The 287,455-nt window shown below is 46.0% G+C and overlaps 2 protein-coding genes and 2 pseudogenes across 7 annotated transcripts; all 4 read left to right on the top strand.

Annotated features, from left to right (window-relative positions):
* The first annotated feature begins 38,761 nt into the window (after positions 1–38,761).
* On the top strand, positions 38,762–45,172 carry LOC149120472 (trafficking protein particle complex subunit 9-like). Its single transcript, XM_089320800.1, has 5 exons — positions 38,762–38,844; positions 41,341–41,467; positions 43,751–43,890; positions 44,817–44,900; positions 44,999–45,172. Exons 1-5 carry the CDS (start codon positions 38,782–38,784, stop codon positions 45,170–45,172), a joined length of 588 nt encoding a protein of 195 aa, XP_089176926.1. The 5' UTR covers positions 38,762–38,781.
* Positions 45,173–110,173: 65,001 nt separating this feature from the next.
* On the top strand, positions 110,174–243,350 carry LOC127489780 (uncharacterized). Of its 5 annotated transcripts, XR_016226135.1 has the most exons (13): positions 110,174–110,269; positions 117,593–117,775; positions 118,859–119,027; positions 120,571–121,932; positions 144,668–144,948; positions 178,867–178,993; positions 190,721–190,818; positions 216,062–216,598; positions 218,386–218,495; positions 221,366–221,594; positions 230,978–231,110; positions 235,257–235,468; positions 243,073–243,350. XR_016226135.1 is itself a non-coding variant. In XM_089321533.1 (12 exons), exons 8-12 carry the CDS (start codon positions 216,519–216,521, stop codon positions 243,100–243,102), a joined length of 582 nt encoding a protein of 193 aa, XP_089177659.1. In that variant the 5' UTR covers positions 110,174–110,269; positions 117,593–117,775; positions 118,859–119,027; positions 120,571–121,932; positions 144,668–144,948; positions 178,867–178,993; positions 190,721–190,818; positions 216,062–216,518; the 3' UTR covers positions 243,103–243,350. The 5 variants fall into 5 exon arrangements, 3 of the variants coding, with proteins under 3 accessions (XP_089177659.1, XP_089177660.1, XP_089177661.1); XM_089321533.1 differs by lacking the exon at positions 235,257–235,468; XM_089321534.1 differs by lacking the exons at positions 216,062–216,598; positions 235,257–235,468.
* A 1,803-nt stretch (positions 243,351–245,153) lies between these two features.
* LOC138847075 (potassium/sodium hyperpolarization-activated cyclic nucleotide-gated channel 2-like) lies at positions 245,154–252,350 on the top strand (annotated as a pseudogene).
* A 219-nt stretch (positions 252,351–252,569) lies between these two features.
* On the top strand, positions 252,570–257,393 carry LOC138846900 (serine/threonine-protein kinase LMTK3 pseudogene; annotated as a pseudogene). The gene is made up of 3 exons (XR_016225730.1): positions 252,570–252,581; positions 252,620–254,926; positions 256,268–257,393. The product of XR_016225730.1 is annotated as a serine/threonine-protein kinase LMTK3 pseudogene (transcript).
* The last annotated feature ends 30,062 nt before the right edge of the window (positions 257,394–287,455 follow it).

Here is a 287,455-nt window from a genome sequence, read left to right as displayed (position 1 = left end):
AAAAAAAGCCAGGGGACCTCAAACGCTATCTTTCGGTATTCTACTTTTCTTTGTGAAAGACACGATTTGGTCTATTTCCAACATGATCCATACTTTAAAGGCAGGGCTAGATTGTGGAGGGCGGTGAGTGGAAGCAGACCTGTGTTCCGTGGAGAACTCTGTAGATCCCAGGTGTTTCAAGTCCTTGTGTGCGTGGGTATGTAAGTGTCTGATAAGTAAATCCCAAAGATTTCCTCATGCGCAAGTCAGAGATGATGCCACGCGGAATGTTTGTAAGCAAGAAGAGAATGACTGGGTACCAAAATCCTTTCTAAGACCCAGTTAAACTCTTTCAAATTCTAGGTTAATAGGGTAGGTAATGCATATAATACCAATTCTAAAAAAACTCTAGTAGTTGGCGTTGATGTGGTATTTTATTTATACCTATGTCTTCCTTTTTTAATTGCTTTACTTTTCTTGAAGATCTTATTTATTTCTTTGACATTGAGAGTAACACACAGAGGAGATGAGAGGGAGGGAGGGAGGTAGAGAAAGAGAGAGCGAGAGTGAGTGAGAGAGAGAGAGAGAGAGAAAGTCTTTCATCGGCTGGTCCATTAGCTAATTAGCTGCAATGGGCATAGCTGAGAGTATCTGAAGCCAGGCGCCAGGAGCCTCGCCGGGATCTCCTCATGGGTGCAGAGGCACAAGGACTTGGGGCATCTTCTGCTGTCTTCCCAGACCCCAGCAGAGAGCTGCATCGGAAGTGGAGCAGCCGTACTCGAACCGGCGCCCTTATGGGGTGTCGGCACTGTGGCAGTGCTTTACCTGCTCCCTCACAGTGCCGACCCTCCCGGAAGCCGTTTGCATGGGATCCAGCTGCCTGCTAACAGGCCTGGGAAAGCAGAGGGAGACGGCCCAAGGACTTAGGCCCCTAAAACCAGAATGGAGCGCCGGCTAAATTCCCTGGCTTCTGCTTCAGCCCCTGGCTTCTGTCCCAGTCCTGGCCTTTGTAGCCACCTCAGGGGTGCACCCCCAGATGGACGATCACTCAGAGAGAGAGAGAGAGAGCGCGCGAGCTGGCGATGCCCCCTGCACTGCTTCTCTCCCCAAGCGGCTGCAATGAATGGCCAGCGCTGGGCCAGGCAGAAGCCAGGAGGCAGGAGGCAGGAAGCAGGAGGCAGGAGGCAGGAGGCAGGAGGTCCATTGAGGACTCCCACGAGGCATGGAGGTGGGGTCCAGAGAATCTGGGCCATCAGCATCTGTGTCCCTGGTAGCAGCCTGGAGAGGCTGGAGTGGAAGCGGCCCTGGGGCTTAGGACGCTGGATGCAGCAGTGTGCAGATGCATCCCCTGGGGTGCCATGGTGACAGCCCATGTGGAGTGCGCCTGCGCCTGGTGCTATGACCCGGAAGTGCACCCACACGCTTGGCGCCGACTGCCCCGCGGTGCTCCGCTGGGAGTCAGCGCCGCATCTGCTTCTGCCCGAAGCCTGCACAAGCCACACGGAGAGGAGCCGTCCTCGACGCGGCTGGCTGAGCTTGAGGGAGACCCAGCAACCCCAGGGTCAGACCAGCATCAGAGAGGCTGTATGTGGGAGTCTGCCGCACCGTTTCCCAGGTGCATTGCTTTTCTTTGGCCCCTTCCGGAAGCAACGGCCCTCACGGACCTCTGTGCACCCAGCAGACTGGGCCCCCTTGGAGGTGAGTGATGTGCAGCTGTTGCGGTTTCCTGCTGGGCGTCCTGGCTGCTGGCGTGCCTGTTGCTCTTGGGTCCCGAAGGCGCGGGTGGAGTCGTGGTCGTGCAGTGCGGACGGTCTGGAAGGGTCCCCAGGGTGCGAGCAGCTGTGCGAGAGCAGAGGTGGCTGGGTCTCCTCCCGGAACGGCCTTGTGTTCTTGTCTGTTTGCTTTTCGAGGGCCCAGCCTCCCTGCTCTAGACCTGTGAGTGTTGTCGGGAGGAATGAGAGCGAAAGTGCGTGTCTGTGTCCTGGTCTAGGAGAACAGTTTCGGGTTCCTGGCATTGGGTGTGATGTTAGCGCTCTGTTGGTATTTCATGAAAGAGCCTTGTCAGGCTGAGGTGTACCTTTTGTTCCTAATTTCATGATTCGTATTTTAGTTCGCAAAAGTCGTGGACCTTTTTGTGAAATAAGTTTTCTGTGTCTATTGGCATACTTTGTGGGCTTTCCCCATGTGTGCTCTGTTCTGGGATCGATTGATTTTGTATGGTAGTGGTCCTTGCATTCCCGGAGTAATTCTCAGTTATGCACAGTGTGCTAAGCTTTGGTTGTACTTCTGGGTGGCATCTGGTCATATTTTGTTGAGGCATGTGACACATTCACGACGGATATGTGTGTGCCATTTTCTTGATGATGTGTGCTTGTTTGGGATGTTGGGAAAATGCTGCTCTGATGGAATGAAATGGAAGGCTTTTCCTCTTCATCTCCTTGTTAGAAGGGTTTGTGAATCACGGATTTTAATTATCTTTTCCTTGGGAGTTCTCACCAATGGAGCCATCTATCTGGTCCTGGACTTTGTTCATGTCTGTTTGGTTTGTTTGTTTCAGTTTCCCTGCTACTACAGTGTCTTTGGAAATTATAAGTGTATTCAGGGTTTCTTGTTTTACTGTATTCAGTTTTAGTGTCTTGGGTCTTTCTGAGAATCAATCCACTCTATCTAGGTTGACGGAATCCTTGTGCCTTGGTTTTTCCCTAGTGGTTTTGGATTATTATTTTTGCAAGGTTGGTAGCGATGTCCTCTCTGTCATTTCTGTTGTCAAGTCACTTGAGTCTGTTCTCCTTTTTCCTCTGTTTCCTGTGGATAAACGTTTTGTCAAGTTGACTGAGTTTTCAAGCACTCTAGTTTGGTCCCAGTGAATGTCTTTTGTGATATTTTCTATGCTGTTGGGTTGATTTCCATTTGAATCTTTTTCCTCCTTCCAGTTTCCTAAGATGTACTTTGATGTTCTATTGTTTTAAGGTAGGTAAAATTGGGTTTATGGATCCAATGTCTGTATTCTGTAATATATACCTGTAGAGCAATACAATTTCTCACGTGAGATTAGTCCTGTCAACATGGAAAACTATATGGGTGTACCCACTGCTGGGAACATATTGAAGGAAAGAAGTTATTGTGTAGACAGAGAGGCTTTCACAGGCCTGTGCTTATTGCAGTAGGATGCACAATAGGCAGGCTATGCAGTCTGTGTATTCGTGGATGGTGTCCATTCCCATAATGGCTTTATTCAGTCTTCAGGTGATGGGCGTGTTGACTGATTGCATATCTTTGCTGTTGTGAATTGAGCTGTAGTAAATATGGGGGCATAGATAACTTTTTGTATGCTGATTTCATTTCCCTTGGGTTTATACCTTAGGTGGAATGGCTGGCTCATATGGTATGTCTGTATTCAAATTTCTGACTTATCTCCATACTGTCTTCCACAGTGGCGATACCAGTTTATAATCTGACCTGCAGTGGATTAGGGTGCCTCTTCCCCCACATCCTCAAGGCTGTTGTAGTATCGATTTGCATTTCCCTGATGGCTAGTGATCCTGAGCATTTCTGTATGCGTTTATTGGCCGTTGAGATTTCCTTCCTTGAAATATTTACCTGTTGAAGTCCCTTGCCCATTTCTTGATGTTTTGTTTTCCTGGTGTTGAGTTTCTTGAAAGTGTCTGGTAGTTTATTCTTTATCAGTTGTGCTTTGCAACTATTAGTTTGCTTCTTCACTTTGATGAGTGTATCTTTGGCAGTGCAGAAGCTCTCATTTTTTTTTTTTTTGGTGTCCTCTTCTATTTCATTCTTTAATCTTTTGTGATTCCCAGATATTGAACATCCTTGTTTAAGTTGATTCCAAGATCTTTTATTTTCTTTGTAGCTATGTGAACGGGATTGGTCTTTGAAGTCCTTTCTCAGCCATGACATTGTCTGTGTATACAAATAGGCTCCTGATGTTCTCTGCTGCCACTTTACCACACTCTACTCTGAGTTTCAATACTGTCTTAGTGGAGTCTTTTGTCCCCGCGTGTACACATTCCTTCCAGGGAGATGAGCTGTTACACTGCACTGCATTTCAGGACCAGGATTGTCTAGTGATTTAACCCTTTACTTATAATTTACCAGCAACAAGTCATCCTTTGTAGACTTGGGAAGATGTCAATACTCACTCTTGCTTAAATAGTCCCAGATTCAGAAAAGTCTACTGTTTGTTTAAGCTTTCCAACAAATGTCCTGTCATCCACGTGTGCGAGGGTGTGTACACAGGCAGACACATGCACATATGTAGCCACACCCGCACACAATCCTGGATGTCTTTTTTCTTCAACAAGAAGTGCTGACTCCATGCCAGCATGATTGAAGATTCATGCAGGTTTTGACTGGGCCAAGCTTCATGGGCTGTGTCTTTTCCCATGGATGCTGGAGCTCAGCCTGGGCGCAGGGAGAAGCCGGCAACCACAGGCAGAGCTGAGCGGTCCCTGCCTCATCATGCAGTGCTACTCGGTGTTAAGATGCTGACACCACTTTTTTCAGGGGGAGAATGAGTGACGTGTGCCCCACAGTTGACTTCTGTTTCTCCTTTTTCCTCTGGCCGCACGTCCCTCTGTGGGATTTTGAGAGGCTGCATTCTTCATTCTGTCTGATAGCACAGAAATACAGAGAAGAAACAAACAGGAAGGGCCGCCTGCGAGGCAGGGCCTGGTCTTGAGTCTGGTGTCTGAGCTGTGTAGCTTTCTGTGATACTGCAGCCACAGAGACGGCTCACTGGCCCTGCCCACTGCTGCATGCTGTGTCTTAGCCATAAAGGATTTGGTTGTTTGGCATTAGATGGTCCCTGAGTGTGGCACTGTCTGTGACTTGCACACATCACTTAAGGCACAGTTTCCTACAACATAAGCAGAGTGTTCGGTGTCTGAGTTTCCTCATGCTGGCCTCCAGGTGTGAGCCCTGGAGTGTCACTGACATTCTGGCCTTGTGCCAGCAGTTTTCACACCTCTTCTCATGCTCTGCTCCTGCCGCACGTGTATGGGGGATGGCCCGGCCCCTTACACTCCTCAGATTCCTCAGGGTTTGCTTTCCCTCTCCTGGATGTTGCTGTTGCTGGGTTATCTGCAAGTGACCAGCTGCCTCACTTGGCTTGAGCGATTTGACTGCTGGGGGCTTAATGTGCCTCCTGGATACTCACCGGGATCTAGTCTTCCCCTCATGCAGTAATTCCAGAATGAGTAATTCCCCAGAGTGTCTGAAGAGTGACTGCTGTGTCACCACCCCTGTGAGTGGGGACAAGAGCTGAGGTTTGCTGCCCTGGTCTGCTGGTACCTGGGAGACATCAGAGATATTCAGGTCAGATTGATCTGTCTTTCTTTCTATCTATCTATCTGTCTGTCTATCATCTTTCTATCTTGCAAAGAATTTCATTTATTTACTTTAAAGGCCGAGTTACAAAGAGAGGGGAAAGACAAAGAAAGAGATCATATGCTGGTTCACTCCCCAAATGGCTGTAATGGCCAAGGCTTGCCAGGTTGAAGCCAGGAACCTGGAACTCCATGCAGGTTTCCAATGTTGTGCAGGGGCCCAAGCATGTAGGCCATCCTCTGCTGCTTTCCCAGGTGCATTAGCAGGGAGCTGGATTGGCAGAGGAGCAGCCAGGACTTGAACTGGTAGCCATATGGGATGCCTGCACTACAGGCAACAACTTTACCCACTATGCCACAGGACCGGCCCCTTGAACTCTTTTTTTTAACTTTTATTTAATGAATATAAATTTCCAAAGTACGATTTATGGATTACAATGGCTTCCCCCACATACCGTCCCTCCCACCCACTACCCTCCCCTTTCCCACTCCCTCTCCCCTTCCATTCACATCAAGATTCATTTTCGATTATCTTAATATACAGAAGATCAGCTTAGTATACATTAAGTAAGGATTTCAACAGTTTGCTCCCACACAGAAACATAAAGTGAAAAATAATAGATGATTTTTTTTAAATGATGATGAAATCAGATCAGACCTATTGTCATGTTTAATCCCAGTGAGAGTCAAGTTGGGAGTTGATAATTTTTTTTTTTTTTTTTTTTTACAGAGGATCAGTTTAGTATACATTAAGTAAAGATTTCAACAGTTTGCACCCCCATAGAAACACAAAGTGAAATATATTGTTTGAGTACTCGTTATAGCATTAAATCTCAATACACAGCACATTAAGGACAGAGATCCTACATGAGGAGTAAGTGCACAGTGACTCCTGTTGTTGACTTTACCAATTGACACTCCTGTCTATGGCATCAGTAGTCTCCCTATGCTCCAGTCATGAGTTTCCAAGGCTATGGAAGCCCTCTGAGTTCTCCGACTCTTATCTTGTTTAGACAAGGTCATAGTCAAAGTGGAGGTTCTCTCCTCCCTTCAGAGAAAGGTACCTCCCTCTTTGAAGACCTGTTCTTTCCACTGGGATCTCACTCGCGGAGATCTTTTGCCAGAGTGTCTTGGCTTTCCATGCCTGAAATACTCTCATGGGCTTTTCAGCCAGATCCGAGTGCCTTTAGGGCTGATTCTGAGGCCAGAGTGCTATTTAGGACATCTGCCATTCTATGAGTATGCTGAGTATCTCACTTCCCATGTTGGATCACTCTCCCCTTTATTTATTCTATCGGTTAGTGTTAGCAGGTACTAGACTTGTTTATGCGCTCCCTTTGACACTTAGTCCTTTCATTATGATCAATTGTGAACTGAAATTGATCACTTGGACTGGTGAGATGGCATTGGTACATGCCACCTTGATGGGATTGAATTGGAATCCCCTGGTATGTTTCTAACTCTACCATTTGGGGCAAGTCAGCTTGAGCATGTCCCAAATTATACATCTCTTCCCTCTCTTATTCCCACTCTTATGTTTAACAGGGATCACATTTCAGTTAATTTTCAACACTTAAGAATAACTGTGTATTAATTACAGAATTAAACCAGTCATATTAAGTAGAACAGACAAAAAAAATACTAAGAGGGATAATGTATTAAGTTGTTCCTTAACAGTCAGGGCTATGCTGATCAAGTCACCGTTTCCCATAGTGTCCATTTCACTTCAGGAGGTTTCCTTTTTGGTGTTCAGTCAGTTGTCACCGATCAGGGAGAACATATGGTATTTGTCCCTTTGGGACTGGCTTATTTCACTCAGCATGATGTGTTCCAGATTCCTCCATTTTGTTGCAAATGACTGGATTTCGTTGTTTCTTACTGCGGTATAGTATTCTAAAGAGTACATATCCCATAATTTCTTTATCCAGTCTACCGTTGATGGGCATTTAGGTCGGTTCCAGGTCTTAGCTATTGTGAATTGAGCTGCAATAAACATTAGGCTGCAGACCGCTTTTTTGTTTGCCAATTTAAATTCCTTTGGGTAAATTCCAAGGAGTGGGATGGCTGGGTCGAATGGTAGGGTTATCTTCAGGTTTCTGAGGAATCTCCAGACTGACTTCCATAGTGGCTTGACCAGTTTGCATTCCCACCAACAGTGGGTTAGTGTCCCTTTTTCCCCACATCCTCGCCAGCATCTGTTGTTGGTAGATTTCTGAATGTGAGCCATTCTAACCGGGGTGAGGTGAAACCTCATTGTGGTTTTGATTTGCATTTCCCTGATTGCTAATGACCTTGAACATTTTTTCATGTGTCTGTTGGCCATTTGGATTTCCTCTTTTGAAAAATGTCTATTGAGGTCCTTGCCCCATCTCTTAAGTGGGTTGTTGGTTTTGTTTTTGTGGAGTTTCTTGATCTCTTTGTAGATTCTGGTTATTAACCCTTTATCTGTTGCATAGTTTGCAAATATTTTTTCCCATTCTGTCGGTTGTCTCTTCGCTCTCCTGACTGTTTCTTTTGCAGTACAGAAACTTCTCAATTTGATGCAATCCCAATAATTAATTTTGGCTTTGACTGCCTGTGCCTCCCGGGTCTTTTCCAGAAACTCTTTGCCTGTGCCAATATCTTTCCTCTTCTTTTCTTTTGTCTGACTGTATCGTTTCCTGTTCTCTGTCTTCTAAGTCCGATATTCTCTCTTCTGCTTCACCCATTCTGTTTGTAAGGCTCTCTATTGTGTTTTTCATTTGATCTATTGAATTCTTCACTTCAGTCACTATCCCAGTTTCCTGTTGTACTAGTTGTTTCGTTTCATTTTGATTCCTCCTTAATATTTCATTTTCACAAGAGAGATTTTCTATCTTGTCCATTAAGGATTTCTGTAGTTCAAGAATTTGTTTTTGAGAACTTCTTAATGTTCTTATCAATTTTTTGAGATCTGCTTCTTGCATTTCTTCTATGTCATCATCCTCATAATCTTGAATTGGGGTGTCTTTTTCATTTGAGGGCTTCATGGTGACTTCCTTGTTTTTATTACCTTGGTTTTTGTGTTTGTTATTTGGCATATTGGAGATATTTGGTTTCTTCACTGTGGTGCTTTTTCTTGTTATACTATGACTCTAGATTAAGTGGACTATCTGTTTTTGATGGAGCCTTAGGGCTTGAGATGGGTGTGGCCTGAGAGCTCTGTTTGGTGTGCCAAAGGTGACACTCCCAGGTTAGGCGTGGTAAACCTCTCTCTCTCTCTCTCTCTCTCTTTTTTTTGATTCAAAAGGGAAGTTATTCTGCACAGCTGAACGAAGTTGGAGGTAGTTAGCAGGCAAATGATATACCCACAGGAGCCAGAGATCAGAAGCTCTTTCCCAAGGACCACACAGGGAATCTGTTCAGCCCTCAGAATGGGCTCAAATTCTCCTTCAGTCTCCCACTGGGTTGCCAAAGTTACGGAATTGTAGCGTCTCTGGAGAGTGCTCACATGAATTCCGTGAGTTCTCTTCCCCACCGTCTCTTTTTTCACAGTCTCAGTTCAGTATTACCACAAATTTACTAGGTCCTAATCTCCTGTTCATTTGCTCTGCCCAGAGTCAGGGTTTTCTGCTAGGCTCAGGGCTGGTGCAGACCTGAGGTCGCTCTGCTTATGACGTATGTCCAAGATGGTGCCTGCTCTTTTTCTTGCTCGCCCTTGAGAGGTGAGCGGAGAGAGAGAAACCCGTGTCCGTACCATAACCTTTTTTTTTCCTTTCTCTCTTCCAGTTAGCCTGGTGAAGTTCCCCCCCCCCCTGGGGTCGTTCCCTCTAGTCTCCTCTCTCCACTTGCCTGCCTGAGTCTCGGGCTATTGAGGTTCGGCTCACCTCACGTTCCAGCGCTGGTGTGTTGAGTCTGCCGCTGGTGTCCCGAACTGTGGGCTCCCGCGCTCTCCACGCAGGTCTGCTCCCCTTCCAGTGCCGATGTGTGGACTCGGAGCCCTGGACGTCCCAAGTCTCCCCGCTGTTGTCTGTGTGGCACGCACTCCCCTTCGAGCACTGGCGCGCAGAGCCTGTGGCTTGCGCAGCTCGGTCCTGCAGCTCTGCTTCCGCGGCTCGGTCCCGCGGCTCGGCTTCCGCGTGGTGGGCGACCTTGTTCTCCCAGTAGGTCCTCCGATTCACGGCCACTCAATCCAGAAGAGTTTCCTCTGCAATATTTTCCTGGTTCTTTTTTCTGAGGCTACCGTAACTCCCCTTTTATTAAACTAAATTTTCCCGGACTATCGGTGCGCGCCCTCACTATTCCGCCATCTTGGCTCTGCCCCCCCCTTGAACTCTTTTAAAAAATATTTATTTAATTTTATTTATTTGAAAGGCAGAGTGAGAGAGACTGAGAGAGAGAGAGAGAGAGAGAGAGAGAAATATTTCATCTGCTGGTTCACTCTCCAGAGGGTCACGATGGCCAGAACTGAACCAAACTGAAGCCAGGAGCCGGCTGCTTCTTCTGGGTCTCCTACATGGGTGGCAGGGACCCAAGCACTTGGGCCATCCTTTGCTGCTTTGCCAGTCCATCAGCAGGGAGCTGAATCAGAAGTGGAACACCTGGGACTCGAACGGGTGCCTATATGAGAAACTGACGTCACTGGTGGAGGCTTAGCCTGCCATGCCACAGTGTCGGCCCCCACCTTTCTTGAACATTTTAAAATCGTTTTCCTCTAGTGAGTTTCTTAGCCTACATTCAGAGGCTCCCTGCCCACATTTCTCCCTCTGTTCTCCCCTGGTGCCCACTGTGCTTCAGGGACTGTGATCTGTGTCCTCATGGGGCTGAGAATGTGGTACCAAAGCTGGACAGGGGCAGGTGCAGCATGTCCTGTGCAAGCAGAGGGACAGGATGGGGCTGTCCAGGGAGGGGTTAGGTGCTCCACTCCCCTTCCCCACCATTGCTGCCTCTGCCTGTCCAGGTGTCTGTCCTTTGCCATCAACTGTTCGTCTTTTGCTGGGTGAGCCCACAGTGAGTGTCTCCCACTGCTGGTGATGCCTGTGCCCTGGAGACTGCAGGATGAGTTGGACCCACCTCTGTGCCACTAGGCTCCATGGCCTCTACACTCACACTTGCTGGGCTCCACTCATTCCTGGCTGTCCTCTGTGCATGCCCAGTTCTGTCCTCTCTGCAGCCCAGGCCACGTGTCCCCTCCCGAATGCTTAGCTTCCCCATCCAGTGGAATGAATTCCACCTCTGCAGCCTCACATGTTCTGCTTGTCCTCTGTTGCAGAGATGCTCACCTCACTTGGCAACAGTTGAACGTGTGTGCACCACATTTACATGCCAGTCGCCACACTAGGCATGTGCTTAGCACATAAACACTGCTGGGTCTTGCGGTGGGGTGTAGGAGTCAGACCCGCTCACCTAATGGAATGGAGCTCTTGTTATACATCCTGTGTTTCCTGCTATGCACCACTTGCCACAGTGAGTGGATTTCTGGGTGTGCCTCCCAGAAGGACCTGGAAACTCCTGAGTGACTAAGAGCCCTCCATCCTGCTGGCCCACTGTGTGCCAGATGGCAGTGGCTTTCTTCCCAGGGTCATGATGGAGAAGTTTGATCTCAAAAGAAAGTGGAAGGCCTTTAGGCGCACACTGTGGGGCTTGCTAATTTCCACTGGTTGGGAGTACAGATGGGACCTAAGTGAGCAGGGCAGAAGGGCAGGAGAATGCAGGATGCCTGGCCCTGCAGCTCGGAGACCACTGGCTGCCAGATTCCCAGGCGGTTATCCCGGGATCTCGGTGTACCACACTCGTGTAAAGAATAACAATTCAGGCCGGCACTGCAGCTCAATAGGCTAATCCTCCACCTGTGGCGCTGGCACACTGGGCTCTAGTCCTGGTTAGGGTGCCATATTCTATCCCGGTTGCTCCTCTTCCAGGCCAGCTCTCTGCTGTGGCCCAGGAGTGCAGTGGAGGATGGCCCAAGCCCTTGGGCCCTGCACCCGCATGGGAGATCAGGAGAAGCACCTGGCTCCTGGCTTCGGATCAGTGCAGTGCACCTGCTGCAGCGGCCATTGGAGGGTGAACCAACGGTAAAAGGAAGACCTTTCTCTCTGTCTCTCTCTCTCTCACTGTCCACTCTGCCTGTCAAAAAAAAATTACACTTGAAAGAATGGTATCGTTTCACGGGGTTGTGGTCAGGGTTGGACAGCAGAGTACCGGATGCCATGTGGACTTGGTGCCCTTCTTAAGATGGGATGGGGAGCAGAGCCCATGCAGAAGTCAGGGAGAAAATATATACACCGATCTTAGCAGGTACCTGCTCAGGGGAACATGCAGACACCAGCTGCCTGGCTCTTGGTGTTTTGGTGACAGCACTTCGCACTGAGCCCATGTTTGCCCCTTCTCCTGCACTTCCTTTGGGGTTGTGGTTGGCAGGTGCCTCCTGCAGGTCAGCAACAGTCAGGGTTTATGTTCCTCGCACCTCCCTTCTCCGCCATACACCACCGCCTCTCAGTCCCCCTGCCCCTAGGGCTCTGTGGCCTCAGTCCCAGAGTTCATCTCTCCAGTGAAGCACTTTTGAGGAAGGAAAAGCCCTCTGGACAGGCGAGGAGAGTGCTGTAGCTGCTTGTAACATGTAGCCCTCCGCCCCACTAGTTATGGATTTCTGATAGGCTAGATGGGCAGCTGCCAAGTCTGGGACCCAGCAGTTCAAGCCAGTGGGCAATGAGTCTTCCTTTAGTTCTGGGCCCCCAGATGTGAGCAGTGAATTCAGCAGGCAGTTACTGTCCCCGTTCTCTATGATGCAGTGGTGGTGATATTTACATATTATTCAGATTCACGGGAGCCTCATCTCCATCTGGTCTATGTTGGCGGCTTCCACTGTGCAGTCAGAGACCTCTCCCCTGACCACTCTCGAGGGCAGGGGTCACATCTTCCTGGTCTCTTTGTCCTCAGAACCTTGCCTCATGCCTGCCATGAGGCTCCTCAGCGGCTGTGCAATGAATGCTCCTTGCACGAGTGAAATGGGGAATGTGGAATGTGAGAAGCAAACCTCACTGGTGCCCAGGTTTTCTCATCCATCTTCCCAGCAGTTTCTGGGTGCCGCGTTGCTATGCTAAGTCTTCGCATTGCTTCATGTTACCATCATGCTGACTCTGTTACCACCTCCTCTGAGGACAGGTCATCTTGGCTGACAGAGAACTTGCAGCCCTACCTGTCCCGAGAGCTGCTGAAGGGCAAAGCTGGGCTTCACACTCAGGTGGGCAGATGCCAGAGCTCCCATACTTGAGTGTTCCATGTTGTTTTCTGCATGCCCTGCATGAAGTTCCCTTGTACAAAGCCTCCACTTTGGAGTTCACTCCGGCTCTGGTCAGGGCCTCAGATAGGTGGGAGGAGGCCATTGCCATGCAAGCGCTGACTCCTGGTTCCATGACTTACCAGCTGCTTGGCTTTGGGCAAATTGCTGTAAATCTCTGTGCTGTAATTGGTTCTTTTATGACTTGGGATGGAGCACCTCTGTTGGGAAGCTGCTAACTAGGCAGTTGCTCCAATTCCTGCCCTGCTTGCCTGGGGCTGTTCCTGCTGGATGGTCCCTCCGGATGGTCCCTGCCTTGCCAAGTGAGCACAGTAGTGGTATGGAGAGGCAGAGCTCACCTAATTAGTGTGGGTGGGCTAGTTTGTCCTTAGCCTGACCAAATTCTTTGTAGGCATCTGATTGCCTGCCAATGCACATGGCTGCCACAGAGTTAATCCACTGCCCCAGGGAAGTTTATTCAGCTGGCTGAGAGGAGCCTGGGACTTGGGGACACATAGTTCCTGTGATTTGCTGCCCCTGTAATCAGGAAACATTACTGCCACATCGTGGGGCACCATGAAGGCATGTGCATTGGCTCAGAACCCACCTCTCTGTCAGGTGGGCCACAGGCCTTGGTGTGGTTGGTCTTGCATGTGGATGTTCAGCCAGGACCCACAGGCTTCTCCCTGCATGAAACCAGGTTAAGGGGGCAGGGGCCTAGACTTAGAGAGCTATTAGCGCAGATTTATACAAGTGTGTGTGTGTGTGTGTGTGTGTGTGTGTGTGTGCAGGCTCAAGGGGACTTCCCAAAGCTCATGGAAGAACAGAACTAAAAGTAATTTATTTGGTGCCAAACGTTTTTGAAATCCATGCATGCTTTATTCATAATGTACATTTCTCATGAATGATTTGAAGGTCCCTCATATGCAAGCATTTTAATCTTTTTTGGCATCAAAATAAACTTACCCTTTAATTCTATTTTCTGTGAACTTCTTGAAGTATCCTTGTGTGTATTTCTTTATAAAAGCATGATAAAAGCTCATTGCAGAAAATTCAAAAAATACAAAACCATTTGAAATTATCCATGATCCCATGACTCCAAGCAAACTAATATTAGTGTATAGATATGTTTTCATTTTTTCTACTTGAGTACTTTTATGCATTTGAAATTACATTGTACGTTCAGTCTGGCATCCTGGTTTTTTTTTTTTTTCCGTGTAACTTGTTTCCATCTGTTCTAATTATAAACTGAATTATAAACCGAACACTGTGACCTGGCCCACGTTATTGTCACTTGTGTCTGCTTCCCCATGCCAGGTCCTGTTCATGGCTGGAGGGGCAGAAATCTGGTGGCAGCTAGTGCTAGAGTGCGCCTGCTGACTGCTGGGCCGGGGTCCCACACTCTGCAGGGCTAGCTCATCCTCACACGGCCTTGGGGAGGGACTACTCACTTAGGACAAGGAGAGAGGGGTTTTTGAGGCGTGGGAGGAATCATTAACACTGCCCAAGTGCTGTTCTAGTCCATGCTGTGTTCTAAGCACTTGGCTTCTATTACCTTGTTGACCTGGCATGACAGCAGATCTTACAGATGGCTAAACTGACAGACACGGATGTTTGGTGGCTCACTTAGGACATGCAGCCAGGGCTGGCAGGTGAGGAGAGATGCCCTGTCCTGAAGCTGGTGCTCCTAACCCTCATGGTGCCTGCCTCTCTCCAGGCAGGTGCTGGGTCTCAGTGTTTGGGGGCTGGTGCCATCCATTGATTGATTGATTGGTAGGAGAATGAGTCCCTTGGATATAGTGTCCTACTTGTCAGGGCATGGAAGGGTTGTGTGTATGTGTGTGGGGGACAAGGCCCACAGGAACGCAGCCCATGAGTGGGGCTGTGGAGGACAAGTGGGACCCCTCTGTGGAGACAGTGGGCCTGGCCCTCTCAACAGAGGCAGCAGGCTGTGCTGGTGGAGGAGAGTTGGCGACATGTGGGCCAGAGTGCCCTCCTGAGGCCCCTCAGTGTGTGTGCTCCTCCTGCTGCAGGAGCGCTTGCTCAGAGCCTGCCCATGCTTCCTGCCCATCCCCGGCTGTGTGAACCGGGCAGCTGACATAGTGGCTGCCATTTACACAGACTGTGCTCTAGAAACAGCTTGGAGAGGATGTTGGGAGGTGAGGTTTTGCAAGGCCTTGGTGTCTTGTCTGACATGGGCTGTGCTTAGGAAGGGGGTGGCTGCTGGTGTGGCTCATGCATAGGCCACGGGGGCAGTCAGCTTGCATTTCCTGTGTTCTTGGGGTCTTGGAACTGGCCCTAGTAAGCAGGGTCCACTTGGCTCTCTGTCACCTGGCATCTCTTATCCATTCCATTCCTGAATGGATTGACCGGGCTAAAAAGCAAAAAAGTGGAGTTCATTAAAATCCATGTAATATCTTTATAGACTTCCTGGATTGCTGGAGGGTCTCGGTTCCATCCGTGGTGCGGGAGGAATGGCATAACTTCTGCCTGGAGCTGCTACAGCACCCAGAGCAGGTGTCCCAGTGTAGTTTGGACCTCAGGGCTGCGGTGCAGACTGGAGAGTAGGAACACACACAGGCTTCAATGATCTTTGTGGGCTAGGGCAGTGCCTTGCCCACTAAGGATGGCTGCTGTGAATGTCTGAAGTCCCCACGTGCTGCGGCTACACAGGAGACAGACCACAAAACCAGTGTGTGAAGGCGGTTTTGAGCATGACATCTGTTAAGCTGTGCCACATACCAAGATTGTGCTGGACACAGCACAGGTCCAGAATCCTCCTCCTTCTAACCATCGCTGGCTTCTCTTCCTCCCCTCAAGTCTCTCTGGGAAGGTTTCCTAGTTCTGCATACCTGGACCCTAGGCTCTGCAGTGCACTGCCCAGGAGCCATGACTGACCCACCCTGCATGTGCTCGGTGTGTCTGTGTCATTCTGCTGGCTGGCCGAACACTGGACCTCACTGCTCAGGGCTGTGCGGCATCTGTGCTTGCCCCTGTGAGCAGGAGGGCAGTGGGGCTGGGAGCTTCTCAGTGGAGCAGAGTTGGAAGCTGACCTTGTGGCACAGCCATTGGAGGTTGTCAGTTTTCCCAGGTGTGCTGGCTGCAGAGAATACTGGGCCCTGGTTGGATGTCTCACATCTCACTCCCAGTTACTAATGAAGGAGGGATGGCCGCTTCCCAGGCCACACTGGGTGTCCCCTGTGTCTCTTCCTGTCCTTCCATAGGGTGCCTTGCTGTGAGTGATGATGACCCCACTCCATTCTCTGCAGAGGTCACCGTGTGCAACCTCTGCACCAGTCCCCGATGCAATGATGATGCCCCCTGCCCTGTTCTCTGCAGAGGTCACCATGAACAGCTTCTTTTTTTTTATTTTTTGACAAGCAGAGTGGACAGTGAGAGAGAGACACAGAGAGAAAGGTCTTCCGTTGCCATTGGTTCACCCTCCAATGGCCGCCGTGGCCAGCATACCGCGCTGATCCGATGGCAGGAGCCAGGTGCTTCTGGTCTCCCATGGGGTGCAGGGCCCAAGCACTTGGGCCATCCTCCACTGCATTCCCTGGCCACAGCAGACAGCTGGCCTGGAAGAGGGGCAACCGGGACAGAATCCGGCGCCCCGACCGGGACTAGAACCGGATGTGCTGGCACCGCAAGGCAGAGGATTAGCCTAGTGAGCCGTGGTGCTGGCCACCGTGCACAGCTTCTGCCCCAGCCCCCGATGCAGTGTCTGTCTCCCCCATGCTGTCTGCAGACAAACCGCAGCTCAGGATTTACCATTCTGCACGGTGCTCCAGGCCCAAGGCTGCTTCCTCGCTGGCCCTGCCTGAGGCTCTGCTCTTAGCTGTGTGTTTCTAATTCTGGATTCCTTTCTCTGAAGCAGTGTCCCTGCTTAACATGGGTCTGTTTCCCTCACAGCAGTACAATACAGAAAATGTTCATGGTGGAGAAACTTAGCTTCACTTGCCAGAGCCACAGGCCTTCATTTCGTCTGCAGATCCCGCGGCTCCCCAGGAGGGACGGTGGCCTGGCCTTGGGCCTGTGCCTGGGTGTGACGCATTCTCCCTCCTCTTTGTGCCTCATGGCCTCTTCTGATTCAGGGCTTTTCCTAGGACTTTGCTTTCTGACATCTTGAGTGGTTCTCACTTTTGTTTTTGAGCGTGTGCCAGAATTTCCTAGCTGGGTTGGTGTCAGTCTCATTGTGCCTCTGCTCTGCCATCACCATCAACATCGCTATTGTTGTTATCATTGCAGAGAAACTGTATGGCAACTTCCTGAGCTGGAAGCTGGAAGAAACCCTTGCCCAGTTCCCCCTGCAGCCTGGGCAAGCAGCCACCTTCACTGTCACCATCAAAGCGAGCCTGGACTTCTCCTGCCAGGAGGGTGTCCTGCAGGACCTGAGTGACGGTAAGTGGCTCCCTCATTTCTGAGAGCTCACCTGCTCCCAGGTGTGTGTTGTAGTCAGCTCTCTGTGGCACCCACCACCGGTCATGTGACTCGCTCAACCGAGACCTTGCCCCTGCACTTGGTTAGCAGCGTGACTTACTGCAGGCACATTATAGAGACAGTTTCTCAATTCCCACTCTTGACCATCTTGTCCTGATGTGCTAGGTGGTTGTCCTGAGGGAGTGGAATGCTGTGATTTTTCCCCCAAGTGTACCTGCTGTTTTGGTGGGACACACAGTGGTGATGATGGAGTTCTCCCATCTGGTGATGCCAGTAAGGAGACAGAGCTGGGGGCAATGGGAATTGTATCTGCTGCAGCACCAGGCCTGGCCGCGTGGGGACGTGAGTTCACGGGTTAGCTGTGTCAGGTTGTCACATGCTCTTATGGAGGCCTTGGGGGTGTGTTAGTCAGCTCAAGCTACTGTAACAAATGCCACACCTGGCCTGGCCTGACCACAGGCTTTGATTTTGATGGTTCTCAGCATTGCAAGTCTGACCCAGGTGCTAGCATGGTTGGGTCCTGGTGAGGGCGGCCATCTTCTTGCTGTGTTCTCATGGGGTGGAGACAGATCAGCTCTCTGGTATTTCTTCCCCTTTCTTTTATTTTTTTAAGATTTATTTATTTACTTGAAGGGCAGTTATGGGTGTGGGATGAGGGAGACACACAGGGACACATGTACATGCCCACACACACACAAACACACAGAGAGGGGAGAAGAAAGATTTTCCACCTGCTGGTTCACTCCCCAAGTAGCCACAATGGCTGGGACTATGCCTGGCAGAAGTCAGGAACCTGGAAAACCATCTAGGTTTCCAGTGTGTGTGTCAGGGGCCCAAGCTTGGGCCATCTCCTGCTCCTTTTCCAGGCATGTTAGCAGAGAACTGGATCAGAAGTGGAGTAGCCAAGACATGAACTGGTGTTCACATGGGGTGCTGGGGACACAGGCGGTGACTTAACCACCTGTGCTGTAACACCAGCCCCAGTAAGAACATTTCAATCCTGTGTTTTAAGGACTTTAGAGTCCTCGTATACAGTGCATGACTTTCATCTCCATGAACATGCTGTGAATGACAGACCTTCCTGTGGGTGTTTTGAGTCTGGGTATTCCTGGGTGTGTTGCAGCTGCTGTTCCTTGTCCATTCACCTGCCAAGAGGCATTTATGCATTTCCATTGTCTTGGCTGTGGTGAGCAGTGCTGCAGTGGACATGTAAGTGAAGACATGGCTCTGCCATATACATATATGTATTCTTGTATATATCACATACACACATATTCACATGCACAAATCACATACATATACACATGCATATCACACACATACATGTCACACACAGATATCACACACATGTACATACACACATTACATACATGTACATATACACCTTACGTGCACATGTACATAAATCCAGATGTGGGCTGGTGGGGTCGTGGGAGAGCTTGAGTTGTTTTTAGCCTTTAGGGACCCTCCGTGCTTGTTTTCAAAATGCTGTACTGACTGACGTTCCCCTGAGAAGTGTGCTAGATCCTTCTTTCTGCACCTGTGGCCTGGGTCTTTTGGTAATAGCGAGTCTGGTGGAGTGACATGCTGTCTTATATGGTTTTATTTTTATTTATCTATTTTAAAGCTATATATGTTTATTTGAAAGTTAGAGTTGGAAGAGAGAGGGAGGGACAGAGCGAGGGCTCTTTCATCTGGTGGTTTGCTCCCCAGATGGCCGCAATGGCCAGAGCTGTGCCAGGCCAAAGCCAGGAGCCAGGAGCTCCTGGATGCAGGGGCCCAAACACGTGGGCCGTCCTCCACTGCTTTTCCCAGCTCATTAGCAGAGAGCTGGATCGGAAGGGAAGCGAATGGGACAAAAACCAGTGCCCATGTGGGATGTAGCATCTCAGGTGGCAGCTTACCCACAGTGTCACAACACTGGCCTCTCTGTTGTGATTTTAATTTGCATTTCTCTGATAATTGGAGATGGTTACTTGTATGTCTTCTTTCGAGAAGTGTCCATTCAGGGGATGTTTTCTTGTTACTGATTCATTTGAGTTCTTTGTATTAAGATAGTAGCCCCTCACCTGATAAATGATTTCAAATATTCTCTCAGTGTGTGCATCAGTTCTCTACTCTGTTGCTTGCTTCCTTTGCTTGGAGAAGGATTTTCTTGTATGCAATCTCATATATCTATTTTTTGATTTTGCCGCCCATGCCTTTGGTGTCACATCCAAGAAATTACTGCTCAGATCAATGCCATGGACCTTTCCCTCTGCATTCCTCTAGTCATTTTAGAGTTTTGGGTCTTATGGTTAAGAATTTATTTACTTATTGGGATATGTGTTTATGTATGTGTGAATGTGTACATATATAGACATCAAATCTCTAGAAGAAATCACTATCACAGGCATTTTTCTTTTATTTTATTTTATTTTATTTTATTTTTTTTTAATTTTATTTTTGACAGGCAGAGTGGACAGTGAGAGAGAGAGACAGAGAGAGAAAGGTCTTCCTTTGCCGTTGGTTCACCCTCCAATGGCCGCAGCTGCAGCCGGCGCACCGCGCTGATCCGATGGCAGGAGCCAGGATCTAGGTGCTTTTCCTGGTCTCCCATGGGGTGCAGGGCCCAAGCACCTGGGCCATCCTCCACTGCACTCCCTGGCCATAGCAGAGAGCTGGCCTGGAAGAGGGGCAACCGGGACAGAATCCGGCGCCCCGACCGGGACTAGAACCCGGTGTGCCGGCGCCGCAAGGTGGAGGATTAGCCTATTGAGCCAAGGCGCCGGCCTATCACAGGCATTTAATTTATTTTCATCTTATTTGAAAGTCAAAGGAGGTTGAGAGAGAGATAAAAAGAGAGAAAGAGAGAAAGAGAGAGAGAGAGAAAGAGAGAGAGAGGGAGGAGAGGGATCTCCCATTTTCTAGTTCACTCCTACAATGCCCAAAACGGCCCCAGGGCTGAAACTAGGAATTAGGAACTAAATCCAGGTATCTGACATTGGTGGCAAGAACCCAGTTATTCGAGCCATCACCACTGCTTCCCAGGGTCTGCCCTGGCAGGAAGCTGGAGTCAGGAGCCTGAGCCCTGATGTGTGACATGGGTGTCCTAAGCACTAGGGCAGATGCCATCCTTTAGAAGGTGTGTGGCACAAGGACCCTGTCTCGTTCTGTCCTGTGTTCCCAGCGTTTTGGCCGTGACAGGCAAAGGGCTTTGTGTCTTGTGGTGTGGATCATGAACGGGTCCTCTTTCTCCTGCTTCTCCCCTGAGTGGGTGGGTTCTGAAGTTGTGTTCCTGTTCTTTCTTGTGAGCATGTCCCCCTCAGAATTGCCCCCAGCTTCTCTGGGGAGTTGTTGAAGATCTCAGAGTTCTCATCCGCGCGTCTGTGGCTCAGCTCCCTGCATGGCCATTCCATTTGCTTTCCTGTAACAGGGAGCTTGTTGGGGTCTCTCCTGCTACTCTGTGTTGGGCAGCTGGGGCTGCTGGAGCAAAGCACCACAGGACAAGTGGCTCAGGCAGCAGAAATTGCTTTCTCACGTCTGGAGACTGGGAAGGCCGAGACCACAGTGCTGGCAGAGTGTGTTTCCCGCTCGCTGTGTCCTCACTTGGAGGAGGCCGGGGGGAACTCTGGTGTTTCTACCTCTTCTTATCAGGGGGAGACCCCACCCTCCTGAGCTTAGCCACCCCGGCCACCACCCAAAGGCCTCGCCTCCTCATGCCCTCGCCTTGGGGTCCAGGGCCTCAGCACCTGGATTTTAGAGGGACAGACAGTTCAGTCCACGGCAGCCTGCATAGAATTTGCTGTCTCTCTGCAGTGTTTGATGAACCATCAGGAAGTTCCTTCGGCTTGTGCTGGTGCTTAAGAAAACAATTTCTTTATGTTGTTCACAAGCAGGCTTAGCACTGGGTGCGTTAGCAATGGAGAAAGTCAAGGGGATGTCTTACCAGGCTTCAAGCATCAGATGCGGTGGATTTTCTCGGTTTGTGCGGTGCTCTGTGCCTCTGCACTGCGTGTTCCTCTCAGTGGGCAGTGGGTAAACAGATCCCGAGTTCTCCCCGAGAAGGGAGTTGGGCATAATGAGTGGTGCCCAGGGCCAGGGTCCTGGGCAGGCTCAGCAGTCAGACTCCCAGTGGGGATTATTTGTGAGCAGCAGGGGGCAGTACCACGTGTAATGTCGTTGCCTAGGAACAGCATACAAGCTTCCAGTGGACATCTGAGCTCTGTGGGTTTTGGTGGCACCTTCAGTGTTCGATACTGACCTGCTTGGTGGTGTCTTTGCCTTGGTGTCTGTCATGGGAGAGGCTCAGGCATTCCCTCTGCCATCCTAAGTGGAGAACAAAGTGGCAGTTTGTGGCTCACATGTGGGAACACCTTCCTCTGGCTTTTGAAATAAAAGCAAATCAGAACTAGCATTTTGGATACCCTGTGGTTTGTAAATGCAATGAGGGAGCCACACACCTATGTGGGACAGGACATGTGTGTGTGTGTGTGTGTGTGTGTGTGTGTGTGAGGCCCCCCTTGCTGATCATGGTTAACAGAAGTGCAATGCTGATTGTTTGCACAGAAAAAGGCAGAACAGGCCAGGGTCATGGGAGAGCAAGATGGAAACCCAAGGACCATGGGGATTTTGGTGCAGGCTGTGAATTATCACTTGCAGTTCCACCTGTGCAGTCACGAGGCCACTGTGAAGCCCTCGTCTAGGGAAAGCTTCAGGCTCGGGGGCAGAGGCTCATCTGTGGTTCCTGCAAGCAGGAGCTGACCCTGCAGTGGCTCTCAGTCTGCCCCTCTCAGAAGCATTTAACTGGGGAGTTAACTCCATTTAACTGTGGGCCCCGTTTGCTCCTTGGCAAGGACTCACACGAACTCAGGCTTCTGGAATGAGGTGTTGCTGTTTGTTTTGCAGTAGGAGGTTGTGCTGGGCTCTTTCTTCCTGTGATTCCTGTTCACTGTCCCACCAACAAATACAGCAGAGAGCAGGCTGCTGGATGTCGTGGAGGCATGGGGGGAGTCCCTGGTGCTGGACGTTGTTAGGTGCCCACCAACTCTGTAAGGTAGATACTGGTTTTCAATCACTGCTTAATAGAAACAATTAGAAAGACTGCTCTTACTTAAAAATAGAAGAGAAAGAACAATCCAGTGCTATGCACTGTCCTTTTTTTAAAAAAAAGATTTATTTATTTGAAAGTCAGAGTTACAGAGAAAGGTAGAGACAGAGAGAGAGAGATCATCCATCCACTGGTTCACTCCCCAGATGGCCGCACGGCCAAAGATGCATGCTTTGCAACTGTTAGTTGACCTCTACATTTTGCTGAGTGTCTCTTTGGCAGTGCAGAAGATTCTCAATTTGTTGTTGTTGTTGTTGTTGCTGTTGTTGTTTGGTGTCCTCTGATAGAAAACTAGGAGCTTCATCCTGGTATCACAGGTGGGTACAGGGCCCCAAGGACTTCGGCCATCCTCCACTTCTGTTCTGGGAAAGATTGATTTTTTATGGTAGGCATCCTTGCATTTCCAGAGTAACTCTCAGTTGCGCGCAATGTGCTAAACTTTGGTTGTGCTTCTGGATGGCGTCTAGTCATATTTTGTTGAGGCATATGACACATTCACGATGGATATATATATATATATATATATGCCATTTTCTTTATGATGTGCTTGTTTGGGATGTTGGGATAATGCTGGTCTGATGGAATGAAATGGAAGGCTTTTCCTCTTCATCTTCTATTTGGAAGGGTTTGTGAATCACGGATTTTAATAATCTTCTAAATGGAAGTTCTCACCTGTGGAGCCATCTGGTCCTGGACTTTCCTTCATGTTCTTCATGTCTTTTTTGTTTGTTTCGGTTTCCCTGCTACTACAGTGTCTTTGGAAATTATAAGTGTATTCAGAGTTTCTTGTTTCACTGTATTCAGTTTTAGTGGTTTGCATCTTTCGGAGAATCAAGCCACTCTATCTAGGTTGACCAAATCCCCGTGCCTGGTTTTTCCCTAGTATATTTGGTTTATTATTTTGGCAAGGTTGGTAGTGATGTCCTCTCTGTCATTTCTGTTGTCAAGTCACTTGAGTCTGTTTGCCTTTTTTTCCTCTGTTTACTGAGGATAAACGTTTTGTCAGTTTCACTAAGTTTTCCAGAACTGTATTTTGGTCTCACTGAATGTCTGTTGTGATATTTTCTATGCCGTTGGGTTGATTTCTGTTTGCATCTTTTCCTCCTTCCTGTTTCTTAAATTTACTTTACTGTTCTAGTGTTTAAGGTAGTTAAAACTGGATTTATAGATCCGATGTCTGTATTCTGTAATATATACCTGCAGAGCAATACAATTTCTCATGTGAAATTGGTCCTGTCAACATGAAAAACTGTATGGGTGTACCCACTACTGGGAACATATTGAAGGAAACGAAATCATTGTGTAGACAGAGAGGCTTTCGCAGGCCTATGCGTATTGCAGTAGGATGCACAATAGCCAGGCTAAGCAGTCTGCAGACGCATGTATGGTGTCCGTAGCCCATAATGTCTTTATTCAGTCTTGAGGGGATCGGCATTTTGGCTGATGGCATATCTTTGCTCTTGTGAATTGAGCTGTAGTAAATATGGGGGCAGAGAGAACTCTTTTTTTGTATGCTGATTTCATTTCCCTTGGGTGCATTCCCAGAGCTGGAGTGGCTGGCTCATATGCTACGTCTGTATTCAGATTTCTGACTTATCTTCATACTGGCTTCCACAGTGGTGATACCAGTTCACATTCCCACCAGCAGTGGATTAGGGTGCCTTTTACCTCACATCCTCAAGGCCATTGTAATATCGGTTTGCATTTCCCTGATGGCTAGTGATCCTGAGCATGTTTGCATGTGTTTGTTGGCCATGAAGATTCCCTTTCTTGAAATAGTTTGCTTGTTGAAGTCCCTTGCCCATTTCTGGAGTGGGTGGATTGTTTTGCTGTTATTGAGCTTCTTGAAAGTTTCTGGTAGTTGATTCTTTATCAGCTACATGCTTTGCAGCTGTTAGTTTGACTCTTCATTTTGCTGAGTGTCTCTTTGGCAGTGCAGAAGCTTCTCAATATGTTGTTGCTGTTGTTTGGTGTCCTCTTCCATTTCCTTCTTTAATCTTTTGTGTTTCTCAGATATTGAGCACCCTTGGTTCAATTTATTCCAAGCTCTTTTATTTTCTTTGTAGCTATGTGAACGGGATTGGTCTTTGAAGTCCTTTCTCAGCCATGACATTGTCTGTGTATACAAATAGGCTGCTGATTTTCTCCCCTGCCACTTTACCACACTCTACTCTGAGTTTCAATAGTCTCTTTGTGGAGTCTTTAGGATCTCCTATATAGAGAATCATGTCATCTGCAAATAGGGATAGTTGGACTTCCTCCCTCCCAATTTGTATCTAACATTGAGGAATGAGAGAAAAAGTAGCAACATGATAATGTGCACGGAGCAAATGTCAGCAGTGACCTCCGATGCTACCTTTCTGTATTCTCTCTTGCTTTGTGGAAGACACGATTTGGCCTGTGTCCAACATGATCCATACTTTAAAGGCAGAGCTAGACTGTGGGGGGCGGTGAGTGGAAGCAGACCTGTGTTCCGTGGAGAACTCTGTAGATCCCAGGTGTTTCAAGTCCTTGTGTGCGTGGTTACGTAAGTGTTTGAATAACTCAATTCCAAAGATTTCCTCATGCGCAAGTCAGAGAGAATGCCACGCAGAATGTTTGTAAGGAAGAAGAGAATGACTGGGTACCAAAATCCCTTTTAAGACCAGTTAAACTCTTTTTCAAATTTGGGTTAATAGGGTAGGTAATGTAAATAATACCAATTTCTAAAAACAAAAAGAAACTCTAGGAGTTGGCCTTGATGTGGTTTTTTATTTATAGCTCTGGGTTCCTTTTTTAAATTTTTTTTTTACTTTTCTTGAAGATCATATTTATTTACTTGGCATAAGAGTTACACACAGAGGGGTCTTGAGGTAGGGAGGGAGAGAGGGAGGAAGGGAGGGACTGTGTGTGTGTGTTTAGAGAGAAGTCTTCCAGCTGCTGGTCCACTACACAATTGGCTGCAATGGGCAGAGCTGAGAGTATCTGAAGCCAGGAGCCAGGAGCCTCGCCGGGATCTCCTCATGGGTGCAGAGGCACAAGGACTTGGGTGTCTTCTGCTGCCTTCCCAGACCCCAGCAGAGAGCTGCATCAGAAGTGGAGCAGGCGTACTCGAACTGGCGCCCCTATGGGGTGGCGTCACTGTGGGCCTTGGCTTTACCCGCTACCTCACAGTGCCGACCCTCCCGCAAGCCATTCACCGTGGGATCCAGCTGTCTGCTACAGGCCTGGGAAAGCAGAAGGAGACGGCCCAAGGACTTAGGCCCCTGAACCCAGAATGGAGCAGCGGCTAAAGTCCCTGGCTTCTGCTTCAGCCACTGGCTTCTGTCCCAGTCCCGGCCTTTGTAGCCAGCTCGGGGGTGAACCTCCACATGGAGAGAGAGAGAGAGTGCGAGAGAGTGCTGGTGTGGCCCCCTGTACTGCCTCTCTCCCCAAGTGGCTCCAATGAATGGCCAGCGCTGGGCCAGGCAGAAGCCAGGAGGCAGGAGGAAGGAGTCAGGAGGCAGGAGCTGCAATTAGGACTCCCATGAGACATGGAGGTGGGGTCCAGAGAATGTGGGCTATCAGCTTCTGTGTCCCTGGGTCACCACCTGGAGAGGCGGGACTGGAAGCGGCCCTGAGGCTACAGACGCTGGATGCAGCAGTGTGCAGAAGCGTCCTGGGGTGCCATGGTGATGGCCTGTGGGGAGTGCATCTGCGCCTGGCGCTGTGACCCGGAAGTGCACCGGCACCCCTGGCGCCGTCTGCCCCGCGATGCTCCTCTGGGAGTCAGCGCCACGTCTACTCCTGCCTGAGAGCCCGTGAAAGCCATGAGGAGAGGAGCCTTCTTTGACGCTTCTGGCCGAGCCTGAGCCTGAGGGAGACCCAGCGGCCCCCGGGTCAGGCCGGCATCAGGAGAGGCTGCGTGTCGGAGGCTGCCGCGCCATTTCCCAGGTGCGTTTCTATTCTTCGTCCCTTTCGGAAAGCAACGGCCTTCGCGGACCTCTGTCCAGCCGGCAGACCGCCCCCCCCCCCCTTGGAGGTGAATGATAAATGGCTGTTGCAGTGTCCCGCTGGGGGTCTTGGCTGCAGGCGTGCCTGTTGCTCTTGGGTCCTGAAGGCGCGGGTGGAGTCGGGGTCGTGCAGTTCGGACGGTCTGGAAGGGTCCCCAGGGTGCGAGCAGCTGTGCGAGAGCAGAGGTGGCTGGGTCTCCTCCCGGAACGGCCTTGTGTTCTTGTCTGCTTTTCGAGGGCCCAGCCAGGAAAGGTAGGGTCCACCCTCTCAGGGACCTTTACAAGTGTCCCTATGCTTTCCACTATCCCAGGTCCACACCCCTGAACTATATGATGGAGGTGAAGCCTCAGGATTGTTGGCCAATGGGTGGAGTGGGGGAGTGGACGTTAGGAGTCAGCCCTCAGTCCAGGCCCCATGTCGTGCGTTGTAACCCACTCAGCCTGCCATGCTGCCCCAGGCACAGAGGCCAGTTTTTGTGTCCAGACTGCCATGCTGTGGGGCAAGACAGCACACTGGTGGGAGCTGCCCTTCCCTCCTCTGAGAGGGAGGCCTTGGACAGGAAGCTCCGCCACAGAGTGGGGGTGTGCTCTGTTTTATGAGCTGTGTAGCCTCTTCCTGAACTCGTGACATGTTCTGCCTAGGAGGGCTGGGTCTGGGGGCCTGTGTTTTTATCCAAGACTAATTTTCATGCACAGATACACATTCACTTACTTTAATGTGCTTGCCAGCTTTTGCTTTTGTGCTGTTCTCCTAAGTTTTCCCTGCTTGGAAAGATAAGGAATTAGGACAAACGTGATGTCCTTGCTCTGTAATTCTTCAGCCTCTAATGTTTTTCTTCTCCTTGTCCAAGTAAGATCTTTCTCCTCCAGAGATATACCCCGGGTCATGCTTCTGGAACAGGCCATGTGGGCTTCCTCCTCTGAATCCCTCTCTGTCACAGGCCTCTGATGCGTAAGCACTTCCTTGGGCTTCAGGAAGGAGGAACTGTAGCTAACAGTTATTGATGTAACTTCTTAAGGCCAAACATCAATAACTTCCCTTAATGTAAAATTGGAAAAACCATAGGATTCTGCCCAGTAGACTTGTATCCAAACTCTGTTTTCTGTAATTAATCATGTGGCTGTGAAAGAACTATTTAGCTTTTCCATGCCTTCATCTCCTCCTCCCAAAGTGAGGCCGCTGGTGCTGAGCTCCTGTGAGGACTGAGTGAGACGCTGGGGAAGTGCAGTGTAAGCAGCAGAGGTCTCTGCAGGTCTGTGTTCTCCTGGAAGCTCCAGGGAGCTCTTGCACTGATTAAAGTGACTTTACCGTTTCCTGCCAGTTAATGCTTTTGTCTATACATACAAGTATTAAGTTATGTCAGCTGAATTAAATCCATCGTTCCCTATGAAATGAAATGTGACTTTATTTACTCTTGAAAATTCATGTTACTTAGAGCTAGAGCTAGGGAATGAGGAGTGGTTGTGTTGGTCCACGTGTTTCTCATCTGATTGTCTATCCTCTCTCTCTGTCTCTGTCACTCTCACCCTCTCATCTGTCTATCCATCCATTTATCCATCTTCCTGTCTTTCTCTCCCCATCTGTCCTTATCTAATCTATCCATCCACCCACCTTTCTGTTTGCCCATCTGTCTATATATCTGTCGATTACCAATCTATCTGACCATCTTTCTATCTATCCATCTTTCTATCTACCCACTGTCTGTCCATCCACCCATCTATCCATCTGCCTACTTTGCTATATGTATACTTATGGTGTCCTGTAATGTATTATTATATGATAAACTCCATCCTATTGTTATGGTGATGCTTCCATCACTTCTGATTTGGCCAGTGGGGGCCCCCTTCAAGAAGTCTGCTGTGTCCTTTGTCACATGCGTAGGGTTCATCTTATCTAACACTTCCCCTGCTCCAGCCCTGCAGTCAGTTGCAGCCCAGCCTAGCAGGCTGTGTTCCAGGTGCCTCACATCTACAGCCCCTTCTCTGGTCGTGAGGACCCTGCCCTCCACTCTCGTGAACAGCTACTTCTCTGTTTTCTCGTCTGTCACCTGTTGTTGTCCTATGTGTCTCCCTGTGTAGCTCTGCCTGCCTCTGCTGGGGTGCTGCTGGACCCAGCCCGTGGGCCCTTCCTGCTCTGCCTGGACCTCGTCATCTGTGCTGGGCCGGTGCAGGCAACCACCTGGCTCTGTCCTGTCTGGTGGCATCAGGACTGACTTGTTAGGGGCAGGAAGGGAAGGGGGTGGGTGCTGCTGGATGCATTTGGATCAATGAAGACACTCGGCCTTAGACTCTTAGTCTAGCATGCTTGGCTCGCCTAGAAATGGTTCAAGTGGTTATTGTGCGGGTACTATTCTGCCTTATTTCCTAGAGCGTTTGCAGCAGCACACATAAATATACATTGAAAATAGTCCTGCCAGAGTGATGGGAAAGCAAGGGCGCCATGGGAAAATAAAGGACAAGTTTTGTTAGTACCTGGAAGTCTTAAGGTACCATGTGAGGGCTGGAAGGGGCAAAGCATGACCCAGCCATAGCGGCCATTTGGGGAGTGAACCAGTGGAAGGGAGACCTTTCTCTCTGTCTCTCTCTAACTCTGCCTGTCAAAAATAAATAAATAAAGATAAAAAAGACACAATATAATATGTAGTTTCACATTTATTAAAAAATAATTTTGTTGAAAAAAGTATACATACCAAGAAGTACACACATGTGTACAGGTAAATGAGTTTTTTGGCCTCTGATCTCATGCATAACCAACACTCAAGAACAAAGAATGTTGCCTCAAGAGCCCTTGGAATGCTTTTACATTTTTAAAAAAAATTTTAAATTTATTTTAATTTTATTTGAAAGGCAGGGAGACTGAGAATGAGAGAGTGAGAGTGAGAGCGAGAATCAGAATGAGAGAGAAAGGGAGGGAGAGATCTTCCATCTGCCGGTTCACTCTCCAAAATGGCTGCCACAGCCAGTAGTAGGGGTAAAAAAAACAGTGAAGAAAGGCATCCTCGGTTCTTTGTCTGCCACGAAAGAAGCATTTCCACCTGGACACAGCAGTGAGCAAAGCGAGCTTTATTTAAGTCAGAAACCTGCTGCCACTGCAGCCAGGAGGGTTATCCAAGAGAGACAGCCCCAGAAACTGTATCTGTCCAGTCTCTTAAGTACAACTTTGGGGGTGAAAAACAGAATAGTAGCTAACAGTCCGTTAGGAGGCTGGGGCAAAACGCATCAAAAGGCTGGGTTTGTAATCTTGTCTGTCCTGTCTTGCCTGCTCATGATAAAACAAAAAGGGCCTTCTTTCTGTTTTCACTGTAAACTGAAAACTCGGAGGGTGGAATCACTGCTTCCTTGCTATTCTCATGGGAAAGGAGTGGGATTGGCACTTTTGTCTTGCTCAAGGCAGCTTTTGGGGGGAAGGAAGCCTTCTGGGCCATCTTAAAGAGATTTCCCCTTCTATTGCCTTTTAACTCCCTGCCTCCTCCAGGGCTAGGCCAGGCCAAAGCCAGGAGCCAGGAATTCCCTCCAGGCTCCCACATGGGTGGCAGGGACCCAAGTACCTGAGCCATCATCTGCTGTCTCCCAGGATGTGCACTAGCAGGAAGCTGGACAGGAGGCAGAGTGTCTGGGACACTAATCAGGCATTCTGACCTGGGCTGCTAGTGTCCCAAGTAACATCTTAACTGCTGTGCCAAATGCCCATCCCTTTTCCATGTTTAAGAACATTTTAGGTGGATCTAGATTTTTCTCTGCTTACAGTGATGATTCCTTGGAAGCACAGCCAAGTTCATGTTTAGATGGTGACGGTGGTGTGGAGTAGGAAGCTGTTTGTGTCCCAAGAGACCTGAATTGTCTTATACATGAGTTAACTCTCAGGTGTAGAGCAACTGTGTCCTAGCCCAGGGGTCAGCAGCAGGGATCCAGAACCTCATGTCTTCACTGCAGTCCAGTGCTGTGATTTTTACACCAGGGACTCTGCTCTGTGTGTGCATAAGTAAATGTTGTTTTAGGAAGGGGCAGAGGAGGGGATTGTGTTGACCTACTACGTGTCAGGTGCTAATACAGGTGCCTGACATGTGTTTCCCAGCTTAGTGACTGCTGAGGTACATGGGATCTTACTATTTTTCAGGGACTTCTCACTTTTCCTATCTTTCCAGTGAAAGAGCTGAGGGCCATGCAGTGCCAGTGGCCTCTGGGATTGGACACTGGCAACTCCTTGCCCTGTGGTCATGGTCTTTCTCCTACCTGAGAATGTCTCCCAGGCAGATGGTGAGCACTGGCCACAGGCAGGTCCCCTAGGTGGCCGGGTGTGGGCCTGAGGCTCAGCCTAGCCTTCAGAGGGGCCTGTCTGAGTCCACGGATTGTGCAGCTGGTATTTCCAGAACGTTCACAGGGCTGGGATTTGCAGTAGTCAGGAATGAGCTGCTTAGCCTTGAGCTTAGCTTCTGAAAGATTTGGAAGCTTGGGATTCTATTCAAAGTCCGAGTCCTGGACTGGGTGCCTGGCGGGGACACAGAGAGGGCTCTGGTGCAGCTGTCCTCTGCAAGCTTCCAGCAGAATTGAAGCAGACAAAAGATGTATAGTTCTGACCCTCTCTGGTAAACGGGACACAGGGTGCCCACAGGAGAAGGGGGGCGGACGGGGCATGTTTGACATAACCCATGGTTTGCAGGATGCTGGTTTGTGAGCTGCAGCTCCTGCCTACGAATGCTTTGGACACTGGCTGAAAATCACAGCTGTGACCCAGACTCTGCAAAGATGGGGATGGGAAGTTGTCGGGTGTTTTTGCTGGGTGCGGTGGGGATGCTGTATGTGAGTGTATGTAGCGGGTAGGGAAGTAGACTGTAGAAGGCATCTGGAGACCCCATCCAGCCTGGCAAGGCTGTGGCTTCGTGGGTTTGGTACGGCAGTCCTCATTCTCCAGTAGACGTTGGGCTACACGGTAGCAGAAATTTCCCTTGCAGTCTCATTGCAGACTTAGTGCTTTGTTGCAATGAAATCTGATGCCAGCTGGGCCCTTTTCCAGGCCCCTGAGCTCCCTGGGGTTGCTCCATGATCCTGGTTGCTTCACCTTCCCTGCGTCTGGCTTTACAGTTGTGGGAGGAGAAAGTAGGAGGCCCAGGCTTCCTCTGGGAGGGAGCTGCATAGTACCCACCCCTCACCTGGTGGCCAGAGCTGCTCACATGGCCTTATCTCTGGGAGGTGGGGGTGGAGGGACATGCAGGTGCATTGCCGGCAGTGTTGCTATCATACCTGTTCTCCCCCATCCAAAGAGGTTTCCTTAGCAATATTCCTGAGCTGATCCACCACCTTGCCAAGACTATCTCCCAGGAGAGACACCCCCCCCCGCCATGGTTTCAGAGCCAGCATCTCTTGCTGTCATCCATGTCCAGCCATGGGATTTGGGGCTGTGCACTTAATCTCTTGTTTGATAGCTGGTTATGTGGAGATCATACTAACAGCACCCAAGCTGACGGTGGATGTGATGCGTCAGTGAGACCACACAGATGAAGTGTGGGGTTGGTTCTGAGGGTCTGTGAGCCAACCACTCCAGGGAGGCAGGGTAAGGGTCAGGTGGCACTGACAGGAAAGCAGGGGTGCTGTTGGCCTCTGGCTCCTGAGCCCAGGGCAGCCCAGCCTGCTGGTTGCAGTAGCAGTGGGGGCTCATCCTGGGCCTTGTCTGTGGGGCCATGGGAAAGCGGCTGTGCCCCCATCCTGGGGTGGGGGTGTTTTTGGGCCTTCCTGGGCTCACTGTGTGTGGCATTCGGCTGCCTTGCCCTGCTGCTGACTTTGAGTGCTTTCCCTTCCTTTGGTTCATCTCCTCTGACCGATCCACTGTTGCTCCCACATGTCCTGTTTCCCTGAGGCCAGGCCAGCGTGGCCGCTGATGTCTTTGTGCCATTTGTCACAGGCGTGTGAAGCTGTTGAACTTCCCCGCCAGCCTCCGCCCGCAGACAATGAAAGAGCTTGCTGGGTCAGAACGTGTCGGCCAAGAGCCCCTTCATCTACTCGCTGGTCATCGCACACAACCGCGGGGAAGAGTGCAATAAGAAGATAGGTAGGCCCCGTGGCCCCAGCTCTGTCCCTCCGCCCGGCCTCCCACTGCCCCTGGCGCCTCTGGATGTCAGCGCAAAGCTCCAGGCTGGCCGCCTGTGTGCCTTTCCTCCCACGGAAGCTTGTCTGGTTTGCTGCCTTTGGCAGGCAGCTGCCCGTGGAGCTGAGTTTTAAAGCTCTATTTCATTGACGGCGTTTTCAGGAAAGTCCCAGGAACTGGAAAGAGCTGTGTTTATGGAGACTTAACACAGATGATGTCAGAGTGGCAGTGGAGACAAGCGTGATCTCACATGGTCCGTGCTGACTTCCCACCCAGCAGAGAAAGCTCTACTCTGGGGTTGGGCCGTGTCCCTGGTGCCGTTTCCCCGTGAACGTGGGGAGAGGGGGAGCAGAACCCTGGTTCTCTTGAAGACCTCGCCTCTGCCCTTCTGGCTCCAAGCTCCCCGCCCCTTCCCAGGCTGCAACCGCTCATGTCTCTCCTGTCACTGACCCAGGGCACAGTGTGCCCCAGGCCCTCCCTGTCCTGTGTCCAGGTGTCCTTTGCAAGGCCTGGCCGTGGCTCGAGCTGTCTCCCTCACTGCCCTGGAGACAGACACCAGGGTCCCCTTGCATGTGGGGCGGGGATTGCCTGTCATGCTGGTTGGCCTGTGCGTCCCCATGACAGATCTACAGGGGCAGGGGCCTGCATTTCCTAGACAAGGAGCCCAAGCTTAGGGAAGGCCGGGCCCTGCCCAGAGGCCAACTGCCCTTGGTCCCCTCCTGGTGTGGAGGCCCAAGGCTGCTGGCAGCTCTCTCGCTCTCGGTTTTTGATCCTGAGCACTTTCTGTGCTGCCTCTTTATTTCTGTTTTTGATTGCTGTGCCTCCTTTTAGGGAAAAGGCACCTTCATTCCTTAGGGGCCCTGCCTCGCATACCACCCCTGCTGCCTGCCTGTCCTGACCCCCCACCTCTCTCACCTCTGCTTCTCAGATCCAGCCACATGACTCCTTTCTGGTCCTTGAACACATGACTTGTCCCAGTCCCACAGCTTTGGTCTCTGCATGGACCTCGTCCCACTGCTGTCGCTGCCTCACTCACAGTCACGCTGCTTGGGTCTCTGTTCAAATATCATCTTCTCAGAGGGGGAATCTGCTGCTCCCAGCACTCTGGAGGCCACCCTGCCCTCAGCATCCCTAGCTTGCCCCTCGGTAGTGCCTTTCCTTAACTCAATTAGACATTTGCCTCTTTATGGCTTCCCTCCCACAATGTAGCAAGAGGCCAGGAGCTCTGTGCTGCTCCCTGTCCTGTCCCCAATGCCCACAGCACAATGAAAGAGTGAATGGAGTGGACAGGGCTTGTCCAGGACCTCACTGCCAGGAGAAGTGGCCTCGTGGCTCAGTCTGTGCTGTCCGCAGTGCCGCGTTGTTCCCTGCAGAAGGGACACCGGAGCGCTGTGTGGAGCTCATCATCGTAGTGTTCTTCCTGTAACTCCAGCACCAGCTGGCCTCAGCTCCTAGTAGGGCCTCACCGTAAACATCACCAACAAGTTGCATGTTGTCAGAACTCCCTGAAAACAGTGCGTCTTTGGAAGTAAAGTTGTTTGCTCAGCTACAGGGCAAGAACAAGGTGGGAGTCCTAGACAGACCTGTGCTTTCTGTCCCTGGAGATCACTTCTTCATTCAGATGCTGCTTGAGAAGAGGCTGGCTCGTATTTTTGTGCCTTTAGTTGTTGCATTAATTTTGGAGGAGTTGGTTTTTATCTCCTTTTATAGATGGAAAAACATAGAGAGATGGTTTCCTATAGGTTACTTAGCTGCTTAGTGACAAACCCAAGAGCTGGGCTCACACATCCCCAGACCAAGTGTCCCACTCCCAGGGGTGCTCTCTGGTTTGCTCTAATGTGCACGTGCACCTGGTGTGGGCCCCAGTTAGCTGCAGATAACACCTGGCTCCTAAGGGCTCAGGTATAGCGTCATGGCTTCATGGTGGTGTGGCAGCCACCTGTACCCCTTTCTGTCCTTTGCTGTCAGTGTTCAGTAAATCATGTGAGCCCAGCTCCTGGCTAGTGTAAGTGTTCCAAGCATGTTGACACTGGGCTGCACTGAGCTAAGCCAGAGGGTTGCAGCCTGCCCCTACCCACCCAGTTCGTGCAGGCTGGACAAGTGCATAGGAAGTCAAACAGGGAGACAGGATGTCGGTGGCAGAGGTGCTCCTGGGTACCTCCCCTTTGAACCTGAGCAAAGACTGTGCACTGGGGAGGCAGGGCCGGGGAGGCTCTAGAGCAGACTTGTATAGAGGGCTTAGGGGCTGGAGGCCAGGCTCCTCTTCTTGAGGCCACCTGTGTGATTCACAGGGCCCAGCACAGCAGGGGATCGGGGAGCCCCTGGTTACAACATTATTAAGGATTCAAAGACAGCGACATCAGAGCCTTAAACTCAAGGCCTTGGAGCTTGGCTTGGAGTCTCTGCCCTTGTGGCTCGTGCCCAGCATCCAGCCTCATTACTGTTCTTTGTTCTTCAGCAATTGATGAGGCTTCCTTTTGTGAATGAGGTCCAAAGCCGACACCAGGTAGGAGTTCTCATCGTGGTGGGATGCTGATGCTGCAGGTGCCTGTTCACGGAGAGGGTGGAGACTGAGGGGTGCACATCACCTGCCCTGAGCCAGCCAGCCAGGTCATGGCCGGGCCCTGTCTCCTTCCCTCGGCTTGGAACTCGGCACTCAGGGACTGCAGTTTGTTTGTTTACTTTTCATTTTATTTGAAAGGGAGAGACAGAGAGAGAGTGAGGGAGGGAGGGAGACGTGGAGAGAGATCTTCCATCCACAAGTTCACTCTTCAAATGCTTACAACAGCCAGGGCTGGGCCAGTTCAAAGATGGGAGCCCAGAACTCAATGATCCAGGTGGCAAGGACCTGAGTACCTAAGCTGTCACCTCCTGCCTCCCAGGGTGCGTGTTAGCAGGAAGCTGGAACTGCACCTCCTGCCTCCCGGGGTGCACGTTAGCAGGAAGCTGGAATTGAGGTGGAGCAGGGACTGAAACCCAGGCATTCTGATACGTGATGCAGGCATCCCAAGTGGTGTCTGAACCGCCATGCCACACGCCCTCCACCCTTGTCCTCTGTGATACAGTTTTTATCATAGTAAGAAGTGCCTGCTCATCTATTCAGTGGATAATGTCAAGCTTTGTGTTCTTTCTGAAATATCTATAACAGAAGGTTCAGCTGAGATGCATATTATTTGTTGAATACTCATGGGTAGGAGAATGTACTTTGTGTTCCACAACTTCTGATATCTTTTGGACAATTTTCTGCCTATAGTGTGAAGACTCGTGTCCCTTTTGCCTGAGATTCTAGTCTCTGTAAGTCCATCTTTAACTGGGCACTGGAGGTGAGGCAGACCCTGAGGGCCAGTGCTGACACCACCTGCCCTCCGCCTGCACTGATTCCTGGCCTGAGTGCCTGTGTGCAGGCTTCGTCTGGGCCCTGCTCTGAGCAGAGATGATGGCAACCAAGGTCCCAGGCAAGGCCTGGAGGGGTGAAGAGATTCCTCCCTCTTGTGAAAGGACCTTGTGGTATCCCAGATTCAATCTGAGGTCACTGCTGCCAGGCAGGGTGGCCTGGACAGAACGTGGCAGCCTGGGTTGCAGCCTAGCCCTATAACCCCCACTCCCCACCATGTGACCTTGGACAGCTGACAGGGCCACCTGGGCTGCACGTGTGCCCTCCATGCTGTGAGCACACTGGGAGCTCATGGGAGCATTGTGCTGAGGGTCAGATTAGAGAGTTCCTGATGTCCCTGTAGATGATGTTTGCACTGGCACTCGTGTGCCTGGGGCTCGGTACTGGGATGCAGCAGGCAATCAGGAGCGCTTCCTCCCACAGGCAGAGGCAAACGTGGCCACAGAAGCACCTGTCTGCACAGATGATAATGGGCGCAGGGGATGGGCCGAACCTGAGACAGCCAGTTTTACCACCGCTGACTCCTGCTCTCTTGCTGTTTCAGGGAGGGACTGTTGAGGCAGGGGCACGGGCAGGGGATTGTCTGTTTCTGACAAAAATCACTTCTCACAGACTCAGTGATTGACTTTAGACTTACCTGTAGTGGACGAAGGCCGTCAAAGTACAAATTACTCTTTTCGGCACCCTGGAAAGCACAATGATCATTTTTTGACCACGAGAGAGAACAAATCTGTGATAGCAGGCATAAGGACCTGTTTAAGAGACAATGAGTTCCTCATCTTTGGTTGGGGGTGGGCTGGGGTGCCAGTCCCTTGCAGGCCAAGGGAGGCTGCTAAGGGTGGAGGGGGCAGGTGGGATGAGCACAGCTTCCCTGGCTCCTTTGTGGAGAAGCCCCTTATCAGAGCCTGACGTCAGACCCCTGCAGAGAGAGGGCAGCCTGAGTCCCAGGAGCTACCAAGGGGCAGCTTGGCGGAGGGAGAAAGAGCTTGGGTTCCAGAGCTGACAGCCTTGTGTTTTGAGTCTGAGCAATGATTTATCAGGGCCTAAGATGGGCAGGCTGTCCCACCTGTCAGGAAGAGTTTTCCTTCTTTATAAAATAAGACAAGTGCTGGTTCCGACCAGGTGGCAGTCGGTCCTGCACTGTGTTACTCTGTGCCATCATCTTGTGATTTGATCTAAGATGCCAGCTCCCGGTCACCATCACAGGTGTGGTGGAGCTGGTCCTGGATCCTGTGCAGGCTTCCCTGGCACAAGGTGTTTGCAGAAGCTGAAGGCTCCGTGAAGCCAAGGAATTCCGGTCAGCAAATGCTGGAAAAGCCTCTGCTTCCCCTTCTGCCACCACATCTCTGCTAGGCCCCACCCGGAGTTCCCAGGCCTGGGCCAGAGTCCCTGTGGCACAAGATGCTGGCGGTGGTATTCCCAGGCAGGTTTGCTCATCTGCTAAGACCCCAAGTGCCTGCCTTGTGACCCTGGGGTCACTGCTGTTCCCCCGAGGTGATTACAAACAGCAGTGGGGCAGCCGTGTGGAAGGGCTTTACGCCTCACGTGGGGTCTGATTCTCCTTCTCTGCCTTCCAGTTTCATAACTGGTGTTCCAGTGAGAGCCAGGCTCTGCCTGCTCGCATATCTTGGACACCCGTCATGGGTACTCTGCTGGTGTCTCGTTGCTTTGTAAGAAATCACCAACTTCCCAGTTTAGAGCAATACAGATTGATTTCCTCACTGTCTGTGAAATCAGGGCGTCCAGTGCCGTCCTATGCCCAGGCAGTGTCCACATCTCAGGCTTGTCCAGGGGAGGTCTGTGTCCATACCCCTCATGGTATCCTCAGCCATTTCCCTGAGGTGGCCTCCCTCAGGTCCCCTTACCCTGCTGGCCCCCAGCCCCTCCCTCAGGTCCCTGTACCCTGCTGGCCCCCAGCCCCTCCCTCAGGTCCCCGTACCCTGCTGGCCCCCAGCCCCTCCCTCAGGTCCCCAAACCCTGCTGGCCCCTAGCCCCTCCCTCAGGTCCCCGTACCCTGCTGGCCCCAGCCCCTCCCTCAGGTCCTTGTTCATCCCTGCTGGCCCCCAGCCCCTCCCTCAGGTCCCCATACCCTGCTGGCCCCCAGCCCCTCCCTCACGTCCCCAAACCCTGCTGGCCCCTAGCCCCTCCCTCAGGTCCCCGTACCCTGCTGGCCCCAGCCCCTCCCTCAGGTCCCCATACCCTGCTGACCCCAGCCCCTCCCTCAGGTCCCTGTTCCCCTGCTGGCCCCCAGGCCCTCTCTCAGGTCCCCGTACCCTGCTGGCCCCCAGCCCCTCTCTCAGGTTCCTGTTCCCCTCCTGGCCCACAGCCCCTCTCTCAGGTCCCTGTTCACCCCTCCTGGCCCCCAGCCCCTCCCTCAGGTCTCTGTTCACCCCTCCTGGCCCCCACTCCCTCCCTCAGGTCCCTGTTCACACCTGCTGGCCCCCAGTCCCTCCCTTAGGTCCCTGTTCACACCTGCTGGCCCCCAGCCCCTCCCTCAGGTCCCTGTGCTGCTGGCTTGAGTTCCTAGGGGCCACCCCTCCAGGAGGGGTCTCACCCCCTTTATGGGCTCACTTGATCATGTCTATCCCATCTAGAGCAATCTCCCTTTTGACGAACTTGGTCAGCTGGTTGGGGACCTCTGTTAAGTCTACAGGAACCATTCACCTGTGTTCTGTCATGTGGCTTGGTTATCATGTTCATACTCAGGTCATCTTGGGGTTGTTTTGGGGTTGCTTGGAGTCTTGGAGTTATTTCAGAGTTCTGTCTCCCCCAGCGGCTGCTGAGTTACAACTGACAAGGAGGTGGGCTGGGTGGAAAAGTCGTGGTCTTGGGGGGCACAGATGAGCCACACTCTGGGCCTCTTGTCAATGACCCCAGCCTTCTTCCTGCATTGACAGCCTGTGGGCCCTTGGGGTGCTGTGTGCTGTAAGGGGCCACACCAGGTCCAGCTGTAGCTTTGTGAGGTGGCCTTGGGGTGCCAGCAGGAGTGCAGCCTGCAGAGGGCGGGGGAGGCACCCTGTGTGTAGTGTCAGGACAGTGGCAATACCTTGCTTTGCGTGGTTTCAGAGAAAGCAGGGCACACCAAGCTCTGAACTTCCCACCTCACAATGGGCATGGCGGTCACCACCTTTGTGGGAAGAAAATAGTCAGCGGGCTGATCTGAAACCCCATGGGAAGTTCAAAACTACCTGCTAACCCCAGGGTTCTTTTGTGTGTATGTCTAGATTTCCAGTGGGTTCAAGGGGACATGTGTGAAGTCCAGCTGATGGTGTACAACCCCATGCTGTTTGAGCTTCGAGTGCAGAACATGGTATGTACCACCGCCAGGGGCCTCTCTGACCAAGAACCCCAGCATGTCACTAAAATGCGTCTTTGCTTACTGTTAGAGGCATTAATTGTGGCACACATGTCTGCTTTGCCCAAGATAGTAAGCGTTTGGTGAGTGAAGTCCGTGTTTTGTCATTACCGTGTCTCATGCTTGCTGCCGAGTAGACAGCACAGAGCAACCTTGGGCTTGTACACACACAGAGCTTTGCCCATTGGCTGTGAGACTGGAATTCAGCACTTTGGAGTTCACAGGGGCTTACTGGAGATTGTTGTGCTGCTGTGAGGTGACACAGGGATTGAGGCGCAGGGGGAGCTGTAGAGAGAGGTGCTGTGTTACTGCACCATGTAGGGTGTGGAAGATTCACGCCCTGGTCCATGCTTGTTTGGGGGACTTGTGCTGCCTTCAGACTACATGGGATCCGTTCCCAAGGTTCTCTGTACTGCGACCAGTTTTATAACTGGTGTTCCAGGTGAGAACCAGGCTCTTCCTGCTGGTGTCTCACTGAGGGCCATGCCCTGTGCCAGGTACAGGGTGCGTGGGACCCGGGGGATACGAAGGCCCATAGCTCTTATCCCTGGTGTGAACACAATGAGCTGTGTTGGGGATGCATGGCGCCTGCCTGGGAGAGACACCCCTGCTGGCTGGGCCAGACTGCTGGGTGGAGCCACAGTTTTCCGCAAGCCAGGACTGTTGGGCAGCCCTGCTGCGTGTGACTGCTCCCCAAGCCTGTGTTAAGCCAGCAGTCCTGAGACTGACTGAGCACCGGTGTCCCCCCAACTGTTGCACAAGGGTTCCCTGGCCTCAGGACATGGCCATGGTCAGCCTCTGCTGTGGCTGTCTGGCTCTTGGAATCCAAGGGGGAATTTACCACAAAGTAGTTAAAGTGTCAGATGATTGCTGCTGTTTCTTATACTTTTTTTTTTCATTTTAAAAGTAGCATTTTTACCTGGTTTAAAAGTAATAAATTACATATTTTAACAAATCAGGAAGGGTAGAGACTTAGACAAGAGAAAACCACCACTTGGATATAGCCAGCATACCATGGTGCTGTGTCAAAAGCTGACTATGGAACACTTCAGACGTGCACAAGCCACCGGCATTTCAGGCAGGCAGCGGTGGCCACACCGCCCTGGCTGTTCTATGAAGACAGAGAAGCCAGTGTGTCTGTTAGAGATGAAAGGCATGTGATCAGCTTCACTGAGTGTGCCCTGCCCACTGCACCCCCTCCACACTCACACACGCAGATCACTTCACGCCTTTGCCTCACATGTGGGCGGCAGGCGTGCTCACTGCCCCCAGAGTGTCTCTGCTGCTGGCGTCTCCTGTGCACAGAGTTAGACACAGTGTATGTGCATTCCACACACCCAGCTGTCTACACCACGCACACATCTGTGCATGCAGGTTTCATACATCCTGAACTCACACCGAGGCCCGGCATCTTGCCTTCCTGCGTTCCATGTTTGCAGCCTTCCTCTCAGCACACCCACTTACATGCCTTGTCCTGCCACAGATAAAAGAGGTTTTTTTTTTTTAAAGATTATTTATTTATTTATTTATTTGAAAGTTGAGTCACAGAGTCCATTTGCTGGTTCACTCCCCAAGTGTCCGCCCAAGCCAGGGCTGAGCCAGGCTTGAAGACAGGAGTTCTGTCTGGATCTCCCACATGGGTGGCAGAGGCCCAAACACTTGGGCCATCTTCTGCTGTATTCTCAGGCACATGGGCAGGCAGCTGGATCGGAAGTGGAGCAGCCAGGATGCAAACCAGCAGCTATATGGGATGCTGGTGTTGTAGGCAGAGGCTTTACCTGCTACGCCCCAATGCCGGCCCTGGATCTGAGAGTTTGAGGGTTGCCTTGACTGCAAACTGTGGAAAGCGTAACCCCACAAACAGGGCAGGACTCTCTGTGTCTTGAGTTCTTTAATTTATCTCAGCAGGGTTCTGTAACTATGATGAAATCTTGCACGTTATTCGGTAGATTTACTCCAAGATAGTTGGAATTTTTGGTGTCTTGTTAATTTTTTTAAACATTTTATTTTCCAATAGTTGACTGGTGATTGTTGACATCTTTTAGATTGTGGGAGACCAGGAGGAAGCTTCTGGATCCTGGCTTTGGCCTGGCCCAGCCCCAGCCATTGCAGCCATTAGTGGAGTAAAACAGTAGATCTCTCTTGTCTCTGTTTCCCTCTTGTTTTCAAATAAATATAAGTGTTTCAAAAAAAGAAAAATAAAAATTTTCCTTTGTGTTCATATTCCCATTTGGTACAAGAAGAAAGCAAAGCAAACATCAGAAACATGGTAGAGAGGACCAAAATCAAGGGCAGCGGCTGTTGATCTGACTGCCCCGTGCGTCACGTGTGCATGGTCTCTGCAGTTCTCTGTGGGTTCTAAGAAGCCGCAGCCTTCCACTGCCTTGTTCTGGGCTGCCAGGTGTGCGGTGCAGGCTGGTCCTGCTCATGTTGCTCTGTGTCTTGCTGCAGGGGCTGCTGACCAGTGGAGTGGAATTCGAGTCGCGCCCCGCAGTGCTCTCCCTTCCGGCCGAGTCTGGTCTGTACCTGGTGACGCTCGTAGGGGTCCCACAGACGACTGGAACGATCACCGTGAACGGTAAGGGCTTTTCTGATTGCTGCTGTTGAGGGGCTGCCACACTGCTGTTCCGTACACCAGGGTCCAGAGCCTCTCACCCATCTCGTTAGTCCTCGTCCATCAAGGGATGGGGAAAGACTGCCTTTCCTTGGGATGTGGTGCAAGTTGTTGGAGTGTGATTGGCACCTGCCAGGCTCCTGCTGCGCTGGGCGGGGCCCCTTCCTGTGCTCTGTCTGCCTCCTCCTCCAGACAGTCTTCCAACAGCTTGGTTCCTACCTCTGCATCCTGACCTTTCCTGATGCCACGATGTCCCATGTGCTCTCAGGAAGCCCCTGTCTTCTGCTGGATCTCTTGGGAGAGTTGGCTGTGCACACTGAGTCGCTTCTGCCACCAGTGCCATGTTCCTGCACCCCTCCGCGTCCTGAGTTTAACCCTTATCCCTTCACCAGGACACCTGTCTGTGGCATCACTAGTGGCGTTTTTCTGCCTAAACCTGGGACCAGTGGTTTGGTTTGCTTGGAGCTTTAGTGCTCATTTGCCACCCTGCATGTGTGGCGAGCTGTGTCCTCCAGCCTCGGTGACACCACACCCTCCAGATTTTCCACGGTCTCTTTGGCCCTTCTTCCTCAGTCTTGCTGGTCTCGTGCAGGTGTCCCCTTGCAGCCCAGCCCTCTGACAGGTGCTCCTCGCTCTGTTTCTTGTCCTCCTCTCTGTCCTCTGTACGTCACTGCTGGTGAGGGTGTCCCCAGCCCCACAGTGTTTTTCTGCCTCACAGCCCTGTAGACTGCTGACCACTCCTGGGGTCAGGTACCCTTCTCTGGCCTGTGCCCCAGCACTTCCCAGCTATCCCCCTGGTGTCCAGCGGGTGGGACATGCATGTTCGACACATCCAACCCAAATGTACTGCCTCCCCTCCCCAAAGCAGTCTCTCCTCTGAGACCCCTCTCTCTCCTCTGAAGGCATCATGGTCAACCAGTGGGAGTCACTTTCCCTCGTCATCAGGCCGAGTTCCCCAGCCCTGTGTGGTCCATCTCTGTGCTCCTCTGCCGAGCCTTCCTGCTGGGTTACACATTGTTCCTCTACCTTTGCTGTCTTGCAAGTGCCCTATCCTTTTCCACTTCCTCCACTACCTGTGTGGACTTAGTGGTCCCTGAGCTGTGCATCTCTGTGCAGAGCAGTTGGCATTGCTCTTTGGTGTGTCTTGTGCACAAAGCTAGACGGGCTGACCCTGTACTGCTGTGCACAGTAATTGTGGACCCCAAGTCTTTGTCATCAGACTATTATGTGACAGCCATTTTCAGCAACAGTAAGGAAAGGCCTGATTCTAATTAGGGATTATAAAATAGTGGTTGCTCAGCAGGCAAAACATATATCAGGTTCCTGTTGAAAGGGAAATGCGAGAGACCCTGGTTCCAGGTATGGATTTGTGGGGAGAATAGTGTTTTGCCCATTGCAGGGGGTGTTTTGACAAGCCCACCCTCTGAGGGAGGGTGATCTGGAGTGGTGTTGAGAGAGCAGCTCCCAGCCAGCAGGAACCTCAGGAGGACCGAGGAGGCTACTGGGGCCCCGGGAGCCCTTGAAAGCCATGCTGGCCTCTCCACTGAGCACACCCCAGGCTCACACAAGTGTAGGCAGGTTGTCACCTGAGCCTCGAGCCACTGGGTATGGTTTCATTTTGTTGCACAGTAAATGCTGTTGACAATAATTAGCTAAATTTCAAAAGCCGTTCTACAGCTTTGCTTAAATAGTTTCAAGTGCTTATCTCACCAGCGGGATATTTGCTCATCTTTAACGGCAGTGCTCACACACACACACACACAGCCAGTTCGCCCCATCACGAAGCTGCTGCAATAATAATAATTGGCTCTTGAACTTTCGCCTCTGAACAGAAGGTTTTGAAGCATTTTTCAAATACTCATTAAATTACATTATGTCCCGGGAAGGAATATTAACTGCTATCCTCACTGTGGAGATGGATAAATCTGAAAAGCAAGTCAGTCCCGGGCTGAGATGCTGACTACGGGTTGTGCAGAGATTGATGGCTTACAGGAGCTTTCCCATTTGGGCCCAGTCAGCCTGGTGGGATGGGAGTACAGGTGCTGTTGTAACCCCCACCACAAAGGAGGAGCCCGAGGGATGTTGAGGCTGTGGGCAGGGACTGGCAGGTAACGGAGCCAGCACCAGGACCCAGGTCTTCTGCAGGGTTGCCCTTGCTGGTTGGGGACTTCAGCAGTGGACAGGAAGGTGGACACGGTTATGGAACTTTGCTGGGAGTTGTGAGGTCTCTACTTTCCTGTGTCCCAGGTTACCACACCACCATCTTTGGTGTTGTCAGTGACTGCCTGCTGGACCACCTCCTGGGAATAAAGACCAGTGGCTCTACGGTGGAAGTCATCCCCACTTTTCCAAGACTGCAGATCAGCACCTCCCTGCCCAGGTACCAGGTGAGCACAGGTGTCCAGCCACGGGCAGGAAGCAGCCCTGGGGAGCCTTCCCTCGTGAGGCGCGCAGGCTCTGCATACATCCAGAATCCGCAGGCCCAGAATCTGCAGGAGGGGGCCTTGAGATTCCACAGTAGTTATCCGTTTTGCCCAGAGCAAATTAGAGCAGTCAAGATCTCCCATACTAAGGCTAGGACCAAATGTGAAATTATTCTTCCAAAAACAGTCAGGATCTTAGGGCATCTAAAAAAATCACTCTTCTCTTTGACAGAATTCTTTTATTTTAGTTTTTTGTTGTTGTTGTTGTTGTTTGACAGGCAGAGTGGACAGTGAGAGAGAGAAAGGTCTTCCTTTGCCGTTGGTTCACCCTCCAATGGCTGGTGCGGCCAGCGCGCTGCAGCCGGCGCACCACGCTGATCTGATGGCAGGAGCCAGGTACATATCCTGGTCTCCCATGGGGTGCAGGGCTCAAGTACTTGGGCCATCCTCCACTGCACTCCCTGGCCACAGCAGAGGGCTGGCCTGGAAGAGGGTCAACCGGGACAGAATCCAGCGCCCTGACCAGGACTAGAACCCGGTGTGCCAGTGCTGCAAGACAGAGGATTAGCCTAGTGAGCCACAGTGCTGGCCCTTATTTTAGTTTTTAAAGAAATATTTATTTATTTTGAAAGAGTCACAAAGAGAGGGAGAGACACACAGAGTGAGTGAGAGCTCTTCCATCCTTTGGTTCACTCTCCAGATGGCCGCAACGGGGAGCGTTGGGCCAGGCTGAAGCCAGGAACCATGAGCTTCATCCGGGTCTCCCATGTGGGCGTGGGATCCAAACACATGGGCTGCTTTTCTCAGGCCATTAGCCAGGAGCTTGATTGGAGAAGAGCAGACAGAACCCGAACTGGTACCCAGATGGGATTGTTTTATTTTTGTTTTAGATTTTCAGCATCACAGGGAAGCATAAAGGAGAAAGGGAAGTGGCTGTCGGGAGGCCTGGAGCCAGTCACCATAAATGCTTGGAGGTACTTCCTGCCACTTTAGAAAACACTTGTCTGAACACGGTGTCATAGATGAGTTTTTGTGAAATCACATTAATAAGCTTTTCCTCACACTTTCACAGAGTCTTAAAAACCTGGTTTTAGTTGCGTTTAAGAAGGACAGCCTGAGGATATCTCAGGATTGCATAACCGCCCTTTCCTTGCTGTTGGATTTGGGCCGTTCTCAGTTGTTGCCCTCAGGGGTGACACTTCTTGGACATCCTTTGGCTATTTTTAGGATGTCTGAGATTTTCTAAAAGGTTTTAACTGGTTTGTGTGTCTGATACATGCTTGTTGCTTGCTAGGCAGTGGGCCAGGTGCCAGAGCTGAAACTGTGGGCCCAGCATTCTGGGGCCTGGTGCTCAGGGAGGCTGTGTTCAGCGGGAGAGAGGGAGAAGGCAGAACCAGCATGGCCACTGCCCTCCGGTCCCCACTGGTGGCCGTGAGGGGCTGGGAGCAGGAGTTAGCCATGCACAGTGGGCAGCTGGGAGCATTTGTCAGAGGTGGAGAAAGCATCGGGTGATTGGGGAATGCAATGAAATGCAGGAAACATGAATTCTAAAGCAGATCCCAGACCTGACTGTGAGAGCTCAGAGCACCAGCCTTTGAAAAGAAAGCTGGTGAGAGTTTTCACGACCTTGTATTAGCCAAAGAGTTCTTTGACATGTCACCAAAAGCAAGATCCACAAAGAAAAAAACACTGATAAATTGGGCTTCATCAAAATTAAAAACTGCTGTGCTTCCAGAAATACCACTAAGAAAATGAACAGACAACTCACAGGCTGGAAGGAAATATTTGTACATCATGTTTCTGGTAAGGATCTGCTACTTAACACCCAAACTAAGAAGGCAAACAACTAAATTAGAAAGGTTGACAGAAGTATGGGCTAGCTCTCTCCCCATGAAAGACTTCCCAGGAGCTAATGAGCAACCTGGAAAGGTGTGTGGCATCATCAATCTTTCTGGAGCTGGTACCGTGTGGGGTTCCTGTTCACACCTGCCAGGGTGGCTGTCGTCAGAAGACAGGCGGTAGCCATGTGTGGTGCTGGAGAAGCCTGCACGCTTGCCATGTTTCTAGAAATGTTGAACATAAATTGACCATATGACTCAGAAATTCGGTGTCTACCCAAGGCCGAGGAAAGCACACAGTGACTCAGAAACTTGTATATGAATGTTCACAGCTGCATTTTTTGTAATAGTCCAGAAAGCAGGCAGAACTTGGATGCCCATTGCCTGGCAAGTGGCTGAACAAAATGTGGCACATTCGTACCTGGGCTGCCACTGAGCAAGACAGGCAAGCAGGGCCCTGACACAGGAACCAGATATGGCCCATTTACACCTGGAGTGCAGCTGAGCAGTGGAGACGCACTGACACATGCTCCCAACACATGCTCCAGCATGGGCACCGAAGGCCAGGATGGCTGCCTTTTATCTCTTACTGAAAAATGGTATAAGACATATTTTTCAAAAGGCCCCCTATTTCTCTGGGCTGGCCATTGTGGTGTAGTGGGTAAAGCTGCTGCCTGCAACACTGGCATCCCATATGGGTGTTGGTTTGTGTCCCGGCTGCTTTCCTTCTAATCTAGCTCCCTGCTATGGCCTGGGAAAGCAGCAGCAGATGACCCAAGTGCTTGGGCCCCTGCACCTGCGTGGGAGACCCTGAAGAAGCTCCTGGCTCCGGCTTTGGTCTGGCCCAGCCCTGGCCTTTGCAACCATTTGGGAAGTGAGCCAGTGGATGGAAGTGGGCTTTCTCTCTCTCTGTAATTCTGCCTTTTACATAAATAAATAAATAAATGTTTTTTTCAAGTGACTCTTGAGTAATTAGGTGTTGATTGTAACTAATCTGCTATAAAGGTCCCTGTGACTGGTGAAATGCACTCACCAGCATCTGTGAACACCACCTTGTGCTCCAGGACCCTGACCTAGGCCATGACCCTTTAGAAGAGCTCCCTGTCGGGGGGATGGGGGGTTTAGGGGGTTGGTGTGATCATTAGGATTTGCTGACTGCTCCTGTAATGTGAACCAGAGGAGGGGATGCTGACCCTATCTTGTGGGGTTCAGGAAGGCTCCATAGAAAGTGTGGGATTTACAAAGCATGGTCAAACACAGACCGTAAGGAAGGGAGTGAAATACGACTGAGAACAGCAGGATGGGACAGATGCAGAGCCCTGGAGAGGCAGCTCCCCAGAGACAGAAGTGAGCTCAGTGCATGGTGGACACAGGCCTCTCTGTGGGTCAGCCACACAAAAGAGAATAACCCTGTGGGCATTGGGGGGCCACAGAGCCTGGCAGGAGGAATGATGCTAGGCCCGTGGCCTGATGGCTTGTGTGTGGGCACAATGGGGCTGTGCCTTCCTTCCAGTCTCTTTTTTTTTAAGATTTATTTATTTTTATTTGAAAGGCAGAGTTACAGAGAAACACACACACACACACACAGAGACACACACACCTGGAGAAAGAGAGAGAGAGAGAGAGAGAGAGAGAGAGAGAGAGAGAGAGAGGTCTCATCTGTGGGTTCACTCCCCAAATGGCCACAAAGGCCAGGTTGAAGCCAGGAACCAGGAGCTTCATTTTGGTCTCCTATGTGGGTGGCAGGAGTTCAGATACTTGGACCATCTCCCACTGTTTTTCCAGGTGTATTAGCAGGGAGCTGGATTGGAAGTGGAGCAGCTGGGACTTGAACCGGCACCCATTAAGAGATACTAGTGCTGCATGCAGAGACTTCACCTGCTACACCACAACACCAGCCCCTGCATTCTGCACCTTGAGAGATGCTGCACCAGGCCAGGCACCAAGCAAGCAGCCGCTGAACACACAGTGGTCACTCTGTCCTGGGCTCGGGCAGACACTGACAAGATGCTCTTATATGCCACACAGGAGGTTCAGAGTTGAGGTGCTTATCAGTCTGTTCAGTGCATTCTTGGTGAGTACCTATTAGACACTAGGTGTATGGCAAGGAGCTGATAGCAAACAGACAGAAACATCGTTCCTGCCTTGGGAAGGCTCTGGGGCCAGCACAGGGCTGAGGAGGACAGTGCTGCTGGTGGGAGCTGGGTCCCAGTGCCATGTCCCGAGTGTGCCTTTGCAGCAGTGCCAGCTGCAGTCTCACTCTGACGCCGTTCCTCGTGGCTCCGGGGCTCCTGCACTGTGGGTGCCTCCTTCCGCCCCTGTCCCTTGCAGCACAGAGGGCCTGGACACCCTGCTGTGCAAGACGGCCAGTGATTAGTCCTGGCTGAGTTTTGTTACCTCCTGAAACCTTCCCCCAGGAGCAACTGATGTGCAAGCTGCACAGGGGTCATGCAGGGAGGTTGTGCATCGGCTTTCCTTCCCTGACCTAGGAGTGAGGAACACTGTTACAGATGGCACATAGGAAATCGCCTCAACCTGTTGTGCTGTTTTTTTTCTCAGGATTTGGTTTGGGAAAAAACATTGCCTCTGATCGGAGCCTGGAGCCGAGGCGCGTCATATGCCTGACTTACAGAACCTGACTTGTTCTTAGCATGGTTGGCTCCCGAATTTCTCATTCAAAGCCAAGATTCTCTAGCTCCTATTTCTGAAATGCCAAAATGTGGTCGTCCTTTTACCTGATGTGAATCAGTTTTTTTTTTTTTTAATTTAGTATTTGAACGGCAGGGAGAGAGAGAGAGAGAGAGAGAGCAAGCAAATTGATCTTCCATTTGCTGGTTCACTCCCCAAATCACTGGAGCTGGGACCAAGACAAAGCCAGGAACCAGGAGCTTCTTCTGGGTCTCCCACATGGGTGCAGGGGCCCAAGCACTTGGGTCGTTTTCCCCTGCTTTCCCAGGCACATTAGCAGAGAGCTGGATTGGAAGTGGAGCAGCTGGGATTTGAATTGGCACTCATGGGATGCTGGTGCTGCAGGCAGCGGCTTTACCCACTACACCACAGCACCGGCCCCTGATGTGAATCATTCCTGCACAGCGTTGGTTTCTTCCTTCAGTTTATTCTCCCTGCTTTTGGTTTAGATCGGCACACTCATTGCAGCCTTCCTCTGGTGACGAGATATCTACCAACGTGTCTATGCAGCTATTCAATGGAGAGACTCATCAACTCGTCATCACCTTAGAAAACATTGGCCTGGAACCCCTGGAGACACTGCAGGTCACCTCCAAACTGCTCCCCACCAAGGGTAGGTGTGGTCAGTGCGTCAGACCTGGGAAGTTTGCGTTGTTGCCTTGCACAAGTGATATTTTACATAGCTACTGTTCAGAAAACCTCAAAGCTTCCTTTAGTTTGGTGCAGTCCTGGTGGGGGTGGAGATCCAACACCACATGCTACAGGCATGAGGCTGACCCCTTCGTGCCCTTGGTTCCCATTACTGGATCTGAACAGGGGTCAGATCCTCAGCAGACTGGTTACTGAGTGGAAGACTGGGAGACAGGAACAGGCCGATCCTGTGGTTCCTGCAGCCCAGGGCCGCCTCCTGATTCAGCACTTGAGGGCTGGGCCAGGCTGAAGCCAGGAGCCAGGAACTCCATCCAGGATTCCCATGTGGATAGCTGGGGCCCAAGCACTTGGGCAAACCTCCGAAGGATGCCAGCATTGCAGGAGGCTGCTTAACCCTCGGCACCACAGTGCCAAGCCCAAGGTGTAGCTTTTCCACCTTTCTGGGCTGCTGTTTCCTTTGCTGTTGCTGTGCCTTTGAACTTTTCTGGAACTCAGTCCCATGTCAGCCATCCCTTTCTTTCCTGCCTTTTATCAGGACAGTATTCATTGCAGACTTGCAGGAATCCTATCTAAACAATTGTGTGCCTGTTGTGTAGCTTCCATACTTAGCATTTTGCTGCATTTGCCTTGTAACACATCTCTCTGACCTCCTACCTACACCCCCCACCCCACCCAGTATCTTGTCTAAAGTTCCGGATTTCAGAAGCACCTGTGAGTGCTTCTGAGCTCGATGTTTTTGATAAAATGCACATGCACTGAAATGTGCAGGTCTAACATGTTCCATCTGATGAGTTTCAATAGATGCTGGCCCATGTCATTGTGTAATCTAAGCCCTCATCAAGATATAATACAGAACATTTCCATCACCCCAGAAAGTTCCCCAGCTTTCTTCCCAGCAAGTCCCAGTGCAACCCCGGGAGCAAACACTCTTGTCTGTCTTCTGTGTGCTGGGCAGCCCCACTGGGTGTTTACTGCTGGTGATGCAGGGTGTGGGTGACTTGCATAGCAACTGGCAGGTGGCAATTGGCAGACGTGCAGCCCAGTCACCTTCTCTTCCCTACCTTGAGTTTAATTTTCCACTGGGTCTTGCCCACACCTGGTCGGTCTTAAAAATCTTTAAAGACATTTATTTTCAGGCTGGCACTGTGGTGTAGCTGGTTGAGCCACCGCCTGTGGCACTGATATCCCATGTGGGTGCCGGTTTGTGTCCCAGCTGCTCCACTTCTGATCTAGCTCCCTGCTAGTATGCCTGGGAAAGCAATGGAAGGTGGTCCAAGGGCTTGGGTCCCTGTAGGAGACTTAGAGGAAGCTCCTAGCTTTTGGCTTCTGGCTCCGGCCTGGTCCAGCTCTGACAGTTGGAGCCATGTGGGGAGTGAACCAGCAGATGGAAGAGTTCTCTCTGTGTGTCTTTCTTTCTGTAACTCTGCTTTTCAAATAAAATAAATCTTAATGCAGAGTGGACAGTGAGAGAGAGAGAGACAGAGAGAAAGGTCTTGCTTTGCCCTTGGTTCACCCTCCAATGGCTCTTGCGGATGGTGCGCTGGGGCCAGTGCACTGCGCCGATCCGAAGCCAGGAGCCGGGTGCTTCTCCTGGTCTCCCATGGGGTGCAGGGCCCAAAGACTTGGGCCATCCTCCACTGCACTCCCGGGCCACAGCAGAGAGCTGGACTGGAAGAGGAGCAACTGGGACAGAATCTGGTGCCCTGATCGGGACTTGAACCCGGTGTGCCGGCGCTGCAGGTGGAGGATTGGCCTAGTGAGCCGTGGCACCGGCCAGAAATTTACTTTCGTTTGCCTGAAAGGCAGAAAAACAGACAGAGCGAGAAAGATTATCCATAGATTGTTTAACTCCCAAAGGGCCAAAGGCCCTTGTCTCTAGTTAGGCCTAGGATGGCTGGGGTCTATGTTACTCTCCTCCTTTTTATGGACAGGGGAAGTAAAGGCAGAAGAGGTGACTAAGGTCACATAGCAGGTGCACGGGGAACCAGCAGAAGGACCAAAGTCTCCTGATTCTCAGCTTTGGTGTAGTCACCCTTAGGAGGCAGAAGCACCATAATCATGTAACACACTGCCCGCTGTAGCCATCTCAGAGCAACACAGTTACAAGTGAAAAATTAAAGCCATCATTCTTTCTTTGGTTTCCTCCCAAGCTGCCATACATTTACATGTGGAATTAAATTAATGGAAACAAACCATATGCTTCCAGAATATACAAAGGGAATAATTCCTGGTGCTTTTGCTGTACAAGGCAAGGCTCCCAGTGGTGACAGATGACCGCCAGCACTAGAAACTGGGAACGTGTGCAAGGCTCCTGTGTGAGGCCATGGTGACAGCAGCAGGTTGCCTGTGGATATTAAAGAGCATCTATTTCCATTCTCGCCTCAGCTTCACCTTGGGCCCACTGAGCCTACTGAATGCCTGCTCTGCGGATGGAATGCTTCTCTGGTGCCTGCAACGTTTTCTTTCTTTGTGCCGGTGGTAGAGTTATTTTCTGTCTTAAATTAGGAAGAGCTCCCACCCTGGAGCTCATTTCATGCACCAGGTGTAAGGCACTTGACATTCTTTTTCCATATGAAGTTGTCCCAGTGACCACAGGAGGGTTATCGGGGTGGGTGCTCTGGTAATCTGTTTATTTCACTGTGACATCCCCTGTGCCTGAAAACCCAGAGCGCTGCTTGTCACTTAGCAGGTGCTGCACAGGTGTCAACCCTGGTTCTCCCCTCCTGGGGCCATCCTGAGGATGCAGGACACAGGGGGACAGTACTAGGCACCGAAGTGCTGGACCCAGCTTGCTTTGGCAGTGGCGGTGCTTGGTGCACCCTCCTCTCTGCAGGACTGCGTTTGTGGTCTCAGTGCCTGATGCCGCTGAACCTGCCGGCACCCTGTGTCCTTTCCTGCTCCTGCCTGACTGCTGGGAGGCATCGAGGGTCCCAGCAGGGCCCCCACAGCCCCTTAACGCGTCTGCACTCACCCTGAATAACCCCCCGTTCTTCAGATACCAACCTCAGAGAAAGAAAAGTATCCTGTTCTGTTACCCCCCCTTCCATCTTCCTTGCTTTCCTGACCTATTTTACTACAAAAAAAATTGTTTAATTTTTTTTGAAAGTCAGAGACAGAGAGGTTAAGGCAGACAGAGAAGGAGAGACAGAGAGATCCCATCTGTTTCCTTTGCTTGGAGAAGGATTTTCTTGTATGCAATCTCATATGTCTGTTTTTTGCTTTTGCTACCCACGCCTTTGGGGTCACATCCAAGAAATTACTGCTCAGATCGATGCCAAGGACCTTTCCCTCTGCTTTCCTCTAGTGGTTTTAGAGTTTTGCGTCTTATGGTTAAGAATTTATTTACTTACTGGGATATGTGTTTATGTATGTGTGAATGTGTACATATATAGATATCAAGTCTCTAGCACAAACCACTATCACAGGCATTTAATTTTAATTTATTTTCATCTTATTTGAAAGGCAAAGGAGGCTGAGAGAGAGGAAAAAAAGAGAGAGAGAGGAGAGGGATCTCCCATTTTCTAGTTGACTCCCAGAAAACCTTCATAATATGGAAAAGTCTTATGCTACTTCAAAAATCAAAATACAGATTTATAAAATAAATTCAATTTTGTAAAATTTTTTATTAGTTTTTAACAGGCAGAATTAGACAGTGAGAGAGGGAGAGGCAGAGAGAAAGGTCTTGCTTCCATTGGTTCACCCCCTAAATGGCGGCTACAGCTGCTCTGGCAGGAGCCAGATGCTTCCTCCTGGTCTCCCATGCGGGTGCAGGGCCCAAGCACTTGGGCCATCCTCCATTGCCCTCCTGGGCCACAGCAGAGAGCTGGACTGGAAGAGGTGCAACCAGGACAGAATCCGGCACCCCAAACATGACTAGAACCTGGGGTGCTGGTGCTGCAGGCAGGCAGATTATCCAAGTGAACTGCGGTGCCGGCCAATAAATTCAATTTTTAAAATCAATCCAATTTTTAAAAAGAATATACAGTACTAAATAAACACATAGAATGTTAAGTGTGCCTGTCTATGCACAGTTAGGATGCAGGATGAGGAATTATTTTTTTACTATCCATTTATATTTTTCAAGATTTCTAAAAGGAACATACATAATTTGTAAGCTAAAATTTATCACTGAAATGCTTTCAACTGTGGCAGGCACTGTGGTGCAGCAGGTTAAGCTGCAGCTTAGGACACCCACATCCCACACTGGAGAGTCTGGTTCAAGTCTTGGTTGCTCCATGCTACAGATCTAGATTCCTGCTCACGAGTACCATGGGAGGCAGCAGGTGATGGCTCAAGTGTTTGTGTCCCTGCCACCGACATGGGACACCTGCAAGGAACTCTGGGCTCCTAACTTTGGCCTGGCCCAGCCCTGGCTTTTGCAGGCATTTGTGGAGTAAACCACTGGATGGAAGATTGCTCTCTCTTTTTTCTGTCACTCATCCTCTTACATAAACAAACAAAATTTTTTAAATGCTTTAACTTGAATTTTCAAAAAGCTTTAACAAAGAAAACTCGGGGTCTGCTACAACCCTCCATCCGGGTACAGAATCCAGCACCATAAAAAGTCAGAGGTGGACAGAAGCTGCAAGGTGCCTTGGTTTGAATGCTGGGCATTCCTAGACCTGAGATGACCGTGGCAGCAGTGACAGGCATCCAGGACAGTGCAAACTCGGGACACACACAGACACTGCCATCCCTTCTCCACAGACTAGGAAGCCAAGGCTTAGAGACTCACCCCACATCGGGGGTCTGCCACTCCTCCCCCACGTGCCCAGATTTCACTGCACTCCCCCCAGCACGCAGACACTGCCTAAGCAGCCATCATCCTGTGAGGAAGACCCTCCCTGACACCACTCAGCGAGATTCCATCTCTTGAAGAGAAACATCAGTCCTCTAACTCCTGGCTCTCACTCTGCCTGGGTTACTAAACCTTCAGAAAAGACAATGTGAAATCGTTCAGCTCCACACAGACTGCCCAACTTACAGGGAAAGAAAGACAGCAGGATCCCTGTCCCCAGGAGTGCACAACACAGGGAGAGATCAGCTAGCTAAGGGACACTAGGAGCCTAACTAAATGATCTCATTGAGATCTCAGCCAGGTAATCAAAGGAGAGGAGGAAGAATCCCCTGACTTCTTAACAGCAGGGGAGCTGGGGGAAAGGAGCAGCCCAGAGCTTCTGCTCAGGCAGGAACAGCACCAACTGCATGACCTGCTCCAAGAACCAAAAATGCCCAGTAAACCAAATACATATTATGTAGATGGGGAACTGTGAAACCAGGCTAAAAAGATGGCTTGAAGCAAACCGTGAGTTTCCTTGAGATAAAGCCAAGACTTCACAGGGTACACAAGGCCAGCCCACAGGTTCCCGAGCTAAGCAGAAGGCGCAAACTCTCCCTACCCTGTGACAAGTAGGCTGGAAAGAGCCAAGCCAGGGGACGGGGCATGACATTGAGAGGGTGCTGCAGCTTGCAGAGCAGGAGGGACCTGAGATCTGCACCAGGGCCATGACAGCGCGAAGGGGAAGAACTGGCCCAGGTGAGATCAGCTCATATGGACATAGGACATGCCATGCACCTGGGGCCCAGGTAAGATCAACTCACCTGTGGACAAAGGACACGCCAGGCAGGAGGGGCCAAGGTGAGATCAACTCACATGGACACAGGACACAGCAGGCACATAGAGTTTGCAGAGACTTCCAAGACTAAGAAGATGGTAGCACCCTTGACTCAAAACAGGAAATTCAGGAGGAAATGACAGAGAATTGAACAGAGGAGATAGTGAATTAGGCTTCCATTAAAAGCCAAGGGACTGGCCGGCACCATGGCTCACTAGGCTAATCCTCGGCCTACATCGCCGGCACTCTGGGTTCTATTCCCAGTCTGGGCGCCGGATTTTCACAAAAAGTGAAAAGTTACATCAATTTAATATAAGAGAAAAATGCAACAAAAAATATTTAATTTTGTCATTGTTTATTTGAAATACACTTAATTCATCATGTGTTAAATTGATGACAAATGAATTAGGAAGTTATTTTTGACAGGATAGAGGTTTACTAACTTAAAAACATATTACATTACTATACCTTCAGTAATGATCCCGTGCAGTGCATTTGCATGTATTTTAGAAGGTAACTAACTGCGACTTGCACCGCAGCTCACGTGGCTAATCCTAGCCTGTGGCACCAGCACCCTGGGTTCTAGACCCGGTTGCAGCTATTCCAGTCCAGCTCTCTGCTGTGGCCCAGAAATGCAGTCGAAGGTGGCCCAAGTCTTTGGGCACTACACCTGCATGGAAGACCAGGAGAAGCACCTGGCTCCTGGCTTCAGATCAGCAGAGTGAACCAACGGAAAAGGAAGACTTTTCTCTCTCTCTCTCTTTCGCTCACTGTCCACTCTGCCTGTCAAAAAAAAAAAAAAAAAAGCCAGGGGACATCAAACGCTATCTTTCAGTATTCAATTTTTTTTTGTGAAAGACACGATTTGGTCTATTTCCAACATGATACATACTTTAAAGGCAGGGCTATACTGTGGAGGGCAGTGACTGGGAAGCAGACCTGTGTTCTGTGGAGAACTCTGTAGATCCCAGGTGTTTCAAGTCCTTGTGTGCATGGGTACGTGCATGTCTGAATAAGTACATTCCAAAGATTTCCTCATGCGCAAGTCAGAGATAATGCCACGCGGAATGTTTGTAAGGAAGAAGAGAATGACTGGGTACCAAAATCCTTTCTAAGACCCAGTTAAACTCTTTCAAATTCTAGGTTAATAGGGTAGGTAATGCATATAATACCAATTCTAAAAACACTCTAGTAGTTGGCATTGATGTGGTATTTTATTTATAGCTATGTCTTCCTTTTTTAATTGCTTTACTTTTCTTGAAGATCTTATTTATTTCTTTGACATTGAGAGTAACACACAGAGGAGATGAGAGGGAGGGAGGGAGGCAGAGAAAGAGAGAGCGAGAGTGAGTGAGTGAGAGAGAGAGAGAGAGTGAGAGAGAAAGTCTTTCATCTGCTGGTCCATAAGCCAATTAGCTGCAATGGGCGTAGCTGAGAGTATCTGAAGCCAGGCGCCAGGAGCCTCGCCGGGATCTCCTCATGGGTGCAGAGGCACAAGGACTTGGGGCATCTTCTGCTGCCTTCCCAGACCACAGCAGAGAGCTGCATCAGAAGTGAGTGGAGCAGCCGTACTCGAACTGGTGCCCTTATGGGATGCCTGCACTGTGGCAGTGCTTTACCTGCTCCCTCACAGTGCCGACCCTCCCGGAAGCCATTTGCCGTGGGATCCAGCTGCCTGCTAACAGGCCTGGGAAAGCAGAGGGAGACGGCCCAAGGACTTAGGCCCCTGAACCCAGAATGGAGCGCCGGCTAAATTCCCTGGCTTCTGCTTCAGCCCCTGGCTTCTGTCCCAGTCCCGGCCTTTGTAGCCACCTCAGGGGTGAACCCCCAGATGGACGATCACTCAGAGAGAGAGAGAGAGAGAGAGCTGGCGATGCCCCTGCACTGCTTCTCTCCCCAAGTGGCTGCAATGAATGGCAAGCGCTGGGCCAGGCAGAAGCCAGGAGGCAGGAGGCAGGAGGCAGGAGGCAGGAGGTCCATTGAGGACTCCCACGAGACATGGAGGTGGGGTCCAGAGAACCTGGGCCATCAGCATCTGTATCCCTGGTAGCAGCCTGGAGAGGCGGGAGTGGAAGTGGCCCTGGGGCTTCGGATGCTGGATGCAGCAGTGTGCAGATGCGTCCTGGGGTGCCATGGTGACAGCCCATGTGGAGTGCGCCTGCGCCTGGTGCTATGACCCGGAAGTGCACCCACACGCTTGGTGCCGACTGCCCCGCGGTGCTCCGCTGGGAGTCAGCGCCGCATCTGCTCATGCCCGAAGCCTGCGCAAGCCACATGGAGAGGAGCCGTCCTCGATGCGGCTGGCTGAGCCTGAGGGAGACCCAGCGACCCCAGGGGCAGGCCAGCATCAGAGAGGCTGTAAGTGCGAGGCTGCTGCACTGTTTCCCAGGTGCATTGCTCTTCTTTGGCCCCTTCGGGAAGCAACGGCCCTCACGGACCTCTGTGCCCCCAGCAGACTGGGCCCCCTTGGAGGGGAGTGATGCGCAGCTGTTGCGGTTTCCTGCTGGGCGTCCTGGCTGCTGGCGTGCCTGTTGCTCGTGGGTCCCGAAGGCGCGGGTGGGGTCACAGTCGCGCTGTGCAGATGGTCTGGAAGGGTCCCCAGGGTGCGAGCAGCTGTGTGAGAGGAGAGGTGGCTCGGTCTCCTTCCAGAACGGCCTTGTGATCTGTCTGTCTGCTTTTGGAGGGCCCAGCCGCCCTGCTCTAGACCTGTGAGTGTTGTCGGGAGGAATGAGAGCGAAAGTGCGTGTCTGTGTCCTGGTCTAGGAGGACAGTTTCGGGTTCCTGGCATTGGCTGTGATGTTAGCGCTTTGTAGGTTTTTCATGAAAGAGCCTTGTCAGGCCGAGGTGTACCTTTTGTTCCTAATTTCATGATTCGTTTTTTAGTTCGCAAAAGTCGTGGACCTTTTTGTGAAATAGGTTTTCTGTGTCTATTGGCATACTTTGTGGGCTTTCCCCATGTGTATTCTGTTCTGGGATTGATTGATTTTGTATGATAGGCATCCTTGCATTCCCGGAGTAACTCTCAGTTATGCACAGTGTGCTAAGCTTTGGTTGTACTTCTGGATGGCGTCTGGTCATATTTTGTTGAGGCATGTGACACATTCACGACGGATATGTGTGTGCCATTTTCTTGATGATGTGTGCTTGTTTGGGATGTTGGGATAATGCTGCTCTGATGGAATGAAATGGAAGGCTTTTCCTCTTCATCTCCTATTTGGAAGGGTTTGTGAATCACGGATTTTAATTATCTTTTCCTTGGGAGTTCTCACCATTGGAGCCATCTATCTGGTCCTGGACTTTGTTCATGTCTGTTTGGTTTGTTTGTTTCAGTTTCCCTGCTACTACAGTGTCTTTGGAAATTATAAGTGTATTCAGGGTTTCTTGTTTTATTGTATTCAGTTTTAGTGTCTTGGGTCTTTCTGAGAATCAATCCACTCTATCTAGGTTGACGAAATCCTTGTGCCTTGGTTTTTCCCTAGTGGTTTTGGATTATTATTTTGGCAAGGTTGGTAGCAATGTCCTCTCTGTCATTTCTGTTGTCAAGTCACTTGAGTCTGTTCTCCTTTTTCCCCTGTTTCCTGTGGATAAACGTTTTGTCAGGTTGACTGAGTTTTCAAGCACTCTAGTTTGGTCTCACTGAATGTCTGTTGTGATATTTTCTATGCTGTTGGGTTGATTTCCATTTGAAACTTTTTCGTAAGATGTACTTTGATGTTCTAGTGTTTTAAGGTAGGTAAAATTGGGTTTATGGATCCGATGTCTGTATTCTGTAATATATACCTGTAGAGCAACACAATTTCTCACGTGAGATTAGTCCTGTCGACATGGAAAACTATATGGATGTGCCCACTACTGGGAACATATTGAAGGAAAGAAGTCATTGTGTAGACAGTGAGGCTTTCACAGGCCTATGCTTATTGCAGTAGGATGCACAATAGGCAGGCTATGCAGTCTGTGTATTCGTGGATGTTGTCCATTCCCATAATGGCTCTATTCAGTCTTCAGGTGATGGGCGTGTTGACTGATTGCATATCGTTGCTCTTGTGAATTGAGCTGTAGTAAATATGGGGGCATAGATAACTTTTTTGTATGCTGATTTCATTTCCCTTGGGTATATACCTTAGGTGGAATGGCTGGCTCATATGGTACGTCTGTATTCAAATTTCTGACTTATCTCCATACTGTCTTCCACAGTGGCAATACCAGTTTATAATCTGACCTGCAGTGGATTAGGGTGCCTCTTCCCCCACATCCTCAAGGCTGTTGTAGTATCGATTTGCATTTCCCTGATGGCTAGTGATCCTGAGCATTTCTGTATGCGTTTGTTGGCCGTTGAGATTTCCTTCCTTGAAATATTTACCTGTTGAAGTCCCTTGCCCATTTCTTGGTGTTTTGTGTTTTGTTTTCCTGGTGTTGAGTTTCTTGAAAGTGTCTGGTAGTTTATTCTTTATCAGTTGCGTGCTTTGCAACTATTAGTTTGCCTATTCACTTTGCTGAGTGTCTCTTTGGCAGTGCAGAAGCTTCTCATTTTTTTTTTTTTTTTTGCTGTCCTCTTCTATTTCATTCTTTAATCTTTTGTGATTCCCAGATATTGAACATCCTTGGTTAAGTTGATTCCGAGCTCTTTTATTTTCTTTGTAGCTATGTGAACAGGATTGGTCTTTGAAGTCCTTTCTCAGCCATGACATTGTGTATACAAATAGGCTGCTGATTTTCTCTCCTGCCACTTTACCACACTCTACTCTGAGTTTCAATACTGTCTTAGTGGAGTCTTTTGTCCCCGCGTGTACACATTCCTTCCAGGGAGATGAGCTGTTACACTCCACTGCATTTCAGGACCAGGATTGTCTAGTGATTTAACCCTTTACTTATAACCAGCAACAAGTCATCCTTTGTAGACTTGGGAAGATGTCAATACTCACTCTTGCTTAAATAGTCCCAGATTCAGAAAAGTCTACTGTTTGTTTAAGCTTTCCAACAAATGTCCTGTCATCCACGTGTGCGAGGGTGTGCACACAGGCAGACACATGCACATATGTAGCCACACCCGCACACAATCCTGGATGTCTTTTTTCTTCAACAAGAAGTGCTGACTCCATGCCAGCATGATTGAAGATTCATGCAGGTTTTGACTGGGCCAAGCTTCTTGGGCTGTGTCTTTTCCCACGGATGCTGGAGCTCAGCCCGGGTGCAGGGAGAAGCCGGCAACCACAGGCAGAGCTGAGCAGTCCCTGCCTCATCATCCAGTGCTACTCGGTGTTACGATGCTGACAGCACTTTTTTCAGGGGGAGAATGAGTGATGTGTGCCCCACAGTTGACTTCTGTTTCTCCTTTTTCCTCTGGCCACACGTCCCTCTGTGGGATTTTGAGAGGCTGCATTCTTCATTCTGTCTGATAGCACAGAAATACAGAGAAGAAACAAACAGGAAGGGCCGCCTGCGAGGCAGGGCCTGGTCTTGAATCTGGTGTCTGAGCTGTGTAGCTTTCTGTGATACTGCAGCCACAGAGACGGCTCACTGGCCCTGCCCACTGCTGCGTGCTGTGTCTTGGCCATAAAGGCTTTGGTTGTTTGGCATTAGATGGTCCCTGAGTGTGGCACTGTCTGTGACTTGCACACATCACTTAAGGCACAGAGTTTCCTACAACATAAGCAGAGTGTTTGGTGTCTGAGTGTCCTCATGCTGGCCCCCAGGTGTGAGCCCTGGAGCGTCACTGACATTCTGGCCTTGTGCCAGCAGTTTTCACACCTCTTCTCATGCTCTGCTCCTGCCGCACGTGTATGGGGGATGGCCCGGCCCCTTACACTCCTCAGATTCCTCAGGGTTTGCTTTCCCTCTCCTGGATGTTGCTGTTGCTGGGTTATCTGCAAGTGACCAGCTGCCTCACTTGGCTTGAGTGATTTGACTGCTGGGGGCTTAATGTGCCTCCTGGATACTCACTGGGATCTAGTCTTCCCCTCATGCAGTAATTCCAGAATGAGTAATTCCCCAGAGTGTCTGAAGAGTGACTGCTGTGTCACCACCCCTGTGAGTGAGGACAAGAGCTGAGGTTTGCTGCCCTGGTCTGCTGGTGCCTGGGAGACATCAGAGATATTCAGGTCAGACTGATCTGTCTATCTATCTATCTATCTATCTATCTATCTATCTATCTATCTATCTATCATCTATCTATCTTACAAAGAATTTCACTTGTTTACTTTAAAGGCCGAGTTACAAAGAGAGGGGAAAGAAAAAGAAAGAGATCATATGCTAGTTCACTCCCCAAATGGCTGTAATGACCAGGGCTTGGCCAGGTTGAAGCCAGGAACCTGGAATTCCATGCAGGTTTCCAATGTTGTGCAGGGGCCCAAGCATGTAGGCCATCCTCTGCTGCTTTCCCAGGTGCATTAGCAGGAAGCTGGATTGGCAGAGGAACAGCCAGGACTTGAACTGGTAGCCATATGTGATGCCTGCACTGCAGGCAACAACTTTACCCACTATGCCACAGGGCCGGCCCCTTGAACTCTTTTAAAAAATATTTATTTGGGCCGGCGCCGCGGCTCACTAGGCTAATCCTCCACCTAGCGGTGCCGGCACACCGGGTTCTAGTCCTGGTCGGGGCGCCGGATTCTGTCCCGGTTGGCCCTCTTCCAGGCCAGCCCTCTGCTGTGGCCAGGGAGTGCAGTGGAGAATGGCCCAAGTGCTTGGGCCCTGCACCCCATGGGAGACCAGGAAAAGCACCTGGCTCCTGGCTCCTGCCATCGGATCAGCGCGGTGCGCTGGCCGCAGCGCACCGGCTGCGGCGGCCATTGGAGGGTGAACCAATGGCAAAAGGAAGACCTTTCTCTCTGTCTCTCTCTCTCACTGTCCACTCTGCCTGTCAAAAAAAAATATTTATTTAATTTGATTTATTTGAAAGCCAGAGTGAGAGAGACTGAGAGACTGAGAGAGACTGAGAGAGAGAGAGAGAGAAATATTTCATCTACTGGTTCACTCTCCAGAGGGTCACGACGGCCAGAACTGAACCAAACTGAAGCCAGGAGCCAGCTGCTTCTTCTGGGTCTCCCACATGGGTGGCAGGGACCTAAGCATTTGGGCCATCCTTTGCTGCTTTGCCAGTCCATCAGCAGGGAGCTGAATCAGAAGCGGAACAGCTGGGATTCGAACAGGTGCCTATATGAGATACTGACGTCACTGGTGGAGGCTTAGCCTGCCATGCCACAGTGTCGGCCCCCACCTTTCTTGAACATTTTAAAATCGTTTTCCTCTAGTGAGTTTCTTAACCTACATTCAGAGGCTGCCTGCCCACATTTCTCCCTCTGTTCTCCCCTGGTGCCCACTGTGCTTCAGGGACTGTGATCTGTGTCCTCATGGGGCTGAGGATGTGGTACCAAAGCTGGACAGGGGCGGGTGCAGCATGTCCTGTGCAAGCAGAGGGACAGGGTGGGGCTGTCCAGGGAGGGGTTAGGTGCTCCACTCCCCTTCCCCGCCATTGCTGCCTCTGCCTGTCTGGGTGTCTGTCCTTTGCCATCAGCTGTTCACCTTTTGCTGGGTGAGCCCACAGTGAGTGCCTCCCACTGCTGGTGATGCCTGTGCCCTGGAGACTGCAGGATGAGTTGGACCCATCTCTGTGCCACTAGGCTCCATGGCCTCTGCACTCACGCTTGCTGGGCTCCACTCATTATTGGCTGTCCTCTGTGCATGCCCAGTTCTGTCCTCTCTGCAGCCCAGGCCACATGTCCCCTCCCGAATGCTTAGCTTCCCCATCCAGTGGAATGAATTCCACCTCTGCAGCCTCACATGTTCTGCTTGTCCTCTGTTGCAGAGATGCTCACCTCACTTGGCAACAGTTGAACGTGTGTGTACCACGTTTACATGCCAGTCGCCACACTAGGCATGTGCTTAGCACATAAACACTGCTGGGTCTTGCGGTGGGGTGTAGGAGTCAGATCTACTCACCTAATGGAACAGAGCTCTTGTTATACATCCTGTGTTTTCCTGCTCCACGCCACTTGCCACAGTGAGTGGATTTCTGAGAGTGCCTCCCAGCAGGACCTGAAACTCCTGAGTGACTAAGAGCCCTCCATCCTGCTGGCCCACTGTGTGCCAGATGGCAGTGGCTTTCCTCCCAGGGTCATGATGGAGAAGTTTGATCTCAAAAGAAATTGGAAGGCCTTTAGGCGCACACTGTGGGGCTTGCTAATTTCCGCTGGTTGGGAGTACAGATGGGACCTAAGTGAGCAGGGCAGAAGGGCAGGAGAATGCAGGATGCCTGGCCCTGCAGCTCGGAGACCACTGGCTGCCAGATTCCCAGGCGGTTATCCCGGGATCTCGGTGTACCACACTCATGTAAAGAATAACACTTCAGGCCAGCGCTGCAGCTCAATAGGCTAATCCTCCACCTGTGACACTGGCACACCGGGTTCTAGTCCTGGTCAGGGCGCCAGATTCTGTCCCGGTTGCTCCTCTTCCAGGTCAGCTCTCTGCTGTGGCCCAGGAGTGCAGTGGAGGATGGCCCAAGTCCTTGGGCCCTGCACCTGCATGGGAGATCAGGAGAAGCACCTGGCTCCTGGCTTCGGATCAGTGCAGTGCACCTGCCACAGTGGCCATTGGAGGGTGAACCAATGGTAAAAGGAAGACCTTTCTCTCTGTCTCTCTCTCACTGTCCACTCTGCCTGTCAAAAAAAATTACACTTGAAAGAATGGTATCGTTTCAAAGGGTTGTGGTCAGGGTTGGACAGCAAAGTGCCGGTTGCCATGTGGACTTGGTGCCCTTCCTAAGATGGGATGGGGAGCAGAGCCCATGCAGAAGTCAGGGAGAAAATATATACACCGATCTTAGCAGGTACCTGCTCAGGGGAACACGCACAGACACCAGCTGCCTGGCTCTTGGTGTTTTGGTGATAGCACTTCGCACTGAGCCCACGTTTGCCCCCTGCTCCTGCACTTCCTTTGGGGTTGTGGTTGGTAGGTGCCTCCTGCAGGTCAGCAACAGTCAGGGTTTATGTTCCTCGCACCTCCCTTCTCCGCCATACACCACCGCCTCTCAGTCCCCCTGCCCCTAGGGCTCTGTAGCCTCAGTCCCAGAGTTCATCTCTCCAGTGAAGCACTTTTGAGGAAGGAAAAGCCCTCTGGACAGGCGAGGAGAGTGCTGTAGCTGGTTGTAACATGTAGCCCTCCGCCCCACTAGTTATGGACTTCTGATAGGCTAGATGGGCAGCTGCCAAGTCTGGGACCCAGCAGTTCAAGCCAGTGGGCAATGAGTCTTCCTTTAGTTCTGGGCCCCCAGATGTGAGCAGTGAATTTAGCAGGCAGTTACTGTCCCCGTTCTCTATGATGCAGTGGTGGTGATATTTACACATTACTCAGATTCATGGGAGCCTCATCTCCATCTGGTGTATGTTGGCAGCTTCCGCTGTGCAGTCAGAGACCTCTCCGCTGACCACTCTCGAGGGCAGGGGTCACATCTTCCTGGTCTCTTTGTCCTCAGAACCTTGCCTCATGCCTGCCATGAGGCTCCTCAGCGGCTGTGCAATGAATGCTGCTTGTACGAGTGAAATGGGGAATGTGGAATGTGAGAAGCAAACCTCACTGGGGCCCAGGCTCTCTCATCCATCATCCCAGCAGTTTCTGGGTGCCGCGTTGCTATGCTAAGTCTTCGCATTGCTTCATGTTACCATCATGCTGACTCTGTTACCACCTCCTCTGAGGACAGGTCATCTTGGCTGACAGAGGACTTGCAGCCCTACCTGTCCCGAGAGCTGCTGAAGGGCAAAGCTGGGCTTCACACTCAGGTGGGCAGATGCCAGAGCTCCCATACTCGGGTGTTCCGTGTTGTTTTCTGCATGCCTTCCATGAATTTCCCTTGTACGAAACCTCCACTTTGGAGTTCACTCTGGCTCTGGTCAGGGCCTCAGATAGGTGGGAGGAGGCCATTGCCATGCAAGCGCTGACTCCTGGTTCCATGACTTACCAGCTGCTTGGCTTTGGGCAAATTGCTGTAAATCTCTGTGCTGTAATCGGTTCTTTTATGACTTGGGATGGAGCATCTCTGTTGGGAAGCTGCTAACTAGGCAGTTGCTCCAATTCCTGCCCTGCTTGCCTGGGGCTGTTCCTGCTGGATGGTCCCTCCGGATGGTCCCTGCCTTGCCAAGTGAGCACAGTAGTGGCATGGAGAGGCAGAGCTCACCTAATTAGTGTGGGTGGGCTAGTTTTTCCTGAGCCTGGCCAAATTCTTTGTAGGCATCTGATTGCCTGCCAATGCACATGGCTGCCACAGAGTTAATCCACTGCCCCAGGGAAGTTTATTCAGCTGGCTGAGAGGAGCCTGGGACTTGGGGACACACAGTCCCTGTGATTTGCTGCCCCTGTCATCAGAAACATTACTGCCCTGCCACAGCGTGGGGCACCATGAAGGCATGTGCATTGGCTCAGAACCCACCTCTCTGTCAGGTGGGCCACAGGCCTTGGTGTGGTTGGTCTTGCATGTGGATGTTCAGCCAGGACCCACAGGCTTCTCCCTGCATGAAACCAGGTTAGGGGGGCAGGGGCCTAGACTTAGAGAGCTATTAGCGCAGATTTATACAAATGTGTGTGTGTGTGTGTGTGTGTGTGTGTGCAGGCTCAAGGGGACTCCCCAAAGCTCATGGAAGAACAGAACTAAAAGTAATTTATTTGGTGCCAAACGTTTTTGAAATCCATGCATGCTTTATTCATAATGTACATTTCTCATGAATGATTTGAAGGTCCCTCATATGCAAGCATTTTAATCTTTTTTGGCATCAAAATAAACTTACCCTTTAATTCTATTTTCTGTGAACTTCTTGAAGTATCCTTGTGTGTATTTCTTTATAAAAGCATGATAAAAGCTCATTGCAGAAAATTTAAAAAATACAAAAGCATTTGAAATTACCCTTGATCCCATGACTCAAAGCAAACTAATATTAGTGTATAGATATGTTTTCATTTTTTCTACTTGAGTACTTTCATGCATTTGAAATTACATTGTACGTTCAGTCTGGCATCCTGGTTTTTTTTTTTTTTTCCATGTAACTCGTTTCCATCTGTTCTAATTATAAACCGAATTATAAACCGAACACTGTGACTTGGCCCACGCTATTGTCACTTTTGTCTGCTTCCCCATGCCAGGTCCTGTTCATGGCTGGAGGGGCAGAAATCTGGTGGCAGCTAGTGTTAGAGTGCGCCTGCTGACTGCTGGGCCGGGGTCCCACACTCTGCAGGGTTAGCTCATCCTCACACGGCCTTGGGGAGGGACTACTCACTTAGGACAAGGAGAGAGGGGTTTTTGAGGCATGGGAGGAATCATTAACACTGCCCAAGTGCTGTTCTAGTCCATGCTGTGTTCTTTTTTTTTTTTTTTTTTTTTTTTTTGACAGGCAGAGTGGACAGTGAGAGAGACAGAGAGAAAGGTCTTCCTTTGCCGTTGGTTCACCCTCCAATGGCCGCTGCGGCCGGCGTGCTGCGGCCGGCGCACTGCGCAGATCCGATGGCAGGAGCCAGGAGCCAGGTGCTTTTCCTGGTCTCCCATGGGGTACAGGCCCAAGCACCTGGGCCATCCTCCACTGCACTCCCTGGCCACAGCAGAGAGCTGGCCTGGAAGAGGGGCAACCGGGACAGAATCCGGCACCCCAACCGGGACTAGAACCCGGTGTGCCGGCGCCGCGAGGCGGAGGATTAGCCTAGTGAGCCGCGGCGCCGGCCCATGCTGTGTTCTAAGCACTTGGCTTCTATTACCTTGTTGACCTGGCACTACAGCCCATCTTACAGATGGCTAAACTGACAGACACGGATGTTTGGTGGCTCACTTAGGACATGCAGCCAGGGCTGGCAGGTGAGGAGAGATGCCCTGTCCTGAAGCTGGTGCTCCTAACCCTCATGGTGCCTGCCTCTCTCCAGGCAGGTGCTGGGTCTCAGTGTTGGGGACTGGTGCCATCCATTGATTGATTGATTGGTAGGAGAATGAGTCCCTTGGATATAGTATCCTACTTGTCAGGGCATGGAAGGGTTGTGTGTATGTGTGTGGGGGACAAGGCCCACAGGAACGCAGCCCATGAGTGGGGCTGTGGAGGACAAGTGGGACCCCTCTGTGGAGACAGTGGGCCTGGCCCTCTCCACAGAGGCAGCAGGCTGTGCTGGTGGAGGAGAGCTGGCAGCATGTGGGCCAGAGTGCCCTCCCGAGGCCCCTCAGTGTGTGCGCTCCTCCTGCTGCAGGAGCGCTCTCTCAGAGCCTGCCCATGCTTCCTGCCCATCCCTGGCTGTGTGAACCGGGCAGCTGACACAGTGGCTGCCATTTACAGACTGTGCTCTAGAAACAGCTTGGAGAGGATGTTGGGAGGTGAGGTTTTGCAAGGCCTTGGTGTCTTGTCTGATATGGGCTGTGCTTAGGAAGGGGGTGGCTGCTGGTGTGGCTCATGCACAGGCCATGGAGGCAGTCAGCTTGTATTTCCAGTGTTCTTGGGGCCTTGGAACTGGCCGTAGTAAGCAGGGTCCACTTGGCTCTCTGTCACCTGGCATCTCTTATCCATTCCATTCCTGAATGGATTGACCGGGCTAAAAAAACAAAAAAAAGTGGAGTTCATTAAAATCCATGTAATATCTTTATAGACTTCCTGGGTTGCTGGAGGGTCTCGGTCCCATCCGTGGTGCGGGAGGAATGGCATAACTTCCGTCTGGAGCTGCTACAGCACCCAGAGCAGGTGTCCCGGGGTAGTTTGGACCTCAGGGTTGCGGTGCAGAGTAGGAACACACACAGGCTTCAACGATCTTTGTGGGCTAGGGCAGTGCCTTGCCCACCAAGGATAGCTGCTGTGAATGTCTGAAGTCCCCACGTGCTGCGGCTACACAGGAGACAGACCACAAAGCCAGTGTGTGAAGGCGGTTTTGAGTGTGACATCTGTTAAGCTGTGCCACATGCCAAGATCGTGCTGGACACAGCACAGGACCAGAATCCTCCTCCTACTAACCATCGCTGGCTTCTCTTCCTCCCCTCAAGTCTCTCTGGGAAGGTTTTCTCGTGCTGCATACCTGGACCCTAGGCTCTGCAGTGCACTGCCCAGGAGCCATGACTGACCCACCCTGCATATGCTCAGTGTGTCTGTGTCATTCTGCTGGCTGACGGAACACTGGACCTCACTGCTCAGGGCTGTGCGGCATCTGTGCTTGCCCCTGTGAGCAGGAGGGCAGTGGGGCTGGGAGCTTCTCAGTGGAGCAGAGTTGGAAGCGGACCTTGTGGCACAGCCATTGGAGGTTGTCAGTTTTCCCAGGTGTGCTGGCTGCAGAGAATACTGGGCCCTGGTTGGATGCCTCACATCTCACTCCCAGTTACTAATGAAGGAGGGATGGCCGCTTCCCAGGCCACACTGGGTGTCCCCTGTGTCTCTTCCTGTCCTTCCATAGGGTGCCTTGCTGTGAGTGATGATGACTCCGCTCCATTCTCTGCAGAGGTCACCGTGTGCAACCTCTGCACCAGCCCCCGATGCAATGATGATGCCCCCCGCCCTGTTCTCTGCAGAGGTCACCGTGCACAGCTTCTGCACCAGCCCCCGATGCAGTGGCCGTCGCCCCCATGCTGTCTGCAGACAAACTGCAGCTCAGGATTTACCATTCTGCACGGTGCTCCAGGCCCAAGGCCGCTTCCTCGCTGGCCCTGCCTGAGGCTCTGCTCTTAGCTGTGTGTTTCTAATTCTGGATTCCTTTCTCTGAAGCAGTGTCCCTGCTTAACATGGGTCTGTTTCCCTCACAGCAGTACAATACAGAAAATGTTCATGGTGGAGACACTTAGCTTCACTTGCCAGAGCCACAGGCCTTCATTTCGTTTGCAGATCCCGTGGCTCCCCAGGAGGGATGGTGGCCTGGCCTTGGGTCTGTGCCTGGGTGTGATGCATTCTCCCTCCTCTTTGTGCCTTACAGCCTCTTCTGATTCAGGGCTTTTCCTAGGACTTTGCTCTCTGACATCTTGAATGGTTCTCACCTTTGTTTTTGGGCGTGTGCCAGAATTTCTCAGCTGGGTTGGTGTCAGTCTCATTGTGCCTCTGCTCTGCCATCACCATCAACATCACTATTGTTGTTATCATTGCAGAGAAACTGTATGGCAACTTCCTGAGCTGGAAGCTGGAAGAAACCCTCGCCCAGTTCCCCCTGCAGCCTGGGCGAGCAGCTACCTTCACTGTCACCATCAAAGTGAACCTGGACTTCTCCTGCCAGGAGGGTCCCTTGCAGGACCTGAGTGACGGTAAGTGGCTCCCTGATTTCTGAGAGCTCACCTGCTCCCAGGTGTGTGTTGTAGTCAGCTCTCTGTGGCACCCACCACCGGTCATGTGACTCGCTCAACCGAGACCTTGCCCCTGCACTTGGTTAGCAGCGTGGCTTACTGCAGGCACATTATAGAGACAGTTTCTCAATTCCCACTCTTGACCATCTTGTCCTGATGTGCTAGGTGGTTGTCCTGAGGGAGTGGAATGCTGTGATTTTTCCCCCAAGTGTACCTGCTGTGTTGGTGGAACACACAGTGGTGATGATGGAGTTCTCCCATCTGGTGATGCCAGTAAGGAGACGGAGCTGGGGGCAATGGGAATTGTATCTGCTGCAGCACCAGGCCTGGGCGCGTGGGGACGTGAGTTCACGGGTTAGCTGTGTCAGGTTGTCACATGCTCTTCTGGAGGCCTTGGGGGTGTGTTAGTCAGCTCAAGCTACTGTAACAAACCCCACACCTGGCCTGGCCTGACCACAGGCATTGATTTTCTGACGGTTCTCAGCATTGCAAGTCCGACCCAGGTGCTAGCATGGTTGGGTCCTGGTGAGGGCGGCCATCTTCTTGCTGTGTTTTCATGGGGTGGAGACAGATCAGCTCTCTGGTATTTCTTCCCCTTCCTTTTATTTTTTTAAGATTTATTTATTTACTTAAAGGGCAGTTATGGGTGTGGGATAAGGGAGACACACAGGGACACATGTGCATGCCCACACACACACAAACACACAGAGAGGGAGAGAAGAAAGATTTTCCACCTGCTGGTTCGCTCCCCAAGTAGCCACAATGGCTGGGACTATGCCTGGCAGAAGTCAGGAATCTGGAAAACCATCTAGGTTTCCAATGTGTGTCAGGGGCCCAAGCTTGGGCCATCTCCTGCTCCTTTTCCAGGCATGTTAGCAGAGAACTGGATCAGAAGTGGAGTAGCCAAGACATGAACTGGTGTTCACATGGGGTGCTGGGGACACAGGCGGTGACTTAACCACCTGTGCTGTAACACCAGCCCCAGTAAGAACATTTCAATCCTGTGTTTTAAGGACTTTAGAGTCCTCGTATACAGTGCGTGACTTTCATCTCCATGAACATGCTGTAAATGACAGACCCTCTTGTGGGTATTTTGGGTCTGGGTATTCCTGGGTGTGTTGCAGCTGCTGTTCCTTGTCCGTTCACCTGCCAAGAGGCATTTATGCATTTCCATTGTCTTGGCTGTGGTGAGCAGTGCTGCAGTGGACATGTAAGTGAAGACATGGCTCTGCCATATACATATATGTATTCTTGTATATATCACATACACACATATTCACATGCACAAATCACATACATATACACATGCATATCACACACATACATGTCACACACAGATATCACGCACATGTACATGCACACATTACATACATGTACATATACACCTTACATGCACGTGTACATAAATCCAGATGTGGGCTGGTGGGGTCGTGGGAGAGCTTGAGTTGTTTTTAGCCTTTATGGACCCTCTGTGCTTGTTTTCAAAATGCTGTACTGACTGACGTTCCCCTGAGAAGTGTGCTATATCCCTCTTTCTGCACCTGTGGCCTGGGTCTTTTGGTAATAGTGAGTCTGGTGGAGTGACATGCTGTCTTATATGGTTTTATTTTTATTTATCTATTTTAAAGATTTATATGTTTATTTGAAAGTTAGAGTTGGAAGAGAGAGGGAGGGACAGAGAGAGGGCTCTTTCATCTGGTGGTTTGCTCCCCAGATGGCCGCAATGGCCAAGCTGTGCCAGGCCAAAGCCAGGAGCCAGGAGCTCCTGGATGCAGGGGCACAAACACGTGGGCTGTCCTCCACTGCTTTTCCCAGCTCATTAGCAGAGAGCTGGATCGGAAGGGAAACGAGTGGGACAAAAACCAGTGCCCATGTGGGATGTAGCATCTCAGGTGGCAGCTTACCCACAGTGTCACAACACTGGCCTCTCTGTTGTGATTTTAATTTGCATTTCTCTGATAATTGGAGATGGTTACTTGTATGTCTTCTTTCAAGAAGTGTCCATTCAGGGCATGTTTTCTTGTTACAGATTCATTTGAGTTCTTTGTATTAAGATAGTAGCCCCTCACCTGATAAATGATTTCAAATATTCTCTCAGTGTGTGCGTCAGTTCTCTACTCTGTTGCTTGTTTCCTTTGCTTGGAGCAGGATTTTCTTGTATGCAATCTCATATGTCTATTTTTTGCTTTTGCCGCCCATGCCTTTGGGGTCACATCCAAGAAATTACTGCTCAGATGAATGCCATGGACCTTTCCCTCTGCATTCCTCTAGTCGTTTTAGAGTTTTGGGTCTTAAGGTTAAGAATTTATTTACTTATTGGGATATGTGTTTATGTATGTGTGAATGTGTACATATATAGATATCAAGTCTCTAGCACAAACCACTATCACAGGCATTTAATTTTAATTTATTTTCATCTTATTTGAAAGGCAACGGAGGTTGAGAGAGAGAGAAAAAGAGAGAGAGAGAAAGAGAGAGAGGAGAGGGATCTCCCATTTTCTAGTTCACTCCTACAATGTCCAAAATGGTCCCAGGGCTGAAACTAGGAATTAGGAACTAAATCCAGGTATCTGACATTGGTGGCAAGAACCCAGTTATTCGAGCCATTGCCACTGCTTCCCAGGGTCTGCCCTGGCAGGAAGCTGGAGTCAGGAGCCTGAGCCCTGATGTGTGACATGGGTGTCCTAAGCACTAGGCCAGATGCCATCCTTTAGAAGGTGCGTGGCACAAGGATCCTGTCTCGTTCTGTCCTGTGTTCCCAGCGTTTTGGCCGTGACAGGCAAAGGGCTTTGTGTCTTGTGGTGTGGATCATGAACGGGTCCTCTTTCTCCTGCTTCTCCCCTGAGTGTGTGGGTTCTGAAGTTGTGTTCCTGTTCTTTCTTGTGAGCATGTCCCCCTCAGAATTCCCCCCAGCTTCTCTGGGGAGTTGTTGAAGATCTCAGAGTTCTCATCCGCGCGTCTGTGGCTCAGCTCCCTGCACGGCCATTCCATTTGCTTTCCTGTAACAGGGAGCTTGTTGGGGTCTCTCCTGCTACTCTGTGTTGGGCAGCTGGGGCTGCTGGAGCAAAGCACCACAGGACAAGTGGCTCAGGCAGCAGAAATTGCTTTCTCACGTCTGGAGACTGGGAAGGCCGAGACCACAGTGCTGGCAGAGTGTGTTTCCCACTCGCTGTGTCCTCACTTGGAGGAGGCCGGGGGGAACTCTGGTGTTTCTACCTCTTCTTATCAGGGGGAGACCCCACCCTCCTGAACTTAGCCACCCTGGCCACCTCCCAAAGGCCTCGCCTCCTCATGCCCTCGCCTTGGGGTCCAGGGCCTCAGCACCTGGATTTTAGAGGGACAGACAGTTCAGTCCACGGCAGCCTGCATAGAATTTGCTGTCTCTCTGCAGTGTTTGATGAACCATCAGGAAGTTCCTTCGGCTTGTGCTGGTGCTTAAGAAAACAATTTCTTTATGTTGTTCACAAGCAGGCTTAGCACTGGGTGCGTTAGCAATGGAGAAAGTCAAGGGGATGTCTTACCAGGCTTCAAGCATCAGATGCGGTGGATTTTCTCGGTTTGTGCGGTGCTCTGTGCCTCTGCACTGCGTGTTCCTCTCAGTGGGCAGTGGGTAAACAGATCCCGAGTTCTCCCCGAGAAGGGAGTTGGGCATAATGAGTCGTGCCCAGGACTGGGGTCCTGGGCAGGCTCAGCAGTCAGACTCCCAGTGGGGATTATTTGTGAGCAGCAGGGGGCAGTACCACGTGTAATGTTGTTGCCTAGGAACAGCATACAAGCTTCCAGTGGACATCTGAGCTCTGTGGGTTTTGGTGGCACCTTCAGTGTTCGATACTGACCTGCTTGGTGGTGTCTTTGCCTTGGTGTCTGTCATGGGAGAGGCTCAGGCATTCCCTCTGCCATCCTAAGTGGAGAACGAAGTGGCAGTTTGTGGCTCACATGTGGGAACACCTTCCTCTGGCTTTTGAAATAAAAGCAAATCAGAACTAGCATTTTGGATACCCTGTGGTTTGTAAATGCAATGAGGGAGCCACACACCTATGTGGGACAGGACATGTGTGTGTGTGTGTGTGTGTGTGAGGCCCCCCTTGCTGATCATGGTTAACAGAAGTGCAATGCTGATTGTTTGCACAGAAAAAGGCAGAACAGGCCAGGGTCATGGGAGAGCAAGATGGAAACCCAAGGACCATGGGGATTTTGGTGCAGGCTGTGAATTATCACTTGCAGTTCCACCTGTGCAGTCACGAGGCCACCGTGAAGCCCTCGTCTACAGAAAGCTTCAGGCTCGGGGGCAGAGGGTCATCTGTGGCCTCCTGCAAGCGGGAGCTGACCCTGCGGTGGCTCTCAGTCTGCCCCGCTCAGAAGCATTTAACTGGGGAGTTAACTCCATTTAACTGTGGGCCCCATTTGCTCCTTGGCAAGGACTCACATGAACTCAGGCTTCTGGAATGAGGTGTTGCTGTTTGTTTTGCAGTAGGAGGTTGTGCTGGGCTCTTTCTTCCTGTGATTCCTGTTCACTGTCCCACCAACAGGTACAGCAGAGAGCAGGCTGCTGGATGCTGTGGAGGCATGGGGGGAGTCCCTGGTGCTGGACGTTGTTAAGTGCCCTCTCGCACCAACTCTGTGAGGTAGATACTGGTTTTCAATCACTGCTTGATAGAAACAATTAGAAAGACTGCTCTTGCTTAAAGATAGAAGAGAAAGAACAATCTAGTGCTATGCACTGTCCTTTTTTAAAAAAAGATTTATCTTATTTATTTGAAAGTCAGAGTTACAGAGAAAGGTAGAGACAGAGAGAGAGAGATCATCCATCCACTGGTTCACTCCCCAGATGGCCGCACGGCCAAAGATACATGCTTTGCAACTGTTAGTTGACCTCTACATTTTGCTGAGTGTCTCTTTGGCAGTGCAGAAGATTCTCAATTTGTTGTTGTTGTTGTTGCTGTTGTTGTTTGGTGTCCTCTGATAGGAAACTAGGAGCTTCATCCTGGTATCACAGGTGGGTACAGGGCCCCAAGGACTTCGGCCATCCTCCACTTCTGTTCTGGGAAAGATTGATTTTTTATGGTAGGCATCCTTGCATTTCCAGAGTAACTCTCAGTTGCGCACAATGTGCTAAGCTTTGGTTGTGCTTCTGGATGGCGTCTAGTCATATTTTGTTGAGGCATATGACACATTCACGATGGATATATATATAAATATATATATATATGCCATTTTCTTTATGATGTGCTTGTTTGGGATGTTGGGATAATGCTGGTCTGATGGAATGAAATGGAAGGCTTTTCCTCTTCATCTTCTATTTGGAAGGGTGTGCGAATCACGGATTTTAATTATCTTCTAAATGGGAGTTCTCACCAATGGAGCCATCTGGTCCTGGACTTTCCTTCATGTTCTTCATGTCTTTTTTGTTTGTTTTGGTTTCCCTGCTACTACAGTGTCTTTGGAAATTATAAGTGTATTCAGAGTTTCTTGTTTCACTGTATTCAGTTTTAGTGGTTTGCATCTTTTGGAGAATCAAGCCACTCTATCTAGGTTGACCAAATCCCCGTGCCTTGGTTTTTCCCCAGTATTTTTGGTTTATTATTTTGGCAAGGTTGGTAGTGATGTCCTCTCTGTCATTTCTGTTGTCAAGTCACTTGAGTCTGTTCTCCTTTTTTTCCTCTGTTTACTGAGGATAAACGTTTTGTCAGTTTCACTAAGTTTTCCAGAACTGTATTTTGGTCTCACTGAATGTCTGTTGTGATATTTTCTATGCCGTTGGGTTGATTTATGTTTGCATCTTTTCCTCCTTCCAATTTCTTAAATTTACTTTACTGTTCTAGTGTTTAAGGTAGTTAAAACTGGATTTATAGATCCGATGTCTGTATTCTGTAATATATACCTGTGGAGCAATACAATTTCTCATGTGAAATTGGTCCTGTCAACATGAAAAACTGTATGGCTGTACCCACTACTGGGAACATATTGAAGGAAATGAAATCATTGTGTAGACAGAGAGGCTTTCGCAGGCCTATGCTTATTGCAGGAGGATGCACAATAGCCAGGCTATGCAGTCTGCAGACGCATGTATGGTGTCCGTAGCCCATAATGTCTTTATTCAGTCTTGAGGGGATCGGCATTTTGGCTGATGGCATAACTTTGCTCTTGTGAATTGAGCTGTAGTAAATATGAGGGCAGAGAGAACTCTTTTTTTGTATGCTGATTTCATTTCCCTTGGGTGCATTCCCAGAGCTGGAGTGGCTGGCTCATATGCTACGTCTGTATTCAGATTTCTGACTTATCTCCATACTGTCTTCCACAGTGGTGATACCAGTTCACATTCCCACCAGCAGTGGATTAGGGTGCCTTTTCCCTCACATCCTCAAGGCCATTGTAATATTGATTTGCATTTCCCTGATGGCTAGTGATCCTGAGCATGTTTGCATGTGTTTGTTGGCCATGAAGATTTCCTTTCTTGAAATAGTTTGCTTGTTGAAGTCCCTTGCCCATTTCTGGAGTGGGTGGATTGTTTTGCTGTTGTTGAGCTTCTTGAAAGTTTCTGGTAGTTGATTCTTTATCAGCTGCATGCTTTGCAGCTGTTAGTTTGACTCTTCATTTTGCTGAGTGTCTCTTTGGCAGTGCAGAAGCTTCTCAATATGTTGTTGCTGTTGTTTGGTGTCCTCTTCCATTTCCTTCTTTAATCTTTTGTGTTTCTCAGATATTGAGCACCCTTGGTTCAATTTATTCCAAGCTCTTTTATTTTCTTTGTAGCTATGTGAACAGGATTGGTCTTTGAAGTCCTTTCTCAGCCATGACATTGTCTGTGTATACAAATAGGCTGCTGATTTTCTCCCCTGCCACTTTACCACACTCTACTCTGAGTTTCAATAGTCTCTTTGTGGAGTCTTTAGGATCTCCTATATAGAGAATCATGTCATCTGCAAATAGGGATAGTTGGACTTCCTCCCTCCCAATTTGTATCTAACATTGAGGAATGAGAGAAAAAGTAGCTACATGATAATGTGCATGTAGCAAATGTCAGCAGTGACCTCCAATGCTACCTTTCTGTATTCTCTCTTGCTTTGTGGGAGACACGATTTGGCCTGTGTCCAACATGATCCATACTTTAAAGGCAGGGCTAGACTGTGGGGGGTGGTGAGTGGAAGCAGACCTGTGTTCCGTGGAGAACTCTGTAGATCCCAGGTGTTTCAAGTGCTTGTGTGCGTGGGTACGTAAGTGTCTGAATAAGTACATTCCAAAGATTTCCTCATGCACAAGTCAGAGATAATGCCACGCAGAATGTTTGTAAGGAAGAAGAGAATGACTGGGTACCAAAATCCCTTCTAAGACCCAGTTAAACTCTTTTTCAAATTCTGGGTTAATAGGGTAGGTAATGTAAATAATACCGATTTCTAAAAACAAAAAGAAACTCTAGGCATTGGCCTTGATGTGGTTTTTTATTTATAGCTATGGGTTCCTTTTTAATTTTTTTTTTTTTACTTTTCTTGAAGATCATATTTATTTATTTGACGTAAGAGTTACACACAGAGGGGTCTGGAGGGAAGGAGGGAGAGAAGGAGGGAGGGAGGGAGTGTGTGTGTGTGTTTGGAGAGAAGTCTTCCAGCTGCTGGTCCACTACCCAATTGGCTGCAATGGGCAGAGCTGAGAATATCTGAAGCCAGGAGCCAGGAGCCTCGCCGGGATCTCCTCATGGGTGCAGAGGCACAAGGACTTGGGTGTCTTCTGCTGCCTTCCCAGACCCCAGCAGAGAGCTGCATCGGAAGTGGAGCGGCAGTACTCGAACCGGCGCCCATATGGGGTGGCGTCACTGTGGGCCTTGGCTTTACCCGCTACCTCACAGTGCCGACCCTCCCGCAAGCCGTTCACCGTGGGATCCAGCTGTCTGCTACAGGCCTGGGAAAGCAGAAGGAGACGGCCCAAGGACTTAGGCCCCTGAACCCAGAATGGAGCAGCGGCTAAAGTCCCTGGCTTCTGCTTCAGCCACTGGCTTCTGTCCCAGTCCCGGCCTTTGTAGCCAGCTCGGGGGTGAACCTCCACATGGAGAGAGAGAGAGTGTGTGAGAGAGTGCTGGTGAGGCCCCCTGTACTGCCTCTCTCCCCAAGTGGCTCCAGTGAATGGCCAGCGCTGGGCCAGGCAGAAGCCAGGAGGCAGGAGGCAGGAGGAAGGAGTCAGGAGGCAGGAGCTGCAATTAGGACTCCCATGAGACATGGAGGTGGGGTCCAGAGAACGTGGGCTCTCAGCGTCTGTGTCCCTGGGTCACCGCCTGGAGAGGCGGGACTGGAAGTAGCCCTGGGGCTTCAGACGCTGGATGCAGCAGTGTGCAGATGCGTCCTGGGGTGCCATGGTGACAGCCCATGTGGACTGCGCCTGCGCCTGGTGCTATGACCCGGAAGTGCACCCACACGCTTGGCGCCGACTGCCCCGCGGTGCTCCGCTGGGAGTCAGCGCCGCATCTGCTCCTGCCCGAGAGCCCATGCAAGAGGTGGGGAGAGGAGCCCTACTTGATGCTGCTGACAGAGCCTGAGGGAGACCCAGCGGCCCCAGGGTCAGGCCAGCATCAGGGAGGCTGTATGTGCGAGGCTGCCGCACTGTTTCCCAGGTGCATTGCTTTTCTTTGGCCCCTTCGGGAAGCAACGGCCCTCACAGACCTCTGTGCCCCCAGCAGACTGGGCCCCCTTGGAGGTGAGTGATGCGCAGCTGTTGCGGTTTCCTGCTGGGCGTCCTGGCTGCAGGCGTGCCTGTTGCTCTTGGGTCCCGAAGGCGCGGGTGGAGTCGCGGTCGTGCAGTGCGGACGGTCTGGAAGGGTCCCCAGGGTGCGAGCAGCTGTGCGAGAGCAGAGGTGGCTGGGTCTCCTCCCGGAACGGCCTTGTGATCTTGTCTGTCTGCTTTTCGAGGGCCCAGCCTCCCTGCTCTAGACCTGTGAGTGTTGTCGGGAGGAATGAGAGCGAAAGTGCATGTCTGTGTCCTGGTCTAGGAGGACAGTTTCGGGTTCCTGGCATTGGGTGTGATGTTAGCGCTCTGTGGGTTTTTCATGAAAAGCCTTGTCAGGCCGAGGTGTACCTTTTGTTCGTAATTTCATGATTCGTTTTTTAGTTCGCAAATGTCGTGGACGTTTTTGTAAAATAGGTTTTCTGTGTCTATTGGCATACTTTGTGGGCTTTCCCCATGTGTATTCTGTTCTGGGATCGATTGATTTTGTATGGTAGTGGTCCTTGCATTCCCGGAGTAACTCTCAGTTATGCACAGTGTGCTAAGCTTTGGTTGTGCTTCTGGGTGGCTTCTGGTCATATTTTGTTGAGGCATGTGACACATTCACAACGGATATGTGTGTGCCATTTTCTTGATGATGTGTGCTTGTTTGGGATGTTGGGAAAATGCTGCTCTGATGGAATGAAATGGAAGGCTTTTCCTCTTCATCTCCTATTTGGAAGGGTTTGTGAATCACGGATTTTAATTATCTTTTCCTTGGGAGTTCTCACCAATGGAGCCATCTATCTGGTCCTGGACTTTGTTCATGTCTGTTTGGTTTGTTTGTTTCAGCTTCCCTGCTACTACAGTGTCTTTGGAAATTAAGTGTATTCAGGGTTTTCCTCTTCATCTCCTATTTGGAAGGGTTTGTGAATCACGGATTTTAATTATCTTCTAAATGGGAGTTCTCACCTGTGGAGCCATCTGGTCCTGGACTTTCCTTCAGTTCTTCATGTTTTTTTGTTTGTTTGTTTCGGTTTCCTTGCTACTACAGTCTCTTTTCAAATTATAAGTGTATTCAGGGTTTCTTGTTTTACTGTATTCAGTTTTAGTGGTTTGCGTCTTTCTGAGAATCAAGCCACTCTATCTAGGTTGACCAAATCCCCGTGCCTGGTTTTTCCCTAGTATTTTTGGTTTATTATTTTGGCAAGGTTGGTAGTGATGTCCTCTCTGTCATTTCTGTTGTCATGTCATTTGAGTCTGTTCTCCTTTTTCCCCCTGTTTCCTCTTTTGTCAGTTTCACTGAGTTTTCAAGAACTGTATTTTGGTTTCAGTGAATGTCTTTTGTGATATTTTCTATGCTGTTGGGTTGATTTCCATTTGAATCATTTTCCTCCTTCCGGTTTCTTCAGATTTACTTTGCTGTTCTAGTGTTTGAAGGCAAAATTGGGTTTATGGATCCGATGTCTGTATTCTGTAATATATACCTGTGGAGCAATACAATTTCTCATGTGAAATTGGTCCTGTCAACATGGAAAACTGTATGGGTGTACCCACTACTGGGAACATATTGAAGGAAACGAAATCATTGTGTAGACAGAGAGGCTTTCGCAGGCCTATGCTTATTGCAGTAGGATGCACAATAGCCAGGCTGTGCAGTCTGCAGACACATGTATGGTGTCCATAGCCCAGAATGTCTTTATTCAGTCTTGAGGTGATCGGCATTTTGGCTGATGGCATATCTTTGCTCTTGTGAGTTGAGCTGTAGTAAATATGGGGGCAGAGAGAACTCTGTTTTTGTATGCTGATTTCATTTCCCTTGGGTACATTCCCAGAGCTGGAGTGGCTGGCTCATATGCTACGTCTGTATTCAGACTTGAGGGAGGAAGGGAGGGAGGGAGGGAGTGTGTTTGGAGAGAAGTCTTCCAGCTGCTGGTCCACTACCCAATTGGCTGCAATGGGCAGAGCTGAGAATATCTGAAGCCAGGCGCCAGGAGCCTCGCCGGGATCTCCTCATGGGTGCAGAGGCACAAGGACTTGGGTGTCTTCTGCTGCCTTCCCAGACCCCAGCAGAGAGCTGCATCGGAAGTGGAGCGGCCGTACTCGAACCGGCGCCCATATGGGGTGGCGTCACTGTGGGCCTTGGCTTTACTCGCTACCTCACAGTGCTGACTATTTTGTTTTGGTATTTTTTTGTTGCCTGGCAATTTCCAAATACTAAAAAAAAGATACAACATGTATATAAATATAATGTGTTTTCCTTTTATTTATTAGAGAGGTCCCTAATGAAAAATACTCTGTGAAATGTTAAAATGAATGGCACTGTCCACACCGCAGCTCACTAGTCTAATACTTCGCCTGAGGCACCGGAGCATTTGGTTCTATTCCCAGTCACTCCCCCAAGGTCTGGAACTTAGGGCTGGGCCAGGCTCAAGGCAAGAGCCTGGAATTCCATCTTGGTTTCCCTCTTGAGGGTGAGAACTCAAGTACTTGAATCTTCACGTGCTATTTCCCAGGTGCATTGTTGGGGAGGTGGATAGGAAGTGGAATCGCTGGGTCTCGAGCTGGTGCTCTGATTGGATATGGACTTTCCAAGTGGTGGCTTAACCTGCTGCATCACAACCTGTCCTTTCTGTTCTTTTAATACCTGTAGGAGACATAATTTTATAGAAGAATCAATCCATTCATCTTTGCTTTCTTCCTCCCCTTCTGAAAGTGGAAAAATGGCCAATGTTTTAGGCATATTTGTTTATGATAGTCAAAGTAAACCTTACCTTTTCCTTGCTCATTCATTCTTCTAACAACATTTGAATACAGAGGATTGCTGAACCCTGCAGTTACAGAGTTAGTATTCTTGTGGAGTTTGAGGCTTTTTGGGAAAGATTTGTGGAAAAACTATACATTAGAATGACAAATTAGGGCAGCATTGTGGCATAGCAGGTAAAGCTGCTGCCTGTGACACTGGTATCCCGTGTAGGGAGCCTGTTTGAGTCCTGGCTGCTGGCTGCTCTGCTTTTGATCCAGCTGCCTGTTATGGCCTAAAAAAGCAGTAGAAGGTGGCCCAAGTCCCTGGGCTCCTGTGCCTATGTGGGAGATCTAGTAGAGGCTCCGGGCTTCGGATCAGCCCAGCTCCAGCCATTGCAGCCATTTGGGGAATGAACCAGCAGATAGATGTCTCTCTTTGTCTCTCCTTCTCTTTGTAAACTCTGCCTTTTAAATGAATAAATAAATCTTTAAAAAAGAATGAAAATTGAATAGTGTAGTTTATTGGTAAAGGCCTTAAATAGAAAAGTAGGTTCTCATATTTCTTGTATAAGTGAAAAAATACTGTTCAGCAATATCTGTTAAAATGTGAAATGAACATATTGTTTGACCCAGCAGTTCCATGGCTCAGACTTTATCCTAGAGTTACTGTTGCATATGGGTATAAGAATATGCATTGCATCATCATTTGAACTAATAGAAGGTTGGACAAAGCCAAAATGCTTTCCAGTAGGAAATCACATCAGTAAAATGAAGTACCTACACACGCTGGGTGTTGCGTAGCCATTGAAGTACCTACACACACTGGGTGTTGTGTAGCCATTAAAGAGGAGTGGGGCTGCTCTGGTCTGTATGAGCCGATCAGAGTATTCTCCAAATGTAGTCAGTGCAAATATCTGTATGCAGAAAAGTGTTTGATTTGCTACGAGTTATGCAATGAAGAGAGAGGCCAGTTTAGTCGTACAGTAGGTAAAGGTACCGCCTGCAATGCCTGGCATCCCATATGGGTGCCCATTCACTTCTTGGCTGCTTCACTTGCATCTCTGCTAATGCTCCTGGGATGGCAGGGGAAGATGGCCCAAGTGCTGGGAGATGCTGGATGAAGCTCTGGGCTCCTGGATCTGGCCTGGCCCAGCCCTGGCTGTTGTGACCATCTGGGGAGTGAACCAGCTTATGGAAGACCTCTCTCTGTCCCTCTCTCTGTAACTCTGATTTTCAAATAAATAAGCAAATCTTAAAGAAAAAAGGGTATATGTCTGTATGCTAGGCTGTCTGTCAAGAAACTCCCAACTCTAGTAACTCTGATTGCTCTGGCGAGGGGCACTGAGTGGTGGAAGAATAGGTGCATAGACTTCATTTTGATTGTATATCTTTTGAATTTTGTATTACATGTTTATTTTATAAATAAAATAATTAGAATTAGGTAAGGGAGTAGGTGTGTGGTATGCTGGTTAAGATGCTGCTTGGGATGCTTGCATCCCATATTGGAGTGTCTGGGATTGATTCCTGGTTCAGCTCCTGATTCCAGCTTCCTCAAGTAGTTGGGTCCCTGCCACCCATGTGGGAGAGCTACATTGAGTTCTAGCTCTGCCTGTTGAAGGCATCTGGGTAGTGAACCAGCCATAGAGATTTGTGTGTTTGTCTTTTCAATAAGTAAAATAAGTTGTAAAAATAATTACATAGGAATAACTTCAGGGCTTATGATCCTTGAACTTCCTTATTTTCATAGGAATGTATGAATTTCTGTGTTGGACCAAAGGTGTGCCAATTCTGCTTATCAGAGACAAAATATAGTGCTAGTGGTGGCACATGGTCATTTTAATTTTGTCTGTCACATTGTTATTAGTGTAGAGAGGGTTTCTAGGGCTTGCAGTTATTTATAACTCATGTATTTATGTATCTATATAATATGTATTTGTATACTTATAAACTATGTAATTATATTTATTGTTAACTGAAAATGCTGATAAGGAGTGGATAAATGATGGGATTGAAAATGGAAAGTAATATTAGAAATGATGAATGTTGAGTTTGTATACAGGATGAATCATTCAGAACAAACACTTTTAAAGGGTCAAGTTCAGATCTTGAAGTGGGTTCAGAAGAAACAAAAGTCAGAGCCATTGCCATAAGCCTCTATGGATTTCTTAAGAAAGGTCCCCTATGGGGTTGCTTCGGTTTTTTCACATTGGAATTTCTTATTTTGATTGTGTTTAAAATTTTCATTTTTAGTTGAAAGGCAGAGAAACACAGGGAGAGAGTTAGAGATTTCCACCTGCCAGTTCAGTCCCCGGATACCCACAACAGCTAGGGCTGGACTGATGGAAACCAGGAGCCTGGAACTCAGTCCAGGTCTCCCATGTAGGTGGTAGGATCCCAGGTGATTGAGCCATCATCTGCTGCCTCTCAGGCATTAGCAGGAAGTTGAATCAGAAACAGAATAGTCTGGACTCAAACCAGGATATGGGATGGATATGGGATGTCAGTGTCCCAAGCAACTTAACTGCTGTGCCAGAGACCTGCCCTGAATTTTATAAGCAAATGGGCTGAGGAGCAACCTTTCATTTCAGGAGCTACCCTGATGGTAAACAGAGGCACTGCTGTACCCTGATGGGGTGAGCCCAGTGTTTCTGTGGGTTACAGTGGATGGATGGAGGGATTCTTGGGCAGCATAGATAGGGGGCATGAGGAAGACATGCTGCAGGAGCTGTGTTGAGGATGAGGGCGCGAACTGGGCTTAGATGACAATACTGTATACAGTTGCAAAGCTGGAGAGGAACTGTGAGTGGACCAGGGTGGCTGGGGTAGAAGGCGTGAGGGCAGGGGATTTTCCCAGAGTGCCCATGGTGCATAGTTCCCATAGGCAGCTAGGCCCTGGCAGTCATGTGCCATGGTTCACCACGCTGCCCTGTGATGGTGAGTGGTTACCCCACTGGTCCAAGGACATCCTCCTGCTGAGGGGTGAGGCAGTGCACTGGAAGCAGGAGAGAACAGGGACTTCTGCACTAGGGAGGCTGTTTTGTTTGTGCTTGTGTGCACCTGTGCACCCCACCGGAGTCACTTTTCTTCCTTTTCTCAGCTGTCTTCATCGTAGAAGATCCCCTCTCCCTATTTGCACTCACGGTGTGAGGCTGAATGGAAACTCTTATGACATATGTTCTCTCTTATTGTATTTGGATTTGTGTGAAACTCTTTCCTTCCTTCCTTCCTTCCTTCCTGCCTTCCTGCCTTCCTGCCTTCCTGCCTTCCTGCCTTCCTGCCTTCCTGCCTTCCTTCCTGCCTTCCTTCCTGCCTTCCTTCCTTTTTTTAAAATTATTTATTTATTTGAAAGTCAGTAACAGAGAAACAAGGGGGTAGAGAGAAAGACAGAGACAGAGACAGAGAGAGAGATATCTTCATCTGCTGGTTCATTCCCCCAGATGGGTACATTGGCTGGGGCTGGGCCAGCTCAAAGCCAGTAGCCAGGAGCTTCTTCCAGGTCTCCTATCGTGTGTGTGGGTGCCCAAGTACTTGGACCATCATCCACTGCTTTTCCCAGGTGCATTAGATGGGAATTAAATTGTATGTGGAGCAGCCAGGACTCCAGCTGGTGCCCATATAGGATGCTGGCGTCACAGGCAGTAGCTTTTACCAATACACCATAACACCGAACTCTGTGAAACACTTTCTACTGTGCGGGCACATACCCGGCCCTTCATAGCATGGAATGCTCTCAACAACGTTTTGTCTGTCAGAGGTTTTCAAAAAATGCTGTGTGCACTCAGTGCTTTATTTCCATATAGCGGTGGGGAAGGTGGTGTGCAGGCCAGCATCAGCCCTTGCACCTCCCGTGTAGTAGCGTGCTGGGACATTCATACCCCTTAAGGAGAAAGCTTCTCCTTTGCAGCTGAGATCTCCTAATGTTCAGAAACTATCCAGAGGCATGTTACTCTGGAAAGCTTGAACTAAATAAACCTGGTCAGATGCTACTTCTGAGTTAGGAGAGAGGGATGGAAATAAACTTTTTTGGCTAAAGTAATCTTGATCACAATTTACCAAAAATGGCTGACGAGAAATATTTTTAAGATACTTGTCGGCCGGTGCCATGGCTCACTAGGCTAATCCTCCACCTTGCGGAGCCAGCACACCGGGTTCTAGTCCCAGTCGGGGTGCCGCATTCTGTCCCGGTTGCCCCTCTTCCAGGCCAGCTCTCTGCTATGGCCCAGGAGTGCAGTGGAGGATGGCCCAAGTCTTTGGGCCCTGCACCTGCATGGGAGACCAGGAGAAGCCCCTGGCTGCTGGCTTCGGATCGGCGCGATGCGCTGGCCATAGCGCGCCGGCCGCAGCAGCCATTGGAAGGTGAAGCAACAGCAAAAAAGGAAGAACTTTCTGTCTCTCTCTCTCACTGTCCACTCTGCCTGTAAAAAAAAAAAAAAAAGATACTTGTCTAAGCTACCATACGCTAAAGGTCAAGAAAAAACTTTAGAACACATTTTGAGAAACAAGTGGCTCTGCTTTGTGAAAGCTTTTGCCAAGCTGCTTATTCCATAATTACCCTCTGAGACAAAAGCTCGTGGAAATTGTTGTGCTTGGGTTCAGTAGGGACTTAGTCTTGAAGTGGAATGTAGTACTGCTTCCCTTTCCTTTCTTCCTTCCTTTCTTTCTTTTAGATTTATTCATTTATTTGCAAAGCAGAGTTACAGAGAGGCAGAGGCAGAGAGAGTGGGAGAGGTCATCTGCTGGTTCACTCCCCAAATGGCTGCAACAGCCGGAGCTGCACCGATTCAGAGCCAGGAGCCAGGAGCCAGGAGCCAGGAGCCTCCTCTTGGTCTCCCATGCGGATGCAGGGGCCTGAGGACTTGAGCCATCTTCTGCTGTTTCCCAGCCCACAGCAGAGAGTTGGATGGGAAGTGGAACAGCCAGGACTGGAACCGGTGTCCATATGGGATGCTGGCACTGCAGGTGGTGGCGTCTCCCACTACACCACAGCGCAGGCCCCTGCCTCTGTCTTCTGACCAGAAACTGGAACCCAGGGAAGGCACTAGGGTTAGGTGGAAAGGGGGCACGTGACTCCGAAGCTATTGTACAGCTGCCTTTACTGCTTAAGTTATTTAAGGTCCGCTTCTCCTGCTGCAGAGCAGTTCGGACCCTCAGGAGATGTTGGTGAGCCTGTGCTGCATGCCGGGGTGGGTCCTTAGCCTGTGCAGTTGCCCTGGTGTTCTGTCATGTGGCTGCCATCCTTTTCTGCATCTCATTGACTTGTGGAGTTAAGAATGGCTCACGTTTGTTGGCAGCATTGCAGTTCATTTGTTCAATTAGCATTGCAGTTTTATGCCTTCTTCTAAAATCTCAGTACACTTTAATGGTCATCCTGAGGATCTCTTTGCAACAGTGCTGGTAGCCTTGAGAAACTAGAGAGGATGGTGTTGACTTTCCTTAAGGTTACTTAAAATTGGAGAAAAAAATTCTTGAATAAGAATGAAATTTAGAGCTGTTTTCTCCCTCATCATAAGCTGTGTTGTTTTTTTCTTTCCTAAATTTGACAAATATTTATTAAGCACCTAAGATGTCTTAGGAAAGGACATTGAATAGAGTTTATCTCGGAGGAACTCTTTGGAGAAGAAGGGCAGGTGGCTGAGGTGTTGTTGACTCCTTGAGGAAAGGAGAGACGTTTCAGAAGTAGCTGCAGTTTTAGTACAACCGGAAGTCATCCAGAGTGCAGGGAGTGGATTCCGAGTCTCAGCTGAATGACAGCTTGGGCTGAGGTGGTCCTGGTGTTTTCTCAACTTAGCCAAAGAGTGCTTAGAAGCCCATGGTGGCAGCCAGGTGCACACCACTCAGGGCCAAGAGCCATCAGCTGGATATCCAGGTTGGTTCGGGTGGGAGAATATGAAGGATGGGAGCTTGTGATGTGGGTTTGGGATCTTGACATCAAAAGAATTTGGGTGGAGATGCCCCAGGATCCAAGTTGTAGCCTGTGGTGGAATTAGAGCCCCCTGGAAGTAACCTTTCTCTTGGCTGCTAGGCCAAATCGCATTCCCTGGGGGAAGTTTTTGATTTTCACAGCATTGGAGGTGTTACTGGCCAGCTAGAGGCCAGGCCTGCAGCTTTAACGCCCTAACATGCACAGGAAGGTCTCCCATAGTGAAGTCCAAAATGTCAGTAGTGAGAGGCCCAACATGAACTTTAAAGCACAGTTGAGTAAAGGCAGTAATCAACTGTTGAGCATGGTTGTTTCTTTTCTCACTATTCTGCTTTGTGAAACTGTGCATCCATCCCTTCTCTCCTTCAGTGACCATTTACAGAGCACCATTTATGTGTCAGGCACCATGCTATGCAGCATTCGGAGTATAGATGTTAGATATTCCCTCTTCTTTTTTTAAAAGATTTATCTAGCAATGGCTGGGGCTGGGCCAGGCCAAAGTCTAGAGCCAGGAGCCATGAGCTTCATCCACATCTCCCACATGGGTGGCAGGGGCCGGACACTTGGGCATCTTCCACCACTTTTTCCAGGCCATTACAGGGAGCTGGATTGGAAGTGGAGCAGCCAGGACCTAAACTGGTACCCATATGAGATGCCAGTGCCCCAGGTGGTTGCTTTACCCGTTATGCCACAATGCTGGCTCCCATCACCTCTTTATTAATGCTTATTTTAAATTGCATGTAAATATAGAAATATATTCTTACCAATAAATAAGTAAAACCCCCAAAATAAATAAAAATAAAAATAAGACCCCAAAAATGCCAGCATACAAAACTGGTACCTACTTTGACTACCACCTTCAGTCTTTGTTCCTTCCTGTATTTGGTTGGTGTAGCCAGACATGTGATGGTTGCTTCCCTACATCTGATTCTTTCCTGCTTATATGCTATAGAGGCATATGAAATTAAAAAAAATTATTTTAAGAAAGATTTACTTATTTATTTGAGAAGCTGAGTTACAGACAGAGGGAGAGATACAGAGAGAGTTCTTCCATCCGCTGGTTCACTCCCCTGTTGGCTGCAATGGCTAGAGCTGGGACAATCTGAAGCCAGGATCCAGGAACTTCTTCTTCTGGGTCCCCCTCATGGGTGCAGGGGCCCAAGCACTTGGTCTGTCTTTCACTGCTTTCCCAAGCCATAGCAGAGTGCTTGTTAGGAAGAAGAGCAGCTGGGACATGAACTGGCATCCATATGGGATGCCAGCACCACAGATGGAGGTTTAGCCTACTACATCACAGTGCCATCCCCCAGGCATATGAAATTTTGAAAAATTGTCTTAAGCTGCAAATTTCTTAAGACAGGGACCAGGTGTCAGGTTTCTCTTTTTTGACTTAGGATCCTGGTACACAGTTGTCACTCAGTAAATGTTTGCTGAAATAAAGAATGAAATGAATCAGAAAAGAATCAATGGGTAGCACAAAGAATGCCAACTTTGAGTTATGGCCAGCAGACTTTGGAAGGCTAAGGTTTGTTCATGGGAACAGTGAGTTGATATTAGGAATGGAAGAAGTATTAAGCCATGAAGAGAGATTCAGAGCTGCTGGGGTATAGAAAGAGGTCCCAGTTGATGAGTTGGTAGGAGGAAGGATGGGTTCAGAAGGAACAGAGACCTTCATTGTGTAGTGTTCACGAGGTCAAGGGCATTCTTGAGGAAGGCTAAGGCAGGTTCGTGGTGGGAGGAGCTTATTAAGGTAAAAGCTTTTCAGAACTAGAAGAGTCTGAAGGTTCGTCTGGAGTTTTGGTGTGATGGATTGTTAGTGGTCCCTCTGTGTTTGGGGGAATTCTGTGTATGCATCTTAGTCCAAATATACATCCCCTTTTATATTAAAGAAGATTCAGTATTTTTTCACTAAATGAGTCTTTTTGGGGGACATTTTCTTCAATTTATGCATATCAGCCTCATTCTTTTAATGACTGCATGATATTCCATGTGAGGTTTTCTGTTGTTTGGAAAATGATTGTCTAAAGGTTTTCTGTTATTGGACATTTAGGTTGTTTCCAGTCTTGCTGTTATGAACAGCTCAGCTTGTTCCTGTGCATGTGAGGCAAGTATGGGAGGACACAGTCTGAGAGGTGGGATTGGTGGCTTCCTAAGGGGATGCATATGGCATATGGCCACTCAGCCCCAGAGATTCAGACTCAGGGAACAGTGAATTAGAATGACTTTTCTGTATGTTACTACTTTGACTTTTCAGCAGTCTAGATGAAAATAATGGTAGGTTGGCTTTTAATTTGTATTTCTTTAATTTAAAGGGATTTAAAAAAATCTCTAAAATTCATTTGAATTTCTTTCATCAAGAAATTACATTTGAAAGAAGTTTTCCTTATTCATATGTAAGCACTTATTATAAATTAAGGAAATTAGCTTTTGTTATTTGTTTTGCAGTTTCCCATTTAATTTGTCATTTGTTTTGAATTTGGTGTGTGTGTGTGTGTGTGTGTGAGAGAGAGAGAGAGAGAGAGAGAGAGAGAGAGAGAGAGAGAGAGAGATTTGGGCCAGACAAAAACATTTAATGCAATAAAATATGTAAGGTATTTATTTAAAAACCTTTTTTTTAAATTTTTTGACAGGCAGAGTGGACAGTGAGAGAGAGAGACAGAGAGAAAGGTCTTCCTTTGCCGTTGGTTCACCCTCCAATGGCCGCCACAGCCGGTGCGCTGCGGCCGGCGCACTGCGCTGATCTGAAGGCAGGAGCCAGGAGCCAGGTGCTTTTCCTGGTCTCCCATGTGGGTGCAGGGCCCAAGCACCTGGGCCATCCTCCACTGCATTCCCTGGCCACAGCAGAGAGCTGGCCTGGAAGAGGGGCAACCGGGACAGAATCCGGCACCCCAACCGGGACTAGAACCCGGTGTGCCGGCGCCGCTAGGCAGAGGATTAGCCTAGTGAGCCGCGGCGCCGGCGGTATTTAAAAACCTTTACCTCTTGTTTCTGAGAAAGCTCTTCCCCACTTGGGATTTAAAAATAACTTTCTGTGCGTTCCTTAGGTGCTTTAATGGGGATCCTTGGATTTTTATTTTGATTGTGTCATTTGTTAGTTTTGCAACTGTGGGCAAATTATGTATGCAACCTTTCAGAATGTCAGTTTTCCATATAGAAAAGGTTAGATAAGTGATATGTAACATTGTGAAGAACTTTGAGTTCTAGCATTTCTTGCTGGTGCCTTTTGTGTTGTGAGGAGTTGTGGAGCAGAGGCAGGTTGAGGGAAGGAGGAGAAGCAGGAAGAAGGCATGGAAGCAAGGTGGACAAAAAGCTCAAAGGGGGCTGGAGAGAGAAGCCAGCACTGTGAACCCATACTCGCACACACCGCACACACTCTCACTCACAGGCGTACTCATGGTGTACACAGGCATGCACACTCACAGGGACACACATGACCACACAGGTATGCACACAGTGTGTACTCACATAGCACATATGTGGACAAACATGACACAGGCACACACATGCACATGGCACATAGAGAGACATGCACTCACATACACTCACACTCACAGGCATATTCATGACACACACAGGCATGCACACTTGCAGGCTCACATAGGCATGCACACAGTGCATGCTCACACAGACACATATGTGGACACACAGGCACACATATGCACATGGCATTTACAGAGGAACACACTGCACACACACTGGCATACATACAGGCACTGACACTTGCATACACATGCATGGTACACAGAGGTACACATATGTGCACACATAGGCACACACTGGCACATAGGCTCACACACATACACACTCTCTCATGTGTAAGACCCTGGAGGACAGAAGGAAGACTAAGGGAAATGGTGGGCACAGGAAGCTAATTCTGAGGACCCGAGAAGGATGCCTTCATATCAAGGAGATAAAAGCATTTTGGGTACTTTGCTCATTTCCTTCCGTTTTCTCTTTTTTTTCCTTTTCTTCCTTCCATCTACTCCAGTTTCCTTCTTTCTTATGTTTAAAATAAAATTAACTATAGTAGAATAGGTTGTGAATTAGCACAAATGGCAAAATGCAAAAGTTAAGTTTCCAAAGTTTTACTTCTTTTACTGTTAAATTGATTTATTGTGTAGCAGTCCCTTCGAGCTCTAACATTCTTTGTGTAAGGTGTGTGTATTTTAGCATTATTATAACAACTATAAATTTTTGGGCGGGCATTTTGACAAAGCAGATAAAGCTGCTGCCTTCTATGCCAGCATCTCATGTTGGTGCCAGTTTGTGCCACAGCTGCTCCATTTCTGATCCAGCTACCTGCTGATGACCTGGGGAAAGCAGCAGAAGATGGCCAAGTGTTTGAGCCCCCGCACCTATGGAGGAAACTCAGAGGAGGCTCCTGGCTCCTGGGTTTGGCGTGGATCAGCCCTGGAGGCTGCAGCCATCTGAGGAATGAACCAATGAATGGAAGATCTCTCTCTCCTTGTCTCTCTCCCTCTCTCTGTCACTCTGGCTTTGAAATAAATGAAATAAACCTTAAGAAAAACAGGACTAATTTTTGCATTTCCTGCTTTTGGAATTTAAGTATATAAAATTAACTATGTATTTCTCTATATTTTATCTCTAACACAAAAGTTCTTTTTGTTTTTGACAGGCAGAGTTGGACAGTGAGAGAGAGAGAGAGAGACAGAGAGAAAGGTCTTCCTTCCATTGGTTCACCCCCCAAATGGCCCTTATGGCTGGCGCGCTGCGCCGATTCGAAGCCAGGAGCCAGGTGCTTCCTCCTGGTCTTCCATGTGAGTGCAGGGCCCAAGCACTTGGGCCATCCTCCACTGCCTTCCCAGGCTACAGCAGAGAGCTTGACTGGAAGAGGAGCAACTGGGCAGAACCGGCACCCCAACCAGGACTAGAACACGGAGTACTGGTGCCGCAGGCAGAGGATTAGCTTAGTGAGCCATGGCGCCAGCCAAGAGTTCTTGTAAGTTGTGCCTTCGCAAAACCTAGTTTCTGTCTTTGGCTACCTGTCTTTTTTGTGACCTTGAGTTGGGATATTTGACTTCTAGCAGAAATACCTCCCCAACAATGTGTAGTTAGCCAAATTCTCCTGAGGCAAGTCCTTCTAAAGTATAATTGTCAATTATGTACATAGCTTTTTTAAAAGATTTATTTATTTATTCAAAAGGCCGAGTTACAAAAAGGCAGAGAAAGAGAAAGAGAGGGCTTCCATCTGCTGGTTCACTACCTCAATGGCTGCAACAGCTGGAACTGGGCCCATCGGAAGTCAGGAACCAGTAGCTTCTTCTGGGTCTCCCACATGGGTGCAGGGGCCCAACCACTTGGGCCATCTTCTATTGCTCTTCCAGTCCATCACAGAGAGCTGGATCAGAAATAGAGCAGCCAGGACTCGAACTGGCACCCTTATGGGATGCAGATGGTGGCTTTACCTGCTAAGCCACAGTGCTGACCACTTCATAACTTATTTTTATAAAGCTATTTGTACTTTGCTCTTAGACCCTAATTATGATTTTTGGTTTTGTTTTGATTAAAACGAAAAAAACATTTAAAAATCAATCATGTGGGGGCTGGTGCTGTGGCATAGCTGGTAAAGCTGCCGTAGTGCTGGCATCCCATATGGGTGCCAGTTCGAGTCTCAGATGTTCCACTTCCAATCCAGCTCTCTGCTATGGCCTGGGAAAGCAGCAGCAGATTGTCCAAGTGCTTGGGCCCCTGCACCTGTGTGGAGACCAAATGAAGCTCCTGGCTCCTGGCTTCCGACTGGCCCAGCTCCAGCTGTTGTGACCATTTGGGGAGTGAACCAGGGATGGAAGTCCTCTCTCTCTCTCTCTCTCTCTCCCATTTTCTGTCTGTAACTCTATCTCAAAAAGAAAAAAAAAAATGGTGTTGTAGTTACTATCATGAGGGCATTGAAGTTGAATACACTTTGACCTTTTAGCCGATAATAATTCCCTGCCACAAACCCCTTCTCACTCAAAAATATTTATTTATTTTATTTGTTTGAAAGAGACATAGCCACAGACAGAGAAAAAGATACACAGACACCAACACTCCTATCCATTGATTTACTCCCCAAGTCCTACAATGATTGGGGAGGCTGAGTTGGGCCATAGTCAGAAACCAGGAAGTCAGTCCTGTGTCCCTGTGAGTGGAAGGGCCCAGCTACATGGGCCACCACCTGCTTCCTCTCACAGGACACGGTAGCAGGAAACTGGAATCAGTAGTGGAGCTGGGACTTGAACCCAGGCACTGAGATTTGGATGTAGTTGTTCCAACCAGAGGCTTGACCTCCGTGCCAAGTGCCTGCCCCTAATATTAGTTTTTCAACCTCAGGTTTACCCTGAGATGACCTGGGACAATCTCATCTGTTGGATTCCTCAAGTTGTTCTTGAAAACAAATGACTAGGGCCGGCTCTGTGGTGTAGCGGGTGAAGTTGCTACCTGCAGTGTCGGCATCCCATATAGGCTCCAGTTCTAGTCCCAGCTGCTCCACTTCTGATCCGGCTCTCTGCTATGGCCTGGGAAAGCTGTAGAAGATGGCCCAAGTGCTTGGGCCCCTGCACCTGCACTGGAAGAAGAAGCTCCTGGCTTCTGGCTTCGGGTTGGTGCAGCTTCAGCCATTGAGACCATCTGTGGAGTGAACCAGTGGATGGAAGACCTTTCTCTCTGCCTCTGCCTCTCTGTCACTCTGCCTTTCAAACAAATAAATAAATCTTAAAAAAAAAAACAGATGACGAGACTGATGAATGTCATTGCTGGTTACCCTGGCCTTGGCTGTCAGAGTGCTAATTGGAAAGGAAGTTATATGGTCATCAGAAGTACATACCAGGGCCAGCACTGTGGCATAGCGGGTAAAGCCACCGCCTGCAGTGCCAGCATCCCATGTGGGTGCTGGTCTGAGACCTGGCTGCTCTACTTCTGACCCAGCTCTCTGCTATGGCCTGGGAAAGCAGTAGAAGATGGCACAAGTCCTTGGGCATATGCACCCGTGTGGGGAACCTGGAAGAAGCTCCTGGCTTCTGGCTTCAGAACAGCCCAGCTCTGACTGTTGTGGCCAACCGGGGAGTGAACCAGAGGATGGAAGACCTCTCCCTCTCTGTCTGTCCTTCTCTTTCTGTGTAACTCTGACTTTTAAATAAGTAAATAGATCTTTTTTTTTCTTTTTTAAAGAAGTACATACCACAGGAGAAGGGGACAGAGGACTCATGGCTTTGGCTGCTTAGGGGGAGGTGCTGACTGTCTAGCTTTGATGAAAAACCCCTTCCCTCCCCCCATTTCTGGAGGGTGGCTCACTTTTACTGCTTTCTCATTTTATGTATATTTCTCCCAGTCTCTCCAGGTCATCCCTGCACTTTAAGTGGAATCTGATCGAGATGTGTTGTTGGAGGTTCTGCCCTGTGTGGGGTGGGCAGGAGGTGTAAGTTCCAGGGACATTCTGTCAGGGCATTTGACTTAGTTGGGCAGCTGGTAAAGCAATTGAACCCAACTAACTGAAAGTTGATGGTGTAAAATATGGTATAAGGTGGCTGGCGCCACGGCTCACTAGGCTAATCCTCCACCTTGCGGCGCTGGCACACGGGGTTCTAGTCCCAGTGGGGGCGCCAGATTCTGTACCAGTTGCCCCTCTTCCAGGCCAGCTGTCTGCTATGGCCCGGGAGTGCAGTGGAGGATGGCCCAAGTGCTTGGGCCCTGCACCCCATGGGAGACCAGGATAAGTACCTGGCTCCTGCCATCGGATCAGCGCGGTGCGCCGGCCGCAGCACGCCGGCCATGGCGGCCATTGGAGGGTGAACCAACGGCAAAGGAAGACCTTTCTCTCTGTCTCTCTTTCTCACTGTCCACTCTGCCTGTCAAAAAAAGAAAAAGAAAAACAAATGGATACATGAGTGAGTGTTGAGGGAGACGTTGGTTAACAGATGGACATTGCAGCCATCCGGCACAGTGGGATGCCTGCATCCCACACTGGAGTTTCTGGTTTGAGTTCAGGCTCCTCTTCTTCTGATCCAGCTTCCTGTGAATGCGCTCCAGGGGTCCCTGCCACTCATGCGGAGACCGGGTTTGAGCTTTGGGCTTCTAGCTTTGGCCGAGCACCGCCTTGGCTGAGTCACACCCGGAGCAGAAGAAGCTGACTGAAGCGGGCCTGGGGCATCAGAAGGACGCTGGATGTGGCAGGGTGCAGATGTGTCCCGTGGCACCATGGCGACGGCCAGTGGGGACTGCGCCTGCGTCCTGCACTTTGACCCGGAAGTGCACACAAACGCATGCGTACCCCGACTGCCCCGCCAGCACTCTTGTGGGAGTCAGCACCGCGTCCGCTGCTGCCCGAGAGCCTGCACAAGCTGTGAGGAGCCGTGCTCGACGCTGATGGCCAAGCATGAGGGAGACCCAGCTGCCCCAGGGTCAGGCCAGGATCAGGAGAGGCTTCGTGTCCGAGGCTACCACACCGTTTCCCAGGTGCGGTTCTCTTCTTCGGCCCCTTCCGAAAGCAACGGCCTTGGCAGACCTCTGTCCCGCTGGCAGACCACCCCCCCCACCGAGGTGAGTGACGTGCGGCTGTTGCGGTTTCCCGTTGGGGTTGTGCCTGTTGCTTTTGGGTGCCGAAGTCGCGGTCGTGCTGTGCGGACGGTCTGGAAGGGTCCCCAGGGTGCAAGTAGCTGTGCGAGAGCAGTGGTGGCTCCGTCTCCTCCCGGAACTGCCCCACGTTCCGGTCTGTTTGCTTTTTGAGGGCCCAGCCACCCTGCTCTAGACCTCTGAGACTGTTGTCGGGAGGAATGAGAGCGAGAATGTGTGTCTGTGTCCTGGTCTAGGAGGACAGTTTCCGGTTACTCGCATTTGGTGTGCTGTTAGTGCTCTGTGGCTTTTTAATGAAAGACCATTGTCAGGCCCAGGTGTACCATCTGTTCTTAATTCGATGATTTTATTTTTTTAATACTGCGAAAGTAAGGAAGGTTTTGTGAAATAGGTTTTCTGTGTCTATCGGGATACTTTGTGGCTTTTCCCATGTTTGTTCTGCTCTGGGATTAATTGCTTATGTATGGTAGCCGTCCTTGCATTCCCGGAGTAACTCTCAGTTGCGCACAGTGTGCTAAGCTTTGTTTGTGCTCCTGGATGGCATTTGGTAATATTTTATTGAGGCATGTGACACATTCATGATGGATATTTGTGTGCTATTTTCTTTATGATGTGTGCTTGTTTTGGATGTTGGGATAACGCTGGTCTGATGGAATAAAAAGGAAAGTTTTTCCTCTTCCTCTCCCTTTTGGAAGGGAAAGAACGGATTTTAATTATCTTTTAAATGGGAGTTCTCACCAGTAGAGCCGTCTGGTCCTGGACTTTTCTTCATGTGTATTTGTTTCCCACTACTGCAGTCTCTTTTCAAAGTATAAGTGTATTTAGGGTTTCTTGTTTTACTGTATTCAGTTTTAGTGGTTTGTGTCTTTCTGACAATCAGTCCACACTGTAGCAACATTGACCAAATCCTTGTGCCTTGGCTTTTCCATAGTGTTTTCTGATGATTATTTTGGTAAGGTAGGTAATTGTGTCCTCTCTGTCATTTCTGTTGTGAAGTCACTTGAGTCTGTTCCCTTTTTTCCCTTGTTTCCTGCGGATAAACGATTTGTCCATGTCACTGAGTGTTCAAGAATAGTATTTTGGTCTCACTGAATTTCTGTTGTGATATTTTCTATTCTGTTGGATTTATATCAGTTTGTATATTTTTCCTCCTTCCACTTTCTTAAGATTTACTTTGCTGTTCTAGTGTTTTAAGGTAAAATCCCCACTTTGGGAGACCCAGAAAAATTACTGGCTCCTGGCTTTGGATTGCCCCAGCTCCAGCCATTGTGTCAATTTTGGGAGGTGTACTAGTGGATAGAAGACCCCCCCCCCCGCTTCTGTATCTCTGCAACTCTGCCTTTCAAATAAATGCATAAATCTTTTAAAAGAAAAGATTGACAGTAGTTTTATCATTAGAAACAACATATGCTACAAGAGAACGGAGAAACTCTTTGAAGTACTGAAAGATAAAGAGTGTCAGCATAGAATTCTTTGCACAGTGAATGTATCTTTCCAGTGTGAGAGTGAAATAAAGACTCCAGACATAGAATCACAGAAATAATTCATCACCAGCACATCCACACTACCAGAAATATAGAAAAAGTCCTTTAGGGAGAAAGAAAATGTTACTAAGTGGGTATTTGAATCAACACAAAAGATGAAAACATGAGAATTGAAAGCTACATGGTTAAATGTATACAGATTTTTAAACTGTTTAGTCACTTTAAAAGATAAATGACTTTTTTACAGCAAAAATACTAAAAATGTAGCATACAGTTTATAGCTTTTTAAAGTTAAATGTGTGGCAACTGTAGTACAACTGTAGGGAGAGTGAAATGGAAATACACCATTTGACATGGTACAATATCACTTGAAGATAAATGTGATAAATTTAAAATATATATCATGAAACCTAAAGAAGTCACTAAAGGTAAATAAGTAGGGGTATAATTAACCCGTAAAAGAAATAAAATGGAATCATGGAAAGGAAACTGATCCAAAAGTAGATAGATAAAGAGGAAAAACAGAACATAGAACAGATAGAAAACACCTAACTAGGAGATTAATTTAAACTCAGCTATTTCATTAATTACATTAAATGTAAATGGTATAAGGAACTCAGTTACAAGGCAGAGAGATTATAACATTGAATCAAAAAGCAAGACCCAAGTATAGGCTCCCTAAATGAAATTCAGTTTGAATATAATAGCTTGAAAATTGAAATATGGAGAAAGAGATACACATTAGTCATCTACAAAACTGGACTAGCTACATTAGCAACACAGATCATGGAATATTTTTAGGATCATGGGATATTTTCAATGATAAAGAAAGTCAATCCATGATGATAAATGCTTTGATCCATCAGTAAGATATCAATCTAAGTATTTATAGACCTAGTAACACAGCTTCAAGATGCTGACACAAAAGTTGATAGAACTGCAAGGTTTATCTGAAAATCCATAACTAAAATGGGAGATTTCAATATTCTTATCTCAGTAAAGAGTAGAGCAAGCAGATAAAAGTTGGTATGGAAACAGTCTTAAAGATATCACAAACCAGTTGACTTAATACACATATGTAGAACACTGAAATCAATAACAGAACACACATGTTTTGAAAGCACTCAGAAAATATATATGGATGTAATTCTTTAGGTCATAAAGGAAGTTTTAATAAATTTAAAAGGATTTACTTAGTGCTTCAAGGAATACATGAGAGCTATAATTGAATGACAAAGATTTCTGGAAATTTTTCCATTGTTAACACAATAAACAACACTTTTAAATAACCTGTGAGTCAAAGAATAATGACTAAAAGACAACTTTTTATGTTATCTCCTACCAGCAACCCCAGGCTCTTGGGGAAGCTGTTTTTCCCTCAGGCATGTGATGACATCCTCAGTTAGCTAAGAGATAGGGCGTATGGCTGCCTGTGTCATTGTTTCTCAGGATAGTCAGGAGATGGCCCCACCGTGATCACGTGTGTGAGGGCAAAGAGGAAGTGTTTGTTGACACAAAGAATGGAACACTGTATCCACATGGGTGTGGGTATACATCCCAGGCAAGCTACATTTCTTGTCTTCATGAGAGTTTTTATCTGATGGTCAAAGTAGTACCCAAAGCAAGATTTGGGGAATTAAGATCATAATCTTGTTAAATTCTGAAATGTTCCATGTGTCATCTTTCTCATCTAACAGACTGGTGTTGTCATTTGGATTTAAATTTCATGATGGCAGAGAAGAAAAAGGTGCTAGAGACCAGTTAGGACAATAATTTTTCAAAGATTTTTCTTTTTTTGTACATAAGAGGACTAGGAGTGTTTATGTGTCATCATCATAGTCCCTAGGGTATTAAACAGTGATTATAACTTTTTTTCCTATTCAGGTAAATATTAGAATACAAGTGACTGATGACAGTAACTCTGGTCTGAAATATTTTTAAGTAGCTAATTCAGAAAATTCAACTCAAATTTATAAAAATAACGTGAATTTTAATACATTATTTTAAGTAGTCTTACAACATCAAAAGTGCAATTTTCTTTTCTGTGCTGTATTATAGATGGTGAATTTGAGCCCAAACACACAGGGTTAGTTTTTCACCAATTAATACAATTAATATCAAAGACAGGATAAGAGAAAACATTTTCTTTCTTCTGGAATTATATGTGCTGGGTCCGCTACATCAGTCCTCTTTCTATGTTCTGTATCGATAATAATGATCATGATAATAATAAGATGATGTTGATGAGGATGAGGATGAACTCCAGGGACCTTACCCATTATATCTTTGTAGGCCAGTACTTGTTATACTGTGGACACTTAATAATGTTTACTGAATGAATATACAATGATAACTCCTCATAGAGCTATGATTTTGACCTAGGTGAATACAGGATCTGGGACCTCGATCCAGGTCTCCCACATGGGTATCAGGTTCCAGGTACTTGAGCCATCACCTGCTGCCTCCAAAGGTCTGCATTGACAGGAAGCTGGAATTGGGAGCTCGGGCTGGGAATTGAACCCAAGCATTCTGATATGGGATGTGGGTGTCCCAAGCCATGTCGCAACCAATTCACCAAATAGCCGCCCTCCATATTAGCTTTTTTTAGAAAATTATTTATTTATTTATTTATTTATTTATTGAAAGTCAGAGGTATGCAAAGAGAAAAGGACAGGCAGAGAGAGAAAGAAAAAGAGAGAGAGAGAGAGGGCTCCTATATGCTGAGTCAATCCCCAGTTGGCTACAATGGCTGGAGCTGCACTGATCTGACGCAGACCAGCTTTGGCTGGAATTTTGCTGTGAAGTCCTCTGTGTAATGTGGTCAGTGACATCACCAAAGGTTGTGCAGCCAGCAGCACAACCTTAGTTTATGTTTGCCTTAGTTTATGTTGCCTTGGGGATTTATGAGCCTAGTGTGCCAGGCAGGTCGGGTTTTGTGGCTATGACACAGTTACTGTAGCTCAGTTAACAGAAGCACCCTGCAGAATCGGAAAGCACCTTCAGATTCAGACTCCTGGCGCCCTGCTTGTCCACCATTCATTTCATGTGATGCTGATGTTACTGGAGGGGTGGGGAGGGGTCACAGCCACCCAGCCGAGCATGGACTTGGCACTTAGCTTTTCAGACGAGGTGCTTCCCTGGAGTTTATTGTCACAAACACAGCACTGACCTGCGGTGTCAAGTGATCACGTGTGGGAGCAGGAGCAGGAGGAGGAAGGAGCCAGCACTGGTCAGGACAGCTTATTCTTGGTGTGTGTGAGCAGTGCCAATAAGCTGTCAAAAAAAATTATGGTTTAAAACATACAGCCGGCTGGCACCACGGCTCACTAGGCTAATCCTCTGCCTGCAGTGCTGGCACACAGGGTTCTAGTTCTGATTGGGGCGCTGGTTCTGTCCCGGTTGCTCCTTTTCCAGTCCAGCTCCCTGTTGTGTCCCAGTAACGTAGTGAAGGATGGCCCAAGTCCTTGGGCCCTGCACCCATATGGGAGACCAGGAGGAAACACCTGGCTCCTGGCTTCAGATCTGCGCAGCGTGCCAGCCGCAGCACGCCAGCTGTAGCAGCCACTTGGGGGTGAACCAATGGAAAAGGAAGACCTCTCTCTCTGTCTCTCTCTTTCACTGTCTAAATCTGCCTGTGAAAATAAAAATACAGCCCACAGCCTTCAATTCACTTTCACCAAGACGCTCAAGCAGCTCAGAGGGAGCACAATTGATTCTGTTTTGACAGGTCCTGATGTACGCTAAGCACTACCTTATTTATTTGTCATGATGTTCTTAGGAAGACGGTGGGATTGTGTACATTTTACAGCTGGGAAAACGAAGCTGTCAGTGATGAAGCATGTGCCTAGAGTATTTCAGTTAGAACGAAGGTACTTCAATGAATTCCTAGAAAATGGAATTCAAAGATAACTTGATTTTGTTGCAAAAATGTTTGAATTCCACAACGTAGGTTTTTTTTTTAATAATAGATGTTTTCATGAAGTTTTTTCAAGACCTCTCACGTAGGTATCCATGTCAAAATTTTTTATACCAAAACCAATTTTTTCGTAGCAGGCATTTGGTGCAACAGTTAGGTCACTTCCTGGGACACCCACATCCTTTTTGGAGGGCTGGACATAGACCTTGCTGATTTTTTCAGAAGTCTACACTTTTTCCGTCACATCCGTGACAATGAGCTCTGGCAGGACATCATGTTTTGGTGCCACTCCCAGACATGCATGTGCAGTTCCTCTGTGGAGGAGCTGGGGGGAACTGTGACCCAATACTCTGTTTTCTCATTAGCCCCAGTTTGTCTTAACCTGTGAGCAAGAGCACATGTTTAGGAAAGTAAGAGGACAGTTCTTACGGCAGATGGATTTCTGCTCCCACGCCTTCCGTGGGAAGGACTTGCCCTGCCAGAAGTCAGAGGCGCAAGGCAGCACTGGTGTATCTCTGTGTTTGTGGTGCAGGTGGGTAAGTGGGAGAACCAGACCCTGAGCCCAAGGCCCACGGTGTGGCCCTGGTACAAGTCCTTCTCTGACTGTGAGCTGGATCACAACCACCTGAGCATCATCACCCTGGAGGAGGCCCCCTTCGTTATGGTGGAAGACATCAACCCACTGACTGAGGCGTGTGTGAGGAACACGGTGCCGTGTCGGAAGTTCATCAAAATCAAGTGAGTGCCAGGGAGGCTGTGGTCTGGACATGCCCACGCCTGTCACATAGTGCAAGTCACTGATCACAACAGCATCTGTACTACAAAACATAACACAGAACACACTGTTGTGATAGCTGTAGTGTTAGCAATGGGCTTATGTTTATGATTACCTGGAGATGCACTAAGTTTACATCCGTTAAATTATCACAGCCATATGAGGTGAGGGCGTTTGCCATTTACAGTTGATACAGTTGAGTTATGGGCAGGTTGGAGAACACGGCTGAAGCCATCCAGAGGTATGGCTGACTCCAGCTGTGTTCTTACCCATGGTGCTCAGTCATCCCCCAGCATCCTAAAAAGTCTCTCCTTAAAGGATTTCTTTCTTTCTTTCTTTCTTTCTTTTTTTTTTTTTTTTGACAGGCATAGTGGACAGTGAGAGAGAGAGAGAGACAGAGAGAAAGGTCTTCCTTTGCCGTTGGTTCACCCTCCAATGGCTGCCATGGCCGGCACACTGCGGCCAGCACACCGCACTGATCCGAAGCCAGGATCCAGGTGCTTCTCCTGGTCTCCCATGTGGGTGCAGGGCCCAAGTACTTGGGCCATCCTCCACTGCACTCCCGGGCCACAGCAGAGAGCTGGCCTGGAAGAGGGGCAACCGGGACAGAATCCGGCACCCCGACCGGGACTAGAACCCAGTGTGCCAGCACCGCAAGGCGGAGGATTAGCCTATTGAGCCATAGCGCCGGCCTTGTTACCACTCTTAATTATTAATAATTATCTATTTTCAGTTAACTATATGCTCATATGTTTAACCATATAATAAGTAGAGAACAGTATGGAGAAAAAAAAAACACTGTAGAAAATCATCTATCACAGAATGTCAGTTTCCCTCCTACCCATTACCCTTTAGGTCTCTATTAGTTACCACAAATCAGGGTAATATATGGTATTTGTCCTTGCAGAATGGCTTATTTCACTAAATATACTGGTTTCCAATTATATCCATTTTGTTGCTAAAGACAGCATCTCTGTAATCCCCAATGGGTTGTGTTACCTAGTGTATATAGGCCATGATTTCTTTATCCAGTCATCAGTTCATGGACATCAGGGTTGATTCCATGTCTTAGCTATTGTGAACTGAGCTGTACTAAACTTGGAGGTGCAAATAATCCTTTCAAATATGCTGATTTCATTTCCCAGGGGTAAATCACCTTGAGATGGATTGCTGAGTCATATAGTAGATTTATTTCCAGCTTTCTGAGGTATCTCTACTTGCTTCCACAATGGCTTCACCAGTTTATGTTCCCACCAACAGTGGATTACGTCCCCATAGTTGTCACATCCTCAGTAGCATTCATTGTTTGTTGATTTCTGTATGTGAGCCATTCTAACTGTTGTGCAGTGAAACCTCATTGTCATTTGGATTTGCAATTCTGTGATGGTTTGTGATCTTGAGCATTTTTTCAAGTGTCTGTTGGCCATATGAATGTCCTCACTTGAAAAAATGCATGTTCAAGTCCTTTTCCCATTTCTAAACTGGATTTTTGGTTTTGTGGTTGTTGAGTTCCTTGAACTCTTTATAGATTCTGGATATTAATCTTTTATCAGTTTCATAGTTTGCAAGTATTTTCTCCCATACTTTCAGTTGCCCTTTCACTTTGCTGAGTGTTTCTTTGTAGCGCAGAAGCTCCTCGGCTTGATGGAATCATATTTGTCTCTGCTTTTATTGCTTGTGCTTCTGGGATCTTTTTCCCCAGAAATCTTTGCCTTTGCCAATACCTTTTGGTTTTCCCCAATGTTCTCTAGTAGTTTGATGAGATTGGGTTTTAGATTTTGTTCCTTGAAGTATTTTTAATTGTTTTTTGTATAAGGTGTAAGGCATGGGTCTTCTTTCATAGTTCTGCATGTGGAGGTCCAGTTTTCCCAGGACCATTTTTTGAAGAGACTGTCCTTTGCACCTGGGATTGATCTTCAGCTCATTTGTCCAATAGAATTTGTTTGTAGATGTGTGCACAGATTTCTGGAGTTTCTTTTCTGTTCCATTGGTCTATATGTCAATTTTTTGCTTATACCATGCTGTTTTGATTGTAACTGCCCTGTTCTGTGTCTTGCAGTCTGTCGTTGCGATGCTTTGAGCTTTGTTTATGTATATGTTTTAAATTTGTATTTAACAAATATAAATTTCAAAAGTGCAACTTTTGGATTATAGAGGCTTTTCCCCCCATAACCTCCCTCCCACCCACAGCCATCCCATCTCCCACCCCCTCTCCCATCCCATTCTTCATCAAGATTCATTTCCAATTAGTTTTATATACAGAAGATCAACTTAATATATACTAAGTAAAGATATCAACAGTTTGCACCCACACAGAAACACAAAGTATAAAGTACTGTTTGAGTACTAGTTTTACCATTAATTCGCATAGTACAACACATGAAGTATAGTGCTCATTAAGAAATGCCACTCATTTACTTTTTTTCCCCCATTTTCTTTTTAATAGGTACAGTAGCATCTTAGGAACATCAGATTACTTGTTAGAACAAGGAAACTGTGTCTTCCAAAACCTGCCTTACAGACTGTCAGCCAGGCTATCTCCTGCACGTGGCCTTTATGAGAAGGAGACAGGCAAAAAAATGCAGCGTTCAGAACACAGTTGCATAGGGAAGCAATGCCTCTCTACATGTTTTCCTCCAACTTCTATTTCAGATCATTGGGCAGAGAGAGTGCATATTCAGGGAGTTCTAAACCCCTGCCCGAGCCCCCATCACAGACAGAGAGATGCAGTGGTAAAATGGACCTGTATATTACATCCTCAATTCCCACTTCTGGGTGAGACAAGGGTTACTTAGAGGACTTTTCTCATCACTCTGGTTAACGTGTTTCTGGTTTGGATCAGAAGTGAGCAGAGGGCCTGTGGCATTATGGAAAGGACCTGAGTTGATGTAAGTCTGAATTGAGGTCAGTCCGTGGCTTGACCTGTTTCTAGGGGAGTTATATGGCATCTTTCATCCTTCTCTGCCTCTTCCTCAAAATGGAGATAATCGTGGTTTCTTCATCCGTTTGTTGTGAAGATAAATAAGTTCAGGTACTTGCGGTAGTACCTGGCACACCCAACGTTCTCTTTAAGTAGTCTTTGTCCTTATTAAAAATGTGGATGTGTGTGCAGGAAAGGGTGTGATAGTGGGGAGGAGCTGGGGGGAACTGTGGCCTGATACTCTGTTTTCTCTTTAGCGCCAGTTTGTCTTAACCTGTGCAAGTGCATGTGTTGAGGAAAGTAACAGGACAGCCCTTATGGCAGATGGATTTCTGCTCCTGTACCTTCCATGGGGAAGACTCACCCTGCTGGAAGTCAGAGGCACAAAGCAGCAAAAAGCCTAAAATTGGAATTCCAGATGAAATAATCTTACTTTAATTTAAAAATATTTAAATGAACACTGACCACAAACAATGCGTAGTCTGGTGCTTTGGGGACCTGACTCTGTGCTGTCATCCAAGGCACTCTTTCTCCAGGTTGTCATTTTAATTTGTCATTCCTTGGGTATTAGATCACTGGATGGTTGAGTATATTTCTTTAGTTATTGTGAAAGTTGAAGGTGGAGGGAGAAAAGAGAGAGAGAGGGAAGGAGTCTTCCATCTGCTGGTCTACTACCAAATTGGCTGCAGTGGGCAGAGCTGAGTATCTGAAGCCAGGAGCCAGGAGCCTCCCTGGGGTCTCTTCATGGGTGCAGAGGCACTAGGATTTGGGGCATTTTTTACTGCCTTCCCAGACCACAGCAGAGAACTGCATTGGAAGTGGAACAGCCAGGACTCGAACTGGCGTCATGGGATGCCGGCACTGCGGGTGGTAGCTTGACCCACTACCCCACAGTGCCGGCCCTTCCCGGAAGCCTTTCCCCCTGGGATCCAGCTGTCTGCTAACACGCCTGGGAAAGCAAAGGGAGACGGCCCAAGGACTTAGGCCCCTGAACCCAGAATGGAGCACGAGATAAAAAGTCCCTGGGTTCTGCTTCGGCCTGTCCCAGTGCTGGCCTTTGTAGACACCTGAGGGTTGAACCCCCATATAGACAATCAGAGAGAGAACAGTGCTTGCGATGGCCCCTGCACTGCTTCTCTCCCCACGTGGCTTTGATGGCCAGCGCTGGGCCAGGCAGAAGCCAGGAGGCAGGAGCTCCATTCAGGACTCTGAGCAGCAGGGAGGCAGGATCCAGAGAACCTGGGCAATCTGCAGCTGCCTCTCTGGGTCAAAGTCTGGAGCAGCGGGACTAAAGTGGCCCTGGGGCTTCTGTCCCTGGATGCTGAAGTGCACAGATGCGTTCTGTAGTGCCATGGCAACGGCCACTGGGGCCTGCGCCTGCGTCCTGCACTTTGACCCGGAAGTGCACCCTCTGGCATGGCCGCGTCTGAGCTTGGCGCATAGGTAGGAGTCAGCGCCTGCGTCTGCTGCTGCCCGAGAGACTGCACAAGCTATGAGGTGAGGAGCCATCCTCGACGCTGGTGGCCAAGCCTGAGGGAGACCCAGCAGCCCCAGGGTCAGGCCGGGATCAGGAAAGGCTGCGTGTCCGAGGCTGCCGAGCCATTTCCCAGGTGCGGTTCTCTTTTTCGGCCCCTTCCGGAAGCAACGGCTTTGGCAGGCCTCTATCCTGCCTGCAGACTGGGCCCCCTTGGAGGTGAGTGACCCGTGGCTGTTGCGGCTTCCCGCTGGGGTCTTGGGTGCCAGCGTGCATGTTGCTCTTGGTCCCAAAGGCGCGGGTGGAGTCGCGGTCATGCAGTGCGGACATTCTGGAAGGGTCCCCAGGGTGCGAGCAGCTGTGCGAGAGCAGAGGTGGCTCCATCTCCTGGAACTGCCCCATGTTCCTGTCTGTTTGCTTTTTGAGGGCCCAGCCACCCTGCTCTAGATCTCTGAGACTGTTGTCGGGAGGAAGGAGAGTGAAAGTGCGTGTCTGTGTCCTGGTCTAGGAGGACAGTTTCGGGTTCCTGGCATTGGGTGTGATGTTAGCGCTCTGTGGGTTTTTCATGAAAGAGCCTTGTCAGGCCGAGGTGTACCTTGCGTTCCTAATTTGATGATTTGTTTTTAATACTGCAAAAGTAATGAAGGTTTTGTGAAATAGGTTTTCTGTGTCTATCGGGATACTCTGTGGGTTTTTCCCATGTTTGTTCTGTTCTGGGATAAATTGCTTATGTATGGTAGCCGTCCTTGCATTCCCAGAGTAACTCTCAGTTGCACACAGTGTGCTAAGCTTTGTTTGTGCTCCTGGATGGCATTTGGTAATATTTTGTTGAGGCATGTGACACATTCATGACGGATATTTGTGTGCCATTTTCTTTGTGATGTGTGCTTGTTTTGGATGTTGAGATAATGCTGGTCTGATGGAATAAAATGGAAGTCTTTTCCTCTTCATCTCCTTTTTGGAAGGGTGTGCAAAGAACAGATTATAATTATCGTTTAAATGGGAGTTCTCACCAGTAGAGCCATCTGGTCCTGGACTTTTCTTCATGTTTGTTGTTTGTTTATTTTTGTTTCCCTGCTACTGCAGTCTCTTTTCAAAGTATAAGTGTATTTAGGGTTTCTTGTTTTACTGTATTCAGTTTTAGTGGTTTGTGTCTTTCTGACAATCAGTCCACACTGTAGCAACATTGACCAAATCCTTGTGCCTTGGCTTTTCCATAGTGTTTTCTGATGATTATTTTGGTAAGGTAGGTAATCGTGTCCTCTCCGTCGTTTCTGTTGTGAAGTCACTTGAGTCTGTTCCCTTTTCTCCTTTGTTTCCTACAGATAAACGTTTTGTCCATGTCATTGAGTGTTCAAGAATAGTATTTTTGTCTCACTGAATTTCTGTTGTGATATTTTCTATTCCATTGGATTTATTTCAATTTGTGTATTTTTCCTCCTTCCAGTTTCTTAAGATTTACTTTTCTGTTCTAGTGTTTGAAGGTAAAATTGGGTTTATTGATCTGGTATCTGTATTCCTTAATATATACATGTATAGCAATACAGTTTGTCATGTGAAACAAGTCCTGTCAACATGGAAAACTGTATGGATGTACACAGTACTGGTAACATATTGAAGGAAACGAATCATTATGTAGGCAGAGGTTTTCACAGGCCTATGCTCATTGCAGCAGGATGCAGAATAGCCAGGCTGTGCTGTCTGTACATGCATGTATGGTGTACATAGCCCATAATGTCATTATTCAGTCTTCAGGTGATGTGCATTTTGGTTGCTTGCCTATCTTTGCTCTTGTAATTAGCTGTAGTAAATATGAGGGCAGAGATCACTGTTTGTATGTTGATTTCATTTCCCTTTTGTATATTCCCAGGGCTGGAGTGGCTGGCTCATATGGTACATCTATCTTCAGATTTCTGAGGTATCTCCATACTGTCTTCCACAGTGGCTGTAGCAGTTTACATTCCTACCAGCAGTGGATTAGGGTGTCTTTCCCCCACTTCCTGAAGGCCATTGTAGTATTGATTTGCATTTCCCTGATGGCTAGTGATCCTGAGCATTTTTGTATGTGTTTGTTGGCCATTTAGATTTCCTTTCTTGAAATATGCCTGTTGAAGTCCCTTGCTTATTTCTTGGTGGGTGGTTTGTTTTGCTGTTGTTGAGTTTCTTGAAAGTTTCTGGTACTTAATCCATTATCAGTTGCATACTTTGAAGATAATTCTGCCCATTCTGTTATTTGCTTTTTCATTTTGCTGAGTGTTTCTTTTGTAGTGCAGAAGCATCTCAATTTTTTTGTTTTCTTCTATTCTTTTGTTTAATCTTTTGTGATTCTCAGATATTGGACCTCCTTGGTTAAATTTATTCCAAGGTCCTTTATTTTCTTGGTAGCTACTTGAACAGGTTTGGTCATAGAGGTTCTTTCTCAGCCATGACATTGTTGGTGTATACAAAGGCTGTTGATTTTCTATCCTGCCACATTACCAAACTCTACTATGAGTTTCGAGAGTCTCTTAGTGGAATCTTTTGGATCTCCTATATATATATATAGAATCATGTCATCTGCACATAGGGGTAGTTGAACTTTCTCCATCCCCATTTGTATCTAACATTGAGAAATGAGAGAAAAAGTACCAACAGGATAACATGCACGTAGAAAATGTCAACAGTGACCTCAGATGCTACCTTTATATTCTATCTTGCTTCGTGGAACACAGGATTTGTCCTATTTCAAACATGATCCATACTTTAAATGCAAGGCTAGTTATGGAGATTGGAGATTGGGAAGCAGACCTGTGTTCCGTGGAGAACCGTGTAGATCGTGGGTGTTTCAAGTCCTTGTGCGAATGGGTATGTAAGTGTCTGAATAAATAAATTCCAAAGATTTCCTCATGTATATTTCAGAAATAATACCACACAGAATGTTTGTAAGGAAGAAGAGAATGAATGGGTACCAAAACCTTTTCTAAGACCCAGTTAAACTCTTTTTCAAATTCTTTGTTAGTAGGGCATGTAGTGCATATAGTATCAAATTCTAGATAAACTCTACTAGTTGGCCTTGATGTAGTATTTTATTTAGAGCTATGTTTTCCTTTTTTAAAAGAATTTTGCTTTTTTTAAGGTATTTTTTACTTGAAATTAGGAGTTAGAGAGAGAGAGAGAGAGAGAGAGAGAGAGAGATAGTTGTCTTCCATGTGCTGGTCCACTCCCTAATTGGCTACAATGGATAGAGTTGAGGGGATCCAGAGCCAGGAGCCAGGGGCCAGGAGAATCGCTGGGGTCTCCTGCATGGGTACAGAGGCACAAGGACTTCTACTGCATTCCCAGACCACAGCAGAGAGCTGCATTGGAACTGGAGCAGCTGGGACTCAAACCAGCGCCCATATGGGATGCCGGCACTGTGGTCAGTGGCTTCACCTGACCCCGCAGTGCCTGCCTCTCCTAGAGGCCCTTCCCTGTGGGATCCAGCTGTCTGCTAAGCAGCTTGGGAAAGCAGAGGGAGAAGGCCCAAGGACTTAGGCCCCTGAACCCAGAATGGAGCACCAGATAAAATGTCCCTGGCTTCTGCTTTGGTCTGTCCCAGTGCCAGCCTTTGTAGTCATCTGTGGAGTGAACCCCTATATGGATGATCACTAAGAGAGAGAAATATTGTTTGCGATGGCCCCTGCACTGCTTCTCTCCCCACATGGCTTTGATGGCCAGGGCTGGGCCAGGCAGAATCCAGGAGGCAGGAGCTCCATTCAGGACTCCCACAAGGCCTGGAGGTAGGGTCCAGACTACCTGGGTCATCAGCCACAGCCCCCCTGGGTCACAGTCTGGAGCAGAGGGATTGGAAGTGGCCCTGCTGCGTCAGACCCTGGATGCAGCAGCATGCCAATGTGTCCCCTGGTGCCATGGCAGCCGCCCATGGGGATTGCGCCTGCGCCCAGCACTGTTCCTTGGAAGTGCGTGCACATGCGTGGCCCCTTTTGACCCGATGTGCTCAGGTGGGAGTCCGCAGTGCGTTGGCTCAACCCGAGAGCCTTTTGAAGCAATGAAGAGCCGTCCTCGACCCTGCTGGCGGAGCATGAGGGAGACCCAGCAGCCCCAGGTTCAGGCCTGGATCTGGAGAGGCCAGACCCGAGGCGGCCACATCAGTTACCTTGGGCTTCTGGAAATTACTAGGCTCAGTTCTCTTCTTTGGCTCCTTCCAGAAGAGAATGCCTCTTACTTAGTTCCTGTTCCAGAAGAACAGAAATGCTCTTTCTGTGTTGAGTTTGGCGTGTTGGCCTTTCTGTCATGGTGTGGGTGGGGGCTGGGGTGTGCATGCAAGGGGGTTATGGGGATAGTAGGAAGAGGAAGAGTGTCAAGGGAGAGGTGGGAACAGAGAGGAATGGGAGAGAATGAAAAGGTGGCATGAATGTGGGGAGGCGTGAAACGAAGCTAAGAAAGGCGTGTTGCAGAAAGGAAAGGGAGGGGGAGTGTGACAGGAGTCCTAGAGGGTGTGGTGGGTGGTTGGGAGAGGAAGAACTTTTCCCATGGTCCTGGTACTGTTTTGGGGGTTTCCTGTGCCTGGCCAGATGTAGCCTTGGCCACGTCCATAAGAAGAGGCCTTTACTCACGGCCTCTGCTGTGGGTTGTGCAGCAGTGTAAGGTATATGTGCAGGGGCACAGGGGCACGGGGCACTTGAATTAACTGGTACATAATCCAGTGAATTTTCACAGACTACACACACGGAGGAGAAAGCAGAAGCTTAGAGAAACACCAAGAATCCCTCTGTGCTCTGTTCCAGCCTGTCCAAGGTTCTGACACCTCATAGTAAGTACTAGATATTTTTTACTTTTTAAAGATTGGTTTGCAAGGCAGAGTTATAGATGAGGCAGTGCAGGAGAGATCTTCAATGTATGGGTCCCTACCCCAGGTGGCTACAGTGTCCCGGGGGTGGGCCAGGACAGACCAGAATCCAGGTACTTTATCCAGTATTCCAGTGTGGGTTTGGATGCCTAAGCCCTTGGGCTGCTTCCTCTGCTTTCCTTAGGGGTATGAGCAGAAAGCTGGATTACAAGAGGGAACAGCCTAGGTATTTGGGGCAGCAGGTTGGCTGAGCCATGGCATAGTGGATGAAGCCGCCGCCTGCAGTACCAACATCCCATATGGGAGTTGGTTCGAGTCTCAGGAGTTCCACTTCTGTCCCAGCTCTGCTGTGGCTTGGCCAAGTAGTAGAAGAGGGCCCAAGTCCTTGGGCCACAGCACCTGTGTGGGAGTCCTGGAGGAAGCTCCTGGCTCTTGGCTTGAAATCTGCTTAGCTCCGGCTGTTGCGTCCATCTCCTATTTTTATCCTTGTATCTCAAGAGCAGTATCTTTCGTGTGTTTCACAATATATACTAAGCTTAATAAAATGAAAAGGTTTGAAGATTTTTCTGCAGCGGCCTTTGCTGCAGCCTCTCCAGTGGGCAGAGCACCAAACATGGCTCTGTATTTCCAAGTTTCAACTTGGCAAGAAACAAGTTGTGAGCTTTAGGACTGAAGAAGCGAATTGTGCAGTGAACACTCTTTACTTTGTACTGTGAAGTTTATGGGTCAGTTTCTCTGGGATTGTGCTAATAAAGTAACTCCCATGAAAGCTGAGGGTGTTGATCCTAAAGGCTGAAGTTAGGGGATTACTCAGACTTTGAATTTCAGCTTTTTATTGTGTATCAAGTGATCCAGTGCTTGTCATTGAAGAAGAATGCATGAATCTCTTTGACGTTGAGGTTGGCTCTGCCTCATAGCAGTGACTCTTAACCATTTAGTGCACTTAAAAGTCAACTGGGGAGCTTGTTAAAGCGCTGACTCTGGGCCCCACTCCAGAGTCTGTGAAAGGGACAGGAATAAGCATAGCCACTGGGCTCCACACCATACAGGTACAGCTATGGCTTTAAAGCTGTTTCACTGACCTCATATGTGGGATTGTTAAATTAACAACAGGAGTCACTGTGTTCTAACTCCCTATGCAGGATCTCTGTCCTCAATGAGTTGCATTATGAGAGTTAACTGTAAAACTAGTTCTCTTTTTTTTATTTTTATTTTTTTGACAGGCAGAGTGGACAGTGAGAGAGACAGAGAGAAAGGTCTTCCTTTGCCGTTGGTTCACCCTCCAATGGCCACTGCAACCAGCGTGCTGCGGCCGGCGCACCGTGCTGATCCGAAGGCAGGATCCAGGTGCTTATCCTGGTCTCCCATGGGGTGCAGGGCCCAAGGACTTGGGCCATCCTCCACTGCACTCCCTGACCACAGCAGACAGCTGGCCTGGAAAAGGGGCAACCTGGACAGAATCCGGTGCCCCGACCGGGACTAGAACCTGGTGTGCCAGTGCCGCAAGGCGGAGGATTAGCCTAGTGAGCCACGGCGCCGGCCGAAAAACTAGTTCTCAAACTGTGTGTGTGTGTATGTGTGTGTGAGCACGTGTGTGTGCAACTTGCTGAAATCTTTACTTAATATATAATTTGTCTTCTGTGTATAATGTTAATTGAAAATGAATTTTAATGGAGAATGGGACTGGGAAGGGGAGAGGGAGGAAGAAGCGGTGTGGGAGTGTAGGTGAGAGGATGGGTATGGTGGGAAGATTCACTGTATTCCTAAGGTTTTATTTATAAAATTTATATTAAAAGTAAATAAATAGAAAGGACGAAAAAAAAAGCTGATTTTCAGCAGTGGGTCTCTTGACATTTGGGTAATTCATAGCCGTGGGGAGTTGTTTTATGCATTAAAGACTTTAGCATCCTCTCTGGTGTTTATACACTAAGTGTTGGTTGTACCTCACCCCCAAGTTGTGACAGGTAAATTCTCCAGCCTCTGCTTGGTGGGACCCATTCCTGTAGATTCTGGCTGGCTGGTAGACAAGTATCATGCACTGAGTTTTGAGTTGGTAAATGGTAAGGTCAGTTTTAGAGTTTGTTGAGTTGAATTGGTTGGTGAGGTACAATGAATGTCCAGTTATTTTGATATGGGAATGATTAGGGCTAGATACAGGATTTGGGAGCCATCATCATCTCTAGTTTAACTCTAAAAATGGCTAAAATATCCAAGAAAATGATAAACTGAGAGAGAAACAGTGGCTGTAACACAGAACCCGGGAGGAGTGCTAATGGAGTGGGAGGTGAGTGAAGGAAGAGGCTTCCATAAGAAGTCATCAGGGATGTAAGAGAAGGGCAAGAAGCAGAGATGTTTTGGAAAGTGATGGAAGCAAGTATGGCCAGGATAAGGAAGGTGACACTCAGCAGGATAAATGCTTCAGAACTATAAATCCCAAAAAGACTGATTGGACCTAGCTGCTGAGAGATCATCTTGACTGTAGAGACCTGTACTGTATAAGATGTGGCCACTGAGCACTAGAGGTGTGGCTGGACCATGCTGCAATTTGCTATAAGCATAAAGTTCACACCTCCAAAGAGTTTCCCTCATGACTCATTTCAGTCTCCTCCAGTGATTGAGACTACAGCCTGGAGGTGAGAGTTAGGGGCGGTCTCAGCATCCTAACCACTGCCATGTCTTCCATGTTGAAGTTCTCCTACATCCTCGAGGACAAGGTTAGCTGCTACGGGCAGACCGAGAAGCCAGAGGCCCCACTGCATACTCTTTGCCAGTAAGAGAGAGCTCTTTGCTTATCTCCTAAAGTGAGATTGCAGTTTAGTGGTCGCTTGTTTAGATGTTTGTTGATGAAAATATGCACTGAAAATAGATAATGTGATGTGTGTGCATTTGGGATTTCTGTTGTATTTAATTTCACTCTGCTTTCCTCTCCCTTTATCTCAAATCCTTTTGCTTTTAAGATAATTAATTTTATGCTTTATTCCTAACGTGTATTCAAGAAACTTACAAATGGTATAGAGAGTCTCTCTCTCTCTCTCTCTCTCTCTCTCCCTCTCCCTCTCCCTCTCCCTCTCCCTCTCCCTCTCTCCCTCCCTCCCTCCCTCTCTTTCTCTCTCTCTCTCTCTGTATCTCAGGGATATCTAGGTTCCTTATAATGTACAGATCACATTCTTCAATATAGAAGAAATCTGATTTATTTATCCAATCCACGTAATGATTGCAGTTTCGTTTTGTGAGATTTTCCCCCTTAGAAGTGTTGATCTGCAGTGATAATGATCCAGCTTGACTATGCACATGTGATTCCTTCTAAGAAGTGGGGGTTTGGGGTCATAAGTCATGCAAGTTTTAAAATTTAAATATCTATGACCCAGTTTTGGTGCAGAATAACTGCCAATTTGCATTCACACCCACAGGTTGTTAAATCCCCCAGTTTCCCAAGTCCTCAGCCACTTGCGACTGTTGGGGAAAAACTGCCCATACTGGTGCTTCTGGCCCATACTGGTGCTTCTGGTCTCAGACTTAGTATTTCTTGCCTCCTTATACACTAAGTATTTTTATGGGCCATGGGACGTCTTGGCAACCATCACACTTAGAGCTGAATTGTATTCCATCAAATGGACAGCTCCTAATTTATTTGACTGCTACCAACTTGGTGGATGTAGAGTCAATTTGATGTTTCTGAGAAGTCTCATTGTTCTTGTGGCCCATCACTGGCTCAGCTGTTGAGATTTAGAGTTATCACTGCAGACTCATTTGGCATATTTTTGTCTGATGCTCACTGATTCAATCCATACTTCATTCCTCAGATAATGAGCATTGTAGCACTGTGATTGAGGGACTGGGCTCTGGATTTAGCCTGTCTGGTTTCAAATATGGTGTCTTCTGCTTTCTCTGTGCCTTGAATGATCAATTTACCTTTCTGGGCCTGAGGTGTTCATTGTGAAATTATAACAGCCCCCACTCTCTCAGTGATCATTCCCCAACTTTGGCACACATCATTATTTTGGGGAGAGCTTGTTACATCAGAGACTGGGCTCCGCATGTTGGCATGTCTCAAGTAGCAACAGTACAAGCATTTGTGATTCTAGCATTTTCCTGGGTGATGCTGACCTTGCTTCCTGAGGATTTTGTTTTGAGAAGCTATTGTGAGTATTAATTGAGGTGACGCATGAACAATGCTGCTTAGCACCATGCTTGTGTTGCCCTCGGTAATTAGGTAATAACTTTTGAGCAATGCATGAAGTTTCTGGCCATCGTTAATGACAGTCAGCAGATCATGTGAGTTTATGGCAGGAGAGTACAGGGTCGCTCTAAAATATCAACCTCTAGCATAGAGGTCAAGTTCCTCTCTGTCCTGGGGCTTGAGCGGTGTGTGTGTGTGTGTGTGTGTGTGGTAGGTAGTATACTTCTTTACAATTAACACAGACCTGAGAAAGGAACTATTCAATTGGGAAGTCATGGTCCTGTGACAACTTCCCTTCCTCTCTTCTTCACCTCAATAATCCTGTTTCTGCATCACCCTTTTTAGCATTTTAAGTAATTGTCCAAATGCCAGGAAAAACCTCAGGTAAATCCATGTGAGACACGCGATCCTCTTAGAGAGTGTGATTGCTGCCAGCGCAGAGACAAGAGCTGGGCTAATGAATTCGTTCTTCCTTTTATGAGGGGTGCCCTGCAGGTGGAATACTCAGAAATGTGAAATCTTGATGGAAATGTAACTCAATTGTAGGGCAGTTGAAATATATACAGGAGAAGAAATTTGGGTGGGAGAATTGGCAAATATTCTGTTCCCTTTCCAGTGGCCACCCTGGATTCCATTCTTGAAAATCCTGACGTTGTAAAATTCTGTTGTGCCATTTCCAGAAGTTAAGCCTTTAAATGCAGCAAGTTTGTAACGGTGATTTCAGTCCCCAGAGAAACACACATCAAGGGCAATTTAAGTTGTCATCCACTTCCTGGAGTTTAGCCAGGCATCTCTGCACCATGGAGGATCCAGGGTACTCACACAGGGTGTAAGGTTGGGAAAGGGCACTGGAATCTTTGTTAAACCCCTCAACCCCAACAAGCCCAATGTTCCCACACTCACCCCAGGAGGGTGTGGGCCACGTGCCGTTGGCCATAGCTAGAGCAAGCCCAAAGAAGCCCATCGAGAACAACGCTTGTAGATGTCTCTGGGTTTCCACCCTCCACCATCCCTCCTTGCATGCGCAGTCCTGATGCATGTCCCTGGCATGTTCAGATGAGTTAGGGAATAACTTCAGTCCTTGGAGACCATACACTGACATGAAGATGGGGGAAGCATGTCTAGGGACACAGTCAAGTAACAAGAATTCTTCTGTTCAATATTGAGCAAAAAAAAAAAAAAACAAACCAGGAGTGCAGAATCTGATAAAATGCCCACCCCAGCACTCACCGTGGAGAAGGAAGACTGACATGCCACATTGGTTTCAACATTTTAAAGGCAGTAAAACATTAATGATAATGTAGAAGTCCTGCTCAGACCCCAGTCCCAGCTTCCTCCCCTGGTCCCTGGAGGGAACACGCTGGGAGGCATTTGCTGTTCATGCAGATTAATGGACATGTTTTGTACTTAAAGTTTCAGCATGTGCGGATCTCTAACAAGTTTGTGGAGATTGTGCAGGATCTTGAAGCATTTTTAAATATTTTGTTTATTTGAGAGAGAGGGAGATATAAAACCCACTGCACCATAGTGTGCACAATAGCAGGAAGCTGGATTGAGAAGATGGAACTGGGAGCTGAACCCAGACACTTTGGTGTGGGACATGTGCTTCCCAACTGGCATCTTAACTTCCAAATCAAATGCCTGCTCCTGCAAGCTATTTTAATTCCATTTCTCATGAACCTTTTGAAGTACCCTCGTGTGCAGCCACATACCCAATACATAGTATTTTTTTTTTTAATTTGAAAGGCAGAGTTACTGAGAGGGAGGCAGGGATATACACACTTCTCCCATGCTCTGATTGGGTCATCTCATAGAATATGGCATACTTGTACTTGTGTACTGGCCAGGTGTCTAGCAGAGGGCACTTATGCACCTTGAGCCCCAGCGCTCTGTTACAGAGTAAGGTGCTGCAGGTTGCTCCACAGCTTCCTGAAGGAGGGTGGTCTCGGCCTCTCAACCATACTTTCCCCAGCACTTTGTATTCTCATTTGCGGGCTTCTCCTGATGTTTAATTTCATCTGATTTTTTAAATATCAACTGGAGACTCTTTCTCCTTAAGGGTTTGGGGATGGATAGAGTAAAATAGAGTACAACATGTCGCTCCCCCTCTTCATGGAGGAACGACGCTAAACCCTGCCTAGGCTTCATATCTGAGTCACGGCACCATTATGTCGCTCCCCCTCTTCGTGGAGGAATGACACAGGACCCTGCGCTGTTCTTTTGTGTGCTCGGCCCTCGGCGGGTTTGCTGCTAGTTCTTCCCGGGTTGGCTACTGTCCCTTCCACCTCCGTAGAAGGGCGGTTCCCCCTGCCACTTTTCCCCACTTCCGCGGGGGAGCGGCACACTGCCGGCCGGCTCTCTTGGGAGCTGCACAGGTGTTCCTTCAGATAGATGTTCCCCTTAGATGTTCCTGGTGCATGTTGTCTCTCTCCTCCTTTATAGTCCTCTTCCACCAATCCCAACTCTGCTACCCACATGCCGAGTACGCTGCTCTCCTCCAATCAGGAGCAGGTCCTACAGTTTATTGGTTGAACTGGAGGCAGCTGTGTAGAAGCTGTTTTCTCCTCTCCCAGCGCCATATTGTGGGAGAGCAGATGCACAGAATAAGTCTTAATTCCAGTAACTTAGTCTAGTCCGAGTTACTCCCAGTTGCTCCCCACACAACAGACAGAGAACTTGGCAAATTTGTGTCTTGGTCACCATTGTGTTTTGGTATCCCATGTGGTTCCTGGCAATTTCCAAATGTTAAAAAAAACATATACTATATGTACATAAATATAATGTTATTTCTTTTTATTTATTAGAGGTGCCTAATGAAAAATGCTCTGTCAAATTTTAAAATGAATCGCAGTATAATTTCAAAGAACAAAGTGAAACAAATGAAAGACCTGTGGCCCCACTACCCTGAGCTCGCCTCACCTTGCTGCCTACTTTTGACAGCTCCAGATCAGGAGCTGCCTGAAGCCATGCTCCCTGTGCCAGCCTACACAATCTGGGTCTTTGTTTTCTTATCGGTTGGCACCAGAAAGTATTCCCATCAGAACTGAAGTTTGCCATTGAATACCAATTTTATAAAAGTGTTGCTCAGTCCTACTATTTCCCTTTAGCTTCTTGGTGTCCAGCGTTGCAGCATTCTTCCTCGGATGCTGTGTAGAGCCCCGGCGCTGGACTTGGAACAAGGAGGTGAGCTCCATGATGAGCAACACCTGCAGGAAGGCTGGGCCGCTGGTGTCTGAGGAGTGGTAGTGGATTCACTGGGCCTCTGACTCAGGTTCATCCATCCTCGCCTGGTGAGTCTTTTTGAACTCTTTGTGCATATCATGTGATGGCCCCGAACATGGGTCAGGGACACTCAGGCCTTCAGGAGCCAGATGGAAGGAAGAATAAATTGTGTATTACATTGTATGCTACAAATTAAATAGTGTATTTTATATTATAAATTATTTTTGTTACATATCATAAATTGTATGTTGTTATAAGTATACTTTAAAATGTATATGTGCTCAGAGGTATCACATATAGTTCCAGAAGGAATGAACCTGCGTGGCTGAATGCTGATGCCAGGATGGGTGAACCACCAGGTGGGCGATGAAGACGCCCAGCCACTGTGTTAATTTCCAGGTTTTTTTGGTATTATTTTCTGGATTTAGAGTTCTACTTAGTGGATAGGAACTGAGAAATGGATCTGGTCATCCAGAAAGGAAGTTTCTGCTCGCAGGCTTTGACTCCTGTTTTTCCTGATTTGCTAAGATGGTTTATCTCAGTGTGCCTTGAAGGTTCTCCAGCACAGCAGTGATAGCATTGACTGGGAAACCCAAGTAGACAGTTGTGTGTGTGTCATCGCCCACTGAACTCTGATTCTCCTCTGTGATACCCAGTGTTTCCCTAATTTTGTGAAAATTCCTGAGGAATGTATTCTGTTATATTATCTTTATGAATGTAATTATATGAGGAAACACATAATGTAAAAATGTATGTATCCCAGTCATATTATTACATTAATTGGGACTATGGGGCTCAACAGAGGCAACTAGATCAGAGAATGGCTCTAGAATTTTAAGAAGTAAGCATCAATTGCTGAGGATATTTGTTGCACTTAGGAAACTAAGGTCCTGGATACCTCAGTACAGGTTATTTTTACTTCCAGATTAGATGTTGAAATGCTGGAATTATTTTAACTATGACATTCTTAGAGCGTTTTTAGTTCTGAGTGGGCAGGGACTGTTGTTTCTGCACAGTATGCAGAAAGGTGGCCATATAATTGGTTCTAAAACTTGGGTTGACAAAATGCAGTCCCTCTTTGTCCCTCTGTTTCACAACACAAAAACTTTCAAAATATTTAGGTATTGTGCTTTGTGCTTTGGTTCTTACAGAATGTGGTGAATTAAGTCTCTGTTCCTACTGGTCAGCAGTAACTAGTGTTGACCTTGAAGAGTCATTCCTCCGGCTTCATTTCGCTTGGGATTGCTATTGTGGTGACTCCTCCCCATCCTCCAGGTCTCAGCTCAAGGGCTGGCTCTGAGGAGGCCACCTGTGACCCCAGTAAGTTTACTCTGCACACCTTTGTCCATCAAATTCCTACTGGCTTTATAGGAGTTGATGATCAGTGTGTGTGGTTGCTATGTTTTGTAACATTTATTTGTTTAAAATGAGGAGTGGGGGTGAAAAAGAGATACTTTCAGATCCTCCATCTGCTGATTCACTCCCCAAAGGCCAGCAACAGCTGCGGATGGGCCAGGCTGAAGCCAGAAGCCTGGAGCTAGGAACCTTGGTCCTCAAGTACTGGAGCCATCATATATCATCTCTCGGGTATATTAGCACAAAACCTGGATCAGAAGTGGAGTGGCCAGGACTCAACTAGGCACTCCACTATGGGATATGCATATCCCAAGCAGCTGCTGAACCTGCTGAGCCAAAATACTCATTGCTATGTGTGTATTTGAGAAACTGCCTTAATTGTATTTTATTTGAAAGGCATCATCCACAGACGCGCATGCACACACACACACACACACACAGAGAGAGAGAGAGAGAGAGAGAGAGAGAGAGAGAATACTCTTTGTATATTCACTGCCAAAATGTCCACAACAGCAGGAGCAGGACCAGGCCCAGCAGGCCAGAACTCAGAGTTTCCCATGTGATGGCAGGAACCCAAGCACTGCTGCCTCCCAGGGTGCACATAAGCAAGCTGCTGGAATCCACAAGGGAGCTGGGACTGCAACCAAAGCACCCCCCCATTAGGTTGGGAGCATCCCCAGACAAATCTTACTTCTGGGCCATATGACCCCCCCATATCAATGTTGAATACCCAACAAAGGGATGAATGAATGAATGAGTGAATGAATGGCAAAGGGTTAGGAAGACAGGCACATGGAATTTGCTGTTTCCCAGGGCTTTGCAGCATGAGTGAGAAGGGCTTTTTGCCTCTCCTTATATCCTGCTTGGGAGCTCACCAGGGAAACTCAACTCTGAGTGCTTCTGCAGCCTTGCTTTTGCTTTGCAGAGTCTTGTAGAACAAAGCCTTCATGGCCCTTGCTTTACTTGTTTCTTTACCAAAGTGGATTTTGTAAGACTTGTATTTCAGCTTTGCAAAACAGTGTTGCCAGGACTGTTCACCTGGAGAGGCCAAGCATCCTCTTTCAAGAAACTGACATGTTTTGTCTACTATTGCTCCAGAAAGGATAGGGCTGGGCCCCAGGTGGGATCTATGCAGACATCCTGGGGAAGCTCAGGAGGGTTCCAGTCATTGGACATGGGGGCCAGGCCTGTCAAGGAGCCGGCCTCCCACAGGTGGTGAGCTAAGGGTGCAAGTCCCAGTGGCCCCCAGGTGAGGAGGGAGGGACCAAGAGACTACAGCTCCTGGCTGTCCGGCCTGTAAGTGCCCACAGTCCTTGGTTGGCCACTTTTTTGGAGACAAACCCACACGGGAGCGTGTCTGTGAGAGAGCTGCAGCTTGGCTTGGGTGTGTGTGTGTGTGTGTGTGTGTGTGTGTGTGTGTGCTCCCATGGGAACCTTTGCATGTGTGCGGCCAGGCTGGGACACGGCTCCTCTACCCCATTCCTGATTCTTTGAAACTTTCTTCAAGCTCCAGGCACATCGCTGTGGCTGCTGGAGAGGAGGTGTCCACTGGCCTGAGCTGGGCGTGAGGTTCCCCCATAGCACTTGACCCCCAGGCCCCATGGCAACTGCAGAGACTCCCACTCCTGGGGTACACAGTGTGGGTGAACATGAGCGGTGAGTGCGTGCTGGGCACGGGGAGGGTCCTGGAGCACCTGGGCAGGTGTGGCTCTGTCAGGCCCAAGCCTCACCTTTCAGGGTTGCCCGGTTTTCTGCTTGGGCACCAACACCACTGGGCCATCTGGAGTTGGGACTCTGAGGGCAGGAATGTGGCAACTCTTGCCAGTTCCTGCAGTTCCTTCTCTGAGCAAAAAGTAGCAGAGATACAGGCTGAGTGCCCCATGTGTCGGTGCAGCACGCGGGCAGGTGCAATAGGCACCTGGGCTGTGCTGGCTGGCACAGGTGCTTCTCTGCCGCACTTGATCTTGTGGCGGTTATGATGATTAGGAAAGTGGGTTCTTTACAGACCCCAGGGAGGTGACATTTCTCATGATGGCATGCCCCTGCGGGAACAGTTGGAACCATGCACAGGAGAAAATAGTGACTGCTAACTAACCAGCCAGGGGGTCACGGCTGTGCTGGGTGAGTGAGGAGTCCTCGGCCAACCCACACAGCACCTGGAGGCAGAAGTGCTTTGTTCATCACCATGTTACTTCACTGCTTTCTCTCACTGAGTTACAGCCACTGTTATCTCTGATTTGTCATTTGTCTTTGTGAACCCTCCCACCTCTCCATGATATGGTCGTCTTGGAATTCATTTTGGAAATGAAGGGCAGGTCTACCTCTCTGGGTTCCCCCTTGGTGAATGTCACAGGTAGTCACTTTTTCACAGTGGGGCTTTTGCTCCGTACACGTTATTCTCATTTTCACATGCAGAAGTTGGGGCTCAGAGAGGCTGAGTGACTTGCCCCTGGTGACACAGCATGATGCTGCCTGTGTTGCATAATCAGGGAGTGAGTCCTTGTGAGCAGAGAAGTGAGACTGGTGGGGCAGAATGAGTCCCAAGGCACCAGCAGGAGTGTCCTCATGAGACCTCTCTAAATCTGACCTTATGCAGCTTCCTCCTCTGCCCCATCCATGCTGGCCTCTCAGTTCCGTGACGGTGCCAAGTTCTCTTCCACCTCGGGGCACTTACATTGCTTTTCTTTCTTGATTGTTTCTGTCCTTGAACTTCTGCCATGAAACTGAGGAACACACCACATTTCCCGGTGGTTGAGAGTTTGGTAGCTGGGGGAGATGTTCGTGGAAGGATGAGTTTCCAAGCCTCATGTTCCTCTTCTGTTAAAATGGAATCCTCTCTGAAGATTATCTATTTTATCATCTTAAAAAGGTAAGTTTTGGTTTGCTGATCTAGTATATTTTTTATTTCATTGATTTATGTTCTGATCCATTTTATTTCTCATCTCATGCTTGTTTGGGGTTTTGTTTTTTCTTGTTTATCTAAATTTTTGAGATGTATCACTTGATTTTGAATTTTAGGCATTTCTCATTTTAAATATGACTACTGTATGCTATAAACTTCCCTCTTAATGTTTTTGCTGTAATCAACAGTGTTTCACATGTTTTGTTTTACTTTTCATTTATTTCAAGATAGGTTTTATTTGCTTTTTAATTTCTTCAGTGATCACTCATCATTCCGTAGCATCTAGTTAAATTTCCAAATATTTATGAGTGTTCAATTTTTATTCTTATAGTTTATTTCTAGTTACCTGATAGGATTTCAGTCTTTTCAGATTTGCTGAGGATTGATTCGTGGACCCATATATAATATATCCAAAAAAAAGTTGAGTGTGCTGAATGTAGCTTTTAGGTTAAATGTCCTATAAATTTCTGTCAAGTCATTGACTTGATGTAAGATTTTAGCTTTGACACATGTCATTATTTATATTGTATTTGGATGATCTGTCCATTGATGAGAGTGCATTGTTCAACTTACTCCCTATTGTTGTATAGGAATGTCTCTCCCTTTCGGTCTAATGGTATTTTCTGTGTATATCTTGGTGGTCTTGTGTTGGTTGCTTATATATTAATGATTGTTATATCTTCTGCTGAATAAAATTTAATCAATGCAATGTCCTTTTTGTCTGTTTTTATAATTTTTGATTTCAAGTTTTTTATTTGTTATCAAGATAGCCAATTCTCCTCGTTTTTATTTTCTGTTTGTGTGGAATATCTTTTTCTAGCCCTCCACTTTCAGTCTATGTGTGTTCTTGTGAAGTGAATTTCTTATAGATATTATATAGTGGGGCCTTTTGTATTTATTTCAAACTTTTATTCTTGAGATTTTTTCCACTTTTTTAAAAATTTAAGTTATATAAATTTCGTGCATTTCATAAATGCAAATTTAAAGAGATAGTATTTTTTCCCAGCCGCACTCTAACCCTTCTTCCTCCTCTATCTCTATTCCCTTTCTTATTTGTTTAGTAAGATTTATTTTTAGTTAACTTTAAATGCATAAGATTAAGCATATACTTATTAGAGCTCAGCAAATGGTATGAAATAAATAAAACTGCTTCTCAACAGTTGAGACAAAGCCTGTTCAAACCATAGCATTTCAATGTCATTTTTATTTTTATAGATTACCATTTTTTACTGTTATTATAAATATTTTGCTCAAAACATTTTATCTAAGGTACACAAAGTTCATAAATTTCTTTTTTAAAAATTTTTTTATTTGAAAGGTAGAGCTATAGACAGTGAGAGAGAGAGAGAGAGAGAGAGAGAGACAGAGAGAAAGGTCTTCCTTCCATTGGTTCACTCCCCAAATGGCCGCACTGACAGGTGCTGCGCTGATCCGAAGCCAGGAGCCAGGTGCTCCTTCCTGGTCTCCCATGTGCGTGCTGGAGCCCAAGCACTTGGGCCATCCTCCATTGCCTTCTCGGGCCACAGCATAGAGCTGAACTGGAAGAGGTGCAACCAGGATTAGAACCTGGCGCTCCTATTGGATGCTGGTGTCCCAGGCAGAGGATTAACCAAGTGAGCCACGGTGCTGGCCCCACACTTCATAAATTTCATTAATATAAATTTATGAACATAGTGATTATTTTCTACCCTATCAGTACTCCCACCTTTCTTCCTCCTCCCTCTCCTATTCGCATTCTCATTTTTTGTGAAGATCTATTTTCTTTTCTTTTTAAATATTTATTATTTGTCTATATGAAAGGGTTACGCAGAGAGAGAAGGAGAGGTAGAGAGTCTTTCCTCCGCTGGTTCACTCTCCAGTTTGCTGCAACTGCTGGAGCTGTGCCAATCTGGAGCCAGGACCAGGAGCTTGTTCTGGGTCTCTCAACAGGTGCAGGCACCCAAGGACTCAGGCCATCTTCTACAACTTTCCCAGGCCATAGCAGAGAGCTGGATTAGAAGAGAAACAGCCAGGACTTGAACCGGCCCCAGTATGGGATGATGGCACTGCAGGTGGCAGCTTTACCTGCTATGCCATGGCACCGGCCCATAAGATCTATTTTCAATTAACTTTATGCACATATGATTACCTCTATAGTAAGTAAAGAGTTCAAGGCATAGTATGAAAAAAGAAAACCTGTTCCTCAGCAGTTGAGATAATGGCTGTTCAAAGTAATCACATCGTAAATTGGCAGTTTAACTTCTGTGGATTACATTATAGATACACTATTAATTATTAACAGAAATTTGCGGAGAACATATTGTATTTGTCCTTTTGAGACTGGCTTATTTTGCTAAGTATAATGTTTTCCGGTTGTAACCACGTTGCTTCAAATGACAGGATTTCTTTTTCTTCTTTAGGACTGTGTAGTATTCTGTGGTGTACATATTGCAAAATTTCATTATCTTTTTTCAGTTAAAGCACATCTGGGTTGATTCCACATCTTAGCCATTGTGAATTCACCTGTAGTAAACATGGGGGTACATATCAGTCTTTCATAGGCTGATTTCATTACCCTTGGGTAAATTCCCCATAATGAGATGGCTGGGTCATATTGTAAATGTATATTCAGGTTTCTGAAGAATGTCCATACCATCTTCCACAGTGGCTGTATCCGTTTACATTCCCACCAACAGTGGATTAGGGTACCTTTTTCCACACATCCTCACCAGCAATTAGTTGTTTGTTGATATCTATATGAAAACCATTCTAATGGAGGTGAGGTGAGAACTTACTGTGGTTTTGGGTGGCGTTTCCCTGAGGTTAGTGATCCTGAGCATTTTTGCATGTGTCTGTTGGATTTCCTCTTTGGAAAAATGTCTGTTTATCTCCTTCACTTATTTCTTAACTAGATTGTTTTGTTGTTGAGTTTCTTGAGCTCTTTATATATCTAGTATTAATCCTTTATCAATTGCATAGTTTGCAAACAATTTCTTCCATTCTGTTGGTTGGCTGTTCACTTTGTTGAGTGTTTTTTACAGTGCAGAATCTTCTCAATTTTATGTAATCCTATTTGTAAATGCTGTCTTTGATTGCCAGTGCTCTGGTGTTTTTTCCAAGAAGTTTTTGCCTATGATAGTGTCTTGCCGGTTTTCCTGAATGTTCTGTAATAAATTGATGGTATTTGGTTGTCGATTTAAATCTTTAATCCATGTTGAGTGGATTTGTGTGTAAGCTGTAAGGTAGAGGTCTTGCTTCATACTTCTGCATGTGGAGATCCAGTTTACCCAGCACTATTTGTTAAAGAGACTTTCCTTGCTCTGGGCATTGATTTTAGCTCCTTTGTCAAAGACAGGTTGGTTGTAGAAGCATGGGTTGATATTTGGAGTTTCTGTTCTGCTCCATTGGTCTATCCATCTGTTTGTGCCAGTACCAGGCTGTACAACTCTCCTATAATATGCCTTGAAATCAGATATTGTGATGCCTCTGGCTTTGTTTTTGTTGTTCATATTGCTTTAGCATTTTGGGGTCTCCTGTGTTTCCAAATAAATTTAAGCATCTCTTTTCTAGATCTGTGTTCTGATTGATATCACATTGAACCTATTAATTGCTTTTGGTAGTGTGGGCATTTTGATGATAATGATTCTTCCAATCTACCAACATGGACGATTTGTCCATTTTTGTTTCTTTATTTCTTCCTTTATTGTTTTGTAATCCTCATGTTAGATTTAGTTGCTGTCCTTGGTTAAATTTATTCCAAGGTATTTAATTTTTCTGTAGCTGTTGTGAATGGGATTGAGCTTAGAAGTTCTTTCTCAGCCTTGGCATTGTCTGGGTATACAGAGGCTATTAATTTCCGGTTTTTTAAATATTTTGTTACTTTACCAAACTCTCTTATGAGTTCCAGTAGTTTCTTATTGGAGTCTTTTGGATGCACTAAATACAGAATCATGTCATCTGCAAGTAGGGATAATTTGACTTCCTCCTTCCTAATTTTATCCTTTTAATTTATTTTTCTTTTCTGTTGGCTCTGGTAAAACTCGCAGGACTGTATTGATTAGCAATGATGAAAGTGTGCATCCTTGTCTGGTTCTGCATCTTAGTGGGAGTGCATCTAACTTTTCCATACAGTAGGATGCTTGTCCTGGGTTTGTCATAAATTGCCTTGATTGTGGTGAGGAATGTTCCTTCTGTACCCAGTTTGCTTAGAATTTTCATCATGAAACGGTGTTGTATTTTGTTAAATGGTTTCTCTGCACTGAGATAATCATATAGTTTTTATTCTGCAGTTTGTTAATGTGGTGTATCACATTGTTTGATTTGTGAAAGTTGAACCATCCCTGCATTCGAGGGATAAATCCTTCTTGGTCTGGGTGAAGGATCTTTCTGATCTATTGTTGTTTTTGATTAGGTAGCATTTGCTGAGGATTTTTGTGTGTATATTCAACAGTGAAATTGTTCTGTAATTCTCTTTCTCTGTTGTATGTTTTTCTGATTTAGGAATTGAATCATGATGGATTCATAGAAGGAGTTTTGGAGGATTCCCACCAATGAATTTGTTTTGAATAGCTTGAGAAGAATTGTGGAGTTAGTTCTCCTTTAAATGTCTGATAGAATTGAGCAGTGAAGTCATCCAGTCCTTGGCTTTTATTTATTGGGAAGGTCTTACTGATTCATTTTCCTTCTTGGTTAATGGTCTGTTTAGGTTTTCTGTTTCATCATGGCTCAATTTAGGTAAGTTGCATGTATCCAGGAATTTATCCATTTCTTCTAGGTCTTCCAATTTGTTGGCATACAGTTTCTTGTCATCATTTCTGATGATTCCTTTTATTTCTATGGTATATGTTGTTGTGCTACCTTTTTCATCTCTAATTTTATTGAATTGGGTATTCTCCCTTTTTGTTTAGTTGGCCTGATGGTATATTTTTTTTCCAAAACAGCTTTTTTTTACTGATCTTTTGTATTGTGTTTTGTATTTCAATTTTGTTAATATCTTCACTAATTTTAATTATTTCTGTTGTCCTACTAATTTTTGGTTCATTTCCTGTATTTTTCTAGATCCTTGAGAGCTGTTGATAGCTCACTTATTTGGTGCCTTTCCAATACCTTGATCTAGGCACCAATTGGTATAAACTTTCCTCCTAACACTTCTTTTACTTTATCCCATAAACTTTGATATTTTCTATTGTCATTTCATTCGTTTTACAGAAATTTTTTGATTTATCTTTTGATTTCTTTTATGATCCACTATTCACTCAGAGCATTTTGTTCAGTCTCCACATGTTAATATGTGTTCTGGAGATTCCTGAGTTTTTGATTTCCAGTTTCACCCCATTGTGGTCAGAGAAGATACATGGTATGATTTTGATTTTTCTGAATTTCCTGAGACATGCTTTATGGCCTATTCTGTGCCCTATTCTAGAGAAAGCTCCATGCCCTGGTAAGAAGAATGTGTATTCTGCAACTGTAGGATGAAAATTTCTGTAGATATCTATTAGGCGCATCTGGTCTATATGTCAATGAACTCTGTTGTTTCTTTGCTAATTTTCCATCTGGTTGGTCTGTCCATTGCTGAACATGGGGTATTGAACGTTCCCATTTGTATTATGTTGGAGTGCATTACTCCCTTTAGGTCCATTACCATTTATTTTAGGTAGTCAGATGCCCTGTAATTATTGGGTGCATATATCTTGACTATAGTCACATCTGTTGAATTAATCCCTCAGTGTCCTTCTTTGTCTCTTTTAACAGTTTGTGTGTTAAAGTCTATTTTTTCTGATATTAGGTTGGTTACACCAGCTTTTTATTTTTTTGGTTTCTGTTAGTGTGGAATAATTTTTTCCATCATTTCACTTTCAGTCTGTGCAAATCCTTGTAGGTGACATTTGTTTGTTGTAGGCACAAATAGATGGGTCTTGTTTTCAACCCATTAAGCTAGTCTGTGTGTTAACTGGAGAGTTGAGACCATTTATATTCCAGGTGACTGTTGATAGTGACTTGACCCTACCATTTTCCCACAAATATTCCTGGTTTTCCTGTGGATTTCCTTTGTTGTTTTATTGGGGAATTGCCTTCACCTTCTTTCATAGTGCTGACCATGTTTGTATATTTGTGTGTGTAGTGCTTCCTTAAGTAAGCACTTCCTTTTGTAAGGCTGGATGAATGATGTGAAATTCTTTCAGTTTCTTTGTTGTGGAAGGTTTTCATTTCCCCTTCATTGATAAATGAGTGCTTTGTGGGGTACAGTATTCTGGGTTGACCTTTTTTTTTTTTTTTTCTATTAAGACTTGGGATATATTGTGCCATTCTCTACTAGCCTGTGGGGTTTCTGATGAGAAGTCAGCTGTGAGTCTAATTGGAGATCCTCTGAGAGTTATCTGGCATTTCTCTTATGCACATTTTAGAATCTTTGTTTCACAGTGGAGATTTTGACTACAATGTGCTGTAGTGAGGATCTTTTCTGCTCATGTCTATTAGGAGACCTGTGTGCTTCCTGTACTTGGATGTCCCTTTCATTCTCCAAATTAAGGAAGTTTAGTGTAATTACTTCACTAAAAAGGCCTTCTCAGAAATCCATTCTGTCTTTCTCAGAAACGCCTAAGACCTGTATGTTTGGTCATTTGATATTTTCCCATAAATCTCCAAGACTGTTTTTAAGTTTTCTGATTTCTTCTTCTTCATTTTTTTTTTGGTTTCACTGTAAAATTTCCAGAAAATTGTCTTCTAAGTTAGATACTCTTTCTTCTGACTCACTGAGTTTGTTTCTAAGATATTCCACCACGTACTTTATTTGAGCTATTGAGTTCTTGATTTCTAACATTTAATTTCATTTCTATTTAAAATTTCAATTTCATGGAAAAATTTTTCATTCATGTCATGTATGGATTTCTTTAATTCGTGGATTTACTTCTGATGATTTCTAAGTAACCTACAATCAGTTTTTCGAATTCCCTAACCAGCATTGCATCAATCTCTTCATGTTCGCATTCTAATAAGGAATTGTTTTTGTTTCCTAAATTCCTCTTTTTTCTTTTGTTTGATTATATAGTTTCTGGTGCTTGGTCTTCTATGCCGATATCTTTCTTATGCTTCATCAATTCTATTGTTAACGGTCTCCACTGCATTTTTGTTTGTTCTGTTGCATTTTTCATTTCATTGAGATTTCTCTTTAAGATCTCAATTTCATGGGACAAATTTTCTTTCATGTCCAATATGGATTTCAGTAGTTCATGCATTTGCTTCTAATTACTTCTATGTATTTTACGATCAATTTTTTGAATTCCATTTCTTCAATTCTTCTATCTCATCATCTTCACAATCTAGTATTGAAGTTTCATTGTTTTTTTAAGATTTATTTATCATTTATTTGAAAGCACTACACAGAGAGAGAAGAAGAGGCAGAGAAAGAGAGAGAGAGATAGAGAGAAGTCTTCCATCAGCTTGCCACTACCCAGTTGGCCACAATGGCCGTTGTATACCAATCTGCAGCCAGGAGCCAGGAGCTTATGGAGATCTCCCATGTGGGTGCTGAGGTCCAAGGACTTTGACTGTATTACACTACTTTTCCAGGCCAGAGCAGAGCGCTGGATTGGAAATCGTTCAGCCAGAAGTTGAAGTAGTACCCATATGGTATGTTGGCACGGCACATGGCGGCTTTACCAACTATGCCACAGTTCAGGCTCCAAAGTGTCTTGTTCTTTTGGGGGCATCATATTGTCTTTCTATTCTTGTTTCTTGAATTGGTGTATTTATTGTTTGGCATTTGTGGAGATAATTGTTGGTTTTCTCTTTGTCTCTCTCTCTCTCTCTCTTTTTTTTTTTTTTTTGCTGTGGCAACTTTTATCTTTGGACTATGACTGTGTAGATAAGTGGAAGGTTTTCTTAGTGAATATCTAGAGGCTTGTAGTGGGGGTGGCCAGAGAGCTCTGTTCAGTTCTCCAGGGATAAGGGAATGCCCCAGGTGACACACCCAGGTTTGTTGTGGCAAATCAATCTCTCTCTCTCTCTCTCTCTCTCTCTCTCTCATCAAAAGGGAATTTATTCTGTGCAGCTGAGCTCCTCTCCTCAATGGAGACCCAGGCTAGAGTGCTAGCCCAAGTTTGTATTATATTTATCCGCTCTGTCCCAAGGTCCACACAAAGGATCTGTGCATTCCTCAGTGTAAGATCAGTTTCCCTAGCAGTATCTCTCACCAGGTAACCAGGAAACCCTGAGCATATGGAGTCTCCCACTGTAACTGCTCAAAGTCCTAGCCACACCGTGAGTCTTCCCACAAACCCTCAGTTTTTTCCCGTGTCCAAATACAGACACTTCACACAGTCACAAGCTATCGGCCCCCTGTTAGTTCTCCCCACCAGAATCAGGAGTCTCCACTTGGCTGGTTGCTGGGCAGAGATACGAGCTGGTGCACCTGTGATGTATCTCTGAAATGGCACCCTTCTACTGGCATGTTACAGGACGCTGTTGTAAACTGATTTGGGAGAGAGAAACGTGTCCACCCCATTCTTTTTCTTTTTATCATCTAGTTTGGCTAGTACAGTGTCTCCCATGGGGCTCCAAGCCTGGTTCGCTCTAGACTCTTTCTGCAGCTTTTTTGCCTCTTCTTGGTCTGCTGTGGTCTTGTCTCACTTCACTTTCCAGTGCTGGTCCATAGGCTGTTGGCTGGGTAGGCTAGAGTCCTGAGCGATGTGCATCCATGCCTGCCACGTAGGTCCACCCTGTCTCTCTAATTTCGGTAGAGTTTCCTCTGCCATTGACTCACTAATTCTATCCTTAGATTACACTCTCTCCACATTTTTAAACTATCATCTCCTGGGCTAGAAGCGAAGAGTTAAGCTCACTCCCTACTCTGCCATATTTGGACCTCCTACGAGTTCTAATAATCTCTGAGGAGAGTCTTTTGGATCCTTTATATACGGTTTTTACTTCAGGTTTTCATCATGAAAGGGTGTTGTATTCTATGAAATGCTTTTCCTGCTATTAATGAGATAATCATATCATTTTTGTTCTTCACTTTGTTAATGTGGTGTATCACATTGATTGGTGAATGCTAATAATTGCTGTGTACCAGGGGTAATACCCACTTTGTCCGGATGAATGATCATTTCTTATATGTCGTTGGATTCAATTGGCTAGTATTTTGATGATGATTTTTATGTGTGCTTATCAGGGACATATGTGTGTAATTTCTCTCTTGTATCCTTTTCTGATTTAGGAATTAAGGTGATGCTGTCATCATGGAAGGAGTTTGGAAGGCTTCCCTCTCTTTCAGTTGTTTTGAATAGCTTGAGATTGGAGTTAGTTCTTCTTTAAATGTCTGATAGAATTCAGCAGTAAAACTGTCCAATCCTAGGTTTTTCTTTGTTGGGAGTGTCTTTATTACTGAATCAATTTTTGTCTTGTTTATTGATCTGTTAGGTTTTTCTGTGTCTTGGGTCAATTTTGGTGGGTTGTGTGTGTCCAGGAATGTTTTTCTTCTAGGTTTCCTGATGTGTTGGGCTACAGCTCTTTGTAGTAATTCCTGATGAGAAGTCAGCTGTAAGTCTAATTGAAGATACTCTGAAAGTAATCTGACATTTCCCTTTATGCATATCTTTGAATCTTTTCTCTATGTTTTACTGTGGAGCATTTGACTACAATATGTCATGGTGATGGTCTTTTCTGGTCATGTATATTAAGAGTGCTGTGTGTTTCTAGTACTTGGACATACTTACTTTCTCCAAATTCGGGAAGTTTTCTGTAATTATTTCACTAAAAGGCCTTCTAATCCATTCTCTCTTTCCATGCCTTCAGTAACCCCTAAGACCCTATATTGTGTCATTTGGTAGTATCCCATACATCTCCAACCCTATTTTTCACTTTTCTAATTTGTTCTTCTTCATTTTTTTGTTTGACTGTTAATTTTCCAGAGATCTGCCTCATGAAATCTGTTGTTAACCCTCAGTGGGTGCTGTTCTCATCTGTGGTTCTGTGGCTCTGCATGATTGCCACAAAGGGTCTGGCAGTGTTCAGTGTGAGCACAGATCCTGCTGCAGTGACCCACCCCAGGCAGCCAGGGTGCTGAGCTTGTGGAGCTACCCAAGTATTTTCCCAGAAACCAGCTACACCGTGCACCCTCTCCTGCATGCCTGGGTTCCCACAGTCTCAGTACCAGGGCTCCCACAGACACAGGGTGCAGAAGACCCACTCCACCGCACTAACCTGTTCTGTCCTTGGAGAGGCTGAGAACTTCTGAGAGCCAGCTGCCTATGTATGCTCCACTTAGGCAGTTTGAGCTCCAGAGCCTGCGTTATGTTGAGAGGCTAAGGGCTCATGATAGTCATAGGTGCATTTGCAGCCCCCTGTCAGTCTTTCCACCCAGACTGAAAGTCGGTGGGGAACACAGACTTTTCCCTGTGGTGAAATCCCTGGTCATACATGTCCATAAGAGCTGCTGGCCACAGCACTGCTTGTTTCACAATCATGCCTTCTCCCCGCCAGTTTATGGACACTTAGAAGAGTCCCTGCAGCTAGTGATGATGTCTGAATGGCTCCTTCTCCCTGCCTGTTGCTGGGCAACACCTGGGCTGTTGCTACTTGAGACAAGATGGCGCCTTTTCCCTGACTGTTGCTGGGAGTCTGCATTAAAGCTGCTGCAGCTACTAGCATATCCAAAATGGTGCCTGCCCTCTCTGAGCTGGTTGTCGGGGGCTGTTGTGAGAGGATGGGGAGAAATTGTCTCTCTTTTCTGCTGGGTTAGGGGATACCCATTACCCTCAGGGTCCAATTCACACCCCAAGACAGTGTATTCTGCTAGGCTCTCTCTGCAGCTATTTCAGCAGTGGCATGGGCCACTGCAGTCTGATCTCACCGTGGTCTTCAGAGCCGGCACTTTTTCCAGCTCTTGTCTGCTGGGACTTGTGTTGTATCAGTGCTTGTTGCTGGGCATCTGCAGCTTCCACACAGATCCACAGCATCTCTCCTCCTCTTACAGAATCTCCAGTCTCCCCTGAGAATGCACTTTCTTGCCTTTTTTTCTATTTTATCCTAGCCTATAGCAGTCCTCCCTTTCCCTATTCCTCCATGTTGGAATCCCCTCTGAGGACTATTTATTTTGTTTACCTTCTCAAAATGAATTTTTGATTTCTTGATCTTTTTTTAATTTCATTTATTCATGCTGTGACATAGATTATTTCTCACCTCCTTCTGCTTAAAGGTTGTGATCTTATTTTTCTAAGTTTTTGAGATGCATCATTAGATCTTTAATTTGAAACATTTCTCTTTTTTAATATAATCACTATATGCTATAATCTTACCTCTTAATAATGCTTTTGCTGTAACTCACAGGAGTTAATATGTTGTGTTTTCATTTTCATTTATTTCAAGAAAGATTTTATTTCCTTTTAAATTTCTTCAGTGTCCCATTGTTCATTCAGGAGCATCTTGTTTAATTTCCATATATTTTTTGAGTATTCTCTTTTTGTTCGTTTATTTCTAGTTACTTGATAGGATTTCAGTCTTTTCAAATTAAATGAGAGTTGATTTGTGGCCTAATTTTTGGTATACCCTGAAAAAATGTTCAATGTGGTGAATAGAATGTAGCTTTTGGTCCGTTAGGTCATTTGTTTGATGTTATGTTTCAACTCTGATGTGTATTTACTTATTTTCTATCTAGATGATCTGTCCATTGATGAGAGTGCATTGTTGAAGTCACCCACTTTTATTGTCTAGGAGTGTCTCTCTTTCTTTAGGTCTAATAGTATTTTCTGTATATAACCGGTGGTCTTGTATTCAGTGCATAAATATTTATGATTGTTATGTCTTCTTTTGGAATCAAAAGTTTTATCAGAATACAATGTCAATTTTATCTCTTTTTACAAATTTCTATAGAAAGCATACTATGATATGCTTCATTGATGATATCCAATTTCTATATTAAAGACCTTGACAAATGTACCCTTGGTTTAAACTGATTCTTTTTTAAAAGATTTATTTATTTATTTGAAAGGCTGAGGTACAGAGAGACAGAGGCAGATGCAGAAGTGGGGGTGCAGAGAGAGAGAGAGAGAGGTCTTCCACCTTTTTTGGGTTCAGGGGCCCAAGGACTTGGACCATCTTCTGCTTTCCCAGTCCGTAGCAGAGAGCTGGATTGAAAGTGGAGCAGCCGGGACTCGAACCTGTGCCCCATATACATGCCGGCACTGCAGGTGGTGGCTTCATCCACTATTCCACAGCGCTGGCCCCTAAACTGATTCTTGGCAAGAATTTGTGAACTGAAAAAATATCAACCATGCAACCACTGGTAAATTTTCACCAAAATCATTCACATGACCAGTGAACAGGACTAAAACAGTAGTCTTATTGCACAGTGCATATGGGCAATCTTAGAATTCTCCCATTAGTATCTATGTAGTTTCAGATTCTTTTTGGGGTTGCCAGGTAAAAATATATTAGTAATAGAAGTTACCTTTACAGAATCATATCATCTGTAGTATTTTAATGCATATTTTACAAGCTTTATAATGAGTTTTTATAATTAAATATGCATTGGGGGTTCATAATAAATGATTTGGGGTAGCTGTTGCTAACTGATGTGACCCCCAATACGCATGTGTTGAAACGTAATACTCAATGTGTTGTTATTTAAGAGCAGGGGTGCTGGGAGATGACTGGATCATGAGGGCAGATCTTCTGAGAATGCTATCACTGCCTTTATTTTTTTAAAAAAAGTTTTATTTACTTATTTGAGAAGCAGAGTTAAAGACAGAGAGAGGAAGGGCCAGAGAGAAAAGACTTCCATCTTCTGGTTCACTCCCCAGTCGGCCACAATGGCCAGAGCTGAGCCAATCAGAAACCAGGAACCAGTGTATTCCAGGTCTCCCACATGGAAACAGGGGTCCAAGGGCTTGGGCCATCTTCCACTGGCACTGGTTTCCCATGCTGCTGCAGAGAGCTGGATCAGAAGTGGAGCCTCTGGTACTCAAACCCGTGCCAATGTAGGATGCCAGGCCTGAAGGCGGCTTTACCCACTATGCCACAGCACCCTTTTAAGAATGGCTTGATGGAGCAGCTTGTTTACCCCTTTGCTATTCTGCCACATGAAGGCACACAGACATTAGCCAGCAAAGCTTCACTAGACACTGAGCCCCTAACACTGTGATCTTGGACTTACCACCCTCCAAAAGAGAGTAATATATTCCTGCTGTTTATAAATTTCCGAGTGTAATGTGTTTACTTACAGTAACCCAAATAGACTAAGATGTAGTAACTAATCAGAAAAGTTTAGAAATGGGTGGGCATGATGCATAGCAGGTTAATGTGACATTTGGGTTGTCAGCATCCTGCATAAGTTGCCTGTTGTGAGTCCTAGCTCCCCCATGTCCAATTCAATTTCATGGTAATTCCCCTGGGAGGCAACAAACAATGGCCCAAGTGCGTAGTTCCTGCCACCTACATTGGAGACTGAGATGTGATTCCTGGCTCCTGGCTTCTTCCTGGCCCAATCCTGGCTGTTGGGGGCATTTGAGGAGTAAGTCAGCAGGTAGAAGATCTCTCTTTGTGTCTCTGTCACTCTTCCTGGCAAATGAATACATAAGCCTTATGAAAAACATTGATGACATGACTTTGGTAAATGCTTCATCAAGTAAGAAGTTTAAGAACATGGGTCTGGCACTGTGGTATCACATATGAGCTCTGGTTCAAATCCTGGCTGTTCTACCTCTGATACAGCTCCCTGCTAATGCCTCTAGGATAGTAGCAGAGGATAGCCCAAGTGCTTGGGCCTCTGCACCCTTGTGGGTGACCTAGAATAAGCTCTTGGCTCCTGGTTTCATTGTGGATGAACCCTGGCTGTTGTGGCCATTTGTGGAGTGAAGTGAGTAGATGGAAAATCTCTTTTCCTCTCTCTCTCCTTCTCTCTGTAAGTAACTGTGCCTTCCAAGAAAATAAAGTAAATCTTTAAAAAAAAAAAAAAGTAAAAGGCTGGCGCCACAGCTCAATAGGCTAATCCTCCGCCTTGCGGCGCCGGCACACCGGGTTCTAGTCCTGGTCAGGGCGCCAGATTCTGTCCCAGTTGCCCCTCTTCCAGGCCAGCTCTCTGCTGTGGCCCGGGAATGCAGTGGAGGATGGCCTAAGTCCTTGGGCCCTGCACCCCATGGGAGACCAGGATAAGTACCTGGCTCCTGCCATCGGGTCAGCGCGGTGCCCTGGGTGCAGCACTCCGGCTGCAGCGGCCATTGGAGGGTGAACCAACGGCAAAAAAGGAAGACCTTTCTGTCTCTCTCTCTCTCTCTCACTGTCCATTCTGCCTGTCAAAAAAAAAAAAAAAAGAAGTAAAAAAGAAAAAAAAAAAAGAGAAACCCTAATTTAGTGGGAAATAAGCAAACAGGCATAAACAGCTGAACGGAAAATGACCATTTTACCCAATAGCATAAATTTTAATGTAATCACAGATCATTAAAACTATGCTAGTGTAATGTTCTTCATTATTTTTAAATTATGTTTGAAATAATTTTTCATGAATTTCATAGGTGCTGTTCCAGGAAGACAACCACATTCCTCTTTTGCTCTTCCTCTCCCTCCCTTGTCTCTCTTCTTTTCATTATTTTTTGCAAGATATAATTTTAATTCACTTTATTATTCATAATCTTAATTCACCACTAACCATAGTATTCAACAAGGAAAAGTAGGAAGACCACAATTCCACAAGAGCAGTATAATTGTCCTTTTTTTTAATAATTATTTTTTTTGACAGGCAGAGTGGACAGTGAGAGATAGAGGCAGAGAGAAAGGTCATCCTTTTACTGTTGGTTCACCCCACCTTGTCTCCCCATAAGGGTGACAGAGGCCGAAACAATCGACCCACCCTCAAACAGCCATTCCTCAGGCCTCTAAAAGGGAGCTGGATCAGAAGTGGAGCAGCCAGGGCAGGCAATGGTCCGATCAATGGATGCCTGCGCTGCTGGTGGCCCTACCCACTACACCACAGCACTGGCACCTGGCTTCACTGTTTTTGACCATACTTGTAAGAACAGTCTTCTGAGAAGTGCACGGCTGCCCCATCTCAGTTGATTTTTATAAATGATGAGAGATATGGATCTAATTCCATTCTTCTACACGAATACATCGAGCTTTGCCAGCACTATTTGTTGAAGAGATTATCCTTACACCAATGAATGGTCTGACCCCTTTTTGTCAAAAATCAGGTGGCTATATGTATTTACATTAACTTTGGGATTCTCTGTTTCACTCCATCGGTCTATGTCTCAGTTTTTTTTTTTTTTTAAGTATCAGTGTGATGTGATGTTAATACAGTTTTTTAGTATGCTTTGAAGTCAGGTATTGTGATGTCTCCAGCTTGATTTTTATTTCCTCAGGTTCACCTTAGCGGTTCTGGATCTTCTGTGGTTCTGTATGAATTTGAGGGTTGTTTTTTTAAATTCTGTAGAGAATGTCATTGGTATTCTGTAGATTTCTTTCCATGAGATAGACATTTTAATGATACAAATTCTTCCAATCCACAAAAAAAGGAATACCTTTCCAGTTTTGTGTCCTTGATGGTTTCTTTGGTCAGCGTTTGATGATTTTCATTATAGAGATCTTTCACTTATTTGATTACATTTATTCCTCAATAGTCTAATTTTTGTGGTTATTGTAAATTGGATTTTTGTTGCTTTCTTTGTCAGTGAGGCCATCATTAATATGTAAAAAGCAGCTTTTTCAAATGTTTACTTGTACTTCTAAAGTTTTCTGAATTGGATTATCAGTTGAAGCAGCATTTTGCTGGAATGTTTGTGTTCTTCCAGGAGCAACATCATGTCATCTGCAAACATTAATTATTTGACTTGTTCTTTTCCAGTTTTAGTGCCTGTTATTTTGTTCTCCTCTGTAATTGCTCTTGTGAAAATGTATAGTACTGTATTCAGTTAGAGTGGTGAGAGTGGATGTCCTTGTGTTGTTACAGATTTTGACAAAATGCGTTCATCTTCTCCTCATTCAGTATAATATTGGCTGATTCTTTGTCAAATATCACATTTATGTTTTTGAGGCATGTTCCTTCTATGCCTAATTTGTGGAGGTTTTTTTTTGTGCCATGAAACACAATGCATCATATCAAATGCTTTCTCTGGATCTAATGAGAGTATGGTTTCTATTCTTTCATTATGTTGATTAATTTATGATATTTATTGTTTTGCAAATATGGAACCACCCTTGCATTTCTAGGATCAATTCCAATTGATAGTTATGTATCAGCTTTTTGATGTTTTCAATTGTTTATTTTGTACTCTGTTGAGAATCTTTTTTTCTGTGTTTTTCAAGGATATAGGCCTGTAGTATTCTTTCCATTTTGTGTCTTTGTTTTTGGCATCAAAGGGATGTTGGCCTCCTAAAAAGTGTTTGACAGTGTTCCATCCTGTTCAGTGTTTTCAAATAGTCTGAAGATTGTTGGAGTTTGTCTTTAAATGTTTTGTAGAATTGGATAGTAAAGCCATCAAGTCATGGGCTTTTTATTGATGGAAGAATTTTGCTTACTGCTACAATGCCATTACTTTTTATGAGTCTGCTAGATTATCCGTATCTTCTGGATTAAATTTGGTAAGTTATTTGTATTGAAAAAACTTCTCCATTTTTCTGCTTTTTCCAGTTTATTAGCATATAGTATTGAATGGCAGTTTCTTTTGAAGCCTTGTATTTCAGTAGTGTTGATTATACTGTCTGATTTTTCATCTAATCTTACTTATTTGAGGTTTTGAGGTTTTTTTCTCTTTTTTTCTTTGTCAGTCTTGTTAGAGGCTTATTTAGTTTTTAAAAATTTTATGTGAGGTAAACAAATTTCATGTACTTGCCATATACATATTCAGGAACGTATTGATTCTTCACACCCAACGCTTCCTCTAACCCATGCTTCCATACTTCTTCCTCTTCCCTCTCCTGTTTCCACTGTTAATTTTTTTTTTATCTTTTATTTAATGAATATAAATTTCCAAAGTACGACTCATGGGTTACAATGGCTTCCCCCCCCATACCGTCCCTCCCACCCACAACCCTCCCCTTTCCCACACCCTCTCCCCTTCCATTCACATCAAGATTCATTTTCGATTATCTTAAAATACAGAAGATCAGCCCTAAAGGCACTCGGATCTGGCTGAAAAGCCCATGAGAGTATTTCAGGCATGGAAAGCCAAGACACTCTGGCAAAAAGATCTCTGTGAGTGAGATCCCAGTGGAAAGAACAGGTCTTCAAAGAGGGAGGTGCCTTTCTCTGAAGGGAGGAGAGAACCTCCACTTTGACTATGACTGTGTCTAAACAAGATAAGAGTCGGAGAACTCAAGGGGCTTCCATAGCCTTGGAAACTCATGACTGGTGCATAGGGAGATTACTGATGCCATAAACAGGAGTGTCAATTTGTAAAGTCAACAACAGGAGTCACTGTGCACTTACTCCTCATGTAGGATCTCTGTCCTTAATGTGCTGTACACTGAGGCTTAATGCTATAACGAGTACTCAAACAGTATATTTCACTTTGTGTTTCTATGGGGGTGCAAACGATTGAAATCTTTACTTAATGTACACTAAACTGATCTTCTGTAAAAAAAAAAAAAAAGAAAAAGAAATTATCAATTCCCAACTTGACTCTCACTGGGATTAAACATGACAATAGGTCTGATCTGATTTCATCATCATTTAAAAAAAAATCATCTATTATTTTTCACTTTATGTTTCTGTGTGGGAGCAAACTGTTGAAATCCTTACTTAAGGTATACTAAGCTGATCCACTGTTAATTTTAATAGAAAAATATTTTCAGGTAACTTTATACTCAAAATAGTCACTATTCACTAAGTAAAAAGTTCAACAAATAGTATGAAGAAAATAAATTGTTTCTCAAAGTGAGACAAGGCTTGTAAAAAAAAGCATCATATCTCAAAATACTCATTTTATTCCTACACATTATTACCTGTTAAATACTCTATTAGTCACCGCAGATCAGGGACAACATGTGGTATTTGTCTTTTGGGGACTAGCTTATTTCACTAAGTATAATGTTTTCTAGTTATATCCATTTTGTTGCAAAAGACTTCATTGCATTTTTTCCTGCTGAATAGTATTCCATAGTGTATATATACCATAGTTACTTTTTTCAAGATTCATTTTTCTGAGAGGCAGAGTTGAGAGAGGGAGAGACAGAGAACGAGAGATCTTCCATCTGAGAATGAGAGGTCTTCCTTCTGGTTCACTCTCTAAATGGATGCAATGGCTAGAACTGGGCTGATGCAAAGCCAGGAGCCAGGAGCTTCTTTTGGGTCTCCCACGCAGGTGCAAGGGCCCAAGGACTTGGGCCATCTTCCACTGTTTTCCTAGGCCTTCATCAGGGAGGATCCAGGCTTCGAACAGGAACACCTATGGGATGCTGGTGCAGCAAGTAGGAGGCTTAACCCACTTTGTGCTGGCCTCCATAATTTCTTTATCTAATCATCATTTGATAGACATCTGGATTGATTCCATATCTTAGCTGTTGTGAATTGAGCAGCCATAAACGTGGGTACAGATAACTCTTTCATCTGCTGATTTCAATTTGTTTAGGTAAATTCCCATGAGTGGCATTGCTGGTTCATATGATTCATCTATTTTCAGCCTTTTGAGGTGTCTCCATACTGTCTTCCACAATGGCTTCACCAGATGACATTCCCAGTGGATTAGGGTACTGCATTATTATTATTATGTTATTTATATTAATAATATTAATATATTATTATAATTATATTAATAATTGACAGGAAGAGTTACAGACAGTGAGAGTGAGAGTCAGAGAGAAAGTGTTCATCCAATGGTTCACCCCCCAAATGGCCACAATTGCCAGAGCTGCACCGATCCAAATCCAGGAGCCAGGTGCCTCTTCCTGGTCTCCCATAAGGGTGCAGAGGCCCAAGCACTTGGGCCATCCTTCATTGCTTTTCCAGGCCACAGCAGAGAGCTGGACTGGAAGAGGGGAAGCTGGGTTTAGAACCTGGTGCCCATATGGGATGCCAGCACCGCAGGAGGAGGATTCACCTCGTGCACCACGGCACTGGCCACTTGTGTACTGTTTTGCCACATCCTTTCCAGCATTTGTTGTTTGTTGATTTCTGTATGCAAACCATTCTAACTGTGGTGAGGTGAAACTTCATTGTGGTTTCATTTTGCATTTCGCTAATGGCTAGTGATCCTGAGCATTTTTTCATGTGTCTGTTGGTCATTTGCATTTCCTTCCTTGAGGAATGTCTGTTCAAGTCTGTTGCCCATTCTTTTTTTTTTTTGACAGGCAGAGTGGACAGTGAGAGAGAGAGACAGAGAGAAAGGTCTTCCTTTGCCGTTGGTTCACCCTCCAATGGCCGCCGCGGTCGGCACGCTGCGGCCGGCGCACTGTGCTGATCCGATGGCAGGAGCCAGGAGCCAGGTGCTTTTCCTGGTCTCCCATGTGGTGCAGGGCCCAAGCACCTGGGCCATCCTCCACTGCACTCCCTGGCCACAGCAGAGGGCTGGCCTGGAAGAGGGGCAACCGGGACAGAATCCGGCGCCCCGCCCGGGACTAGAACCCGGTGTGCCGGCGCCGCTAGGCGGAGGATTAGCCTAGTGAGCCGCGGCGCCGGCCTGTTGCCCATTCTTAACTGCATTGTTTGTTTTGTTGTTGTTGAGTTTCTTGAGCACTTTATACATTCTGGATATTAACAATTTATCAGGTCATAGTTTGCATATATTTTCTCTCATTCTGTCAGTTGCCCTTCACTTTGCTGAGTTTTCATTTACAGTGCAAAAGCTTCTCAGCTTGATGTAATCCCATTTGTGTGTTTTTGCTTTTATTGCCTGTACGTCTGTGTTCCAAGAAGTCTGCATCTGGCAATGTCTTGCATCATTTCCACAATGTTCTCTAAGAATTTGATGGTATTAGGTTGTACATTTAGGTCTTTGATCCTTTTTTGAGTTTGTTTTTTTGTAAGAATGAGGTAGGTTTTTATTTTCATACTTCTGCATGGGAGATCCACCTTTTATGCACCATTTTTTGAAGAGACTGACCTTGTCACATGGTTGGATTTTAGATCCTTTGTCAAAGATAAATTATTTGTAGATGTGTGGATTGAGTTTTTGGAGTTTCTATTGTGCTCCATTGGTCCACATGTCTATTCTTTGCCAGTATCAGGCTGTTTTGTTTGTAACTGTCCTGAAGTATGTCTTGAATTCTGGTATTGTGATGCTTCTGGCTTTGTTGTTCACATATAAGATTCCATTAGCTATTCTGGGTCTCTTGTGTTTCCATTTTAATTTTAACATCTTTTTCCCCTAGATCTGAAAAGAATGTAATTGGCATTTCAATTGGGATCACATGAATTTGTAAATTGCTTTTGGTACTATGGACATTTTGATTATATTGATTATTTTAGTCCTTGAATATTAAAGATTTTTCCATTTTCTGTGTCTTCTGTTTCTTTCACTAATGTTTGCTAATTTTCATATTAGATACTTTGGCATCCTTGATTAATTTTATCCCATGGTGTTTAATTTTTTTGTAGCAATTGTGAATGGGATTGATCTTAGAAGTTCTTTCCCAGCCATGGCATTTTATACATAGACTATTGATTTTTGTGTTAATTTTGTATCCTGGCACTCCCCTAGACTCTTTTTATGAATTCCAGTAATCTCTTAGTGGAGACTTATTTCCCCTATATATAGAATCCTGTCACCCGCAAGTAGGGGTAATTTGACTCCCTCCTTCCCATTTTGTATCCTTGGATTTCTTTTTCTTGCCTAATAGGTCTGGCTAAAACTTCCAGGTCTATATTGAATAGCAAGGGCACAAGTTGTCATCCTTGTCTGATTCCAGCTCTTCAGGGAATGCTTCCAACATTTCCCCATTCATAAGATGCTGTCTATAGGTTTGTCATAAATTGCCTTGATTATGTTGAGCAATGTTCTTACTACACTCAGTTTCCTTAAGGTTTTCACTATGAAAGGATGTTGTATTTTGTCAAATGCTTTCTCTGCATCTATTGAAATAAGCCTATGGTTTATTTGAAAGTTTTATTTATTTATTTGTGAGGCAGAATTATAGACGGAGTAGGAGAGACAGACTTTTTAATTGGTTGGCATACAGTCCTTTGTATTAGCTCCTGATGGGTAAGTCTTTTAATCATCTGTGGTATCTGTTGTTACCTTTCATTTTTCATCTCTGATTTTACTGATTGGGGTCTTTTTTTTTAAGGATAGTTGGACCAAGAGTGTATAAATTTTTTAAGCAAGTTCTTCATTTCACTGATATTTATATTCTTTTTTGCTTTCAATTTTGTTTATTTCTCCTCTAATTTATATATCTCTTTCCTCTTGATAATTTTGCATTTGATTTCATTTTTTTTCAAGGGTGCTACATTGGTGGCTCACTTATTTGATTCTTTTCCAATTTCTTGGTATAGGCACCAATTTCTCTAAACTTTCCAGTATCTGGTAAGTTTTGATATGTTATACTGTCATCTTTATTTGTTTTCATCTTTTTTTAATTTTTTCTGACTCACAGTTCATTCAGGAGCATGTTCAGTCTCCATGTGGTTGTATATGTTCTTGAGGTTCTTGGTGTGGTCATTCGCCCCTTCATTCCATGTAGTTGTGGAAGATGCATGGTATGATTTTGATATTTGTTGAATTAGCTGAGACTTATGGCCTACCTTATTGTGTATCCTGGAGGGTGGCTCAAGGCCTTAGTTCCTGTCAACCATGTGGGAGACGTGGATGAAGATCCTACTTCTCAGCTTTAGTCCCATCTTGAGGGCATTTGGGGAGTGACTCAGTAGATGAGAGCTATCTCTAGCTCTCTCTCTCATAATGAATCATTCAAAATTTTACCTCCCTTTTTTACCTGGAAACTTGATTTAAAGTATTCAAACTTGATGTATTTCATATATACAAATTTAGAAACATTAATTATTCCCACTCTACCCTCGCTCACTCCTACCCACCGACCCGAACATGCTCCCATCCCTCTTCATTTTTTTAAAGATTTATTTATTTATTTGAAAGTCAGAGTTACAGAGAGAGAGGAAAGGCATAGAGAGGTCTTCCATCCGATGGTTCACTCCTCTATTGGCCACAATGGTCAGAGCTGTGCTGATCTGAAGCCAGGAGCCAGGAGCTTCTTCTGCGTCTCCCAATGGGTCAGGGGCCCAAGGACCTGGGCCACCCTCCACTGCTTTCCCAGGCCATAGCAGAGAGCTGGATCGCAAGTGCAGAAGCCAGTCTCAAACTGGCGCCCATATTTAATGCTGGTGCTCCAGGCCAGGGTGTTAACCTGCTTGGCCACAGCACCGGTCCTATTTCCCATCCCTCTTCATCCTCTATCCACGATTCCCATTCTTATTTTATACAAAAATCTATTTTCAATTATTTTATACTCATAATATAAAGCCTGCACTATGTAAAGAATTCAACAGTTTGAAAGAATTAAAAAAAATCTGTTCCTGAAGAGGCAAGACATGGTTTGTTTAAAATCATTCTATCTGCAAGACAAGAGTTGTCTAAATCATTGTACGTCAAAGTATCAATATCACTAATATAGCTCACCTTTTAGGTACTCTGTTACCACAGATCAGGGAGAATATACAGTGTTTGTCTTTTTTTGGAAAGGGTTATTTTAAAGTGTAAGGTTTTACAGTTGCATCCATTTTTTTTCTTTTTGCAAATGACAGGTTTTTCCTTTTTTTTTTTTTTTTTTTTTTTACCAGAAAACGTTTCTTAGCTGGAGCACATCGGAGATCAACACAGTCTTAGCCCGGAGCCAAGACTGCTGTCACCCACGTTTTTGACGCTGCCTGGCAGCTTCCGGTGCTGCTGTGCTTACTGGGAGGAAGAGGCGGGTCCTAGATGGCTGGCGCTTGCGCAGTCGGCCTGGTGGAGAGCAAGACGGTATTATCTGCTGGTGGCGGCATGTCGTCGGCTGCCGGAATTCTCGGCTGATGGCGGCGTTTTCGGCAGCTGTACTGGCCCAGAGAGTGCGGGAGTGAAGGTGAGTTTTTCTTATGAAACAATGAGAGGCCTGGGACCTCGTCGCGGGGGGGGGGGGTCGTGGCTCCTCGGAGCAGTGTAGACACTCATGTCCGCAGGCTGGCGGCCGTGGGGGCAGGCGGCGGCTCAGCTGTGGGAAGCGGAGAAGCGGGTGGCTGGGCTTGCGCTGGAGGACAGGACTGCGGGTTACAAGGTATGTTTATTTGTAACCTCTAACTTATTTATTTAGTCAGTTCTAGCAGTGTTTTTGGTGGGTGTTTTAGTTTTCATTGATTTTTATGAGTCTTTTTAGGTTGTCTATATCTTCTGGATTTAATCTTAGTAGGTCACGTGTATTTGTTATCCAGGGATTCCTCTGTTTCTTCTAGTTTTCCAGTTTATTAGCATATAGTACTGAATAGCAATTTCTCTGAAACCTTTGTTTCAGTGATGTAGATTATAATCTCTGCTTTTTTTCTGTAATTTTATTTACTGGAGTTTTTATCATTTTTGTTAGTCTGGTTAGAAGATTATGTACTTTTTAAAATTTTATATCAGGTATGTAAATTTCATGTATTTCTTATATACAGATTCAAACATACTGATACTACTTCCCATGCGAGCATCTCTCAAGCCTGCACTCCCAGCCTTCTTCTTCCTCCTTCTCTTGTTCCCACTCTTAATTCTTCATCAGTTAAAGGTAGGGTGGGCAAGTTCCACGTGAGCTGCGTAGTGATCTTTTTTCAAAAAAATATATATTCTTAAGTGGCAGAGATCCAGAGATAGGGAAACACAGAGATAGAGGTCTTCCATCTGCTGCTTTGCTCCCGAAATGGCCACAGGGCCCATTGCTGGGCTGATCCAAAGCTAGGAGTCAGGAGTTTCTTCCAGGTCTCCCATATGGAGACTGCATTCAGTAAGAGTGGTAAAAGGGACATCTTTGTGTTGTTATATGTTTGACAAAATGATTTCACATTCTCCCCATCCAGCATGACATTGGCTGTTGGTTTGTCATACATAGCCTTTATGATATTGATATGTATTCCTTCTGTGTATATTTTGTGTAGTTTTTAATCATTTTTTATTCTACTGATATCTGTATCTAATTAGATGATGTGGTTTTCAAAAGATTTATTTCATTTGTTTGCAAGATTTATACAGAGAGATAGAGGTAGAGCAAGAGCAAAAGAGGAGGAGGGAGGGAGAGAGGTCTTCTGTTTGCTAGTTCATTCCCCAAAAGACCTTGATGGCCAAACTGAGCCATCAGGATCCAGAACCTTCTTCCAAGTCTCCCATGTGGCTGCATGGCCCCAACTAATTGGGACATCCTCCGACATTTTCCCAGGCATGTTAGGAGGGAGCAGGATTGAAAGTGGAGCAGCCTGGATGCTAAATGGCACCCATATGAGATGCCGGCATTATGTGTTTTGGATTTAACCCTCTGTAACACAGCGCCAGTCCAGACAATGTGGTTTTATTCTTCCATTTTTTTGATAAAATTCATCATGTGTATTAATTTGCAAATGTGGAACATCATGGCATTTCTGATATAAATTCCAATTGAAGGTTTTATGTGAGCTTCAGCATGTGGTTTTGGTTTTGTTAGGCTAGAATTTTGTTAAGAATCTTTGCATCTTTTTCATTATGCATATAGGCCTTCAGTTTTCTTTGTATTTCATGTTTTGTTATCTTTTGTGGTTAAGGTAATGCCGGCCTCTCAAAAAGTGTTTGTTAGAGTTGAATCCTACTGCTTCCAGTTTATTATTTTGAATAGTTGTAAAAGTATTGGAGTTGCTTTTTAAAGCTTCAAGCTCCTTGGATACCTTTATTCAAAGTTATTTAAATTTTAGTAGCTATTGTGAATGGAATGGATCTTCGAAGTGGTTTCTCAGCCCTGATATTGTGTGTATACAAATTCTATTGATTTTTGTGTGTTGATTTTATATCCTGCCACTTTTCCAAACTCTGTTATGAGTTTTAATGGTCTCGTGGTGGAGTTTCTTGGTTCCCCCATTTATAAAATCATGTCCTTTTGAAGGAGGGATAGTTTGACTTCCTCCTTCCCAATTTGTATCCATCTGATTTCTTTTTCTTGCCTAATGGCTCTAAAACTTCCAGATCTATATTGAATAGCAATAATGAGAGTGCATCCTTGTCTGATTCCAGATCGTAGTTGGGAATGCTTCCAACTTGTCCCCATTCATAAGATGCTATCAGTCGGTTTGACATAAATTGCCTTGATTGTGTAGAGGAATGTTCTTTCTGTTGTCAGATTCCCTGAGGTTTTCTTTCTGAAAGGTTTTTGCATATTTTCCAGCTGTTTTCATCTATTGAAATAATTATGTTTTTTAAATATTTATTTAATTGAAAGGCAGATTTATGGAGTGAGGGAGATTTTCCAAGAATTTCCAATTCATTGGCAAACAGTACATTGTAGGAATTCCAGATAGTTGTTTTTATTATTGGGTTTCTATTATTACAGTTTGTTTTTCATTTCTGATTTTACTGATTGGGGTCTTATTCCTGTTTTGTTGTTGTTGTTGTTTTGGAGATTTTCAGCAATTTTCTAAAAAATATTTTTTAACCAGATTTTCATATCAGTGATCTTTTTATTTTTTTTTTGGACAGGCAGATTTAGACAGAGAGAGAGACAGAAAGGTCTTCCTTTTCGTTGCTTCATTCTCTAAATGGCTGCTCTGGCTGGTGCACTGCGCCGATCTGAAGCCAGGAGCCAGGTGCTTCCTCCAGATCACCTATGCGGATGTAGGGCCCAAGCACTTGGGCCATCCTACACTGCACTCCCGGGCCACAGGAAAGAGCTGGACAGGAAGAGGTGCAACCGGGACAGAATCTGGCACCCCGACCAGAACTAGAATCCGGTGTGGCAGCGCTGCAAGTGGAGGATTAGCCTATTGAGACATGGCGCTGGCCTCAATGATCTTTTATAATGTTTTTCTTCAGCTTTGTTCATTTCTTCTCAAATTTCCATGATTTCTGTCATCCTACTAATTTGGAGTTTGATACGTTGTTTTTGTAGATTTTGTGATGCATTGAAAAGCTCATTTATTTGATTCCTTTCCAATATCTTGTTGTAGGCACAAGTTGTTATAAAGTTTCCTGTTAACATTGCATTTGCTGTGTCCCATACGTTTTGCTATGTTGTACTGTTATCTTTAATCATTTCCAGAAATTTCTGGATTTTCATTTTGATTTCTCCTAAGACCAACCATTCATTCAGGAGCATATTGCTCGGACTCCACGTGTTTGCATATGTTCTGGAGTTTCCTAAGTTGTTGATTTCCTGTTTCCTTTCATTTTGATCATAGAAGATGCATGAACTGATTTCAGTTATTGAGTTTTCTAGGCTTGCTTTATATCCTATCATATGTTGTGTCCTAGACAAAGCTCCAGGGACTGATGAGAAGAATATGTATTCTGCAAGTTGTGGGATGAAATGTTCTGAGTTAGTATTTCAAACAAGGCAGCCTGTTCTCAGGGACAAAGTGATGAGCAACTGTGTCACCTACAATTTTGACATAGGGGAGGGGCTAGGAAACGACCAAGAGAAGACAGTTCAGGTGTTCTTGTAAGATACTGTTTTTAGTTAAGAGATCCAAATTCCATGCATTTCATAAATGCAATTTAGGTACACAGTGATAGTCCCTACCCTACCTCCCTGTCAGGGGCATAACACATTGTGCACTTGTTTGTCTGACTCCGGGCAGCAACCCTGGCACCGACCAGGCCAAGGATGCTGGGCAGGTATCTGCCGTTCAGTAGCCCTGACCATGGGCAGTTTGGCAGAGCTGTGCACCATGTGGGAGAGGCTGGGTGTTAGCCCGGGAGGTGTAAAGAGCTCCACACTGCCCTGAGCTTCTGGTGGGCTGGATTGGGAGCAACGATGCCCTTGGAGTGCTCCTGATCATGGTGAGCACAGGAAAGGCATGTCAGGCTGGGGCTCAGGCTGTGGCCCCTGGTTCTTCAAGGTAGTGCGGCCTGTTCTGCTGACGCTGTGTTTCTGGGAGGAAGGGATGGGTGTTAGTTGGGTGGTACTTGCGCAGTAGGCCTAGGGGAGAAGTAGGCTATATCCAAGGCAGTGTCGTTGTTGGCTGGCATTGGCAGTAGCGGTTCAGTAGGCTTGTAGAGTGCAGGATGGACTTGTTGTGTTTAAGTTTTTGGACAGAGAGATGCCCAGGGCCTGCCTCAAAGGATGGGGGATCCCGGTGCTTCCCAGCAGTGTTTTCCCTGCAAATCCACTGGTTCAGAGGCAGCAGGGGTTGGGCAGGGGCTCAGGTGTGAGGAAGCCATGATGCAGCTGTCTGCCTCACCTCCCCCCCTAAGAAGGACTCGGATGTGAAACTAATGCAGAGTGGACACTTAACCTCAGCTGCCAGGCAATCTTGTTCTTCTGGAGACTCTCGACTTCCTGTCATCAGTTCATGGACATCAGGTTTTATTCCGTATCTCAGCTATTGTGAACTGAGCTGCAGTAAACCTGGAGGTACAGATAACCCTTTAAAATCTGCTGGTTTCATTTCCTAGGGGTAAATCACCAGGAGAAGGATTGCTGAGTCATATGGAAGATTTATTTTCAGCTTTCTGAGGTATCTCCATACTGTCTTAGGCAATGGCTTCCCCAGGTTACATTTCTACCAACAGTGTATTAGGGTAGCATAGTGCCAGATCCTCAGCAGCATTTATCATTTGTTGATTTTAGTATGAGAGCCATTCTGACTGTGGTGTGGTGAAACCTGATGGCTAGCGATCCTGAGCCTTTTTTCATGTGTCTGTTGGCCATATGAAGTTCCTCTCTTGAAACATGCCTGTTCAAGTCCTTTGCCTATTTTTAAATGGAATTTTTGTTTTGTTGTTGTTGAGTTCCTTGAACTCTTTGTAGATTGTGGCTATTAATCTTTTATAAGTTTTATCGTTGGCAGATTATTTTCTCTTATTCAAAGCCTCTTGACTTTGCTCTTTTTAGATTCTGGATATTAATCTTTATTTTTTGACAGGCAGAGTTAGACAGTGAGAGAGAGGGAAACAGAGAGAAAGGTCTTCCTTTTTCCATTGGTTCACCCCCAATTGGCTGCTGCGGCTAGCACACCACGCTGCTCCAAAGCCAGGAGCCAGGTGCTTCTCCTGGTCTCCCATTTGGGTGCAGGGCTCAAGGACTTGGGCCATCCTCCATTGCACTCCTGGCCACAGCAGAGGGCTGAACTGGAAGAGGAGCAAGAGGGACAGAATCTGGCGCCCTGACCGGGACTAGAACCCAGAGTGCTAGCGCTGCAGGTGGAGGATTAGCCTATTGAGCGGCAGCGCTGGCCTGGATATTAATCTTTTATCAGTTTCATAGTTAGCAAATAGTTTCTCCCATCCTTTTGGTTGCCTCTTTACTTTTCTGAGTGTTCCTTTTGTAGTGCAGAAGCTTCTCAGCTTGATGGAATCACATTTGTTTGTTTCAGCTTTTATTGTGCTACTGGCATTTTTTCCCAGAAATCTTTCTTTAAGCCAATGTTTTCCAGTATTCCCCAATGTTCTCTAATAATATGATGATATTGAGGTTTAGATTTTGTTCCTTGACGTGTTTTAGTTGCTTTTTGTATAAGGTGGAAAGTATGGGTCTTCTTTCATACTTCTGCATGTAGAGGTCCAGTTTTCTCAGGACCTTTTTATAAAGAAACGGTCCTTTGAACCTGGGATTGATCTTTAGCTCCTTCTTGAAAGATAGATTAGTTGTAGATGTGTGCGTTATTTCAGGTGTTTCTTTTCTGTTCCATTGTTGTCATTTTTTTTTTTACCTATAGCATGCTGTTTTGATTGTAACTGTCCTGTGCTGTGTCTTGCAATCTGTTATTGTGATGCTTCAAGTTTTGTCAATGTTGTTTAAGGTTGCCTTCTCTATTCAGATGTTCTGTGTTTTCATATGAATTTTAGCATTGTTTTCTCTCCATCTGGGCAAAATGCTATTTGACCTTTGCTTGGGATCCCATTGTGTCTGTAAATTGCTTATGGTAGAATGGATATATGCATTATGTTGATTTTGCCAATGAGTCAACGTGGAAGATTTTTCCATTTTTGTGTGTCGTCTTCCATTTCTTAATGTTTTGTAACTTTATTGTAGACATTTTCATGGATATGAAATTGGACACAGAGTTGACACGGAAGTTCAGCTGCTGGGTAATCTTCCATTTCTGGGGACTGCTCTGCTTTCTTGTAAAACCCAGCTGTGCCTTCACCCTGGACAGGAGCAACTGGTTAGTAGTACATGTGGCTGTGTCCTGTTGATGGCAGCCCTTGGGCCCAAGGAGGAGAGAAGGGAAGGGAAGGGAACCCTGTGCCCTGGGGTTGGGCTGCCAGGCTGACAGCAAAGTGGACTTCCAGACTTTGTGAAGGAAGGTCAAGTGGTGGGAGCCCTATATACATGTGGAGACAGAAATGTGGGGGTCTAGTGTTCCTAGAATAGAGGAACCACAGAGACAGAGTTGAATAAGATATTGGCGAATGATTTCCCTGGGGCTTTGCCGAGAATTGTGGGGCAAAGAACATGCTAAGAAGGGAAGAATGGTTGTCCAGGCAGTGGGAGGGGAATCTGGGAGGAAAACTGTCAAATGTTTAATCAGAGGAAAAACATAAGAGTCTGGTTTGGAGAGATGTGGTAATAGTTGTTTGGGTTTTAGATTTTCAGGCTAAGGACGATGGGATTACAAGTACTTCATGCAGTGGGAGTGGAGGGTTAGATGCCATGGAAGAACCTGGGGCGTGCAAGGTTTTGGGAGCTGAAAACAGTTTGTGTCTGTATGTCACCATCCTATGATAGAAAAAGGAAAATGGAAGGATTGTGGGGAGGAAGGCAGGCAACTTTGAGGAGAGTTGTAATAGGGAAGAGCTGTAATAGGTCTGCTTGTAAGAACTAGTGGAGTATCAGAGTGTGAGGTCCAGGATAGGCCCTGGGGAGAAACCTTACGAAAAGTGAGGGAAGGGATATCAGGAGGCGGGCAGAGGGAACTTTCAGGAGGGACTGGGGAATGGGTGCTGAGTTAATCAGGAAATTTGACCAAAGTGTGCAGACTACCAAGAGATGGAGAAGATGTTATCTGAAAGAAAACTGGGTTGATAGGGGTCTTGGGAACAGGGAGAACATGTTTTAGCCTATGAATGAAGTTTGTGGCTTGTGGAAGTCAGAATATGGGCAGAGGAGTTTCTCTTGGTAAATATATTTTTCTTGGCTTTCAAAGGAGTGTCTGCTATGTGCCCACATTTGTTCTAGTTATTTAAGATATTGCAGAGAGCATCATGAGGGTCAATGAAAAAGTCTGTGGAAAGAGGAATTTGTAAGTTTGTTTCATTGTGTGTGTGTGTGTGTGTGTGTGTGTGTGTCTGTGTCTGTGTACAGAGAGATAGAGAATTATTCTTATCAATTCAACTGATGATGTTTGAAGTCCTTGACAATTTCTTGTTTTCCCTGCCATGAAGCATACTGCAATAAATATTGTGGTGAACGTATCTCTGATACAATACGTTCATGTATTTTGGGTTATATCAGTAGAGGAATTGTTCCATCATATGACAAGTCTGTTTTTATTTTCTTAAGAAATCTTTATATCGTTTTCCACAGTAGTTGCACTAATTTAAATTTTTACCACCAGTGTGTAAGTGTTCCCCTTTTCCCACATCCTCCTCCTCATTGTGACTCTCTATCCTTTCAGTTTTAGCCAGTATATACGTGTGAGCTGATATCCCATTGTGGTTTGGACTTGCATTTCCCTGATAGCTTGTGATGTTGAGCATTTTTACCTATATTTGTTGGCCATCTGTGTATCTATGGGGAACTGTCTGTTGCGTTCCTTTGGCAATTTCATAACCTGATTGGTGGTTTTTTTGCTGTTTTTTTTTTTTAAGTTGCAAATATATTCTTTTCTTTCTTTCTATTTTTTTAAACTTTTATTTAGTAAATATAAATTTCCAAAGTACAGTTTATGGATTACAATGGCTTCCCCCCATAACTTCCCTCCCACTCGCACCTCTCCCATCTCCAGCTCCCTCTCCCATTCCATTCACATCAAGATTCATTTTCAATTATCTTTATATACAGAAGATCAATTTAGTATATATTGAGTAAATATTTCATCAGTTTGCACCTGCACAGAAACACAAAGTGTAAAATACTGTTTCAGTACTAGTTATAGCATTACTTCACGTAGGACAACACCTTAAGAACAGATCCCACATGAGGAGTAAGGACACAGTGACTCCTGTTCTTGACTTAACAATTTGGCACTCTTGTTTATGGCATCAATAATCTGCCTAGGCTCTAGTCATGAGTTACTGAGGCTATGGAAGCCTTTTGAGTTCGCCAACTTCGATCTTATTCCCACAGGGTCATAGTCAAAGTGGAAGTTCTCTCCTCCCTTCAGAGAAAGGTACCTCCTTCTTTGTTGGCCCCGTTCCTTCCACTGGGATCTCACTCGCAGAGATCTTCCACTTAGGTCTTCTTTTTTTTTTTTCTTACCCCAGAGTGTCTTGGCTTTCCATGCCTAAAATACTCTCATGGGGTCTTCAGCCATTTCTGACTGCCTTAAGGGCTGATTCTGTGGCCAGAGTGCCATTTAGGACATCTGCCATTTTATGAGTCTGCTGTGTATTCCGCTTCCCATGTTGGATTGTTCTCTCCCTTTTTGATTCTGTCAGTTAGTATTAGCAGACACTAATCTTGTTTTTGTGATCCCTGTGATTCTTTGACCTATCAGTGTGATCAGTTGTTAACTGAAATTGATCACTTGGACTAGTGAGATGGCATTGGTACATGCAATCTTGATGGGATTGAATTGGAATCCTCTGGCAGGTTTCTAACTCCACCATTTGGGGCAACTTCAAATGAGCATGTTTCAAAATGTACATCTCCTCCCTCTCTTATTCCCACTCTTATATTTAACAGGGATCACTTTTCAGTTAAAATTTAAACACCTAAGAATAATTGTGTGTTAATTACAGAGTTCAACCCAATAGTACTAGAACAAAATGTACTAAAAGAGATAAAGTATTAAATTGTACAGCAACAGTGATGACAAGGGCTGATCAAGTCACTGTTTTTCATTGTGTCCATTTCACTTCAACAAGTTTCCCCTTTGGTGCTCAGTTCGTTGTCACTGATCAGGGAAAACATATGATATTTTCCCTTTCGGACTGGATTAATTCAGTCAGCATGGTGTTTTCCAGATTCCTCCATTTTGTTGCAAATGACCTGATTTCATTATTTTTGATTGCTGTATAGTATTCTATAGAGTGCATTTCCCATAATGTCTTTATCCAGTCTACTATTGATGGGCATTTCGGTGATTCCAGGTCTTAGCTATTGTGAATTGAGCTGCAATAAACATTAATGTGCAGACCGCTTTTTTGTTTGCCAATTTAATTTCCTTTGGGTAAATTCCAAGGAGTGGGGTGGCTGGGTTGAATGGTAGGGTTATGTTCAGGTTTCTGCTGAATCTCCAGACTGACTTCCATAGTGGCTTTAACAGTCTGCATTCCCACCAACAGTGGGTTAGTGTTCCTTTTCCCCACATCCTCGCCAGCATCTGTTGTTGGTAGATTTCTGAATGTGAGCCATTCTAATTGGGGTGAGGTGAAACTGCTTGTGATCTTGAATATTTTTTCATGTGTCTGTTGGCCATTTGGATTTCCTCTTTTGAAAAATGTCTATTGAGGTCCTTGGCCCATCTCTTAAGTGGGTTGTTTGTTTTGTTTTTGTGGAGTTTCTTGATTTCTTTGTAGATTCTGGTTATCAACCCTTTATCTGTTGAATAGTTTGCAAATATTTTCCCATTCCGTCCATTGCCTCTTCACTTTCCTTACTGTTTCTTTTGCAGTACAGATACTTCTCAATTTGATGCAATCCCAAATGGTAATTTTGGCTTTGACTGCCTGTGCCTCCCGGGTCTTTTCCAGAAATTCTTTGCCTGTGCCAATATCTTGAAGGGTTTCTCCAATGTTCTCTAATAACTTGATGGTGTCAGGTCGTAGATTTAGGTCTTTAATCCACGTTGAGTGGATTTTTGTGTAAGGTGTAAGGTAGGGGTCTTGCTTCATGCTTCTGCATGTGGAGATCCAGTTTTCCCAGCACCATTTATTGAATAGACTGTCCTTGCTCCAGGAATTGGTTTTAGATCCTTGATCAAATATAAGTTGGCTGTAGGTGTTTGGGTTGATTTCTGGTGTTTCAATTCTGTTCCATTGGTCTATCCATCTGTTTCTGTACCAGTACCATGCTGTTTTGATAACAACTGCCCTGTAGTATGTCCTGAAATCTGGTATTGTGTTGCTTCCGACTTTGTTTTTGTTGTACAAGATTGCTTTAGCTATTCAAGGTCTCCTGAGTCTTCATATGAATTTCAGCACGATTTTTTCCAGATCTGAGAAGAAGGTCTTCGGTATCTTGATTGGTATTGCATTGAATCTATAAATTACTTTTGGGAGAATGGACATTTTGATGATATTGATGCTTCCCATCCATGGGCATGGAAGATTTTTCCATTTCTTGGTATCCTCTTCTATTTCTTTCTTTAAGGTTTTGTAATTTTCATCGTAGAGATCTTTAACATCCTTGGTTAAGTTTATACCAAGGTATTTGATTGTTTTTGTGGCTATTGTGAACGGGATTGATCTTAGCAGTTCTTTCTCAGCTGTGGCATTGCCTGTGCATACAAAGGCTGTTGGTTTTTGTGGATTGATTTTATATCCTGCTACATGGCCAAATTCTTCTATGAGAACCAATAGTCTCTTAGTGGAGTTCTTTGGATCCCCTAAATAAAGAATCATATCATCTGCAAAGAGGGATAGTTTGATTTCTTCCTTCCCAATTTGTATCCCTTTAATTTCTTTTCTTACCCAATAGCTCTGGCTAGAACTTCCAGAACTATGTTGAATAGCAGTGGTGAGAGTGGGCATCCCTGTCTGTTACCGGATCTCAGTGGAAGTGCTTCCAACTTTTCCCCATTCAATAGGATGCTGGCTGTGGGTTTTTCGTAAATTGCTTTGATTGTATTGATGAATGTTCCTTCTATACCCAGTTTGCTTAGAGTTTTCATCATGAAAGGGTGTTGTATTTTATCAAATGCTTTCTCGGCATCTATTGAGATAATCATATGGTTTTTCTTTTGCAGTGTGTTAATGTGGTGTATCACATTGATTATTTTGCGCACATTAAACCATCCCTGCATACCAGGGATAAATCCCACTTGGTCTGGGCGGATGATCTTTCTGATGTGTTGTTGCATTCTATTGGCGAGAATTTTATTGAGGATTTTTGCATCTATGTTCATCAGGGATATTGGTCTGTAATTTTCTTTCAATGCTGCATCTTTTTCCGGCTTAGGAATTCAGGTGATGCTGGTTTCATAGAAAGAATTTGGGAGGACTCCCTCTTTTTCGATTGTTCTGAATAGTTTGAGTAGAATTGGAGTCAGTTCTTCTTTAAATGTCTGGTAGAATTCAGCAGTGAATCCATCTGGTCCTGGGCTTTTCTTGTTGGGAGGGCCTTTATTATTGTTCCAATTTCTGTCTCAGTTATTGGATTTTTAGGTTTTGTATGTCTTCCTGGTTCAATTTAGGTAGGTTGCATGTGTCCAGGAATCTATGTGTTTCTGATAGACTTCCCTGTTCGCTGGCATGCAGGTCCTTGTAGTAATTTCTGATGATTCTTTTTATTTCTGCGGTGTCTCTGTTACATTTCCTATTTCATCTCTGATTGTATTGATTTGGGTCATCTTTTTTTAGTTAGTTGGGACAGTGGGGCATCAATTTTGTTTATTTTTTCAAAAAACCAGCTCCTCGTTTGGCTGATTTTTTGTAATGTTGTTTTGGATTCAATCCTATTGATTTCTTCTCTGATTTTAATTATTTCTCTTCTCCTACTAGATTTGGGTCTGGTTTTCTGCAGTTGTTCTAGATCCTTGAGATACAAGTCCAGTTAAAAGACACCGAATGGCTCAATGGGTTAAGGAACAAAACCCATCTATTTGCTGCTTACAAGAAACACATCTTTCCAACAAAGATCCATACAGACTGAATGTGAAAGGATGGAAAAAGATATACCATGCCAACAGAAATGAAAAAGAGTGGGTGTAGCCATCCTAATATCGGACAACATAAACTTTACCACAAAAACTGTTAAGAGAGACAAAGAGGGACACTATATAATGATTAAGGGATCAATACAACAAGAAGATATAACAATTATCAAGGTATATGCATCTAACTACAGGGCACCAGTTTATCTAAAAGATTTTAACGGACTTAAAGGGAGACTTAGACCCCAATACAATAGTACTGGGGGACTTCAGTACTCCATCTCAGAAATAGACAGATCAATAGGACAGAAGATCAACAAGGATACAGTAGATTTAAATGACACTATAGCCCAAATGGATCTAACAGATCTATACAGAACTTTCAATCCTACAGCTAAAGGTTTTACATTCTTCTCAGCAGTACATGGAACCTTCTCTAGGATTGACCACATACTAGGCCATAAAGCAAGTCTCAGCAAATTCAAAAGAACTAGAATCATACCATGCAGCTTCTCAGACCATAAAGGAATGAAGTTGGAAATTAGCAACTCAGGAATCCCTAGAGCATACACAAACACATGGAGATTGAACAACATGCTCCTGAATGAACAATGGGTCATAGAAGAAATTAAAAGAGAAATCAAAAATTTTCTGGATGTAAATGAGGATAAGAGCACAACATACCAAAACTTATGGGACACAGCAAAAGCAGTGTTAAGAGGCAAGTTTATAGCAATAGGTGCCTACATCAAGAAATTGGAAAGGCACCAAATACATGAGCTTTCAGTTCACCTCAAGGATCTAGAAAACCTACAGCAAACCAGACCCAAATCTAGTAGGAGAAGAGAAATAATTAAAATCAGAGAAGAAATCACAACAGGATTGAATCCAAAAAAAAAATTACAAAAAATCAGCCAAACGAGGAGCTGGTTTTTTGAAAAAATAAACAAAATTGACGCCCCATTGGCCCAACTAACTAAAAAAAAAGAAGAGAAAGACCCAAATCAATAAAATCAGAGATGAAAAAGGAAACGTAACAACAGACACCACAGAAATAAAAAGAATCATCAGAAATTACTACAAGGACTTGTATGCCAGGAAACAGGGAAACAAATCTATCAGAAATGGATAGATTCCTGGACACATGCAACCTACCTAAATTGAACCAGGAAGACATTGAAAACCTAAATAGACCCATAACTGAAACAGAAATTGAAACAGTAATAAAGGCCCTCCCAACAAAGAAAAGCCCAGGACCAGATGGATTCACTGCTGAATTCTACCAGACATTTAAAGAAGAACTGACTCCAATTCTACTCAAACTATTCAGAACAATCGAAAAAGAGGGAGTCCTCCCAAATTCTTTCTATGAAACCAGCATCACCTGAATTCCTAAGCCGGAAAAAGATGCAGCATTGAAAGAAAATTACAGACCAATATCCCTGATGAACATACATGCAAAAATCCTCAATAAAATTCTCGCCAATAGAATGCAACAACACATCAGAAAAATCATCCGCCCAGACCAAGTGGGATTTATCCCTGGTATGCAGGGATGGTTTAATGTGCGCAAAACAATCAATGTGATACACCACATTAACAGACGGAAGAAGAAAAACCATATGATTCTCTCAATAGATGCCGAGAAAGCATTTGATAAAATAGAACACCCGTTCATGATGAAAACTCTAAGCAAACTGGGTTTGGAAGGAACATTCCTCAATACAATAAAAGCAATCTATGAAAAACCCACAGCCAACATCCTATTGAATGGGGAAAAGTTGGAAGCATTTCCACTGAGATCCGGTAACAGACAGGGATGCCCACTCTCACCACTGCTATTCAACATAGTTCTGGAAGTTCTAGCCAGAGCTATTGGGTAAGAAAAAGAAATTAAAGGGATACAAATTGGGAAGGAAGAAATCAAACTACCCTCTTTGCAGATGATATGATTCTTCAGTTGGGGGACCCAAAGAACTCTACTAAGAGACTATTGGAACTCATAGAAGAGTTTGGCAAAGTAGCAGGGTATAAAATCAATGCACAAAAATCAACAGCCTTTGTATACACAGACAATGCCATGGCTGAGGAAGAACTTCTAAGATCAATCCCATTCACAATAGCTACAAAAACAATCAAATACCTTGGAATAAACTTAACCAAGGACGTTAAGGATCTCTACGATGAAAATTACAAAACCTTAAAGAAAGAAATAGAAGAGGATACCAAGAAATGGAAAAATCTTCCATGCCCATGGATGGGAAGCATCAATATCATCAAAATGTCCATTCTCCCAAAAGTAATTTATAGATTCAATGCAATACCAATCAAGATACCGAAGACCTTCTTCTCAGATCTGGAAAAAATCGTGCTGAAATTCATATGAAGACTCAGGAGACCTTGAATAGCTAAAGCAATCTTGTACAACAAAAACAAAGTCGGAAGCAACACAATACCAGATTTCAGGACATACTACAGGGCAGTTGTTATCAAAACAGCATGGTACTGGTACAGAAACAGATGGATAGACCAATGGAACAGAATTGAAACACCAGAAATCAACCCAAACACCTACAGCCAACTTATATTTGATCAAGGATCTAAAACCAATTCCTGGAGCAAGGACAGTCTATTCAATAAATGGTGCTGGGAAAACTGGATCTCCACATGCAGAAGCATGAAGCAAGACCCCTACCTTACACCTTACACAAAAATCCACTCAACGTGGATTAAAGATTTAAATCAATGACCTGACACCATCAAGTTATTAGAGAACATTGGAGAAACCCTTCAAGATATTGGCACAGGCAAAGAATTTCTGGAAAAGACCCGGGAGGCACAGGCAGTCGAAGCCAAAATTACCATTTGGGATTGCATCAAATTGAGAAGTATCTGTACTGCAAAAGAAACATTCAGGAGAGTGAAGAGGCAACCGACAGAATGGGAAAAAATATTTGCAAACTATGCAACAGATAAAGGGTTAATAACCAGAATCTACAAAGAGATCAAGAAACTCCACAAAAACAAAACAAACAACCCACTTAAGAGATGGGCCAAGGACCTCAATAGACATTTTTCAAAAGAGGAAATCCAAATGGCCAACAGACACATGAAAAAATGTTCAAGGTCACTACAATCAGGGAAATGCAAATCAAAAGCACAATGAGGTTTCACCTCACCCCGATTAGAATGGCTCACATACAGAAATCTACCAACAACAGATGCTGGCGAGGATGTGGGGAAAAAGGGACACTAACCCACTGTTGGTGGGAATGCAAACTGGTCAAGCCACTATGGAAGTCAGTCTGGAGATTCCTCAGAAACCTGAATATAACCCTACCGTTCGACCCAGCCATCCCACTCCTTGGGATTTACCCAAAGGAATTTAAATTGGCAAACAAAAAAGCAGTCTGCACCCTAATGTTTATTGCAGCACAATTCACAATAGCCAAAACCTGGAACCAACCTAAATGCCCATCAACGGTAGACCGGATAAAGAAATTATGGGGTATGTACTCTTTAGAATACTATACCGCAGTAAGAAACAACGAAATCCAGTCATTTGCAACAAAATGGAGGAATCTGGAACACATCATGCTGAGTGAAATAAGCCAGTCCCAAAGGGACAAATACCATATGTTCTCCCTGATCGGTGACAACTGACTAAACACCAAAAAGGAAACCTGTTGAAGTGAAATGGACACTAAGAGAAACGGTGACCTGATCAGCATAGCCCTGACTGTTAATGAAGTACTTAATTCATTATCCCTCTTAGTAGTTCTTTTTTTTTTTTTTTGGTCTGTTCTACTTAATATGACTGGTTTAATTCTGTAATTAATACACAGTTATTCTTAAGTGTTGAAATTTAACTGAAATGTGATCCCTGTTAAACATAAGAGTGGGAATAAGAGAGGGAAGAGATGTACAATTTGGGACATGCTCAAGCTGACTTGCCCCAAATGGTAGAGTTAGAAACATACCAGGGGATTCCAGTTTAATCCCATCAAGGTGGCATGTACCAGTGCCATCTCACTATTCCAAGTGATCAATTTCAGTTCACAATTGTCATAATGAAAGGACTAAGAGTCAAAGGGAGCACATAAACACGTCTAGTACCTGCTAATACTAACCGATAGAATAAATAAAGGGGAGAGTGATCCAACATGGGAAGCGAGATACTCAGTAGACTCATAGAATGGCGGATGTCCTAAACAGCACTCTGGCCTCAGAATCAGCCCTAAAGGCATTCCAATCTGGCTGAAAAGCCCATGAGAGTATTTCAGGCATGGAAAGCCAAGACACAATGGCAAAAAAAAACAAAAAACAAAAAACAAAACAAAACAAAACAAAGAAACCTAAGTGAAAGATCTCTGTGAGTGAGATCCCAGTGGAAAGAACAGGTCTTCAAAGAAGGAGGTACCTTTCTCTGAAGGGAGGAGAGAACCTCCACTTTGACTAGGACCTTGTCTAAACAAGATAAGAGTCGGAAAACTCAAGGGGCTTCCATAGCCTTGGAAACTCATGACTGGAGAATAGGGAGATTACTGATGCCATAAACAGGAGTGTCAATTTGTAAAGTCAACAACAGGAGTCACTGTGCACTTACTCCTCATGTAGGATCTCTGTCCTTAATGTGCTGTACATTGAGACTTAATGCTATAACGAGTACTCAAACAGTATATTTCACTTTGTGTTTCTATGGGGGTGCAAACTGTTGAAATCTTTACTTAATGCATACTAAACTGATCTTCTGTTGAAGAAATTAGCAATTCCCAACTTGACTCTCACTGGGATTAAACATGACAATAGGTCTGATCTGATTTCATCATCATTTAAAAAATCATCTATTATTTTTCACTTTATGTTTCTGTGTGGGAGCAAACTTGAAATCTTTACTTAATGTATGCTAAACTGATCTTCTGTATATAAAGAGAATTGAAAATGAATCCTCATGTGAGTGGAAGGGGAGAGGGAATGGGAATTGGGAGGGTTGCGGGTGGGAGGGGCGTTATGGGGGGGAGGCCATTGTAATCCATAAGCCGTACTTTGGAAATTTATATTCATTAAATAAAAGTTAAAAATAAAATCTTGCTCCTGAAGGAGAGTTAAGTCATGTGGAGTCTTACTATCCCCCTAAACCAAGTGATCTACCTATAGGCATTTGTACCGTCTTCACAATTTTTAATTATTGGAAATCATTGCCTTAAGAATAAAGATGCTGAGTAATAATAATAAAAAAAAAAACCAGCTCCTCATTTGGCTGATTTTTTTTGTAATGTTGTTTTGGATTCATTCCTATTGATTTCTTCTCTGATTTTAATTATTTCTCTTCTCCTACTAGATTTGGGTCTGGTTTGCTGCAGTTTTTCTATATCCTTGAGATACATTGAAAGCTCATTTATTTGGTGCCTTTCCAATTTCTTGATGTAGGCACCTATTGCTATAAACTTGCCTCTTAACACTGCTTTTGCTGTGTCCCATAAGTTTTGGTATGTTGTGCTCTTATCCTCATTTACTTCCAGAAAGTTTTTGATTTCTCTTTTGGTTTCTTCTGTGACCCATTGTTCATTCAGGAGCATGTTGTTCAATCTCCATGTGTTTGTGTATGCTCTAGGGATTCCTGAGTTGCTAATTTCCAACTTCATTCCCCTATGGTCTGAGAAGCTGCATGGTATGATTCTAGTTCTTTTGAATTTGCTAAGACTTGCTTTATGGCCTAGTATGTGGTCAATCCTAGAGAAGGTTCCATGTACTGCTGAGAAGAATGTAAATTATTTAAATGTAGAATGAAAAGTTCTGTATAGATCTGTTAGATCCATTTGGGCTATAGTGTCATTTAAATCTACTGTATCCTTGTTGATCTTCTGTCCTGTTGATCTATTTCTGAGATGGAGTATTGAAGTCCCCCAGTACTATTGTATTGGAATCTAACTCTCCCCTTAAGTCCCTTAACATATCTTTTAAATAAACCAGTGCCCTGTAGTTAGGTGCATATACATTGATAATCGTTATATCTTCTTGTTGTATTGATCCCTTAATCATTATATAGTGTCCCTCTTTGTCTCTCTTCACAGTTTTTGTGGTAAAGTTTATGTTGTCTGATATTAGGATGGCTACACCCACTCTTTTTCATCTCTGTTGGCATGGTATATCTTTTTCCAGCCTTTCACTTCGTCTGCATGCATCTTTGTTGGAAAGATGTGTTTCTTGTAAGCAGCAAATAGATGGGTTTTGTTCCTTAACCCATTCAGCCAATCTGTGTCTTTTAACTCTAGAGTTGAGGCCATTAACGTTCAGTGTGACTATTGATTAGTAGTAACTTTGCCCTGCCATTTTCTCAAAGATATTTTCTAATATGTGCTTTGAACTTCCTCTGATCTTTTGCTGTGAGGTTTCCTTACTTTACCTTCTTTCATATTGATGCCCGTGTTTATATCTTTGTGTTTAACACATCTTTAAACATGTTTTGCAGTGCTGGACGAGTGGCGACATATTCTTTCAATTTCTGTTTGCTCTGAAAGGTCTTTACTTCACCTTGATCCACAAATCATAGCATTGCAGGATATAATATTCTGGGCTGGCGGTTTTTCTCTCTTAATATCTGGGCAATGTCTCACCATTCCCTCCTAGCCTGTAGGTGCTGTGAGTCTAATTGGAGATTAGATTTCTCTTCACTATCACACTTTCCTTTTCCACTAATTTCTGCATTTCATTTTGATTCCTCCTTAAGATTTCATTTTCATGAGAGAGATTTTCTATCCTGTCCAGAAAGGATTTCTGCAGTTCAAGAATTTGTTTTTGAAAAATTCTAAATGTTTTTATCATAAATTTTTTTGAAATCCGTATCCTGCATTTCTTCTATCTCATCATCTTCATAATCTTGGCTTGGGGTGTCTTGTTCATTTGGGGGCGTCATAATGTCTTCCTTGTTCTTGTTTCCTCGGTTTCTGCATTTGTTGCTTGGCATTGTGGAGATATTCTTTGGATTCTTCTTCCCTTGCTGTGGTGTTTTTTCTTGTTATATACTATGACTGTATTAAGTGGACTGTCTGCTTTTGATGGAGCCTTAGAGGCTTGAGATGGGTGTGGCCAGAGTGCTCTGTTTGGTTCTTCAGGGTTAAGGGTCTGCCAAAGGTGACACACCCAGGTTAGGCATGGTAAATCTCTCTCTCTCTCTGTCTCTCTCTCTCTTTCTTTTTTTTTTTTTTTTGATTCAGAAGGGAAGAATTTCCGCACAGCTGAGCGGAATATTAGGCAGTCAGCTTCTGATCTCTGGCTCCTGTGGGTTCAACATTCATCTGCTCTTTCCCAAGGATGACACCAAGACTCTGTGGTACCCCGACTGTGGGCTCAAATTCCCTTGCAGTCTCCCACCAGGTTGCCAAGGTTACCAAATTGTAGCGTCTCTGGCGAGTACTCACATAAACTCTGAGTTCTCTCACCCACCATCTCTTTTTTCACAATCTCAGTTCATTAGCTCCGTGCATTCACTAGTTCCTAACCTTCTGTTATTTCACCCCCCCAGAGTCAGGTTTTTCTGGTTGGCTGATGGCGGGCACTGCTTTAAGTATGTCCAAAATGACGCCTGCTCTTTGTCTTGCTTGCTTTTTAGAGGTGAGCGGAGAGAGAGAGACCTGTGTCCATACTGGTGCCCCCTTTTTTTTCCTCTCTCCTCTAGTTAGCCTGATGAACTTTCCCCCACAAGACTTCAAGCCCTTAATGAGAAACCACTACAGATTTTTTGGTTTGTTTGGGGGATTTATTTGTTTATTTGAAAGTCAGAGTATCAGAGAGGGAGGGAGAGACAGAGATGTTTCATCCACTGGCTATAAGAAGCCAGGAGCCGGGGGCCCCACGTTGTCTCCCCACAAGGGTGACAGAGGCCCAAACAATAGACCCACCCTCAACAGCCATTCCTCAGGCCTCTAAAAGGGTGCTGGATCAGAAGTGGAGCAGCCAGGGCAGGCACTGTTCCCCACAATGGATTCCAGCGCTGCTGGTGGCCCTACCCACTACACCACAACACTGGTATCTGGCCTCACTGTTTTTGACCATACTTGTAAGAACAGTCTTCTGAGAAGTGCACGGCTGCCCCATCTCAGTTGATTTTTTATAAATGATGAGAGATATGGATCTAATTCCATTCTTCTACACGAATACATCGAGCTTTGCCAGCACCGTTTGTTGAAGAGATTATCCTTACACCGATGAAAGGTCTGAACCCTTTTGTCAAAAATCAGGTGGCCATAAGTATTTAGATTAACTTAGGGATTCTCTGTTTCGCTCCATTGGTATGTATCAGTTTTTTTATTGCCAGGCACATGGTGTTTTAATTAGTACACTTTTTTAGTATGCTGTGAAGTCAGGTATTGTGATGTCTCCAGCTTGATTTTTATTTCATCAGGATCACCTTAGCGGTTCTGGATCTTCTGTGGTTCTGTATGAATTGGAGGGTTGTTTTTTCTAATTCTGTAAAGAATGTCATTGGTATTCTGTAGATTTCTTTCCATGAAATAGATATTTTAATGATACACATTCTGCCAATCCACAAGTAAGGAATATCTTTCCTTTTTTTGTGTGTCCTTGATTATTCTTTGGTCAGTGTTTGATAATTTTTATTGTAGAGCTCTTTCACTTATTTGATTAAATTTATTCCTAAATATACTGATTTTTGTTCCCTCTTAACATTGCATTTGCTGTGTCCCATACATTTTGTTATGTTGTACTGTTATCTTCAATCATTTCCAGAAATTTCTTGATTTCCATTTTGATTTCTCCTACGACCCACCATTCATTCAGGAGCATGTTCCTCGGTCTCCATGTGTTTGCGTATGTTCTGGAGTTTCTTGAGTTGTTGATTTCCCGTTTCCTTGCATTTTGGTCATAGAAGATGGGTGAAATGATTTCAGTTATTGAGTTTACTAGGCTTGCTTCTGGCCTATCATATGTTGTGTCCTAGTGAATGTTCCAGGGACTGATGAGAAGAATGTGTATTCTGCTAGTGTGAGATGAAAAGTTCTGAGTTAGGACTTCAAACAGGGCAGCCTGTTCCCCAGGACACAGTGATGAGCGACTGCGTCATCTATAATTGTGACATAATGAAAGGGCTAGGAAACGACCAAGAGAAGACAGTTCAGGTGTTCTTGTAAGATACCGTTTTTTAGTTAAGAGATCCAAATTCCATGCATTTCATAAATGCAATTTAGATACACGGTGATAGTCCCAACCCTCCCTCCCTGTCTGTGGCACAACACATTGCACACTTGGTTGTCTGACTCCAGGCAGCAGCCCCATAACTGACCAGGCCAGGATGCTGGGTGGGTATCTGTCGTTCAGTAGCCGTGACCGTGGGCAGTTTGGCAGAGCTGTGCACCATGTGGGAGTGGCTGGGTGTTAGCCCGAGAGCTCCACACTGCCCTGAGCTTCTGGTGGGCTGGATTGGGAGCAACAATGCCCTTGGAGTGCTCCTGATCATGGTGAGCACAGGAAAGGCATGTCAGGCTGGGGCTCAGGCTGCAGCCCGTGGTTCTTCAAGGTAGTGTGGCCTCTTCCGCTGACACTTTGTATTCTTGGAGGAAGGGGCAGGTGTTAGTTGGATGGTGCTTGCTTAGTAGGCCTCGGGGAGAAGTAGGCGATGTCTGTGGGAGTGATGTCGAGGTTGAGGCCAGCTGGCAGTGGCATTGGCGGTAGTGTTACGGTAGGCTTGGAGAGTGCATGAGGGATTTGCTGCGTTTAAGCTTACGGACAGAGAGATGCCCAGGGCCTGCCTCAAAGGATTTGGGAACCGGGGCTTCCCAGTGGCATTCTCCCCCAAAATCTGCAGGTTCAGAGGCAGTGGGGGTGGGCGGTGGCTCAGCCATGAGGAAACCGAGAAGCAGATGCCTGCCTCCCCTCCTGCCTCCCAGAGGACACGGATGTGAAATTAACCCAGAGTAGACTAGTGTTCTCTAGTAATTTGATGATACTGAGTTTTAGATTTCGTTCCTTGAAGTGTTTTTAGTTGCTTTTTTTTTTTTGACAGGCAGAGTGGACAATGAGAGAGAGAGATAGAAAGGTCTTCCTTTTCCGTTGGTTCACCCTCCAATGGCCACTGCAGTCGGCGCATTGTGGCCAGCGCACCATACTGATCTGTAACCAGGAGCCAGGAGCCAGGTGGTTCTCCTGGTCTCCCATGTGAGTGCAGGGCCCAAGGATCCGGGCCATCCTCCACTGCACTCCTGGGCCACAGCAAAGAGCTGGCCTGGAAGAGGGGCAACCAGGACAGAATCCGGTGCCCCGACCGGGATTAGAAACCGGTGTGGTGCGCCGCAGGTAGACGATTAGCCTATTGAGCCACAGCGCCAGCCATTTAGTTGCTTTTTGTATAGGTGTAAGGTATGGGTCTTCTTTCAGAGTTCTGCATATCTGTGCAGTTTTCTCAGGACCATTTTTTGAAGAAACTGTCCCTTGTACCTGGGATTGATCTTCGGCTCCTTCTTGACAGATAGATTAGTTGTAGATATGTGTGTGTTATTTCAGATGTTTCTTTTCTGTTCCTTTGTTCTGTATGTCAGTTTTTTTACTATACCAAGCTGTTTTGATTGTAACTGTCCTGTTCTGTGTCTTGCAATCTGTTATTGCGATGCTTAGAGTTTTGTCAATGTTGTGTAAGGTTGCTTTCTCTATTCAGATGTTCTGCGTTTTCATATGAATTTTAGCATTGTTTTCTCTCCATCTGGGCAAAATGCTATTAGACCTTTGCTTAGGATCCCATTTTGTCTGTAAATTGCTTATGGTAGAATGGATATTTGCATTATGTTAATTTTGCCAGTGAATCAGTATGAAAGATTTTTCCATTTTTGTGTGTCTTCTTCCATTTCTTTAATGTTTTGTAACTTTTTTGGCTGGTGCCGTGGCTCACTAGGCTAATCCTCCGCCTAGCGGCACCAGCACACCGGGTTCTAGTCCCGGTCGGGGTGCCGGATTCTGTCCCGGTTACCCCTCTTCCAGGCCAGCTCTCTGCTGTGGCCACGGAGTGCAGTGGAGGATGGCCCAAGTGCTTAGGCCCTGCACCCCATGGGAGACCAGGAAAAAGCACCTGGCTCCTGGCTCCTGCCATCGGATCAACGCGGTGCGCCAGCCGCAGCATGCCAGCTGTGGCGGCCATTGGAGGGTGAACCAACAGCAAAGGAAGACCTTTCTCTCTGTCTCTCTCTCTCTCACTGTCCACTCTGCCTGTCAAAAAAAAAACTTTTTTGCAGACATTTTCATGGATATGAAACTGGACACCGAGTTGACGCTGAATTTCAGCTGCTGGGTAATCTTCCATTTCTGGAACCTCCTTGGCTTCCTGGTAAAACCCAGCTGTGCCTTCACCCTGGACAGGAGCAGCTGGTGAGTACATGTGGCTGTGTCCTGTTGATGGCAGCCCTTGGGCCCAAAGGGGAGCGGAGGGAATGGAAGGGAACCCTGTTCCTGCAGTTGGGCTGGCCAGGTTGAGAACAAGGTGGACTTCCAACCTTTGGGATGGAGGGTCAAGTCGGGGAGCCCTATATACATGTGGAGACAGAATGTGGGGGCCTAGCATTCCTAGAATTGAGTGGGGGCCACAGAGACAGAGGTGAATAAGATGTTGGTGAATGGGTTCCCTGGTTCTTTGTAGTTTATTAAGGGCCATAGAACATGCTAAGAAGGGAAGACTGGTTGTCCAGCCAGTGGGAGGGAGACCTGGAAGGAGAACTGCATGTGTTGACTCAGAGTACAAAACATAAGATGTATGGTTTTGGGAGACATGGTAGTAGTTGTTTGGGTTTTAGAGTTTCAAGCTAAGGACGATGGGATTGTAAGTACTTCATGCAGCGGCAGTAGAGGGTTAGATTCAATGGAAGAACCTAGGGCATGCAAGGTTTTGGGAGCTGAAAACAGGTTATTTCTGTATGTCACTATCCTATGATAGGGAATATGGAAGGATTGTATGGAGAAAGGCAGGCGACTTTTAGGAGAATTGTAATAGGGAGGAGCCGGTAGGTCTACATGTAAGTACTAGTGGAGGCCGGCGCCGAGGCTCACTATGCTAATCCTCTGCATTGCGACTCCAGCACACCGGGTTCTAGTCCTGTTTGGGGTGCCAGGTTCTGTCCTGGTTGCCCCTCTTCCAGGCCAGCTCTCTGCTGGGGCCTGGGAGTGCAGTGGAGGATGGCCCAAGTGCTTGGGCCCTGCACCTGTATGGGAGACCAGGAGTAGCACCTGGCTCCTGCCTCGGATGAGCGCAGTGCGCCGGCCACAGCACGCCAGCCACGGTGGCCATTGGAGGGTTAACCAACGGCAAAAGGAAGACATTTCTCTCTGTCTCTCTCTCTCACTGTCCACTCTGCCTGTCAAAAAAAAGAAAAGGAAAAAAAGAACTAGTGGAGCATCAGAGTGTTAGACCTGGGACAGGGCCTGGGGAGCAACCTTAGGAAAAGTGAGGGAAAGGGTATCAGGAGGCAGGCCGAAGGAACTTGCAGGAGGGACCTGGGAATGTGTGCTGATTTAATCATGAAGTTCGACCAAAGTCTACAGAGTACCAAGAGTTGGAGAGGATCTTATCTGAAATAAAATAAGGGTTAATAGGGGGCTTGGGTACATGGAGAACCTGATTTCGCCTGGGAATGAAGTTTGTGGCTTGTAGTCAGCTTATAGAAGTCAGAATTATAGCAGAGGACTTTTTCTTGGTAAATGTGTTTTTTTTTTTCTTTTTTTTTGCTTTCAAAGGAGTGTCTGTGATGTACCCACATTTGTTCTAGTTATTTAAGGTATTGCAGAGAGCGTCATGAGGGTTTTTGAAAAAGTTTGTGGAAAGAGGGATTTGTAAGGTTGTTTCACTGTGTGAGAGTGCGCACGCGTGTGTGTGTGTGTGTGTATGTATAGTATTATGCTTACGCATTCATCTGATGAAAATTTCTTGTTTTCGCTGCCGTGAAGCACACTGCAATAAATATTGTGGTGTACGTATCTCTCTGATACAATATGTTCATGTGTTTTGGGTTATAGCCAATTGATGGGTTGCTCCATCATATGGCAAGTCTATTTCTGGTTTCTTAAAAATCTCCATACCATTTTCCACAGCAGCTGCACCAATTTACATTTCCACCACCAGTGTGTAAGTGTTCTTCTTGTCCCACATCTTCCTCATCATTGTGACTCTCTGATCTTTGGGTTTTAGCCAGTATGTACGTGTGAGCTGATATCCCATTGTGGTTTGGATTTGCATTTCCCTCATAGATTATGATGTTGAGCATTTCTTCCTGTATTTGTTGGCCATCTGTATATCTATGGGGAACTGTCTGTTGAGTTCCTTTGGCCATTTCATATCTGGATTGGTTGTGTTTTTCTTGCTGCTATTTTTTTCTAAGTTGCAGATGTATTCTTTTTTTTATGCTTTTTTTTTTTAACTTTTATTTAATGAATATAAATTTCCAAAGTACGACTTATGGATTACAATGGCTTCCCCCCCATAACGTCCCTCCCACCCACTACCCTCCCCTTTCCCACTCCCTCTCCCCTTCCATTCACATCAAGATTCATTTTCGATTATCTTAATATACAGAAGATCAGCTTAGTATACGTTAAGTATGGATTTCAACAGTTTGCTCCCACACAGAAACATAAAGTGAAAAATGATAGTTTTTTTTTAAAATGATGATGAAATCAGAGCAGACCTATTGTCATGTTTAATCCCAGTGAGAGTCAAGTTGGGAATTGATAATTTTTTTTTTTTTTTTACAGAGGATCAGTTTAGTATGCATTAAGTAAGGATTTCAACAGTTTGCTTCTTACTTCATGAAACACTCAACAGAATCCAATCTTCCTCACACAAATGGCTCCAACCGCACAGTGGGCTCCAGTTCAGAGGGCTGCATTTAATTTACAGATCAGTGAATGTCTCTTTCAATAATCCCACACGCAATTTTTAATTCATAATTTTTGCCCTAGTTAAATATGCTTTTTACTGTGACAACTATTTTGTGACTGTGTGACTGCAGCTTACATGACTTCCAGAAAACAGAGTTCACGTTTGTCTCCTTTTGGACCATACAAATTTTCAAGAAAAGCTGCTAGATAACAAAATCTGATTCCATTGTACATCAGGTGCATTTCCTTCCTCACTGGATTGTATCTGAAATGGTAGCACGATGCAAAAAATCTACCATGTCCATGTTTAATTCATTAGCTGACCTTTTAAAACGTAGATTTTGTCATTAAACTAAAAGTGATCCAAACCTTTAAAATACACACAGCAATATTAGACCTATAATAACTCCACACAGAGATCCCTCTTTTAAAAGCATGATTTTGGACTTAAATAAATTGATTTCTCTCTCTCTCTTTCCTTCCAAGTTCCATTCTACTTTTTGCACACCTCTTAGAAGTCAGAGATGTAGTGAATTAACTCCTTACAGTTAAAGGGACTGAGAGACTCTAGGAGAAAGGAGCAATTTTTCCAAATAACTTTTATTGATTGTAGATCTAAGTCATTAAACAGACTTTGCTGAGGCAGGAAGTGTCAAAAATTGTTCCTATCACCTCAGCAACCTCCACCCACTTGTTTGCCCACCCCCAACACACACTCAGTCTCTGGGGTCATTTTACAACTTTCCTATTCCCTATTATGCATAGACTAATTGTTTTTTTTTTAATCTTTTATTTAATGAATATAAATTTCCAAAGTACGACTCATGTGTTACAATGGCTTCCCCCCCCATACCGTCCCTCCCACCCACAACCCTCCCCTTTCCCACTCCCTCTCCCCTTCCATTCACATCAAGATTCATTTTCGATTATCTTAATATACAGAAGATCAGCTTAGTATACCTTAAGTAAGGATTTCAACAGTTTGCTCCCACACAGAAACATAAAGTGAAAAATAATAGATGATTTTTTTTAAATGATGATGAAATCAGATCAGACCTATTGTCATGTTTAATCCCAGTGAGAGTCAAGTTGGGAATTGATAATTTCTTTCTTTTTTTTTTTTTTTTTTTTACAGAAGATCAGTTTAGTGTACATTAAGTAAAGATTTCAATCGTTTGCACCCCCATAGAAACACAAAGTGAAATATACTGTTTGAGTACTCGTTATAGCATTAAGCCTCAGTGTACAGCACGTTAAGGACAGAGATCCCACATGAGGAGTAAGTGCACAGTGACTCCTGTTGTTGACTTTACCAATTGACACTCCTGTTTATGGCATCAGTAATCTCCCTATGCACCCGTTATGAGTTTCCAAGGCTATGGAAGCCCCTTGAGTTCTCCGACTCTTATCTTGTTTAGACACGGTCATAGTCAAAGTGGAGGTTCTCTCCTCCCTTCAGAGAAAGGCACCTCCCTCTTTGAAGACGTGTTCTTTCCACTGGGATCTCACTCACAGAGATCTTTTTGCCAGAGTGTCTTGGCTTTCCATGCCTGAAATACTCTCATGGGCTTTTCAGCCAGATCCGAGTGCCTTTAGGGCTGATTCTGAGGCCAGAGTGCTATTTAGGACATCCGCCATTCTATGAGTCTGCTGAGTATCTCACTTCCCATGTTGGATCACTCTCCCCTTTATTTATTCTATCGGTTGGTGTTAGCAGATACTAGACTTGTTTATGTGCTCCCTTTGACTCTTAGTCCTTTCATTATGATCAATTGTGAACTGAAATTGATCACTTGCAGTAGTGAGATGGCATTGGCACATGCCACCTTGATGGGATTGAATTGGAATCCCCTGGTATGTTTCCAACTCTACCAGTTGGGGCAAGTCAGCCCGAGCATGCCCCAAATTATACATCTCTTCCCTCTCTTATTCCCACTCTTATGTTTAACAGGGATCACATTTCAGTTAATTTTCAACACTTAAGAATAACTGTGTGATAATTACAGAATTAAACCAGTCATATTAAGTAGAGCAGACAAAAAAAAAAACTACTAAGAGGGATAATGTATTAAGTTGTCCATTTCTCAGTCATGGCATTGCTTGTGTATACAAAGGCTGTTGATTTTTGTGCATTGATTTTATATCCTGCCACTTTGCCAAACTCCTCTATGAGTTCCAATAGTCTCTTAGTAGAGTTCTTTGGATCCTCTAAGTACAGAATCATATCGTCTGCAAAGAGGGATAGTTTGACTTCTTCCTTCTTGATTTGTATTCCTTTGATTTCTTTTTCTTGTCTGATGGCTCTGGCTAAAACTTCCAGAACTATGTTAAATAGCAGTGGTGAGAGTGGGCATCCCTGCCTGGTGCCAGATTTCAGTGGAAATGCTTCCAACTTTTCCCCATTCAATAGGATGCTGGCTGTGGGTTTTTTATAAATTGCTTTGATTATATTGAGGAATGTTCCTTCTATACCCAATTTGCTTAGAGTTTTCATCATGAAAGGGTGTTGAATTTTATCAAATGCTTTCTCTGCATCAATTGAGATAATCATATGGTTTTTCTTCTGCAGTCTGTTAATGTGGTGAATCACATTGATTGATTTGCGAATGTTGAACCATCCCTGCATACCAGGGATAAATCCCACTTGGTCTGGGTGGATGATTTTCCTGATGTGTTGTTGTTTTCTATTGGCCAGAATTTTATTGAGGATTTTTGCGTCTATGTTCATCAGGGATATTGGTCTGTAATTTTCTTTCAGTGCTGCATCTTTCTCTGGCTTAGGGATTAAGGTGATGCTGGCTTCATAGAAAGAATTTGGGAGGATTCCCTCTTTTTCGATTGTTCTGAATAGTTTGAGAAGAAATGGGATTAGTTCTTCTTTAAATGTCTGGTAGAATTCAGCAGTGAATCCATCTGGTCCTGGGCTTTTCTTTGTTGGGAGGGCCTTTATTACTGTTTCAATTTCTGTTTCAGTTATGGGTCTATTTAGGTTTTCGATGTCTTCATGGTTCAATTTTGGTAGATTGCATGTGTCCAGGAATCTATCCATTTCTGATAGGTTTTCCTGTTTGCTGGCATACAGGTCCTTGTAGTAATTTCTGATGATTCTTTTTATTTCTGTGGTGTCTGTTGTTACGTTTCCTTTTTCATCTCTGATTTTATTGATTTGGGTCTTTTCTCTTCTTTTTTTAGTTAGTTGGGCCAATGGGGTGTCAATTTTGTTTATTTTTTCAAAAAACCAGCTTCTCGCTTGGCTGATTTTTTGTAATGTTTTTTTGGATTCAATCCTGTTAATTTCTTCTCTGGTTTTAATTATTTCTCTTCTCCTACTAGATTTGGGTTTGGTTTGCTGCAGTTTTTCTAGGTCCTTGAGGTGCGCTGAAAGCTCATTTATTTGGTACCTTTCCAATTTCTTGGTATAGGCACCTATTGCTATAAATTTGCCTCTCAATACTGCTTTTGCTGTATCCCATAAGTTTTGATATGTTGTGTTGTTGTCTTCATTTACTTCCAGAAAGTTTTTGATTTCTCTTTTGATTTCTTGAATGACCCAGTGTTCATTCAGGAGCATGTTGTTCAGTCTCCATGTGTTTGCATACTTTCTGGGGTTTCCTGAGTTGCTAATTTCCAGCTTCATCCCGCTGTGGTCTGAGAAGCTGCATGGTATGATTCTAATTCTTTTAAATTTGCTGAGACTTGCTTTATGGCCTAGTATGTGGTCAATCCTAGAGAAGGTTCCATGCGCTGCTGAGAAGAATGTGAAGTCTGTAGATGTAGGGTTGAAAGTTCTGTAGATATCTGTTAGATCCATTTGGGCAATAGTGTCAATTAAATCTGCTGTTTCCTTGTTGATCTTCTGTCCGGATGATCTGTCTATTTCTGAGAGTGGAGTATTGAAGTCCCCCAGTACTATTGTATTGGAATCTAAATCTCCCTTTAAGTCCCTTAACATATCTTTTAAATAGACCGGTGCCCTGTAATTAGGTGCATATACATTTATAATAGTTACATCTTCCTGTTGAATTGAACCCTTAATCATTATATAGTGTCCCTCTTTGTCTCTCTTAACAGTTTTTGTATTAAAGTTTATTTTGTCTGATATTAATATGGCTACACCTGCTTTTTTTGGTTTCTGTTGGCATGGAATATCTTTTTCCAACCTTTCACTTTCAGTCTGCATGCCTCTTTGTTAGAGAGATGTGTTTCTTGTAGGCAACAAATAGTTGGGTTGTGTTCTGTGAGCCAGTCAGCTAAACGGTGTCTTTTAACTGAAGAATTCAGACCATTAATGTTCAATGTGACTATTGATACGTAGTGACTTTGCCCTGCCATTTTCCCGGAAATATTTTCTAGTATATGCTTTGAGCTTCCCATGCTCTTTTACTGGTAGGTGTTCTTTCTTTCCCTTCTTTCATATTGATGGCCGTGTTTCTGTGTTTCTGAGTGTAGCACATCTTTAAGTATATTTTGTAGGGCCGGACGAGTGGCCACAAAGTCGTTCAATTTCTGTTTGCTATGAAAGGTCTTTATTTCACCTTCATTCACAAATGAGAGCTTGGCAGGATATAATATTCTGGGCTGGCAATTTTTCTCTCTTAGCACCTGTGCTATGTCTCGCCATTCCCTCCTAGCTTGTAGGGTTTCTGATGAGAAGTCAGCTGTGAGTCTGATTGGAGATCCTCTGAGAGTAATCTGACGTTTCTCTCTTGCACATTTTAGGATCTTTTCTTTATGTTTCACTGTGGTAAGTTTAATTACCACGTGTCGTGGTGAGGATCTCTTTTGGTCATGTTTATTGGGGGTTCTATGAGCTTCCTGTACTAGGATATCTCTGTCCTTCTCCAAACCTGGAAAGTTCTCTGCTAGTATCTCACTAAAAAGGCCTTCCAATCCTTTCTCTCTCTCCATGCCTTCAGGAACTCCTAGAACTCGAATGTTGGTTTTTTTAATAGTATCCTGTAGATTCCCAACAATATTTTTCAGGTTTCTAATTTCCTCTTCTTTTCTTTGGTTTGACTGTATGTTTTCCTGTGCTCTATCTTCTAAGTCCGATATTCTCTCTTCTGCTTCACCCATTCTGTTTTTAAGGCTTTCTAATGTGTTTGTCATTTGATCTATTGAGCTCTTCATTTCATTTTGATTTCTCTTCACTATAACACTTTCCTGTTATACTAGTTTCTGAGTTTCATTTTGACTCTTCCTTAAAATTTCATTTTCACGAGAGAGATTTTCAATCTTGTCCATTAAGGATTTCTGTAGTTCAAGGATTTGCTTTTGAAAACTTCTAAATGTTCTTATCATAAATTTTTTGAAATCCGTATCTTGCATTTCTTCTATCTCATCATCTTCATACTCTTGGCTTGGGGTGTTTTGCTTATTTGGAGGCATCATAGTGTCATCGTTGATCTTGCTCCCTCTATTTCTGTGTTTGTTACTCGGCATAGTTAATTCTTCTTGCGTCACTGTGCGTTTTTTTTTTCTTTTTTTTTTTTTTATACTGTGTCCGTGTTAAGTGGACTGCCTGCTGTTGGAGGAGCCTTGGAGGCTTGAGATGGGTGCGGCCTGAGAGCTCTGCCTGGTTCTTCCAGGTTAAGGGTGTGCAAAGGTGACACCCTCAGGTTATGCGTGGTAAATCTCTCTCTTTTTATTTATTTATTTATTTTATTTATTCAGGGGGTAAGTAACATGGCAGGGCATGGCTGTGCAGAATTGATGGTATTTAGCTTCCAGTCTTTGGCTCCTCTGGACTCCCACTGGGTTGCCTAGGCTACTGAATTGTAGTGACTCAGTTCCTTAGCTCTCCCCCATTGATATGTAAATCCAGAGAGCAGGCCTGCTCTTTGTCTCTTGGGAATTCTTCTAACCTCCCAGTCTTGTAACCTTTGCTAGGTTAGGGGGAAGAGAAACCCTGAAGCTTTTTTTTCCTTCTTTCCGGTAGTGAGTTTGCTGCACTTTCTGGCCCCCCTCTAGATTCTGACCCCCGTTTCCCCACCAATGTCTCGGGTTATTGAGCTCACCTCCCCTTCCAGCGCCGACGTGTGGACTCGGAGCCCTGAGCGTCCCAAGTCTCCCCGCTGTTGTCTGTGTGGCATGCACTCCCCTTGGAGCACTGGGGCTTCTGCGGCTCTGTCCCAGGACTTGGCTTCCGCGCGGTGGGCGACCTTGTTCTCCCAGTAGGTCCTCCGATTCAGGATTCCCGTGCAATTTTTTCCTGGTTCTTTTTTCTGCGGCTACCGTAACTCCCCTTTTATTAAACTAAATTTTCCCGGACTATCGGTGCGCGCCCTCACTATTCCGCCATCTTGGCTCCCTCCTAAGTTGCAGATGTATTCTTGATATTAATCCTTTGTCAGATAGGTAGCTGACAGATATCTTCTGCTCATTCTGTTGTATGTCTCTTCCATCTGTGATGACTTCCTTTGCTGTGCAAAGCTTTTAATTTCATTTAATCCCATTTGTTTAGTTTTGATTTTTCTGCTGGTCTTTGAGGGTCTTTTGCAAGGGCCATTGCCTATTCCAGTGCCTTCGAGCTTTTCTTTGTATTACCTTCAAAAAGCTTCATAGTCTCGGGTTATAGATTTAGGTCTGTGATCCGTTTTGAGTTGATTTTCCTATTTTATGGGAGTTATGAATCTAATTTCGATGTTCTACACAGATACATCCATTTTTGCCAACAGCATTTGTTGAAGAGTTTTTCCTTACTCCAATGGATAAGTCTGAATCCTAAAAATCTGGTGTTGTACATATTTGGATTAATATTGGAGCTCACCTTGTTTTCTTCCATTGGTCTGTGTGTCACTTTTTCTGCAAGTGCTTTGATATTTGGTTTAGTGTAGATTTGTAGAATACTTTGAATCAGATGTTGTGAGGCATCTAGGCTAATTTTGTTTTGTCTTTTTTCTCAGGAACACCTTATCTATTCTGGATCTTGTGTGATTTTGTATGAATTTTCGGTTTGTTTTATGTAATTCTGTAAAGAATGTCATCGGCGTTTGGATACAAATTTAATTGAATCTTTAGGTAGCTTTAGGTGGGTTAGAGATTTTAATTATACTGATTCTTCAAATCCACCAAAAGGGATATCTTTCCATTTTTTGTGTCCTTGGTGAGTTCTTTCATCAGTGTATGGCGATTTTCATGATAGAGCTCTTTGGCTTCTTTGGTTACATTTAGTCTTAAACATTTGATTTCTGTTGTTATTATCTTTGGGATTTTTTTGATTGCTGTGTCAGTGAGTTCATCATTAAGGAATAAACACTGCTGCTTACACAGTATGCTTATTTGTAACCTGTGACTTCACTTAATTGTTTCACCAGTTCTAGCAGCGTGTTTGGTGGATTGTTTTCATTTTTTCTCGTACCATAGCATGTCACCTGCAAGCATTTAGAATTTCAATTTCTCTTTTATAATCTAGGTACTATTTCTTTCTTTCTACTCCTTTCTTTCTCTTGTGAAAATTTACAGTACTGCATTCTGTCAGAGTGGTAAAAGGGGACATCCTTGTGTTACATGTTTGACAAAAATGCTTTCACTTTTTGCCCATCCAGCATGCCATTGGCTTCGAATTGTCATACATAGCCTTTATGATTTTGATACCTATTCCTTTTATACCTACTTTGTGGCGGTTTTTTTTTTCTTAATAATGAATGGGATTGAATCTTTTCAGGTTATTTTTCTGTATCTAATGAGATGATAATGTGTTTTTTTTTAAAAAAAGCTTTATTGCATTTTTGCAAGAATTACAGAGAGAGAAACATTGTGAGAACAGGTGAGCAAGAGAGAGAGGGAGAGAGAGAGAGGTGTTATAGGCTGCAGCAGTATGGTAGGCTTGGAGAGTGCAGGAGGGATTTGCTGCATTTAAGCTTATGGGACAGAGATGCCCAGGGCATCTACCCAGCAGCATTCTCCCCCCAAATCTGCAGGTTTGGAGGCACGGGGGGGCAGCAGATCTATTGTGAGGAAGCCAAGAAGTGGATGTCTGTCTACTCTGCTCCCTCCCACAGAGCACGGATGTGAAACTCACCCAGAGTGGACGCTGAAGCTCAGCTGCCGGGTGTTCTTCCAGTTCTGGAGACTGCACAGCTTCCTGCTCAATGTCAGCTGGACCTTCTTCCGGGAGAGAAGCAACTGGTGAGCATATGTGGCCCCCTTAGTTGTGTCCATGTCCTGAGTGCACAAGGGGAAGGGAAGGGATAGCCCGTTCCCAGGGGTTGGGCAGCCCAGGCTGACACGATGTAGACTTCCACCCTGTGGCAGGGAGGGTCATGTGGGGTAGCCCCACAGGCAGGGGGAGAAATGCAGGGGCCTGGTGGGCTTCAGCAGAGTGTGGGAGCATGGAAACAGGAGTGGGTAGTATGTTGGAGAATGAGTTCCCCAGGGCTCTGCAGAGCACTAGGGGCCAAAAAACATGGTAATAGGGGAATACTTGGGTATGCAGGAAATGGGAGGGAGACCTGGAGGACAAGTGTGTGCTGTTGAGTCAGAGTACAAAACCCAAGAAGTCTGGTTTGGAGAGATGTGTTAATAAAAGTTTGGGTTTTAGATTTCGGGGCTAAGAATGATGGGATTGGAAGTAAATTGTGTGGTGTGATTGGATTGTTAGATGCCATGGAAGAACCTGGGGCATGCAATGTGTTGGGAGCTGAAATCAGGTAATTTCTGTATATCGCCATCCTGGATATAGACAGGGAAATGGAAGGATTGTATGGAGGAGGTCAGGTGACTTTCAGTAGAGTTGTAATAGGGAGGAGCTGGTAGGTCTACTAGTAGAACTGGTGGAGTCTCCAAGTGTTAGATCTGGGACAGACCTTAGGAAAAGTGAGGGTAAGAAAATGGTGAGGGGTATAGTGTGGTCTCTCTTAGGGACTGTGGTATGAGTGCATGGTTAATTAGGAAACTTCAACAAAAGTCTCCGGAATACCAGGGATGGAGAGAGGCTTATGTGAGAGAAAACTGGATTGGTGTGTGCTTAGGAAGACAAGAACCTGATCTAGCCTGGATTGAAATTTGTGGCTTGAGGTCAGCTTATAGAATCTGAATTTGGGCAGAGGACTCTCTCTTGGTAAAGGTGTATTTCTTTGTCTTTCAAAGATGTTTCTGTTATGTGCCAGCATTTGTTCTAGTTATTTAATGTAATGCAGGGGCCAACATGAGGTACTTTGAAAAGTTTGTGGAAAGAAGTGGTTGTGAGTTTGCTTTCAAGACATTTTGATGAACTGCACACAGCTTTGTCGTGGTGCATGTTTTCCATATCCTTCTAGGCAGCTCTGTGTGAAAGCTTCTGCTTTCATGGAGTTTTTGTTCCGATTGCTGTTTGGGGGCTGGGGATGACTTAGTCCTGCAGCACTTTACCAGGTAGGAGTTCTTGAAATATCTTCCCCTTATGTTGCAATGTATACTTTCTAGTACTTGCTATTCCTCATTTGATTTTTTCCATCTCTGATATTTCCTTTATTTTATGATCTGTCAAACCATGTCTTTTTGTTTTACACTGTCACATTGTTTAGGAATGCAAAGTCTTCCTTATGTTTTACTTTATAGGATGTGTCATTCTTTACAATGCAGTGTTATTTTTGAGTCACACTTATTCTGAATTATATAGCCTTTATACTCTTACTTTTTAGGTTATTTCTACAGAAAGATATGCAAGCTTACATTTTTATGAAAGTCAGGATTTTCCATGTACAGAATTTTATGAATGTGCAAATTTTATGTATTTAATTTTCCTGAAATGTGAGTGCTTACCTGTTTTATATAAATTTCTATTAAAGATTGATGTTGTCTCCAGTGGATGTATTTGGTTTTTTATTTTTTTATTTTTGACAGGCAGAGTGGACAGTGAGAGAGAGAGACAGAGAGAAAGGTCTTTCTTTTGCTGTTGGTTCACCCTCCAATGGCCGCTGCGGCTGGCGTGCTGTTGCCGGCGCGTCATGCTGCTCTGAAGGCAGGAGCCGGGTGCTTCTCCTGGTCTCCCATGAGGTGCCGGGCCCAAGGACTTGGGCTATCCTCCACTCACTCCTGGGCCATAGCAGAGAACTGGCCTGGAACAGGGGCAACTGGGACAGAATCTGGTGACCCAACCGGTACAAGAACCCGGTGTGCCGGCACCTCAAGGGTGGAGGATTAGCCAATTGAATCACGGCGCCGACTTGTATTTGTTTTTTCTGTTTTTGTTTTTGTTTTTTTTTTTATTTTTTTATTTTTTTATTTTTTGACAGGCAGAGTGGACAGTGAGAGAGAGAGACAAAGAGAAAGGTCTTCCTTTGCCGTTGGTTCACCCTCCAATGGCCGGCGCGGCCGGCGCGCTGCGGCCGGCGCACTGCGCTGATCCGATGGCAGGAGCCAGGAGCCAGGTGCTTTTCCTGGTCTCCCATGGGGTGCAGGGCCCAAGCACCTGGGCCATCCTCCACTGCACTCCCTGGCCACAGCAGAGAGCTGGCCTGGAAGAGGGGTAACCGGGACAGAATCCAGCACCCCAACCGGGACTTGAACCTGGTGTGCCGGCGCCGCTAGGCAGAGGATTAGCCTAGTGAGCCGCGGCGCCGGCCTGTATTTGTTTTTTAGGCTAAAATAATTCTTGGGTATATTTTATAGAATAATTCTAAGAATAAACGACATTCCTTTTTTTTTTTTTTTTGACAGAGTGGACAGTGAGAGAGAGAGAGAGAGAGACAGAGAGAAAGGTCTTCCTTTGCCTGGTTCACCCTACAGAGGCCGCCGCAGCCAGTGCACTGCGGCTGGCACATTGCGCTGATCCGAAGGTAGGAGCCAGGTGCTTCTCCTGGTCTCCCGTGGTTTGCAAGGTCCAAGCACTTGGGCCATCCACCACTGCACTCCTGGGCCATAGCAGAGAGCTGGCCTGGAAGAGGGGCAACTGGGACAGAATCCAGCACCCCGACCAGGACTAGAACCCAGTGTGCGGGTGCCCCTAGGCGGAGGATTAGCCTGTTGAACCACGACGCCGGCTGACATTCCCTTTTCTGCTCTGCTTTCAAAACTGTCTTTCCCAGTGTACCTCTTCCTTTCTTTCTCCCTTTGTTCCTCCCTTCCTTACTTCCTTCCTTTCATCCATTTTTGGATGGTTTTTATATTTGCATTTTAGTAAAAGGCTAAGTGCTTTACCAAATAAGAAGTTCAGTAACCAAAAAGTAGGGTTGAGGCAATATTTGGCATCCCATACAGGTGCTGGTTCAAATCTCATTTACTCCACTTCTTTTTTTTCAATATCTATTTATTCATTTCAAAGACAGTGTTATAAAGAGGCAGAGGTAGAGAGAGTGAGTAAGAGGTCTTCCATCCACTGGGTCACTCCCTGGAAGGCCACAGCTACTGGAGGTGCACTGATCCAAAGTCAGGGGCCAGGAGCTTGCTCAGGGTCTTCCTACACAGTTGTAGGGGCCCAAGGACTTGGGCCATCTTCTACTGTTTTCCCAGGCTATAGCAGAGAGATGGATCAGAAGTTGAAAAGCTTGGACTTGAACTGGCACCCATATGGGATGCCGGCACTGCAGGAGGTGGCCTTACTCATTATGCCACAGCACGGGTCTCTACTCCATTTCTGATCCAGCTCCATGCTAAAGCACCAAAGCATCAGAGGACAGCCCAAGTGCTTGTGACTTAGGAGCCATGTGGGACACCTGGAAAAAGCTCCTGGCTCCTGTCATCATCTTGGTGCAGTCCTGGCTGTTTTGGCCCTTTGAGAAGTGAACCAGCAGATGGAAGATCTCTCCCTCTTTCTCTCTCTCTGTATGTAACAGTGTCTTTGTAATAAACAAAGTAAATCTCATAAAATTAAGGGAAGAACAGAAACCCTAGTTTATAGGGAATATAAGCAACAAGTATAATCAGTGGAATGAAAAAATGACCATTTTTCCCATACACCCTAAATTTAAAGTAATCACAGATCATTACAACTATCCTAATGCTACATTCTTTTTTCTTTTCAAAATTTTTTTTAAGATTTACTTTTACTTACTTAAAAGACAGAATTACTGAAAGAGGTGTAGAGGTAGAGAGAGTGGTCTTCCCTTTGCTGGTTCATTCCCCAAATGGCCACAATGGCTATAAATGAGCCGGTCCAAAGTTATGAACCAGGAGCTTCTTGCGGGTCTCCCACGTGGGTTCAGGGCCCTAGGACTTGGGCCATCTTCTACTGCTTTCCCAGGCCATAACAGAGAGCTAGATCAGAAGAGGAGCATTGGGATCTAGAACCTGTGCCCATGTGGGATGCTCACCTTTCAAGCCTGGGATTTAACACACTGCCACACAGCCCCTACCCCTTCAATTGTTTTTAAAATGAATGAAAAGAGAACATATTTCATGAATTGTGTAGGTACAGTTCTAAGAATAAACCCAGAATTTCCTCTCTTCCCCTTTCCCCTCCTTCCTTTGCTCTTTTCATCTATTTTTCATGATATGATTATAATCCATGTAATATTCAGGGTAACAATAATATTCATAGGAAAAAGGTACAAAGAATAAAGTTCTACTGGAGCAGTATGATCTTTTATTTTAGGAAATTAATTTTTTTTAAAAAAAACATTAGTTTTCTTGAGATGTATTGTTACAGAGAGAGGGAGGCGTAGAGTTAGAGGTCTTCCATAAATATGGGCTCATTCCACAGATGGCCACAATGTCTGGAGGTGGCCCAGTGCAAAGCCAGGAACCAAGAGTTTCTTCCATCTTTCCCACTATGTTGCAGGGGCCCAAGCCTTTGGGCCATCTTCCATTGCTTTCTCAGGCCATCAGCAAGGAAGAGGATTGGAAGTGGAGCAGCTGGACTTAAACTGGTGCCCATATGGGATGCCGGCACTACAATGGATGCTTAACCTACTATGCCATAATTCCAGATCCAGTATTCTGTTCTTAACCATTGTTTTGTCCAGTTTTCAAACAAAGTTTTATAGGAGTATATTTGCGACAGTAGTGATACACATTCACATTTATATTTCTTTTTTTGTGTTTTGATTTTTTTTTTCAAAAAGTTAACTTTTACATGTAAGGTAATACATGTGGGTATTTTTCTTTTTCTGGCTGATTTCTCTAAGATGAAGTCCTCCAGTAACTCCATTTTGATGCACTTGATAAAATTTCATTATTTTTAAATCCTGAAATACATTTCATTGTATATCTATACCATGTTTTCCTTATGCATTCATCTGATGATAGAAATCTTTGTTTAATCTGAGCCGGCGCCGTGGCTCAATAGGCTAATCCTCCACCTTGCGGCGCCGGCACACCGGGTTCTAGTCCCGGTTGGGGCGCCGGATTCTGTCCCGGTTGCCCCTCTTCCAGGCCAGCTCTCTGCTATGGCCAGGGAGTGCAGTGGAGGATGGCCCAGGTGCTTGGGCCCTGCACCCCATGGGAGACCAGGAAAAGCACCTGGCTCCTGGCTCCTGCCAGGATCAGCGCGGTGCGCCGGCTGCAGCGGCGGCCATTGGAGGGTGAACCAACAGCAAAAGGAAGACCTTTCTCTCTCTGTCTCTCTCTCTCACTGTCCACTCTGCCTGTCAAGAAAAAAAAAAAAAAAAGAAATCTTTGTTTAATCTTTATAAATAAATCCATGTTTATTCCTTGTGATTGCTGTGAACCACATTGCAATCCACATGGTGGTGGAGGTATCTCTTTGATAGAATAATGTTCATTTCTTTTGGGTGTAGACCCAGTGGTGGGATTGCTGAAGCATATGGCTGGTTTGTTTCTGTTTTTTTTAAAGAACTGTTTATTAGAGAGGCAGAGTTACAGACAGAGGGAAAGACAGATAGAAAGGTCCTTCATCAGCTGGTTCACACTTGAAATGGCTGTAGTGGCCCAAGCTGTGCCAGGCCAAACTTGGGAGCCAGGAGTCCCTACTCATGTACCCACGGTTCTGCATGGGCATGCAGATGTCCAAGCTCTTGGACCATCCTCCACTCCTTTATGCAGGCCATCAGCAGGGAGCTGAATTGGAAGTGGGGCAGTTGAGACTTGAACTGATGAATATATGGGGTACTTGTGCTGCAGGTGAAGGTTTAGGCTGCTATCCACAGTGCCAGCCCCTCCTTTCCTTTTCTGTAGTGTCTTCTTCCAGTGTAAATTGAAATAGTAAAGCTTTATATTTATACGTGCCATCAACACTTAGGCAAAGCAAAGTATGGGCTGGGGATAAAGTCAACATTTTTTGAAAATTTGAAATTTTTGAAAATTTTTATTCATTTATTTGAGAGGATGGGAATTAGAGAAAGAATCTCATCCACTGATTGAATTCTGAGATACCTGAAATAGCCAAGGCTGCACTGGTGCCAGGAGCTGTTTTTCTCTCCTGGTCTCCCAAGCACTTGGGCCATCCTCCACTGCCCTCTCGGGCCACAGTAGAGAGCTGGACTGGAAGAGGAGCAACCGGGACTAGTACCCGGCACCCCAACTGGGACTAGAACCCAGGGTGCCGGCGCTGCAGGCAGAGGATTAGCCAAGTGAGCCACAGTGCCAGACTACTTCTTTGTAATCTTATGATCAATTTTTTGAATTCCATTTCTTTCAATTCTTCTATCTCATCATCTTCACAATCTAGCATTGAAGTGTCATGTTCTTTGTTTTAAGCTTTGATTATTATTTATTTGAAAGTCAGCACTACTGAGAGAGAAGGAGAGGCAGAGAGAGAGAGAGGTCTTCTGTCAGCTGCTCATTACCATGTTGTCTGCAATGGCCGGAGCTATGCCAATCTGCAGCCAGGAGCCAGGAGCTTCTTCTGGGGATCTCCCATGTGGCTGCAGGGGCCCAAGGACTTTGACCATATTGCACTGCTTTTCCAGGCCAGAGCAGAGAGCTGGATTGGAAGCAGCACAGTCAGAACTCGAACCAGTATCCATATGGGATGTTGGCACTGCAAATGCAGCTTTACCCACTGTATCACAGTGCTGGCCCCAAAGTATCACATTCTTTTGGTGACATTATGTTGTCTTCCTATTCTTGTTTCTAGAATTGGTGCATTTATTGTTTGGCATTTGTGGAGATACTTGTTGGTTTCCACTTTCTCTTTTTTTGGGGGGTGTGTGGCAACTTTTATCTTTGGACTATGACTGTGAAGATAGTGGAAAGTCTACTTTTCAGTGAAAATCTAGAGGCTTATAGTGGGTTTGGCCAAAGAGCTCTGTTCAGTTCTCCAGGGATAAGGGCATGCGCAAGTTTGTGTTACATTTATTCGCTCTGTCCCAAGGGTCACACAAAGGATCTGTGCATTCCTCAGTGTAAGATCAGTTTCCCTAACAGTATCTCTAACAGGTAACCAGGAAACCCTGAGCATATGGAGTCTCCCATTGTAACTGCTGAAAGTCCTAGCCACACTGTGAGTCCTCCCACACACCCTCAGTTTTTTCCCTGTCCAAGTACAGAAGCCTCACACAGTCACAAGCTGTCGGCCCCCTGTTAGTTCTCCCCAGCAGAATCAAGAGTCTCCACTTGGCTGATTGATGGGTAGAGACACGAGCTGGCTCACCTGTGATGTATATCCAAAATCACACACCTCTACTGACATGTTACAGGATGCTGTTGTAAAGTTATTGGGGAGAGAGAAACGTGTCCATCCCATTCTTTTTCTTTTTTTCCTGTAGTTTGTCTAGTACAGTATCTCCCATGGGGCTCCAAGCCTGGTTCCCTCTAGACTCTTCCTGCAGCTTTTTCAGCAGTGGCTGGTCTGCTGTGGTCTGGTCTCACTTCACTTTCCAGTGCTGGTCCATAGGCTCTTGGCTGGGTAGGCTGGAGTCCTGAGCCATGGGCGTCCATGCCTGCCACGTAGGTCCACCCTGTCTCTCTAATTTTGGTAGACTTTCCTCTGCCGTTTTCTCCCTAACTCTTCCCTGATACTACCCTCTCCACATTTTTTAAACTATAATCTCCTGGGCTACAGCAGTAAGCTCCTCCCTGCTCTGCCATATTGGGACTGCCTACGGGTTCTAATAGTCTCTGAATGGAGTCTTTGGATCCTCTATATACATAATCATGGCATCTGCAAATAGGGATAGTTTGACTTCCTTCTTCCTGATTTCTACCCCTTTGATTTCTTGTATTGCATAATGACGCTTGCTCAGACATACAGGACTGTATTGAATAGCAGTGATGTGAGAGGGAAGCAACCGTTTTCTGGTTCCAGATCTTAGTGGGAATGGTTACGACTTTTCCCATTCAGTAAGATGCTGGCCATTGGTTTGTTATAAATTGTCTTGCTTGTGTTGAGGAAAGCTCGTTCTATACCTGATTTGCTTCAGGTTTTCATCATGAAAGGGTGTTGTATTTTATCAAATGCTTTCCATGCTAATGATGAGATAATCATATGTTTTTTGTTCTTCAGTTTGTTAATGTGGTGTATCACATTGATTTGGGAATGTTGATAATCGCTGTACCAGGGATAATACCCCCTTTGTCCAGATGAATGATCATTTCTTATATGTTGTTGTATTCAATTGGCTAGTATTTTGATGATGATTTTTTTTGTGTGCTTATCAGGGACATTTGTGTGTAATTTCTCTGTTGTATCCTTTTCTGATTTAGGAATTAAGGTGATGCTGTCTTCATGGAAGGAGTTTGGAAGGCTTCCCTCTCTTTCAGTTGTTTTGAATAGCTTGAGAAGAATTGGTTTTAGTTCTTCTTTGAATGTCTAATAGAATTCAGCAGTGGAACTGTCCAATCCTAGGTTTTTCTTTGTTGGGAGTATCTTCATTACTGATTCAATTTCTTTTTTGTTTATTGGTATGGTTGCTTTTTTGTGTGTTCCTGTGTCAATTTTGGTGGGTTGTGTGTGTCCAGGAATGTTTTTCTTCTAGGTTTCCTGATTTGTTGAGCTATAGCTCTTTGTAGTAATTCCTGATGAGAAGTCAGCTGTGAGTCTAATTGGAGATACTCTGATAGTAATCTGATATTTTTCTTTAGCACATTTTGGAGTCTTCTTTATGTTTTACTGTGGAGCATTTGACCACAATATGTTGTAGAGAAGGTCTTTTCTGGTCATGTGTATTAGGAGTGCTGTATGGCTGGCGCCATGGCTCAGTAGGCTAATCCTCCCATTGTGGCACCGGCACCCTGTGTTCTAGTCCTGGTCAGTGCTCCGGATTCTGTGCCATTTGCTCTTCTTCCAGTCCAGCTCTCTGCTGTGGCCCGGGAGTGCAGTGGAGGGTGGCCCAAGTGCTTGGGCCCTGCACCCACATGGGAGACCAGGGGAAGGAACTGGCTCCTGGCTTCAGATAAGCATGGTGCCTCATCTGCAGTGCGCTGGCTGCAGTGGCCATTATTGGGTGAACCAATGGAAGAAGGAAGACCTATCTCTCTGTCTCTCTCTCTCTCTCACTGTCCACTCTGCCTGACAAAAAAAAAAAAAAAAAAAGAGTGCTGTGTGTTTCCTGTACTTGGACATCACTTTCTTTCTCCAAATTTGGGAAGTTTTCTGTAATTATTTCACTAAAAGGCCTTCTAATCCAATCTCCCTCTCCATGCCTTCAGTAACCCCTAAGACTCTATATATTCGTCATTTGATAGTATCCCATAAATCTCCAACCCTATTTTACATTTTTCTAATTTCTTCTTCTTTTTGTTTTACTCTTAATTTTACAGAGATTTGCCTTATGGAGTCTGTTGTTAAGGCTTTCCATCGCATTTTTTAAATTTGATCTATTGTACTCTTCATTTCTAATATTTAATTTTGATTTTTCTTTCAAATCTCAATTTCATGGGAAAATTTTCATGCATATCAGTTACGGATTTATTTAATTTGTGGTTTTGCTTCTGATTACTTCTGAGTAAGCCTACAGTTAATTTTTTGAAATATATTCCCTGAATTTTATGAATTTCTTCACCTTCCAATATTGCAGTGTTGTGTTTTTTTTTCGGGGGCATCATGTTATTTTCTTTATTCTTGTTTCTTGAATTTCTGCATTTTATATTTATGCATTTGTGGAGATACTTAATTTTTTTTCCCTCTGATGGCTTTTATTATTGGACTGTGCCTCTGTGAATTAGTGGAGTGTCTGCTGTTTCAATGAATACCCAGAGGTGTGTGCTGCTTGTGACTAGGCAGCTCTGGTCACTGCTCCAGGGTGGGACCAGTGTCCAGGGTGACACCCATATTGGGCATGTTAGATCTCCTCTTGTTAATAGAAAAGAGGATATGGTCACTGCTGTTGGTATAATCACACCCTCACTCCTCTTTTCCAAGGTGAGACTAACCCAGGTGTTAGCCCTCAGTGGGTACTATTCTGTTCTGTGGTTCTGCATGAATGGCACAAAGGGTCTGTGCAGTCTTCAGTGTGAGCACAGATCCTGCTGCAGTGACCCACCCCAGGCAGCCAGGGTGCTGAGCTTGTGGAGCTACACACAGTAATCTCCCAGAAACACAGCTACACCAGGCAGCCTCTCCTTCATTCATGTGTTCCCACAGTCTCAGTACCAGGGCTCCCACAGACACAGGGTGCAGAAGATCCACCCCACCCCACTAACCTGCTCTGTCCATGGAGAGGATGAGAACTTTGGAGAGCCAGTTGCCTATGGGTGCTCCACTTAGGCAGTTTGAGCTCCAGAGCCTGCATTATGTTGAGAGGCTAAGGGCTCGTGATAGTCATAGGTGCATTTGCAGCCCCCTGTCAGTCTTTCCACCCAGACTGAAAGTCGGTGGGGAACACAGATTTTTCCCTGTGGTGAAATCCCTGGTCATACATGTCCACAAGAGCTACTGGCCACAGCACTGCTTGTTTCACAATCATGCTTCTCCCCGCCAGTTTATGGACACTTAGAAGAGTCCCTGCAGCTAGTGATGATGTCGGAATGGCTCCTTCTCCCTGCCTGTTGCTGGGTGTGTGCCCCTGGGCTGTTGCTACTTGAGACAAGATGGCGCCTTTTCCCTGACTGTTCCTGGGAGCCTGCATGAGAGCTGTTGCAGCTACTAGCATATCCAAAATGGTGCCTGCCCTCTCTGAGCTGCTAGTCAGGGTCTGTTGTGAGGGGATGGGGAGAATTGTCTCTCTTTTCTGCTGGGGTAGAGGATACCCTGTTACTCACAGGGTCCATGACACATCCAAGACAGTCTGCTAGGCTGTCTCTGCAGCTATTTCAGCAGTGGCATGGGCCACTGCAGTGTGATCTCACCTTGTTCTTCAGAGCTGGCACTTTCTCCAGCTCTCACCTGCTGGGTCTTGTGTTGTATCAGTGCTTGTTGCAGCTTCCACACAGATCCACAGCATCTCTCCTCCTCTTCCAGAATCTCCACTCTCCCCTGGGAATGCACTTTCTCTGCCTTTTTTCCTATTTTATCCTAGCTTATAGCAGTCCTCCTTTTCCCTATTCCTCTGTATGGAATCCCCTCTGAGAATTATCTTGGTTTTTTTTTTTTTGTTTTTTTTTTTTTTTTCTCAAAATTTTTGAGCATGTGTTGAAATGTAATACTCTGTGTCTTGTTATTTAGGAGCAGAGATGCTGGGAGCTGACTAGATCATGAGGGCAAATCTGAGAATGCTGTCATTGCCCTTATTTTTAAAAAAAGGTTTTATTTCCTTATTTGAGAGGCAGAGTTACAGACAGAGAGAGGGAGAAACAGAGAGAAAGTGTTCCTTCTGCTGGTTCACTCCCCAAATGGCCACAATGGCCAGAGCTGAATCAATCTGAAGCCAGGAGCCAGGAGTTTATTCCAGGTCTCCCAGGTGGGTGCAGGGGCCCAAGGACTTGGGTCAACTTCGACTGGTTTCCTAGGCCAGAGAAGAGAGTTGGATCAGAAGTGGAGCAGCTGGTACTCAAACCCGTGCCAATGTGGGATGCCAGGCCTGAAGGTGGCTTTACCCACTATGCCACAGCACCCTTTTAAGAATGGCTTGATGGAGCAGCTTGTTTATACCTTTGCAGTTCTGCCATATGACGGTGCACGGACATTAGCCACCGAAGCTTCACCAGACACCGCGTCCCCTAACACTGTGACCTTGGAGTGACCAGCCTCCAAAAGAGTGAGTAATAAATCCCTGTTGTTTATAAACTTCCCAGTGTAATGTGTTTTCTTACAGCATCCAAAATGGACTAAGATGGAGTAATAATCTGAAAAGTTTAGAAATGCGTGGGCATTGAGGCACAGCAGGTTAAACTGGCATTTGGGTTGTCAGCATACTGCATCAACCTGCCTGTTGTGAGTCCCAGCTCCTCCATTTCCAATTCAGTTTCTTGGTAATTCCTCGGGAGGCAACAAACAATGGCCCAAGTGCATAGTTCCTGCCACCGACATTGGAGACAGAGATGTAGTTCCTGGCTTCTGCCTGGCTCAGTCCTGGCTTTTGGGGGCATTTGTGGAGTAAGTCAGTCATGAGGTGGAGGCTCTCTCTTTGTGTCTCTGTCACTCTGCCTGGCAAATGAACCCATAAACCTTATGAAAAACATCGTTGATGATATGACTTTGGTAAATGCTTTTTGAAGTAAGAAGTTTAAAAAGTAAAACATGGGGCTGGCACTGTGGTATCACCTACAAGCTCTGGTTCAAATCCTGGCTGTTCTACCTCTGACCCATCTCCCTGCTAATGCACCTGGGATAGTAGCAGAGGATAGCTCAAGTGCTTGGGAGAGGGAGAGGGGGAAGGGGCAAGGGGCAAGGGGCTCCTGGCCTCATCCTGGCTTCATCCTGGCTGAACCTTGGCTGAACCCTGGCTGTTGTGGCCATTTGTGGAGTGAAGTGAGCAGATGGAAGATCTCTTTTCCTGTCTCTCCCTCTCTGTATGTAACTGTTCCTTTCAAGTAAATACAGTAAATAAAGTAAATCTTTTTAAAAAAAAAAAAGGGTAAAAGAAACAGAAGCCCTAGTTTAGTGGGAAATAAGCAACAGGTATGAACAGCTGAATGGAAAATGACCATTTACCCATATAGCATAAATTTTAAAGTAATCACAGATCATTAAAACTATACTAGTATAATGTTCTTTATTTTTAAATTATTTTTAAAATAAATTTTCATGAATTTCATAGGTGCTGTTCCAGGAAGACAGCCACATTCTTCTCTCCCCCGTCCTCTCCCTCCCTTGTCTCTCTTCTTTTCATTATTTTCATGAGGTATAGTTTTAATGCACTTTATTATTCACAGTCTTAATTCACCACTATCTGTAGTATTCAACAAGGAAAGGTAGGAAGACTACAGTTCCACAAGAGTAGTATAATTGTCTTAACCATAGGTTTGACAAGGTTATAAAACAAAGTTTTGAGCAATAGTGATATACAAAAGCATTCTTTATGATTTTGTGTTTTGATTTTAAAAATGTTAGCTTCCACATATAAGAGAAGACATGTGATATTTGTATTTCTCTGGCTGATTTCACTAACTGATGTCCTAACTTGCATCAGTGTTGTTATTTTTTTTTTTTTTTGACAGGCAGAGTCAGACAGAGAGAGAGACAGAGAAAGAGTTATAGACAGTGAGAGCGAGAGAGAGAAAGGTCTTCCTTCCATTGGTTCACTCCCCTAAGGGCCGCTACGGCCGGCGCTGTGCCGATCTGAAGCCAGGAACCTGTGTGCTTCCTCCCTGTCTTCCATGAGGGTGCAGGGACCCAAGCACTTAGGCCATCCTCCGCTGCCCTCCTGGGCCTCAGCAGAGAGCTGGAATGGAAGAGAAGAAACCGGCACTAGTACCCGGTGCCCCAACTGGGACTAGAACATGGGGTGCCAGCGCCACAGGCGGAGGATTAGCCAAGTGAGCCTTGGCACCGACCAAGTGTTGCTATGTTTTATACCTGAATAAAACTTCCATTATAGATATATACCATATTTTTCTTATGCATTATCTTGCTGTGTCTGTTGTGAACAGTGCTGCAAAAAACATGGTAGTGGAGGTATCTCTTTGATACATGATGCTAATACCTTATATGTATAAACCCAGTGGGATTTCAGGATCATATGACAAATTCCTTCTGGTTTCTTAAGAAATCTCCATACTATTTTCCACGGTCCTTGAACGAATTACATTCCCACAGATGGTGTACCAGAGTTCCCCTTTTTTCATATCCTCTCATCATTTGTTATTCTATATCGTGGATTTTAACAATTAAGAAAAGGCGGTTATTTATCATTGCAGTTTTGATTTGTATTTCCCTGTTGGCTAGTGGTGTAGAGCATTTTTTCCAAGATTTGTTAGACATTTGTATTTCCTTAGAGAACTGTTTGTTGAGTTCCTTTGGCCACTTTTTAACTGGTTGTTGGTTTTCTGTTGTTCTTGTTCTCTTTTTTAAGTTGCTGATGTACTCTGATGATTAATTCTTTATCAGATAGTTAGCTTACAAATATTTTTCCTCATTCTGTTGATGATTTCCTTTGCTGTGCAGAAGCTTTTGACTTGCATATAATGCCATTTGTTTAGTTTTGATTTTGTTGCCTGTGCTTTGAGGGTCTTGTCTAAGAAGTCATCCCCTCTCCAGTGTCTTGGAGCATTTCTTCTGCAGTTGCTTCCAAAAGCTTCATAGTCTCAGTTCTTAAATTTTGGTCTCTGACCTATCTTTGTTCTGTTTATTAAATAAATAGATTCTTTCCCTTGATCAATTAATGCTCGTCAGCACATTTTTTAGAGGAAAGTGGCTTGATGAATGCATCAAATAAATATATACAAGATCATTCTACTTTGCTATTTCATAAAAATTGGTTTTATTGCTGTACATAATTTTCATCAACCATGTAGGAAATGCATCCATAACAAAATCCCTTGTGATGTTACTTTATCATTGCTAAAGGCAATGTGACTTTGGTAAAGAATAACGGAGTTTTACAAAAATTCATTGCATGTTCAAAATCTCTACTTCATGCATTTAATGTATTTTAGAGGAAGACACATAGTTATCAGAGTACATGACTTCTGCCAAGAGAACTTTCCAATTTACATTCCTCTTATTTTGTTTTACTAGTTGAACTTCCAAATATTTTGTTTCTTAAATTTTATTAGTAGATCATGTTTCCTAAATAGAAATACCTGAAATAGATAGGCATTAAGACCAGATTCAATTTATAGCAGAAATGTTAGATTTCAGTCTCTTTCAAGCAAATATATTTCATACATCCATGTAACCACCCATTCAGTTTCATTGTCTACAACACTAGTGGGTAAAATACGCTGCAGCCAAAATAATATATTTGAGATTTTAAGAATTTGAATGTCAGACTTCCGCTCTCCAGGCAAAAAATTAGATGTGAATTCCCTCAGAAAATGACCAAGCTAGGAGGAAAGATAACAAGGTAACAACACTGCGGACTTCCCAAGGAAATAGTCTGCCTGCCTTGCCCTGGCAAACCTAAGGCAGCTCAGCAGCAGTCCAAGAGAAAATGTTCATTGCAGACTGGGGAACGAGGAGTCTCACACTCTGCGGAATGGGGAATCTCACACAGATCTGATTGAATGGTTTGTCTGCCTCAGGTGGACTGCCCTTAATGAGAAACCACTACAGAGTTTTTGGTTTGTTTGGGGGATTTGTTCGTTTATTTGAAAGTCAGAGTTACAGAGAGGGAGGGAGAGACAGAGATTTTTTTTAACTTTTATTTAATGAATATAAATTTCCAAAGTACTGCTTATGGATTACAATGCCTTCCCCCCCATATCGTCTCTCCCACCCACATCCCTCCCCTTTCCCACTCCCTCTTCCCTTCCATTCACATGAGGATTCATTTTCGATTCTCTTTATATACAGAAGATCAGTTTAGCATACATTAAGTAAAGATTTCAACAGTTTGCTCCCACACAAACATAAAGTGAAAAATAATAGATGATTTTTTAAATGATGATGAAATCAGATCAGACCTATTGTCATGTTTAATCCCAGTGAGAGTCAAGTTGGGAATTGATAATTTCTTCTTTTTTTTTTTTTACAGAAGATCAGTTTAGTATGCATTAAGTAAAGATTTCAACAGTTTGCACCCCCATAGAAACACAAAGCGAAATATACTGTTTGAGTACTCATTATAGCATTAAGAGACAGAGATCTTTCATCCACTGGTTATAAGAAGCCAGGGGCCAGGGGCCCCATGTTGTCTCCCCACAAGGGTGACAGAGGCCCAAACAATCGACCCATCCTCAACAGCTGTTCCCCAGGCCTCTAAAAGGGTGCTGGATCAGAAGTGGAGCAGCCAGGGCAGGAATTGGTCTGATCAATGGATGCCTGCGCCACTGGTGGCCCTACCCACTACACCACAGCACTGGTATCTGGCCTCACTGTTTTTGACCATACTTGTAAGAACAGTCTTCTGAGAAGTGCACGGCTGCCCCATCTCAGTTGATTTTTATAAATGATGAGAGATATGGATCTAATTCCATTCTTCTACACAAATACATCGAGCTTTGCCAGCACCGTTTGTTGAAGAGATTATCCTTACACCAATGAATGGTCTGAACCCTTTTGTCAAAAATCAGGTGGCTATATGTATTTACATTAACTTTGGGATTCTCTGTTTCGCTCCATTGGTATGTCTCAGTTTTTTTATTGCCAGTCACATGATGTTTTAATTAGTGTAGCTTTTTAGTATGCTGTGAAGTCAGGTATTGTGATGTCTCCAGCTTGATTTTTATTTACTCAGGATCACCTTAGCAATTCTGGATCTTCTGTGGTTCTGTATGAATTTGAGTTTTTTTTTTCTAATTCTGTAAAGAATGTCATTGGTATTCTGTAGATTTCTTTATGAGATAGACATTTTAATGATTTAGATTCTTCCAATCCACAAAAAAAGGAATACCTTTCCAGTTTTGTGTCCTTGATGGTTCTTTGGTCAGTGTTTTATAATTTTCATTATAAAGATCTTTCATTCATTTGATTAAATTTATTCCTAAATATGCTGATTTTTGTGGTTATTGTGAATTGGATTTTTGTTGCTCTCTTTGTCAGTGCGGCCATCGTTAATATGTAAAAAGGCAGCTATTTTTGTCTATTTATTTGTATGTAACCTTTACTGAATTGGATTATCAGTTGAAGCAGCATTTTGGTGGAATATTTGTGTTCTTCCAGGAACAACATCATGGTTTTTTTTTTGTTGTTGTTTTTTTTGTTTTTTTTTTTGACAGGCAGAGTGGACAGTGAGAGAGAGAGACAGAGAGAAAGGTCTTCCTTTGCCGTTGGTTCACCCTCCAATGGCCGCCGTGGCCAGTGCGCTGCGACCGGCGCACCGCGCTGATCCGACAGCAGGAGCCAGGAGCCAGGTGCTTTTCCTGGTCTCCCATGGGGTGCAGGGCCCAAGCACCTGGGCCATCCTCCACTGCACTCCCTGGCCACAGCAGAGAGCTGGCTTGGAAGAGGGGCAACCGGGACAGAATCCGGCACCCCGACTGGGACTAGAACCCGGTGTGCCGGCACCGCTAGGCGGAAGATTAGCCTAGTGAGCCGCGGCGCCGGCCTAACATCCTGTTTTCTGCAAACATTGATTATTTGACTTGTTCTTTTCTAATTTTAGTGCGTGTTATTTTGTTCTGCTCTCCAATTGCTCTTGTCAAAATTTACAATACTATATTCAGTCAGAGTGGTGAAAGTGGACACCCATGTGTTTTTACAGATTTTGATGAAATGCTTTCATCTTTTCCTCATTCAGCATAAAATTGGCTGTTGGTTTGTCAAATATAACCTTTATGATTTTCAGGAGTAATCCTTCTTTTCTTTATTCATTTGACAGGCAGAGTTACAGACAGAGAGAGAGAGAGAGAGAGAGAGGAAGAGAGAGAGAGAGAAAGGTCTTCCTTCCATCGGTTCATTCCCCGAATGGCCGACATGGCCTGAACTGTGCAAGCCAAAGCCAGGAGCTAGGAGCCTTCCCCAGGTTTACCTCGTGGTTGTAGGGGCCCAAGCACTTGGGCCATCCCCCACCACCCTCCCAGGCCACAGCAGAGAGCTGGTCTGGAAGAGGAGCAACCGGGACTAGAACCCAACACCCATATGGGATGTCGGCGCCGGAGGTGGCGGATTAATCAGGTGAGCCACGGCGCTGGCCCCGAGGCATATTCCTTCTATATCTACCATCAAAGGGTAATGAATCATACCCAGTGCTTTCTCTGCATCTAATGAGAGTATGGTTTTCATTCTTCCCAATATGTTGATTAATTTATGATGTTGATTGGTTTGCAAATGTGGAACCACCGTGGCTTTTTCTGGATAAATTCCAGTTGATAGTTATGTATGAGCTTTTTGATGTTTTGAATTTTTTGGCTAGCACTTTGTTGAGAATCTTTGCATCTATGTCCTTCAAGGATATAGGCCTGTAGTCTTCTTTCCCTTTTGTGTCTTTGTTTTTAGTGTCTAAGTGATGTTGGCCTCCTAAAAGGAGTTTGGCAGCGTTTCATCCTGTTCAGTGTTTTCAAATACTTTGAAAAGTGTTGGAGTTTGTCTTTAAATGTTTTGTGGAATTTGATAGTAAAACCACCAAGTCTTGGGCTTTTCATTGATGGAAGAATTTTGATTACTGCTACAATCCCATTACTTTTTATGAGTCTGTCAGATTGTGTTTATCTTCTGGATTTAATTTGGTAAGTTATTTGTATTTACAAACTTCTCCACTTCTCCAAGGTTTTCCAGTTTATTAGCATATAGTATTGAATGGAAATGCCTTTTGAAGCCTTGTATTTCAGTAGTGTTTGTTATAATGTCTACTTTTCCATCTAATCTTATTTACTTGAAGTTTTGAGGGTTTTTCCTCTTTTTTTCTTTGTCAGTCTTGTTAGCAGATTATCTATTTTTTAAAAATGTTATGTAAAGTAAACAAATTTCATGTACTTGCTATATACATATTCAGGAACATATTGATTCTTCGCATCCAATATTTCCTATATCCCATGCTTCCATACTTCTTCCTCATCCCTCTCCCATTTGCACTGTTAATTCTTACAGAAATCTATTTTTCAGTTAACTTTATACTCATAATATTAACTATACACTAAGTAAAAGTTCAACAAATAGTCTGAAGAAAATAAATTGTTCCTCAAAGTGAGACAAGGCTTGTAAAAAAGCACCACATCTCAAAATGCCCATTTCACTCCTACACACGTGTTAAGTACTCTGTTAGTTACCACAGATCAGGGACAACATATGGTATTTTTCTTTTTGAGACTAGGTTATTTCACTAAGTATAATGGTTTCCAGTTGCATCCATTTTGTTGCAAGAGACAGCACTGCATTTTTCCTGCTAAATAGTATCCCATATTGTGTGTATACCACAATTACTTCTTTTCAAGAGTTATTTATTTTAGAGGCAGAGTAAGAGAGAGGGAGAGACAGAGAATGAGAGGTCTTCTATCTGAGAATGAGAGGTCTTCCATCTGGTTACTCCCTAAATGGCTGCAATGGCTAGAACTGGGCTGTTGTGGCCGGCCCTTCGGCTCACCATGCTAATCCTCTATCTTTTGGCAATGGCACTCCAGGTTCTACTCTTGGTTGGGGTGCTGGCTGTGTCCCTGTGGCTCCTCTTCCAGTCCAGCTCTCTGCTGTGGCCCAGGAGTGCAGTGGAGGATGGCCCAAGTGCTTGGGCCCTGCACCCATGTGGGAGGCCAGGAAGAAGCACCTGGCTCCTGGCTTCGGATCAGCACAGTGCACCAGCCATAGCGGCCATTTTGGGGTGAACCAATGGAAGGAAGACCTTTCTCTGTCTCTCTCTCTCTCTCACTGCCTAACTCTGCCTGCCAAAACAAAAGAAAAAAACAAAACAAAACAAAAGAACTGGGCTGTTCCGAAGCCAGGGGCCAGGAGCTTCTTCTGGGTCTCCCACATGGGTGCAAGGACTTGGGCCATCTTCCACTGTTTTCCTAGGCCATCATCAGGGAACATCCAGGCTTAAAACCGGCGCCACTGTGGGGTGCTGGTGCAGTAGACTGAGACTTATCCCACTTTGCCATGGTGCCTGCCCCCATAATTTCTTTACCTAGTCATCATTTGACAGAGATGTGGGAATGGTCCTCAGAGATGGGTAAGACACTCAGCATCCTGTACCAATCTAAGACAGAGCTCTAGGCCAAGCTGCCAGAGTTACCAATGATGGGTAAGGGCAGAGATGGCTGAGGGCAACCTAAGACAGAGGCCATTCTCAATAAAATAAAAAAGGGGGAGATGTAGGCAGCCTTTGGACAAATCAGGGCCAATATTGGCTTGTGGAATTCCTAGGATAAGAAAGTCACATACTCCCATCCTGAAGGAGGATGATAATCAAGAACACCCTGTTAAAATTATCTTTGCTGCCGGATGCCCCAATAACTTGGTTACGTATGTTACTATTTTTTGTGATTCTTTGTTCTGCAGCTGGATATGGATAAATGCCGCGGCTCACTAGGCTAATCCTCCGCCTAGCGGCGCCAGCACACCAGGTTCTAGTCCCGGTCGGGGTGCCGGATTCTGTCCCGGTTGCCCCTCTTCCAGGCCAGCTCTCTGCTGTGGCCAGGGAGTGCAGTGGAGGATGGCCCAGGTGCTTGGGCCCTGCACCCCATGGGAGACCAGGAAAAGCACCTGGCTCCTGGCTCCTGCCATCGGATCAGCGCGGTGCGCCGGTCGCAGCGCGCTGGCCACGGCGGCCATTGGAGGGTGAACCAACGGCAAAGGAAGACATTTCTCTCTGTCTCTCTCTCTCACTGTCCACTCTGCCTGTCAAAAAATAAAAAATAAATAAATAAATAAATAAATAAATAAATAAATAAAAATTAAAAAAAAGAACACCTGTTAAAATTATCTTTGCTGCCACAGGCCCCAAAAACTTGCTTACGTATGTTATTATTTTTTGTGGTTCTTTGTGATTCTTTGTTCTGCAGCTGGATATGTATAAATGCTGCTGAGACTTTAGAATAAACGAGCCTTGATCAGCCTTCCAGCTTCTTCCAGGTCTCCCATGTGGGTGCAGGGCCCCAAGGACTTTGGCCATCTTCTACTGCTTTCCCAGTCCATAGCAGAGAGCTGGATCTTAAGAGGAGCATCTGGGATTAGAACTGGCACCCATACAGGATGCTGGTGCTTCAGCCCAGGGCTTTAACCCACTGTGCCATAGCGCCGGCCTTATTTATTTATTTATTTATTTATGTCAGAGTTACAGAGATTATGACCAAGAGAAAATCTTATTTATTTAAGATTTTATTTATTTCAGAGATGGAGTTAAAGACAGATGGAGAGAGAGACAGAGAGAGAGGTCTTCCATCCGCTGGTTCACTCACCCCAAAATGGCTGCAATGGCTGGAGCTGAGCTGATACCAGGAGCTTCTTCCAGGTCTCCTACACCGGTCCAGGGGCCCAAGCATTTGGGCCATCATCTACTGTTTTCCCAGACCATCAGCAGGGAGCTGAATCAGAAATGGAGCAGCCATTGGGACCATCTGGGGAATGAACCAACAGATGGAAGACCTCTCTCTCTCTCTCTCTGCCTCTCCTTCTCTCTTTGTGTAACTTTGATGGTCAAATAAATTAAAAAATCTTTAAAAGAAAAAACTACATATAGCCAAAGACAACACACTTTTGCTTTCTTTTTATATTTTATTCAATTCTTTACTTAATTATTTTTGTATTTGAAGGACAGTGAGTCTAGTAGTGGTGGGGAGGAGAGAGAGAAAGAGAATTTCTCATCAGCTGATTGATTTCCCAATTGCCTACAACAGCTGGGGCTGAGCCAGAAGCTTACAGTCCAATCTGGATCTCCTCCCACATGCGTGTCAGGGACCCAAGTACTGGAGCCATCACCACTGCCTCCCAGGATGTGCATGAGCAGGAAGCTTCAGGAGTGGAGTGGGGACTCACACCCAGACACTGGGATGAGGGATGCTGGTGTCCTACGTGGTGTCCTAACTGCTGCACCAAATGCCCGCCCCAGACAGCAGACTTCTAACAGGGAGTTGCAGGCTGTGTCCTCATCACCTAGTTATGAAGAAGGCCTTGTGGTCAATGTATGTTATGGTATTTAGCTAACACTTTAAATCTCATGAAAATTTTAATACACAGCATGTAAATGTGTACTGCATTTGCACAGATAATGGTGTGTTTGGATGAGGTCACGGGCATTAGCACAAAGGGGTTGTTTAACAGTTATCTACCATCCCCACTTGTCTTCAAATACTGTGATTGAGATGGAACTCTAGCACATGAAAGCACTTGTTCACAGAGCCATTTTTAGAATATAAATTGATATTATAACAGAAGCCCTCTCTTAGCTCAGCATAATAGATAGGAGCCATCATGTACTCCTGATCCAGGTTATGTTATGAGAATGAATTATTTTATTGACAGCTCTTCTAAGTAGCATTAGTGCTAATTAATGAAGAGATTTAATGTAATATTGATAATATTATGCATGCAAAATAGCATACTTCATCTCAGTAAAATAATTAAAATATACTTGAGGATGTTTTACATGCCACCCGCACTTGAGAGTGTTTATTGCTTGTTACGGAGTACATCAGCATTAGCCAGGAATGCCAATGATCTCATAAACATCCTGTATTCAGAATTCTGAAAAAAATTCTGAACAAAGGCATTTTTTAAGATTTATTTATTTACTTGAAAGTAAGAGTTACACAGAGAGGAGAGAGAGAGAGAGGACTTCCACCTGCTGGTTCATTCCCAAATTGGTCCCAACAGCTGGAGCTGTGTCAATCTGAACCCAGGAGCTTCTTCCAGTTCTCCCACACGGATGTAGGGGCCCAAGGACTTGGGCCATCTTCTACTGCTTTCCCAGACCATAGCAGAGAGCAGGATGGGGAGTGGAGCAGCCGGGACTCGAACCAGTGCCCATATGGGGTGCCAGCACTGCAGGCAGTGGCTTTACCCACTAAACCACAGCGCCGGCCCCAGGCATGTTGGTTAGTGGTATGGGGTTTCCTTTTGGAGAAGTGCAGAAGTCCCAGGATCAGATATGACAGTTGTGTGACACTGTGGATGTACTAAATGCCACTCTGATTTTTACAATGCTATATTAGTAATATTTATTATGCATTATATGCTTTTCTGCCACTGCACAACTCAGTTGTTTGGCGAGCCCCCACCCTCATCCTCTATGGACCAATCCAGTTTGCTTGTCCTCAGGCTGGCAGGTGACATAGGAGCATCTTACACTCTGAATGCCCTAGGAGGTTGGGTCCACATTTTGTTTTGTGCTTTCCATTTGTTATCACTTTGGCCCCAGGTTTTTCTCATTCACATATGAATTCTATAACAATTTAATGCAAGGGAGTCTCAGAAAGGTCACAGAAAATGGCATTACTTCAATGCAGAAAAACCATCTCAGATTTTATATATATATATATAATGGCTGCTATGGCTGGCGCTGCAGCAATCTGAAGCCAGGAGCCAGATGCTTCTTCCCAGATCCCTCCCCCCCAATGCGTGTGCAGGGACCCAAGCACTTGGGCCATCCTCTGCTGCCATCCTGGGACACAACAGAGAGCTGGACTGGAAGAGGAGCAAGCAGGACTAGTAGCTGGCGCCCCAACCAGGACTAGAACCCAGGGTGCTGGCGCCACAGGCGGAGGATTAGTCAAGTGAGCCACAGCACCGGCCAAGCTATCTAGTTTCATATTGAATCAGACCAGTAAGAGTACTCTCTGCCCACTGTTACTCTTATCTTGTCAAAGATGTTAGAGGAATGTTTTTGAATTCCCCATTTCATATGATATTGGCTGTGGGTTTGTTATGTATGAGTTTATTAAGTTGAGAAATTTTTTTCCATATGCATGTGTTCATGATTTTAATCATGAATGGATTTTCTATTTTATGAATCCTTTAAGCTTTGTGGGGAAAATGTGCTAATAATCTAATTGGGGTTTCCCTTAAAAGGGACCATGTGCATTTCTGATTCAATTCTGTTTCTTTTTTTGTGGTGTTCTTTTGAGTACAAGCATAAGGTGACAGAACTTTTCCTGGTCACTTCTCTCAAGGACTTTTGAAGCCTCCTGTACATCACTGTCCATATATTTCTCCAGCCTGGGGAAGTTTTCAGCTGTTACCTCACTGCACTGGTTCTTCTTCTCTCCCTAGTGACTGCGGAAATTTGAATACTTGTTTATGTTGTGTTCCGCTGGTCTCAGGAGGCCATCTTCTCTTTTGTTCCTTTTGTCTGACTGGTATATTTAAAAAGACTCATCTTTGAGTTCAGGTATTCTTTCTTTTGCTCAGTCTAGTCTCTGTTGTTGAGATGTGTTTGAGATTCACTTTTTTGACTGAATCACTTCATGCTTTCTAAGATTTCACTTTAGTTCTTTTTCAAGGTCTCTGTCTCTGTTGAAGTTTTCATTCATTGATATCATGCATCACTTGCATAACATTCAGCTAACTGTCCATATTCTCTTGTGTCTCTCTGAAGATCCTTATAGCCTGTCTTTTGAATTCTTTATCTGGCATTTTACTCACCACCTTTTCTTTGTGTTCTTGTACTGTAGTGTGGTTATATTCTTTTTGGGTAGCATATTGTTTTACTTTTCACTCTTCTGTCCCTATGTTGATTGTTGTACATCTGATAGATCAGTTTTTTTTGTATCATTTTTAAGGGATGGTTTTCCAGGATTGAAGGATTTTTCCTGAATGTCTGTCTTTAGGTGTTGACTATGTAGCATGTTTTTGTCTCCATTTCAAGTTAAATACCATAGCGGCCTCTCCGTATAGCTTATTTTGCTGTAGTTCAGTACAGCAGCATCAAGGGTGTGGGGTCCATTGGAGTTGCTTGGCCCCATGGTATGGAATCTCTCAGCCACCACTAGAGTGAGGGAACAGAGTTGCAGAAATGACATTCTTTCTGGAAGCACATGTGGCTGGCTCTGTGAGTGGGCCCAGTGACGGCTCACCACCCATCACCCAAATGTGATACAAGAAGTGCTAGAGACCATTGCCTGATGGGCCAGAGCCCCAGGAGTCACAGTGAAGCCCATTAGACGGGGCAAGCAGACCCCTAGTCACTGCCAGAGGGTGGGGCTGGAGCTGCTGTATTGTATTTGGGGCTGAGATTTGCAGGCCACAGGACCTCCAGAGGGGCAGAAGTGACAGGAGTAGTGCTGGCGCTGGGCACTGATGATTTTTCTACTCTTTTATGTATTTATTTATTTACAGGCAGAGTGGACAGTGAGAGAGAGAGAGAGAGAAAGGTCTTCCTTTTGCAGTTGGTTCACCCTCCAGTGGCCGCCGCGGCCAGCACGCTGTGGCCGGTGCATCGCGCTGATCCGAAGCCAGGAGTCAGGTGCTTCTCCTGGTCTCCCATACGGGTGCAGGGCCCAAGCACTTGGGCCATCCTCCACTGCACTTCCCGGGCCATAGCAGAGAGCTGGCCTGGAAGAGGGGCAACCAGGACAGAATCTGGTGCCCTGACCAGGACTAGAACCCAGTGTGCCAGCACCGCAGGTGGAGGATAAGCCTATTGAGCCGTGGCGCCGGCCAATTTTTCTACTCTTAAAGAGAACCTGTTTGTGTTTCTTGTGGTAAAATTTCCAAAACTATTTCCAAAACTCCACCTTGACCCCAATTTAAGAAGCAGACTCACAGAGAATGATTAATAACTGTTCACTTCCACTAAACTGTGATCCACTGGGTGATTCCAACCATGCCAGAAATGGAAGCTAGGAACTAAATCCAGGTCTCCCACTTGCATGGCAGTGATAGATTTCTGTGAGTCGTCATCTGCTGACTCCCAGGGTCTTCGTTGGCAGAAAGCTGGATTCAAACTGAGGCACTGCATTATGGGTGTCTCAATGGGTGTTCCAACTACAAGGCAAAATGCCCACACACAAAAATGTTTTTAACTGTCAAGGCAGGTCACCTCCAGCCTCCAGCAGTTGGACAGTTACCATGGAAGTGTCCTTACCATTTGCTGCATTCAGCAGCTTCTCTCTTCCTGGTAAGCTGGTATTTCTTGTAGTGGCCTATATTTCTCATGTTCAGGGACGCTGTTTTCCTTATGACCTCAATTCTTGGGCTAATCGAAGAAGAGAATTGGTGTTAAGTATGTTGTACTATTTTCTTGTCTTTACAAGTGACTATTCCATTATTTACATTTTGGAGCAGAAATTTAAAATTTCCTTTGAAATTACTTAAAAGAAAAATCACCAATTACAGATGTATAACACCTTGGTGTTAGTAGATTCATGTAATTGTGCAACCATCACTAGCATTCTGTTGTGAAAATTTTTAATGCCTTCCAAAGACCAGGGAATCCTCTTTGTAGTCATTCATTTCCCATTCATTGATCACCATGGCTGCAATTGAAAAGATCAAAAATCTAGAAAACAGGTATCATCAAATTTGAATCATTAAATTTGAATTTTATTAGATTATGCCTTCATCCAATCGATCTTTTTCCTACTTTTGAGATAAACAGAGGAGAGATCTCATTATATCTATTGGGAATAATTTAAGGAAACAAGCCATCTAATAGAGCAGAACTGAAAAACCTAAAGGAGAATGGTGGAGTAAAGTCATAGTGAATGTGTTTTCTTAAGTAGTATTTAGTGTGTTCCTTAGTCTCAGCCTGTCAGAGAGTGGTTGAAAATCAGCTGAGTATTAATAATAGGACTTTCTGAGCTCTGATAAAAGAGTAGTCCCATATATTTGAACAGTGGAAGTAGCTATGTTTGATCTAAATAAAGTAAGCTGAAATACAGATAGTGGTTTCTGGGTGATGAGTTACATTCTTGGGACAGGGAGCCTTGAGGGCAAGGCTTGTGTGTGAATTCTGCTGCCAATCAGTTGCCACAGGAATTTGCAAAATTCTCATGGCAATCATTTTCCTCAGTTTGTCAAGAAATAGGATAAGATCTTTGTACCTCTCTGGGGTCCCTTCTTCCGAGATTTCTCTGAGTTCCTGGGGACCAGGGATGTGCGTAAAACACGCCTGGGGAACTGAAGATGAGACCTGATGTTTGTCTTTACTCTCTGTCTCCTGCAGCAGCCTGGGCTTAGTCTACATTCTGAGCTCAAGAGCTGAGGGAGTGCATCAGAGAAAGCATGTTTGGGGGACAGGAGTTAGCCCAAGCAACACCAGGTGACATAAGAGCAAGTGGCACCCAAAGAGGGTGTGGATAGGGATAAGCCGAGCCAGAAACTTCAGGGGACTCTCACATATGCCTGGTCCACTATCCAACTCCTCCAGGGGCATCCTGAGTTGAGCAGTAAGGACTGGGAGAGGAACTTATTCCACAGTGACGTGTGTACCTGTCCAGGGAGCTGCTCTGATGGACCCAGATTAGGTTTACAGGGAGTGGATGCACTGCCTCCTGTAGGATGAGGCTGTGAGCCTGAGGCTCTGACCAGACACAGGAGCCTCAGTTCTGGGGCTGTCCTTGCAGGTGATGCTCTCTAAGGAGAGTTGACTTAGAGAGAGCAGGTGGAACTTGAGGAAGGGATGGGTATGTCTGTTCTTACGTTAAATAGTTCTTCCCTAAAGTCAGGTATATCAGGGTAATGGGACCCTTCCTCTGAAGTGTTGGTACTAAGGATATTCTTCCGGGCTTTGAGTTGAGAAAGACTTTACACACAGTACTTTTTAGCTGTGACAAGTATTTGGGATTCAGCTATCAATGTGTTGCTGCAGAAACTCAAGCCCATGAATGGTAGATCACAGGTTGTTTTGCTAACAATGTGATGTTTCTGATACACTGGAGCCTGGCAGGGTAAGACAAGCATGTTGGCGGTCATGATAGTAAGATGAGGAGAGGAAACCTCTGTGCCATTGTATTTTTTTTATTTGACAGAGTTAGACAGTGAGAGGAGGGAGAGAGAGAGAGAAAGGTCTTCCTTTCGTTGGTTCACCTCACAAATGGCTGCCACGGCCCGAGCTATTCTGGTCCAAAGCCAGGAGCCACGTGTTTCCTGCTGGTCTCCCATGTGGGTGCAGGGGCCCAAGCACTTGAGACATCCTCCACTGTTTTCCCAGGCCACAGCAGAGAGCTGGACTGGAAGAGGAGCAACCGGGACTAGAACGTCACACCCATATGGGATGCCGGCACCGCAGGCAGAGGATTAACCAAGTCAGCCAAGGCGCCAGCCCCTGTGACATTCTATTTCACTGTCCTTCCTTGGATGGTGCAGGGTCCTCCTTAATGAAGTGGGTTTTCTGCCTCTGTGCTGAGAGCACTGTACACTTGACAGGGCCTTAGGGCAGGAGTCAGTTTCTCAGGGTATTGCCATCACTTTGACTCTCTGTTGACACACAGAAATTTATGCTGCCAAGATTGCCCAGGAAACTAATGTTAATTGTAACTATTATGTCCTGGCCAGCCAGGGAAGTATGAAGATAATATAAAAAAATCAAAGGACATCTTTTTCATACTGATGAAATAGGATTTGTTCTCTCCTTTATAAGTTAAGTAGAATCCAGCCCTCAAGATTCTCTCTCAATATAAAAAAATAAGTGTATATCAGCCATCTTATGAAAATTTTATAATTCAGTATTTTATCATCAAATTATAATTTATGTAAGTAGAAGTAAAGTAACTCCAAAGTTGATAGTGAGGTCCATGTAGCAGAATCTGGGGTTGAAGGTCATTCCATCATGGTTTTTATGCTTAGAAAGAAAAGAAATGACCTCTGTGTTGTTTATCTGCTTTTCCAATCCAGTTCTGTAACCTGTCCCTCACTGCCTATTGAAAACACCTGAATTCTAAATGAATCAGGCCCATCTCAGGTATTTCCTGAGCAAACTGAGGGTCACACATGGTGCCAGTTAATGGGGCTATGGGGAGATAGGGGTATCACAGAGCAGTCCTGTCAAAAATATCTTAGTGTCCCTTTCTCTAGTTTAGCCTGGGTTATCTGTGGGTGAGAATACCAGTAGTAAAAATGCATAGGCTCTTGTCACATAACAGGAAGATGGTAATGAATGCTGTTGTCTGTCATGGATGCCGCTCATCCTCCCAAAAATTGAGGACCAGAAAGGTCTAAAGATTCTCCTGCACAGTACTTGAGTGCCCCCTGTAGTATGGGGATAGACAAGTAAACAGTTGTACTGCCTGGGTAGCGCCTGACTTAAAAAGAAATCACTGGGGGTCTGCTCAGAAAGTGAAATTTTACGTAATACTGCACATAGATGGAATGAAGTTTAATTCAGTGCAAGATACCTCAGCATTCAGCAACGGAGGCCCCTCCTGTTGTGATGGTTGTCCATGCCAAATAGGAAAAAGAACTACTTGATTTCATTGGTCTTACAGAACTAGGAGGACCTGAATGCATTTCACCAAGTTGAAAAAACAGCTCTGCCTCCAGGGGCCTTCCAATAGAATTGGTTTCATTGTGAGTGCCATACAAGGTGGTAGAATAGAGGTAATAATATCCTTGAGATGAACTGACTGAGAGCAGCACTACATAATTTCGAATCAACAAGGAGAGAAAATTTTTGCCTTGGTAGACATTGCACATTGAGCCCACAATCTGCAATCATCCTTTCACAGAATATATTCATTGTTACAGCTGCCTGTTACAACTGGCTAGCAGTGATGCCAAGGCAAGTATTCATTACAAAGCCAACTTAGTTTAGTAAGAATCTCAGTGGGTGACCCCACGATCATACACTACTTCTGTTTTTTATAAATAAATAGGGATTTTTGAGCAATTTTACCCATTGCTACATTTATTCCACCAATAACTGCTATCCTTTATCTTTGAGTGGTTAGACATACCCTATGGACAAATGGGTAGTTTGTAAGTCTTCAGAATGGTTCTGAAGGCATATATTGATAGGAGTCAATTGTATTACAATGGTAGTAATTTGGTGTAGAGAGCTCCAGCTCTAGCGTTGCTCATGAATCTAGACACACAGGTGGAAATACACCTCACCAGGAGTTAGTATTGTCTTCTCAAAATCACCTGGTGATTCTAAACACTCAGCTTTGAACTGATTGATGTTGTATCTTTCCCTTTGAAATAAGCACGCAGCTTCTGCCGAGCCAGCTTCAGGCTATTGAATAACAGGAAAAAAAACTGCCAAGTGTTGCCAGTTAAAATTTGCCTTTGGGTTTAGAAAGACTTACCTCCACAATCGGTCTGTGGCAGCCCTAAGCTGTGTAATGATGGGAAAATTACTTATCCTCTCTGAGCTTGTGTTTTTTTTTTTAACCTTATAACAAGAAGTGGCATATCTTAAAATTGTGATCAATGATTTATTAACAGTAAAGAAAAATAAAGACTCTTACAGGAGGCATCTAGCAGAGTCCCTATCACTCAAGAAATGGTACTATTTTTCAGTTACTATCTTGTCTGCTTTTGGTGGTTTGACGGAAACAGGGCCAGTTATAATTTGCAGAATTGTTTCTGTTTATTCTTTGTCCAAAGTGCATGTCAAGGACCAAATTATTTGAGTCATTACCACTGCTTCCTAGGTTCTGTGTTGGCAGGAAACTGGAATCTAGGGCAAAGATGGAAGTTGAGACCAAGTACTCAGGTATGGGACATGGGCAACCCAACCAACAATTTAACCTCTAGGCCAGATGTCTACCTCTGATTCCTAAATCTGTAGTTACCCTGTATCTTTTATTTTGGTTCCTTTTTCTTCTCCTCCTCCTCCTCCTCTACCTTCTTTCTGTGGAGATAGGCACACTACTTCTGCATTTGCAAAATTACTTTCTTTTCTTATATCTAATGTAACATTATTTCAAAATGTGATGACTTAATAATATATTATTTTCTTACAGATTTATCTTTATTTATTTGGATGAGAGAGGTAGAGACAGAGAGAGAGAGGCCTTCCATCCGTTGGTTCACTCCCCAAATGGCTACAACAGCCAGAGCTGGGCTGATGCAAAATCAGGAGCTAGGAGCCTCTTCTGGGTCTCCCATGTGGGTGCAAGGGGCTCAAAGACTTGGGCCATCTTCTGCTTTCCCAGACCATAGCAGAGAGCTGGATTGGAAGTGGAGCTAGAACTGGCGCCCATATGGGATGCTGGCACTTCAGGGTAGGGCCTTAACCTGCTGTGCCACAGCACCGTCCTGAATAATATTCTTTTAAAAGGGTTATTTATTTGAAAGGCAAAGCTACAGAGAGAGGGAAAGATAGACATTTTCTTTATTTTTTTAAGAAATGTTTGCATCCCTCATCAGGGCCACTTTTCTTTCTTCTTGATTTATTTGACAGTTACAGAGAATCAGAGAGGGAGAGGGGAGGGGTGGAGAAAGGTCTTCTGGCTGCTGGTTCACTCCTCAAATGGCCTCAATGGTCAGAACTGGGCATATCTGAAGCCAGGAGCCAAGATGTTCTTCTGGTTCTTACACACGGGTGCAGGGGTAGAAGTACCTGGGCCATTTTTCTACTGCTTTCCCAGGCCACAGCAGAAAGCCGGATTGGAAGTGGGGTAGCCAGGGTACAAACTGGCACCATGGGCACTTGCACTGCAGGTGGTGGCTTTACCCACTACCCCACAGCACTGGACCCCAGAGAGACATTTTATACCCTCTGGTTTATACCCCAAATGGTCACAAGAGCTCGAGCTGGGCCACTCTGAAACCAGGAGCCTGTAACTGCATCCTGATCTTTACCATAGGTAGCAAGGTCCCAAGGACTTGGCTCATCTGCTGCTCTCCCAGGCACATTAGCAGGGAGCAGCTGGGACTTGAACTGATACTTGTATGGGATGCCAGCCCTGCAGGTGGTCGCTTTACCTGAAATGCCATAATGTTGTCTCCAGGAATAGTTTGTTTTGCACTCTCATGTCTCAGTGGATTTAGTGAGCTTTCTGGACTCCGTTGATCAGTTCCTGTCTGTGACCCTTCAGGGGGTTATGATGATGTCAGTTGAGACTATTGGTGTTTGGGCTCACTCAGAAGACTGGTAGTTGACACTGTCTGTTAATGGGACACTAAGATTATAATGTGTTCTGCTTTCTTGTATTTGTTTAATTTTTCTTTTTGCAGATCTTGGAATCACTTATTTTTTAATTTTATTTAAGTTATACAAGTTTCATGTATTTCATATTACAGATTTAGGAACACAGTGATACTTGCTACCCTATCCTCCCTCCCACCCATGCTCTAACCCTTCTTCCTATTCCATTCCCACTCTTAATTTTTTAGCTTTTATTTAATTAATACAAATTTCATAGGTACAGCTTTAGGAATATAGTGGTTCTTCCCCCCCAGAGCCACCCTCCCACCCCAACTCCCGTCCCACCTCATACTCCTCCCATCCCATTCTTCATTAGGATTCATTTTTAATTATTTTTATATAAAATACCAAGTCTATACTAAGTAAAGTTTTCAACAGTTTGCACCCATACAGACACAAAGCACCCACACAGACACAAAACGTATAAAGTACTGTTTGAAGACAATTTGCAGCAGTGGGGTGGCTGGATCATAGGGTAGGTCTATAGAGGTATCTCCATACTGTCTTCCACAGTGGCCGCCCCTGTTTACATTCCCACCAACAGTGGACCAGAGTACCTTTTTCATCGCATGCTCGCCAGCCTCTGTTATTTGTTGATTTCTGTGTGAGTGCCATTCTATGTGGAGTGACATGAAACCTCATTGTGGTTTTGATTTTCATTTCCCTAATGATTAGTGATCCTAAGTATTTTTTCAAGTGTTTGTTGGCCATTTTATTATTATTATTTAAAAGGCAGAGTGACAGAGAAAGAGGGGGAGACAAAGAGACATAGTGGGGAAAGAGATCTTTCTCTGGTTCACTAACAGAATGGCTGTAATCCCTGATGGAGTCAGGAGCCTGGAACTCCATCCAAGTTTATAATGTGAGTGGTAGCACTTAAGTATATGGACCATGTTCAGCTCATTTTCCAGGTGCACCTTACTGGTCAAGAATATATTATGGGGCCAACTGGAGTTCAGAAGATATTGGGGGCAGGCGCTGTGATGTACAGGTATAGCTGCCACCTGGAGTACCAGCATCCCATATGGGCACAGGTTTGAGTCCTGGCTGCTCCACTTCTGATCCAGCCCTCTGCTATGGCCTGGGAAGGCAGCAGAAGATGGCCAAAGTGCTTGAGCCTCTGCCCCAGCATGGGAGACCTGGAGGAATCTCCTGGTTCTTGGCTTCAGATCAGCGCAGCTCCTGCCATTGCAGCCATCTGGGGAGTGAACCAGTGGATAGGGGACCCCCCCCCCTTCACTCTTTGTCTGCCTTTCAAAAAAATAAAGACTTTTACAAATGATATTACAGAATGCTGGGTGAATGTGCAGAGGGTGTAACATCTTTTATATTGGGTGCAACGTTGTTTCCCAGTTTTGGAATTGTTGCCAAGAAGAAGTAAAATATGCCAAATACATGATTTCCTGGTGTGTATTACCCCTAGGGTAGACATATGCTGTCCATGTAGCCAAACACAGACAGCTGCCCTCTGTCGCTCCCCCTCTTCGTGGAGGAACGACACAAAACCCTGCCTAGGCTTCATATCTGAGTCACGGCACCATTATGTCGCTCCTCGTCTTCGTGGAGGAACGACACAGGACCCTGCGCTGTTCTTTCGTCTGCTCGGCCCTCCCCGGGTTTGCTGCTGGTTCTTCCCGGGTTGGCTACTGTCCCTTCCACCTCCGTGGAATGGCAGTTCCCCCTGGCCACATTCCCCACTTCCGCAGGGGAGCGGCACTCCGCCAGCCGGCTCTCTCGGGGGCTGCACAGATGTTCCCCTTAGATGTTCCCCGGTGTATGCCGTCTCTCTCCTCCTTTATAGTCCTCCTCTGCCAATCCCAACTCGGCTGCCCACACGCCGAGTACGCTGCTCTCCTCCAATCAGGAGCAAGTCCTACAGTTTATTGGCTGAACTGGAGGCAGCTGTGCAGAAGCTGTTTTCTTCTCTCCCAGCGCCATATTGTGGGAGAGCAGATGCATAGAATAAGTCTTAATTCCAGTAACAGTCTAGTCCGGGTTGCTCCCCACAGATCCCCCTTTCTTTTTATTTTTTGGCGTTGATACGCGCCTGTCTTCGGTGTCCCGCGGCACACACTCTGCTCTACTTGCTAGAGTTGCCACAGGTTCTTACAAGTCCTATCAATCAGGCAAACCGAATCCGGGTCCTCTCTTCGCCATGTTGTGAGGAGGTTTTTAGGCGCTGATGCGTGCCTGTCTTCGGTGACCTGCGGCTCATACTCTGGTCGAGCCGCATGCTGGTGCTTACCGCCTTAATCAGGCAGACCGAATCCAAGCTTTCTCATTGCCATATTGTGGGGGAGACTTATTAGTGTTGGTTCGTGCCTATCTTCAGTGACCTACAGCTCATACTCAGCCGCCTGCTGGTGCTTACCGCCTTACTAATCAGGCAGACCGAATCCAAGCTCTCTCATTGCTGTGTTGTGGGGAGGCCTTATTGATGTTAATTCGTGCCTGTCTTCGGTGACCTGCGGCGCATAAGCTGCTAGCCGCCCGCAGGTGCTCATCGCCTCACTAATCAGGCAGACCGAATCCAAGCCTTCTCATTGCAGTATTGTGGGGAGGCCTTATTTTTCTGTTTCTCTATCTCCGGGCATTCCTATTTCTCCTATTTTACTTCTATCTACCAGCATTCCTATTTCTCTCATTTTACTTCTAAACTTCTGTTTCTCTTATCCCCGCGGCTCCCCGGCGCCCGCCCCGAGGCTGCTTCTCGGCGGCTTCCCGGCTGAGCCGCTTCAGCCCGCGCCTCTCTCATCTGCGCGGCTTCGTGGCTCTGCGTGGCTCGGCTTCGCGCGCACACTCCGCGGTCTCTCACTAGCCCCGCGTTCCCTATCTACTTGAGCCGCGCACGCTCTCTCTGCACGCGGCAGCCTCCACGAGTCACACAGCGTAGCTCACGTCTCCGCCACTAGCATTCAATCCAAGTTCCCCGGGCTAGCCTGGCGAATTCAACCCAGCTCACGTCTCCGCCCCACGATTTGGCTTCCCGTCCTTTGCTCCCCGGGCTAATCAGACGGATCCCAATCTGGCTTACGTTTCCGCTTCTGGTTTCAACTTTTCGCCCCCCCATTCCCGGGCTAACTGGAGAATCCCAAAGTGGCTTTCGTCTCTGCCTCGGCCTGCCCCCCGCGGCTTCAATTTCCCTAACATTTTTCTCTACCCGGTATGTTTCCCCAAGCTTTCCTCCAACAATACTCCTCCCTCATTTCTCCTGGCCTCTCCCCACAGTCCGTATCCAAGTCTGTTTGTTCTAGCTTTCACTTTTGCTTTCGACCTTAGAGATTTCTCCCAGCTTCCCCCTGTAGTCCGTATCTGAGTCTATGCCTAGGCTTTCAATAGCTTCTTCCGGCACCTTTTTCGTCCGGCTTTTCCCTAGGCTGTTTGCTAGTCTCTCTCTCCGATATTTTCCACTTCTTCCCGTTTCTTCCCTCCTAGGTTTCCTATCCAAGTCACGGCACCATTATGCCGCTCCCCCTCTTCATGGAGGAACGACACAAAACCCTGCCTAGGCTTCATATCCGAGTCACGGCACCATTATGTCGCTCCTCGTCTTCGTGGAGGAACGACACAGGACCCTGCGCTGTTCTTTCGTCTGCTCGGCCCTCCCCGGGTTTGCTGCTGGTTCTTCCCGGGTTGGCTACTGTCCCTTCCACCTCCGTGGAATGGCAGTTCCCCCTGGCCACATTCCCCACTTCCGCAGGGGAGCAGCACTCCGCCGGCCGGCTCTCTCGGGGGCTGCACAGATGTTCCCCTTAGATGTTCCCCGGTGTATGCCGTCTCTCTCCTCCTTTATAGTCCTCCTCTGCCAATCCCAACTCGGCTGCCCACACGCCGAGTATGCTGCTCTCCTCCAATCAGGAGCAAGTCCTACAGTTATTGGCTGAACTGGAGGCAGCTGTGCAGAAGCTGTTTTCTTCTCTCCCAGCGCCATATTGTGGGAGAGCAGATGCATAGAATAAGTCTTAATTCCAGTAACAGTCTAGTCTGGGTTGCTCCCCACACCCTCAGCTGGAAAGAAGCTGCTAAGTTGTCATTTCTGGCAGTGACTTCAGCAGTTGTAAGGTCACTGAGCTTTCACAGGCAGCAGTGCCTGCACTGGTATGATAGTGACACCAAAAGCCTGCATCAGTGACAGTGGGAGCCTTCGGTAAGCAAATCAGAAAGATCAAGATCTGGGGACAAGTTGTAGTTTAGAATCTCAGCCACACAGAGGACTCTATTTGTGTCTTGCTCCTGGTTGTGGTTCACTATCTTCTTCAGGGGTTCTTTTGTATGCTGCCTATGATCCTTCAATGGACTTTTCAAAAATTTCTTGAATCAAGGTTTAATTCTCATTTTTTATGTCTTAGAATTCTAATTCACACAAAATAAATTATTTTAATGTTGTTTTTATGAGGCAATAAATCTTGGTCTAATGCTAAACTATATACCGTGATCATATCAGGAAATCTGTAGTCAGAAACAAATAATTGCATCATTCTAACATTTTGGATATTGGTATTATTATATTATTCTCAAACATATGATATTTCAGCTTTACTGCTGCTTTTTGTTGAGGCTTTTGAAAATAAATACCACATTCCATAAATGTTTATTGTAGTATATGCATGGCTTAGCCCTTAGAGTGCTTATATTCCACTACAGAAATAAATTTGAAAAACAAAGATAAGATATGCAATATATGTATATAACTTAATTTCAACCTTTTCTCATTTTGCCTTCAAAATCTTTTTTGGTTAAAATATTTTGAAAGAAGTCAGAAAATATTCTAGGGAGTGCAACTGCTGAGTAAGGCTTTCAAAAGGCTGAGTCATCTCACCTGAGCTGCCAGGAGTCAGAAAGCAGAATATTCATGATAGTCGTGATTCCAGGAGCAAGAAGTGAAGGCAACTCCTCATAAACAGCATTACCAAAAGCAGTGGGTTAAAATAAGTGAAGTAAAGGAATTGCTCCAGAAAAAACTAACCCATCAAATTTTCTCAGACTATCAAAGGTGTTAAAATAAGTATCACATAGCAGAGTACTGGTAGCAATGCCACATTGCAATGTTAACTCTTGTACAGATATTTAAAGGAAGATTACCAAAAACATGAAAAAAAAATCTGAAAGCACAGCTAAATGAAAAACCAGAAGGGGAAAAGCTGTTATCATATGATCCCCTAAAACAGACATCAGACCGGCAGTGAATCTTCATCGTGTTTGATATAATTGTAGAGCAGTGAATTTTTCTCTCCTTACACTCTACTCTCTACATTGCTCATGTCTCAGTTAATTGGCTCGATTCTCTGTACAGAATACTTTACATCAGAGGAATGTGTGTGTGTGTGTGTGTGCGTGTACAAGTGCATTCTGAAGAGGAAAGGAGACCAAAAATAGTTGAGAACAAAGTACTATCTAAATCAAAATGCAAATGTCACTCCTGTCTCTCCCTTTGTATTTTCAGCAGCAGAGTTGTTTGCCAAAGAGTGACTATCAAGGCCTTGACTAATGTTCTAAGGAAGGCACAATGTTCCACTCCCAGAACAATGTAACCCAGTGGTTTTCAGCAAGGAAACTGCTAAATTTCCCAAAGGAATTCCTTACTGTTAGTAAGACTTCTGAAAATTAACTAGTGAGAATAAATGCCACGAAATATAACATTAGTATTCTGAACTGAATTTGCTTATGCCAGACCTCTAAACAATAAACTGTGTTCTGCTGTGTTGCTATGCCCATTCATGAGGCAAGCCATTTTAAAGTAAAGCATCTTGGAGATTCCAAAAGAGCAGAATGGGGAAGGGGTGTACTGCTTTAGGCTAGGGGAAAACAGCAAAAAAAAAGTGGATGAAGTAGATTCTTAGGGGAGACTTGGAGAGCAAACTACAGGAAGTGCTGAGGAAGGAAGAAGGACACCGTGGATCATGGTGGAAGGCCCACGTGGACGCAAAGCAGCAAGCACAGACACAGCACATGACCCCAGGAGCTGCATCAGCTTTGGAGAGTGAGTGAAATCAGAGTGCAGAAAACTGTGACACTGGTGATCTAGCTGGAGGGAGAGCCTGGTCGACTGCGCTGTCTGTGAATGCAGCCTGGAGTCCTGAGTGCGACAGGGCACCCACTTACCCAGTGGGACAAAGGGGCACATTTCCCTCTCCCCGTTTCCCCACAAACAGGTGGCTGAGAGAGGGCAGGTGGAATTATGGATGTAAGAAGCAGCTGAGCAGGTCTCGGGCATGTGCCCAGCAGCTGGCAGTTCAGCTGGAGGATGGTGGGGAGAAGGTGCCATTGTGAAACAAGGAGGGGCTGTGGCGAGTGACTCTTGGTGCACGTGTGGGATCCAGGGATATTGCCAGAGAGCAAAGTCCCTGTTCCCCACTGACCTTGAGTCTGGCTGGGAGGATTGATGGGGGCTGTGTGCCCAGGTAAAACTGTGAGGTACTCCCAGGCACTCAACATATCAGAGGCTCAGGGGCTCAAAACCCAAGGTGGAGCAGCCACAGAGAGCTGGTTCTGGTAACATGGCTCTTTCTCCATGGATGGGTGGAGCAGATCTTCTGCACGCCATGGCTCAGAAAGCTTCCCCCAGGTATCCCACTTGGATTCAGAGGCCCAAAGACATGGGCCATCTTCTCTGCTTTCCCACGTGGGAGATGTGAATGAAGCTCCTGGTTGCTGAGTTCAGTCTAGCCCAACCATGGCATCCAGGATTCTCCTGGAAAACTTCTCTTTGGGGGAGGGTGTGTGGCACAGTGATGACACCACCTGTTGGGATGCTCCCATCCCATAACAGAGGGCCTGAGTTCAAGTCCCAGCTCTCCTTGCAGTTCCAGTTTCCTGTAATACCCACCCTGGGAGACAACAGGTAGTGGCTCAAGTTGTTGGGTCCTTGCCACTCACATGGACCCAGGTTGAATGCCTGGGTCCTGGCTTCTGCCTGGCCCAGCCATGGATGTTGTGTATACTTGGAGGGCTAAACAAGGATGGACGTTCTCCCCATCTGGCCCTTTCTCTTTTGTGTGTCCCTGCCTTTCCAATCAATAAAAAAATTGGGGGCCAGTGTTGTAGCATAGTAGGTTCAGTCACCTTTTGTAATGCCAGCATCCCATATGGGCACTGGTTTGTATCCAGGCTGTTCCACTTCTGATCAGGATTCTCCCGAATATCCTGGGGAAAGCAGTGGCAGATGGAACAAGTGCTTGGGGCCCTGCCACCCTCACGGGAGACCAGGAAGTCTCGACTCCTGACTCCTGACTCCCGGCTTTGGCCTGGTCCCATAGTGGTTGATGCAACCACCTGGGGAGTAAACCAGTTGGATGGAAGATCTCTCTATGTCACAGTCTCTGTATCTTGGGCTTTCAAATAAATACCTAATCATAAAAAAAAATAAAAAAATTGTTTGGCACACTGGTCTTCCCCTGTCCCAAAGGGCCTCTAACCTTTGGCCAGCAGGACTGCCGCTTTCCTGCATTCTGTCCTGTGAAGTTTGCTCTTTTTACTGGTGAGGACTTGAGCATGGGTTCCTTGCTCTCCCCTCAGCACCATGTCCAACAAACCAAACTGCTGGTTTTGACAGACACCTTTACCCACCCTGGTAGCACCACAAGCTCAGGGTGGGGAGGAAAGGGACACAGCTCCAGGCCAGCACACCACCTTCTCCCACTCTTCTTTCCTGGGCAGTCAGCAATTCTCCATCAATCAGTGCTGTCTGTTTTGTGGTTGGTTGGTTTGGGGTTTTTTTGGTGGATTCCCAGAGGCCTTAAAAGTTGTTGGTTTTGTCGTGTTTCATAGCTGTCGGACACATTGCTGGGGAAAGCCAGACATGAGCCTCCTTCAGCACCGGACACAGCCTAGGATCCTGCTGGGCTCAGGACCTCCCCTCCCATCTCTAGTCCCACGAGGTGAGTCGGCCCTCTTCAGTGAAGCTCTCCACTCAAAACCAGGCCTCCCTCAGCTGGCAAGGGGAGGTGCCAAAGATTTTATGTATGCCTGTGGGGGTCCCAACACTGTCTGAGGCAGTAGTGCCCAGCGTGGTGTGCACGTGAACTAGCAGATGGAACACCACCTTTCATCCCTAGGGTGTGCAAACTCTTACACTCACTGACCTGACACTTCACAAGGGAGCCAACCTTTTTGGAGCTTCTGCTCAGCTAAGCTCCCACGTTGGAGCACTATTTCAAGTCTCAGCTGCTCCACTTCCCATCCAGTCTTCTGCTTGTGTGCCTAGGAATACAGCAGATCCAGGCCCAAGTACTTTGGCCCTACCACCCATTTAGGAGAGTAGTAGGAGTTCCCTGCTCCAGGCTCCATCCTGGCCCCTACCTGACTGTTGTGGTCCTGTGGGAAGTGAACCAGAGGAAGGAAGACCTCTCTGTCACCACCTCTTTTGCTCATTTCTGTTTCCAATGCATAAATCTTTGTGGAAAAATTACACACCACATGGTAGTTTTCAGATCAATGTGGAACCTTTATTTATAAACACAGGCAATGAGTTGGATCTGGTTCCAGGGATTCAAACCCTTGCCATTTCACAAGGGAGGGAAGGCCAGGTTGGGTTGAGAAATACCCAACACTCTCTCCATGTACCCATGGTGCAGCATGAATGCTACAGAGAGCCCCCCATTGCCCCCCCAGTCTCCTCTTCCACTGCTGTCCCCATTGTCCTGGATCCAGTGCCCCATTCCATGCCTGCCACCACCATCACCCCGTGTTCCCCTTCTCCCTCCCAATTCCACAAGAAGCCCATGCTCAGCCTCCCTCGGCCCACCCTCGGCCCACCCTTGGCCCACCCTCGCCCTCCCTCGGCCCACCCTCAGCCCACCCTCGCCCTCCCTCGACCCACCCTCGGCCCACCCTCGCCCTCCCTCGGCCCACCCTCGGCCCACCCTCGCCCACCCTCGCCCACCCTCGCCCTCCCTCGGCCCAACCTCGCCCACCCTCGCCCTCCCTCGCCCTCCCTCGGCCCACCCTCGCCCTCCCTCGGCCCACCCTCGCCCACCCTCGCCCTCCCTCGGCCCACCCTCGGCCCACCCTCGCCCTCCCTCGGCCCACCCTCGGCCCTCCCTCGGCCCACCCTCGCCCACCCTCGGCCCTCCCTCGCCCACCCTCGCCCTCCCTCGCCCACCCTCACCCTCCCTCGGCCCACCCTCACCCACCCTCGCCCTCCCTCGGCCCACCCTCTCCCTCCCTCGCCCTCCCTCGGCCCACCCTGGCCCACCCCTGAACCACTCTGTTTGTCCCCATCCTCCATTACCCTGCCCGTGCCCATACCCCCATCCTGCCTTCTCCCTTGCCTCACCCATGTCCACCACTCCCTTGCTCCCCAGGCCCTCTCCCCACAGACCTGCTCTCCCTGCTCTGTCCCTGCCCTCGGCGCCTGTCCCTGTGCCACTGTGCTGGCAGCAAGGCCTAATAACTGCCACGGAGGATGACATCACAGAAGTCTGGCCTGTGCCAACATTCTGTGCAGGTGAGGTCATTGCCCTCAGTGGGACTGTGAGCCACGTGTGGAGCACACTCGCTCTTGTGCACTGGCCACTCTCTCCACATTGGTCCACTTCCCAGCCCATCACGGGGTGGCAGGTGTAGACGGGCTCTTACAGGGCTCATGACCAATGGAACCTAGTTTTAAACTAACCCCAGAGCAGGGATGAGTAACTGTACAGCATTCCTTCAAATCAGTCACAACAGAGCTGCCCCTTTTCTGCTCGCAGGTCTTCCTCAGGCTGGGTAAGAGGTCAGTGCTGTGGGCTTTACCCTCAATTGACAGTCACCAGAAAACGATGACAAATTGAACATACCACAGTGAGACAAGGACACTGGCAGATGAACCTTGCCCAAATCTTTTATGTTATCTAAGATCTTAGCTAAGGACAGTATGATGTTTCAGTTGCCAAGGTATTCTACACTCCACTTCCCTATTTTCATACACATGAGTAGACCCATGATGCATTTAATTAGACCCATGATGCAGTGTGTGTAAACTGCTTGGGCAATCTTTGGGCCCAGCAGTGAGAGCACCAGGATGAGACCTGGGGTTTCCATCCAGGCTCCACTCTGGTTTCCAGCTTCATCCTGGGGCTCCAGCAACTTCAGACACCTAGGAGGAGCGTGCGCTCTTGCTCCCTCCTTCTTAAATAAATAAAGAAAAAATTCTTAGAAAATGAAATCTTCAAATTATAGAGTCTAGGCAGATTGAACATCAATGCTGGCCTCGGCTCCACACTGGCCCAGTGCCAAGGGAAGGGCCTAGAACAATTGGAGCAGTGGGCAGTGGAGCAAACTGCCCATGGACAGGCACCTGCCCAAGAGTCACTGTGCCCGGCCACTAGAGTACCTCCAGCTGCCAGGCCATACCCCCCCACCCTCTTGGAACCATTTCTCCCTCCCCACCCCAAGGGGTCCCACCCAGGTCTCTGCCCCTCAGTGACTTTGGGTGAGGGGCTCATATACACGGACCCAGTGCCAAGAGGGACAGCAGGTTCTGCCACCCACACCCACCCATTGAAACCTCCAGAGTCAGCAACTGGGACTGTGTTGTGGTGTGGGAAGCTGCCTTCCAGGATCTGGGCTGCTGGGGGTCCCTGGTGCATCTGTCAGCGAGGCCAGGCCCTCCTGGGGAGCTTCCACAACCACAGTGGGGGAAGGGGCACAGTTAGAGGGAGACAGAAGCCACAGAAGCTGACACTGTGCCCCAACCCCTGTAGCCTCTGTATCCCTGCCCCACCTGCCCTGGCCTGGCTGGCCCCTGCTAAACCTGGTTTCTCCCCAGGAATGTTTGTTCCCGTTCTCTGCTGGGGGAGTTTTTTCATGGCGGGGCCTCATCCTCGACGAAGCTGTGGGACTCAGAGCCAGGCTCTGTGTGGCCCGACGATCCTGCTGACCCCGGCCTCCTGCAGACCATGGGCCGCCATACCCCTGGCCGCATTTCCAGCTTTTCAAGTGGGAAGAAACCACCCCGCGTCCCAGGACTTGCACTTCTGTGGGCCATCCTCAGCAAGGTCAGTGAAGTGTCTACAGCTGCCTGGACCATTTCTATGAAGAACGCTGGTCGAAGCCTTGGCTGAGGGGGTCCAGGGGTGTGGAGTTGGGGGTGAGAACCCTGCAGGGAGAGAGGTGGTCACTGGTGTCCAGGAGCCAGCTAAGGTAGCCATGGGCCTCCCTAACCTGTCCTCGCCCACAGTGTTTCACGGTTGGTTTGGCATTTGTGGCCTCAGATCACGGGCTCCTTCGCTGATAGGTATGTACCCTGCAAGCATGTGGGCCCCACCCTTAGGAACCTGCTGGGCGCTAGAGGCTGGGAGCTGCCAGAGGACAGGCGATGGCCTCAGGAGCTGGTGGACACTGGGGGCAGCTGCTGAGCGTGGGTGCCCTGAAGTACGCTTAAAGGAAGAGGAGCCCAGGTCCCTCCTATTCCCTATGGAGTTTTGAATGCGGCTTCTGGAACACTGTCCCCTCTGGAGCTCCTGAGTTTGTTTTACATGCAGCCAGTTGTAGCCTGGCTCTGAGCTCTGCAGTCACACATATGCAGCGCACACACACTCAGTCCAGAAGTGAACTCTGAATGGGCTGTGCCCGGATGCATACTTCAGCCCACAGGCCCTTCCTGCACATGCTTCAACTGGCATGGGCTGGGGGGTGTGTGGGACAGACCCCCTCAGTGAGCCTGAGCAGCAGGCGGGTCGCTGGCCCTAGTGGAGGGGTGCTGAGGAGGGGGCAGTGGGCTCGGGGGTCCATGGTCTCCACTCAGAAATGCACCCTGAGAAGGGACCCAGCAAAGCGCAAAGGACACCAGCACCTGTCGTGGACACAGGTGACTGCAGATGTCCAAAAGGGCCCAGGTTAAGGGGCTGCCTCCCCCCGCCAATCTCCTTCTGATGCTCACCTTGGAGAGGACGCAGGGCCACGCTGGTACCGGCACTGGAGAACCCAGGACCCTAAGTCTCCACCCACACCCCATGGCTGCTTTCATCCTGGTGAGTGTCGGAGACCCTGAAGGTCGGGCCATGGTCCCAGGCAGAGGCCTGTCCTCAGTGTGCTGGCCCTGGGCCTCTTGTTCCCTCTCTCTGGATGTGTTTGTGTCTTACACTGGAGGAGAAGCAGCCATGCAGGTCCTGAGCAAGAGTCAGAGCTGGCCTGGTCAGGGAGTCTTCCTCCTGGCCCAGACCCACCTGGGACCAGGAACGTTCTCAGTGCCAAGGGGTTCCACACATTCCTACAAAAACCAATGTGAAACCCAGTCCTCGCAGCTGCCCCTTAGGGCCCCAGGACTCCACGTTCTGAAGGCGGGGAGGGGCAGAGCACATTGTTGCCCCTGGACTCTGCTCAGAGCCCCAGCATCAGAGTTATGCCCACCCTGGTGGCTCCTGGGTGTGGTTACTGCTTCTGTTTTCCCTGTGGACCACAGCAGGCAGGCCACCCCCTTCCTGGAGTAAGATCACCTGTGTGGACCGTGACGGTGATGTTTGTGTGTATGTGTGTGTTCTGTGTGCATGTAGGTTCACATGTGTATGTGTACTGTGCAAGTGTGTGGTGTGCACATAGTTAATGGCTTCATCCTGTCCCAGCTCTTGTTGCTGTAGCCATTTGGGGAATGAACCAGCAGGTGGAAGATCTCTCTCTCTCTCTCTGCAAATCTGCATCTTAAATAAAAAAAATCTTAAAACCCTAAAACCCCACCATTTTCAGCACTGGGGACGCCTTCAGAGCTCTAGGAGCTCAGGCACTTGATGTTTGGTGGAATCAGGGACAGCGAGGTGGCAGAGCTGGGCCTACAGCCAACACTGGCATGGCCTTTGGGTGCCAGCTTGAGTCCCAGCTGTTCCCAGCTCCTGTCTTGGGTGCTTGTGAGCCGGGAGAGAGGCTGTGGAGTGGTGCAGGTACTTGGGATTCCTGGCTGCCCCAGGTCTGTCCACGTCTGGACCTCCCCCTCGCACCTCGTCAGCACCAGTAATGCTGTGTCCTTGGTCCCTGGCATCTCTAGGGCCTCTCAGGTGATTCTGGGTCCTTAACATGGGGTCTGAAGCTGCTCTTACCGTTGGCTTCCACGTGGCTGCTGTCTGTTGCTTTTGTGGCCACCATGGCTCAGCCATGGCCACACTCCCTGAAGAGTGGTTTAGGGGTGGGGCTTTTGCATCCTCTGACCCCTGCCTTCCCAGGTGTGTTCACGGGGCAGCCAGGACTAGAACAAGTGCCTATGATGATGCCACTCCACCCACCACAGCCAGCACTGATCCCTCACCTCACCTTCCCAACCTGTGTTCAGCTCAGTGGACAGGAGAGGGCAACAGTGTGGGCCTCTCTGGTCAGGTGGCCACTGACAGGAGGAGGTGTCGAGCCAGGCCTGCTTTGTGTCTAGCTCTAGTTTTCAGGGTGGCAGCTCCCACTGGTGGGCACCTGACCAGCCACCTCCTAGTGGTCTCCAGGGATTGCCTGTTGGGGGATGTGGGAAGGGAGTTCTGGCCCCCATGGTGGCATCTGCCACCCACCCTGTCACTTGCAGCTCTGTGGGAGATGGGTGAGGGTGCCCCTCTTCTGAGCAGGACCCAGAAGGGAGCTGTAGAGATAGAGGTGCAGGCTGAGTGGTGGAGTTAGGCATGGCTGGCAGGTTTATAAATGAAGACCTGGGGTCCTCATGGACCTAGATTGAGACCAGGACCTCCCCCAGGCCCTGCCTTCCAGTGGGAGTCTGCAGCCCAGCCTGCACACACCATGCTACCCTCCCCTGTCCCCCACCTTTCTTCCCTCCCCTCTCCACCTGCCCCTTCCACAGGTGCTTCAGGTGCCTCAGGCGCACCGGCCCCAAAGGCCATTCTCTCAGGTTCCTCCTGCCCCCAGGGCGTTGTCTTCCTACAGTTTTCCATAGCAGCTGCACTAATTTACATATTTAACAGCAGTGTGTAGGTGTTCCCCTTTTCCCACTTCCACCTTATCATTGTGACTCTGTCCTTTGGAGCTTAACCATTTTGAAAGGGTTAGCTCATATCATTGTGGTTTGGATGGCATTTCCATGATGGCTTGTGATATTGAGCATTTTTTTCATAGAATTGTTGGCCATTTGTATTTCTTTTTTTAAATTTTTTTAACAGAGTGGACAGTGAGAGAGAGAGACAGAGAGAAAGGTCTTCCTTTGCCGTTGGTTCACCTTCAATGGCTGCTGTGGCCGGTGCACTGTGGTTGGCACACCGAGCTGATCCGATGCCAGGAGCCAAGTGCTTCTCCTGGTCTCCCATGCGGGTGCAGGGCCCAAGCACTTGGGCCATCCTCCACTGCACTCCCGGGCCAAAGCAGAGAGCTGGACTGGAAGAGGGGCAACCGGGACAGAATCCGGCACCCTGACCAGGACTAGAACCCGGTGTCTGGTGCCACAGGTGGAGGATTAGCCTAGTGAGCCGCAGCACCAGCGGCCATTTGTATTTCTATGGAGAACTCTGTTCAGCTCCTTTGGCCATTTCATATCTGGATTCATTGTTTCATTTTATTTTTTTTAAGTTGCAGATGTATTCTGGACATTAATCCTTTTTCAGATAGGTAGGTAGCTCACAGATATTTTTGCTCATTCTGTTGGAGGACTCTTTATTGATGATTTCCTTTGCTGTCCATAAGCTGTTGATTTTCATATAATCCCATTTGATTAGTTTTGATTTTGTTGCTTTGCCCTGAAGGTCTTTTCTAAGAGTCAATCTGTACTTAAGTGTCTTCTAGTAACTCTACATTTGTTTCCAAAAGCTTCATAGTCCGTGGTCTTACATTTAAGTCCTTGATCCATTTTGAGTTGATTTTCTTCTTTTCTGTGAGTAAGGGATCTAATTTCAGTCTCGTACATAAATGCAGTTTTGCCAACACCAGTTTTTGAAGAGATTTTCCTTACAGCAGTGAATATCTGAGACCTTTTATCAAAAATCAGATGTCTCTACATATTGGTATTGATTTTGGGACTTGCATTGTTTTTTTTCCATTGGTCAATGTGTCACATTTTATGCCACGGCTGTGATGTTTTAATTAGTGTTGATTTGAATCAGGTGTTGTGAGGCATCCAGGTACTTTTGTTTTGTTTTGTTTTTTGGTAAGGAACCCCCGAGCTGTTCTGGATCTTCTGTGATTTGTATGAATTTTAGGCATTTTTTTTTGTTTTTCCACAAAGAATGTCATTGATATTTTGGTAACAATTTAAATGGATTTTTATATTGCATTAGGTAAGGTCGACATTTTTTTTTTTGACAGGCAGAGTGGACAGTGAGAGAGAGAGAGAGAAAGGTCTTCCTTTTACTGTTGGTTCAACCCCCAATGGCCACTGCGGCCGGCACGCTGTGACCGGTGCACCATGCTGATCCGAAGCCAGGAGCCAGGTGCTTCTTCTGGTCTCCATGCGAGTGCAGGGCCCAAGCACTTGGGCCATCCTCCACTGCACTCCCGGGCCACAGCAGAGAGCTGGACAGGAAGAGGAGCTACTGCCACAGAATCTGGCGCTCCGACCGGGACTAGAACCTGGTGTGCCGGCTCCGCAAGCGGATTAGCCTATTGAGCTGTGGCGCTGGCCAAGGTAGACATTTTAATGATACTCATTCTTCGAATCCATCAAAAGAAATATCATTTCATTATTTCTGTTCTTGGTGATTTCTTTTATCAAGATATGGTAATTTTGATTATAGAGCTTTAAAACATCTTTAATGTATTAAACACTGCTGTTTCTACAGTATGTTTATTTGTAACCTGTAGCTTCACTTAATTGTTTCACCAGTCCTAGCAGTGTTTTGGGTTCATTGTATTAGTATTTCTGTTACAATATCATGTCACCAGCAAGCCCTTAGAATTTGATGTTCAATTTTCAAACCTATTTACTGATTATTTGTTTCTTCTTCCTCATTGTTTTTGTGAAAATTTACAGTACTACATTCAGAAAGAGTGGTAAAAAGGGACATCCTTGTGTTGTTACATGTTTGACAAAAATGCTTTCACATTTTCCCCATCCAGCATGACATTGGCTGTTGGCATGTCATACATAGCCGTTATGATTTCGATATGTATTCCTTCTGTATCTATTTTGTGAAGTTTTTTAATCCTTTTTTACTCTATTGATATCTCTGTATCTAATTATATGATAATGTGGTTTTTCAAAAGATTTATTTCATTTGTTTGCAAGAATTATATAGATTGATAGAGGTAGAGCAAGAGCAAAAGAAAGGGAGGGAGGAAAAGAGGGAGAGGGGTCTTCTATTTGCTAGTTTATTCCCTAAATGACCTCGATGGCCAAACTGAGCTAGTATGAAGTCAGGATCCAGAAGCTTCTTCCAAGTCTCCCATGTTGCTGAAAGGGCCCAACTAATTGGGACATCCTCTGCCACTTTCCCAGGCACATTAGAAGGGAGGTAGATTGGAAGAGGAGCAGCCTGGACGCGAAATGGCACACATATGAATGGAGGCATTGTGTGTTGTGGCCTTAAACCACTGCAATACAGTGCTGGCCCTGACAATGTGTTTTTTTTTGTTTTTTGTTTTTTTTTTTGTTTTTTTTTTTTTTGTTTTTTTTTTTTTACAGGCAGAGTGGACAGTGAGAGAGAGAGAGAAAGGTCTTCCTTTTGCCGTTGGTTCACCCTCGAATGACCGCCACGGCCGGCGTGCTGTGGCCGGCGCACCCACTGATCCGATGGCAGGAGCCAAGTGCTTCTCCTGGTCTCCCAGGGGGTGGCAGGGCCCAAGTACTTGGGCCATCCTCCACTGCACTCCTGGGCCATAGCAGAGAGCTGGCCTGGAAGAGGGGCAACGGAGACAGAATCTGGCGCCCCTACCGGGACTAGAACCCGGTGTGCCGGTGCCGCAAGGCGAAGGATTAGCCTAGTGAGCCACGGCGCTGGCTGACAATGTGGTTTTGTTCTTCAATTATTTTGATATAATTTATCATGTGTATTAATTTGAAAATGTGGAACATCATGGCATTTTTGGGATGAATTCCAATTGAAGGTTATACATGAGCTTTTGCGTGTGATTTTGGTTTTGTTTGGCTAGAATTTTGTTGAGAATGTTTGCATCTTTTTCATTTAGGATCTAGGCCAGCAGTTTTGTTTACATTCAATGTTTAGCTATCTTTTGTGGTCAGAGTAATTCTGGCCTCACAAAAAGTGCTTGTTAGAGTTGAATCCTATTCTATCCAGCTCAATATTTTGAAATAGCTGGAAAAGTATTGGAGTTGCTTTTTAAATCTTCAACCTCCTTGGTTACCTTTACTCAAAGGTATTTAAATTTTAGTAGCTATTGTGAATGGAATGGATCTTTGAAGTTGTCTCTCATCCATGACATTGTGTGTATACAAATTCTATTGATTTTTGTGTGTTGATTTTATATCCTGCCACTTTTCCAAACTCTGAGTTCTAATAATCTCGTAGTGGAGTTTCTTGGTTCCCCCATTTAAAAAATCATGTCATTCTGAAGGAGGGATACTTTGACTTCCTCCGTCCCAATTTGTATCCATTTGATTTCTTTTTCTTGCCTAATGGCTCTGTCTAAAACTTCCAGAACTATCTTGAATAGCAATAATGAGGGTGCATCCTTGTCTGATTCCAGATCGTAGTTGGGAATACTTCCAACTTGTCCCCATTCATAAGATGCTATCAGTCGGTTTGACATAAATTGCCTTGATTGTGTTGAGGAATGTTCTTCTACAGTCAGTTTCCCTAAGGTTTTCTTTCTGAAACGATGTTGCATTTTTCCAGCTGTTTTCATCTATTTGAAATAATCATATGTTTTTTAATATTTATTTAAATGAAAAGCAGACTTATTGAGTGACCAATTCATTGGCAAACAGTACATTGTAGTAATTCCGATGGTTTTTTTTATTTATTGGGTTTCTGTTATTAAAGTTTGTTTTTTGTTTATGATTTTACTCATTGGGGTCTTATTCCTGTTTTTTTGTTTGTTTGTTTGTTTGTTTTGGAGATTTTCAGCAAGTTTCTAAATTTTTTTAATCAGCATTTCATTTCAGTGATCTTTTGTAATGTTTTTGCTTCAACTTTGTTTATTTCTTCTCAAATTTCCATGATTTCTGTCATCCTACTAATTTGGAGTTTGATATGTTGGTTTTCCAGGTTTTGTGATGCATTGAAAAGCTCATTTATTTGATGCCTTTCCAATATCTTGTGGTAGGCACAAGTTGTTATAAAGTGTCCTCTTAACATTGTATTTGCTGTGTCCCATACGTTTTGCTGTGTTGTGCTGTTATCTTCAATCATTTCCAGAAATTTCTTGATTTCCATTTTGATTTCTCCTACGACCCACCATTCATTCAGGAGCATGTCGTTCGGTCTCCATGTGTTTGCATATGTTCTGGAGTTTCTTGAGTTGTTGATTTCCCGTTTCCTTGAATTTTGGTCATAGAAGATGCGTGAAATGATTTCAGTTACTGAGTTTACTAAGCTAGTTTTATGGCCTATCATATGTTGTGTCCTAGAGAAAGTTCCAGGGACTGATGAGAAGAATGTGCATTCTGCAAGTGTGGGATGAAATGTTCTGAGTTAGGACTTCCAGCAAGGCAGTCTGTTCCCATGGAGAAAGTGATGAGCGACTGAGTCACCTACAATTGTGACATAAGGGGAGGGGCGAGGAAATGACCAAGAGAAGGCAGTGCAGGTGTTCTCATAAGATATGTTTTGTATTTAAGAGATCCAAATTCCATGCATTTCATAAATGCGATTTAGGTACACAGTGATTGTCCCCACCCTACCTCTCTGTCCAGAGCGCAACACATCGTGCACTTGGTTGTCTGACTCCTGGCAACAGCCCCGGGACAGAGAAGGGCAAGGATGCTGGGCGTGTATCTGCCGTTCAGTACCCTGACCATGGGCAGTTTGGCAGAGCGCTGCACCATGCAGGAGTGTCTGGGTGTCAGCCTGGAGGTCTAGAGAGCTCCACACTGCCCTGAGCTTCTGATGGGCTGCATTGGGAGCAACGATGCCCTTGGAGCACATTTGGTCATGGTGAGCACAGGGTGGGCATGTCAGGCTGGGGCTCAGGTCGCTGCCCCTGGTTAATCAAGGCAGTGCGGCCTCTTCCACTGACGCTGTGTATCCTGGGAGGAAGGGGCGGGTGTTAGTTGGATGGCGCTTGAGCAGTAGGCCTCGGGAAGAAGTAGGAGATGTCTGCGGGAGTGGTGTCGTGGTAGGCTGGCGGTGTTATTGGCGGCAGCGGCACGGGAGGCTTGGAGAGTGCGGGAGGGATTTGCTGCTTTTGAGATTATGGACAGTGAAATGCCCAGGGCCTGCCTCAAAGGATGTGGGATCCGGGGCTTCCCAGTGGTGTTCTCCCCCCAAATGCACAGGTTTGGAGGCAGTGGGGGTGGGTGGGAGCTCAACTGTGAGGAAGCCGAGACGCTGGTGTCAGCCTCCCCTCCCCCCACGGAGCACAGGGATGTGAACCTGTACCCATAGTGGACTAGTGTTTTCTTGTAATTTGATGATACTCAGTTTTAGATTTTGTTCCTTGAAGTGTTTTTAGTTGCTTTTTGTATAAGGTGTAAGGTATCGGGCTTCTTTCAGCATTCTGCATGTGGAGGTCCAGTTTTCTCGGGACCATTTTTTGAAGAAACTGTCCTTTGCACCTGGGATTGATCTTTAGCTCTTTTTTTTTTTTTTTGACAGGCAGAGTGGACAGAGAGAGAGACAAAGAGAGAAAGGTCTTCCTTTGCCGTTGGTTCACTCTCCAATGGCCGCCGCGGCCGGCGCGCTGCGGCCGGCGCACCGCGCTGATCCGATGGCAGGAGCCAGGAGCCAGGTGCTTTTCCTGGTCTCCCATGGGGTGCAGGGCCCAAGCACCTGGGCCATCCTCCACTGCACTCCCTGGCCACAGCAGAGAGCTGGCCTGGAAGAGGGGCAACCGGGACAGAATCTGGTGCCCCGACCGGGACTAGAACCTGGTGTGCCGGCGCCGCTAGGCGGAGGATTAGCCTAGTGAGCCACGGCGCCGGCCTGATCTTTAGCTCTTTTTAAAGACAGAGTAGTTGTAGATGTGTGCGTTATTTCAGGTGTTTCTTTTCTGTTCCATTGTTCTATATGTCATTTTTTTTTTTGCCTGTACCAAGCTGTTTTGATTGTAACTACTCTGTTCTGTGTCTTACAATCTGTTATTGCAACGCTTTGAGTTTTGTCAATGTTGTATAAGGTTGCTTTCAGTATTCAGATGTTCTGTGTTTTCATATGAATTTTAGCATTGTTTTCTTTCCATCTGGGCAAAATGTTATTTGTCCTTTGGTTGGGATTCCATTGTGTCTCTAAATTGCTTATGGAAGAATGGAAATTTTCATTTTGTCGATTTTACCAATGAATGAACATGGCAGATTTTTCCATTTTTGTGTGTCTTCTTCCATTTCTTTAATGTTTATTAATTTTTATTGTAGACATTTTCATGGATATGAAACTGGACACCGAGTTGACGCTGAAGTTCAGCTGCTGGGTCATCTTCCATTTCTGGAGCCTGCTCAGCTTCCTTGTAAAACCCGGCTGGGCTTTCACCCTGGACAGGAGCAACTGGTTAGTAGACGTGGCTGCGTCCTGTAGATGGCAGCCTTTGGGCCAAGGGGGAGAGAAGGGAAGGGAAGGGACCTCTGTTCCCTGGAGTTGGGCTGGCGAGGCTGAGAGCAAGGTGGACTTCCAAGCTTTGGGAAGGAGGGTCAAGTGGGGAAGCCCTATAGACATGTGGAGACAGAAATGTGGGGGCCTAGCATTCCTAGAATAGAGTGTTGGCCACAGAGACAGAGGTGAATAAGATGTTGGTGAATGTGTTCCCTTGGGCGCTGCAGAGAATTAGGGGCCAAAGAGCATGTTAAGAAGGGAAGACTGTGTCTCCAGGCAGTGGGAGGGAGACCTGGGAGTAAAACTGCATGTGTTGACTCAGAGTACAAAAGATAAGAAGTCTGCTTTGGAGAGACGTGGTAATAGTTGTTATGTTTCAGATTTTCAGGCTAAGGACGATGGGATTGCAAGTACTTCATGCAGTGGGAGTGGAGGGTTAGATGCCATGGAAGAACCTGGTTCATGCAAGGTTTTGGGAGCTGGAAACAGGTTATTTCTGTATGTCACCATCCAGTGATAGAAAGGGAAAATAGAAGGATTGCATGGAGGAAGGCAGGTGACTTTGAGGAGAGTTGTAATAGGGAGGAGCTGGTAGAACTACTTGTAAGAACTAGTGGAGCTTCAGAGTGTTAGATGCGGGACAGGGCCTGGGGAGCAACCTTAGTTAAAGTGAGGGAAAGGATATCAGGAGGTGGTCAGAGGGACCTTTCAGAAGGTACTGGGGAATGGGTGCTGAGTTAATCAGGAAATTTGACCAAAGTCTCCCAACTACCAAGAGATGGAGAAGATCTTAGTTGAAATCAGATAAGTGTTGATAGGGGGCTTAGGTACATGGAGAACCTGACATAGCCTGGGAATGAAGTTTGTGGCTTGTATTCAGTTTGTAGAAGTCAGAATTATAGCAGAGGACTTTCTATTGGTAAACGTGTTTTTCTTGGGTTTCAAAGGAGTGTCTGTGATGTGCCCACATTTGTTGTAGTTACTTAAGGTAATGCAGAGAGCGTCATGTGGGTCCTTGAAAAAGTTTGTGGAAAGAGGGATTTGTAAGGTTGTTTCACTGTGTGTGTGTGTGTGTGTGTGTGTGTGTGTAGTATTATTCTTACCCATTCAACAATGATGTTAGAAGACTTTGTCAATTTCTTGTTTTCGCTGCTGTGAAGCATACTGCAATAAATATTGTGGTGTACGTATCTCTCTGATACAGTATGTTCATGTGTTTTGGGTTATAGCCAGTAGAGGGATTGCTCCATATCGTATGGCAAGTCTGTCTGGTTTTTTAAGAAATCTCCATACCGTTTTCCACAGCGTCTGCACTAATTTACATTTTTACCACCAGTGGGTAAGTTTTTCCCTTTTCCCACATCTTCCTCCTCATTGTGACTCTCCGTCCTTTGGGTTTTAGCCAGTATGTACGTGTGAGCTAATATCTCATTGTGGGTTGGATTTGCATTTCCCTGATAGCTTGTGATGTTGCGCATTTTTCCTATATTTCTTGGCCATCTGTATATCTATGGGGAACTGTCTGTTGAGCTCCTTTGGCTACTTCATAACTGGATTGGTTGGGTTTTTTATTGGTGTTTTTTTTTAAGTTGCAGATGTATTCCTGATATTAACCCTTTTCATATAGGTTGCTGACAAGTATCCTTTGGTCATTCTTGTGAATGAATCTTCACTCTGTGATGATTTCCTTTGCTGTGCAAAGCTTTTCATTTCATTTGATCCCATTTGTTAGGTTTTGATTTTGCTGCCTCGGCTTTGAGGGTCTTGTCTAAGAGTCATCCCCTATTCCAGTGTCTTGGAGCTTTCTTTGTATTTCCTTCAAAAAGCTTCACAGTCCTGGGTCATAGATTTAGGTCTCCAATCCATTTTGAGTTGATTTTTATATTTTATTGGAGTTATGAATCTAATTTCAATCTTCTACACAAATACATCCATTTTTGGCAACACCACTTGTTGAAGAACTTCAATGGATGGTCTGAGACCTTTTGTAAAAATATGGTATTGAACATATTTTGATTAATATTGGAGCTCGCCTTGTTCTCTTCCATTGGTCTGTGTGTCACTTTTTATGCAAGTGCTATGATATTTTGTTTAGTGTCATTTGTAGAATGCTTTGAATCAGGTGTTGTGAGGTATCCAGGCTAACTTTGTTTCACTTTTTGCTCAGAAACACCTTATCTATTCTGTGTCTTCTGTGATTTTGTTTGAATTATAGGTTTGTGGTATATAATTCTGTAAAAAACGTCATTGGTGTTTTGATGAAAATTTAATTGAATCTTTAGGTAGCGTTACGTAGAGATTTTAATTATACTGATTCTTCAAATCCACCAAAAGAGAAATCTTTCCACTTTTGTGTCCTTGGTGATTTCGTTCATCAGTGTATGGTGATTTTTATTTAGAGCTCTTTGACTTCTTTGGTTAAATTTTTTCCTAAACTTTTTATTTATGTTGTTATTGTCCTTGGGATACTTGTTGATTGCTCTGTCAGTGAGTTCATCATTAATGTATAAACACTGCTGCTTACACACTATGTTTATTCATAACCTGAAACTTCACTTAATTGTTTCACCAGTTCTAGCAGTGTTTTTGGTGGATTGTTTTAGTTTTTTTCTGGTACCATATCATGCCACCTGTAAGCTTTTAGAATTTTACTTTCTCTTTCATAATCTAGGTGCTGTTTATTTCTTTCTTCTCCTTTCTTTCTCTTGTGAAAATTTACTGTACTGCATTCAGTAAGAATTTTAAAAATGGATATCCTTGTGTTGTTAAATGTTTGACAAAAATGCTTTCACTTTTTGCCCATCCAGGATGACATTGGCTGTTGAGTTGTGATACATAGCCTTTAAGATTTTGATGCCTATTCCTTTTATACCTACTTTGTGGAAGTTTTTTTTTTTTTTATCACGAATGGGATTGGATCTTTCAGGTTATTTCTCTATCTAATGAGATAATAATGTGGGTTTTTTTAAATAAAAACATTTATTTCATTTGTTTCTAAGAATTAGAGAGAAGGCCGGCAACATGTTTCACTTGGCTAATCCTCCGCCTGTAATGCCGGCATCCCATATGGGCACCAGGTTCTATTCCCAGCTGCTCCTCTTCCAGTCCAGCTCTCTGCTGTGGCCCAGGAGGGCATTGAAGGATGGCCCAAGTGCTTGGGCACCTGCACCCGCATGGGAGAACAGGAGGTGGCAGCTGGCTCCTGGCTTTGGATTGGCGTAGCACTGCCATAGTGGCCATTTGGGAGGTGAACCAACAGAAGGAAAACCTTTGTCTCTGTCTCTCCCTCTCACTGTCTAACTCTGCCTGTCAAAAAAAATCAATAAAATAATAAAAGAATTAGAGAGAAACAGAACAAGTGCAAGTGAACGAGATTGAGAGAGTATGAGAGTGAGAGAGGTCTTCCATTTGCCAGTACACTCCTGGAATGACCGTGATGGCCAAACTGAGCCAATATGAAGTCAGGATCCAGGACCTTCTTCTGGGTCTCCTATGTGGCTGCAGGGGCCCAAGGAATTGGGACATCCTCCACCACTTCCCCAGGCACATTAGGAGGGAGCTGGATTGGAAGTTGGGCAGCCAGAACACACACTGGCACCGACATGGAAAGACAGCACTGCATGCCATGGCTTTAACGTGCTGTAACACAGCACCAGGCCTGCTTGTCTGACTCCGGGCAGCAGCCCTGGCCACCGACTAGGCCAAGGATGCTGGGCAGGTATCCTCCATTCAGTACCCTGACCACGGGTAGTTTGTCAGAGCGCTACACCAACGGGACTGTCTGGGTGTCAGCCCAGAGGTCTAGAGAGCTCCATACTGCCCTGAGATTCTGGTGGGCTAGATGGGAATCGATGATGTCCATGGAGCATTTCTGATTGTGATAAGCACAGGGCCACAGTGCCATTTAGAGCTAAGGCTGCTTCCCCTGATTCATCAAGGTAGCTTGGCCTCCTCCACTGACACTGTGTTTCCTGGGAGGAAGGGGGAGGTGTTAGTTGGCTGGCACTTGCGTATTTAAGCTAACAGGACAGAGATGCCCAGGGGCTGCCTCAAAGGAGACGGGATCCCGTGACTTCCAGCAGCGTTCACCCCCGAAATCCACAGGTTCAGAGTCAGTGGGGGTGGGCAGCGGCTCAGCCATGAAGAAGCCGAGAAGCGATGTCTGCCTCCCCTCCTCCCTCCCAGAAGATCTGGATGTGAAACTAACCCAGAGTGGACGCTGAAGCTCAGCTGCCAAGTAATCTCCCATTCCCGGAGAGACTGCACAGCTTCCTGCTCAATGCCAGCTGGGCCTTCATCCTGGAGAGGAGCAACTGGTGAGTAGATGTGGCTGCCCCAGTAGTGCCATGTCTGGATGCACAAGGGGAAGGGAAGGGAAAGCCCGTTCCCTGGGGTTGGGCGGCCCAGGCTGACAGTGATGTGCCCTTACCCCGTGGCAAGGAGGGTCATGTGGGGCAGCCCCACAGGCATGGGGAGAAATGTAGGGGCCTGGTGGGCTTCAGTAGATTTGGAGAGCATGGAGACAGGGGTGGATAGGATGTTGGGGAATGAGTTCCCCAGGGCTCTGTAGAGAATTAGGGGCCAAAGAACATGGTAATAGGGAAAGACTTGGGTATCCAGGAAATGGGAAGGAGACCTGGAGGAAAAGTGTGTGCTGTCGAGTCAGAGTACAAAACCCAAGAAGTCTGGTTTGGAGAGACGTGTTAATAAAAGTTTGGGGTTTAGATTTTGGGCCTAAGAATGACGGGATGGAGGTATTTAGTGTGGTGTGAGTGGAGGGTTAGATTTCATGGAAGAACCTGGGGCATGGAAGAACCTTAGGAAATGTGAGGGTAAGAAAATGGTGATGGGTGTGGTGTGGTCTTTCTTAGGGACTGTGGTATGGGTGCATGGTCAATCAGGAAACTTTGACAAAGGTCTCTGGAATACCAGGGATGGGAGAGGATTATCTGGGAGAAAACTGGATTGGTGTTGTGCTTAGGAAGACAAGAACCTGATCAAGCCTGGACTGAAATTTGAGGCTTGAGGGCAGCTTATAGAAGTGTGAATTTGGGCAGAGGACTCTCTCTTGGTAAAGGTGTATTTCTTGTCTTTCAAAGATGTTTCTGTTATGTGCCAGCATTTATTCTAGTTATTTAATGTAATGCAGGGGCCAATGTGAGGTACTTTGAAAAGTTTGTGGAAAGAAGCAGTTGTGAGTTTGTTGTCTTTCAAGACATTTTGATAAACTGCACACAGCTTTGTCGTGGTATATGTTTTCCATATCCTTCTAGGCAGCTCTGTGTGAAAGCTTCTGCTTTCATGGAGCAGAATTGTTGTTTGGGGGCTGGGGATGACTGGAGTCCTGCAGGACTTTACCAGGTAGGAGTTCTTGAAATATCTTCCCCTTATGTTGGAATGTATACTTTGTAGTACTTCCTATTCCTCATGTGTTTTTTTATACCATCTCTGATGTTTCCATTTGCTTTTATGAGCCATTATACCTTGTCTTATTTCACACTGTCACATTTATTAGGAATGCAAATTCTTCCTTAGGTTTTTCTTTTCAATGCAGTGTTATTTTTGAGTAACACTTATGCAGAATTATATAGTTTTATACTCTCACTTTATAGTTTATTTCTACAGAAAGATTTTCAAACTTACATTTTTATAAGTCATGTTTTCCTTGTACAGAATTTTGTGAACATGCACATTTTACATTTTTAATTTTACTGCAATTTGAGTGCTTTCCTATTTTATGTAAATCTCCATCAAAGATTAATACATCCTAGTAGATGTATTTGTTTTTTAGGTTAACAAAATTCTTCAATATGTTCTATAGAACAATTATGAATCAACATTCCCTTCTTTCTGCTCTCCTTCCAACGCTGTCTCTCCCAGTGTACCTCTTCCTTTCTTTCTCCATTTGTTCCTCCCTTCCTTACTTTCATCCATTTTGGACAGTTTCTATATTTGCATTTTAGTAAAAAAAGCTAAATTCTTTACCAAGTAAGAAGTTCAGATACTAAAAAATGGGGGTGGGGGCAATGTTTGGCATCCCCCTATGGGTGCTTATTCAAGTCCCATTTAATCCACTTCTTTTTTTTTTTCAAGACGTATTCATTTATTTGAAAGACAGTGTTGTAGAGAGGCAGAGAGAGTGAGTGAGAGGTTTCAATCCACTGGTTAACTCCCTGGAAGGTCCAAATGGCCAGAGGTGCACTGATCCGAAGCCAGGAGCCAGGAGCTTCCTCAGGGTCTTCTAGTGCAGGTGTAGGGGCCCAAGGACTTGGGCCATCTTCCACTGCTTTCCCAGGCCATAGCAGAGAGCTGGATCAGAAGTCGACCAGCTGGGACTTGAAACCAGCACCCATATGGATGCCGGCACTGCAGGAGGCATCCTTACTCGTGATGCCACAGCACCAGTTTATACTCCATTTCTGATCCAACTCCATGCTAATGCACCAAAGCAGGAGAGAGCAGCCCAAGTGCTTGTGACTTTGCACCCATGTGGGGGACCTGGAAATGTGAACCAGCAGATGGAAGATCTCTCCTTCTTTCTCACTCTCTGTATGTAACAATGTCTTTGTGAAAAACAAAATAGATCTTCTAAAAACAAGGAAAGATTAGAAACCCTCGTTTATAGGGAATATAAGTAACAAGTATAATCAGTTGAATGGAAAAATGACCATTTTATTTATACACCCTAAATTTAAAGTAATCACAGATCATTAAAACTATACTAACGTAACATTCTTTTTTCTTTTTAAAATTTAAATTTTAAAATTTACTTTTACTTACTTAAAAGACAAAATTACTGAAAGAGGTGTAGAGATAGAGGGAGAAGTCTTCACTCTGCTGGTTCATTTCCCAAATTGCCACATGGCTAGAAATGAGCCAGTCGCAAGTTATGAACGAGGAGCCTCTTCCAGGTCTCCCACATGGGTGCAGGGGCCCAAGGACTTGGGCCATTTTCTACTGCTTTCCCAGTCCATAGCAGAGAGCTAGATCAGAAGAGGAGCAGTGGAGTCTAGATCCTGTGCCCATGTGGGATGCCCACCTTTCAAGCCTGGGTTTTAACACACTGCCACACAGCCCCTGCCCCTTCAATTATTTTTAAAATGAATGAAAAGAGAACATATTTCATGCATTGTGTAGGTACAGTTCTAAGAATAAACCCAGGATTTCTGCTCTCCCCCTTTCCCCTCCTTCCTTTCCTCTTTTCATCTATTTTTCATGATATGATTATAATCCATGTAATATTCAGGGTAACCATAATATTCATAGGTAAAAGGTAGAAAGAATAAAGTTCCACCAGAGAAGTATGATGATCTTTTATTTTAGGACATTAAATTAAAAAAAAATTAGTTTTCTTGAGAGGTATTGTTACAGAGAGAGGGAGGCATAGAGTTAGAGGACTTCCATAAATATGGGTTCATTCCACAGATGGCCACAATGTCTGGAGGTGGCCCAGTGCAAAGCCAGGAACCAAGAGTTTCTTCCATCTTTCCCACTATGTTGCAGGGGCCCAAGCCTTTGGGCCATCTTCCATTGCTTTCTCAGGCCATCAGCAAGGAAGAGGATTGGAAGTGGAGCAGCTGGACTTAAACTGGTGCCCATATGGGATGCCGGCACCACAATGGATGCTTAACCCACTATGCCACAGTTCCGGCCCCAGTGTTCCGTTCTTAACCACTGGTTTGTCCAGGTTATCAAACAGTGTTTTCTAGGAGTATATTTGCAGCAATAGTGATACACATTGGCATTTTTTTTTGTTTTTGTGTTTTGAATTTTTCAAAAAGTTAACTTTCACATGTAAGGTAATACATGTGGTATTTTTCTTTTTCTGGCTGATTTCTCTAAGATGAAGTCCTCCAGTAACTCCATTTTGATGCACTTGATAAAATTTCATTATTTGTAAGTCCTGAATAACATTTGATCGTCAATCTATACCATGTTTTCCTTAGTAATTCATCTGATGATGGAAATCTTGGTTTAATCCATGTTTATTCCTTGTGGCTGCTGTGAACCGTATTGCAATCAACATGGTGGTGTTGGTATCTCTTTTTTTTTTGGACAGGCAGAGTTAGACAATAAGAGAGAGACAGAGAGGAAGGTCTTCCTTTCTGTTGGTTCACCCTCCAAATGGCCACTACGGCTGGTGCGCTGCACCGATCCAAAGTGAGGAGCCAGGAGCTTCTTCCTGGTGTCCCATGAAGGTGCAGGCCCCAAGGACCTGGGCCATCCTCCACTGCCTTCCCAGGCCACAGCAGAGAGCTGGACTGGAAGAGGAGCAACTGGGACAGAATCTGGCACCCCAACTGGGACTAGAACCTGCGGTGCCGGTGCTGCAGGTGGAGGATTAACCAAGTGAGCCGTGGCACCGGCCAATCTCTCTTATTTTTTTGTAACAGGAGAGAGTTTTATCAGTTCTGTTGTCATACTCTCATGCTCACCTTCTCTGCTCCAAGGAGACCCGTTGCAGAGCTCTAGCCGCAGTGAGTGTTGTATTCGTCCACACTGCCACAAGAACACACAAAGCATCAGTGCAGTTCACAGTGTGAGCCTGGATCCTGCAGCAATGACTCTCACCAGAGAATCAGGGCAACCTGAGCATGTGGAGCAGCCCAGAATGACTGCTCAGGGACCCGGCCACACCCTGCACCCTTCCATGCAGCCACAGTGTTTTCACAATCCCAGCACACAAGACTCCCGCAGTCAAAACTGCCCAGACCCCTGTCAGTTCTCCCAGCCAGACTCAGGCGTCTCATCTCAGCTGGTTGCTGGGTACATGGACAGAAGCTGGAACAGCTGATAAGTATGTCCAAAATGGTTCCCGCCATACTTCAGCTAGTTACAGGATACTGATGCAGGGTGGCTCAGGGAGATAGAAACATATGCCCCCCCTTTATTCTTCTAGGTGGCAGGTACACTGTCTCCCACAGGGCTCCAAGCCAAACTCATTCCAGGCTGTCCCCTCAGCTTTATCGCCAGTGGCTTGGGCTACTTCAGTGATCTCAGCTCACTCTCCAAAGCTGGTGTTGATGCTCTTGGCCACTTGGTTACTGAGTTCTGTGTGTCCACACCCTCCACACAGATCCAGTGTCCTCTACTTTGCATGGAGTGTCCTCTGAAGTTTTTTCCCTTTCTTGAGATTGCAATCTCCACTTTTTTCCCCTCTTAAAACTATCTTCTAGACTAGAGCAATGAGCTCCCTCTCTATTCTGCCATCTTAAAATCTTTTATCTGGATTGCCTATTAGGTGCCCTATTAGTAACCACAGCTCAGTGAGCATATATGGTGTTTCTCCTTTTGGGACAGCCTACCTAAGTCGTTGGCTAGAGAATTTAATCTGTTTACATTCAAAATTATTACTGACTGATGAGAGCTAACCCTGTCATTTGGTGGATTGAATACTGATTATTCCTTCTGTATAATACTGAATACTGATTATACTTCCTGAAGTTGGCAGTGTCATGTGCTTTCGTGATGCTTACTTCTAATGTATGGCCTCCTGCAGAATTCCCTGTAAGACTGGTCTGATTCTCAGTTTTTGCTTACCTGAAAAATACCAATTTTTGTCCTTCACTTTTAAAGGACAAAATTTGGCTGATATAATCTTGGTTGGTAGTTTTTTTCCCTTATAACCTTGAATATATCGTCTCACTCTGTTCCTACCTGTGGGATGTCTGCAGGGAGGTCTGAAGTTAATCTAATTGATTTTCCCTTATGTGTAACTGTTGCTGTTCTCTTACTGTTTTTAGCATTCTCTTCTTATCCCTTACTTTTGACAGTTTGACTACAAGATGCCTTGGGTAAGATCTTCTTTTGAATGAGTCAGCTTGGGATTCTTTGAGCTTCTTCTATCAGGATGTCCACGTCTCATGAAAGACCTGTGTAATTGCCAATAATTATTTCATTTAGTAGGTTCTCAAAGTTTTTTTGAATTTCTTCTCCTTTTGGGATCTCTTGCTTCTTCAGGACATATTTACATTTTATTGTTTCCTACATTGTAGAAAAACCGTCCTGTACAAGTAATTGTGAAGTAAAATTATTGCAACTGTATATTAAAATGATGTAGTTAACTACCAGATATTTCTGTACATGTTCCAATATAGCAGGTTTGTATTGAGAGACGCCAATGGGTGGATTAAAGAGATACTTAGGAAGTGAAATTACCAAGATTTGGTAATGCCTCTCTCCCCTGTCTTTATTACAAAAGACTTGAACATAAATCGCCCTCCCTGAAAATTTAATTTGGAGTGAGTGGCCCATTCATATCTCCAGTCTGTTCCATTCATTTTCTTTGATGCCCTAAAGAATTCTCATTCAGTGACTTAGCATTATTTTTCAGTCATCCTTTTTACTTCTGTTAGTTTCTCAGCAGATTTTGTGATTTGTCATTACAATTCCTCTCATGCGATATGTCCATTCCATTGTCATTTTCATCTTCCACTTCCTCATTGACAAAACCCAACTTAAACAAAAGTCATAGTTCAGTCTCTGTGCCTGCTCTGAGCAGCTCAACGTGTCTACAGCCAACGCCACACAGTAAGTCCATTGCTTGATTACTTTGCATTGGGGAAGGCTTGTGCTCTGTGTAGACTGAAACATGGAAATGCTAAGTATTGTTGCTGATGAACATGAAACCTTCTCTACTCTTGGTTAAAATGTAAGCTGTCTGGGTGGCTGTTGTGCAGTCAGTTAAGCCACAGCTTGGAATGCCTTCATTTCACACAAGAGTGTCTGTGATCAAGTACCATGACCAACAAGTATTCTGCAATAAAACTGCTGTTCCACACCACTAGGACCTGCTATTTATGGTCCAGCCTAACTATCTCCCTTATACTGGCATTATTTTTACATAGAAACCGAGATGGTAGGGTCAGAGGAAAACTCTACTACTCGAAGGATGGAAGAAAGCATCAGGGTTTTCAATGAAGAGCTCCCCCTCCCTCCTGAGGGCAGCATTCAGTGATTCTTTGTATTGGAGTGATGACATTTTGAAGTTCATGACTCACATTGGATAGGATGCAGATCTTGAGTTTTCTGAAATAGGACCTTCTGCAGCCTCAGCAAAGAGTTCTTCAGTGGGGGAACTGGGGTCTTCATGTCATGTTTCCCCCTCTGAAACCCCAAGGAGGAAAGGGAAAGTTTGGCTGGTTGGCTTCTGGAGAAGACAAGTAGTTGTAGACAAGTAAGTAACCCTTGTGGGAAATAATCCTCACTGGTCCATTCAAGAGGTGATCTTGCACTCAGGATGTGCAGTGAAAGCAAGACATTATGATCAGTCATGCAAGATTAGGTGTCTAATGAACAGGCATACCCCAGCAGTTAAAGCAAGGATTTATATCTCAGCACACAGGTCCCTCCCCTGGTTTCTTATTGGCTCATTTCTGTGGGTCCTCCTGGACTCCCCTAAGTTACAAAGTTACCTTCCTCCTTTCTTCTGTGTGTTTTCATTTCCCCTTGTCAGTTGCTTACTCCACAACATCTTGTTTGCTTGGTGAATTTTGCTACATCTGCAAGTCAGTTAACAGTAATTGTCTGTTCTGGGTTGAAAATGTACCTCTATTTTTTGACACCCTATCCACAGGATGCTCTCCCTGTGTTCAGTATTGTATCCCATCACACACTTGACCCCAATGTTTGGCAGTCCTTTCTGGACTGTACATGGTCTGTCCCATGAACAGTTACAGTAGGAGAAGGAATAGGTCACTGCATTTTTCCTTTGTGTACTTGATAACTCTGCTGCTCTGTGGTTACTCATGTGAGGAAATATAAAGTGTGACAGTTATAGGGTCTAGGTTATGAGTCTTCATCTAACGAGAATCCTGCATTGGAGCGGGATCTCTGACATCCCACCCATCCCCAGTCTCAGTTCTTAGGAATTACACACATTGTGCTGATCCTGCCCTGTTTCTCTTCTGTTTCTGTGCAGGTAACAGCACTGTCCCTCGTGCCCTCATAGCTAGATTGCCAAGCAGCTGTTTGGAAGCAAGTCTTCCCACTACACCAGCCCTGCACATTGTGTGTCCTCCAGAGGCACCATAGATTGGAAATGAATCCTGGTGCCTGGCTAGCAAGACAGCAGTAGCCAGTGAGACATGACGAGATCTCAGAAGGAGAGTATATGTGTGGACTTATCCTCAGGCTCCTCTGTACCCTAGCTTTACTGCAAACACACAGGTAAAGTACAAATGGTGTCCACCTCAGAAATGAATCGCATTCTGAGGCTTTTTACTCATTCTCCTTCTAGTGCTTGGCTTACAGAGTGGGTATAGAATGATGGAGTTACATACATGTGTGTTACTTTCTGAGTGCATCCTTTAATTCTCCCTGCCTAGGGCCTCATTGCTCTTCAAGGGCAGGGGAAAAACCACCTCAGATCATATATTTATATCTTCTCTTCTCCCTGAACACTTTGTAACTCTCAGAATCTTCTAGAATCCAGGCACAGACATTCATGGATACTCTTATCTTTTCAGTAGGCAAGAGATTTTAGAAAGGGAAGCAGTTCTCCTGCCCAGCACCTATTTTCACTGCACAAAAGTCAGTCATACCAAGTGTACAAGTTTAGTAACTGGAGGCCACTGGTGGGCTGCAGCCCAATTCCAAAAGAAAGACAATTATTATTTTTGGAAACAGTGTCCAAACTAAAATAATGCAGATACAGTAGCCTGTCAATAGAGTCCTTAATATTTTTCCTAATCCTTTTTATCCTTGGAGTTGGTGCTTTCTCATGTAAAGAACCTACAGAATCATAGACTTAATGCTGACTTAAGTTGGCTTTCCCAAATATCAAATATCAGGCATTATCTGTAGTTGAGGACCTTCATGAGTTTGAAGATCATGTCATTTTACACGGAGCCTTCTCTGTAAGGATAAGACAAAGGGATTTGTCCTTTGCTAAAATGTTCAGTGGTGTAGCAGTAGAAAGGGGGGTCTGCCACTGTAGCACAGTGAGCTAAGCTGCTGTCTGCAGTGCCTGCAACCCTATATGGGCTCTGGTTTGAGTCCCAACTGTACTGTTTCTGATCCAGCTCCCTGCTGAAGGCCTGGGAAAGCAGTGGGAGATGGCACAAGTTCTTGTTCCACTGCACCCCCTTGGGACATCCAGAGGATGCTTCTGGCTCCTGAGTGGGGCCTGGCCTAGTCCTGGGTATTGCAGCCATTTGGGGAGTACATTGAATATCTGTCTCTCTCTCCCCCTCTCCTTCTCTCTCTCTCTCAAACTGCATTTCAAATAAATTTTAAAAAGTTCTTACTAGAAGAAAGATCACATAAGTTCCCTATCATCCTCTTTTTTTAAAAGATTTTTTTATTTTTTACTTGAGAGAGTTACACATAGGGTAGGCGGGGGGGGGGGGGTGTCTTCCATCCGCTGGGTCACTCCCCAATTGGCCACAATGGCCAGAACTGTGCCAATCTGAAGCCAGGAGCCAGGAGTCTCCTCCAGGTCTCCCACACTGGTGCAGGGGCCCAAGGACTTGGGCCATATTCTACTGCTTTCCTAGGCCATAGCAGAGAGCTGGATTGGAAGTGGAGCAGCTGGGACTAGAACCGGCGCCCATATGGGATGCCGGCACTTCGGGCCAGGGTAATAATCTGCTGTGCCACAGTGCTGGTCCTCAATTTCCCCTCGGCTGCCTCCGCGGGCCCAAGGCTGCATAACCTTGGGCGTCCGACCCCGCGGCCTCAGTTTCCTCCGCCAGAGCACAGCGAGCGGGCAGGGGGTGCAGGCAGAGGCGGGGCGACCCCCCCAACCTCGGCCCCGCCATGGAGACTCCGCGCCCCTCCCTCGGGCTCGGCCCGGGCCAGCGGTGAGGGCGGCTGCTCCGCTCCCTGCCTGCGCCGCCTCGCTAAGGATGCGCGCGGGGGGCGGCGGGCAGCCCGGGGAGAGTCCAGAGTCTGGGCGAGACCCCTGCACCACCTCCAGCGCCCCCCCCCCCCCCAAGCAGCAGCTGCCCGCGCCGCCCCCTTGACCCCGCACCCCCAGCGGAGCCCGCCCGGCCCTGGCCCATGGCCCCCAGGGCAGCGCACGAAGGCGGCTCACCCGCCCGGCTCTGTAGCCGGGACAGCTGGTGCGACGGCTCGGGCACCCCCGGCGTGGCTAGCGCGGCCAAGGGCAGCCCGCAAGGCTAGTGCGGGCGCGGGACCCGCAGTACAGCCCCGCGGGGCCCTAGGGCCCGGCGCGCGGCCCCAAGGTGGTGTTCTCGTGCAGCGGGGCGACCGCGGGCGCGGGGCCAGCGGCGGAGGCGGGCAGCGAGGAGGCGGGCCGGCCGGGGAACCACGCGGCAGCCCGGCCAGCTTCATGTAGCGCCAACTGGGCGCGCTCCTGCAGCCGGGCGTCAACAAGTTCTCGCTGCGCATGTTCAGCAGCCAGATGGCGGTGGAGTGCGAGCAAGAGCGCATGAAGTCCGCGGGGGCCTGGATCATCCACCAGCCCGGGGACTTCAGCTAGCGCGCCGGCCGTTCTCGGGGGGCACCCTCTCCCCCTGTCACAGGACACGGCGGCAGAGCCCGGGGCTGTGCGCTGAGGAGGAGTGGAGGGCAACCCGGCCTTCGAGCAGAAGGAAGGGCGGGCGGGCGGGCGGGGATGGGGTTAAGTGGGGCCCGCGAGCCTGAGAGGGGGCGGGGCTCGGCGTCTCCGGGAGCCGCGGGAGCTGTGCAGGGTGAAGGTGGGCATGTAGCCACCGAGGCGTGAGCGGGTCGTGCGCGCCCAGGCACTGGGCAGGGTCCAGGGCCGGGCCGCTGTGAGTGGACTCCTCTCTCCCCGGGCGAGATGAACGTGAGCTGGGCCTCGGGCGCGGGGCTCCGGGGAACGCGGGCCCAATGGTGCAGGAGGCATGCACCGGGTGTGTCCGGGCTGCGTGCGCGGGCGGGGTGAGTGGGGCGCCTCTGGGGCCCTCCTGGCCTGCGCTCAGGGAGTGGGAGACTAAAGCACCGTGGACAGCGCCCAGGCCCGCCGCGCCCTCTGCCCTGGCAGTCCTTGCCCGAGCCTGGGCCCACAGAGCCCAGATTCTCCTGCTCCCGGAGGCCCCCTACCCAGGCCTGCAGAGCAGGGTCTGAGAACTTCTGGTTCCTGACCCCTCCCCACCCTCAGTGCTTGAGAACTGCAGACTCTGGGGTCCAGGGCCGTGGAACAAAGTCCGGTTCCCAGCGGTGCAGTCAGACCCCGCCAGCAGCCTGAACTTGCCAACCCCTGTCTAGCTCGGGAAAGCTCAGGTGGGTCGGCTCAGTGGTCCCGTGTTTGATGCAGGACGGTCAGGAGCCATGGGCTTCCTGCTCTTGGCCCAGGCCCAGTGCCATCTGGTCACAGGGCTGCGTCTCCCCTCCAGCCCAGTTGCCTCCAGCATGACCGCCCCACCACCAGCAGGACGCCTATGGGCGGGGAGTGGGTGCAGGGCTGAGGCTGGGCACTGAGTCAGTCGTCCCTTCCTTGGGCAGTAAGAGGTCTTGGACTTTCTGCTGCTGGGGGCAGCTGTCCCCAGGGTGGGTGGGAGATGCTGTGGGCGGCGAGGGCTCTTCAACTGCTGTGACCAAGTGAGGGGCCAGCCAGACAAATGAATCGTCCCTGGGGGCTGGGGGGAGGGGCAACATGAGACCCAGTGGCCACATTATTTTATTATTTTTTTAAGATTAACCAATTAATTAATTTGAAAGGCAGAGTTACAGAGATAGAGGTCTTCCATCTGCTGGTTCACTCGCTAGTTGGCCAAAGCTGGGGCTGGATCAGGTTGAAGACAAGAGCTGCTTCCAGGTCTCCATGTGGATGCAGGGACCCAAGCACTTGGGCTACCCTCCACTGCTTTCCCAGGCCATAGCAGGGCGCTGTATCAGAAGTGGAGCAGCTGCGACTCAAACCAGTGCTCATGTGGGGCGCTGGCTCTGATTAGCCACATTTTAAAAAGGGACCTAAAAGTTTCCCAGCAAAGTCGCTGGGGCCTCAGGCCCTGCTGTGGTCACCATGTGCCCCCAGACTCTGGGATCCCAGAGAGACACAGCCACACTGCGGGCTCCCGGCTTAATTCAGAACATTGACTTCTGCCGTGGTGTGGTAGGTGCACGGCAGGGCAGGGGCCCTCTCCAGGCCTGTGGGGAATGGGACAGACCCAGGGACAGGCAGTGGACAGCATGAGTGCCAGGGGCTGCTGGACCTAAGTGGGACCAAAGCAAACACTGAAGTTCATTCTCCTATGGACTTGGACAAGTACCTGTGTGTCCTCATGCATGTGTCTGTGTCTCATGTGTCCCTCTGTGTCTGTGTGTCCATCTGTGTGGGGTGCTGGCCAGGGTCCTCTCCATGTCCCCTTCACGTTGTTCTTTCTTCCTCACGGGGCCCATCCCAGGCCGGTGCTGTCCCCTCCTCGAGCATGAAGTTTGCTTCCTGCCCCCGATTCCTCTTCAATAAACTGGCCTGAGCCCACCTAGGACCCTTGAGGACCCCTGCTTGCCAAGCTGGGGATGCTGCTGTTCTGGTTCCAGGGGCAGGAGGTCCCGGGCAGAGTTGGGCAGGTGGAAGGAGGGGTCCCAGGCAGAGGACACTCGAGGAGAAGGGAGCTTGGGCTAGATGGTATGGTGGCAGCTGCGCTGACTCTGAGGGTCCTGCTGGCCTCTGGTGGGCCTCCTTCTGGGTAGGGGAAGGTCCTGGCCCCAGCTCTGCCCACCCTGCAGCTCTGCGTGGGCCTCTTCCAGTCCACAGCACATATGTGCCATGCTGCTGAAAGACAGGGGGCGGGGGCCACATCCTCCAGTCCCCCACGGTGGCTGCTGGGTGGCCATGGCAGGGGTCAGTCACCAGCCTCTCCTAGGGAGTGTGGGAGGAGGGATCAGGGTGGCTGGGGGCCCTCCTCCCCTGTTTCTTCCCCAACTCCCTGCTTGGGAAACTTGCCCTACTGTGACCTAGGGGTCCCTGCTCAGCTTCCTGCTGTCCAGCCTCTGACCCTCACCCCACATCCAGCCATCCCAGGGCACCTGAGCCGCAGCCCTGCGCCCCCCCACCCCTGCCTGTGGTGCCCCAGGATGGTCTCATCGCTGCTGCTGCCCTAGGCTTCTCTGGCCAGTGAGCGTCCCTGGCAGGGGAGGTGGCATCTCTGTCTCTTAATCTGTGACACCTGCTGTGCAGCCCCAGCTTAGAGCCTAATCCCTCTAATCCCTCCAGGATTTACTCCCTGATTCCTGGCTGCCTCCCGCTCCACTCCAACTTCACACCCCGCGGGGAGGACCTGGTCTCCATGCTGGGGTCTCAGCAGGAGCTGAGGACCCCTGGGGCTGAGCAGCAGAGCTGCGAGCTGACCCCTCACGGCCTGATGCGCCTCAGTTTCCCCTCCGTCACCCAAGCTGGTGTCTGATCAGCCAGCTGCCATGGGGCCAGATGACCTTTGGGGTCAGGGAGCTCCCAAGGCCAGACGGTGACCCAGGGGTCTGAGCAGGAAAGTGGCTGGTCCAGGCTGCACATCGGGGGTGGAAGTGAGGGCTGGGTCTTCCCAACATTGCAGGTGCTTCCCCATGGCCCTGTCTCTGGGACCAGAAGCCTCTGCCCCCACCCCCACAGTGCCCAGGTCACTGGTGGGCAGTGGCCAGCCCGGGCCAGCCTGAGTTGGGCCCTGGCCAGCCTCTGGCTCTCGCGGACAGAGCTGCTATGCATGCCTGGGTATAAATTGCTTTTTAATGTTTTTCTCTTCCTTTTGGATGATTTCCTCAGGATCCGACCCCGAGGTAGATGCCAGGCACCACTTGGGCCGTGCTGGGGAGGGGCGGGGCCTGCAGGAGCTCTTGCCCGGGACAACATCCGGGCTTCCTCTGCCTGCATTGAGCTAGGGTGGTGGGTTCAGGCCCAGCCCTTCTCATGGTTGCCTGCTCAGCCACGGGACCGCTGACCTGGGCGGACTCTGCTCCACCCCCAAGCTCCTATGAAGCTCCTCAGCCTCCCCATCAGTGCTACCATGAACCCCCCGACCTTCTTCCCCCAACCCCAAATCCCGTGTGGAGCCCCTGACCCTCTCCACCCCCCCGGAGAGTCCCTGACCCCCCCACCAGTGCTCCCGGAGAGTTCCTGACCCCCACCACCAGTGCTCCCGGAGAGTCCCAGACCCCCCACCAGTGCTCCCGGAGAGTCCCTGATCCGCCACCACCAGTGTTCCCATGAAGCTTCACACCCTCTGTCTCTCGGTTCTAGGCCCGCAAACCGCTGCGTGGTTTGAAAACGACTCGGTTGCCAACTTAGTCTGCTTTACTTAAAAACTATTTGACCTAAACGGGGAGGCTGACAGGTGTTCCCCAGAGGCTGGGACCTGCAGAGAGGGAGGATGCGGGCGTCCCAGGCTCCTCGCAACAGGACCAGCAGTTTGGGGCAGGGCATGGAAGGCAGGGCCGCTGGGAGCGGGCCCTGGAAGTAGGTGGGGCCACTGGGGCGGGCTTTGGAGGGGTGGGGCTGGGGCGGGGCCTAACCTGAGTGTGTCCCTGGCTTCCTGGCGTTCGGGCCCAGTGGGGGAAGCCAGACCGGCAGGACTTGGACCTCGAACGCTGGGAGCCTTCTGCCCTCCTGGGTGCCCGGTGGGCGTCTTTTTATGTGGGAAAGACTGACACTGCACACTGGCCCAGAGCCGTGGGGCTGTAACTACACTGAGACGGGCTGGGCGGGAGGGGGCGGTTGCGATGGAGGCGAGGGTCCCTTGGTGCCGGACATGGGAGCTTGGAGGGGGCCAGGCGGCCAGGCCAGCAGGCTGCAGCGGGGGAGCGGGGGCCGGCACAGAGGGCTGGCAGCCTGGCCGGCGCTGGGCCAAGATGGTTCTCTGGAGACGTCTCCCTGTGCAAGTGAAGCCTTTCGTGCAAGGGCTCCCGCAGGCCCAGGTGTGCTGGCCTCCGACAGCGGGTGTTCAGCGTACGGCCCCCCAGCAAGAGGGGTTCGAGAGGAGCAGCCTGGGCCGCCGGTGGAGCTCAGACCCATGGTGCTCCTCCTCCTCTTGCGGCCCTGTCTCCTTGCTGTTTGGAAGCGGGTAGCTTTTTTCTTTTTAATTTCTCAGGCTTTGTTTTTTAAAAAGTTTTACCTATTTTCACTTTACTTGAAAGGCAGAGAAAGGGAGACCACCTCATCCCTTGGTTCACTCCTGAAATGCCCCCAACAGCCAGCCCCATGCCACACGCCCGCCCCATGGATTTTTTTTTAAAGATTTATTTATTTGAAAGTTAACACAGAGAGAAGGAGAGGCAGAGAGAGAGAGAGAGAGAGAGGTCTTCCATCCACTGGTTCACTCCCCAGTTGACCACAGTGGCCAGAGCTGTCTCAATCCAAAACCAGGAACCTGAAGCTTCTTCAAGGTCTCCCATGTGGGTGCCGGGACCCAAGGACTTGGGCCATCTTCTACTGCTATCCCAGGCCATAGCAGAGAGCTGGATCAGAAGTGGAGCAGCCAGGATTCGAACCGGTGTCCATATGGGATGTTGGCACTGCAGGCGGTGGCTTTACCCACTATGCCACAGCACCAGCCCCTTCATGGCCTGTCTTGATTACTCGGGGCCCCAGTGGGAAGGACGTGGTCAGGGTGCGGTGAGGCCCTGGAGCAGAGCAGGATGGCAGACATGGGGGCTGTGACACAGCCGTGGGTTCCTTGACCTGGGCAGGACACTCGTGTGAACAGAACCTGGCCCGTGAACCTGTGCAGAAACTGAAAACCCAAAGCTGTGGAGGTGGAGCCCCAGGAGGAGTTTAGGCAGATGATGCTGGGGGGCAGGACCCAGAAGGGGCTGGCTGGCTGCCAGGCACACACTCCTCCCATGCTCACTGTCTACTGTATTGTTGGCAGACACTGGGGCCCCTGGGGTTGAACCCTGAACCCCAAGCCACCAGCCGGAGGGAAGCTTCTCCCAGCCAGGCAGCCTGTCATGTGCTGTCCCTTGTGAGCACGTCCCTGGTACGCAGGCTCCTGTCCTGGCCCCGTGCCCAGTGCTCCTGGATGCTGTCAGCAGAGTGACCGCCCCGGCTCTGGGAGGACACTTGGTGTCCTCCCTGGGGGACTGATGGTATTTTCCCCTTCGCCAACAGGCCTGTGCTCATCCCTGCCAGGTGCTTTCTCCCAGCCTGCCATCTGCCCGGGGAGGTGGGGCCTCTTCTGCCCCCAGGTGGAGTCCTGGGGTTGACCTTGGGCTGTCGGAACACTGCCCATCGTTCCTGTCCCTGCGGCTGCCGGAGCCAATGCCAGACCTTGCCAAGTCCCATGGGCCTCAGCCTCTCACCTCTCTCCACACCTTGGACTGGCACCCTTGGCCCTGGCTCCAGACGGGCTGGGTCCATCTGCACCAGCGCCATCTGAGCCAGCGCCCAGGGCCCTCCCCACCCCCACTCCTGGGGGCAGCTCTCCTTCAGACCTTGTGATATTCTGTGTGCACTGAGTGCCCTTGGCCTTGGTGAGGTCCAGAGGTGGTTAGCGCTGTGGTGGTGGTGGGGGGTTCAGCTCCCACCCTTGATGTTGTGCTGGGGTGGTCAGCACCGGCAGGGGAGCAGAGGCCCCGCCTTGGTGAGGTCCAGACGTGGTCAGCACTGCGGGGGCGGGGGACTCCCCATCCTTGGTTGTCCAGGCACGCAGGCCCGGGCCTTCCTCCGCAGGTTCTACGGGACTTCACCATGCTGCTGCTCATGGTGGGCAACCTGATCAACATCCCCAGGGCATCACCTTCTTCAGGAGGAGACCACTGCCCCCTGGATCATCTTCAATGTGGTCTCTGACACCTTCTTCCTCCTGGACCTGGCACTCAACTTCCGCATGGGCATCGTGGTGGAGGACAACACAGAGATCATCCTGGACCCTGAAAAGATCAAGCGCAGGTACCTGCGCACGTGGTTCTTGATGGTCTTCGTGTCCTCCATCCCCGTGGACTACATCTTCCTGATCGTGGAGAAGGGCATCGACTCTGAGGTCTACAAGATGGCGTGCGCCCTGCGCATCATGAGCTTCACCAAGATCCTCAGCCTGCTGCACCTACTGTGGCTGTCATGGCTACATCCACCAGTGGGAGGAGGTGTGGGGCGGGGCCTCGGGGCGTGGCCTTGCAGCACCAGTGGGAGGAGGGGCTGGGCGGGGCCTCTTGGTGGTGGGGCGTGTACTCAAACCAGTGGAAAGAGGTTTGCGGCAGGGTCTCTGCAGCACCAGTGGGAGGTGTGGGGAGGGGCCTCGGGTGGAGCCTCGTGAAGGCGGGGCCTGTGCCCTCACCAGGTGAGGTGAGGGGCGGGGCCTATGCACGCACTAGTGGGAGGTGGGGGCGGGGCCTGGGCACACACCAGTGGGAGGAGGTGAGGGTGGGGCTCTGATCAGGCAGGGGCTATGAGGGGCACACTGGCAGGGGTGGGAAGGAGGCAGTGGTGGCCCCAGCTGCAGAGGCAGGCTTCTGGCTGTAGGAATGGAGCCATGAGGGCCCCCAGCCAGGGTCTTGACCTTGATGAGGACCAGGGTGAGGCAGGGCCAGGGTGTTGGGGAAGCTGAGGTTAGAAGGGGGACCAGGGACAGTCCCCTCGTCCTGTAGTCCCGCCTCCAGCCCTGGATCCAAAGGGACCCCAGTCCCACCATGCCTCACAGGGCTGGGAGTCCAGGGCACCAGGGTGGCCTAGGAGGTGGCGGGGCGGGACCGCATGTGAGGCCTGTGGCGCCCCGGCACCTCTCGTCCACTTCCTGCTTCGGGATGATGGCTTCCCCGGGGCTGATCCCAATGAGGTGCTCAGGATCGCTGAGAGCAGCCGCGGCCTGAACCTCCAGTGCTGTGGGAGATGGCCCGGCGCGGGGCGGGCTGGGGCGGGGCGGCGCAGCGCCACCTGGCAGCCCTTCGGATCCCATCTACAAGGCGCTGTCCACACCCAGTGTGCTGCTCCTCATCAGTGCCCGCAGCCCCTCAGTGAGCAGCGAGTACTACATTCGCCTGTAGGAGCGCGGCTCCCACCCGGAGTCCCTCTTCCCTAATGATTGGGACCCTCTGGACCCAGGCGTGCCTGCCCCTCAGGCCCCTCCCGTGGTCCCCCAGCTAGTGTCCAAGACTTGGCCTCCCCCTTCTTCCGGTGCCTCGGCCCTTCCCGGCCCAGTCCTCTGCATCAGGCAGCTTCCTGCTGAGCAGCTGAGTTCCCAGGGGCTGGGGCGCGGGGGAGACGCTGGCGGGAGACCTTGCCGAGGTGCTGGGGGAGTGAGGAGGAGGAGGGCAGCTCTCCCGCGAGGACAGCAGCACCCTTGGGGGGAAGCCTCAGCCGCGAGGGCCCCTGCCGTGCCCCTGTGCAGCCACAAGGGGGCCTCCTGCTCCTGCCTGCCGCTGGAGCCTCATTAAGTTGTGGGCGGTTGGCCATTGGCAGTTGGAGGGGACACCCTGCTGTTGGCTGTCCCCACCCCCTACCGAGGACGACTCCTCCCTGCGGGCAGAACAGCGCTCCCTGGCCGACCTCCCCCAGCCCTTCTGTGTTTCTGGACCTCCTCATGAAAGCAGCAGCCCCCAGTACCCCGAGCGGGGGCCACCTCCGGCTCCTCGACCCCCCTCCGCCCCCGCCGCCGCCGCTACCACCTCCCCAGGCACCCGCGGACCTGGGTGCGTCCCCCGAACCCCCCCGCCATGGCCAGTCCCAGCTCAGGCCCGTCCTCTCGGGTTCCCAAGCCAGGGGACAGCGGCTACGAGACCGAGACCCTTTTCTTCCCCTGAGGGAGTCTTCCCAGGTGAGGGGCGGCCGAGGAGGAGGGAGGGGTCCCTCTGCCACGGGCTCCCCTGAGCCACCCGACCCAGGAGCGCCCTGGCCGCCCGCAGACCCGGGTCCCTTCCCGCTCGTGGGGTCCCAGAAGAAGCTGACCTTCGTAGTTCAAGTGAGCACAGAGCAGCTGCTGATGTCCTTGCGGGAGGACTTGACAAGGAACCTCCTAGGGGACAAGGGGCGGACACCACGGGAGGCAGGACCCAGGAAGGCTGGGAGAGGCCCCGGGAACAGAGAGAAAGCCCCGGGGCCTGAACATGGACCTGCCAGCCCTGGGCAGCGGGAAGAGAGCCCCAAGCCTGAGGCTTCCCGTGAACGGGGCGACAGCACTGGAGAGCGGGAGACAGAAAGTCCCCGATGAGGGGAAGGGGGCGGCGGCGAATGGGGGCCCAGGGTCCCTCTAGAGAGCAGAGAAAGCACTGGAGAATAGGGAGCTGACGCCCCCAAGGAGGGAGGAGAAAGCGTCAGAGAATGGGGGCCCGAGACTGCCCAGGAACGAAGAAGCCACCAGAGACTAGGGCGCGGGGAGCCCCAGGACCTGGGAGAAGATGGAGAATAGGGACCAGATTCGGAGCACTCGCCGGAGAGAGCCCCCACAGCAGGCATGGCGGCTTCACCCCAGAGCAGCGCGGAGACGGCCCTGGCCCCCTTGGCCCAGCCACCAGGAATGGGACGCTGAAGCCGGGACCTAGAGGAGAGCCCACGAGACTGGGGGGAGGGGCGCCGAGAGCTCCCGGGGCCGGGAGGCTGGACCTCGAGAGTGGGAGCCGGGCCCCAGTGGGCACGGGGATGATGTGGACGCAAAGGTCGGATGAGTAGGTAGAGAGCAGGAGGCCTCCGCAGCGGCAGCAGCCGCGGTCCCCAGAAGCACAGCTGAGGAGGCCAGAGCCAGGCCAGAGGTGGTGTCAGAGGGAGAGCCCGGATCCCAGACAGCAAGGCCTGGACAGTGCACCCAGTGGAGACGGGACCCCTCCCAAGCCTCAGAGGAAGGGCCCCGGGATGCCATGGTCCGGCAGGGGGAAGCATGGATACTTGGACTTGGGACCCCCACAGCGGAACAGCCAGCAGATCAAAGGTGAGGAGGCCTGGAGGAGTTCAGGTGGTGGCCCTCGTTTTGGGTGGGGGGGGGGGGAGCAGAGCCTGGAGGCCGGGCAGGCCGGGCGTGGCAGACCCAAAAGCCACAACTACCCTGGCTCAGTCCTGCTCTAGCTCTGCCGCCTGGGGCCCATGTTCTTCCTGTTGCATGCCTCAGTTTCTCCATCTGCTGGGACAGATGGCCAGGACAGTGCCTCTCTCCCAGGGCTGTGGTTAAAGGAGATGAACTAGAGCATGCAAAGCCCACCTGCTTCAGCCATTGCCACTCCCACATGTCAGGGGCTGCAGCTCAGCTGCCCACAGGGGCCAGACAGCATAGGGACAAGGACTGGGCCAGCTCGGCTCCAGAGAAACCGCCCAGTCCCGAGGGGCAGCTCCTTCTCAGGAAGCCCACCTCCGCTCTTTCCTCCTTTTAAGCCAGAGTGCTGTTTGTTTTCCCCATGGCTGCGGCCAACTCAGAGGCAGCACATCCTGGGCCTTGTGGGCCTCTGGGGGAAACTGTAGGGGACTCAGGTGTCTGCCCACTGTGCCAGCCTCGAGGTGGGAGTGGGGAGTGTGCCAGGCACCGAGCTGCCAGCTGCGTCGGCCCTGGTGAGCTGGGGCACAGCAGTGCCTTCCCTGGAAAGGCAGTTGTGCTAAGGACGCAGGAGCGTTTCGCCCCTGGGGGACTGTGTCAGAGGAGACAGAGGCCCCCATCTAGAGGTGAACGTGGGGGAGGTGAACGCCCTGGGAGGCGATGGCGGCTCCTGTCTGTCCTGGGGACGCCTGGGCTCTCCTCTCCAGGTGAGCCTGTGGCTGGAGGGTGAGAGCCAGGAAGGGGCTGGGCACAGGCCTCTGTCTCCTCTGCACCTTCACCAGGCCACAGTGGGCAGCGTGGGGCCAGCTGTGTTGTCAAAAGCTGGAGCAGCTGCAGACCTGGGTGGGCAGAGGCTGGTGCTGGCCTATTTTTTCTTACTGGGTGAACTCCTATGCATCCTCCGAGACCTTACCCACAGTTCCGTTCCCTGGGAGGCCTTCCTGATTTCTAAGGGCCATCACCCCAACTCTTTGCTGGGGTCCCCCAAGCCCCTGTTGCTCCTCTGTGGCACCCCCAGGACCCCATCACCCTGAGGTGGCATCAGGAAAGGTGGACAGGAGGGAGGAAGCCATACACAACCCAGGGGAGGGCGTCCAGGTGTCGGGTCAAGGGCACTGAGTTGGGCACCAACAAGGTGCATCTGCCAAGGAGCAGAAGGTCAGGAGTGAGGGGACAGTGACCTGGTCTGCATCCATGCTCCCCCCCAACCTGGAATCTCATCTTGTCCCCATCTTGCCCCTACAGGCCCGAAGTTCATTTATGCACTGATGGAGGACTGAGTAGCCCTGTTCATTGGCAGTGAGGACACGGGTGGATCTGATTGGCCAGGGACGCTCGGCAAGTGAGTAGGGCAGGCTTGGGATTCGAAGCCGGGTTTCCTTCTGTGGGGACCTGAGACCAGGGGCTGCTAGGGCAGAGGAGGGGCCTACAGACTATTGGACAACCCAGCTTTGGCATCTGAGAGCCAGTGTCACACTGTGGGCACTATTCATCCATTAACTTCACGGGCACTGACTGAGCCCTCCCAGGAGTTCAGCTCCATCTCTGTCTCCCTGCCACAGTGAGAGGGTCTGGGGGCTTCAAAAGCCCCCAGCTGGTGGAGAAGCAGGGCTTGCCTTAGGAAAGCAAGTTCCTGGCAGGTGCATGGGTTCAGAGGTGAGAGGAATGGGGGGATGGCCTGTGGCCAGAGAGAGGTACAGGGCACAGAGACTGAGGGCCCCTGGACAGAGCACTGGCTGCTGCTGGGAGCTGTGGCTAGGGAGTGGGGGCTGGGGGCTTACTGGAGCACAGCCAGGCCTGGAGGCCTGCCTCAGTCTCTGTGGTTCAAAGGGCTCACTGTATCTCTCCCCTAGCAGCCAAGCTCTTGCAGCTCTCGCTGGCACTGCCACCGCTCGTGCTCACGCAGTTCCCAGGCCTGGGCTGCGGTGACCCCCATGGCAGGTCACGATTGCCAGGGCAGCTTGTGGGGAGGCCAGCGGGGCGGGGTCCTCAGGGCCAGCAGAGGACAGGGAGGATGAGGACAAGGACTAGGAAGGGGACACAGTGGCAGTGACAGTGGGTGCGGTGCAGGGCCGCATAGCTCTGGGATGTCGTGGGCAGCCCTGGTGCCTGTGGTGGTGAGCAGTGCCGTTGTGGACAGGGCCTGCCAATGCAGGGGCTGCTCAAGTCTCTGCGTGCAGCCAATGAGCCCGAGGACAGGGCTCTGGAGGGGAAGTGCAAGATGGTCTCCTTCCACGGGGACCTGACCTTCTGCCTCTTCCACCAGGTGGGGAACCTGGAAAGCAGGGGATTGAATTTCAAGTGAGGTTATTGTACTTTTTTCATCCTTTAGCAGTAAATACTGAAACATCTACAAAATAAATGATATAGTATGTCATACTTGCTTTCAAATACTACTTTTTTAAAAAAAAATATGACAGGTAGAGCTATAGACAGTGAGAGAGAGAGACAAAGAGATAGGTCTTCCTTCCATTGGTTCACTCCCCAAATGGCCACCATGGCTGGCGCTGCACTGATCCGAAGCCAGGAGCCAGGTGCTTCCTCCTGGTCTCCCATGCAGGTGCAGGGGCCCAAGCACTTGGGCCATCCTCCACTGCCCTCCCGGGCCACAGCAGAGTGCTGGACTGGAAAAGGAGCAGCCGGGACTAGAAGCTGGTGCTCATATGGGGTGCCGGTGCTGCAGGTGGAGGATTAACCAAGTGAGCCACGGTGCCAGCCCCTCAAATACTTCTAGGATAACAGGGATTGGCAGTTAAAACCATGGCAAAATAGTGAAAGTTATTTTCTTAATAACTGATGAGAAAAAAAACAGTTTGGTAGAATAAAAAGGCAGGGCCGGTGCCATGGCTCACTAGGCTAATCCTCTGCCTGAGGCGCTGGCACTCCAATTTCTAGTCCTGGTTGGGGTACCGGTTCTGTCCCGATTGCTCCTCTTCCAGTCCAGCTTTCTGCTGTAGCCCAGGAAGGCAATGGAGGATGGCCCAAGTGCTTGGGCCCTGCACCCGCATGGGAGACCAGGAGGAAGCACCTGGCTCCTGGCTTCGGATCAGCGCAGTGCACCGGCTGTAGCAGCCATTTGGGGGGGTGAACCAAAGGAAGGAAGACCTTTCTCTGTCTCTATCTCTCTCTGTCTAACTCTGCCTGTCAAAAAAGAAGAAGGAGAGGGAGAAGACATAGGACTGGAATATTCTAAAAAATACAAATAGTCATTAAACATGAAAAACTGTTCATGAAGCCAGTGTTCAAATTCCTCAGTAATAAAACTAATGAAAATAATTGGAGCTGTTTGATGAATACCAGTCATGTTTTATTTGATTATCCCTACTACTATCATTTTTTCATTTCTTTATATTTAAATAAAGCACATATATGTCTTTATAAAACGTGTGATGGCACACAAGCCCAATTCCATAATGAAAAAAAATTGCAGACTCCAAGATGTCTGAATGGGGAAAAGATGGCTGCTTTTGACTACAGGAAAATAGCAGAAGAAAAGGAGAGGCAGTGCATCCCCAGGGACTAGTTGCGGTGAAAACTCTACAGAAGGAAGAGGGATACAGAGGTAGTGGGGAAGGTGCAGACCTGTAGCAATGAGTGGGGACACCTCCCATGACTCCCGCAGCCAGGGACTGGAGGAGGTGCCAGCTTCGGAAATTGCATTGTGAAGAGACTGTGCAGCCTAGGCCATTGGTGATTTTGTATGGGGAAGAGCTTTGCAGACCACACTGAGTCTGGAATGGCGCCCTAACAGAGGGCATCTTATCCGCCTAATCCAGTGAAAGAAAAAGCATTTATTTCTTCAAGCTCCTGACAAAGGTGCCTGGCACTGGTGGGGAGAAGGTGCCCTCTTGACACCAGTAGAGGTGGTGCTTGCTTTTGTGCAGGGGATTTTGTGAGGGAAAAATCCACATTACCCACTGACTTTCACTTGAAGGGTTAAACTAGAGACCAGGCAACCACATAGGAATGTGAGGTGCCCCCTTCCTGTCCACATATTACAGGTTCCAAGACTCAAAATCCCAAGGCAGAGCACCCATGAGCAGCTGGCTCTGAGAACCTCTTTGCTCTCTCTTTGGACAGGACAGACATGCAGGTCAGCACCCCGTAGCTGTGACTGCGGGAATACTGTGACTGCATGATAGGGCCCAGGGTGTATCTGGGTCTCTGGGCAAACACTGTGTCTGGCATCAGAGGCTCAGAGGTCCCTGATGGCGTGGGCTGGGTCACTGCCAAAGGTTCCTTGCTTACACTGAGTACCACACAGATCCGTTATGCAATTCATGTGCCAGCATGGATAGGTGTTGTACCCGTTGTGGGATCACCCCAGTCATTGATCACCTTGGAATAGTAGAGGAGGTGAGACTGAGATTACACCAACAGGCATGATCACCATCTCCCCTGCTGACATGCCCATCTTGGGTGTCATCCTGGATTCTCACCATACCTTGAGCTCTCACCAGAGTTCACTGGCCACACCTAGCAGATCCCTCTGGTATTCACTTAAAAACAGACGATCAACTTAGTCACAGAGACATAGTTCAAGTATAAAGTCCATCAGAGGAGAAAAACAACAAATATATTGATAAATCTGAAAATAATGCAGAAATACAAGAAGCAAGAATAAGGAAGACAATATGACTTTCCCAAAAGAACACAGCAACACTTCAAATAAAAATGTGAAGACAAAGAGATTGATGAAATGCCTGAAAAGGAATTCAGGAGAGTGATGATGTGGGAAACAAATTCATGAGTTAAAGAAATCCATACATGACAGGGAAACTTTTCCTGTAAGATTGAAGAGAAATGAAACAAATATTAGAAATGAAGAAGTCAATAAATCAAATAAACTACAATGGAAATTCTCTCTTTCTCTCTTTTTTTTTTTTTTTTTTGGACAGGCAGAGTTAGACAGTGAGAGAGACCAAGAGAAAGGTCTTCCTTCCATTGGTTCACTCCCCAAATGGCGACTATGGCCGGCGTGCTGCACCGATCCAAAGCCAGGAGCCAGGTGCTTCCCCCAGGTCTCCCATGCAGGTGCAGGGCCCAAGCACTTGGGCCACCCTCCACTGCTTTCCTGGACCACAGCAGAGAGCTGGACTGGAAGAGGAGCAACCGGGACTAAAACCCGGAGTGCCGGCGCCGCAGGCAGAGGATTAGCCTAGTGAGCCGTGGAGCCAGCCACAATGGAAATTCTTAACAACAGACTTGGTTAGCAGAATAATGAATACCTGTGCTAGGAGAAAAATCTTTGGAAATGGTAAGACCAAATAAAAAATTAGAAAAATTAAAAACAGCATTGGAGATTTATTGGATAATATGAAACAACCCAACAATTGAGTCTTTGTGAATATGTAGAAAGAGAGAATGGATTAGAAGGGCTATTCAGTGAAATAATAACAGAAAACTTTCCTAATTTGGAGAAAGAAAGGGAATCCAAGTATGGGATGTACATAGAACTCTTAAGAGACGTGATCAGAAAAGATCTTCACCATGACATATTGTAGTCAACTTTCTTTTTTAATTTATTTTTATTTTTTAACTTTATTTAATAAATATAAATATTAATATAATATTAATATAAAATTTAATAAATATAAACTTTATTTAATATAAATTTTGAAAGTACAATTTTGGATCATAACAGCTTTTCCCCTTATAATAAGATTCCTGTCGCTCCCCGTCTTCGTGGAGGAACGACACAGGACCCTGCGTTGTTCTTTCGTCTGCTCGGCCCTCCCCGGGTTTGCTGCTGGTTCTTCCCGGGTTGGCTACCGACCCTTCCACCGCCGTGGAAGGGCGGTTCCCCCTGCCACATTCCCCACTTCCGCGGGGGAGCGGCACACCGCCGGCCGGCTCTCTCGGGGGCTGCACAGGTGTTCCTCAGGTGGATGTTCCCCTTAGATGTTCCTGGTGCATGCCGTCTCTCTCCTCCTTTATAGTCCTCTTCCACCAATCCCAACTCTGCTACCCACACGCCGAGTACGCTGCTCTCCTCCAATCAGGAGCAGGTCCCACAGTTTATTGGTTGAACTGGAGGCAGCTGTGTAGAAGCTGTTTCTTTGTCTCCCAGCGCCATATTGTGGGAGAGCAGATGCATAGAATAAGTCTTAATTCCAGTAACTTAGTCTAGTCCGAGTTGCTCCCCACAATTCCCTCATCCATTATTGGTGGGGATGTAAACTAATACAGCCACTGTCAAAGACAGTATGTCTCACAAATATGAAAATAAGTCTACCATATGACCCAGCCATCCCACGCCTGAGAATTTACCAAACAAAATGAAAACAGCATATGCAAGAGTTATCGGTACTCCCATGTTTACTGTAGATAAATTCAAATATCTAAGACAGCAGATCAACCCAGATATATATCAATGGATGATGGGATAAAGAAACGGTGGTATATATTTAGTATGGGCTAGTACTCAGCTATAAAAAAGAATTAAATCCTGTCTTTTGCAGCAAAATGGATAAAACTGGACACCCTTATACTTCATGAAATAAGCCAGTCCTCCAAAGACAAATACCATATGTTTTCCCTGATTTGTGATCATTAATATAGTATCAAAAATTTACATTGACATTGTGAGGTTCAATGATTGTTTAGAGCCCTTATCTCTACTGTTGAAGAATTGTTTTTTATCTTACTACAATTTTTGAAGTCTTTATTTTCTGTAGGGTTAAAATAAACTGAAAGTTGATTAAAACAATGAATAAGAAAGGAAGGAGAATGGAGGGTGGGTGTGTGGGTGGGGGGGAGTATGGGGTAGCTATGCTCCTAAATCTGTATATATAAACCACATAAAATGTTTTCACATTAAAAATTTTAAAAAAATTTAGAAAAATAAAAAATAGAAAAAGAAAATTTTTATGCATGTTATACTAATGAATTTTGGTATTATTATCAGTTCTAGGTGACACAATTCTTGTGGAATGAGTTTATGACAATGCAGCATTATTACCAGGAAGAGAGCAATGTAAAAGTCCCTTCATGCATAGACAGAGATGCTGTGAAAAAACTTTATATAACATTGGGTTTTTTTTTTGAGCTTTATTTGAGAAAGGATATTCTTTTTGAAATTTTATTGAAGGTATACAAATGTCTTGCATTTCATATATTCAGATTTAGGAAGATAGTGATTTTCCCCACCCTACCCTCCTCCTATACATACTTCTACACTTCTTCCTCCTTTCTCTCCTATTTCCATTCTTAATTTTTAGAAAGATGTATTTTAAGTTTACTTTATAAGATTAATCCTAAGGTAAATAAAGAATTCAGCAAATAACCTTGATCATATCATTACATGTTTCCCCCACTTCACTAACAGTCATAGTTAGAGTGTACCCTTCACTTCCATTTTTATTGGCTGGTAATATTGGACATGATTTATGTCCATCTTACATTTTGCAAATTTTTATTCTCTTTGCCTATGTAACCATTCTAAGCACAATTCATGTCCTACCTGTGCCTTTTCCTCCACCCTTTCCTTCTTATCCTTTTAATAGATCGGACATGAATAGCACACGCTCTCTCTCCCTCTCCCTCTCTCCTTCTTAGATCAAATAAATAAATAATGTTTTCAATAGAAAGTATTTTAAATGGCACTAACTGTGACACTGGAAGCATTCCCTTTCCATTTCAGAGTGACAAGGTTTGAGTCCCAGCTCTGCTCCTGATTCCAGCTTCATGCTGGTAGTGTGCATCCTGTGAGGCAGCAGGTACTTGTGTCCCTGCCACCTACATGGGAATTCTGGATTGAGTTATTGGCTCCTCACTCAGCCCCTAGCTGTTTCAAGTATCTGGGGAGTGGACCACTGTTTGGGAGCTCTCCACTGTGTTCCTCTGCCTCACAAATGAATAAAATAAATATATAAATATATTTTTAAATGCATAGTTTTTTCTAGTTCTGATGCTTGAATATTTGATTAATTGAATCACTTTAATATTTTAGAAATCATTTGCTTAAAAAGTTTGACATGATCTATGTAACACAATACTCACACACTATAAGTGGAACTTACATGCATTTTGGTGTATGAATGGGTTCTATAATTATAATCCCACTCTGTTGCACACTATTAGAAGAGAAACTTGAGGAATGAAATTTGTGTTTCTGCACAGAGAATGACTTGTGACTTCGCAGCACTCAGGGCCAGGAAAGGTTCACATAGCTGGGCTTGGCCATGTGGGAAGTGTTTACAAATGGCACATGGAAGCACAGTACAGATCAAGCTCATTAGGCTAAGGGTAAGTATCCACCTCATTCTGACATCCTGAGCATGGTTGGTGTGTAGTTGCTAGTGATTGCCTAAAACTGACCCGCTATCAAAAATGAATTCCTAAATTAGGTTTTATTTTGTTTACTAAGTGTGGTTGAAGTGTGAAGGTCTAGAGACAGCCTTGACCAATTTAAGGTAAGGGTATATTTTCCTTAAAACAATCAAAACTCCATGCTGCTTGCCTCTCTGTGTGCAACAGGCTGCATGACCATGGAGTGTCACTCATCCCCAACCAACCTAAGGACCACCATTAATCTATACTCTCTGCCCAGAGATTAGCCATTTTTGGTTTTCTGGCTATCAAAACCATATAGTATGCATTATTTTGTGTTTAATTTCTTTCTGTAATCTTACTCATTTTGAGATCTCTTCTTGAAACATATCACCATTTAAGTAATTTTAATTATTAAAGAGTTTTCTATTATAAAGGAATATCACACTTTTTCCACTCATTGGTAGATACTTGGATTATTTTCACATATAGCTCTGTGGTAAGGGCTGTGGTGAGCCTTTATGTGGATCCACGTTTTCATGTATTTTGGGTATATAAGTGAGATTTTAATTACTGGATCATATGCTAATTCTCCTTTTAAATATTTATTTCTTTATTTGCAAGGCAGAAAATGAAAGAAACAGAGACATAGGCATACAGAGAAAGCTCACATTCCCTGGTTTATTCCCCAAATACCTAAAATAGTCATGACTGGGCCAGATTGAAGCCAGCATCTGGAAACTCAACCCAGGTCTCCCAACTGGGTGGCAGGAAACCAACTAATTGAACCATCATCTTCTTTCTCTCAGGAGTGCACTAGCAGGAAGCCAGGATTAAGAACTGAGACAGAACTATAAAGCAATATACTCCAATGTGGGGTGTAGGTATCTCAGATTAGCATCTTAGCTGCTGTACCAAATGCCAACCCCTACATATGATAATTCTGTTATGACATTTTGAAAAGCTGCCAGGTTGCTTTTAGAGTGGCTGCACTATTTTATTACTCTCTATCAGCAACATTCAATGATTCCATATTCTCCATTCCCTTGAATTGTTTTTCACTGTTGTTAGAAGCATTGTTCAGCTTGTGTAGTGTTATTTCTTAAATTTTTATTTACTGTTTTACTCCTTTATTTACTGTTCTCAAATTGCCAGTAATGTTGGGCCGGCACCACGGCTCAATAGGCTAATCCTCCACCTAGCGGCACTGGCACACCGGGTTCTAGTCCCAGTCGGGGCGCCGGATTCTGTCCCGGTTGCCCCTCTTCCAGGCCAGCTCTCTGCTATGGCCGGGGAGTGCAGTAGAGGATGGCCTAAGTGCTTGGGCCCTGCACCCGCATGGGAGACCAGGAGAAGCACCTGGCTCCTGCCATCGGATCGGCGTGGTGCGCTGCCTGCAGCACGCTGGCTGCGGTGGCCATTGGAGGGTGAACCAACGGCAAAAGGAAGACCTTTCTCTCTGTCTCTCTCTCTCACTGTCCACTCTGCCTGTAAAAAAAAATTACCAGTAATGTTGAAAATATTTCACACAATTAGTGAAAATTTTTGTATGTTAGTGCAACATGTCAATTCAAATCAGTACTAATTTCAAATTTGTCTTCTATGTGGTGGAGTTCATTATGAAATCAGCATCGCTTTTTAAAAATTTTTTTCCTGAGATATGCACTCATTCTGTTGCTACTTTGGATGCTATCATACGCCTTTTAAAAAGAGATTTATTTGGCCGGCGCCGCGGCTCACTAGGCTAATCCTCCGCCTAGCGGTGCCGGCACACCGGGTTCTAGTCCTGGTCGGGGCGCCGGATTCTGTTCCGGTTGCCCCTCTTCCAGGCCAGCTCTCTGCTGTGGCCAGGGAGTGCAGTGGAGGATGGCCCAGGTGCTTGGGCCCTGCACCCCATGGGAGACCAGGAAAAGCACCTGGCTCCTGGCTCCTGCCATCGGATCAGCGCGGTGCGCCGGCCGCAGCGCGCCGGCCGCGGCTGCCATTGGAGGGTGAACCAACGGCAAAGGAAGACCTTTCTCTCTGTCTCTCTCTCTCACTGTCCACTCTGTCTGTCAAAAAAAAATAATAAATAAATAAAAAGAGATTTACTTATTTGAAAGGTAGAGTGACAATATTAAGAAAAGGAAGAGGAGGAGAAGGAGCGGGAGGAGAGAGAATAAAAAAGAGAAACCTTCTAACTTCTGGTGTTCTCTCTAGTTACCTGCAACAGTTGGGGATGGGCCAGGCCAACGTCAGGAGGTGGAAGTCCATCTGTGTCTTCTATGTGGTTGACAGGAAGCAAACTACTTGGATCATCACCTCCTGCGTCTGAGGTATGTTAGCTGGAACCTGGATCAGAAGCATGGTAGCACTTAATACTACATACTTCAGCATGAGATGTAGGAATCCCAAGAAGCAGCTTAGTCCCCTGAAATATGCCTATCTCAGGATGGTATCACATTCTTAAGTACTGTTCCAGAATGTTCATTAGTAGCTTATAGAAATATTATTGACTGCTATATATTGATATCATTCACTGCAAGTTTACTGAACTTATTAATTCAAGTGGATTTTCAGTGAATTCTTTAGTAGTTCTTTTATAGGATTATGTATTTTACATGAAAATCAAGTTTTACTCTTTGGCTTGAAGTCATGAGTCCTTTTTCTCACTTTTATCACATGCTTTTTTTTTTTTTAAACCAAACACCTCCAGTGTGACATTTTAAAAAGTGCCCAATAAAATATTTTCATCTTGTGCTGAATCACCTAGGGAAATATTTAGTCTTTCACCATTTACATTAAATATGGAGTTTGCTGCAGGTTTCCCATAGGTGCTTATTTAAAAATATTTGTTTTTACATTTATGAGGCAGAGTGACACAGGGAGAGAAAGAGCGACAGAGAAAAAGACAGTTACACACAGAGCTATCTTCTAAATGCTGGTTTACATGGCAAATGCTTTTAACAGCCAGAGTATGGTAAGAACAGGTGTTAGGAGCTGAGAACTCAATCCAGATCTCAGGCATGGGTGTCAGGAACTGAACTGTTGGACCCATCACCACTGTTTCCCAGGGACTGTGTTAGGACAGAGGAGATAGGAGATAGAACCAGAACTTGAACCCAGGCACTGTGATATGGGATCTGGGATTCCTAAAAAGTATGTTAACCTCTGAGATAAATTACTGCCCCATACAGGTGCTCTTTATCAACTTGTGTAAGTTATCTTCAATCCTTTGTTTATGGTTTTAATCATAAATGGTGGTAGGCTTAGCCAGATGCTTAAGATGATCACATATTAATTTCCATTAACTTTATATTCATTGTTTTTCACATATTAAGCAAGTTATGTACAAGAGTAGTCCAAATGTTCATGGAAAATTCATTAAAAAAGTTCATTCTGTTGCAAAATGCTCTCAAATTCATGGCTAGATTTTTCTTATTATGTGCTTTCCATAAGCTTTTGAAGATCCCTCATATTTGCAATTTCATATTATTTTGTATGAAGATTTTAATGAATTAGCATCTTCTCTCATATACTCTCATATACTATAAATGAGTTAATATATTTTTCTTTAATCAAGTTTGATAATTTTTTGTCATTATTGACTTTTTCTTAATTTGTACTATTCCTTATTCCTAATTTCCATGAAAGTTGATGTAGTAAAGATAAAGTGAAAGGAGACATTGAGTAATCTATTAATACACTGTTTCTGTTTACTCAGATGTAGGAAGGAGAAAAGCACTGCACTATGTGCTTCCCCTGACTGACTTATGAGACAAATGCAAGATTGTACATATGTAAACTGATAAAATCTGCCCTTTGACTTTGTGTTTTATCAAGATGACAGACTGAGGTTACATTCTCTTTTGAGTCAAAATTTATATAATGCAACTTGAATCAGAAAAACACAAAAAATTATAAATGAAGAACAGTATGAACATATGATAATTTGGTGAATCAGAGTTCTTATTACTAATTTGTCTCATATTATATATCATTTGCATGCATAGCCAATATTGGCTTCTGGCTAAAGCCTGGCCCAGCCCAAGCTGTTGTAGGCACTTAAAGAATTAACCAGGAGATGGAATATACACTCTCTCTGTCTCTCTGCCTCTCTCCCTCTCTCTCTCTCTTTCTTTCTTTCTCTCTATCATTTTCTTGTCACTCTTCCATTCAGCTAAATAATAAATAAGTTTAGGAAATGTTAGTAACATTTTATAAATATATGGGGCTTCAATGAAAAGAAGATGAATAAGTACATTTAAAATTATAATAAGCACCATCAAAACTATCACAAATCAATTTTTGATATATAATAAGGATAAATATAATGAAAATTAAATAACTTTATTGGAAAAATCAGCAGGTTAGTAAGATATGAACATAGACAACATTTTAGCCAGTAAACAGAATGAATGCCATTTATAAATAGTAAGAAGATATTTTTAAAATTTCAACATTTTAGGATCCAATAATGTTAAGAAAATATTAATCTACAAATTCTATATTTTCTCAACTGTGAAGTGACAGAACTACCAATTAAAATGTTATCAGCAAGTCATGCAGAAAAATTCATGATTTATTTAAATCATCTTATTTAACCATTGTATCAAATGAAACATGCAAAGAAATTATTTTTGAGGAATCAGAAAAGTCATAGGTAGGAATTTGATGATTACATGAAAATAATGTATGCAGGTAACTAACTCAGCTAGTAACTTCTAAAAATTATATTTTTATGAAAAATATTAATTATAACTATATTCTCATATTAATCACTCTTATAAAAATTTGGATTTCCATAAATGTGTAGAAAACATAAAATTACCCATAAAACATTAAAAAATAAGCAAATCCAGAAATCATTATTAATGGATTTGTACATTATTCTTTCATGAAAGGTTCCATAATGAGAAACCTGGTATGTCTTTTAAGACTCTTTTATCTGCCACAAACAATTTATGTAAAATGTTATACTCCTGTGCATTTGGTATATGCATGCATATGATAAAATATATGCCACGTGTTCCTAAAACATTTCAAATATAATAACTACATGTACTCAAGAAGTTCCAAACATCCTTAAAATGTCCAAGAGAGTCAAAAGGAAAATTGAAGAATTTCCCAAGATCAAACATAAATCAACAGAGAGAGGAGAAATCAAACTGAGAGACAAGTGCTATCCTAGGGACACTGGCTGAACACTTAACTTTCCCTCTGGCCAACTGGATGAAGCAAGGCAATATGAAAACTGGAGATTTCCAAGGATCAAAATATACCAAATATGAAAACCAAATTGGAAGTAATGGAGCATACACAGAAATAAGCCACAAGAATGAAGGTTCACAGAAATTATATATCAGAATTATGTTTCAAATATTTAATTAATTAAACAGAAAATGAAAAAAAATTGAACTAGTATTGAGAATTAGAATAAGATGAGGGAACTGCAAATTTGATTAGCCATATTTATAAAAGAACCAAGTGAAATGTAAACATTTGAAAAAATATGTAATAAAGTAAGCAAAATAAAGTAAACACAGAATTTAGACATTCAGCTCAGGTGATGAGAGTGATTAACTGGAGGATCGAGCTGCCAAAATATATCACAGGGTGATATTGCAGTAGCAAATATAAATTTGGTTATATATAGGGTGAAACTAGAATGAGAATGAATAAAACACATTTATTTGTATCTTTAGATTTAGAAAATTGATACAATTATGAGATATAATAACCCAATAACATAATTTATAAATACCAAACACGGCAATCAGACATAAAGCATTGATTTAGCATTTCATTGCATTAAAATAGAGATAAATAAATAGAAACATTCAAACAGAAATAAGTGTTACACTGCATAACCAGGTAGAAATAAAATTAGAGAAGAGAAAAAAAGAAATACAACCTAAAAAAGTGACAGAACAATCTACACAGCCCTTGTATAATCCAAGAAAGATAGATACCAAAAATTATCATTGCAGACAGAAATGGATATCCAGTTTACATTTGAATACTTACCCATTTTTAATGAAAAAAGTAAAATAAAAATATTTTTCAAAGTAAGTCATGAAAGATTTGATTGCCATCAGATATGTCTAAAGCATATGTCTTCTTTAAGAAGAAAGAAAAGTTTTCCTATCTGATTTTCTGAAATCAGAATGAATAAACAAGAAACTTGTAAATGCATGGAAATCTTAAATCATGCTGGATGTTGAAGTAAAGAAATGTAAATTCTAGACAAAATATGAATCAAAGCATTTAGATATAAGAAAAGTATAATTCTACACAATTGAATTCATCAGATAGGAACCTGTTGTAGTAGAATAATTTATTTGTTCTCAGATACAGCTATTGCAAGACAGTCATTGTTAAAAGTATTTATTTTTACTTAATGTCAGAGAGAAGAGAGATGAAGGATAGATAGATGATAGATGGATAGATGATAAATATATAGGTAATCATAAGTTTGCTGCTTCATTGCTGATGTGCACAACCAGGGTTGGGCCAGGCCAAAACCAAGATCGTAGATCTCCAGATGTCACTCTGATGTTATGGGTGACAGGAACCCAAGTACTTGAGCAAGCATGTGCTGCCACTCAGAGTGTGCACTAACAATTAGCTGGATCAGAAACAGAGGCAGAATTTGAACCTTCACAGCACCAGCCTCTCCCCAATATCCTCCCCAGAGAAAAGGGTCATCCAGACCATCCTGTTGCTGGTGACTTTTTTTGTGGTCATGTACTGGGTGGACTTCATCATCTCATCCTCTTCCCTGATACTGTGGACATGTGACTCAGTTATCTTGGGTGTCCAGATTGTTGTGGTCCATGTCTAATCCACTGTTAGTCCAGAACAGCTTATCAGTTCTGTTAAGAGAATACTCATTGTTTAGTACAATATATCATGGAAAAGGTTTCAATTTTAACAAGTTTATGACAAAAATGATTGTCTTTTAGTGGGCATATTTTTCAGTAGTTAAGGTACCACTTGGGAATCCCACATCCCATATTGGAGTGCCCAGTTTCGAATTTTGCCTCTGTTTCTGATGCAGCTAATTGTTAGTGCACACTGTGATTGGCAACATGTGCTTGCTCATGTACTTGTATTCCTGTAACCCACATGGGAGTGACAGGATCTTAAGCCTGTTTTTTTTTTTTTTGACAGGCAGAGTGGACAGTGAGAGAGAGAGACAGAGAGAAAGGTCTTCCTTTGCCGTTGGTTCACCCTCCAATGGCCGCCGCGGCCGGCGCGCTGCGGCCGGCGCACCGCGCTGATCCGATGGCAGGAGCCAGGAGCCAGGTGCTTTTCCTGGTCTCCCATGGGGTGCAGGGCCCAAGCACCTGGGCCATCCTCCACTGCACTCCCTGGCCACAGCAGAGGGCTGGCCTGGAAGAGGGGCAACCGGGACAGAATCCGGCGCCCCGACCAGGACTAGAACCCGGTGTGCCGGCGCCGCTAGGCGGAGGATTAGCCTAGTGAGCCGCGGCGCCGGCCAAGGAGTGACAGGATCTTGCCTTTGGCCTGGCCTGATCCTGGCTGTGCACATCAGCAATGAACAATGAAATGTATGAATATTTACCTATTTATCATTTATCTATCTATCTATCTATCTATCATCTATGTTCTCTCTGACATTAAATAAAGAAAAAGCAAATACATAATTTTAAGAATGACTGTCTTAGTGTAGATGTTTCTGAGAACATATAAATTATTCTATTACATTAGGTTTCTATCTAATCAATTCCATTTTATTTCATTATATTTTCTTATATCTAAATGCTTTCAGACCTATTTTGTCCAGAATTTACATTTCTTTAATTCTATATCCAGCATGATTTAAGATTTCCCTATGTTTATAAGTTTCTTGTTTATTCATTCTGATTTCAGAAAATCAGACAGGAAAACTTTTCTTTCTTCTTAAATTGAATACCTTAGATATTTCTGATGGCAATCAAATCTTTCATGATCTACTTTGGAAAATATTTTATTTTACATTTTAAGTTAAAAATAGGTAAATATTCAAATATAACCTAGAAAATAATTTTTGTCAGCAATGATAATTTTTGTATCTCTCTTTTTTGGATTATTTAAGGGCTGTGTAGATCGTTTAGTTGTATTTCTTTTTCTCTATTCTCCAATTTTACCCTTACTTGGTTATGCAGTTCAACATTTATTTCTGTTTGAATACTTCTATTTATTTATATATTTTTAATACAATGAAATGCTGATATCAATAATTTATGTCTCTGTGTTAGTTATTTATGAATTGCTTTACTGGGCTAGCATATTTCATAATTGTATAATTTCTCTATATCTAAAGATACAGATAAATGTGTCTTATTCATTCTCATTCTAGTTGTCATATAATGAAATTTATATTTTCTACTGCATTGTCATTCTGTGATATAATTTGGCAGCTCAATCTTCCACAGTGGTCATATGACTCAGTTATCCTTGGTGTCCAATGTGTTGTAGTCATTGTCTATGCCACTGTCAGTCCATTGGTGCTTATTTGTTCTGATAAGAGGATACTCAATATTTTGCACAATATACCATGAAAAAGTTTTTGATTTTAAAAGACTGATGATAAAAATGTTTGTCTTGGACCTTTGTTGATGATAAAAATGTTCGTCTAGACCTTTGTTACTATGAACATGAATACTTTAGAAATACACATAACAAATCAAGTTTTCCCCCTCGACGCCCACATGCCAGCTTTGAAGAAGTTACAGAAAACGGAACTTCATCCATAATCCCAAAGAAGAATTTTGGGTATTACCTCTTGAGGGGGGAATGTTAAGTAGGAAAGTCAGTTATGAGCTTATATGTGTGTGACATAAAGGCCCAAAGAGAGGACATCTGTGTCCAGCATATGCTGCATCTCAGGGTCATCCTGATGGTGTTTCAGGGGCAGCCCGGTGTTCACATCCTGCCCTGCCCTGACCCCTTCTACCTGATATCTCCCAGGTGCAGCCCAGTATCTGCACTCAAACACCCTGCTCCCTTCCTCCTGTCTGATAACATTTGCATCCATGAATTCCTTTGTTTCAGACTCAGGAGAAAACTCAGGGAGAAGTTTCTTAACATTTGCATCCAAAAAGCCCTTTGTTCCAAGAGGAACAGGTGGGGAAGCAAGACCCATCTCCTTAAAAACCCCCATCCTCAACCGGACTGCACGCTCAGCCCTCTGCCTCTCTGCTGAGCCGCCCACCTGGCCTGGTCAGGTGTAATCTCTCTACTCAACCATGTAACCTCACTCCTTCCCCATCCCCCCCCCCAGTCTCCCAGGTCCTGTCTGGAGAGATGCCCATCCATCCTTATGATGTCCCTGCCCTAATAAACCTTGCTATTTTACCTCCCACTAAAAAAAATCAAGTTTTTCTTGATTGTTACATTTGAAAATATTTTTATTCTCTTTAAAATAGGTAAATATTCAATTGTAGCTTATATACTAATTTCTGTTAGCAATGTAAATGTATTATTTCTCTCACTTGTGAAATGAAATCCAGTCATTTTAAACAAAATGGATGGAACTGGAAAACATTATACCTAGTGAAATAAGCCAGTCTCAAAGGGACAAATAGTATTTATTCTCCCTGATCTGTGACAATAACTGAGCACCTAAAAGGAATTCTGCAGAAGTGAAGTTGATAGTATGAGAAGCAATGACTTGAACAGCCTTTGTCTTGACTGACAAATAACAGTTTGTTATTTCATTTTATTATCATTTTTATTTTTTCTACTTAATACCATTGGTGGAACTCTTTACCTAGCATAGAAGTAATCATAGGTGTATAAAGTCAATTGAAAATAAACCCCAGTAAAAATAAGAGTGGGACTAAGAGAGAGAGGAGCTGTACAGTTCTGCACATATTCTCAGGGACTTACCCTTTAGGGTAAAGCTAAAAGCTTGTCATGACACACCAAATCCCATTAAGCTGGGAAGTAATAATGCCACCTCACATGTTAAAGTGATCATATTAAGTGTCTAATTGATCAAATAGGTAGTATTAAGTGTCAAAGAATCACATAAATAAGACCAAGTGTCTGGTAATGACAATAGATAGAATGAAAAAGGAGAGAATGATCCAGTGTGGGAAGCAGGCCACACCACAGACTCATAGAATGACAAATGACCTAAACAGCACTCTGGCCTTAGAATCAGCTATTAAGGCATTTGGATCTGGCTGAAAAGCCCATGAGAGCATTTCAGGCATGGAAAACCTGAGTTTAACTTAATTTTTAAATTCTGTATTGTATATTTGTTTATTACAGTTTTCAAATATTTATGGTTATTTGGCTTTCTTCCAAATATGATCAATTTTGCTGTTCCTTGTTCTTACTTCTCAAGCTCATTATTATCTCAATTCATTCATTTTTGATGTTTATTTAAATATTTGAAATGTAATTACATTATCTAATCTGTGAAACTCAATTCTAGTAGCTTATTTCTTTGTATGCTTCATTAGTTCCAATTTAATGCACATGTTGGCTATGCCTAACCTTTGGGTAATCGCTAGTTGGCATGTTTTCTTATTTATTCCAGTTCACCAGAGGGAAATCTGGTTTACCCAAAGGGATTTGAGGCTCAAGTATTCAGCAACTGTCCTGGGGACAAAAATAGTCCTTCAGCTTGATTTGTCCTCTCAATATTTCTATTGATATATGTTGGCCTCTGGGAAATTCTCCAATGTTCCTTTTGATGATCTTGCACATTTCATCATTTTTGTACTGGAAAGTAAGCATAGTGGATGTAATGTAAGAGTTTGAGGAAATGAGGCATATGTTTTATCATATGCATGTATACATCAAATGCACACAAGAATAGAATATTTCACAGGGATAGTTTGTGCAAGACAACATGATCTCATAAGAAATACTTAATTTCTCAGGCCAGCACTGTGGCATGGCAGGTAAAGCTGCCACCTGTAGTGCTGGCATCCCATATGGGCACTGGATCGAGTCTGGGCTGTTCCACTTCTGATCCAGCTCTCTGCTATGGCCTGGGAAAGCAGAAGATGGCCCAAGTCTTTGGGCCCCTGCACCCACTTGGGAGACCTGGAGGAGGCTCCTGGCTCCTGCCTTTGGATTGGCACAACTGTGGCCATTGTGGTCAATTGGGGAGTAAACCAGTGGATGGAAGACCTCTCTCTCTCTCTCTCGATCTCTCTCTCTCTCTCTGCCTCTCCTCTCTGTGTAACTCTGACTTTCAAATAAATAAATAAATCTTTTTTTAAAGAAAGAAATACTAAATTTCTTATCTTGGAACATCTAATGACCAAGTAATATACTTTATACTAATAATGATTTTACAATGGTGACATATTTAATGTTTTATAAATAATTTTATGCTTTATACAAAGCTACGTTTTATACAAATTTGTGAATAGCTATACATTTTCAGACAAATCTAAAATATGTCACATTTCACATTTAATATTTGTCTGTTTTATAAAGATAACTTTTAAAAATTCTTAGCTGAATTAGTTACCTGATTTCATGTTCTGAGTGCAATAATCACAATCCCCACTTAATACTTTCCTGATTCCTGAAAAATAATTCTGGACCAATGCAATGTAAGATATTTTTAAGTAAAATTTGCATGTGTCTAAATGACTTCTTGGTAACACTTTAATTGGTAGTATTTCTATCATTTCATAGATGGTAGAGTACAGGATTTTTAGATTTATGCCTTCATGACATGACTGGGTCCATAAACCTTGAAAGTTTCAAATGTCTTCCTATTTGGAAATACTATTCTCTCTCTGTGTGAACTGGTTAAAATATTGTCTATAAGTGTATCTCAATATCTTGTTAATTTAGTAAAGTTACTTATCATTTATATGTTCATATGTATGTTTATAATATACTAACAATCAGTTTGTGATAGGTTTTTTTTTTTTTTTTGACAGGCAGAGTGGACAGTGAGAGAGAGAGAAACGGAGAGAAAGGTCTTCCTTTTTGCCATTGGTTCACCCTCCAATGGCCGCAGCAGCTGGCGCACTGCAACCGGCTCATCATGCTGATCTGAAGCCAGGAGCCAGGTGCTTCTCCTGGTCTCCCATGCGGGTGCAGGGCCCAAGCACTTGGGCCATCCTCCACTGCACTCCTGGGCCACAGCAGAGAGTTGGCCTGGAAGAGGGGCAACCGGGACAGAATCCAGTGCCCTGACCTGGACTAGAACCTGGCGTGCCGGCGACACAGGCAGAGGACTAGCCTATTGAGCCACACCACCAGCCTTGTGATAGGTTTAATATCACCTATTATGGTTTTTTTTTTTTGACAGGCAGAGTGGACAGTGAGAGAGAGAGACAGAGAGAAAGGTCTTCCTTTGCCGTTGGTTCACCCTCCAATGGCCGCCGCTGCAGCCGGCGCACCGCGCTGATCCAATGGCAGGAGCCAGGAGCCAGGTGCTTTTCCTGGTCTCCCATGGGGTGCAGGGCCCAAGCACCTGGGCCATCCTCCACTGCACTCCCTGGCCATAGCAGAGAGCTGGCCTGGAAGAGGGGCAACTGGGACAGAATCCGGCGCCCCGACCGGGACTAGAACCCGGTGTGCTGGCGCCGCAAGGTGGAGGATTAGCCTATTGAGCCACGGTGCCGGCTACCTATTATGGTTTTAAATACATAAATTTATCCTTCTTAAAGTGAACCACTATGCTATAAATATTTTGAATTTTTCTAAATTTCCAAATCTTATTTATTTAATTGAAAGGTGAAGTAACACAGAAAGAAAATGACAGAGAAGGAGAGCGTGAGAGAGAGAGGACTAAATGCCCGGAAGCTGGGATTGGGCCAAGCTTAAACGAAAAGCCAGGAACTCCATCTGAGTATCCAATGTGAGTATCAGAGACCAAAGTACTTGAGTCCTCATCTTCCACCTAACAGGGTGTGCATTAGTAAGAAGCTGGGTAGGAAGCAAAGTAGGACTTAGTCTAAGAGCACTCCAAATAGAATGTGAGGGGCCCCATGAGAGTATTTCAGGCATGGAAAGCCAAGACACTCTGGCAAAAGATCTCTGTGAGTGAGATCCCAGTGGAAAGAACAGGTCTTCAAAGAAGGAGGTACCTTTCTCTGAAGGGAGGAGAGAACCTCCACTTTGACTATGACCTTGTCTAAACAAGATAAGAGTCGGAGAACTCAGAGGGCTTCCATAGCCTTGGAAACTCATGACTGGAGCATAGGGAGATTACTGATGCCATAGACAGGAGTGTCAATTGGTAAAGTCAACAACAGGAGTCACTGTGCACTTACTCCTCATGTAGGATCTCTGTCCTTAATGTGCTGTGCACTGAGATTTAATGCTATAACGAGTACTCAAACAATATATTTCACTTTGTGTTTCTATGGGGGTGCAAACTGTTGAAATCTTTACTTAATGCAAACTAAACTGATCTTCTGTAAAAAAAAAAAAAAAAGAAAAGAAATTATCAATTCCCAATATGACTCTCACTGGTATTAAACATGACAATAGGTCTGATCTGATTTCATCATCATTTTAAAAAAATCATCTATTATTTTTCACTTTGTTTCTGTGTGGGAGCAAACTGTTGAAATCCTTACTTAATGTATACTAAGCTGATCTTCTGTATATTAAGATAATCAAAAATGAATCTTGATGTGAATGGAAGGGGAGAGGGAGTGGGAAAGGGGAGGGTTGTGGGTGGGAGGGACGGTATGGGGGGGAAGCCATTGTAATCCATAAGTCGTACTTTGGAAATTTATATTCATTAAATAAAAGTTAAAAAAAAGAATGTGAGGGGCCCAAGAAGTGGTTTAACCCATGTACCCTGATATTTTATCCATTTAAAATACTATTATGCTTACACATAAATATATGTAAATGGGATGCTGTGTGTAACATATCAGATTTAAGCATTGGTTCATCAGATCAGCATGTTTATGTTGTTCTTCGTACAATGTTATGTTTTTTCTTATTTTAATGTCATTATCTAAATTAGGACACAAAAGAAAATGTACATTCAGTTTGTCATGTTGATAAAACCCAAAGTCAAATGGCACAATATATCAGTTTACATTATGCACAATATTTCATTTGTCTTATAAAATAACTGAGTAGCACATAGAGCAGTTAGATATTTTCTGCATGCTACCTCAGAATAAACTGAAGTAGAGTGTGATGGCAGATTGCCCTGTGCATTCTTTTTCACTTTATTTTTCCCACAACTTCCATGAAAATTCAGAAACATGGAATATGATAAAAAACCTACAAGAATAAAAATTATCAAAATTGATGCAAGAAGAATCATACTAATTAACATAAGTATTAATTAAAATCTTGGTGTGCTTATATGAAGGGTCCTCAAAAAATTCTTAGAAAATACTGTCTCAGAAAGAAAGAAAGACAGAAAATAATGCATATTAAGAAAAACCCCAATGTGAATTTAAAGAACATGTGATCATCTTAAAAGAAAATTCATCTGGCTGAATCCACCACCCATTTATGATTAAAACCCTAAGCAAACTAAGATGTGAAGGAAATTCCCACAACTAGATAAAATCACCTGTGGGGAGCAGGAATTGAGTCTAGTAATTCACATACATGTAGGAAATCCCAAGTTCTGTATCAGAGTGCAAGGGTTCAATTTCAGGTTCTATTTCCTGACTTCCTCCTAATGCAGATCCAGGGAGGTAATGGTGATGTCTCAAGTGTTTGAATCTGGGAGAGCTACATGGAGCTCCCACGTCCTGGCTCTGTCCTTGACTCAGCTCTGGATGTTGCAAGAATCTATTATGGAAATCAGCATATGGGAGAGATCTCTGTGTGTAAATAACTTTTTCTCTTTCCTCTGGTTGTCCCTGTTTCTTTCTTTTCATTCAAAATGTATAAAATACCAAAATCTTAAAAAGAGCACCAAAAGAAAGCCTACAGTAAACACCGCATATAATGGAGGAATGCAAAATGATTTCCCCAAATGGTTAGCCACAAGACTCAAATATTTTCTTGTGCATGTCTTTTAAATGTCATCAGGAAGGTTTCTGCTAAAAAAAAAGTAATGTGGTGAAAATGGAGAAAAGGATTCTGGACTGCAAAGCAAGGAATAAAACTTGATTTTTTTGTGATAAATATGTAATCCTAAGTATAAAAGAATACTAAATAGTTCACTGAAAATCCATTCCAATTAATAAATTCTACAAAGTTGCAGTGTGTGAGATTAGTATAAAATAAATTACATTTCTATGAAAAGTATAATGAATATTCTGTACAGTGCTTAAGAATATATTGATACCATTCAGAGATGGGCATTTTGCAGGGGTTAAGCTGCCCTTGGGATGACCACATCCCATACTGGAGTGCCTGGGATGGAATGTTAAAATATTCTGATCCAGCTTCCTGCTAATGTGCCTGGGATGCAGCAGATGATGGCCTAGAGTTGGGTTCCTGACTGCCACATGGGAAACACAGATGGAGTTCAACTCCTGGCCTTGGCCTGGCCCAGCCCAGGTGTTATGGGTATTTGGGGATTAAACTAGCAGACAGGGTATCTCTCTCCACCTCCACCTCCCCTTCCTGCTCTCCTATTTCCTCTATCTCTTATTTTTTTTTCTTATTTGTAATTAACTTTATATATGGAAGATCAACTCTATACTACATAAAGATTTCAACAGTTTGCATCCCCCCACACAACATATAAAATGCTGTTTGAGATCAAGTTTTGCAGTTAATTCTCATAGTACAACTCATTAAGGACAGAGGTCCTACATGGAGAGTAAATGCAGAGACTTCTGTAGTTAATTTTACAATTAACACTCTTATTTATGACATCAGTGATTACCCAAGGCTCTTGCCATGAGCTGCCAAGGCTATGGAAGGCTTTTAATACCACAACCTCTGTCAGAATTTAGACAAGGCCATAAACAAAATTCAAGTTCTCTCCTCGCTTCAGAGAAAAGTACATCTTTTTTGATGGCTCCTTCTTTCTACTGGGGTCACAGTCACAGAGATCCTTCATGTTGGATATTTTTTGACACAGTGCCTTGGCTTTCCATGCCCAAAATGTTCTCACGGACTTTTCAACCACATCCAAATTCCTTAAGGACTGAATCTGAGGTCAGAGTGTTACTTAAAGAGATTATCATTCTGTAAGTCTGCCATGTGGACTGCTTCCCATGTTGGACATTCCCTCCTTTTTAATTCTATTATTATTAACAGGCACATGATGCTATTTATATGATTTTTTTTAACATTTAATCGTATCTATATGCTCACTTTAACACATATGTTCCTTTAACTTTTTTTAAAAAATTATTTTATTTATTTGAAAGACAGTTACAGAGTGAGGTAGAGCAGGAGAAATAGAGAGAGAGAGGTCTTCCTTCTGCTGGTTCACTTCCCAAATGACTGCAAAGACCAAAGATGAGCTGATCTGAAGCCAGGAGCCAGGAGCTTCTTATGGGTCTCCCATGCGTGTGCAAGAACCCAAGCACTTGGGCCATCTACTGATTTCCCAGGCCATAGCAGAGAGCTGGTTTGGAAGTGGAGCAGCTGGGAATGGAACTGGTGCCCATATGGGATGTCAGCACTGCAGGCAGCGGCTTTAACCTAATGCACCATAGCACTGGCTCCCACTTGAACAATTAAGAGGGCATTTTACCACCTATTTTAATTGGATTTGGAGTCCCATGAAAACTTTTTAAACTGTACCCTTAGAAGTATGCCTGGGGGCCTGTGCTTTGGTACAGTGGGTTAAACACTGGAATGAAGTACCTGCATCCCATAAGGGAACTGGTTCTATTCCCAGCTGTTCATCTTCTGATGCAGCTTTCTGCTATGTCTAGGAAATCAGTAGAAGATGGCCTAAGTCCTTGGGCCTCTGCACCCACGTGGGAGATCTGGAAGAAGCTCCTGGCTCCTGATTGTCATAGCTCCAGCCATTGTGGTCACTTGGGGAGTGATCCAGCAGATGGAAGATCCTCTCTCTCTCTCTCTCTCTCTCTCTCTCACTCTCTCTCCCTCTGTATCTACATCTCTCTATAACTCTGTATTTCAAATAAATAAAATAAATCTTTAAAAAAGTAAGTCCATAGGACTGTATGCATAACTATACATCTTAACAGTAACAAACTTCCTCCTCCCTCTCTTATTCCTCCTCTCATCTTTTACTGAGATCTAGTTTCAATTGAGATATAATATATATATATATATATATATATATATATATATGATTAACCCTATGTTAAGAGTTCAACATATAGTATGAAGAAAAGAAAAAATTAAAGACAAAAAAGGGAGAGAACGATCCAATATGGGAAGTGGGATACACAGCAGACTCATAGAATGGCAAGTATCCTAAACAGCACTCTGGCCTCAGAATCAGCCCTTAAGGCATTCGGATCCGGCTGAAAAGCCCATGAGAGTATTTCAGGCATGGAAAGCCAAGACACTCTGGCAAAAAAAAAAAAAAATGACCTAAATGAAAGATCTCCGTGAGTGAGTTCCCAGTGGAAAGAACAGGTCTTCAAAGAAGGAGGTACCTTTCTCTGAAGGGAGGAGAGAACTTCCACTTTGACTATGACCTTGTCTAAATATGATAAGAGTCGGTGAACTCAAAAGGCTTCCATAGCTTTGGCAACTCATGACAAGAACCTAGGGTGATTACTGATGCCATAAGCAAGAGTGTCAATTTGTTAAGTCAACAATAGGAGTCATTGTGTACTTACTCCTCACGTAGGATCTCTGTCCTTAATGTGCTGTACATTGCGATTTAACACTATAACTAGTACTCAAACAGTATTTTTAACTTTGTGTTTCTATGTGGGTACAAACTGTTGAAATCTTTACTTAATATATACTAAACTGATCTTCTGTATATAAAGAGAATTGAAAATGAATCTTGATGTGAATGGAAGTGGAGGGGGAGTGGGAAAGGGGAGGGTTGTGGGTGGTGGGGGAAGTTATGGGGGGGAAGCCATTGTAATCCATAAGCTGTACTTTGGAAATTTATATTCATTAAATAAAAGTTAAAAAAGAAAAATAAATAAATAATAAAAATAACTGTTCCTCGACAATCAAGATGAAGGCTGTTCAAACTGTTGTTTCTCAGAGTGTCAATTTGACTTCTACAGCTTTTGTTATAGGAGTTCTATTAGTTCTTACAGATCTGGGAGAACATATGGTATTTCTCCCTTTGGGACTGGCTTATTTCACTAAGATGAAGTTTTCCAAATTAATCTATTTTGTTGCAAATCATGGCATTTCATTTATTTTTATGGCTGTGTAGTATTCCATAATTTATATATCTCATAATTTCTTTATCCAGTCTTTGGTTGATGGGCACTTAGGTTGATTCCATGTATTATCTATTGTGAATTGAATTGAAATAAACATGGAGGTGCAGATAACTCTTGTGTGCTGATTTCATTTCCCTTGGGTAAATTCCCAGGAGTGGACTGGCTGGGTCATATGGTAGGCCTATTATCAGATTTTTGAGGTATCTCCAGACTGTCTTCCATAGTGGGTTTACCAGTTTGCATTCCCATCAACAGTGAATTAGGGTACCTTTTTACTCACACATCCTCTCCAGCATTTGTTCTTTGTTAATTTCTGTATGAGAGCCATTCTAACCAGACTGAGGTGAAACCTCATTGTGGTTTTGATTTGCATTTCCCTGATTGCTAGTGATCCTGAACATTTTTTCATGTGTCTGTTAGCCATTTGGATTTCCTCTTTTGAAAAGTGTCTGTTTAAGTCCTTGGCCCATCTCTTAACTGGGTTTTTTGTTTTGTTGTTGTGGAGTTTCTTCATCTCTTTGTAGATTCTCGTTATTAATTCTTTATCAGTTGCATAATTTGTAAATACTTTCTCCCATTCTGTTGGTTGCCTCTTCATTTTCTTGTTTCCTTTGCTTTACAAAAGCTTCTCAATTTGAAGTAATCCCATTTGTTAATTTTGGCTTTGACTCCCTGTGTGTCTTGGGTCTTTTCCAGGAATTCTTTGCCTGTGCCAATGTCTTCTAGGGTTTCCCCAATGTTCTCAATCAATCTGATGCTGTCAAGTTGTAGATTAAGATTTTACTCTTTAATCCATATTGAGTGGATTTTTGTATAAGGTGTAAGGTACGGGTCTTGCTTCATACTTTTGAATGTGGACATCCAATTTTCCCAGCACAATTTGTTGAAGAGACTGTCATTGCTCCAGGGATTGGTTATAGCTCCTTGGTCAAATATAAGTTGGTTGCAGTTTTTTGGATTGAATTATGGGGTTTCTGTTCTGTTCCACTAGTCTATCCATCTATTTTTCTACCAGTGCCCAGCTTTTTTGATTATAACTGCCTTGTAGTATGTCTTGAAACCTGGTATTGTGATGCCTCCGGTTTTGTTTTTGTTGTACAAGATTGCTTTAGCTATTCGAGCTCTCCTGTGCCTCCATATGAATTTCAGCATCATATTTTCTAGATCTGAGAAGAATGTCTTTGGTATTTGGATTGGTATCACATTGAGTCTGTAAGTTGCTTTCAGAAGAATGGACATTTTGATGATATTGATTCTTCCAATCCTCGAGCATGGAAGAAATTTCCATGTTTTTGTATCTTCTTCTATTTCTTACTTTAATGTTTTGTAATTCTCATTGCAGAGATCTTTGACATCCTTGGTTAAATTTATCCCAAGGTATTTGATTTTTTTGTAGCTATTTTGTTTGGGATTAATTTTAGAAGTTCTTTCTCAGCCATGGCATTGTCTGTGAATACAAATGCTGTTGATTTTTGTGTATTGACTTTATATCCTTCTACTTTACCAAACTCTTCTATGAGTTCCAATAGTCTCCTAGAGGAGGCTTCTGAATCCCCTATATATAGAATCATGTCATCCGCAGTTAAGGATAATTTGACTTTCTCATTCCCAAGTTGTATCCCTTTGATATCCTTTTCTTGCCTAATGGCAATGGCTGAAACTTCCAGGACTATATTGAATAGCAGGGTTAGAGTGGGCATCCGTGTTGGCACTGGATCTCAGTGGGAATGCTTACTTTTCCCCATTCAATATGATCCTGGTTGTGGTTTTGTCATAAATTAAATTTGTTGTGTTGAGGAATGTTCCTTCTAAACCCAATTTGATGAAAATCCAGTTTTCATCATGACAGGGTATTGTATTTGTCAAATGCTTTCTCTGCTTTCAATGTTATTGATTTCTTCTCTAATTTTATTCCTTTTCTCCTACTAGTTTTGGGTTTGATTTGCTGTTGTTTCTCTTGATGTGCATAGATAGTTTATTTATTTGGTGTCTTTCCAGTTTCTTTATGTAGGCAGCTATTGCTATAAACTTTCCTCTTAACACGATTTTTGCTATATTTCACAAATTTTGGTATTTTGTATTGTTGTCTTCATTATTTTTCCAGAATGTTTTTATTTCTCTTTTAATTTCTTTTATGACACACTGTTCATTCAGAAATATGCTGTTCATTTTCCATGTGTTAGCGTATGATGTAGAGATTCTTGAATTGTTGATTTGCAGCTTAATTGCATTGTGGTCTGAGAAGATGCATGTATGATTTTTTTTTGAATTTGCTGAGACTCAATTTATGGCCTAGTGTATGGTCAATCCTAGAGAAAGTTCCATTCACTGGAGAAAAAAATGTGTACTCTGTGGCTGTTGGGTGGAAGGCTCTGAAGCTATCTGCTAAGTCTATTTGATCTATTGAGTGAATTAACTCTGTTTTTTCCTTGTTGATTTTCAGTCTGGTTGATCTGTCCATTGCTAAAAGTGGGGTATTGAAATCTCTCATTAGTATTGTATTTGAGTCTATATCTCCCTTTAAAACCCTTGTTCTTTTCAACAGCCAGGTGCCCTGTAATTAGGTGCATATACATTTATAATAGTCATATCTTCCTGTTGAATTGATCCTTTAATCATTACATAGTGCCCTTCTCCATCTCTTTTAACAGTTATTATTTCATTAACAAGACCTTCTTTTTTATTTTTATTAAAAAAATTTTTTTGACAGGCAGAATGGACAGTGAGAGAGAGAGAGACAGAGAGAAAGGTCTTCCTTTACAATTGGTTCACCCTCCAATGGTCGCTGCAGCTGGCGCACCATGCTGATCTGAAGCCAGGGGCCAGATGCTTCTCCTGGTCTCCCATGTGGGTGCAGGGCCCAAGCACTTGGGCCATCATCCACTGCACTCCCGGGCCATAGAAGATAGCTGGCCTGAAAGAAGGGCAACCGGGACAGAATCAGGCACCCGACTGGGACTAGAACCCAGTGTGCCGGTGCCACATAATTAATCTATTAATTTTCTGAATTCCTTTTCTGGCATATCCTTGATCTCTTCTTCATCAGCCTCCATTATTGAAGATTTTTATTGCTCCTTTGGGGAGTTCATAGAGTCTTCCGTATTCTTATTCCATATTTTTCCTTTGTTCTTCAGCATTTCTGGTTGATTTTATTTTAAAATTTATTTCCCTCTGCTATTGGCTGCCATGTGTTTATGCAAGTGAAATCATGCAGACCTGTCTCCTGGAGTCCTGTTTATTTCTAGATCCTGGTGGAGATAGGTACCAGGGCTTTGATGCACTAAGCCCTGCCTACTAGGGGCTGGGCTCTCTTCTCACTGATGTGTACAGTGATCTTGGATTTTTGAGATTTAGGACTAATCCTAGTTGTACAGCTTGCATAATGTGGAAGAAATCACTCTGAAATGTTGTGATCCTTTGGGGCATGTTGTGAGGTGCACCTCACAATTAATGGGTGTGTGTGAGGGATGCAAATGCAGAAGCCCTCTGCTTATGCTCAAAAATGTTAATTATCAATATGGCTTCTCTCCACTGGTTGTAAGTCCAGTTGTGGGTAGAGGGGAGACACAGACAGACCATGGTGTGCCAATTTCTCTGCCTGTTCTTCTACAATTTCTCCTTCTTCCTGCTTGGAGCTTCAAACATAGTTAACCAAGATTTCCTGCCTGCCTCTATCCACAGCTCTGTGGACTCACAACCTCTCCCCATGGTTCGCTGGTGGTGGGGGCAGCACCTCTTTGCTTATTCCCTCTGCAGCTCCTTTGCTGCACATCCACCACCTCCCCCTCCTCTTTGCTCCCCCAGTGTAGACCTGAGCAGTCTCTGGTGGAGTCCTGGGCCACTCTATGAATTTCTGGCTATTCTGCCACTGGCTTGTATCCTCTCTGCTCACTCACTATCCATTTTTTCCTATGCAACTTGGAACGTCCTGCTGCTATACCATCATCTTCCCAACACCCTGCTTCTTTTTCTAACCCTGTCACTCTGCTTTTCAAATAAATACATGTATGTTTAAAAAGTACAAGATACTATTCAAAATAGCAAAAAATACATAGGATGAAAATTAAGAAAAATGTGACTAATTTTATAATGAACTCTAACAAATAAAATTAAAAGAACAGAAAAAAACTTTTAAAATCAGTAAAGATTTGAATGGACATTTTGCAAAAAAATAAGTTTTCGATAACTATGTAAAATATCCTCAAAAACATTATTTGAAAATAGTGAATAAAACCTCCCTTCAAAATACACACTTCACATGCTGTACCATGGTTCTCTCTCTCCCTCTCTCTCTCTCTTGCTCCCTTTGCCTCTCCTCTCTGTGTGTAACTCTGACTTTCAAATAAATAAATAAATCTTTAAAAAATATGTCAATATATGTATTTATTCATTTGGGAGACAGAGAAATCCCAAACACTGGCTCACCACCCGATTGCCTGCCACAGCCAGGAACTTGACCAGGCTAATTCCAGGAGCTTGGAACTAAATCCACATCTCCCATGTAGTTGGCAGGGACGTAAGTACCTTTACCATCACCTGTTCTCTCCCAGGATGCACATTAACAGGAACTTGAACTCAGAAGCAGAATTTGGACTCAACCCCAGGCACTCTGACATTGGATGCAAGTGTCCCAAGTAGCATCGTAATTGCTTCATCAAATCCCTACCATGTTAAAAGATGTATTTATTTACTTTATTTAATAGAGGGAGAGGAAAGAGAGGTGGAAAAGGCAAAAACATGCCATGGATGAATTTTAGAATGATTATGTATGAAAAGAGAGCAGCAGTCTGCAAGGAGTATGAGTGCACATGAATCATACGTCTAAATTTTCCAACCAATAAAAATTGAAGTAAATGGTGGAGTCCAGCTCCATCAAGTCCAGGGGTTCCTGAAAATGTGGGAGGTGTTGGCACAGGAAGAAATGAGAGACACACTCACAGCAAGGCTGATGGCATGGCTCTGTCTCTGGAGTACCAGGTTGTTTCTTCATATAAGTCCCATAATGATTCTTTCTTCTTACTATACCAAGTTTGTTGTTCACTTTTATCTAGTCACAATCTCTTTGGTTTTCAAGGACATACTCAGAGCATGGGTTACAATCACAGGTGTGAGACGACAATTTTCAAAGGCATGTTCAGAGCATGGATTACTATCACAGACAGGTGCGAGATAACAGGCTGCCCACACAAACCAAGGCCTGGAGTGCTATCTAGCTATGCAGACATTGGCTACACAAGCTAGAATATTACCTTCCTAATCAAATCTTTACTAGAAGCCCCAATGTTCAGAGCAGGCCCTTTTTTCAATATATCCCCTCTTTTGCAGTTCTTTCGGTAACTCTTTAATTTCTTTCTTGTACTTATCTAAAGGTTCCCTTAGATCTATTCCACAGTTTTGGCATCCTAACCATTGTTGTATTTGTTGCATATATTAACTTAAAGTTTTAATAACATTTTTTTCTAGTGGGAAGAATATACCAAGGAGCCTGTTACCTTGTAATTCTTTTCCACAAACAGATCAACCTTGCATAAAGCATTAACCCCTCCTCCTACACTAACATTCTGCTTGATTAAAATTCTACAAAGCAATGGACATTTTGGGGATCATGAGACTAAGAGTTCTTCCCTAAAATTAGAAATATAACAATCATTAATGGGACCACCAGGAAGGTCTGGCTTTCTTATGCATAGTGTAGATCCCAACAAACCTAAAACCACCAAGAGGACCACAGCTGTTGTTCTCATGCCTTGCTGAGACAGACCTTCTGTTATGTCCTTGTCAGCAAGCCAAAGTTGCCTTGGCCTCTCACTTTGTTAGCATTCCTTTGCATGTGTATACCACATTTTCATTATCCATTCTCCAGTTGATGGGCACCTGATTCTACATCATGGTTACTGTGAATAGTACAATGCTACACATGAGT

Source organism: Oryctolagus cuniculus, chromosome 19 (assembly GCF_051225735.1).
Source record: "Oryctolagus cuniculus isolate XC-2025 breed Fujian yellow rabbit chromosome 19, ASM5122573v1, whole genome shotgun sequence".
NCBI lineage: Eukaryota > Metazoa > Chordata > Mammalia > Lagomorpha > Leporidae > Oryctolagus > Oryctolagus cuniculus.
Note: the sequence above shows the minus strand (reverse complement) of the source record. Positions and strands in the feature narration are given on the sequence as shown.

Bases quoted from the DNA above. Each gene is read 5' to 3' on its own strand.
- LOC149120472 (XM_089320800.1), top strand. From the start codon at position 38,782: ATGTGTGAAGTCCAGCTGATGGTGTACAACCCCATGCTGTTTGAGCTT. The intron at 38,845-41,340 runs GTATGTACCACC...GTCTTGCTGCAG, and splicing joins AGCTTCGAGTGCAGAACATG to GGGCTGCTGACCAGTGGAGT. The intron at 43,891-44,816 runs GTGAGCACAGGT...TTTTTGTTTTAG, and splicing joins CCTCCCTGCCCAGGTACCAG to ATTTTCAGCATCACAGGGAA.
- LOC127489780 (XM_089321533.1), top strand. From the start codon at position 216,519: ATGGTGGAAGGCCCACGTGGACGCAAAGCAGCAAGCACAGACACAGCA. The intron at 216,599-218,385 runs GTGAGTGAAATC...CGTGTTTCATAG, and splicing joins AGCTGCATCAGCTTTGGAGA to CTGTCGGACACATTGCTGGG. The intron at 218,496-221,365 runs GTGAGTCGGCCC...GTTTCTCCCCAG, and splicing joins CCCATCTCTAGTCCCACGAG to GAATGTTTGTTCCCGTTCTC.